The following is a 255,834-nucleotide window of genomic DNA, read 5'->3' as shown; positions in this document are numbered from 1 at the left end:
CGCACCAGAATCGGTTGCTCAGCACAGAGTCGACTTGAGATTCTCTCCCTCTCTGCCCCGCCCCCGACTTGGGCTCATGCTCTCTCTAATCTACAACTAAAAAAAATAATAATAAAATAGACTTCATTTTTTAGAGCAGCTTTAGGTTCACAGAAAAATTGATGAAAGTCACAGAGAGTTCCCATATACCCCCTTCCCCCTTGCTCGCCTCCCCCATTATCTCCATCCACCACCACCCCCAACCCGAGAGTGGGACATTTGGTGCAATTCAGGAACCAACATTGACACGTCATCATCACTTTTGCGACTTTCTCTAATCCAAATTTATTTCAATTTTTTCTTAAGAGAAGGCTGTGCCTTTATTGGCCAAGCAGGCTACTTGAGAGGGATGAAGCGGCAGGAATGGGTGGCCCGATACCCGGCCTGCTGGGTTTCACAGGCTTCTGGTGATGGAGAACTCGCCCCGGTGGTGGCCAGTCATCTTGGGCTTGATTCCCACCTGGGGAAGGTCTTACCCTGGGAGACACCCGCCAGGAGGGCCACCACCTCGGGCAGGGTGATCACATCCCGCAGGGGCGACTCAACCATCTGGGGTTTCTCCAGGGCACAGCCCCCCTCTTGGCCTTGCACAGGCGCTTTAGCAGCGAGCGCCACTTCCCGCGCAGGCGCTGGGCAGGTGTGTCAGGTGCGTCTGGTGCGTCATATGCGTCAAGAGCGTCATATGCGTCAGGAGCGTCGGACGCTCATGGACGGCACCAGCAGCTGGTGGAGGACCACCCTCCTCTAGATGAATTCACAGAGGGGCGCTCTACTTTCACTGCTTTGCTTCCGCCATGTTTTCAGCTCTTTGGAAAGGTGAAGTGACCATTTATTCTTTGTATTTTAATTTTTTACTTTTATTTGTTTATTTGAGGGGGGAGGGGTTGAATCCTCAAGCAGACTCCCGCTGGGGATGGAGCCCAAGGAGGGCTTGTCCCAGGACCCTGAGGTCATGACCTGAGTGGAAACCAAGAGTCCTCTGCTCAATCGACTGAGCCACCCAGGCGCTCCTAAAATAACCATTTTTAAGGTTATTGGACATATGTGCTAAGGGCTTCTCACAGCGAGGCTAACAAGTGTGGATCAGAGACTTGTAATGACTAGCTTAAATCTTGTCAAAGACCAGTTCGTTTGTGTATTCATTCAACAAACCGTATTAAGTGTCAAAAAATATATATATATTTTATATATATTTATAATATAATATATATAATATATATTTACATATATTTATAAAGTTCCATTCTTTTTTTTTTTTAAAGATTTTATTTATTTATTTGACACAGAGAGATCACAGGTAGGGAGAGAGGCAGGCAGAGAGAGAGAGGAGGAAGCAGGCTCGCTGCTGAGCAGAGAGCCCGATGCGGGACTCGATCCCAGGACCCTGAGATCATGACCTGAGCCGAAGGCAGCAGCTTAACCCACTGAGCCACCCAGGCGCCCCTATAAAGTTCCATTCTTGACTGGGTATTTGCTATTAGGAAATTACATTAATTCTTCATGGGTGATAGTGGTCTTGTGGTCATGTTAAAAAGAACTCTTGGGCGCCTGGGTGGCTCAGTGGGTTAAGCCGCTGCCTTCGGCTCAGGTCATGATCTCCCGGTCCTGGGATCGAGGCCCGCATCAGGCTCTCTGCTCAGCAGGGAGCCTGCTTCCTCCTCCTCTCTCTACCTGCCTCTCTGCCTACTTGTAATCTCTCTCTGTCAAATAAATAAATAAAATCTTCAAAAAAAAAAAAAAAAGAACTCTTATCTTTAAGGAAATGCACACTAAAGTGTTTAGGGATAAAATAAGACTGTATGGGTGAGCTTCCCAGGGATCCCGTGGAGAGGTGTTACATTGCTGTCTATTTGTGGCTGTAACTAGTTGCCTCAAATTCAGCACTTTAAGTAATGCTAAGTTACTATCTTACACTCTGGAGCCCGGAAGTATATAATGTTCTCATTGGACTGAAAGCAGGGCGTCAGCAGGTTTCTTCTTGTAGGCTCCAGGGTAGAATCCATATCATTGTCCTCTAGAAAGCCTCTAGAAGCCACCCACATTCCTGGGGTCCGGGCTGCTTCTTCCCTCTTCCTTGCCAGCATTGTTGTCCCTGCCGTGCCTTTCTGTTCTATATCTTCCTGTGACTGATGCCTGCCATCATCTTGCACTTATAAGGACCCTTGTGACTATTGTAGGACCACTTGGAAAATCCAGGAATAGCTCCCTATCCTAAAACCAGCTGTTGAGAAACCTTAATTCCTTCTGCAACCTAATTCCCTTTTGCCATGTAGCAGAACACCGTCACAGGTTCCAGGGATCAGGACGTGGACATCTTTGTGGGGGGGCATTCTTCAGCCCACCACAGGGGCAAGAGTGAAACAAGCTTGGACACAAGTTGATAAGTAGTAAAGCTAGGGGATGGTCATGGGGGGTGTGGAGACTTCATTATCATCATGTTATTTTTAAAATACGTATCCATTTTTGTTCCTTTTTTTAAAAGATTTTGTTAGAGAGCATGCGCATGAGAGCACAAGCAGGGGGAGCAGGAGAGGCAAAGGAAGAAGCAGATTCTGCTGAGCAGGGAGCCCGATATGGGGCTTAATCCCAGGAATCTGGGATTTTTTTTTTAAAGATTTTATTTATTTATTTGACAGAGAGAGAAAAAGAGAGATCACAAGCAGGCAGAGAGGCAGGCAGAGAGAGGGGGGAAGCAGGCTCCCCGCTGAGCAGAGAGCCTAATGCGGGGCTCAGTCCCAGGACCCTGACATCATGATCCGACCTGAAGGCATATGCTTAACCCACTAAGCCACCAAGGAACCCCAACTCTGGGATTATGACCCAAGCTGAAGGCAGATGCTTAATGACTGGACCACTCAGGTGTCCCGACTTCATCATATTATTTTACTTTTGTATATGCTTCGAATTTCTGTAACGAAGAGTTAAATGAATAAAAATATTGCCCAGACTTTTTCTACCTCTGTCAGCTGATTTTAGGGAACTCCTCCTCATTTCAGCCCTGCTCAGTGTAGTCTTAAATGTCGACTCAAGGACAGGGGCTTGTGCAACAGGGGTCTAGCCCACCTGCTTATGTTGTTTATTTGTGTCCACAGGCTCTGCTTGTCTGACCCCAGGTCCATCTTCTGGTCTACCAACCTAAAATGCTTGAGGGGGTCCAGCAGAAGGAGCTCGTGATTACAAAGTTCAGTAATCATAGTAGCATGGCACTGGCATAAAGGAAGGTATGGAACCAATGGAAAAGAATAGAGAAGTCAGAAATAAACCTTCTTACATGTAGTCAAATGATCTTTGACAAGTATGCCAAGACCACTCAATGAAGAAAGGACGGTCTTTTCTTTTTTTAAAAAAATATTTAATTTATTTATTTGACAGAGATCACAAGTAGGCAAAGAGGCAGGCAGAGAGAGAGGAGGAAGCAGGCTCCCTGCAGAGCAGAGAGCCTGATGGAGGGCTCCGTCCTAGGACCCTGGGATCATGACCCGAGCTGAAGGCAGAGGCTTAACCCACTGAGCCACCCAGGCGCCCCAAGGACAGTCTTTTCAAAAATGATATTAGGAAAAAGGGATATTCTCATGCAAAAGAACAAAATAAGACCTTTACCTTATCCCATGTACAAAAATTAACTCAAAATGGACCAAAGGCCAAAATGTAAGAAATAAAATTATTAAAACTTTTAAAAAATATATTTATTTATTTCCTGAAGTTATCTCCACACCCAACAGGGCTTGAGCTCACATCCCAGGATCGAGTCTCATTCTCCACCCATGGAGGCAGGCAGGTGCCCCTATTAAATTCTTAAAACACAGGGCAAAAGCTTCATGACTTTGGATTCATGACTTCAGTGACTTCCTGGATGTGACAACAAAAGCACAGACAACAAAATTAAACATAAAATTAAAAAATAAATAAAATAAATACATTTAAAAAAGAACACAAATAACTTCCATGCATCCAAGGACACAGCCAACAGAGTGAAAAAGCAGCCCACATACTAGAAGGATATATTTGCATGTCATCTATCTGATAAGGAGTTAATATCCAGAACTCCTCCAACTCCATAAAAACAAAAAACAAATGACCCCATTCAAAAATGGGCCAAGGACTTGAATAGACATTTCTCCAGAGAAGATACACAAATGGCCAATAAGCACATGAAAAGAAGTTCCTGGTGGTTGCCAGGAGCTGGGAGGAGGGAGGAATGGGGAATGAGGCGGTTTTGTTTAATAGGCACAGAGTTTCTGTTGGAGATAATGAAAAGTTCTGTCAGTAGAATAGACTGTGGCGATGGGTAAACAACATTGGGAGAGTAATTAATGCCACTAAATTGTAAACGTAAAGATGGTTAAAATGGGAACTTTTATGCTATGCTTGTTTTAGCCACAATCTGAAAAGCCGGCAGTTCCATTTGGTCATGATCCTGTGACCTTGTTTGGGTTGGTCTTGTCTGTCTTGCAGTGGCTGCATAGCTCCGCTGGGAAGTGGCCAGGACCCTCCCCCTTCACGGGATCTCTTCAAGAGATCTCCCCAGCAAGGCAGCCTGACCTATTTTATGGTAGCCCAGGGCTGCCCAGGGTGCAAAAACAGACCTGCTGGCCTTGTAAAGCTTCAATCTAGAATAGGCAGAACCTCACTTCCGTCTTGTCCAACTGGTGAAAGGAAGTCATGAGGCCAGATTGAAGGGGCGGGGCTTACACAGGGTGTGACCTCTGGGATTTATGGCTCACTGGGCCTCTGATGAGACGGACTACCATAGCAGCGAACTGTGTGTGTTCCTGCAGCGACCTGCTCCGTAGTTTCCACCCTCAGGATAGTCAGGGGTCCCAGCTCCCCTGGAGGGGTTGCTTCAGCAGTGTCCTTCCAAGAGGCTTTCCTGAACGTGTAGCCCAGAGTCCACTCCTCCAACCCTTCCTGACATTTCCCGTGTTTATTTCCTTGTATTAAATCCTTCCTGTTTATGGGGCGCCTCGGTGGCGTGGTTGGTTAAGCCTCTGATTCCTGGTTTCGGCTCAGGTTGTGATCTCATGGTGGTGAGATCGAGCCCCGAATTGGGCTTTTCTCTCAGTGCAGTCTGCTTGAGATCCTCTCTCCCTCTCCCTTTGCCCCTCCGGCTTATTCGTATGCTCTCTCTCAAGTAAATAAATCTTTAAAAAGATTGGGGCTTAAAACAAGGAAAGCAGCCTCTCTTACCTTCAGTTGTATTTTGGCTAATAGGCAAACATTGCCATGAGGGCTTATCCTGGTAGCAAGGGATATATTAGTGTTCTGGGGGTTTTGTAACAAAGTACCACTGTTGGGTGACTTCAGTAACAAACCTTGTCTGACAGGTGGCCTAGAAGTCTCAGATCAGAGTGTCTGCAGGGGTTGGTTCCTTCCAAAGCTGCGAGGGTGACTCTATTCCCTGCCTCTCTGAGCTGAAGGCAGACATTTAACCAAGTAAGCCAGCCAGGCGTGCCCCCCCCCACATACTTCTATACCTTTTAACAACGAATGATAAACTCTGAAGAAGCCACAAACTCTGAAGAAGCCACGTGACCAAAGAAAAAGGGTTTTAGGCTAGGGGTGGTTAAGTTGCGGGGAAGTGACTGAGAAATATGCAGAGGGAACTAGCTGGAGATAAGGATTATCTTAGAAACCGCTTGTTTGAAGAACCCTCTGGGTGCCAACTTCCCATCTTCTCCACAGCCTTAATCTCCCCCCTGGGATATTTACAGAAGTCCTCATTTCTCAGGAATTTCTGCCCGTGGTCAGATAAAAGAAACTCTGAGAAGGCTTCTTTCTGCCTCTGTTGATACTCATTTGCCTCTAGCTCAAAAAAGTCCTTATGCCCAAGTGGTATATTTTGGGGTGGCATATTCTGATCCCCTTCATTGATGCAGAACTCCTAAAAATCCCTTTAAGAGCGAGGGATGCGGGGCGCCTGGGTGGCTCAGTGGGTTAAAGCCTCTGCCTTCGGCTCAGGTCATGATCCCAGGGTCCTGAGTTCAGGCCCCGCATCAGGCTCTTTGCTCAGCGGGGAGCCTGCTTCCTCCTCTCTCTCGCTGCCTGCCTTGTGATCTCTGTCTGTCAAATAAATAAATAAAATCTTTAAAAAAGAACAGGGAATGCTTGGGTGGCTCAGTTGGTTGGGCGTCTTCCCTCGACTCATTTCATGATCCCAGGGTGCTGGGATCAAGTCCCACATTGGTCTCCTGCTCAACGGGAGCCTGCTTCTCCCTCTGCCTGCCACTATTCCTGCTTGTGCGCACTCTCTCTCTCTCTCTCTCTCTGACAAAATCTTAAACAGAAAGGAAAGGAAGGAAGGTAGAGATGAAGGGAGGAAGAGAGAGACAGAGGGAAGGAGGAAGGGAGAGAGGGAGGAGGAAGGAAGAAAAAGGAGATATTTGGAATCTTTTGAATGACAAAAATTTTGGGCAGGGCGCCTGGGTGGCTCATTTGGTTAAGCATCTGCATTTGGCTCAGGTCATGATACCAGGATCCTGGGATCAATCCCCATGTCGGGCTCCGTGCTCAGCAGAGTCGGCTTAAAGATTCTCTCCCTCTGTTCCTCCTCTCACTTGGCCCACAAACATTCTCTCTCTCAAATAAATTTTTAAAATCTTAAAAAAAGGGCGCCTGGGTGGCTCAGTGGGTTAAGCCACTGCCTTCAGCTCAGGTCATGATCTCAGGGTCCTGGGATCGAGTCACACATCGGGCTCTCTGCTCAGCAGGGAGCCTGCTTCCCTCTCTCTCTCTCTACCTGCCTCTCCGTCTACTTGTGATTTCTCTCTGTCAAATAAATAAATAAAATCTTAAAATAAATAAATAAATTAAAAAAAATAAAATCTAAAAAAAAAAAAAGGCCTAAACATCAGGTCCAGTGATTTCCCCAGTTGACGAAGACATCAAGGTGCTGTGGGGGTGGTGTGCCTGGAGAGGGCATGGAAGCTCCAAACCTCTTACCCACCCTTAGCCTTACACCTCTTTTCTGTTTGTGGTTCCTGAGCTGTATCCTTTATAATAAACCAGTAATAGTAACTAAAGTGCTTTCCTGAGTTTTGTGAGTTGTTCTGGTAAATGAATTTAACCCTGAGAGGCAGGTGTCATGGGATCCCCTGAATTTGTGGTCGGCTGGGCAGAGATGTGCAAGGCCTGGGCACGCTATTTGCCACCAGCATCCGAAGCGGGCAGTCTTGTGGGACTGAGCCCTTAACCTTTGGGGTCTGGGTTAACTCTGGATCGCTAGCATGGACATTGAACTGACCTGTTGGACATTTAGTTGGTGGCAGAGAATCTGAGAATTAGTTGGTGTGGAAAAACACGATGTATTTGATGTCACGGAGGAAAAGAAACCTTTCAACCCTCAAAATAAGATTTTGAAGAATTTCGGGGCGCCTGGGTGGCTCAGTGGGTTAAGCCTCTGCCTTCAGCTCAGGTCATGATCTCAGGGTCCTGGGATCGAGCCCCGCATCGGGCTCTCTGCTCAGCAATGAGCCTGCTTCCTCCTCTCTCTGCCTGCCTCTCTGCCTACTTGTGATCTCTCTCTCTCTCTGTCAAATAAATAAATAAAATCTTAAAAAAAGATTTTGAAGAATTTCGCTATTCTCAATTGCTTTAGGATAATATATTTGTCAACTGTTATTATTTACGAAGTTGTTTTTTTTTTAAGATTTTATTTGACACAGAGAGAGAGAGATCACAAGTAGACAGATAGACAGGCAGAGAGAGAGAAGGGAGGAAGCAGGCTCCCTGCAGAGTAGAGAGCCTGATGCGGGGTTCGATCCCAGAACCCTGGGATCATGACCTGAGCCGAAGGCAGAGGCTTCTGAGCCACCCAGGTGCCCCTATTTACAACGTTTTAATGTTTCTCATCTTTCTAATCTTTGAGGACCATGCTGGTAAGTGTTACAGGATAGTTTAATATATTAGTTTTAGACCCATCTTCTTACTCTTCTGTTGAAAATAGAATCTTTGCTTCTCTCATCTGTTTCTTCAGAAGATCTTAAGAGGAATTGGGTCAGATCCTTTAAAAATAATCTCACGGGGGGCGCCTGGGTGGCTCAGTGGATTAAAGCCTCTGCCTTCGGCTCAGGTCATTATCTCAGGGTCCTGGATCGAGTCCCGTATCGGGCTTTCTGCTCACTGGGGAGCCTGCTTCCTCCTCTCTCTCTCTCTGCCTGCCTCTGCCTACTTGTGATCTCTGTCTGTCAAATAAATAAATAAATAAATAAAATCTTTTAAAACAGTAATCTCACTGGAATTTTGATTGAACTTGTACTAAAACCACGATATAATTTGGATAGAATTCACATCACTATAGCATTGAGACTCTCTCTCCAGGAAAACAATTAGTCCGTCGTGCTTTCAAGTACTCTTTTGAAAGTGTATTTGGGCCTTAGGGGTATAGACCGGATTACTCATAGTCACTGGCCCTTGGCACACGCTGCTGTTTGGTGTGCCAGTTACTAAGCTATTACCTTTTGGCTCCAGATCCATTCCCGGGTTCTGAGCTTCCTATACCTGAGATAGACGCCCTGCTAACCACGCAGCCACTTTGCCCATGGGCTGCTTTGGACTCTGCCAACAGGGGGCGCCAGAGAGATTGTGGAAGCCTGGAGGAAGCAGTAGGGACCGTGCTCCTTCCTGTTTGCTCTCTGCTTCTTTCCTGTCCCTTGCTTTTTCCCATCAGCATCAGCATTACCCAGCACAGCTATTTTGCCCCGAGGTGAGGCAGTTCCTTCCTGTAGCAGCTGCTGGATAGAATTTGCAGTTTTCCCAAATCTTGGACGCCCCCAGAGACCAACACCATTCACAGTGTGCTTCCAAAGAGGGCCCCAGCCGCTAGTGGTCCCCTGAGCTCGGACATGCCTGCATCAAATGAGCAGTGTCCCCTTCTGTTACCTGAGCTTCGTCCGCTACGGACCCCTCATCCAAATCTTTAGTTTCAGTAATTCTAAATTTTCTCCTTTGGTTTTTCTGTCGCAGGGGTGATAGCTGCTTCCTGTACTTAACCACTACCATGATACCATTGGATTCTCTTTTTGCCTTTCAGTTACCTGCTTCACCAATCCTTTATAATCTAAGTAACATTTATATGCAGTCAGCTCTGTGACGATCATGGTGTGATTTCTGTCTCCCGATACACCTTGACTGGCACCAGTATTTGCAACAGGAGACCGATTCTCAAAGGCAGGGTTTGAGGGGTGGTTTCATTGTTGTTTAGGGGTTGGACCCAGTGATGAGCTCCTTGCCAACGAGAAATGAGATGCTAGTGATCCGTGGTGTGCAGTGGCATCAAGGTCAATCATATGTTATCACCTGGGTTGACTTTGATGAAGTTCCAACTGGAGCGAGTGACTTGGGAGATCAAATGGCTGCTTCGATCGATCGATCATTACGACATGATGATGGCCACAGGATACCAATACTCGGTGGCTTTTTCTGAGTGCCCGACATGCTTATTGAACAAACATTATAAGCTCAGGTCTTTAAACTCTCAGCTCCAATTATACTTGGAAAGCCAGCTAGCTTCTGTGGAAGCCCCAATAAAATATTTCTTGTAAATACAAGGTTAGCAGTACTGAAAATCCAACAGAAATTGTGGCTGTGTGGGTTGCAGAATGACGTAGCCCATTGAGCTTAAACCCTCTCCAGGTCTCTAATATAAAGGTTTGGGCATTGAATGGGAAAGAGTGGGATCCTGAGACTTTCAGTGGGGATGTCTAGTTGGAGACAGATAAACCTAAGTATCTTGAACTTTCTCTGTCCTACTTTTCCATATTGGCTGCCATTTCATTTCTCCACTCCCCTTTGTGACCAAGGTCATCAGGTCATCAAAAGAGTGATCTATACCTACCATCTCTAAGTCATTGCCTCTCCATCCTTACTTTCTTTCTTTTTTTTTTTTTAAAGACTTTATTTATTTGACAGAGAGAGAGCACAAGCAGGGGAAGCAGTAGGCAGTTGGAGAGGGAGAAGCGGGCTCTATGCGGAGCAGGGAGCCCCATGTGGGACTTGATCCCAGGACTCCGGGATCATGACCTAAGCTGAAGGCAGCTGCCTAACCAACTGAGCCACCCAAGTGCCCCCTCCTTTTTAAAGATTTTATGCCACCCATCCTTTCTTAAGCACAGACTTCTTGGGGCACCTGACTGGTTCAATCAGTAGAGAGTGTAATTCTTGATCTCCAAGTCGTGAGTTTGAACCCCGCATTGGGTGTACAGGTTACTTAAAAATAAAATCTTTAAAACAAAACAAAAACACAGCCACCCCCCACTACCCAAAATTTCATTTTACACAACTTCATTTTTTACCAAGGACCCACACTGGTACCTATTGACGCTAATCAAAAGACATCCAAAGAGGGTTTTCGCTCTTATGAAATGCAAACTGCTTCTCTGCTTTATGCCATTTCTGCCCATGAAAGCTTTCATATGAACGCTCTCTTTTCAGATACCAAGGGGAATCTGTACACTCCTCCAGGCTTTCCCTGCCAGCACTCCACTGAAACTACTTTTTAAAAAAAATTTTTTTAAAGATTTCATTTGAGAGAAAGAGAGAGAGATGATAAGCATGTGGGAAGAGTAGAGGGAGAAATAGACTCCCCACCAAGCAGGGAGCCTGATGCAGGACTTGATCCCAGGACCCAGAGATCATGACCTGAGTCAAAGGCAGATGCTTAACAACTGAGCCACCCAGGCACCCCTCTTGTCTTTCTTAAATAAATAAATAAATATATATATATATATATATATATATATATATATATATGGATTACTCTTTTTGTTCCAGTAATTTTCTTTAACTAACTCAAGATACAACAGACAGGATGCCTAGGGTGGCTCAGTCAGTTAAGTGTCTGCTTTTGGCTTGGGTCATGATGCCGGGTTCCTGGTTAGTCTCCCTGCTCAGTGGGGAACCTGCCTCTCTCTCCCCCTCTGCCTCTGCCCCTTCTCAGTTTATGCTCTCCCTTTCAAGTAAATAAATAAAATCTTAAAAAAAAAGACACGGTAGTCCACTCAATATCTCCTTTTGGGTATCTAGAAGCATCTCTGACAACATTCACATACCAGGTCTTGCCTGACATCCGATCTGTTTCTTTACGGTTTTCAGTATCTGCCCTGTACCTCAGAGGGGGCCCTCAGAGACTCTGTTCCCCAGCTCTCCATACCGCCCAGCCCCTGCAGGAGAGAGACTGATGTGAGGGAGAGATGACAGAACCTTTCTTCTGCTCCCTCTCTGCCTCAGGGAGCTTCTCTGGCAGTGGCTGTAGCTCTCACTAGACAGACCCGCTGTGGTTCCTCTTCCATCAGGTGACCTCAGTCCCTGGACATCACCACTTCCTCCGTTTGTCCTTCCAGCCTAGGAGTGCTTGTGGCTTCCTCCTGATGCTGATCTCTGGCTTTTCTCACCATCCCCTTTTGGCCCCTCAGGTCTCCCATTACCCAGGCAACCACACGTTCAATGCTACCTCACACCTACCTCACCCGTTCCAAGTAGTTGCCTCACCCATTCCGAGTAGTTGCCGTTGGTTGGTTCGGTCTTGATTGCTACAGTTGTTCTCGGTGTCAAGAGTGGCTTCAGGCGACAGATCTCCCAGCTGGGGTTCTGGGGTTAGCTGGTTCACCCATGTGCGCTTTAATGAAATGATATCTTTGCAGGTAGAAAAGGGGAGTCCAGTTCTTTCTAGAATATGTTGTCTCTCGGAGGACTGTAGAAGAGGCTTGGGGGCCGACAGATGTGTCGCAATGAGAATAGTTCTTGGACCCTTAACGACCACGTCCTTATGTATACAACATCCCCTCTGGACTCTCTTCCTTTTTTTTTTTTTTTTAAGATTTTATTTATTTATTTATTTGTCAGAGAGAGAGGGAGAGCAAGAAAGCAAGCACAGGCAGGCAGAGGCAGAGAGAGAAGCAGGCTCTCTGCTGAGCAGGGAGCCTGATGTTGGACTCCATCCCAGGATGCTGGGATCACAATCTGAGCTGAAGGCAGCTGCTTAACCAATTGAGCCACACAGGTGTCCTTGGACTCTCTTCTTTAAAATATTATTTAAAGATTTTATTTTTAAGTAATTGCTACACACACAACATAGGGCTCACCCGTACTACCATGAGATCAAAAGTCACATGCTCCAGTGACTGAGCCAGCCAGGAACCCCTTTGGCCTTATTTCTTCCTCTGTATCTTAGTCAGTTCTGGTTGAGATAACAAAATGCTGTAGGCCAGGCGGCTTAAATAACAAACATTTATTTCTCACAGTTCTGGAGGCTGGGAAGTCCGAGATCAAACTGCTGGCAGATTTGGTGTCGGTTCCTGGTTTGCAGATGGTTGCCTTCTTACTGTGTACTCACATGCTGCAGGGGGAGGGAGAGAGAGAGGGAGGGAGAGATTGTGTCTCTTCTTGAAATGGCAGTAATCCCCGGGCACCTGGCTGTCTCATTTGGAGGAACATGTGACTCTTGATCTCAGGGTTGTGGATTTGAGCCCCAACTTGGGTATAGAGATTGCTTAAAATTAGAATCTTTAACAAATAAAAAATAAATTTAAAAATAATAAATAAATAAGTAAAGGTACTAATCCCATCATGGGGTTTCACCTTTACAGCCTCATCTAAATCTCTCAGTGGACCCATCTCCAAAAGTCGCAGTGAGGATTAGGGCATCAACATATGAATTTTGGTGGATACAAACATATTGTCTGTAGCACTCTGTAAAATAAGAATAATTATTCACTCTCTGAAGGTTTCAGAACCCCCAGTTCCCATCATGTTGTGGGTACAAATGAAGCCACATTAATGAACCTCAAATCTTCAAGCATTTAATCTATAAATCAACTAGAAAGAAGTAACATCTTCATAGTAATATCTTTTTTTTTTCCCAAAGAATTTATTCAACAGAGAGGGAGAGAGAACGCACACAAGCAGGGGGAGCAGCCGCCAGAGGGAGAAGCAGGCTCCCTGCTGAGCAAGGAGCCTGATATGGGATTCGATTCCAAGACCCTGGATCATGATCTGAGCTGAAGGCAGACACTTACCACCATCACCCAGGCACCCCTTTATAGTAATATCTTGTAAGCCATGAAGATAATGCCCCATTTATTGAGGTAACTTTTCTCAATGATGTGTTTTCTGTAGAGTTCATGACATATCTTTTGTTAGATTCCTAGAATTTTTTTAGCTTTATGTTATCTAGAAAGAGTACCTTTAAAATTTTTTTTTCATTTTCTAAATTTTTATCACTGGCATACAGAAATAAGTTGATTTTTTTAATGTTTGTCTTTTTAATTTTTTTTAAAAGATTTTGTTTATTTATTTTACAGAGAGAGATCACAAGTAGGCAGAAAGGCAGGCAGAGAGAGAGGGGGAAGCAGGCTCCCCGCTGAGCAGAGAGCCTGATGCGGGGCTCGATCCCAGGACCCTGAGATCATGACCTGAGCCTAAGGCAGAGGCTTAACCCACTGAGCCACCCAGGTGCCCCTGTTTGCCTTTAAAAAAAAAAAAAAACCACATTTTATTTATTTATGAAAGAGTGAGAGAGGGAACACAATAATAGGGGAGCTGGAGAGGGAGAAGCAGGCTCCCCACTGAGCAGGGAGCCTGATGCAAGGCTCGATCTCAGGACCCAGGGATCATGACCTGAGCCGGAGGCAGATGCTTAATGACTGAGCCACCCAGGCGCTCCATTATGTTGGCCTTTAAAAAAAAATTATTTTAGAGAGAGAGTGAAAGAAGGGTAGAGGAGACAGGAGAGAATCTCAAGCAGACTCCCCACTGAGTGTGGAGCCAGACACAGGGCTTGATCCCATGACCCTGAGATCATAACCTGAGCTGAAGGCAGATGCTAACCCCACCACCCAGGGAGCCACCCAGGCACCCTATTTCATTATAATTCATTATGCACTTTTAATTTGTGAACTTTTCTGTTTATGTTATACTTCAACTACAAGTTTAAAAATAGTATTACTGTGGTGGTTTAAACAATGTCCACAAACTGACATATTCTCCAGAATATGTCTGCAGGGGCACCTATTTGTCTCAGTCGGTGTTGGGTGGGATTCTTAATCTTGGGGTTGTAAGTTTGAGCCCCACATTGGTGAGGGATTGCTTTAAAAAATAAAATTGCTTTTTTTAAAAAAAAAGATTTTATTTATTTGACAGAGATCACAAGTAGGCAGAGGGGCCGGCAGGGGAGGAGGGGGAAGCAGACTCCCTCCCCCCAACTTGTGCACTCTCAAATATTTTTAATTTTTAGTTTTTAAAAAGATTTTTATTTATTTGACAGAGATCACAAGTAGGCAGAGAGGCAGGCAGAGAGAGAGAGAGGGGAAGCAGACTCCCCACTGAGCAGAGAGCCTGATGCAGGGCTCTCTCCCAGGACCCTGAGATCGTGACCTGAGCCGAAGGCAGAGGTTTTAACTGACTGAGCCACGCAGGCGCCCCATACTGTACAATCTTTTAAGTGTCTGCGGATTCTTTGACAAGCTCCTTGAGTATGATTAGGACTTAGTGACTCAATTCTAATGAATATGAATGGGGGAAATGGTAGTACGCAACTACAGAAACTAGGTCATCAAAGACAACGTGGCTTCCTGCTTGTTCTGAGACCACTTGCTCTCGGGGCATTAGCTGCCGTGCGAAACTGAGGCCTCCAGACAAGAGCCCCATGAGGGTGCCATCTTGAAAGCACCACTTCCAGCCACAGTCAAGTCTTCATATGACTGCAGCCCCAGCTGAGCCTCTGACAGCCTTGTAAGGAGCCTGAGCCCAAACTGTCCAGCTAAGCTTCTCCCAGATTCCTGACCCTCAGAAATTGTGTGAGATAATATATGTTTATTGTCTTTGCCATTAAGTTTGGGGAGGGATAATTTTTTACCCACCAATAGACAATTAGCTGGTTAAAAAAAAATCATTCTAGGAGCATCTGACTGGCTCAGTTAGTAGAGCATGTGACTTTAAAAAAAAAAAAGTATTTTAGAGAGAGAGAGCATGAGTAAGAGGGGTAGAGGGAGAGGGGAGAGGATCTTAAGCAGACTGTGCTTAGCGTGGAGCTCGATCCCATGACTCCGAGATCTCAAACTGAGCTGAAACCAAGAGTTGGACGCTTTACTGAGTGCACCACCCAGGGGTCCCGAAAGCATGTGCCTCTTGATCTTGGGGTTGTGAGTTTAAGCCCCATGTTGGGTATAGAGGTTCCTTAAACTTTATATCATTTACAAATTTAATAATTTATAATATAATTTAATACATAATATATATGAATAGTATATATGTATATATGTAATGTGTATTTATAGATTTATAAATTTATTATATAAATTTATAAAAATAAAAAATCACTCTAAAAACATTTAGATTGACAGACCCAAACTCTACTGCAGAACGTTATTTCTTCCCCCTTCTTGACTCGTCAAAGAACTGTACCGTCATCAGCTCCTCTGTAGAAACCAGGACACCCCACTGGCCGAGGATCAAGTCATAGTGAGCAGAGGCTAGTGCTTGGGATGTGCGCACTTTCCCAGCCCCCTTCTGGTGCCAAAAATGAGACAGAATTCATGCCGGCATGAGAGGCCATTTATTGTTCTGGGGTTGGGCCCCCACGTTTTGGGGGGGTTGTCCCCCCACTTCCTCCCCCCATTGTCCCTGTGGACCCCTCAAGTGGCAGGTTGCTGAGTTGATCGTGGAGGGAGCACATCTTCAAGTGTAGATAGTCTAGAGTGGCCACCTTCTCCCTGTAATGACAGAGGGTGGGGAGCTGGTGCTGTCAAGGCCAGATGCCACAGGACTGCAGTGAGGAGGGTGATTCAGGCCCGTTCCCCAAGACCTCACCCTCCTCCCATGCCCTCAGCCTCCTTCCTCACTCCGGCTTCATCTTGTCCGTCAGCAGCAGGTTCTTGGCCCGCAAGGCTTCGTCTTGGGCCAGCCGAAGGGTGGAGCTCAGGGCCTCTGCCCTGACGTGTTTGGCCAAGGCCTGGCGCTCCAGCTCCTGGGGAGAGGAGTGTAGGCACCGCTGGACTTGCCGGACTGGGCTGGGGGTGGAGGGGGAGCTGGATCGTGGAGGGCAGGGGGCATGGGGCCCAGGGGCCCACTTTCCTCCCACAGGGCATCCCATCATATTCTGGGCCTGAAACTGACCCAAGCATCCCACAGTGTGCTGGGCTTTCCAAATTCCCATTGTGTGCTACCGACTGTCTGTGCCTTAGTGTACTGGATCCCCATGTCCTGGCAAGCACTAACTGAGCACCTAACATACTGTCGCCTAATGCCCAGGAACCGTCATGCACTGGATATGTGTCTGGGCCCCGGTATCCCATCATGTGGCAAACTTCTGCATCCCCTAATTCAGAAAATCCCACCTCTCTTTATCTATTTGACCAGCATCTCAGTTATAGTCATAGTCCTCGGAGCCCTGGTTCCTCATATTCCCCAATGCCCCAGGTGCCATGTCCCATTGTGGATCAGTCCTACAGCTCTGCCACATCGACGTCTGTCTCACTCACTGCAGACCTGTACCCTGTCATACATGAGGCCAGTATCCCATAATTCATTAGATATCTAGATTTCAGAATGTACACAGGCCTCAAGTCCCATCAGTTCCTGGGCGCAAGCTCTAGTTCCACTTCTCATAATGCATTCACTTCCAGTGATCTCTGTTCACTGGGTCCCCTGTCTAACCTCAGTGAGCCTGTATTGCCTCTCTTAAGTTCTGTAGAAAATCAGGCTTGTATTTTATGAAGCTACAGTCTGGTGTCTGTGTCCTGCACCCCACATCCAGTGTGTCATCATGCTTTGGGTTCCATAGTGACTGACCTATGACTTACCACCAGACTGCCTCCCCCTCCCCCGACCCCATGCATCAGGGCCAAGTGTTTCCCCAACACCTGCTGCCCATAGCTTACTGCTTCCTGTCCTGCCATACACCAACAGTATCCTTGTGTCCAGGGCTCCCCTCCCGCTCCCCTGACAGAAAAGTGGGCCATGATGGCCTATGGTTCCTGGTACCAGAATCTTCTTGTGTAGCCTCTGGCAGCTGGGGCAGGCGGGAGCCAGGCCCCTCTGCTTCACCTCATCCACTAGTGGGGTCAGTGCTCGCTCCAGCAGCTGCTGCAGGGATTCTGACGACAGCTGCGACCCCTGGCTGAGGGAGGGGCAGTCACCAGGTGTAAGAAGTCTAGTACCAGCTCCATTCCCAGATGCCCCTTGCCCAGCCGCCCCACCTCCACCCAGATCTTGCCAACAACAGACACCCATGTGACCTTCCTCCATGCTCTGGGGCCAACCTACAGTGCATCAGGTCTCCTTTGTTTTCACTATGTGAGTAGTTCCTACAATGCCTGGGGATTCCCACTCCCAAAGGGTACCAGACAGCCCTTGGTTCATAAAACAAAACAAAACAAAACCACCACATTTCCCACAATGCACTAGTTACATGTGATCCTACATTGTGCTGGAAGTCCGTCACTTCACAATACGGACCAAGAATGGTATCCCTTGGTTCTGCAGTGCACCAAGGTCTCACCTTTCCCACAATGCTCCGAGAAACCCTGCCTCCCACCAAGTACCACATCCCAACCTTCCCACAATGCACTGGAAATCCAGGATCCTCTAAAGGTATCAAAACTTGTGTTCCACAAGGCACTGAATTCACTTTGTAGGGAGGGGGAAGAGTCTGGCTGCTCAATGCAGTAGGACTTCCGGTCCTAAAATGCACGGATATCCTATCTCCTCAAGTGAACTCCGCCCCCTCCCCTCCCTTGGCCAGAGCCCCATCTCCTTCAATGTTCCGCCCTCAGCATGACCCAGAATGTACCAGGCCCCGCCGGCCCCATCCCCTTACCTGGCACAGCGGGCACAGGAGCCTTGGGTCGGCCGATCCAGGTTCATGGAGAGGTCAGACCCTCTTCGAGAGCTCTGAAATTGCCGCCCCAGCTCCTCCAGAATAGGTTTCACTGGACCCAGCCCCTCCAGGTCGCTCCTCAGTGAGGCCACAGACACTGCTGATCGCTCCACCCTGAGGTGTGAGAGTAACCAGCGCTGCGAGGTCGAGGTCGCCTCTCCAACAGCCCTGTCCTCTCCGCTGTCCGTCCATTATCAGCCCAGCTCCTCTGTTCCCGTCTAGACTGCAGTACCCCCGCCACGCCCGCCCTTCCTGGCCCTGATTGGCCCTTCCTTTGTGTTTTAAGTTCTCCCTGTTCTCTAATTGGCTTTCCCCTTTCAGGCGTAACTTCTCCCCTCATCCTTTTTAGGTACAGAACTCGACCCTTCTCTAATTAGCCCCGCCCTTTAGTCCTTATTGGGTATAGCACGACCCCGCCCCTTACCTTCTATTTTGTTTTTTTTAAGATTTTATTTATTTATTTGACAGAGAAAGATCACAAGTAGGCAGAGAGGCAGGCAGAGAGAGAGAGGAGGAAGCAGGCTCCGTGCCGAGCAGAGAGCCCGATTCGGGACTCCATTCCAAGACCCTGAGATCATGACCTGAGCCGAAGGCAGCGGCTTAACCCACTGAGCCACCCAGGCGCCCCGCCCCTAACCTTCTAATTAGAACATCCTCCTGCCAGTCCACGGTCTCTACAGCTAGGCCCCAGCTGATTGGCTCATCCCTTTCGGTTAAGGCCCCGCCCCGCGCCCAGCGCCCCGCGCCACGCTCGCTCGCCTTGGTTCTTACATGGTGCACAGTTCGTCCGCCCTGCCTCGCAGCTCCTGCAGGCCCCGCGCAGCCTGCGCCTGCTCACGCTGCGCTCGTTCCCACTGGCCCAGGAAGCCGTCGAGCCTGCCGCCCAGGCCTCCAAGCAGCCGCAGGGCCTCCTGCACCGCCCCCTCCTCCTGATGCCAGCGGGCAGTCAGCGAGGACACCTCCCTCCTGCAGAGGCAGAGGTAAGGATCAGGTCAAGGCTCAGGTTTAGATGCATGCCCAGCAGCGCTGCTCCGCCCCCGACTCTGAACCCATCCAGCCCCCAAATTCTCCTGTCCTGTTCCTCTCTTGTAATCCTCCCATGTCCTACAGGACCCTGCCTCCATCCCCCTATCTGGTACCCTGGCCCTTCCCTGGTCTTGCCCCCTTCCCCACATCAGTTCCAGCAGACATTGCTTTGTTAAGGCACCGCTCACCCCAACTTCGTCCGCGTGAAGTTGGAGCATCCAACGACTTGTCCCCTACCCAAACCCGCCCACCCTGTCTTCATCAGACTCGGACCTCCTTTCTGCCAACTCTAGGCTCAAACTCAGTTCTTCAAAGTCCGGCCTTTCCAGGTCACCGTTCCCAACGCACTCCCTCCTAAGTTCTTGAAGGCTCCACTGCCTGGGCCCTGTCCCCTAAGATCTTCAAGGTTCCATCCTCGGGCCCACCCATTTTAGCTCCTTGAGGCTTCACACCAACCCCCCTTTCCCACTCACCTCAGCTCCTCAAGGCCGGCAGAAACCTTCTGCAGCTCCTGCTCGCTTATGATGGGGCCCTCCCCTGCCCGGGGCCCCATACCCCAGCCGCCTGGGGCCATGCTACGCGGTCGTGGGGGTTCGTCGGGGCTCCCTGGGGGGCCAGAGCAGCCAGGGGACGGGGCGACGGGGCCCAGGCCGTGCCGAGAGAGGCCGGCGTCCAGCTTCTGCTCCAGCTTCTGCAGCTCGGCCTCCTGCCTCCGCGGGGTCTCATCCTGCAGTTGCTGCTGGAGGAAGCGCAGCTTCTCCTGGGGGGAGAAGGCAGGCAGGGTTGCCACGTCCCACCACTTGCCTCCCACGACCACCTCCACCCGCAAAGCAGCCCACGGAACCTCTGAGATTGGAAAGTAAATGGTTGTGGAATAGAATATCGGGAAGTCCCGCTTCAAGTCTAAGTGGACTTTCCACTAGGGAAGCTTGTGCCATGTGCAGCCTAGCTGGAGGCCAGCTCCCTTTAACCCCCGACTGCCTGCCTCCCTGTCTCCATCCAGCCCTCCACCCTACTCCCGGTTCGTGGTGTCAAATTCCAATCCCTTTTGTTTAGGAAGGACAGTTGAAGCTTTTCCAACATTTTGCTGGGAAGTGAGTGGGAATCTGGGCAGAACAGGCATTCCTCCTCTCTAGAGTCCCACACGAATCCCTACGGAACGTGACTGTGCATGGAGGAATATGACCATGAACGTGAAGCAGCCAGTGTGGTGGGACTGGGGGTGGGTGGGGGGAAGTCCCACCTGAAGTCTACCTCAAGTACCTTGCGCCTCTGCTCCTCTTCCCCATGTCCCCCCTCACCTCCAGCAGGGCAGAGTTTTGCTTCAGGACGTTGGTTTTTATTTCAGCATCTTCCACCGACCGGGTCACCTTCCGGCAGTTCTCCTGGGTCAGGAAACCAGGGCGGGAGCCCTGCCTTCCCATTCCAGTTCCGCCTCCCAACCCCTACCGTCGCTAGTTTCCTATAGGCTCCAGCCCCTCCGACAAGACACACCTGCTTCTTCCTGGAGGCCTGCCTTTTGCTCCTTGGTCTGTCCCTTACCCCTGGTCTGCTTGACCTAAGGAATGGCTTCCTCCTTAGACCCCCCCCACCCAGGCTACTTGTCCACTTCCACCTTGCTCCTGGCTATGACTCCATGCCTCCTTACTTCCTTCCCACCCTCACTCTTCCTACTTCCCCTCCCTTCTCCCCACCCTGCTCTTGTCCCCCAACTGCTCACCTTGAGTTGACTACAGTACCCTTCCAGTTCTTCGGCTTCTTGCCGCCTTCTTTCTAGATTCTCACTCAGCACAGAACACTCACTCTGGCACACAGAAGGGAGGAGAGGTTAGCCAGGGCCACCGGGATATCTCCTGGGGAGGAGAGGCTGGGACCCGTGGAAGGTCCTTTCCCTTCTGAGCCTCAAACATCCCAACCTGGGCAGTGGGTACACTGGGTTGGAGGAGAGCTATAAGAGGGGAATGTGGCTGTGGAGGAAGAAGAGGTGTTGGGGGGGGTCCCCTCACCTGCAGCGTCTGCACATGCTGGTTGACCCTGGTGGTCTTTTCCTTCAAGCTGGTGATGGAGTCTTTGGCACGGACCAATCCGCTGTTGACCCCACTCTGGGGAAAGAAGGGGAGAAGACAGCTCAGTGGGTGTGTTGAAGCAAACCACAACCCCAAGAAAAAGGTCCAGAACTTGGAGGAGGCCAGGTTTACACCTCGATTCTGCCCTGGAGTGGCTGTGTGACCTTGGGCCAGGGCTGCCCCTCTTTGATTCTTGGTATTCCTGCTCTGTAAAACCCGGGGTGGGGGGAGGGGAGGAACTAATTTTCTGCTTGGTGGGATGGAAGGAAAATAAGTGGAATCCAGGAGGGAGTGGGGGGTAGGGGGTGCACTCAGAATTGATTGAGAAGGATGGTCTCAACCAGAGACAAATGCCCCTGGGATCCACAGACATAAATAAGACAAACTGTTAAAAGACATGCACTTTCTCTCCAGGCACTGGAAAAACATTTTAAGAGAACCCACTTTCCAGATATACGCACTCACTGTGCACCAGACTACACACACACATTTTCCCCTTTTATCCCTCAAAGACACACCTCTTGAGGTTATTTGGTCCATTTTGCAAGTGAGGAAAATGAGGCTTAGAGAAGCAATGCCCCTTTGGAATGTAAACCCCAAGCCTTTGTTTTAAACCATGACACCACGCAGCCTCTGATCATCGCCACCTCATATCACCAGAAAGTGCTTTGTGACTCATGCCAAGCAAAACTTGACTCAAGACTGCCGCATGTGGCAGGATCCACTCTGAGCTTTCACCTTTACAGAGGAGTTAGCCGTGCTTGGGTCTGTCCAGCCAAAGACTACATTTCCCAGACTCCCTTGCAAGTAGGTGTGGCCATATGACAAAGTTTCCGCCAATGGGATGTGAGTAGCAATGATGAGGGCAATATCTAAGTCATGCCTTTATTAAAAGAGATGAGGGGAAACGTCCCGCATTCTCTCATCTTACTGGCTGGAATGCAAAGTTGATGGCTAAAGGCTGAACAACCATCTTGGACCAGTGGGAAGATGCAACAAGATAGAAGCCTGAATCCCCAGCACTGTGGAACCCGTGTACTCAACTTACAAATGAGAGACGACATTTTCCATCTTGTTTAACCGCTGATATTTTGTGTCTTTTTGTTATGGCAGCCAAACTTGTGATTTAATTTGTGAACCACCAGAACACAGGGGCCTGTAACTTGCTGCGTTTGAAGAGCAAGACTGCTATGCTTGTTGAGACTTTTATATGAGAAATAAACTATCTTACTTTAGCCAGTTACTTTGGTTTCCTTCACGGTTGCTGAATTAATAATACACAAAGAGAAAAGATAAGACAATTTCCTCCATTGTAAGATAGGGACAAGATCACGTTTCTGGAATGATTGCTCTGGAGAACAGGCGTGAAAAGAAATATGGTATTAAGGTGACATAAGGAAAATAGTGGAACCCCAAAATTCCACCCCTCCATAAAAACAATGGAAAAAACGGCCCAAATCTGTAAGATACAGATACCGTATATAGATACTTCTCAGATATCTGAGAAGATACAACCATTATAAATTCATATGCACTGAACAGAGATTTGAAAGGCGTGAAAAAGTGGCGCCTGGGTGGCTTAATCAGTTAAGTGTCCAACTCTTGGATTGGTGTTAGATCATGATCTCACGAGGGGTGAGATTGAGCCCTGTTGTCAGGCTCTGCACTCAATGGGGAGTCTACTTGAAGATTCTCTCCCTCTGCCTCTCTGCCAATGTGCACGCTCACACACACGTTCTCTCTCTCTCTCTCTCTCAGATAAATCTTAAAAAAAAAAAAGATTCTCTCTCTCTCCCTCTTCTTCTGCTCCCCCCCAAAAAAAAGCTTTAAAAAAAAGTCAATACATAGGAAATTTGGGGAACTAACAAATGAATAGAAACTAAACACACTCATAAAGAACCAATGAGTAGAAAAAATAGAAAACACTTTGGGATGAAAAAGTGAAAACACAACAGCCAAAAAACATATGGGATGCAATGAAAGCAGTACTTTGAGGGAAATTTAGAGGTCCAAACACCTTCCAAAAAGAACTCAGAGGCAATAACCTAGCTTTCCTCCTTAAGAAACTAGAAAAGAGGAGGAAGACAAACCCAAAACTAGCAGAAGGAAGCAATAAACTGAAGTGAGAAACTTTGAAATCGAGAAAGATGGAATCAGCAAAACTGGAAGTTGGTTTTTTGAAAAGATCAACACAATTGACAGATCTGTTGTAGCAAGACTGGCCATGGAAGAGAAGACTCAAATTGCTAAAATCAGGAAGGAAAGAGGGGACATTGCAACCAAGATTAGGGAAAAAGAAAGGACTATAAGAGAATACTATGAATAGGGCCCCTGGCTGGCTCACTCAATGGAGTGTGCAACTCTTGATCTCAGGGTTGTGAGTTCAAGACCCACATTGCATGTAGATATTGCTTAAAAATAAAATACTATTTTATCTTTTTTTGTTGTATTTTAGAGAAAGAGAGAGCACGCAAGTGGGAGGAGGAGAAGAGAGAGAGGGACAAGCAGACTGTGTTGAGCATGGACCCCGATGTGTGGGGCTTGACCCCATGACCCTGAGATCATGACCTGAGCCAGAATCAAGAGTTGGATTAACTCTTAGCTGACTGAGCCAGCCAGGCACCCCAAAATATTTTGTATAATTTTATTTAAGATTTTATTTATTTACTTGAGAGAGAGAATGAGAGAGAGGTAGCATGAGAGGGGGAAGGTCAGAGGGAGAAGCAGAGCCTCCACCAAGCAGGGAGCCTGATGCAGAACTTGATCCCAGGACTCCAGGATCATGACCTGAGCTGAAGGCAGTTGCTCAAGCAACTGAGCCACCCAGGCGCCCCCAAAATATTTTTTAAAAAAGGAAATACTATGAACACTTGTGTGCCATCAAATTTGATTATTTTGATGAAATAGGGAAATTCCTAGAAACACAAATTATCAAAAGTGATTCAAAAAAAGGGCACCTGGGTGGCTCAGCCTTTGGCTTAGGTCATGATCTTAGGGTCATGAGATCAAGCCCCACATCGGGCTCTCTGCTCGGCAGGGAGCCTGCTTCCTCCTCTCTCTCCGCCTGCCTCTCTACCTACTTGTGATCTTTGTCCGTCAAATAAATAAATAAAATCTTAAAAAAAAATTTAAAAAAAGTGATTCAAAAAGAAATAGGACATCTGAATAGATCCTTAAGAAATGAAGAAATTGAGTTAGTTCCAACAAAGAAAAGCCCAGTATCAGATGACTTCACCAGTGAATTCTGCCAGTCATTTAGGAAATAACTGCTACCAGTGGAACTCCAACTCTTCAAAAACAAAAATAGAAGAGGAGGAAGCAGTTCCTAACTCATTCTGTATGGCCAATGTTACCCTAGTACCAGAACCAAAGACATTCCAAGAAAATAGAACTAGAACTCAATATCCCTTCTGAATACAGCCACAAATCCTTAACAAAAAACTAGCAAACCAAATCTAGCAGCATAAAAACAAGAATTTACACCATGACCAAGTAGGATTTTTCCTATGAATGCAAGTTTGGTTAATGTACGAAAATAAAATTTTAAATCCATATGAAAACCAGTGTAATAGATACTGTTAATAGAAAAAAAGGAGAAAACACACATGGTTGTGTCAATAGGAAAAGCATTTGACCAAATCTGACCTTCTTTCATAATAAAAACACTCATCGACTAGAAATAGAAGGGAACTTCCTCGTCCTGATGAGTGCCTTGTACAAAATATCTTGTTCTGAAATATGTCCATGGATTCTTTGACATCCCTTTAAAATGAGAAGCCTTATTCCCCCCGACTTGAGTGTAAGCTGGACTTGGTGACTCTCACACCTGGTAAACAGAATCAGAAGTGATGGTGTGTGATTTAAGAGCCAAGTTCATGAAAGGAATCTTGGCTTCCTGCTTGCCCTCTCTTGCTCTGGGGAGTAGCTGCCATGTCATAGGCAGCCACTTGAGGAGGCCCATGGGGCCAGGAAGTGAGTCTCCCACTAAGAGCCATGTGAATGTGGATGTGAACCTCCAGCCCCAGTCAAGCCTTCAGATGACTGCAGCCCCTGCTGAAAGTTTGACTCCAGCCTCCTGAGGGATCCTGAGCCAAAACCACCCAGCTAAGTCATTCCAGTTGGTTGGTTGAAGTTTGGGGATGACTTGTTTCACGGTGATAGCTAACCAAGATACAAAGTGATATTTTGAACGAAAGACCCAGAAGGTCTTGGGCTTCCTGTAGCCATTCTGGGAAACAAGAAAAGCAGGTCCTGGGGTCAACTCAGTTCTCTCACTTAGTAGTTGTAGGACCTTAGTGGGGGGACTTCACGGCTCTGTGCCTATTACCCTCCCTGTCACATGGAGATCCGGCTAATAGCTAACCTCCCAGGGCTGCTGTTGGGAGGAACACAGGCTGGCTCAGAAAGGCTCATGGTCAATACTTCTTGACAAGGGTCAGTTTGGGTCCCTGGAGGTGAGTTGCAGCTTCCCTGAGAGCAGATCAGGAGGCGGTGAAGGCAGAGCCTGTCAGCTCTGGCTGAGCAGTGAGTGGCATGATGGTGGCGGGGGAAGCCAGAGATGGGGACAGATCCCTCCATGGCCACCTATAGGCTGTAAGTCAGCGATTTAAGCTCCACTCTGAGCCTGCTTCAGTTTCCTTTCTCATAAAATGGGAATGATGTTACTTTGGTTCAGATGGCAGTGAGGAAGTGTCAACAAGATGGTATGATCGAGGGGTGCCTGGGTAGCTCAGTGGGTTAAAGCCTCTGCCTTTGGCTTGGGTCATGATCCCAGGGTGCTGGGATCAAGCCCCACGTCGGGCCCTCTGCTCAGCAGGGAGCCTGCTTCCCGCCCCCCACCTGCCCTGCCTGCCTCTTTGCCTACTTGTGATCTCTGTCAAATAAATAAAATCTTTTTTAAAAAATGGTATGATCGATAAGGCAAGCTCAGTGATTAGTGCCAGAGTTGTTAAAAATAATGACAGCAGGGGAGGAATTACCAAGAAGAGGCTTAGCGCCGAGATCTCCCAGCAGCCTCCAGGGATTCTGCAGGCAGCAAGACAAGTCCCAAGCAGAGGTCACAAGCCCTCCCCTGTGCATCTTTGCTTTGATTCACTGATCTTCTCAAAAAGCAATACCACCATCTCAGTTCCTCCTCTGTCCTCATAAATCTGTCAAAGCTTAAGACAGGAGCCAAAGCTGCCTGCTTCGTGTTCTGCTGTTCTCTGTCCAGTCTGGGATTTGTCATCTCAACCATGGTCCCCAGGCATCCAATTATCTTCCTTCTCTCTAGTTCTCTGTCCCATGTCTTTCTGGATCTCTGTTCCCCCTCCCCCACCCCTGTCTCTCTGAGTCTTTGTCCCTGATCTCTGGATCACTGGGTCCCCTCCCTGAATCTCTGCCCCTTCCCTCTGGTCTCTGTCCCCCTCTTGCTGGTTTTCCACCCCCTCCTCTCTGCCTGTCTCCAGCATTCTCTCCTGATGTGGTCCAGATGCTGAGTGCCAGGATGTGCTCTTGCTGTCCACGCTCCCCCGCTGCTCTGCACATACCCCTGGGTGTTGGCCATCATTACTTTTCCATTTCACAGAGAAGGAACCTCAACCCCCTCCGAGGCTGAGGCATCCCTGCAGCCCCACAGCGAGCTCTCCCCTGGGTGTCACGATCCACTGGGGGACATGACTCAAACCGCTCTGGTGGGAGGCAGACCTCTGCAGATGCAGTCTGAGCAATGTTCACACGGAGGGAGGACACTGTTCTGGCCGGGGGAGATGTCTCTCTGCTCAGTTCTCTTCTCTCCATCTGGCCCTTCTCTCCTGGAACCTAGCCCAGCCTCCTGTCACGCCTCCCCGCCTCCAGCCTCCGCCTTCCAAACATCCCCACACCAGCTGCAGAAGAGTCTTCTAGGGAAAGAAAGGACCTTTGCTCTCACATCACCTGGCTGCTGGTCCTGGCCCTGACTCTTACAGGCTCTCCTACCTTGCAAAGATCACTCCACCTCTCTGTATCTGTTATTTTTGTTTTCTTCTTTAAACTGGTAATTAACCAGTTCCCTGGCAGAACTTCTAAGTGAAGGAAAGGAGACCCCACCACAGTGCCCTGGCACATAGTGGGTGCTCAGTAAATGGGACTGGAGTCCAAACTCCCTAACTGTTCCTCTCCCCCTATCCAGGAACCTTCAATGGCTCCCCATTGCCCCAGGCAATGCACCCACATTTCTCAGCCTGTGTGGCCTCTGTCTTCCCCACTCTAGCCTTATCTCTCTCACACACCACACTCCAGCCCCAAAGACCAGTTTTTAGTTTCTCCTCTTCTCTGGGCTCTTTCAAACCCCTGTCCCTTTTGCACTTAACTGTGCCAGCCAGCTAGAACATCATTCCATCTTCGGCTTTGGGAATGCCCAAGATCAAGCTTATGTATTGCCTTTTCGGGAAAGCCTCCCTTGGTCATGGCCAACTGGGCCAAGGCCACCCTCTTTAGGGCTCCCACAGTGACCTCTGCTGCCCCATCAATGCATGCAGGGTGCCCCCTCAACTCCTCAGACTGCCTCTACTCCTTACAAGCTGCGTGACCTTGGCTGTGCTATTTGACCTTTCCTTCTTCAATATCTTCATCTGGGAAGTGGGGACAAATAATCATAAGCAATACTTCTAGGCTCACAGCCAGCTACTGTGCTAAATAAACACTCTCCATGAAGGAGCCCAGCTTCATTGTCATGATGCGCTCATGAAGTGGGTGTGGTCACGTCCAGAACTCCATCTTGCTCAGCTTCCTATGCCAGGGCCTGGCGCATCGTAGGTGTTCAAGACATATTTGGAAGAACCAACACATGCATTTCTACATTGCGGATAGGGAAACTGGGGCTCCTGGGACATAGAAAGTGCTCAGTAAGTGCTGCTGAATCTTATTGGCATCATTACGACCATGGTTGTTATTCATGCAATTCTCAGAGTCAGTGTCAAGTCCAGTTCTGGGCCTGGCCCAGTGGAAGCCTGGCCGGGGTAGAGGTTGACAGGGAAGTTAAAGGGCCAAACCATAGCACTCCATGCTCTAGCCAGGAATTGTCTAAATTCCCCCTGGCTCTTGCTCACCTACCAGTTTTGCTTCAGATGCTTAGGTGATCCTCTCAGAGAACTCCTACTACACCGTTAAAGCCCAGGCCCAGCACTGCCTCTTCCAGGAAGCACTCTCTGATTTTCCCAGCCTGGTTTGAGTGGCCCTTCTCTGGGATACCCGGTGTTACCTCCATTATGGAAAATGTTCACCCCAGTCTGTCTCTGTCCCTGCCCCCACCAGACCAGGAGCTCCCCAAGTTCAGGAACCTGGCCTAACTCCCATCTCTGACTCCAGCCTCACCCAGGACATGTGGAGATGAGTGGATGAACTAAAGTCCGATTTCTAGGCAACAAGCATCATTCCACCCAGGATGAAACTGAGTCATGGCTGGCCATTCCGGGAGGAGAAGGGAGTTTCTCTGGGCCTCGAGGGTCATCAGAACCTTCTCATTCCAAGTCGAGAAGACCCCCACCCCCCACCCCCAGTATTTGCCTGCCCCCAGGGTGAAGACTGTCGTTGTGCCAAGCCAGAGCCCCTCACCAGTATTTCCGTGATGTCTGGGTCATCTGAAGCCCAGGGTTGGGTGGGAGAGGCAGGTGGCACCGGCAGCGCAAGCGGGCCACTGTCATCCGTGGTTGAGTCTGTCCCCGAGGAGTCCGTGGGCTCCATGGCAGCCAGGTTGAGCAGTGACACATTGGTGCAGGCCGAGGACCGTTTGAGGTTCAGGCACCAGTGCATTGGCTCGTGGGACATCCGAGGCTCCACCCTGGGGAGGAGAAGCGGGCAGGAGGCTCTAGGTGCAGCCCTAGTGGGTTGGGGCCCTCCCACCTCCCTGTCTCCACACCCCTGCTCTCTCTGACTCCCACCTCACCACCCACTTTCTTCTTCCTCCTCTGCCCCCATTGCCTAATGTCCTCTTCCTTCTCCATCCGTTAGTCCTCCCTCCTTCTCCTGAGTTTTTCCTTCCCCACTGACCTTTTCCTTCCTCCCTTCATCCCCACTACCTTCTTCCTCTCTGCCTTCCAAACCCTGTCATCATCCCCTTGTCTGCCCCTCCTCTGCCCCCTTCTCTGCTCCCCCTCCCCTTCCTCCAGCACCCACGGTGGGACTCGTGCTCTGTTGGAGGCAGTGCTGGGCGCTAGGACCGTCCCCGACAGGGTGCGACAAACCCACCCGTGGAACGACACGGCCTTCTTTTTCTTCGTGATCCCCTTGGCCGGGGTGGTTACCCCCCCAGGAGCCTCAGGGACCACCTGGGAGCGGCTCTCGACCCCCGCAGGGGGGTCCCCAGCCTCATGGATCTCTTTGGACTGCCAGATTGTCTTCACCACCACGCTCGCCATGGCGTGTGGGGGGCCCTGCTCCCAGGGGCTCCTTCCTCTGAGACTCTCCACCTACTCTGAGCAGGGACCCTCAGAGTCCCTGTCCCCACAGCCTGCCTCATAAAGGACCCAACCACTGGGCCCCAGTAAGGGGGGGGCATAGGAGTAGAGAAAGGTACTGACTAGCATGTTCCCCAAGGAGTTTCTGTGAACCATTCCTTGTCTTCTTGTAGGTTTTTTTTTTTTTTTTTTTTTAAGGTTTTATTTATGGAGCGCCTGGGTGGCTCAGTGGGTTAAGCCTCTGCCTTTGGCTCAGTCATGATCTCAGGTCCTGGGATCGAGCCCTGCATTGGGCTCTCTACTCAGCAGGGAGCCCGATCCCCGCCCCCCCCCTTTCTGCCTGCCTCTCTGCCTACTTGTGATCTCTCTCTCTCTCTCTGTCAAATACATAAAACCTTAAAAAAAAAGATTTTATATATTTGACAGAGATCACAAGGGGGGGGGAAGCAGGCTCCCTGCTGAGCAGAGAGCCTAATGCAGGGCTTGATCCCAGGACCCTGAGATCATGACCTGAGCTGAAGGCAGAAGCTTAACCCACTGAGACACCCAGGCAGCCCCCTTTTTAAGTATATATATATATTTTTTTATTTAATTATTTGACAGAGAGAGAGCCTGAAAACTGGGGGAGTGCCAGGCAGAGGGAGAGGGAGAAGCAGACTCCCCACTGAGCAGAAAGCACGACATGGGGCTGCATCTCAAGACTCTGGGATCATGACCTGAGCTGAAGGCAGACACTTAACTTACTGAGCCACCCAGGGGCCCCGAACACCTTCTAATTATACCAAATAAGTCCCTTCCATTAGAATGGCAATGGATTTATTCATTCATTTTTTTGTTTTAAGATTTTATTTATTTATTTGACAGATAGAGAGTACAAGTAGGCAGAGCAGCAGGCAGAGGGAGAGGGAGAAGCAGACTGCCCGCTGAGCAGAGAGCCTGATGAGGGGCTGTATCCCAGGACCATGGGATCATGACCCGAGCCAAGGCAGCCACTTAACCGACTGAGCCACCCAGGTGCCCTGGATTTATTTATTCTTGTCTGGAACTTACAATGGATGGGCCCACTGCTTCTTTTTTTTTTTTTTTTAAGATTTATTTATTTCTTTATTTGACAGGCAGAGATCACAAGTAGGCAGAGGCAGGCAGAGAGAGAAAGAGGTGAAAGCAGGCTCACACTGAGCAGAGAGCCCGATGCGGGGCTCAATCCCAGGACCCTGAGATCATGACCTGAGCCAAAGGCAGAGGCTTTAACCAACTGAGCCACCAAGGCGCTCCGGGCCCACTGGTTCTTGGGAGGGGTTCAGCTTCCCTTCCCTTGAGACTGTGGAGTCACCCAACCCCTAACCCGCCATTCATACTTGATTCTTCATGCAGTTTCCTAGACTTGGCACTTTCTGGGATCTGGGAGACCGTGGTGAATGAGGACTGAGTCCCAGTGCTGCAGGAGTCAGTCAACATTTCGGGTTGGGGGTGGGGCAGGCAGGCAACAGGCCAAAACAAACCAAACTACCAGATGTCTGTAAGTGATATGAGAATCAGCACGAGGGGATAGTGGTGCCTATGCTGGTGGAGGCCCCTCCATCTGCGAACTTGGGATGTGAGCCTTTTGTTGCATGTGGCTCTTGCCTATTAAAAAAAGAAACTCAGGACGCCAGGTGGCTCAGTGGGTTGAGCCTCTGCCTTCAGCTCAGGTCATGATCTCAGGGTCCTGGGATCAAGCCCCACATCGGGTTCTCTGCTCAGCAGGGAGCCTGCTTCCCTCTCTCTCTGCCTGCCTCTCTGCCTACTCGTGATCTCTCTCTCTCTCTCTCTCTGTCAAATAAATAAATAATATCTTAGAAAAAAAAAAAAAGAAACTCAACAGACATTGAACTATAGTCAATGACAGGCATTTTGAAGAATTTGGGGTTGTAGCTGTTTCCTGGAGCTGCCATAACAAAGAACCACAGACTGAGGATGCTTCAACAGCAGACATTTACTGTCTCCCGGTTCTGAAGGCCAGGAGTCCAAGATCAATGTGTCCGCAGGGTGGCTTCCTTTGGAGGCTGCAGGGAGGGTCTGTCCAAGCCTCTCTCCTCGCTTCTGGTAGCTCAGTTATGACTCGGCTTGTAGATGTTCATCTCCTAGGTCTTCATATTATCTGTCTCTGTATCTAAGCCTCCTCCATTTTTTTTTAAGATTTTATTTATTTATTTGACAGAGAGAGATCACAAGTAGGCAGAGAGGCAGGCAGAGAGAGAAAGGGGGAAGCAGGCTCTCCGCGGATCAGAGAGCCCGATGCGGGGCTCGATCCCAGGACTCTGGGATCATGACCTGAGCCGAAGGCAGAGACTTTAACCCACTGAGCCACCCAGGCGCCCCAAAACCTCCTCCATTTTAAATACATGGTCATGGGGGCACCTGGGTCACTGAAGTGTTTGACTTTGACTTTGGTCATGATTTCAGGGTCCTGGGACTGAGTTCTGTGTTGGGCTCCATGTTCAGCAGGGAGTCTGCTTCTCCCTGTGTCCCTCCCCCTGCTTGTGGGGTCTCACTCTCTCAAATAAACAAATAAAATCTTTGAAAAACAGATTTTATTTATTTGACAGAAAGACAGCGAGAGAGGAACACAAGCACGGGGAGTGGGACAGGGAGAAGCAGGCTTCCTGCGGAGCAGGGAACCAGATGCGAGGCTCCATCCCAAGATCCTGGGATGATGACCCAAGCGGAAGGCAGACGGTTAACCCTCTGAGCCACCCAGGTGTCCCTAAATAAGTAAAATCTTTAAAAAAAAAGAAAAAGAAAAAAAAAGGACACGGTTGTGGTACCCAGATGGCTCAGTCAGGGGAACGTGCAACTCTTGATGTCAGGGTCGTGAGTTTGATCCCCATGTTGAGTGTAGAGATTACTTAAATGCATGAATAAATAAACTTAAGAAAAAAATAAGGGTACGGTCATCCTGGTATAGGGCCCACTCAAATCCCCTCAACTTAACTTAATCATCTGCAAGAACCCTATGTCCAAATAGTCAAATTCACAGGTCCCGTGGGTTAGGACTTAAACATGGAGACAGGATGATGTTAGGACACAGCTCAACCCACAACAGAGATGAACTGCGTTGATGTCCAAAACTCATATTTTGTATAGATCAAAACACAAAATGGACTGATGGAAGGAGGGAGGGAAAGCCAGATGGTGAGATACGAGCTAGATCAAGTGGCGTACAACGTTAATAACAGAAGGAGGTCAAGATGCATGTTCGCTGTACCATTGTTTCAACTCTCTGAATATTTAGAAATTTTCATAGTAAAATACTGGGGTAGAAACTTGGTGATGGGCACGAAAAGATCTGGTATGGATAGCTTGCTTTAAAATAATCCAGTAGGGGGTTGGAGGGGGGCCTGGCTGGCTCAGTCGGCATAACGTGTGACTCTTGATCTTGGGGTTGTGAGTTCAAGCCCCATTTTGGGTGTAGAGAGTACTTAAAAATAAAATCTTTAAAAGTAATCCAGTGGGAGGTGAGGAAGTGAAGTGGAGGGGTTACAGATGAGAGGCAAGATCATACATTGAGGATTGTTGGAACTGGCTCTATGGGGGTGCATTGTTCCCTCCCAATTTGGGGTATATTTGAAATTTTCTGTAATAGGCTTTTTTTCTGAGAGTGTGAGAGCGCATGCGCATGAGGGTGGGGGGCAGAGGGAGAGCGAGAGAGAAAATCTTTTTTTTTTTAAGATTTTATTTATTTATTTTTTATTATTTATTTTTAAATTTTTTTAGAAAGATTTTATTTATTCATTTGACAGACAGAGATCACAAGTACACGGAGAGGCAGGCAGAGAGAGAGGAGGAAGCAGGTTCCCTGCTGAGCAGAGAGCCTGGGATCATGACCTCAGCTGAAGGCAGAGGCTTTTACCCACTGAGCCACCCAGGTGCCTGGAGAGAGCAAATCTTAAGCAGAGCCTGTTCATTTCGTGGAGCCCAAGTTGGGGCTCGATCTTATGACCATGAGATCATATCCTGACCTGAAATCAAGATTTGGTTGCTTAACCAACTGAGCCACCCAGGTGCCCCGGTAACAGACTTCTTCAAATGCTGCACAATGTGTTAAAAAAAAAGACAGGGAGTGCTAATTTAATTCCCCTACATCCAGCAGTTCTCTCTTGAGCTGAGATCTGAGGCTGGGGGAGGCGTGGGTTGTGGGGTGTAGGAATGGGTCCGGAGGGTCTGAATGGTCAAGAGGAGGCCAGTGTGACAGTGAGGAAGGACATGGCTGATTGATGTTGTAAAAAGTGTCCTGGTGTGTGTGGGGGATGGACTGTAGGTGACCAGGATGGAAGCAGGGAGAGCCATGAGAGGCATCACTGCAAGATTCCAGGTAAGAGATGATGGTGGTGGTGGTCTGCATGGGTGAGACAGTGCCCACAGAGGGAGGTGGCCGGTTTCAGATGTTTTCTGCCCTTAGTTTGGGGTGAGGGACAGGGAGGGAGGGGTTCTGGCAAGAGTGCCCAAGAGATCGATGGAGGGCCCATTGGCCCAAATGGGAAGACTGGGGATGAATCCAGTTTTTCTGGAGAAAATAAAGAGTTGGTTTGCTGGGGCCAGATTCGTAGAAGCTATTGCTAGTTCAATCCATGAGATCCTTGATGGTCCGTGGGGTTTCCTCTTACGCTCCATCCTAAAGGCAAAAAGGGTCTACTTAAAGCTCATTAGATGCCCCCAAATGTAGGCTTATTCATAGTCTGGTCTTAAAACCTAACAGTGGGTAAGCCCATGAGCCCCTGAGCCCATCATGATCTTTCTCAAATCAGCTCTGTAATTATTTTTTTAATGGTCCTATAATTCTATACTATCAATGGCTTGTAGCTGCTGAGTGCCTACAGTGTGGTTAGTCTCAGCCAAGACATGCTGTAAATAGAAAATACAGATTTTGGAAACTTGGGAAAATTAGGGATGCCTACGAGGCTCTCTGTTAAGGGTCTGCCTTTGGCTCTGGTCCTGGGATGGAGTCCCACATCAGGCTCCTTATTCAGCAGGAAGCCTACTTCTCCCTCTGCGTGCTGCTCCCCCTGCTTGTGCTCCCTCTCTCTCTGACAAATAAATAAAATCTAAAGGAAAAAAAAAAAAGACTTAGGAAAATTAGAATGGCAAATATGTTGCAGTGGCAATATTTGGGTATATTAAGTTAAATACAATATATTTGTTTAAGATTTTATTTATTTATTCGACAGACAGAGATTACAAGTAGGTAGAGAGGCAGGCAGAGAGAGAGGAGGAAGCAGGCTCCCCATGGAGTACAGAGCCTGATGTGGGGCTGATCCCGGGAGTCCGGGATCATGACCTGAGCTGAAGGCAGAGGCTTTAACCCACTGAGCCACCCAGGCGCCCCTTGTCTGTTGTTTTTAACAGGGCTGCTGTCTGTTCTTTAGAGGCATATTAGGAACGGGCTCTAAAACAGCTGAGCATGCCCTTTCTCCTAGAACCCAGAATAATTTTCCCAAGACCCATTCCCAGAAACCCAAATGGATAGATCCATTACACCTGGAAGGCACACCCTGGCTCTTGTCCTGGTCCCCATGCCCCCACTTTGTCCCCACCCCCACTCCTGGAGTCAGCGTGGAAGTTCACAGGATCCAGGACACTCCCTCAAGCCCAGTTCCAAGAATACTGGAGTACTGAGATTAGAAATATGATGTGGGGTTAGTTCCTCTAAATGACAGAAATGTACTCTTCAAGTTCCCTTTGCCCCAAATTTATTAATAGCCTGGGGCATTGTAGTTCCTGAGGCTTTGTCTTCCCCAAAATCAAAGAGGGTCTTGGGGTGCCTAGAGGTAGCTCTTGGGCCAAACCAAGCAGATTCATCTATTCCTTCTTTTTAACCAGCGTTCTTCAATACCAGGTCCCACTCTTGCTCAGGAGGAACTCCAGGTTTGGTGGAAGAGAGACTCACGATTTGCTATGGTATCTGTAGAATGGCGCTATGGTTGCCCCCCACCCCAAAAAGCATTGTATTGTGGAAAATGGTTTAAAAGCAAAATATAGTAAATCCCCGCTCTGTCATGCTGAGCTGTGTGACCTTGGGCAAGTCATGCAACCTCTCTGGACCTCAGGTTTAAGGTCCGCTTAGTGGGGCTAGATTTAAATTTCTGTTTCCTGGGCTCTGAGATATTAGGTTTCGACATCTCTGCCACTAGATACGGGAGGAGGAGGGGTAAGGGAAGACTTCCTGTTAGAAGATTTTAGGAGTCGGGGGTGGAAGAGAGGAGGGAGAAAGGGAAACAAGGGGACGCTTGCGCAGTAAACACCTCACATTTTCTCGCCCCTCCCAACCACTTCTCTGCAGCAGAGAATTGCAGGCGACGCTCCACCTATCCTAGCCCAGCTGAGTGACAACCCCCGTTCCCCTTCCTTCTCTACCTATGGTCGCCCTTCTCCCTCCCCGACAACTGCCCAGTCGGGGGTGGGAATAGGGCAGACTGGCGAGTCCGCGGCGCCTGCGTGGGCGATCTACCCGCTCATTGGTCATGATCGACACAAGTCCCGCCTCCTCGAGCCCACTCCCCCGCCTTCCTTCATGTCAATCCCTCCCTTAGCTGGATCCAATCAGCATCGGACCCGGCCGCACAGAGGGGGCGGTCCCACTACACGTAACCGAACTCCTCCCGTCTCTCGGGCAACGCCCCTTCCCCCCTCCCTTCCTGCGAACGGAAATAGCTGGCCACTGGGCCAATCGTAGCAGCGTGCCTTTGTCCAGCAACCAATGAGAGAGGAAGCGGGGGGGAGGGGTGAGCCCGAGTCTGAGTGGCAGTAATCCAAGCCAATGGAAGGCTGATAGCTCAGGACAGCGGACGGGAGGGACGGGACCGGGGGCGGAGCCGCGGCCTGCCGCCCGCCCGCCCGCCAGCCCGCCCTCCCCCCCCCCCCTCCCCGCGGCCGGCTAGGCTCCTCAGCACTGCTTGGGGTCTTTTCCTCCCGGTCCCCGCCTGCCAGCTCCCGCCGCGCTGTTCCCTGCCCGGCCAGGCCTGGAGCCGACACCACCGCCGTCATGCCGGCCGTCTCCAAGGGCGATGGGATGCGGGGACTCGCGGTGTTCATCTCCGACATCCGGAACTGTGAGAGCGCGGCCGGGGGACCCTGGAGGGAGGGGGAGCGTGGAATTGAGGGGCTCGGGGATTACAGGGCCCGGGGCATAGAAAGCCATTTCGGTCGTAGAGGGAGAGGATAGAGAGGCCCCTGGGGGAACTTTAGGGTGGGGGGAATGGAGGGACTTAGGGTGGCATAGAGTGCCTCTTGAGGTGACGACACGGAGTGGCTAGAGGCGTCCGCGAGGGTCTTAAAGCAGAGGAGGCTAGTACAGTCCCATGGCTGGGGACATAGAAGTGTCCCCCGGGAATGCTAGAGAGGCTTGGGGAACGTATTAGCGACGGGGTTAGAGAAACCCCGATGTGGGTAGAAAGGGAAGGAGGTACATGGGTGGGGGGGTACCCTGTGGAGCGATAGAGTGGGAGAGGGCCAGAGGGGACCGGGAGAACGTAAAACACGGGAAGCATATGGGGCCGGGCCTCCAGGGCCTGGCTGAGGGGGTGTCACAAAGGGGAAGGGGCTAGGTAGGTCACTGGGGCTCCTGGCTAGTACACAGAGAGGGCCTGGGAGTAATAGAAAGTCCTAGGGGGTTGGGGAGGAGAGATGGGAAGGTGGGGTACTATAGTGGGACCCTGATGAAGGATAGAGGGGCTCCAGGATGGAGGGTGGTGGAGAGTGGGCTAGAAGGGTCACTAGGCGGGGACAATGGATCAAAGAATATAGAGGAGAGGTGCTGCAGATGAAGGGTCTTAGGAAAACCTGAGACAGGAAGTTGGGGGCCTGGAAAAGAAGACATTATAAAGTGGGGGTTTGGGGAATGTGCCAGAATGGGGAGAGCCCAGAGCTCAAAGACGAGCTCAGGAGCCTTAGGAATTTTCAGGGACAAGATCTGGAATCAGGGGGTTGGGGGAGGCCTGGTCCCAGAGAGAGGTCAAAGGTCAGGGAGCAGGCCAGTCCTGAATCTGGAGCCCTCTCCTATTTGACCACATCAATCTGGGCACAGCGATCATCAGGAGGAGGGGTTGTTGTGACGAGGAGAGACCTGGTGCCAAGTCAGCTCCCAATTCCTGGGAGTGGGTGTTGGTGTTTGGCACTGCCAAGAGCTTCAGAGGCTGTATCCGCATGGGCTCTAGGGTCAGCCAGACCTGGGTTTGGGCGCTGTTACTCCCTAGCCATGTGACCTTGAATGGGGTATCTCACCTCTTGATTTCCTCATCTGTCAGGAGGGACTGCTGACTGCACCTTCCTGATGAGGTTGTTGTGATAATGTGTGTGACTGAGGCCTTTTGCACATTCCAGGCCCTGGACGGTCTTGGGTGTTGTTTTTGTCATTCAGTGGATCTGACGCCTGGACTCTCTGTTAGATGCCCAGAGATTATTTTAGAATTTAGTAGGTATGAAAGGACCTGGCACGTAGTAGGTGCTCAGTGAACGAGGGGGATGGAAGCCATTGGGTGTCAGGTGGAGGAGAGATGTTATGGTTGTTATGGAAAGAGGTGAGTAAGAAGGGGCTGTGGATCAGGTGGGGGGGCCAGCTATCAGGAGTGGGTGTGCATTGCCAGCCATGTGAAGCTGTGTGACTCTGGGCAAGTCACTTAACCTCTCTGAGGCTCAGTTTTCTCTCTTTTTTAAAGATTTGCTTATCTTAGAGAGAGAGAGAGATCATGAGTAGGAGGGGCAGAAGGAGAAAGAGAGAGAGAATCTCAAGCAGATTCTGCACTGAGCTCCAAGCCCAACACCAGGGTCAGTCTTAAAACTGTGAGGTCATGACATGAGTGGAAATCAGGAATCAGGAGTTGGCCGATCAACTGACTGTGTCACCCAGGCACCCCTAAGGCTCAGTTTTCTTTTTTTTTTTTTTTAAGATTTTATTTATTTATTTGTCAGAGAGGGAGAGAGAGCGAGCACAGGCAGACAGAGAGGCAGGCAGAGGCAGAGGGAGAAGCAGGCTCCCTGCCGAGCAAGGAGCCCGATGCGGGACTCGATCCCAGGACGCTGAGATCATGACCTGAGCCGAAGGCAGCTGCTTAACCAACTGAGCCACCCAGGCGTCCCAAGGCTCAGTTTTCTTGTCTGCAAACTCCCCTGATAATAGCATCTTCTCTCTGAAGGCTCATTCATTTGTTCATCCAGCAAATAGTTCTTGATCACTACTTTTTTTTTTTTTTAAGATTTTATTTCTTTATTTGACAGACAGAAATCATAAGTAGGCTCCCTGCTGAGCAGAAAGCCCAATGTGGGGCTTGATCCCAGGATCCTGGGATCATGACCGGAGCTGAAGTCAGAGGCTTTAACCCACTGAGCCTCCCAGGCACCCCTGATCACTATGTTTTGACACTGTACCTGGGACCGGGCAATAACAGTGAACAAGAATCCCTGGGTTGGGAGCACCCAGGCCGTGAGGGACATAGAAAATAAACACAGAACTCCAATAAATTATACCATGCCAGAGCGTGACTGGTAGTGGGAAGGAAAGGTGAGGAGGGACCAGGATTGAGATGGTGCATTGGTAGGCCTCACCAAGGAGGTGACACGTGAGTAGACTTTTGATTTAAGTGAGGAAACAGGCCCTGCAGATTTTGGAGGGAAGGGAAGGTCCAAATAGAGGGATGGTGCGTTCAAAGGTCCTGGGGTTGCAGCATGCTTGGTGTGTGTTCCGGTAAAAGGAAGGGGACCCGTGTGGCTGACTGGGAGAGGGCAGGAGATGAGGGCAGAGAGGGGACAGGGAATGTGGAAGCCCATGTGGGCCTTTATCTGGGTGAAACGAGAGTGGCAGGAAGGTTTAGAGCACAGAGGGGACGTGAGCTGATTGATGTTTTAAAATAATTCCTCCGCTGCCATGAAGAGGACAGACTCGGGAGGTAGTGGTGGAAGTAGGCAGATAATTAGGGGCTGCTGCAGGCATCCAGGTGAGAGATGGTGTTGGCTTGACTGGGGTGAGAAGGGAATGGTGAGAAGTGGTTGGTTTGGGGACAAATTTTGAAGGATTTGCAAGGGGATCAGATGATGGGGCAGGGAAGGAAAGAGAAAACGCGTCAGTGTCAGTGCAGGACCCCAGAGGGGGAGACTCTGACTTGGGGCCGGTAGAGGTATTTTGGCCAAATGAGCTGGGGCTAGAGAACCAGGTGTTCCTCTTGTTCTTCGTCTTTTCATCAGTAAATGTTGAATGGCTGATGTGTTTCAAACCTTATAGAAGGTGCTGGGGACACAGTGGTGAACAGGACAGATCTGTCTGTGTCCCTGGGAAGCTCCCAGCCCCATGAAGGAGACAGGTACTTCCCAGAAACCGTAGCCGTCCTTCTCACAAACATGTATACAGATGTTCATAGTAGGGTTAGTCACTGTAGCCGGAAAATGGAAGCAAACCACCCAAATGTCCGTCATCGGATGAAATGGGTGTACAAGATGGGGTCCGTCACACAGTGACATAGCAAGCCATTAAAATGAATGATCAGGGGCGCCTGGGTGGCTCAGTGGGTTAAGCCTCTGCCTTCAGCTCAGGTTGTGATCCCAGGGTCCTGGGATCGAGCCCCACATCTGGCTCTCTGCTTCGTCGGGAGCCTGCTTCCTCCTCTCTCTCTCTGCCTGCCTCTCTGCCTACTTGTGATTTCTCTCTCTCTGTCAAATAAATAAAATCTTTAAAAATAAAATAAAATAAAATGAATGATCACATAGGGCACTTGGGTGGCTCAGTTGAAGAAGCGTTTGCCTTCCAATCCGGTCATGATCCCAGAGTCCTGAGGTTGAGCCCCATGTTGGGCTCTGCGCTCAGTACAGTCTCCTTCTCCCTCTCCTTCAGCTCCTCCCCACTGCTTATGCGCTTGCTCGCTCTCTCTCTCTCTCTATCTCAAATTAAAAAAAAAAAAAAAAAATTAGAAAAAAAAAAAAAAGAATGACGCACACTACAACATGGATGAACCGCTGTGAAAACCTCATTGTACATGAAAGAAGCGAGACACAAAAGGCCACATACGTGATTTCATTTGTATGAGATGCCCGGAACAGGCAAGTCCATAGAGGTAGAAAGTAGGTTAGTGGCCACCCAGGCCTGAATAGGGGGTGATGGAAAGTGGAGTGATTGCCAGTGAATGTAGGGTTTCTTTTTGGGGGTATGAGAATGTTCTGGAAGTAGATCATGGTGATTATTGCGTGAGACAGTGGATATACCAAAGACCACCGAATTGCACGCTTTAGAATGGTGAACTTTATGGTATGTGAATCGTATCTCAATTTTTTGTTTTAAGTGGAAAAACCTTGAGCTGTCCTAAGTACTGTGAGAGAGAAGGCCACGCTGTTGAGAGAATGAAGACTGTGGCTGCATTGCCCAGACAATGTGGCAGGGTTTGCCAGGCCAAGGGAGGTGGGGAAGAGCTGTGAAGACAGAGGGGCAGTCATGCAAAGGTCCTGAGGCCCAGAGGAGACTGAGCTGAGGCCTATGTGCCTGGTGCACAGGAGGGTGGGGTGGCATCTGATGTCAGGCAGGTGGGCAGAGGCCATGTTGGTGTTTGTCCTGAGAGCACTAGGGAGGGTTTCAAACAGGAATGAGGGAAAAGAAGGCCTGCAGGTTGTGGGTGAGCCATGGCTCAGAAATGAGGAGGGGGAGGAAGGGGAGGGCTATGGAGTCCTCCTGCTGGAGAGAATCTGAAGACATCTCGGAGTTTAGCAGGAAGACTGTAGAAGGAGGTGAAAGGGTTTGAAAACCGAGGGCAAGAAAGGGCAAACTGTGCAGATAAGAATGGGAAAGGTTTGGGCTGGGTCCAGCCTGAGGGCATGGTCCTGTGCTGTCTTGAGTGGGAATCTGCCTCTCAACCACTTAATCTGGGAGCTTCCAGGGCCCAAGCTAGGGCTGTCTGGGTGTCTCCTCTCTGGGGCCCCAGCTCCCCCGCAGGCCTGGGGGAAGTTTGCGAGGGAGTGAACCGGAAGGGGGGTCCTGGGTTGCCACAGTGCCCTGAGCTCCTCCATTAGGGTAACATCCTACTCCAAATTGTGACCCATTACTTTTGTGACTTCTCCCCAAGCCCCCGAGCACAGGCCCTGCTATGATCCCTCTCTGGGTCCCCAGGAGACTGGGTCCTCAGGAGACATTTGCTGGTTGAAAGAATAAGTGAACAAACGAATGAATGAATGAGCAAACAGAACGGTCTTTACTGCGCACTGATAGAGTGCAAGACACGGCTCTGAGTAAGGGGATTGCAACAGTGAACGGAAGTCCCTCTCCGTGGTGCTCATATTCTAGAGGAAATGGATCAGTACACAAGTAAATATATAGTATTCAGGTGTGCTGGCAGGTCGGGGGGACAGGGGGTTGAGAGGAAATAAAGCAGGAAAGGGGTATGGGGACAAAGTTAGGGATAGTGCTCTTCTGTAAGCTGTTCAGAGAGTTTCTTGCTGGAAAGGTGACATTGGAGCAAAACATCAACTTTGATGGGTGAATTAGGCCTGCACAAATCTGGAGGAGGACATTCTTGGCAGCCTGTGCAAAGGCCCTGAGGCAGGACTGTGCTAGGAAGAATTTGAGGAGGAGGAGCAGCTGGAAGAGGAGGCCGCTGATGGCCGGGAGGCTAGGAATTGTGGTCAGAGAGGGAACTAGTGAATCTGTAGGGCCCAGAGGATGACAATGAGGGCTTCACCTTTAGTCTGAGCCATCTGGGAGCCATGGAGGGATTCGGAGCCCAGAAGGGACAGGATCCCTCTGGCCTCTGTGTAGAGACCAGAAAGAATGAGTCCTACTTTGGTGTGCTATTGGGGGGTCCCCACCCTATCCCAGGCCCTGCACTTGAAGGAACGAGCTTTAGGTTATGAGTGTCCTTGAGATGCTGATGACAGACAGCCCCAGGCCTGGTCCCACCCCCTTCTGTGTGTCATCTAGTGAGCTGGGTCCACAATCTGCATTCACCACCTTTCCTGTGCCAAGACTATTCTGAACATGGGGATGCCCCCTGGGAATGAAGCAGCCACTCTTCCCAGCTCTGGGGCGCTGCATTCTGACCAGAGTACAGACCCAAGGGCTGACTATACCCTTCCCTTAACCCTTAACGTGCCAGGCTGCCTCTTAGGGATGGTCTTTGCAGCTGTGTTCAGTTTGCAGCTGGTTGTTCCAGGAGACTATTTTCTCCCTCAGGGGTGGTGATGACTTTGCTAGCATGAGCACCACATAACCCAGCCGGCCAGATATAGAAGCTGAAATTTTCCAGTAGCCGCATTCCCAAAGTACAGCCAGTAAAATCAGTTTTAATGCATTTTATTTACACCAGCATTTTCACTGGATTACCTGGACGTGTAATCCGTATTTTCACAATTATTCCTGAGATAGTTTATGTGCCTTTCTCAATGAGGCCACTTTTTTTCACTGGCAAACACTTGCTCCGTATTTCAAAGTTTTCAAAACTTTGAGAGTTGAGAAAACAGATTCATAAAGTGCCCGGCTTGTTCCAAACCTACCTCTTGAGGTGACTGAGCTGAGAATTGGTTTTTCATTTGGGATGTATGGAAAATACGAATTTCATCCCTCCGTAGCACCAACCGTGGGTCAGGTGCCAAGTGGCCCTGTGTGGCCTGTGGCTCCCGCATTGGGCAGCACAGGGCCAACGTGTTCTGGATTCTGTAGTGGCCCAGAGTTAACAGGCATCAGCTTCCAGAACTCTCTGTGGGACTCTGGGCTGTTGGGACTCCTGTGGGAGACGCAGCACAGGGGGTCCTAGTAGAGAGGAACATCTGTTACCCTGTATTGTAAGCAGGAGGTGTCTCCCGCTGAGGTACTAGACCCCAGGGCCTGCTACCTCCCTAAAAGTATCCCAGTCCCGCCAGGGCAGAGGAGCCAGGGTTTTAGGATGCCTTCTGTGGCGGGACAGGCCCACCTGCTGCTGCAGCTTAGCGCCCGCACACGAAGACTTGAGCTCCCGTCACTAGCGGAAGCCCCAAGGTAGGCAGGCAGGTCCTTGCTCAGCCTTTCCTTGCCCTGGCCTGCAGCAAGCCCTCTTTTCCCTCTGCATGCTCCTCACAACTACAGCTACCAGCGGACAAGGGGCCCTGCAGCCTCCCATGGCTCCCCAGCACTCTGAGAAAACGCGGAAGAGTCTGGGAGGTCTGGGCCCGGCTGCTGTGCTAGCCTCCAGGCCTTTATACGGCCTGGAGCACATTTCCCCTTACTTCTGCTTGGTCCAGTGCCGCTCCGAATTTTGATCCTCAAATCCCAGGAGCTGTGTACCAGAAAGACTTCCTCCCCTAGTCTGAGTCCCGTCTCCCAGCCCCCATCGCGTTTGCCTGTGTCAAAGTACTCACTTGTCCCCGACAACCAGCCTCCTTTCCAATCCAGGAGCTCCCCCAGCACAGGGCTCATGTGACTCATCCCTGAGCCTGGCCCAGGGACTGTTTGAGGATAAGAAATCCCTTTAAAATGCTCAGACACGCTTGCATGCCTCCTGTGATGGTGAGCTCATCTCTCTGTCACTGGCTGGCCCTGAGTGCTAGAAAGTCGTTCCTTCCATTAGCCCAGCTGCCCTCATTCCCTCTCTTCCACGTGTTACCCTCAGTAGCACCCATGTGCTATCTCTGGGCACCCAGGCTACTACTTGCCTCAAGATCTCTGCAGAGACCTGCCCCTTGCGGGGATGCCCTCCCTCCAAAGCTGCAGCCCCTTCTCTTCTGGAAACCTGATGCTTTTTTCTTTTTTCTCTCTCTGAATTCTTTTTTTTTTTTTTTTTTTAAGATTATTTATTATTTGAGAGAGAGAGCCCAGCAGGGGAGTGGCGGGGGTGGGGAGCTGGTGGGAACACGAAAGGGAGAGGGGAAGCAGATTCCCTGTTGAGCAGGGAACCCGATGCGGGGCTCGATCCCAGGACCCTGGCATCACGATCTGAGCCGAAGGCAGATGCTTCACCAGCAGAGCCACCCAGGTGCCCCTGTGAAATTTTTTTTTCCCCTGTGAATTCTTTTTTATAGCAAAGTGTATCAGTTGTGCAGGAAGCAGTATCGAACAGGTGTGGGCCATTAAAGACTAGACTCTTTTTTTTTTTAAGATTTTATTTATTTATTTGACAGAGAGAGATCACAAGTAGGCAGAGAGGCAGGCAGAGAGAGAAGAGGAAGCAGGCTCCCTGCTGAGCAGAGAGCCCCATGTGGGACTCGATCCCAGGACCCTGAGATCAGACCTGAGCCGAAGGCAGCGGCTTAACCCACTGAGCCACCCAGGCACCCAAGACTAGACTCTTTTAAAGACAAAATCCACACACACACATGTATATTCTCTAAATATCCCTTAAATTGTCCCTATCTGCTTGATGTGGTCTTTTGCATAGCAGACTGCTCATCTGTGAAGGTATATTTATATGTAACTTAATATACAAGTATAATAACTTATGTCTGTATATGTACATATGGAGATAGTACATGTACAGAAAAGCCCACAGATCATGAATGTCAGGCTTGATGAACTCTTCCTGACTGAATGCAGTTGCAGAATCAGCCCCCGGAGGCCGAAATGGCATCCCTGACTCCCCAGCCCTGTCCTTGTCCCCTGTCCTCCCCCGCCAGAGATAACTGTGGCTTCATCATCCAACACCATAGGTTATTTTGCCTGTGTCTTGAAGCTTTTAATAGTGGTTTAAATGAAGCCCAGGGAGTGCTCTGGCCTCAAATTCAATTGCTGTTCAAATGTCTCTCTCTCTGCGATGAAGTTTAAGCAGGTGCTTTGTAATATATGGTCCATTTATAAAAGAGGATTTTTTTTTCCCCTGGTCCCTCCAGAATAGTTTCCAGGCGAGCACTTGAAGCAGCTGTGGTCATTGTCAGGAATAGACTAGAGCCTGCATGCTGGTTCCCAGGGCTCCCCCCAGCACCCCGCCCCACCCCCAGGCCCGTCCTCAGCAGTATGGCTTCCTTCTGGCCACACTCACGGGGTGAACTGCTCCTGAACCCTCCTCACCTTTCAGAGCCTCCTCAAATGTCCCCTCCTCCTGGCAGCCGCCACTGAGGTCCTGGCAGCCTCTGTCTCTGTGCGGTTCCCTCAGGTATGGGGATAGGGCTGGTTGCCTGTGCCCTCTCGGGCCAGGAACCCCCAGGAGCAGATCAGAGGTGCGGGGTCCGTATGGGTCCTGGGTGGGTGCCCAGATCACCCTCATGCGGGCCCCCCATGCCTTGGGAAATGTGTCATTAATAAATGAAGGGTCAGGTGGCTTCTGGGGCCACAGAGGGGAGTTAAGCTCATCCCTGAAGAAATGGCCCTTTCTCATCTGGGTCCCAGAGACCCTCTCCCACCCTCATCCCCGGGCCCTCCACCCCCTTCCTGAGGATGGAGAGCTGCCACTCTACACTACTTAAGGCCCTTATTCACGTCTTCGTGCCTTTCCTGAGGTTGGCACTTGGTAAGCCCTTGGAACATGGAGTGGCCACCCAGAAGAGTGGCAGGTGGTGGCCCTGCCCTCTAGGGGTTCCTTGTGTGGTCTGGGGGACAGGGGCAGACCCCTGACACCCACAGCAGGTGCTCTGCTGCAGGTGACCCAGGCCGCGTGGGAGCCACATGGGTGGTTTTAACTTTAACAGCAGCCACATTGTTTGTAAAAGGAGAAAGAAGCTGGCAAATTTCATTTTACTAACATGTTTACATAATCTAATACACCAGAATGTGGTCGTTTCAACAAGCCATCAGGATTTTTAAGCTTTTGATGAGATATTTGGGGTTCTTTTTCTTGCCCCCATTTGATCTTCCAAACCCAGGACGTCTTTGCCGCCTAAACCCCTTCTCAGGCCGGAGCAGCCGTATTTCAGGTGCTTAGGAGCTGCCTGTCTGGCGGCTGCCGTATTAGACTGTGCCACTCAGGAGCTGCTCGGCACTGGTCAGAAAGTACTAATCAGGGGGGCTTCCTGGAGTAGGCGGTAGCTGCAGTGAAGCTTGTGGAAGCTTCCCTGGAAGTTGGGAACTGGAGGTGAGGCAGGATCTGTAAAGACAAGGAGAGCTCATACCCTCGCCTGTTCGCTCGGTCACTCGTTGCACATGGCCTCCCAGGTGCCCGGTCACACGCTTGGGGACACGGATGACACGGCCATGGGTCTGAACAGGCCTCTGCCTTTCAGATGAGCGCATACTTATTAAGCACTTGCTCTATGCCAGGCACTGTGCTCGTGGTGCTCATAATCTGCAGTGGGAGCCGGGGTTGGACCGTAAATGTAAAGACAATAGTAACATGGTGTGAAATGTCCTGGGGAGGGGTTTTTGTTTTTTTGTTTTTTTTTTTAATGATGGAAACAAGTATAAGGCATTGGCTTGAAAGAACTGGTCAAAAAAGCCTCTTGGCGGAGGAGACAAAAGCTGAGACCCAAGTGCCAAGGAGAGAACCTGAGAGATGGGCCCAGGCGGAGTCTCCCTGAGATAGGAAGGAACATGGTGTGTCCATGGACGCGGTGGAGGCCAGTGGAGCAGAACACACAGTAACGTAGGGAGGGGTGACGTTGGTGGGTGGCCAGGGCAGGGCCAGAGGGCTCGGTAGCCATGGGCTGGGTTCCCCCAGCAGGGAGGCAGGGAGGTCAGAAAGGAGGCTGCTGCCGTGATCTGGGTGAGGAGGTCGTGGTGGCGGTCCCATGTCCTGATGGTCAAGCTGAGGGGACCCGGCAACGGCCTGAATGAGGGGTAGAGCCCCCGGGGTTCTGTCTGGATGAGCTGAGTGAGCCGGTCAAGGACAAGATGGTGAAGTCTGGGGGCACCTGGGTGGCTCAGTGGGTTAAGCCGCTGCCTTCGGCTCAGGTGATCTCAGGGTCCTGGGATTGAGTCCCACATCGGGCTCCCTGCTCAGCGGGGAGCCTGCTTCCCTCTCTCTCTCTCTGCCTGCCTCTCTGTCTACTGTGATCTCTCTCTGTCAAATAAATAAATAAAATCTTAAAAAAAAAAAAAAAGATAGTGAAGTCTGGCTCCAGGGGAACTGGGGGACATGGGGAGGGACATGGCAAGCAGCGGGGGTGCCCGAGACCTGGTCACCGTCCTGTTAGATTGCCCTGATGGAGGTGCTGGGCATCAGGGGGCCCAGGACCCAGCCTGTGGGGTCAGGGAAAGCCCTCTAGACTCTCCCAGAAGTGGATCTTGTCAGAAGTGTAGGAATGTTGCCAACCAGCTGGGGAGAGGTAGGCAGCCAGGAGATGGAAGAAGTGGGTGTGTGGGGCTGGCAGCTGAGGACCGAAGGATGTGAGGAGAGATAGGAAGGGAGGGGGCGAGCTCAGCACCCAAGGATCTGGCCTGGTGACTGGGAGGCAGTGGGACCTTTGTAACACCAGAGCAGGTTTTCAGGAGATGCTGAGTTCGGGGATGTCGTGGGGGTGAGAGTCCCCGGGGACAGCTGGAAGGTAGCTGAGCCTGTCCATCTGTCCGTCCTTCCTTCCTTCCTTCCTTCCTTCTCTGATCACATATTTCTTGCCAGACCAGTTTTGGGGGCTGGTGGTGGAGGCATAAGTGGCGCTGTGGGCGGACACAGGAGCCCTGAGGGCCAGTACAGTTCGGGGACTGCAGTGAGAGGAAGAAGGGAGCAAGTCAGAGATCACCCCATAATGTGTGCCAGTCTTCTCTGCATTGGAAAGACCATTGAGCCATGGTTCTCACCTCTTTGAGGCTCCCAGCTAGAGATGGGGCCCACCCAGACTTGGCCCCAGACCCAGGGCCCCGGGACCCCAGCTGGGAGGGGCCTTGCCAAGGAAAGAGAGCATGGGAGTTTAGCTGTCTGGGACCCTCGTCATCTGGCCTGCCCTCTCCTCCCCAGGTAAGAGCAAGGAGGCAGAGATTAAGAGAATCAACAAGGAACTGGCCAATATCCGCTCCAAATTCAAAGGTAGGCTGGAGGCCTGGAGTCCCGGGTCTGAGGGGGGAGGGTCTGGGAACTGGGATACTTGGGACTTATAGGTATGATCCTTCCTCATTCTCTCCCCTCTTTCCTCCTTCCTCTGGCCCTAGGGGACAAAGCCTTGGATGGCTACAGTAAGAAAAAATATGTGTGTAAACTGCTGTTCATCTTCCTGCTTGGCCATGACATTGACTTTGGGCACATGGAAGCTGTGAACCTGCTCAGCTCCAACAAGTACACGGAGAAGCAGATAGTGAGTCTGGGGAGGAAGGACTGGGGGCCTCAATTCCTGGGTCTGAGGGAGGAGGGGGCTGGAAGTACAGACTCCGGGGAGGAAGGATCGGGGCCTTCGACCCATTAACCACAAGGCTCCCAACAGCCCCCACCTCCTTCCTCGCCCAGGGTTACCTCTTCATCTCGGTTCTGGTGAACTCAAACTCCGAGCTGATCCGGCTCATCAACAATGCCATCAAGAACGACCTGGCCAGCCGCAACCCGACCTTCATGTGCCTGGCCCTGCACTGCATCGCCAATGTGGGCAGCCGCGAGATGGGCGAGGCCTTTGCCGCCGACATCCCACGCATCCTGGTGGCTGGGTGAGGCACTGGTGACCCGGGTGGGCTGGGGTCTGGAATGGAATAGATGAGGCCCAACAAGGACGAGGCCAAGGTCGAGGGTCAGAGAGATTGCGTCACCTGCCCAAGGTGTCCTGGCCAGGAAGTGGGGGTGTTGCAGGGCTGAGAGTCTGGTGGCGGCCCCACGGTTCTCTTGTCACTTCACCAAGCCAACTCCGCAGTGTGATGCAGTCTCCCAGCAGATCTGATGGGGTGTCTGTCTGATTAACTAACCTTTAAGACCTACTATAGAAGAGGGGATAACCATAAGTTCTGCTGGAGACAGCCCTCCAGAACTGCTGTATTTTCATTCATTCATTCAGCAAACATCTGTTGGGCATCTGTTATAGGCACCGTGTTGTGCTGATTGCTGGGAATATAGTCATGACCAGAAGTAGACATGGCATCGTCTTCCCAAGCATTGGTGGTCCAGAGTGGGAAACAAAGACTGATTGATACTTGCAGGGTGGAATGTACAATTCCTCATGGAACCATGCTGTTGGGGCACATGAGCCCTTTAGGACATTTAGCTGGATGCCTGACCTAGTCTTGGGGATCAGGGAGGGCTTCCTGGAGGAAGTGACATCAGGCTTAGACCTGGGTGAGGAGGAGTTGTTGGCTGTAGAGAGGGGAAAGGTGTGAAAGGCACTGGGGTCAGCCTATGTGATTATCCTGAGGCAGGAGGTCATTTGTCACATATTTTTTGAGTCCCTGTGATGTGCTAGGCCCTCTCATGGGTTTGGGGAGGCAGGAGGGAGAAGCAAGGACTGTTGTGCCCACCCTCAGGAAACTTACATCTAACAGGAAGCTTATAGGAGAGGATACCCAAAGAGCAAACATATACATAAAAAAGTAAGATGAGTTCAGATAGTAATCAATGCTATGAAGGAAATAAAACTGGGTAGTGGGGGCAGTGGGCTGGGGGTGTGTGGTGAAACTACTTAAATATACTCCTCAGGGGGGGATCTCTCCAAGAAGGTGACTTGCAATTGAGACTGGAATGATGAGAAGATAGTTATTTTAGAATGTTGGTAAGTGTCCCAAGCTAAAGGAGCAACAAGTGCAAAGGCCCTGAGGCATGAGCCTTCTGTATTCAAGGAACCAAAAGATAGTCTTTGTGGCTGGAGGGCAGTGAACAAGAGGCAGAGTAAGGGGAGTTTGGATTTTATTTTCGTTGAAACGGAAGGAGTTGGTGTGTGTTAAGTGGGCACGTGACATGATGGGCTTTGTATTTTTAGAAGATCACTCAGCATGGTATAGGAGAAGGTATGACTTATATTTCTGGCAATATGGTAGACTAGATTCCTGACTAATGCTTTCACTGAAACCTAACAATGTGGGATAAAAGAGGAAAGGAAGTGCTCTTCAATGCATTTAAGGAGCGTACAGGCCACAAGCTAAGAGGGGTCTGGCACCTGGGGAGATGGGGAGAGGGCCAAAGCCAGAGTTTGCCTAGAGGGCGAACCTAGATATTGGCCCTGCAGCCTCTGGGAACAGGATACAAAGCTTGTCTGAGGAGAAGCTCCAGAGACCACACTTCAAAGTGAGGGTGACCTAGAAATAAATCCCCTTGGGGACTATAAGCAAAATTACCTGTTTCAAACCTTGGCACAGAGCTGCCCACACACTGGTTTTCAGCCCGATTTTCCCCTACCTGGGTTGTCTACAAATTCTTAAGCCAAACTTTAAAGTGATTTAAGCAAGTAGTAGCCCAGTGCCCGAGAGAGGCAAACAAGTCTTTTCAGGAGAAACCCGCCTTCACCACAGAAGCCCTAAGTTACGTGAGTAATGCGCAATCGAAAGTCACCAAACACAGGCCACACAACACCATGAGGGAGAACCAGCAGAAGGAAAAGGAAAGTAATAGTAGAATTGGAATATTCATATAGGATGTAAAATAAATATGTTTAATATGTTTCAATAAGTAAGAAAACAATTTAAAAATGGAAATGCAAGCAAATTCAAAAAAGAAATGGAGACTTTTTTTAAGCCATCTGGCTTAGCGGCAAGATGGACAGAGCCAAAGCAGAGTGAGTGAACAGGAGGTAGAACTGAAGAAATGATTCCAAACGCAGCCCAGAGAAACAGAGATGGAAGATTCCAAGAGAGGTTAAGAATCACGGAAGATGGAGAGGTCTAATGTAATGCTGTTTAGAGCTCTAGAGGGACACCTGGCTGGCTTAGTCAGTAGAGCATGTGACTCTTGATCTGGGGGTTGTGAGTTCCAGTTCCAGTTATAAACGCTGGGGTTAGAGGTTATTTAAAAACCTTTAGAGGGGGGCGTCTGGGTGGCTCAGTTGGTTGGACGACTGCCTTTGGCTCAGGTCATGATCCTTGAGTCCCAGGATTGAGTCCCACATCAGGCTCCCAGCTCCATGGGAAGTCTGCTTCTCCCTCTGACCTTCTCCTCGCTCATGTTCTCTCTCACTGTCTCTCTCTCAAATAAAAAAAAAACAACAAAAAACTTTTAGAGGGATACCTTTGTGGCTCAGTTGGTTCAGTGGCTGCCTTCAGCTCAGGTCATGATCCCAGTGTCCTTGGATCAAGTCCTGCTTTGGGCTCCTTGCTCAGTAGGGAGCCTGCTTCTCCCTCTGCCTCTGCCTGCCACTCTGCCTGCCTGTGCTCGCTCTTTCTCTCTCTCTCTGACAAATAAGTAAATAAAATCTTAAAAAAAAAAACCTTTAGAGTTCTAGGAAGGAGAAGGAGAGATATAACAGAGGTGTTGTTTGAACGGATAACGCCGGAGAATATAGCCTAGAACAAAGAAAGAAGCTGATCCTCTGAGTCAAGTAGCTCAAGAACCCAGCAGCAGAACTAGAGACTGGGGTGTGGGTGGTGGCAGGGAGACTACTGAGACTGTTGCCATCCAGTTCTGAGCTAATGGTGGCTGGGACCCCGGTAGTAGCCATAGAAGACGTCACTGGGTACATTCCGGAAGTGAAGCCGACAGGACGGGTTACATGGAGTGGGAAAGCAAGAGGGGGGAAGCTCAAAATGGTTGGTGGATGACGAAGCTTGGGGAGAAGCAGGGGAGTGAGAGGCAGGCCACAAGCCGGGTTTGGCCCCGCTAGATGCAAGGTGCCTGGTGGACACCAGGGCAGAGATGTCCCATAGGCAACTGGATGGCAGGGAGTTGGGGCCAGGGAGGGAACTAGCGAGAGGGGGCTAAAAATAGAACTCGAGCCACACACCCACTCTGTGGTTCTGGTCGCCACATCACAATGAAAACAAACAGGTGAAACCTCTTTTAATATTTTAATTTAACCCAATCCATCTAAAATATGTTCATTTTGACACTGGATCTAACTGAAATTTTCCGTATAATTGTTCATGTCATCACCACACGTGAGGGATGAGAAGCGACCTAAGGCTAAGCCCCGGCGTGGCCCAGTGTGTCCATGTCTGGCCAGGGAGATGGGAGGGAAATGCAGAGTGGGCTGTGGCTTGGAACGTGAAGAAAATTTCACGGAGGACAGAGTGGTCAGTGGTGGCGAAATTGGCGGCCACCCCGAGCGGGGAGAACTTGGTACTTGTGAGGACCAAGAAAGCGGCTGGTATGACAGACTCGTACAAGCTGAGGTGACACCCAGTTTCACACCAGGGAATGGATGCTGAGGGGTTGTGCCCTGCCATTGTCAGGGGCCAGGCTGGGGTTGTCTGAATGCTTGGCTGGCCTCTCTCGACACCCAAAACTTGGCCTTGACAGGCCTTGACAGGGGCAGAGAGCAATATATTTTGGGGGGTAGATTTTTTTTTTTAATTACGATAAAATTCACATAATATCAAGTTAACTGTTTCAACAGTTTACAGTGTACAATTCAGCGGTCTCTAGTATATTCACCGTGCTTTGCAGCCACCACCACTAATTCCAGAACATTCCCCTCACCCCAAAAAGAAGCCCCATACTCAGTAGCAGCTCACTCCCCATTGGCTTTCCCTCAAGCTCCGGACAGCGTCTCGTCTGCTTTGTGTTTCTCTGGATTTGCTATTCTGTACATTTCAGATAAATGGAAGCGTGTGCTCCGTGGCCTTTTGGGTCTGGCTTTTTCCCCACCTGGTGGAACATTTTTGAGGTTCTTCCTTGAAGTATGTTGCTCTGCTTCTTTCCTTTTTTATGGCCCAGTAATACCGTTCTGCTGTCTGGAGGGACCACATTTTAGTTACCCACTCATCAAAAAGATTCTGTTTGACTCTTAGGAATATTGTACAAATACATTGTGTGAACCTGGTTTTCAGCTCTTACGGGCAGATGCCTGCGCGCGGGATTGCTGGGTCATGTGGTACCATGACTTTTTTTTCTTTTCCTTTCTTTTTTTTTTTTTTTTTAAGAAAGGGAACAATTGAATTCCCCCTTCACATCCCCTGCAGCATCTCCATCTCCCCGCCCCCCCATGGCCTGTATTCGATGGTGGTTATTCCCACGTACCTCCCTGTCCTTCTGTACCTGCACACACGCCCTTGCGAGCCGTAGCCGTAAGCTTTACCTCCGTGGTGGAGAGTCTCCGGTTAAGCAAGGCGATAAACAGCTCTTACTCCTCTGTTCAGGATATGGTGGGCGTTCCTTCCCCTGTAGCTGGAGGGAATGGTAGAGGTCATCTCCTTCAAGGGCTTGAGAAACACCTCAAACAGAGCCAGGCCCGGGGTCGAGGCTCGTGTTGTGAGCTGTGACAATGGTGGAAAGGCCATGGATGGGGCACCGTTCTACTGCTCTTGGACAGACTGGTTTTGGTTTTGAGCTGATGATGGTCAGACGTTCTTGCTCCGGGACCTTGAACATGGATGCGTGCCCGCCCCCAGGGTGGGTGTCCAGGAGCAGCCTCTCTGGGCTGGGTCTGCGTCACTCCTGGTGACACGCTGACCCTGGGTGGCCCCGCTCCTCTCCTGAGGGCCTGTCCCCACATCTCCTTGAGGGCTGCTGTGTCCGAGGCTCGGCCGGCGTGCGCGTGTCCACCTGGCTGGCGGGAGGAAACAACACTGCCTCATCGCTACCATTCGTGTTTCCCCTGCAAATCCAGCGAAACCCCCTTTCACCTGGCCTTTGACTTGCTCAGTCACCCCTCCTGGGGCTTCCCTCTGTGTCCTTTGCTGAGGCTTCAGATGGGTCCTCTCCTGGAGGCCGCAGCGTAGGTGGTCAGAACAGCTCCCTGCGCCCCCTCTGTGCCCGAGGCTGTGTTGGCTTCCGGTCCATGGTGTTCTTTCTTCACCCCCCAAGTCCCCTTGCAGAGGAAACTGCCCATTGGAGAGTTAGTGGCCTCTCGCAGGCGCGTGCTCCACCGGTCAGGACCTCAAGCATACGTGTCTGGGCCCAGTTCCTCGGTTTGTGGTGGAGAGATAAACGAGTTAGTCCCAGACTGTGCCTGGCTCAGTGCCGGGAGGAGCGGGAGGACCCTGGCTGGTGCTTTTCCTGCTATCACCCCAGTATTGGTGCTTCCCTCCTTGCCACCTGCAGCGACTCCTTCTCCCCCTGGGTGAAAAGCAGGGTTGGCACCATGGCCCTTGATGCCTGGCATGGTTTGGCCCTGTCCCCCGGTCCCCCTGTCCCATCTCCCGGCCTCTCCCCCTCCACTTCTCGCTCACTCACAGCAGCCACACACAAGCCTGCGGCCACCTCGTGGCCTCCACACAGGCTGTGGCCTCTCCCCGAGATGGGCTGTGCAAAGATTTTCGGGGTTTTCTCACTAAGCTCAGCTTTCCATTTACCTGGCACCTCGTCAGAGAGCCCTTCTTGCAAAATAGCATAAGTGGTGCTCCTTGTGCCTGTGCTCGTTGGCACCATAGCACTGAAACCGGACGGTGTCTGGTGCGTGTGCTGGGATCCGGACTGCCTGGCTGGGAGGTTAGCTCTGTGAGGACAGACGTTTGGACCAGTCTGTCCACCCCTCTGTCCACAGTGCCTCCAGCAGAGCCTGCTGCCCGGAGGTGCTCCAGAAGCATTCGGTAAGCGAGTGAAGGTGCACAGGCAGGCTTGGTGGTTGGCGGAGTTCTGCCAGTCACCCCAAGACTGCCGAGATGGAGCCTATCTTGCAGATAAAAAAACGGAGGCTTGGTGCGTGATGAGGCCAGCACCAGAGTGGATCTCTGGTCCCCCGGCTCTCCCCACCTGCTGCTGGCCGCCCTTCCTGGGAGGAGCGGAAGAGGAAGGAAGGTCTGTGTGGGGCTGGGGGAGCGCTGACCTCCCCCCACCCAATTGTGTCCCCACAGGGATAGCATGGACAGCGTGAAACAGAGCGCGGCCCTGTGCCTGCTGCGGCTGTACAAGGCCTCGCCCGACTTGGTACCCATGGGCGAGTGGACGGCCCGGGTGGTGCACTTGCTAAATGACCAGCACATGGTGAGCCCCGGGCCTGGCACCTGGATGCCCCGGGCAGCCGCCTTCCAGAGCCATCCCTACTCACCCAGAGACCCTTCTGCCTTAGACGCTTATGTGGAAACCTGGGGGATGTCCCACTTCTGCCCCAATACCCACCTGGATGCCCAGGGCCTCCCACCTCTGTCCCTGCCTTTACTCAGGTACCTAGAGATCTTGGTCTGGCGTCCTGAGTACCTATCACACACCCAAGTATCCAGAAACCGCCATGCCCATCCCTGATACCCTCCCCCACCCCAACTACCCAGGGATCCTGTCCAGTGTCCCCTGCACCCATCATCCACCCAGCCCTTGGGTCTCTGCTTTCAGATCCATAGGCTGGACACTTGTGCCCAGGCTGACCCTCCCCCTGCAGCCCTGACCCGCCACTTGTCTGCCTCTGCAGGGTGTGGTCACGGCGGCTGTCAGTCTCATCACCTGTCTTTGCAAGAAGAACCCGGACGACTTCAAGACCTGCATATCCCTGGCCGTGTCTCGCCTGAGCCGGGTGGGTGTGGTCTCACCGTGGTGTGTGGGAGGGGGCCCTGGCGCCTGTGTCCTCTGGAGCAACTCCCTGGTCCCCCTCAATGTCCCTGAGAAGCAGCCCAGCACAGTGGTTATGAACTCAGCCTCTGAGCTGGGCTCATCCTGGCCCACACAGCTCATTCCTGCTGTGTGGCCCGGACAAGCGGTTTCACCTCTGGTCCTCACTGACCCCATCTGTTCACTGGGGACAATACCAGGCCCGGTTCACAGTGTAGCTACTGTCATTCGGTGTGTATAATGTCAGTATGGGCCTGGGCATCATTGAGCACCCAGGGGGTGTGAGTGTCTCTCCTGATTTCCTCCCCCTTACCCCACTGTCTCTTGCTTCCTCCTGCATTCCCTGCTCTGTCTCCTGTTCCTTTTTCTCGAACCTCTCCATTCCCCTCCTTCCTTCTGTTTGTCTCACCACCTTCGCCCCTGTCCTGGGAGCATGCCCAAGGCTGCCGGTGTACCAGGCTCTGGGGACACAGATGAGTCAGAGCCGAGGCCTCCAGGAGCTCCCTGTCCTGTTGGTGGGGAGAAATGTGGCAGGGCAGGCTGGACAGCACAAATTTTCATAAAAAGGGTGATCTGGGCTGTTGTCATGAAGGTAGTACAGGACATTGTAGACCCCAAAGGAGGCATTTACTCTAGCCTGGAAGTCTAGGAAGGCTTCCTGGGAGAAGTGATCCTTGAATGAAGACATGGAGTGAATTCAGTATTCCCTGGGCAAGTCAGAGGATGCTGAGATTCGCAGGCAGAGAGGACAGATGCACCAGGTCATTCAGTCGCTTTGTCATCAATTCACCATACACCTGAATATTCGCGTGCGCCGGGCTGGTGGGGGAGAGACAGACAGGGACACTGGGGGCCGGGCACGCACCATCATGGCCATGGCACAGCGCGTGGTGGGGAATGCTTCTTAGAGGAGGGATTTCCCAGGTTGAGCAGGCACTTGCCATGAGGGGAAAATGTCACGTACTCTCTTGCTAATTCCCCATCTCTTCCCAGAGCCTTTCTTATGTCCAATCTTGTCTTGGGCCTGGGAACCCAGGAAAGGGTCATAGCTAGTTCCTAACCCCTGAGCTGCTTCCAGCCATGGGGGACAGCTATAGGGACACAAGTCTGCAGTGAGCTGATGTGTTCTGTGCTTCATGGAGGAGCCCGGGGCACTGCAAGGCTCCTGTTTGGAGTAAGCAGCTCGCAGGGGGGAACGCAGGTTGGCAGAGACTTCCTGCCCCTGACAGCAGCATTACATGGAAAAGTCAGGAGCCCTGGCTTAGGTCTAAGCTCACTGCGTGCTCCAGGCTTCCTTACTCCCCTCCCCGGGGCCTCAGATGCTTGGGAAGTTGGTGTGGCTCTGCCCCACCCCTGCCCGGTGCCCTTCCTTGTCCATGCCTCACCCCCTCTTCCGCCCCCCAGATTGTCTCCTCGGCCTCCACCGACCTCCAGGACTACACTTACTACTTCGTGCCAGCACCCTGGCTCTCGGTGAAACTCCTGCGGCTGCTGCAGTGCTACCCACCGCCAGGTACTGCTGCCAACCCCGCCCACGCTGGGCCCTGATGTCTCGGGCCTGCGCTCTGTCAGGGTTTCTGTGAGGCTGTGGGTGCTGGGGCACAGCCTAAAGGATCAGACAGATCACTCCTGTCTTGTAGATCTCCTGCTCTGGGCCAGGGTCCCTGTGATGCTGTGCTGGGGTTTGCTCAGCCCTGGAGTGTAGGGGCTGTTGTCACATCTGTCTTGGGACAAACCAAGGCTGTTGGAGGAGAGGCCCTTGCCCACGGTCCCCGCAGCCGATCTGGGGGTGATCCCGGGCTGTGTTGTTCGGATGACCATAGCTCTGTGAGAGGTTTTCATGGCCTTATTGTTCAAGGTCATGGCCGTGGTGTGGATGATGAGCCTAGCGTGAGCCAGGCAGCACACTGCGGGTGTCTGTGCCCTCCCGACAGAGCTGGTGAAGGGGAGCCCTCCCTGCAGCATGCAGACAGGGAGACTGAGGCTTGGAGATGAGACGTCATGTATCCCGGCCTGGGCAGTGACTAAGGGGAGGAGTCTGATGACAGCATCTGGCTCCAAGTCCCTCCCTCTACCCTATAGGCCTTGGGTCCATAGGGCCGAGTGCCCCATTTCCTCTTGCCTGCCTCGTAGAGCAGTTTTGAGGGAGCCCGTGCTGAGCTGCTCAGCACACAGGAGGGGATTGATAAACCGGCTCCCTTCCGTTTGGCCAGAGTACTGCACACCTGCTATGGCCAGGGACTGACCTGTGGCCCTGAGTCTGCATGGGCAAGCTGTGCATGAGCGTGCATGTGAACACATGACCGCGTGTGCAAGTCAGGGCGTGTCCACACGTCTGTGTGCACCTGCATGGCAGTGTGTGTGTGTGCGTGCGTGTGCACGCAGGCAGAGTCCGCTTCCAGCCTGTGAAGGCCACTGGTGAATTCTGTCCCATGGCCTTGGGAAAGCCTCGTTCGTTCCGCTCCTGGGCCTCTTTCTCATCCTGCCAGGAAGCGCTCGGGCAGATCTCCAACCTCACTTCCGTCCCAAGAGCCCTGCCTCATCATTTCGGGGTGTGCCTGGAGCAGGTGCCTTGCTTCCTGTCACCCCCTGTGTCATAGGAATTGCAGCCGTGGCCCCAAGCAGGTGGTGCTGGGCCAGAGAGGCCACCTCCTGATTTATCTACGGAAAGTGTTTCTGATACCGTGTTACGGAAAATTTTCCAACGTTCAGATAGCTAGAGCACACCCATCGTCTAGACTTGCGTTTGGCGGTGCATGTGTGCTCTAAGTTTGCTTTTTTTATTCCTGAAGTATTGAAGACTGGTGTAGAGACATCATGTTTTTAATCTTTGGATATCTTGTTGCACGTTTCTAAAAACTATGGGCGTTCTCTACGGTCACGCTTGAAGCTCCAAAATACTCACAGTGTTTTCAGACTGGGATCCGATCAAGATACAAGTTTTTTTTGTTTGTTTGTTTGTTTTTTTTAAGATTTATTTACTTATTTTAGAGAGAGCAGGGAGAGGGCCAGAGGGAGAGAGAGAGAAGCAGACTCCCTGCTGAGCAGGGAGCCTGACACGGGGCTTGATCTCCTGGCCCTGAGACCATGACCTGACCTGAAATCAAGAGTCGAATGCTAACCAGCTGAGCCATCCAAGCACGCCTTGAGATCCAAGGATCGAGGGAGGCCTGGCTTGTTCAGTCAGGGGAGCAGGCAGCTCTTAGGGTCATGAGTTCAAGCCCCACACTGGGCATAGAGATGACTGAAACATAAAAAGTAAGGGAAAAAAAGAAGAAAAAAAAAGAAAGATAAGTATAGAATTTAATTATTTCTCCTAATCTAGAGGAATTGCCCCTTTATTCTGGGGCATTGGCTTTCACTTCACCTTTTTATTATGAAACATTTCAAACGGAAAGATCACCTGCGAGAATGGTGTCCCGAACGTGTGAGGCCCTGAGACCCGGCAGAGACCCTGAACGCTGCTCTTGGCGCTCTGGCTGGCTTGCTGTCTCAAACACACACTCATTTGCTCACTTAAGTGACATAAGTCGCAGACGTCCTCATGCTTCCCCTGCACCCAAAATACACCCACACACATTTCATGAGCCCCAGGAACACTGTGCAAAACTACAGTGCCCTTGTCACACCTGAGGAGCTTCAAGGTCATGGTGTTGTCTGCTGTCCAGGCACCGTTCACACCCCCCTCACTGTCCACAGCCTTATTTGTACGGCTGAAACAAAATACAGTTCAGTCGAGGGCCGCGACTTACATTTCCTTATGTCTTTGTCCCTTTTGGGGGGAGTCTAGAATAGCCCTCCCACCAGTTTTTGAAGAAACTACCGGTTTTGTGAAAAAACTGGGAGTTTGGCATTGCAGGCGTTCTGGATTTGGCCCAGAGTTGCCTTGTGTCCTGCGGCTCATCCTTCTACCCCATGAGCCGCCTGATAGATCCGGGTGTGACATTTTCCCCTAGAAGGCTTGACAGCCCATCTGTGCACAGGATGTCACCTCACACCCCGCGGATTGGCAGTTATTGGTGTTGGTAGGAGCTCCTGGTTGGTGTGTGTCTGTCTCGGGCGTTCAGACCGTTTCTTGGGGCGACCCTGGTTTCACAGCATCTCTGGGAAGGTTTCTTTTTCCTGTGAGAAACCTAAAGGGTATCAGTGCTGCAGGAGGGGAAACTGAGGCTCACAGGGGTGGGAGTTAGCACCGAGCAGGACAAAAGCCAAGGCCTGGAGTGGTCTCTTCTGTTGGCTCTCTGCCACCTCCTCTGGTCACTTGGAGACCAAGGATGAGCTAGAAGGAGCAGAGACCCCAGCCCACAGCTGCAAGGCCCACCCTTCCTGCGGGAGATGAGAGCCCTGGGGGTGGGGGGGGCTCTGCCCTGCACGTGGGTGGGGCTGGCAGAGAGTTCATCCTGGGACATGCCCTCCATGTCCCCAGAGGACGCTGCCGTGAAGGGGCGGTTGGTGGAGTGTCTGGAGACTGTGCTCAACAAGGCCCAGGAGCCCCCCAAGTCCAAGAAGGTCCAGCACTCCAACGCCAAGAACGCCATCCTCTTTGAGACCATCAGCCTCATCATCCACTACGACAGGTGCCTGCCTGCGGGGTGGGAGGGTTGGGGGCCCGGACTCTTGTGTCCTAGGAGGTTGGGGCTGGGAATCAGGACTGCTAGCTAGGACGACGATGAAGCTGCGAACTGTTACCTCCTCGGAGTGGTGCTGGACCCCTCCTGGGAAAAGCAGAATTCCTGACTCTCTTCCTTTGAGCCCAGCGGCTCAGACGGCCGCCAGGAGTGGTCATGGCAGGGACGGAGGGCAGGAGTTAAGACCCAGGTCCTGAAGGGAACGTGGGATGGCACAGCTGGGCCCGAGTCCTCCACCTTCTTCTCATGACCTCCCGTCTCTGCCTCTTGCTGCCAGCGAGCCCAACCTCCTTGTGCGGGCCTGTAACCAGCTGGGCCAGTTCCTGCAGCACCGGGAGACCAACCTGCGCTACCTGGCACTGGAGAGCATGTGCACGCTGGCCAGCTCGGAGTTCTCCCACGAGGCAGTCAAGACACACATCGACACTGTCATCAACGCCCTCAAGGTACACCACCGCGGAGTCTGCCCCAGGCCAGGCCCTGTACACTGGCCTCTGCTCCCTTGGAGAGGCGCAGGGCTCAGAAGCCACTGCAGAGCCTAGAACATTCCGCCCCGGCTCTCTTCCCTCAGACGGAGCGGGACGTCAGCGTGCGACAGCGGGCGGCAGACCTCCTCTATGCCATGTGCGACCGGAGCAACGCCAAGCAGATCGTGTCAGAAATGCTTCGGTACCTGGAGACGGCGGACTACGCCATCCGTGAGGAGATAGTAAGTCCCGGGAGGAGCTGAGCACCTGGACCCCCGGCTCTGAGGGAGAAGGGGGCTGAGGGCCTGGATGCCCGGGGTCTCCGGTTGGGGACAGTGGTGAGCCCAGATCTGGTTCTTCCACGCTTGGACTGCATGCGCACACACACCTGCCCTCCCCGGCTGGCAGGTCCTGAAGGTGGCCATCCTGGCCGAGAAGTACGCGGTGGACTACAGCTGGTACGTGGACACTATCCTCAACCTCATCCGCATCGCGGGCGACTACGTCAGTGAGGAGGTGTGGTACCGCGTGCTGCAGATCGTCACCAATCGCGACGACGTCCAGGGCTACGCTGCCAAGACCGTCTTTGAGGTCAGCGCCCGCACAGCGGGACGGTGAGGCAGAGCAGGGACAGCTGGGGCTGGGGCGCCCACCCACTGTGACCACCGTCTTGCTCCCTCCTCCTCAGAGCACTGCCTTGGCCTCCCTGGGGGCCGGGTCCTCACAGGCCAGCATGAGGGTCTGTGGGCCACGGGTGCAGGCCACCCAGCGCAGAGTCACTGACCCGCACATCCTGCTGGTTTCCCCAGCCTTCTGCCCCAGAAAGGGGGGCCTGGTGCCATTGGTTTTACCACCTGTGTGAATGCGAGCCAGTCACATAACTGGCCTATGCCTCAGTTTCCCCACCTATCGTCCCACCCACAGCGTAGCATTTGTGAGAGTTCTACGAGTTAATGGGCATCCCGGGCTTAGCCCTGCACCTGGCACCCCTGAGCAGTCCTGACTCAGAACACACGGCTCCCTGCTGCACTCACCCGCCCTGTCCCCACCTCCAGGCACTCCAGGCCCCCGCCTGCCATGAGAACATGGTGAAGGTCGGCGGCTACATCCTCGGGGAGTTTGGGAATCTGATTGCTGGGGACCCCCGCTCCAGGTGAGGCGGTGAACACGTGCATCCTGGAGGGGTCTGGGGTTGGTGGTGATGGGGCCCCCAGGGACCCTCTTGGCCCCTCACACAACCATCTGGTGCTTGCAAGACAGCGCAGCTCCCAGGAGCCTCTGGGACAGAGCGCTGTAGTGGCTGCCATGTGGGGTGGCCTCCGGGGGGGGGCTCCGGGAGGAGGCCGGGCAGCCGCGTGCTAATGCCCCCGCCCTCCCCAGCCCCCCGGTGCAGTTCTCTCTGCTGCACTCCAAGTTCCACCTGTGCAGCGTGGCCACCCGGGCCCTGCTGCTGTCCACCTACATCAAGTTCATCAACCTCTTCCCGGAGACCAAGGCCACCATCCAGGGCGTGCTGCGGGCTGGCTCCCAGCTACGCAACGCGGACGTGGAGCTGCAGCAGCGCGCTGTCGAGTACCTCACGCTCAGTTCAGTGGCCAGCACGGATGTCCTGGTCAGCGCCGCGGCCCCCGCGTGCCCCTCCACCCCTGCACCTCGGCCGCCGAGCTGTCCCTGATCCGCTCTCGCCCTCTGGCCCCACAGGCCACAGTGCTGGAAGAGATGCCACCCTTTCCGGAGCGAGAGTCGTCCATCCTGGCCAAGCTGAAACGCAAGAAGGGGCCTGGGGCCGGCAGCGCCCTGGATGACGGCCGGAGGGACCCCAGCAGCAATGACATCAATGGGGGCGTGGAGCCCACCCCTAGCACTGTGGTGAGTCCCAGGGGCTGGGCTGTCTGGGCCTGGGCCGCCAGGCGCTACCCTGGCTGACCTCCACCTGCACCTCCCTGCAGTCAACGCCCTCGCCCTCTGCGGACCTCCTGGGGCTGCGGGCAGCCCCTCCCCCAGCAGCAGCCCCAGCGACCTCGGGTGCAGGGAACCTCCTGGTGGATGTTTTCTCCGACGGCCCAGCGGCCCAGCCCAGCTTGGGGCCCACCCCAGAGGAGGCCTTCCTCAGGTACAGCTGCCTGCTGGGGCCCCAGGCTGCCCCTTTTCCGTCTGGCCCCTCACGGTCCACCCCCCTTCCCTGTCCCTGTGCCTCTGTTGCCGTGGCTGCCACTTCCCCTGGCCTCCTCTCTCCCTCTGGCCACTCTGGATTCTTGGCTGACCCTGGCCACCCTGTGTAGTCCTTCCCCCATCGCCATGTCTCAGCCTGCTCTTCCTTCTCTCTTTCCCTCCTCCCTCTTTCTCTCTCTCCCCGGCCCTCTGCTGCCTCTCTGGGATTGGCTGCCTGCCACGCCTGTCTTCTCTTGTCTGCTCTGGGATTGGATGGCCCAGCGAGCTGGAGCCGCCTGCCCCTGAGAGCCCCATGGCTTTGCTGGCTGACCCAGCTCCAGCTGCTGAGTAAGGGGTGTCCCCAGGGAGGGTTAGGGGACTTCAAGCTCTTATCAAGGGGTTCCTGATGAGCCGTGGAGGCAAGGATTTGGAGGGGAGTGAAAGTTGGGGTCCTCTGACATGGGGCAGGGGTGGCAGCACACACCAGGGTCCTAGTCCCATTAGAGACAATCGATTATCAGTCTGATTCTGGGGTTCTTTGGGGGAATCTGGGTATGTGGATTCTGGGGTTCTGTCTTTTGAGGGGTTACAGGCTCCCACCTCTAGGTCGGGTCTTCTCTAGCCCCCAACCTCCTCTCATCTCACTGTTTTCCCCGCCTGTAGCCCAGGTCCTGAGGACATCGGACCGCCTATCCCTGAAGCCGATGAGCTGCTGAATAAGTGAGTCATGGAAAGGATCAGGGAGGGAATGGGGACAGGTGGGGAGCACCGAGCAGGGCCTAGACAGGCGCCCCTGGCATCCTGAGCTCCCCGCTGCCCCCACCCAGGTTCGTGTGCAAGAACAATGGGGTCCTTTTTGAGAACCAACTGTTGCAGATTGGAGTGAAGTCGGAGTTCCGGCAGAACTTGGGTGCGTCCGGAGAGGGGCGGTGTGGGTATGGGGTTTTGGGGACACCTGGGTTTGGGTGGCATCTGGAGAGGAGGTTAAGGAAGTCAGATGGAGCCCTGCCCCTCCCCACCCTCCGCAGGCCGCATGTATCTCTTCTATGGCAACAAGACATCCGTGCAATTCCAGAACTTCTCGCCCACTGTCGTCCACCCTGGAGATCTCCAGACTCATATCCTCCCGGCTTGGCCCAGCCCCCTCCCCCGAGCCCTGACCCTCCTGGTCTGGCTTCCTGGCCGTGGGGAAGCAGATGAACCCTGGTCCAGAACCGTGTTCAGTTCTCTTCAGAGCCTCAGCATATGGTTACGTGTTCGAGGCTTAGTGTCCTCTGTGAGACGGGGTGGGCCTCTTCTCCCCAGGATAGCCTGAGGACAGTGAAGTGATGGGAGAGGGGTGCCTCCGTTTGTCCCCGTCAGGCCGCTTCCATGTCCTGAGCTTGTTCTGCAAGGGCTGCACACCACGATTCCGGCGTCTCCTGCATTCAAGAGCCAGGCCTACGGGTCTGGATGCCCAAGCAGGGCTGTCTGTGTGATCTGAGCCGGTCACTTGGCCTCTCTGTGCCTTCCTGTCCCATGTCTGAAGTGTAGACCCTCTTCCTTCTCATAGCATTGTTCTGAAGGGCAGTGTGGTTGGAAAACTCTGGAAGGGTGGCTGGCATAAAGGAAGGTATCAGTCCTCCCTTCTTTCTCTGATAGTGGTTTTCATGCCCATGAAATGACAGCGGTTAGCCCCAAAAGCTTTGAGGGCCTTTTCAGTCCTTTGCTGCGTTTAGCCCTCAACAGCAGCATCTCCAGAGCGCCCGGCGGGCTCAGCTCTGTGCTAGGCATGGGTAGGGGGCAGGGGCGGGAGACGCCCAAGATGCCGTCCTTGCCAACTTGAAGGTAGATGTGATCATACTGCAGCCAGTTTCGGTGCCCTGACCGTGTGCCAGACACACGGACAAGTACTCTTACTAGATTATTTCTCTGAATGCTAAGGACACCGTGTCCATTTTGTAGCTGAGGCTAAGAGGTAAAGTAGCTCACCCAGAGTCCCCAAGGTGGTACGATCCCAGGATTCAAACTCGAGTCAGCCATCCCAGCCCCAGGAGGGCTTCTGCCTTAGTGCCATGTGACTTGTGCCATAATGGAGGTCCCTGAGCCCCTCGTGGGAGGCCAGAGGGCTCACTGAGGAAGCGCTTCGGAGTTGGGGCTGCCTACCATGTGCCGGGGTTGGCAGGCCCAGCCCCTCGGAGGCCTGCGGGCTGGGGTTCAGAACCATCAGAGTTTGTGGCCAAGACCACAGGGGAAAGGAGGCGGGGGAGGGGGTTGCCGCCTCTTTCTGGCTTCCTTGACCCCTAGTGGGCACAGCTGGCGGTGCAGACCAAGCGCGTGGCCGCACAGGTGGATGGTGGGGCGCAGGTGCAGCAGGTGCTCAACATCGAATGTCTGCGGGACTTCCTGACGCCCCCGCTCCTGTCCGTGCGCTTCCGGTGAGTGGGGTGGGGGCCCTGCCAAGCGGCTGCGGTCTTGATGGGGGCGGAGGGGGTCTGGGGTCTGATGGAGCCTCCTTGCCGCCCCTCCCTCCCCTCGCCACCAGGTACGGGGGCGCCCCCCAGTCCCTCACCCTGAAGCTCCCAGTGACCATCAACAAGTTCTTCCAGCCCACGGAGATGGCTGCCCAGGACTTCTTCCAGCGTTGGAAGCAGCTGAGCCTGTGAGCAGCGAGGGGGCACGAGCTGCAGCTGCTGGGTGGTGCGGGGTGGGGCCTTCCAAGCACCTGACCCAAACCTTTCCCCTGCCCCCAGCCCCCAACAGGAGGCACAGAAAATCTTCAAAGCCAACCACCCTATGGATGCGGAAGTCACTAAGGCAAAAGTGAGTGACCACTGCACAAACAGGAGTGGGGGCCCTGGACCCACAGCCCAGACCTGCCTCTCCCTAACTGGGGTTTGGGGAGCAGTTCCCATTTTTCCATGCCTCTGTTTTCCCATCTGTAAAATGGGGCCAGGTCCCACTCGCAAGGATTTCGGGGAAACTGGTGGCTCCCAGATCTGGCCCCCTCCGACAGCTACTCTTATTCCCCAGCTCCTGGGGTTTGGCTCTGCTCTCCTGGACAATGTGGACCCCAACCCTGAGAACTTCGTGGGGGCTGGAATCATCCAGACTAAAGCCCTGCAGGTGGGCTGTCTGCTCCGGCTGGAGCCCAATGCCCAGGCTCAGGTGAGCAGTGGTCTGGGAGGCGCCCCTGAGACTGACACATAACCCCCTGCCTCAATGTGTTCGCTGTGCGCTATGTCCCTGAGTCCTCTATCTTTTGTCTTCCTTGCCACATCCTTTCTCTGCTTCTGGGTCTCACTTTCACCCTTCACCCTTTCCCTCCTGTGTTGTTTTTATTTCTGCCTCTTGCCCCTTCTGTCATCTTTCTAATCCCATTGTCCTTTTTGTCTCTTATCTCCCTGTATCCTCCACCACCTCCCCCCCCCCCCCCCCCCGCCCCTGGGCTCTCTGTCTCCTCTTCCTCCTCCCTGAGTCTGTGCCGCCATGTCCCCCACCCAGATGTACCGGCTGACCCTGCGCACCAGCAAGGAACCCGTCTCCCGTCACTTGTGTGAGCTGCTGGCCCAGCAGTTTTGAGCCCTGGACTCTGCCCCCGGGGATGTGGCCGGCGCCAGGCAGCCCCTAGGACTGAGGCAGCTGTGGTGGATGGGGCAGCGAGGGGACCTCCACTGGAGACAGGGAAGATCCCAGGGGTGGGGGAATGCCTGGAACCTTCCTCCGGCCTTTTGTATTTTTATTTTTGTTCATCTGCTGCTGTTTACATTCTGGGGGGTAAGGGGGAGCCCCCTCCCTCCCTTTCCCCCTTAAGCACAGAGGGGAGAGGGGCCAGGGAAGTGGGCGCCTCCTCCCCTCCCACCCCACCCCATTGTAGCCCCTCCTGCCCCCTCCCCGTCCAGGGGCTGTGTATTATTGTGAGCGAATAAACCGAGAGACGCTAACAGCCGTGTCTGCGTGAGTGGCTGAGGCGCAGGGGTCAGAGGAGCGGGCTGAGGGCCTGCAGAGTGTGGGTGGCCAAGCCCCGAAGCGCGTGGGTGGGACACTGGGCAGACAGCAGCAGCAGCAGCCGCCGTGGGCCCGCCTGCACAGCCACCAGCCGCCAGCCTGTGCCCGGCTCCTCTGGCCCAGACACCAGGTAGCAGGCTCTTGGCACCTGGGTCCTCTGGGCCGCTTCCTCCACCTTGTCCTCTGCTGACCCCGGCTCTGGAGGAACGACAGGAAGGGCTGAAGTGACCAGGGGGGCCCTAGAAAACTAGTAGGCGAACCTGCAGGAGCAACACACATCCCGGGCCTGACAGGTGAGGGCCTCGCAGCTCAGCTGGCTGTCAGTCGCCTGAAGGACATGGGCCTTCTCCCCCTTCTTCCCAGTCAGCCTCCATCCCCCCTCTCTACTGGGGATGCCGTGTGCAGCCTGCCAGGGATGCAGTCCGCCTAGCAGTACAGATCATGAACACTCGGGTATGCTGAGCAGATACAGGCCCAGCCCTTGGAACCCTCCCCGCCCCTCCCCACACATTAGGCAGGGAAGCAGGTGGGGGAGGTGGAGTCACGCAGCTAGGAGGGGCCAGTCCTCTGTCCCTTCCTTTGTCTCCCAAGGGTCTCGTGGGTTCTAAGACAACTTTTCCCTCCTAACCTAGTCTCTGTGACACCCTGCACCCCGAGGGGCAAAGATGGTGGCAAAGTGTGTGCTTGCAGCAGTACAGTGGAGTGTGGCTCAGGGAACCCATGTGTGACTCATGGCTCTCCACTGCTCCCCGAGCCTCAGTTTCTTCCTCTGCAGCAGCAGAGTGATGTGACAGGAGCTCCCCCTCACCTGTGAGGGTGAAGTCAGTCATGGCATCCATGACACTGGGCCAGAGAGGAAGTCTCAGCGTTACCTGTTAGGGCTGCCCAGTGGATTCTACGGTCTCCAGGCTGCGACCCCCCTGAACCTCCCCGCGGGTGTGGATGCCCCATCCTCCCTTATGTGATCAGAGATTCAGTGTCCTCGAGTGTACAAAGGGGGCACACCTGGTGGGAAGTGCGTGGCGGTGACCAAGGTGTAGAAGGAACGCAGGAGGCGACGACGATGCTCAGGAGAAGGCTCTGGAGGGGGGAAGAGAGGATGAGAGAGGGCCACCCCTGGGCCCAAGCCCCTCCCGGCCTGGCCCTCCTGTCAGTCACCTTGAACTCCAGAGGGCTCCACCGTGAAAAGGCAACGTTTCAGTTCCAGGTGGAGCAGCAGCAGCCTGTGAGAAAGCGGGTGTTGTGGCCGGGTAGAGGGGGTGAGGACCCCCAGCCCACACCCCCGTCCAAGCCCTACCCGAGGATGTCCGTGTGCAGGGGGAAGCCAGCGGGCAGCGCTCGGGATCCCAGCGGCACGCAGGCCCGCAGCGGGTCCAGCACTGGCTGCCACCAGCGGTCCAAAAACTGAGGCGACGCCCGTCGGTGAGGTCAGGGGCGGGTACCGGGGGGCGTGGCCAGGGTGGAGAGGCGGGGCCCACAAGGGCGGGGGGTACCCAGGGGACCAGGGAAAGGGTGAAGCCTGCAAGGAGGGTATGGGAGCGATAAAGGGACCGGGCAAGGAGGGTATGGGAGCGATAAAGGGACCGGGCTGGCGGGAAAGTGTAGTCCACGGGGGGCGGGGCCGACGAGGGCCGAGTGCGGAGTAGAGAACGCTGGCCGGGAGAGGTGGTTAGCCAGGGACGGGGCGGGCGGGCAGAGGGTGTTACAGGGGGGAAAGCGGGGACACGGCCCGGATTCACCTGTAGATCCAGCTGGCTGAGGGGAGGGCGCGGCCCGCAGAGCAGACACAGCTCCAAGCCCGGCAGCAGCGTCAAGGTCAGAAGCCGATGCGGGACCTGAAGCGGGGCGCAGCAGGGGCTGGCCGGAGCTCCGCCCCTTCCCGCCGAAGCCCCGCCTCCTCACGTTCCAGCCTCAGGCCTCTTGGTCCCTTCACCGCCCCCTGTCCCACGCGCCCCGACTCCCCCAGCTCACCGTGGGACTCCCGTGCGGCAGGTACACCGGGTAGTCGCGAGCGGCCTGAGGCGGCAAGGACCCCACCAGCCAGGGGAGCAGCACGGCCTCCGGCGTCCCCAGCCGCCACCAGCTCTCTGTTGCTGCCACCACCCGGCCCGACACGACCAGGCTGCCAAAGGCCGTCCCCGCCGCTTCAGCGAACCCAGAGAGGGCTTCCTGGGTCAGGAGACATGAGCAGGGGTGGAAGTGACTTCCCAGGTGTGCCAGGAGTGGGAAGAGACAGGCAGACAATTCAAAGTCGGCCTGCTGGCATGCTCACGTGCCTCACTCTCCCTGGGCCTGGGTTCCTTCACCTTCACAATCAAGTACCATCCCCAAGTCACACTGTAATTTAAACAGCTATTGTGGCTGCTCCCTAGACTGACACGTGTTACTGAAGTTAATAATCCCAACAGCATGAGCCAGGTGGGCGCAATCAACCACCTACTCCTGCTGGGAGAGGTCATGTCACCTGCCCCTAGTCATGTCACAGGAGGCGCCCATGCCAGGGGAATCGACAAGAGCAGTATTTAAGGAAGGATAGATGGAAATTCACCAGCGAAAGGAACAGCATGTGCCAGGCAAAGAAGTTGGGAAGTTGTTGGGGTCCGAGGAACCCCCAAGGCAGTTGGGTGAAGGTGGATTGTGGAGTTAGCAGAGGTCAGAGTGAGCACGTTGGAGGATTTCAGATTCCACAGGTCCTCAAACACTGGGCTGGGGGGACAGGAGCTTGTTCTGAGGGCGATGGAAGCCATGGAAGGGCTGTGAGCTGGGCAGGAGTGGGGTAGCTCTCCGTGAAGAAAGACCCTTCTGGGGCCAAGTGGGGGTTGGGATGGAACCCAAAGGATGAGAAAAGATTGAGGCAACGATCCAGGGGTAAGAGGATGAGGACTGAGCCAGGGCCAGTGACAAGTGAAGGGTTCCCCAATGCATTCTCAGTACCTGCAAGACAGACCCCTCTGGAGGAACTACACAGTCCACACACTGGGTCAGGTCCCCGATGAGCTCAGAGTCCCCCAGGAAACTGTCAATGAGGCAGTAACTGGCCTAGGAATGGGAGGAAGGATGAGTTTAGGACCCAGGTGGGCCCCAGATCTGCTGCTTCCCCTTCAGAAAACTAGCCCTACTGGGCATGGCTCTAGGGTCAGTTGACCAGGCTGCCCCAGGAGCAGCTGGGAAGTGTTAGTTTCTGAATATCCGTGACCTGGGATCCTAACTTCCGTGCTTGCGTACTGCAGCCTCACCCTTAACTCCTTCTTCAGTCTCTCCACGTTGCGAATATTGGTCAGTTCTTCGAGTCCCACAAGAAGAACCTAGAAGAACCAAATAAAAGAGCAGGAGCTGGGGATCTGGACTCCTCTCCTGGTGTGAGGGAGGAGGATGTTAAGAGCTCAGATTTCCAGGTTTGGGGAAGAGGGCTGGGGAGTCTCACCATGGCCCCAAACACCATTTGGAGTAGCCTCTCCAGCCTCAGCTCCGAGGTCCCCTCCTCAGATGACAGCACAATGAGGGTGATGCTGTGAGAAAGGAAGGTGAGAAGAAAGAATGATTCCAGGCCAGGGAAGCAGGACCATGAGGAGAAAGTCTGCCCTTGACCCTGGATGCAAGTTACATCTTTCGCCAGCTGGCACAACCTGCTTCTCATACTGAGAAACTCAGGGATCAGACAGGGTAACTGGCTTGTCAAAGATTCCACAGCCAAGTAAACAGCTGGCCTTGGAGACCTGGTATGCCTCAGGGTCATCTTCAACAGGGGCCATCACCCAGCCCCTGGCCCTGCCCCAAAAGCTACAGCTTGGAGACCTGTCATGGAAGCTTTTCCACACCACGGTCGTGTCCTCCGTCCTTGCAGAGCTCAGCTGCACCTCGAGATTCTGCCCAAACATGTGTACTCCATTGAGGGAACCGATGACAGAGAACGGAAGCTGGGGGAAAGTTGGGGACATTAGACAGGAACCCCCAATCCCCTCCACCTTGGGACCCAAGTGTCCAGGGTCCCAGCCCCCTCCTCTTTCTACATCCCCTGGCCCTCCTCTTCTGGAAATCAAGATTATAAGACCAGTCATTGCACCCTTGGCCCTCTAAACTCGACTCTGATCCTACTCCCCTGACGACCCAGAGTCCAAGTGCCTAGCCCCCTTCTATTTTGAAGATCCAGGGGTCCAGAGCCCCACCTGCTGGCGGGCGGGGGCACCGCCGCGGCAGCTTCTGCAGAACAGGGGAACTCCGCTGGAGGCCGCAAGGCAAAGCAGATGTACGGTGCCCTCGGTCCCCTCCTCGCCCATCTGGAACCCTCTCCAGTCCCCTCGTTGGGGAAGTCAGCGACCACCTTGGAGCATGCCCGTGGTCACACTAAGTCGGGCTGCCAGCAGGCGGTCCGAAGCCGCCGGAGGGCGAGATGGCGAGCTGATTGGAAGAGAAGTAGATTTCCCGCCTTCTTCACCCAACTCAAACCCATCCTCAGTCTCTATTCCAGTACCTCCCCCGAGCCGTTTAGGTGCTCTTCCGCCTCGACCGGAAGTCATATGCCCCTAAGAAAGATGGCACTCATCGTACTTGTAAAGCTTCGTAGTTTCTCCCTAATTGTTCATTTATTTAAAGAAGAGAATGAAGAGCCCGGATTGAAGGTAAGGACGGCGCCAAAGCGTTGTCTGGCGAGCGTCAGGTAAACTAAGATGTTTTTACATTTTAAATTGATAAAGAGCTGTGCCCCACTCAAATATGGCGGCTGCCACCGAGGCGTTGCCTGGCAACCGCATTCCGTCCACTTTCCAGTCCAAGGTACAGAGAGCTGTGCCCCACTCAAAGATGGCCGCATGACGAATCTGGAGCAAAACCGAGAGAAATACCATCTCCCCTTTCACCCTTGCGGGATGGTTTGGTCCGGCCAACGTTGCCTAGTAACCACCAAATGAGATGGTTGTTTTTGTTATTAGAAAAAGAAGGATGAAATCCTTTATTTTCCAGAATCATAAAAATAAGATTCTTTCTGTAATAAATTTATGCACTTTAGTGCAGCATGCCGAACGTGAAAATACTCCTTCCCAAGCCTTTTCCCGAAATAAAAAGTTGACAGTTTAACCCAGAATATTAACACATTTTGACAAATATGATCACTATGTTAATGTCGCCTTCAAACTTTTCCTCATGAGACCAAATAAATATATGTCGTTTTTTTAAATGTCTTTTTATAATCAACATTATGGATCTAACAAAATCAATTTAGCCAATTCCAGATTGACATACATTAGTTTGCTTCTTCTGTGTGTTTAAACTGTGTTTAAAGTAAAATTTCATTTAGTTCTGAATATAATGAGCTAGAACACATTTTAAACTGTGTTTAAAGTAAAATTTCATTTAGTTCTGAATATAATGAGCTAGAACTTTTCTCTTTTGTGAGAACAGGGGCCTTCATTCAACCAAATGTATTTACGAAATATATAGTAATGTTTAAAAAAAAATTGCTTCCTTTCATACATGTTTTGCCTGCATTCTAGATTTGGTTTCTTTCTTCCTTAAGATTCACTTATTTATTTTACAAAGAGAGCATGAACAGGAGGGGCAGAGGGAAAAAATATCCTGCACACTTCCAGCTGAGCCCAGAGCCCCTCAAGGGGCTCAGTCTCTCAACCCTGAGAACAGGACTTGAGCCCAAATCCAGAGTCAGACAAGGCTTAACCTACTGAGCAATCCAGGTGCCTCTCTAGATTTGATTTCTTTTTAAAATTTATTTTAATTTTTGTTATTTATTTGAGAAACAGAGAATTAGAGAAAGAGAGCTTGAGGGGGGCAGTGTCAAAGGGAGAAGCAGACTCCCTGCTGAGCAGGGAGCCCAGTGTGGGATTCCAGGATCATGATCAGAGCAGAAGGCAGTCACTTAACCAACTGAGCCACCCAGGCGCCCCTAGATTTAATTTCTATCTTTTTTTTTTTTTAAAGATTTTATTTATTTGACAGACAGAGATCACAAGTAGGCAGAGAGGCAGGCAGAGAGAGAGAGCATGAAGCAGTCTCCTGGCTAAGCAGAGAGCCCGCTGTAGGACTCTATCCCAGGTCCCTGGGATCATGACCTGAGCCAACGGCAGAGGCTTTAACCCACTGAGCCACCCAGGCGTCCCTAGATTTGATTTCTAATAGCTGATAATATTAGGATGTTTATCACACACTAAATTGCATCAAACTTTTAGAGGAAAAAATGTGCATAGTATAGTATATGAGTCCAGAGGCACCTGGCTATCTCAGTCCCAGGAGCATGCAACCCTTGATTTTGGAGTCATGAGTTTGAGCCCCATGCTTGGTGTAGAGATGACTTTTTTTTTTAAGATTTTATTTATTTATTTGACAGATAGAGATCACAAGTAGGCAGAGAGAGAGAGGAGGGGAAGCAGGCTCCCTGCAGAGCAGAGAGCCCGATGTGGGGCTCGATCCCAGGACCAGGGTCCTGCCCCTAGAGATGACTTTTTAAAAAATGAGTTACAGGGGCGCCTGGGTGGCTCAGTGGGTTAAAGTCTCTGCCTTCAGCTCAGGTCATGATCCCAGGGTCCTGGGATCGAGCCCCGCAACGGGCTCTCTGCTCCGTGGAGAGCCTGCTTCCTCCTCTCTCTCTGCCTGCCTCTCTGCCTACTTGTGATCTCTGTCTGTCAAATAAATAAATAAAATGTTTAAAAAAATGAGTTACATTGGGGGGCCTGGGTGGCTCAGTGGGTTAAGCGTCTGCTTTCAGCTCAGGTCAGGATTTCAGGGTCCTGGGATCCCAACATCAGGCTCTCTGCTCAGCAAGGAGCCTGCTTCCTCCCCTCTCTCTGCCTGCCTCTCTGCCTGCTTGTGGTCTTTCTCTCTCTCTGTCAAAAAAGTAAATAAAATCTTAAAAAAAAAAATGAGTTAGGAGCGCCTGGGTGGCTCAGGCAGCTAGGTATCCAACTCTTGATTTCAGCTTGGGTCATGATCTCTGGGTTGTGGGATGGAGTCCTGTGGTGGGCTCAGTTTCAGTGGTTTCAGTGTTGAGTCTGCTTGGGATTCTAACTTACAGCCCTTGCCTCTGTGCTGGTGGTCTTTGACTCTGAACTCATTACTTGATGTTGACTTGAGTCCTGTCAGGAGTATGTACTTCTAGTTCCACAGATTTTCAGGAGTGTTAGCAACCTGGAACCACTTCAGCTGTCCTGGGAGACCTTGGTTTACCTGGAGAAAAAGAGTACCATTTTCCAGTTTGCAGCTATGTTCGGGCTCTAGGTGATGCCAACACAGCCCCTGGGCAGGTGGTTCTATTCCAATGCCCTTTTTTTTTTTTTTTTTTGGTTAATTATTAGCTCTCTGTTTGGTGGGGGGAGTAGGGGAGGGATTCTTGAAGACCTTTCATGGGGTCTACCTTTTTAAAAAAACATATATATAAAATACATGTATATATATGAGAGAGCACAAGCAGGTGGAGAGGTCGAGGGAGAGGGAGAAGCAGGTTCCCCGCTGAGCAAGGAGCCTAATTCGGGGCTCAATCCCGGATCAGGACCTGAGCCGAAGGCAGATGCTCAACCAACTAAGCCACCCAGGTGCCCCATGAAGTCTATCTTTTAATAAACCACCAGTGTTGGCAAAACAGTATTATTACATCTAATCCATCGTGATGCCAGAAGCCGAAGTCCAGGCTAAAATATCTACTTGTTCATTTTTATCCTTTGTAATACGTTAAAATAAATGTATTAAAAGAAATGTACATTAAATACATTAAAAGAAATGTATTAAAAATCAGTTAGGGGTGTCTGGGTGGCTGAGTCAATTAAGTGTCTGTCTTTGGCTCAGGTCATGATCTTGGAGGCCTGGGATCCAGCCCTGGTAGAGCTCCCTGCTCAGTAGGGAGTCTGCTTCCCCCTCTGCTTTTGCCCCTCTCCCCTGATCTGTGTCCCCCTCAAATAAAGAAATAAAATCTTTGGGCGCCTGGGTGGCTCAGTGGGTTAAGCCGCTGCCTTCGGCTCAGGTCATGATCTCAGGGTCCTGGGATCGAGTCCCGCATCGGGCTCTCTGCTCAGCAGGGAACCTGCTTCCCTCTCTCTCTCTCTGCCTGCCTCTCCATCTACTTGTGATTTCTCTCTGTCAAATAAATAAATAAAATCTTTAAAAAAAAAAAAAGAAATAAAATCTTTTAAAAAAATCAGTTAATACAACCAATCATACACTCAGCTTATCTAAAGAAACGTTTCCTTTTAGTTAAGAGGGCAGATTTTAATTTTAGGAAGCATTTTATTATTTTTTTAAAGTTTTTTAAAAGATTTTATTTATTTATTTGACGGAGAGAGATCACAAGTAGACAGAGAGGCAGGCAGAGAGAGAGAGAGGAGGAAGCAGGCTCCCTGCCGAGCAGAGAGCCCCATGTGGGGCTCGATCCCAGGACCCTGAGATCATGACCTGAGCCAAAGGCAGAGGCTTAACCCACTGATCCACCCAGGCGTCCCTTTATTATTATTTTTAAAAGATTTTATTTATTTATTTGACTGACAGAGATCACAAGCAGACAGAGAGGCAGGTGAGGAGTGGGGGAAGCAGGCTCCTTGACAAGCAGAGAGCCGATTTGGGTCTTGACCCCAGGACCCTGGGATCATGACCCGCGCCGAAGGCAGAGGCTTTAACCCACTGAGCCACCCAGGCACCCAATTTTAGGAGGCATTTTTTTAAAAGATTTTTATTTATTTATTTATTTGACAGACAGAGATCACAAGTAGGCAGAGAGAGAGGAGGAAGCAGGCTTCCTGCTGAGTAGAGAGCCCGATGTGGGGCTCGATTCCAGGACCTTGGGATCTTGACCTGAACCAAAGGCAGAAGCTTAACCCACCAAGCCATCCAGTCACCCCTAGGAGGCATTTTAATCTTCTTACCTGTTGATCATTTTTTCTTTCTCCGATTTAATCTTCCTTATAATTTTTTTATTATTATTATTATTTTAGATTTTTATTTATTTATTTGACAGAGAGAGATCACAAGTAGGCAGAGAGGCAGGCAGAGAGAGAGAGGAGGAAGCAGGCTCGCTGCTAAGCAGAGAGCCTGACGAGGGGCTGGATCCCAGGACCCCGGGATCATGACCGGAGCCGAAGGCAGAGGCTTAACCCACTGAGCCACTCAGGCATCCCATAATTTTATTATTATTATTTTTTTTTAAAGATTTTATTTATTTATTTGAGAGAGACAGTGAGAGAGAGCATGAGCGAGGAGAAGGTCAGAGAGCGAAGCAGACTCCCCATGGAGCTGGGAGCCTGATGTGGGACTCGATCCCGGGACTCCAGGATCACGCCCTGAGCCGGAGGCAGTCGTCCAACCAACTGAGCCACCCAGGCGTCCCATAATTTTATTATTTTTAAAAGACTTTATTTATTTATTTGACAGAGAGAGCCAAAGAGCACAAGCAGGAGGAGCAGCAGAGGGAGAAGCAGCCTCCCAGATGAGCAGGCAGGCCATGCTGCATGGATCCCAGGACTCCCGGGTCATGATTTGAGATGAAGACAGACACCTAACCAACTGAGCCATCCAATCACCCCTTCCTTATAATTTTATTAAAATTGAATTACACTGGTATAAAACATATGGGAGCTGCTTTAGATTAAAAGAAATTTAAGAGGGGCACCTGGGTGGCTCAGTTGGTTGAGCGACTGCCTTCGGCTCAGGTCATGATCCTGGAGTCGTCTCCAAATGGAGTTCCACATCTGGCTCCCTGCTTGGCAGGAAGTCTGCTTCCCCCTCTGACCCCTCCCCTCTCATGCTCTCTCTCTCTCTCAAATAAATAAATAAAATCTTTTTTTTTTTTAGTTTATTTATTTATTTGACAGACAGAGATCACAAACAGGCAAAGAGGCAGGCAGAGAATGAGAGGGAAGCAGGCTCCCTGCTGATCAGAGAGCCCAATGGGGGGCTTGATCCCAGGACCCCGGGATCATGATCTGAGCCAAAGGCAGAGGCTTTAACCCACTGAGCCACCCAGGCGTCCCAGAAATAAAATCTTAAAAAAAAGAAAAGAAAAGAAAAGAAATTTAAGAGATATAATGTCTAAATATGTGTTTGGTCTTTGGATTCTGATGCAGATAAACAATGGAAAAAAGCCATTTTGAAAGAACTGGGGAAATCTGATTGTGGATTTAGTGTTAGATGACACTAAGAAATAATTTTGTTGGGGGTGTATGGTGGTTGTATGCGAAAATGCCTGTAACTTTTTTGTGTGTGTGAAGATTTTATTTATTTGACAGAGAGACACACGGAGAGAGGGAACAGAAGCAGGGGGACTGGGAGAGGGAGAAGCAGGCTTCTTGCTGAGCAGGAAGCCAGATTAGATTAGAGACTGGATCCCAGGACCCTGGGATCATGACCTGAGCTGAAGGAAGATGCTTAAGGACTGAGCCACCGGGTGCCCATGTCTGTAACTTTTTAGAGAGGTCTGCCAAGGGTTTAGAAGTAAAATGGTAGGATGTTGGGGTTCTACTTTAAAAGGCTTCAGCAAGGAAAATAAAAGCAAAAAGTGTTGGAAAAGGTAAACGTGACAAAATGGCAATACGACTGTATGTGAGAGGAAGGCACCCTTTTATCTTAAAGTACATTGCCAAAATACACTGGGGCAAGTGGTGCTGATTCATAGCCCCTATAGACTGTGTCTGAGCCCACTCTCCCGCCCTCAGGGACATTATTCTTTCCGATACTAATTAACGTGACAAAGGTAAAATGCTTTTTAATTGGTGAAGATAAGCAGTTTTCAGATTTTTACTTGCCATTTTAAATGGTTCTGTGTGAGGGGAGAGTCTCCCTACCACTAAAAAATATATATTTCTGGGGCGCCTGGGTGGCTCAGTGGGTTAAGCCGCTGCCTTCGGCTCAGGTCATGATCTCAGGGTCCTGGGATCGAGTCCCGCATCGGGCTCTCTGCTCAGCAGGGAGCCTGCTTCCCTCTTTCTCTCTCTCTCTGCCTGCCTCTCTGTCTACTTGTAATCTCTCTCTGTCAAATAAATAAATAAAATCTTTAAAAATATATATATATTTCTATTTTCCTAAGTTTTTATTGATGAGTAAGATGTATTTGTGTAGTAAATTTCAGTGAACATATATGTTACAAATGACTTTCCCAGTTTATCGTGTTTTTTCCAACTCGGTTTATAGTCTTTTGGACAAATTGATCAATATTTTACGTTTTCTGGCTTTGATGTGATGATAAACTTTTTTTCCAGGCTTCAGGATTGTACAGTGTGTTTCTTTATTCCTTTGGCTATTTTTAAGGTTTCATTTGTTGCATTTACATTTTTAATCCACCTGGAATGTATTTATGTTCTAGGCCAATTTCTGGCCGCTCTCCCAGAAAACAATCAGGTGTTGCCTAGCAACCGCCACTTGGGTTGGAATTAGGCTTCTTTGAGGCGGAAAAACAGCTGCACACTCCCCCCCCCCGCCCCGTGGAAAGCAGCCTCGAGCGTTGCCTAGTAACCCTTTTCAGAGGACGTGATTGGACCCTTCACACGACCCTCCCCCTCCAATCTCCCCGCGCCAGAAAAAATTTAACTAGAAACCTAATCTTTCCGATAGAAAACTAGGGCAGCGTGTGCGTTGCATAGCAACCAGGTCTCCTGACCCTCCCACTGAGACCTGAGTCGGAACTGGCGCCTCGCTCAAAGATGGCGGCTGACTGCTCCTCTCTCAATATATGTCATTCCACATCCTGACAATGATTCAGTCTTCCCCGTAAGGCCCCCGAAGGGGTTCGCTATGCTCTTAATCTTGCACGCGGTGTGTACCAACGAGGATGGACACAGAACCAGCGCGCCCGGAATGCCCCGCACAAACATGGCCGCAGGCGCGTCGAGCGGAGGCACAAAGACATCCGGCGCCGCTGCACGCGCAGCGCAGGCGCACTTCCGCCCATCCCGCAGCTGCGGCGGCGGCGGTGGCAGCGGTGGCGGCTGCGGCGAGGGGCATGGTCCCCGGGTCGGAGGGCCCGGCCCGCGCCGGGGGCCTCGTGGCTGACGTGGTGTTTGTGATTGAGGGCACAGCCAACCTGGGGCCTTACTTTGAAGGGCTGCGCAAGCACTACCTGCTTCCGGCCATCGAGTGAGTCCCGTTTCCGCGACTTCCAGTCAGGCCCTCCGACTTTAGTTTTCCACGGTTTCTTGCCTGACCCCGACCTTTTGCCTCCGACCCTCACAGGTATTTTAATGGTGGTCCTCCTGCCGAGACGGACTTCGGGGGAGACGTGAGTCTTGGGACTCCTGGGTCTGAGGAAGGAGGAGCTGGGGACCGACTCCCGGGTCTGAGGGAGGAGGGAGCTGGGGACGGGACTCCCCGGTCTGAGGGAGGAGGGAGCCGGGACCGTACTCCTGGGTCCGAGGGAGGAGAGAGGAGGGAGCCGGGGATCGGACTCCTGGGTTTGAGGGAGGAGGGAGCTGGGGGTGGACTTCTGGGTCTGAGGGAGGAGGGAAGTGGACTGGGGTCCCGGGTGAAAAGTTCCTCTGTCCTCTCCTCCCAGTATGGGGGAACCCAGTACAGCCTCGTCGTGTTCAACACGGTGGACTGCGCTCCCGAGTCCTACGTACAGTGTCATGCTCCCACCAGCAGCGCCTATGAGTTTGTCACCTGGCTCGATGGCATTAAGTGAGCTTTTTCTTGTGCTTGCGGTGGGTTGGGGGACCCTGCGAGGGATCATGAGTGGATGGTGGCTTGGTTTGAGCTTCAGAAACCGTCCCTCACACTGGGTGGCTGAAAAGGCTGAGAGGGATTGTTTTTGTCCATAAGTCACTTCGCGGTGGGTTCTGGGTGCTCAGCGGTTTTGCCATCCTGTGTAGAAGTAGAAAAATCTTCCCAGTTTGGGAGGCCTGTTGAGCTCCAGCGCCCATCTGGTACTGTGGGGTCCTCCACGTTCTGCGTGATTCTCCATGTTCTTTGGGTGTTTCTCATCTGTACTCCAGTCTTCCTTTTTCAGCTGGGCCCTTTGAAGCCTGAGTGCGAGGCGGGGTGGGGCCTAGGCTAGGACAGATCCCTCTGTGCTTGGGATGGGACGTGGAATGTTCCCTTTGCTGGCCAGCGGGTGCAGACAGCCTGCGGTCAGATCACACAGCTAAAGCACGACAAAACTCGACTCAGAGGAGTCCCTGTTCCGTTTGCTAATGTAGTTTACCTCCTATTCCTTTGGGGTGGGGGGTGTTATAGTACATACTTATTTGTTGTATTATTTATTCTCAATTGTGTAATAGATTGTCCTAAAACTTAGTGGGTCCAGACCGTAAATGTTAATTATTCTGTGCCAGCTCTGTAAGTAAGGAATTCAGGACTGGCTCAGCAGATAGTTCTGGCTCAGGGTCCCCTGAGGTGGCTGTCATCCAGGGGCCTGGCCCATCCGTTGTCAAGGTGGCTCTCTCTGTGGCTGCGGAGTGGCCTCCTAGCGTGGCAGCAGGCTTCCCTCAGCAGCACAACAGAAGGAGCAAAGAGGAGGCTACGCGGGTTTTTATGATCAAGTTTTGGAAGTCACACAGCATTACCTCTGCCGCATTCTGTTTGGTATGGAAGTCAGTCCTGTTCAGTGCGGGGAGTGTGCGCGGAGATGAATGCCAAGGGTGTAAATACCACGAGGTGGGGGTCACTGGGGGGCACTGGCTACCAGGACTTTATAGGCATTCTTTAGGAGTTAAATGAGTTGGTGACCCCTTCAGACAGCACCTGGGATGTATTAAGTGCTGTGTTCGTGTTCGCTGTTGGTTCACATCTCGGTTTCTGGGTCGGTGAGTGGATGATGGCAGTCCGGATCTCTGTGGTCTTAGAGGATCAGAGGAGCTCATCTTCCTGCGGTGCCTTCATCCTGCCAGGCTCTGTGTTTGGTCTGTGGTTTGAGTTCACTGAAAGGTGCCGGTTAGTGGCTGCTGTTCTCTTCCTACATTTGTTCAGCACGTGCTTGCTGAGTGCCTGCTTGGTTCCAGACTGCATGTGCTGGACTGGGGGCTGCCTGTTTCCTGGGAAGTTGACACCCAAATTTGACCCCGCATGGTCATTTGAGCTGGTAATCGGGACGGAGTTGGCATTTCCTGATCTCAGGACTGTTGACACTTCAGGCTAAGCGATTCACTGTTGCAGAGGCTGTCCTGCACACTCCCAGGAGTTCAGTATTCTCCCTTGCCTCTAGCTACCAGGTGCCAGGAGCCACCTCCCAAGTTGTGACACAAAAATGTCACCAGACATGGTTGGATGTCCTCTGGGTGGCGAGTTGAGGGGACAGAACCCACCCCAGCTGAGAAGTACTGAGATAGATTGTTGTGAGACTTGGATAATGGTAATTTGGGGGCTCTTTGAGGCCCAAGTTCAAGTGTGATGTCCCTTAGGTGCCTAGCTCCGAGCACAGGGTCTGGCCTGATTTCTTCCTGGTGATCCTCGAAGCTGCAAGACCCAGCTCCGGTGTCCCTTCCTGTATGCTGGCAGGCACCCAGTCGCTCCCTCCTCTGCGCCTGCCACTCCTGGCCGTTGCCCTGTCACACTGCCCTGCCCATGCCTCTGAAGCGTGAACGTCTAGGTCCCTGGTGTCCCTTCTGCTTTTTTGTTGCCAGCTGGGGCCTGGCACCCAAAAGGCCTCAGGAGATCTTGACAGTAAATAAATGAGTGAAAGCCATGGAGAAGGTAATCACCAAGAAACCAAACATTCTGGTGGTGTTGACTTGTCAGGACACGCAGTTAAACCTCCTTATTTACAGCTTTCCGGGGCCCCCGGCCAGTTCGGAAGAACATGCTAGCCTTGATCTCAGGGTTGAGTTTGAGCCCCGTGATGGGCGTAGAGGGGACTTAAATAAGTAAATAAAAACTTTAAAAACATCTTAAAAATATTTAAGTAAATAAGTCTTTCCAAAGCGTGTGGAAGAGAAGAGGGAAATTCTTTCTGAGCACATGTGGCGCGTATCCACGCCTCCTCCTTAATCAACTTAGAATCAGCTTTATCCAAATGAAGGAGCTCTGTAGGCCGTGTGCTCACCTCAGAATCCTCCCAGTCAGCTGATAAACGTTGGCAGTGCTCATTGTTTCAGCAAGTCCTGTGTAACCATCTAAATTCACTTTCTGTGACTTCGCCGGCTGGTCTAGCACAGAGATCACAAAGAAAGTCTGTGGGATTTGTTCACACTCAGAGAAGAAATCTTATCTTCCCCCGGAACGTCCGTAACTTAAGGAACAAAGCATGTGATTTGTGAAACATCTTTGCTTTGGGAAGATTTATTTCTGCTGTTCCATTTCCTTTCTTTCAAGAGGGGCGGGGTTGGTTGTTTTTTGTTTGTTTGTTTGTTTGTTTTATCTCCTCCCCTACAGCAAATGACCCAGAATCAGAAAGAACAGGATAGAAGGAAAAGGAGCCCTGAGTGTTTTCTCCCTAGCACTGTGACTGTGTGTTCGTTCACTCATTCGTTCCTTCAACAGGTGAACAGGTGTTTGTGGAGCAAACTGTCCTGGGCGCTAATGTCTTGGGGATATAAGGCAGGCCACGTCCTGGCCCTCTTGGAGCTGGTGGTGTTCACAGCAGTGTGACTGGGCAGGCGGGTCAAGCCTGGTGGCTGTTCAGTCACTTATTTTGACCAGTACCTTGGGGGGCCTCCAAAGGCTCATTCCCCGTGAGGGTGGGCAGTGGAGACTGGGGTGTGGGGGATGGGATCGGCAAGAGGTGTGGGAAGCAGTAAGAGGCCGAGCCCATCCTTGGCACCAGGCACTGCCGTCTTACTTCGCGTGTGCACCGGTGAGGGCTTCGTTTGGAATTAAGGCTTATCGTAAACTTGATGGTATTCAAAATGTATTTTGGAATGGACCGGGTTTTATTTCCGCTCCCCATTTTTCCAGCCTTTCTCGTTTCTCAGACAAAATATGCGTTCCATAGCTCTCTGAGTGGGTAACAGGCAGCCTAGCTCTGGAAGAGAAAAGCCAGTTCAGGATCTCAAAGTGATTGGTCGATCACATGTTCCCTCATAAGTTGCTTTTTTTTAATTGTGATAAAATTCGCATAACAGAGCTGATTATTTTGAAGTGAGCAGTTCCATGGCATTTAGTGTGTGTACACTGGGCAGTCACATGGCCCCAAAACATTTTCACGCCCCTAAAGGGAGATCTGTACACGTGAAGCAGCTGCTCTGTATCTGTGTGTGTTGTGTGCCCCCACGCTCCCACCCCACAGCCTTCTGGCCAGGCCCAGCCAGGACACTTTTGGCTCCAAAAGCCTTGTGAAAATAGAAGTTTGATTTATTCGGGAACAGGAAGCTGTGGCAGGGCCGGTGCGGGGTCCGTTCTGTCACTGGGGGCTGCCTCCCAACCCTGGCCTTCCGTGCGGAACAATCTCAGTGGTAGGGAAGAGCAGGGCTGGGAGCAGGGGTGGGGGTAAGGAGCAGCAGTGGGGCCTGCGTGCCCGAAGAGGGAGAACGAAGGCTTCAGGGTCGCAGGGCCTAGAGTGAGAAGGGGGCAGAAGCCTGCAGCTGGTAAGAACTGGTGTGAGAACTTGGGAAGGGAGCAGCGGGTCAAGCTGCTGTGGCTCGTGCATCCAGGAGGCCCCGTGTGTCCTCGAGCACCTTGCACACAAGCTGGAGACGCCTTGGACTGACCGCTTGGTCCCCTTCACTGCAGGCTGCCCTGGCTCTGGGCGTCAGGTGCACTGTGGAGAGAAGCCTGACAGTCACGGCCTCCAGTGACATGGGATATGATTGAGGGTGCGCCCTAAAACCAGGTGGTCGCTGAGGCAGGCTTCCCGGAGAAGGGGATGCTGGGCTGGGGAAGTCATAGGATAGATAAGCAGGGATTTTCCTCCTGGGCCAGAAGAGGGGTGTGTGTGGTCACAGCAAACAGCACAGGCAAAAGACTGATTATGTGGCGGGGCACCTGGGTGGCTCAGTGGGTTGGGCCGCTGCCTTCGGCTCAGGTCATGATCTCAGGGTCCTGCAGGGAGTCTGCTTCCTCCTCTCTCTCTGCCTGCCTCTCTGCCTGCTTGTCATCTCTCTCTGTCAAATAAATAAATAAAATCTTTAAAAAAAAAAAAAACTGATTATGTGACAGAGTGCGGAGACCAGGGACATGGGAGGCATTCTGGATGGCTTGTACCAGAGGAGGATAGAACAGGAAGGTGGGCAGAGCCCCATGCGTGGAGGGCCCCAGATGCCCAGCTGAGAGCTTGGCTTTATTCTGATGTTAACGGACATGGTTGGGTTGGCAGCTCTTTGTTAGGTACATATGTGTGTACGTATGTAGGTAAATTCCATGCAGCGCACGGGGCTCGAACTCTGACCCAGAGATCAAGAGCTGTGCTCTATCGACTGAGCCAGCCCCACCCTCTCCTTTAGCCATTTTTTTTTTTTTAAGATTTTATTTATTTATTTGATAGGCAGAGATCTCAAGTAGACAGAGAGAGAGAGAGGAGGAAGCAGGCTCCCCGCTGAGCAGAGAGCCCGATGCGGGGTTCGATCCCAGGACCCCGAGATCATGACCCCAGCCGAAGGCAGAGGCTTTAACCCACTGAGCCACCCAGGCGCCCCAGCCATTTTTTTTTTTTTAAAGATTTATTTATTTATGGGGCACCTGGGTGGCTCAGTGGGTTAAGGCCTCTGCCTTCGGCTCAGGTCATGATCCCAGGGTCCTGGGATCGAGCCCCGCATTGGGCTCTCTTCTCGGCGGGGAACCTGCTTCCTCCTCTCTCTGCCTGCCTCTGCCTGCTTGTGATTTCTGTCAAATAAATAAATAAAATCTTTAAAAAAAATTATTTGCCAGAGATCGCAAGTAGGCAGAGAGGCAGGTGGGGGTCGGCGGGGGTGGGGGGGTAAGCAGGCTTCCCGCTGAGCAGAGAGCCCGATGTGGGGCTCGATCCCAGGACCCTGAGACCATGACCTGAGCCGAAGGCAGAGGCTTTAACCTGTCATCTGAGTCCCCCCAGGTGCCCCTATTCACCATCTTTCCTCCTGCTCTACTCTGTTAGCTTGCGGTCACTGTGCACACATGCACCTGTGGCGAGAGTCAGCTTCACAGCCCTGTGACGGGAAGAATCCCGGTGGCAGCAGCTGCACCACTCAGAGGCTGTCCCCCTGCCATGCCCCACATGGGCTGGGCTGGTCACTGGTGACCTGTCTGCATTTCCAATGGAAGGGAACCCTGAGTCTGTGTAGGAGTGTCCTGGGGATGCCAAAATGAAGTAGTAACTTTGAAGTAGTAACTGATCGGCTTAGGGTCACCTGGGGGGTCTCAGTCAGTTAAGCGTCTGACTTGGGCTCAGGTCATGACCCCAGGGTCCCAGATCGAGCATGGCTTACCTTGGGCTCCACGCTCAGTGGGGAACCTGCTTCTCCCTCTCCTACTCACTCTCTCAAGGAGCACTCACTCTCTCAAATAGGTAAATAAAATCTTAAGTTAAAAAAGAAAAAAAAAAAAAACTGGTTGGCTTAGGACCACAGAAAGGTAGTGACTCACAGTTTAGGATCCAGGAGCCCAGGATCAGGGTGTGGGCAGGGCCATGCTCCCTCTGGAGCCCGTAGGGGAAGATCTTTTTCTTGCAGCTTCTGGTGTCTCCACACAATCTTTGGCTGGTGGTAGTGTCACTCTGATCTCCATATGGCTTTCTCCCTCTTTCTTTACCTTTTCTTCCTTCTGAGCATGTCTGCTTCTATATCCACGCTTCCCTGTTTTGACCCTAAGGACATGGGCCACCCTTTGACCTCAGTGTAGTGTCCTTACCTCTGTAAATACCTGTTTCCAAGTAAGGTCACATTCTGGGATTATTCAGGGTTAGAACCTTCAACATCTCTTGGGGAGGGGGACACAATTCAACCCTTGACACTGGGAGGACAGAGGAGGCCCCCATATTGGCCTGGGAGGGTGGGCTAAGGCCAGAGCTGGCTTTAAAGGTGGAACACACAGCCCCGAGGGGAGGTGCATGGGACGAATTCATAGGCCAGGTGTCCTGGGCCTTCGCCTGTCCATGGTCTGGTAGGACCCACCCCCCCCCACCCCTGCGGGAGGGACTCAGTCAGAGGAGATGACAAACAGCCCTTGTCCACATTTGGTAGGCCTGGCGGCCTGTCAGCGCTGGGGATGGAGCAACTCCTCGGTGGCCCCATGCCCAGGTGCAGGGTGGAGGGTGGGGAGGAGGGTGATGTGAACTCAGGCTCTTTAGGTGTGGCGGAGTGGGGGGCTGGGAGGTTGCAGCCCTGGGTGCCACAGGGGACCCCAGGGCTGACAGCCTCACCCATTGTAGGTTCATGGGCGGGGGCGGCGAGAGCTGCAGCCTCATTGCAGAAGGCCTCAGCACGGCCCTGCAGCTCTTCGATGACTTCAAGAAGATGCGGGAGCAGATGTGAGTGTGCCCGGCCTGTGGGGGGCCCCCAGTGCCTGTTCCCATCTGGCTTTGTCTGCTGCGGGACTCCACCCACTGCCTCCTGCCCTGGAAAGCACTCCAGGCAGGAGCCAGACAGTGTCCCCTGGCCAGTGCCTGGTCTTGGTGTCCTCACTGGGAAGAGGAACCTGCTCTGGATCTGCCTCCTGCTTTCCTTACCTGCTGGGCAACTCAGAGGGAATCAGGAATGTCTTTGGGCCTCAATGTTCTCTTCTGTGAAGTGGGGCCATTCCTCCTGACTTCCTGTAGGGTGGAGTACTTGCCCTCAGCTGGGGCTGGTCTGTCCCTTTCCGGGGCCTCTGTTGTTACCTGCTCCAAGTCTTTCCTTCTCCCTGGCAGCGGCCAGACACATCGAGTCTGCCTCCTTATCTGTAACTCGCCCCCATACCTGCTCCCGGCCGTCGAGAGCACCACGTACTCTGGGTACACGACGGAGAGTCTCGTGCAGAAGATAGGGGAGGTGAGGACTCTTGAGTCTGAGGGAGGAGCTCCGGGAGGAGGGGCCTGGGGTCTGCGGAGCTGCGAGCCCCTCTGCTACTCCTTTGGAAGATCTATAACCCAGAGGCCCACGGGTCAGCTAATACAGGCCCAGGGTCCCTTGGCTCAGAGCCTGATGGGAGTTTTGCTTCAGAACCCAGAAGGTGTGGTAGCCTGGGGGTCTCCTGACAGCCCTGCCCTGACTGCGCCTCTTTCCTCCTGCAGCAAGGGATCCACTTCTCCATAGTGTCTCCCCGGAAACTGCCTGCCCTGAGGCTGCTATTCGAGAAGGCAGCTCCCCCTGCCTTGCTGGAGCCGCTGCAGCCACCAACAGACGTGAGCCAGGACCCCCGGCACATGGTGCTGGTGCGGGGGCTCGTGCTGCCAGGTGAGGCCCGAGTGCCTGCAGTGGAGCGACTGGGGGTGCCCCCCCCAGCTCTCTCTGACGTAGATTTCTCTCCCCTCTCTAATCCCTTCACATGGGACTCGGTCGTCCATCCTTTGCTCTCAGTTGGGGGTGGTTCGGCCCCAGGCCCCCTCCAGCCAAAGCAGCCTGTCCCCCTGCCTCCAGCTGCACCCTCGGGCACCTCGCTCTCAGCAGCCCCTCAGCAGTCTCTTCCCCCTGTCCCCCAGCAGTATCAGGTATGGACGTGGCTAGGGAGGGGACGTGTTCCTGGGGCCTTGTGGGAGAGACCTAGCTGGATGTTGGGGTTTATGGGGTAATGGGGAGTCTCCACTGGGACCCAAGGGTGGGTGGGACTCTTAGGGCCAGAGAATCACATCCCTCTGCAGGGATGGGAGTCACCCTGCGTGATGTGATGGCCAGGATAGCTATCCCTTGGGTGGGTGCAGTGGTGTGACCCCATGGGACACTTGGACTGGAGTGCGTGGTCCTCATCACCTTCCACCCCCAGGTCCCTGGGAACCTGAGTGCAGCTCAGGTGGCGGCCCAGAATGCAGTGGAAGCTGCCAAGAACCAGAAGGCAGGGCTGGGCCCACGCTGTGAGTCCCGAGGTGGGGACATGGGGTGGGCTCGGATCAGCCGGGCCTCTCTGCACATCTGTCCCCACCTTTTCTCTTGGTCTCTTCTGCAGTCTCACCCATTAACCCTCTCCAGCAAGCTGCTCCAGGAGTGGGTCCCCCCTTCAGCCAGGCCCCGGCCCCACCTCTGCCGCCGGGGCCCCCTGGCGCCCCCAAGCCACCCCCTGCTTCCCAGCCCAGCCTGGTCTCCACTGTGGCTCCTGGCCCAGGCCTGGCCCCCCCTGCACAACCTGGGGCACCGTCCATGGTAGGCACTTGCACACCTGCCCCGCTGTCTTACTCCCCCCAGCTGTTTACAGAGACAAGGCTGAGCAGTTTGCCTTCCTGAGGAGGGTGTGAGGGCACATGGGTCTCATCCTGGGTCCTCAGGGCTTCTGGGGGCTTGTGCCACAGACAACTGAGGCAGGAAGGTTTGGCTCCAGTGGGTGAGGACTGTTCAGAGGACCCCAGGAGATTCTGGGAGTTGGAGCGTCACGGGTCCTTAGAGTCCTCAGATCTTCCAGAGTCAGAGCATTTGTGGTCCCAGGCACCGTCGGGTGGTGTCGAGAAGGAGCCTGAGTTCCAGTCTTCCTGCTGGTCTGTCTATCTCTTGGGTCGCTCCTCCCAGGAGACGGTCTGACCCAGCTCCACTGCCCTCCTTGCTCCCCTCCGGCAGGCGGGCTCTGTGGCCCCTGGCGGGGTAAGTGGCCCTTCCCCGGCCCAGCTCGGGGCCCCGGCCCTTGGGGGGCAGCAGTCGGTCTCCAACAAACTCCTGGCCTGGAGCGGGGTCCTCGAGTGGCAGGAGGTAAGTAGCTCGAAGAGTCGCGGGGACCTCACGGCCTGTTTGGATGCGGGGCTGGGCTGGGTCCCTGTGGGACTGTGGCACTTGGGGTCCTGAGGAGAGTCTCAAGGAAGCCTTGAATTCAGGATGAAGGAGGTAGTAAGGATTGTGTTGTAAGTTCAGAACTTAAAAGTCTCAGATTCGGGGCGTGATGGGCTTGAGGGGATCAGGGCAGGGAGGGGACAAAGGTTGCAGGACCGCTGGTCTGGAGGAGGGGCCCAGGGCTCGTGGGACTTGAGCTGGGGCAGGTCCTAAGCTCTGGGGGCCCCCAGGGTAGGACAGGAGAGGTTGAGAGGCCCAGGCTTTGGGGCCCTTCTCGCCATGACATGTGCTGCTTTTCCACTCAGAAACCCAAACCTGCCTCCGTGGACGCCAACACCAAACTGACCCGGTCACTGCCGTGCCAGGTCTACGTGAATCACGGCGAGAACTTGTAGGTGACAGACGGTAGGGCCGGGGCCGGGTGGGGCCAGGCTTGCAGCCTGCTGACGCCTCTCCCCCCTCACCCCCAGGAAGACGGAGCAGTGGCCCCAGAAACTGATCATGCAGCTTATCCCGCAGCAGCTGCTGGTGAGTGGCCCAAGGGGGCACCGCCCGCGCCTCCGGTCAGCTGGTCATGTTCTCTTCCCTCGTCCCCTCCCTGCCCCGCACCTGCCTCCATCCCTGCTCCTCCCTTCCCCACGCCACACGCTGGCCCCTGTGTCTCCTGCAGACCACCCTGGGCCCTTTGTTCCGGAACTCAAGGATGGTGCAGTTCCACTTCACTAACAAGGACCTGGAGTCCCTGAAAGGCCTCTACCGCATCATGGGCAACGGCTTTGTGAGTCCGGCACAGGGCAGGCCACGGGCACCTGTGGAGCTTCTAGAACCAACGGGGCTGGGGTGCCCCTCCCCCTCCTCCTGAGGGGTGACTGGGGCGCGTCCTCCGCCAGGCTGGCTGCGTGCACTTCCCCCACACGGCCCCCTGCGAGGTGCGCGTGCTCATGCTGCTCTACTCGTCCAAGAAGAAGATCTTCATGGGCCTCATCCCCTACGACCAGAGCGGCTTCGTCAACGGCATCCGACAGGTCATTACCAACCACAAGCAAGTCCAGCAGCAGAAGCTGGAGCAGCAGCGCGGGGTGAGTGACCAGGGCCCTCTCCCCCTGGGACCCGCCCCTGCCCCCACCCTCCTGGGTGTCCCTCCTGGGCTGAGACCTGGCCACCTGGGTTCAGTTCCTTCCCCACATGTTCTCTCGATCTTTGTATGCCTTTTTCACTGTCTGCAGCGAATCTCTGAGGCCCAGCCCTGCTTCTTGGGGGCTTGGGAGAGTTAGGTGTGCCTCCCAGACCACCCACTCCCAAAGAACATCGCTAGCTCCCGACGGGTTCCCTTTCAGGGTTCAGAAGGCTCCCCCTGCCCAAACACAGGGCCCCTACTCCCAATGCCACCCCCAGTCACTGACCTGCTCCCTGTCCCACACAGATGGGGGCACAGCAGGCACCCCCTGGGCTGGGCCCCATTCTGGAGGACCAAGCGAGACCCTCACAGAATCTGGTGAGGAGAGGGCTGGTGGGGTCAGGGCCAGGGCGGGGGAGACCCCCAAGGAACACTGTCATTTTGACCTGACCTTGGAGGCCAAGAAGTCTGGGGAATCTGCTTTGTCCCTTACCCCCAACTCTCCCCACCAGCTCCAGCTCCGCCCACCACAACCCCAGCCTCAGGGCACTGTGGGAGCCTCCGCAGCCTCAGGACAGCCCCAGCCCCAAGGTGCTGCCCAGGCCCCCCCAGGCGCCCCCCAAGGCCCTCCTGGAGCAGCCCCCGGCCCTCCCCCTCCCGGACCCATCCTCCGGCCTCAGAACCCTGGGGCCAACCCCCAACTGCGGAGTCTCCTCCTCAACCCACCTCCGGTGAGACTTGGGGGTGGGGGGCAGATGGGAGTCATGGGGCTGCGCCCTGGGCCCTGATGGTTCTGGTCCTTTTGTTTGGGAAGAAGGAGGTTGGCTTTGATCAGAGGGTGTGAATAGAGCCCTGCCAAGGGGTCCAGGCAGTCTGGCTCTTCTGTTTGTCTGACATGGGCTTCTGCTAAGATTCCTTTGAAGAAAGACCCCCTCCCCACCTCCCATAGCCACTGGGAGAGATGTTCTCTGAGTAGCTTCTGTGCAAGAGGTTGCTCCATGGGGTGGGGACTCTGAGCCACTTTCTTTGTTCTCGCAGCCCCAGACCGGGGTGCCTGCACCCCAAGCGTCCCTCCACCACCTCCAGCCACCGGGGGCTCCTGCACTGTTGCCCCCACCACACCAGGGTCTGGGGCAACCCCAGCTGGGGCCCCCCCTCCTGCACCCACCGCCTGCCCAGTCCTGGCCCACACAGCTTCCCCCGAGAGCTCCACTGCCAGGTAAGGAGGTCCCCGGGGAGGGCAGGGGTCTGGACCGACTGTCCCAGCAGCCCCTGGGCTAGAGCCTCAAGACCAAGGGCTCCTTGGGAACTGAAGGCTGGGATTCAAGAATGGTAGCTGGTTCCCCCCACCCCAGGGTTCTTGGGAGGCTCTGAGGGCTCCTGGAAAATACAGCCCAGGGGGTCAAGACCTAGTGGGGCAAGATCTTTTTGTGATTTCTTTCCTGTGTGTCCCGGGGTTGATGGGAAACATAGTCTTAGGGTCAGAGAAGTAGTTTGGGGGATGGGCTCCTAAAGGCTCATGGGAATCAGCACATTTGTGACCAGACGGGGCCAGAAGGTCCCTCTGATGGGTCTCCCTGGGGCTTCCTAGGAAAGGTATTACCTTGGGTTCCCAGAGGAAGAGGGAGGAAGCAGGTCCAGGGCCCTCTAGGGCCCCAGGGACTACTGGGAGATGCAGTCCCTTCCCCACTGCCCCCCAGGTCAGATGCTGCTGAGCGGGGGTCCCCGGGGCCCGGTTCCCCAGCCGGGCCTGCAGCCCAGCGTCATGGAGGACGACATCCTCATGGATCTCATCTGAACCCCCGACACCCAATAAAGTTCCTTTTAACACACGCCCCGGCTCCCGTCACTGACGTCCCCCAGGACTGGGCAGGAGGAGACCTGGGGGAGACCTCTCTGTCCTTGTTCTTGCTTCAGCAGATGTCCCTGAGGCTCTGGGCTGGTGACGCCTGGGCCCCCGCAGTGAGTCAGGCAGTCTGGTGCAGCCCGGCTTTGGGCCGGGGTGGGCGGGACGTGGAGGCAGGCAGGCAGAGCTCACAGGGCTGTGCGCCCTCGAGGAGATAGGGCAGGTTCCCAGAAGAGGCCTCTGAGCCAGCTGGGCTCAGCAGTCCGGGAGGAGACGCGGGAGTCGACGAGGCCGAGAAGGAAGGCAGGTGGTGATCTAGGTGCGGGCACAGTAGAAGCAAATGTGTGGGGGCAGGAGAAGGCTTGGGGTGTTCAGAGGTGCAAGCCCAGCAGGAGGAAGGAGGGACCCGGAGAGGCGGGCAGGTGCCAGGTTGGGAGGAGGCTCGGGTTCCAAACTGAGTGGCTCAAGGTTTGTCCTGAGGACGCAAGAGAGCCAGGGGAGGCCACGCGCAGGGCACTGGTCTGGGCTAGCTGGCTGGCAGGGCCTCTGGACTGTCGAGTGCAGTGGGACAAGACAAGGCCAGGAATGCAGGGGGGAGGCCGGGGTGGTGGCCTGGGGAGGGGAGAGGCTGGTGGAACAGCTGGACCAAGTCAGGGGGCAAGAGGGGCGAGTCTGGGGACTTAGCATGCCATGCAGAGGAATTGGGGGTGAAGAGGTAGGGTCAGGGTCGGCCTCGTGTCCTGGCCTGGGTGCTGGTAGATGGTGGAGCTTCCTGCATGAGGGTCCCGGAGGAGGGAGCGGCAGTGAGTGCGCACAGTCCGGGGAGTGTCCCAAGTGACAGAGGATGTGTTGGGAGTTCAGAAGTGTTGTTAGGAGACAGGGTATGTTTGATTGTTGGAGTCACTGGAGTGGACAAGATCACACGTGATGAGAGACTGGCCCCGGGTCCCAGAGATGGACCTTCCCGGGCTTTGGGTGGGGTGGACAGTGGGGCAGTCCCTGAGACGGAAAACATGGTAGGTGTTAGGTTTGGGACGTGGCAAGGCAAGAATGTCCTCAGGGACATCCGGGTTGGGGGCAGCTGGCTATGGACAGGATGTGGAGTGCAGGGACGGTCCCATCCCGGGGCAGGGAGTTCACTGTTGTCAGACTCTAGACTAGCTTCGCTTGGCGCGTGGTCCAAGCCTGGACCACCAGCATCCGCACCTTTTGGGATGCCAGCTAACATCCGATTCCCGAGCCCCATTTCAGGAGAGAGGTTGCAATCTGGTGGCTTGTGGGCCACTCTGCAGATGATGTTTTGTTTGGCCTTCCCTGTGTTAGCATATGTAGCATTTTTTCCTAACGAGTTAGTTGTAAAAATCAGGATACTTTACACACACACACACACACACACTCTCCCTTTCTGTCTCTCGCACACACACGTACACACACACTCCTCATACACACATGCACACACACCCAATCTGCCGCCTTCGCTTCTCTTGACAAGTCAGAAGTTCTGGCACCTCTGGGCCCGCCCTTCTGCCTAGCAACACTGGGCTGGAGCTGTCCCTTCCAGTGGGGCGTGTGCTCTCCGGTTTCGCCACAGTCCCCACCACTCCCATTTGGCTCCCCCACCGGGAGGCAGAGGGTCATTGCCTTTGGGCTTGTGCTGTGGTTGTTCCTTGGTAGCATCCAGAGGCAAGTGAAATCTTTCTTGTACCCATGTCTCTATCAAAAGTGGCAAAACGAAAGAGAGACCGAGAGGGCCACGTGTTTCGAGAAAAATGGGAGCGAGCGTATTTCTTTGTGGAAGTGAAGAGCATGCCTATGTGTTTAATATGCAAAAAAATCGTATCTGTGTTGAAAGAGTACAACCTGAGACGTCATTACGAATCAAAGCACAGTAAGAGCTTCGACCAGTACACAGAACAGATGCGAGATGCAATCCTCAGTGAGCTGAAAAAGGGCCTCAAGGGTCAGTAGGGTTTGCTCCGGGAAGGACGCAGGTCCGAGAGGCAGTGTGGCTGCAGAGCGCAGTTTGAGTCTCGAGCTCAGCACAGCCCGGGCGCAAAAGCCTTGCAGCGATGGCGGGTTTGTAAAGGAGCGGGACGGCGGCTCCTGGACGGACGTGCCTGCCCGTTGACACTGTCCCTTCGGCCTGACGGGCATTGCACTGCGCCATGAGTCGAAGATGAAACCAGAAGATTTACAAGTCCAGTTGCTTGAGTCGACTCTGTCGTGGCCTTCTCTGTCATTGCTCATGAACTCTGACCACCCGGTTAGCTTTATTTATTTGTGGTATGAAGAATTTGGATGCGACTGAAGAAGTCTGTGACACGGTGCCCAGGCAGGCCCGACACTGGGAGATGGGCTATTTTGGGTGTGTAATGACAGAAATACTCACACAGACTGACGAGAATTCCTAAGCTCAGTCGCAGGCCGTTGTAGCTAACGATCTGCATCACAGGGGACCTTGTCAGGACACCTCCATCCCAGGAGGCAGCGCTCTGCGAGGACGCAAGTCAGCTCGTTGCCTCGATCACCAGGAATTGAATTGTGTTCAGAAGGGACACAGAACACATTGCGGATGTCCTCAGCATGCTCCTGTGCTTCAACCACGGGCAGGTGGACGGTGACCTTGACCCAATGTATTTGACAGAAGCTTTGTGACCTGGTCGTCACGTGATGGTGTGGAAGGGATCCGCACTGTTGAAATCTGTAGACTTGGTTCATCTGCAATGAGACAGAAGCCACACCTGGTTCCCCTGAGAAGGTCGGTCAAAGACTTTTGGTCGAGGCTACAACCCCCCACCCCCACCCTCCGAACACTAGTTCTCTGCAAAGACGTTCACAAACAGCTACTTGAATGTATGACCGTTTGCCAGGTTCTGGCAAAAACAGGGAAGCCACTGGCAAGGAACAGTTCCTTCACTGCAGTTGGTTTTCAGAAACAAAACATGTGGCCTGGACCATATTCACCCAGCTGGTGGGGCTTGAGACCAAATTCCCCCAAAGGCTCTCCACCTCCAGACTTCATGAAAATGAACTAGCACTGTCCAATTTGCCTCTGTCGGTTACTGTCGATCGTTTGCAGATCACAGGCAGCGCCCACTTTGAACTACAGGGCGCAAGGGGGCGGGGTCCCAACCGGGAGGTCACGCCCCTACCCCGGCCTCCTACAGTGGTCTTGATTCACGGGCTTTGGAGATGCCCGCGCTTGTAAACCGCTGTTTTCCGTTACAGAATTGATTCAAAGTACATAACCGTTCGCAGTTAAGGATTCAGGGTTGAATTCTAAACTGCTCATCCCAACGTGACAACCAAGGCCTGACGCTGACCTCTTGGTGTAGAAAGGGGTGAGGTCTGGCTTCAAAATCAAAGGGGCAAAAGAATTATGAAAGAGAAAATTTTAATAATTAAATATTTCTATTTTTCAATTTGTATTTTTTCAATTTTGAATTTGAAATATAAACTCCAGTATCATCCATGTTTGTATTCTGTTCCATGCATTCACCATCGTGCAGTAAAAATACAATTTGATGATAATTCTGGCCGTCGACTTTTCTGCTGCCTGGCTAGTTCACTCATTTATGTGGCCTGCCTGGCTCCTGTCGGCATTCGAGTTTAGTGTCCCTGCCGTGGCACTGCTGCACAGAATCTGGGGGCGGGAAGGAGGCTGGGAATCGCCATTTTAACGAGCCCCCCAGGTGGCCCTCGTGTAGGCGAAAGATGGAGCAGGAGATGCTGGAGGTGGTCCCAGGGCAGGTGGGTGGCGTTTCCCAGGCAGTGTGTGGAGCAGGAGTTTTTGAAAACTCGACTTCAGAGACCAGGCAGGTGATGGAAATGCGTGAAGCGGACAGGTGTAAGACAGTAGGGAGTGATGGGGACTGTGGCGAACTTGCAGAGTGTTCCCCCCACCTAGTGGCATTCACATTGCAACAACAACAAACACTGTGAGGACCAAACAAAATCCCCTTGTGCCTCTGACAAGGCCATCGGGCCGCCATTTTGCGACCTCTGGAAGAAGAAGACGCGGGGACAAGGACAGCCCTGAGATAGATCCACAAATCCGGGCCGGGCAGGGAGCCAGAAGGCAGGCGGACCAGGCAAGTGTGTTCTGGAAGCTGAGCATTTCTGAGGAGAGAGCGATCGGCAAACCTGCTGCAAGGAGAAGCCAAGGGGCAAGCAGCCTGCACGGTTTCCACCTGTAGGAATAGCTCTGCGGGGGTGAGGAGGGGAGAGACACAGGTTTGAGTCCAGGACAAACTGATTAAAAAGAAATGTTTCCAGTTGCTCGTTTGTCCATCTGTGGCCAGTGAGGCCCTCTGGACCTCAGCACCTGGGTAGATGAACCAAAGGGACCGGCCTCCAGGACCTTCAGATTCCCTTCAGGGACTGCCCTGAACCAAAGGGACCGGGTGCATGTTCATAAGGCGAGGCAGAAGAAAGCACAGGGTTCCTAGAACGCCTAGAGAGGGAAGAAATGTTCAGGCACCTAGAACTCAGCTGCACATTTCCCAGTCCTGCTGGGTAGAGGTGGTCGGCTATGTGCTTAATGTGCCTCTTAGAGCCAGCCAACACCAGGAGCACATCTGGGAAAGGTTTTCTCGGAGTGCAAGGTACTACTATTAAAGCCACTGAATGGAGGAAGAAATAGTGAAGAACTTAGAACAGCAGGGGTTAAACTCCAGCTGCTGTGCCGATTAGCTCTAGCTTTGAGCTGGTCTCTCTGCCTCCCTGAGCCTCAGTTTCCCCCAGTGTCAAGTGGTAGCTTTTCCCCAAAGGACTGAGCACATGGCAGGCTCAGCACAGGCCTCCACACAGGAGAGCTGCTCTTAGCCCCTGCTGTCCTCACGGGCCAGACGTACTCCTAGAAGCCACGGGTAGTGAGTAAACCTGTTCCTGTAAGTTCGGAGTCACCAGAGCATCCATGAAGGTCATCACTGGGTGAGCGACTTGTTGGAAACATTTCATTTTGGATCAGTTTGCTGTGGGACCACATATCTAGAGCTGGAAGCAAGACTAGGAAATTCGTGAGAATTCTCCCAACTGGCAAAAGTGGCAGGACGTAACTGGGAGAAATTAAAAAAAAGATTAGGACAAAAATGCTTAAACACCAGCACGTTCATTGTGAACCTGTCTTGGGTAAGAGAAAATGCCCGCCTGATGCTGATGATGGAGAAAAACTGAGAAAACAAGACCTTCTAGAAAGGGTGTATATATATATATTTTAAAAGATTTTATTTATTTATTAAAGAGAGGGGGAGAGAGAGCAAGCACAGGCAGACAGAATGGCAGGCAAAGGCAGAGGGAGAAGCAGGCTCCCTGCCAAGCAAGGAGCCTGATGTGGGACTCGATCCCAGGACGCTGGGATCATGACCTGAGCCAAAGGCAGCTGCTTAACCAACTGAGCCACCCAGGCGTCCCTAGAAAGGGTATATTGGCTCAAGGTACACAAAACATATTTTCCCACTGTTTTGGGTTCTTATTTTTAAATTAACCTTAAACGTGTATTGAGTTATACACATGATTACAGTTTCACAAAGAGAAAAAGGCACCGAAGTGTATAGAATAAAAAGTTCCCTTTTGTGCCTCTTTTCTCCCCTCAGCCCAGATGCGGCCACACAGCACTGAGGAACCACTTTCTGTCCCAGAGGCAGATGCATCATTTGGTGCTTGGGTTTCCGTGTATTTGGTTGTTGAGACATTTATAGGCTCCAGTGTTTCTCCTATAAATGGGGTCAGTTTATTTTATCCCCCCCACCACTTAAGTCGTGGCCCCTGTCCGTGTCTTTGCACATGGCCCCATTAAATGGCCCCATTCCAATTCCACACGGAGTCCAGCCTGTAGAAGTTGTTGGCATGGAACAGACCCAACCAGTCACTTACACAGGCAGCAAGCATTTGTCACACGGTCGCTCTGGGTCAGGAGTCCAGGCACAGCCAAGCTCATGTCTCCAGCTCAAGGTCTGTCCGGGCTGCAGCCTCCTCTGAAGGCTCAAATGGCGGAAGGCTCATCCCGAGCCTATTCATGGGCTTGCTGGTGGGTTTCAGTCCCTCAGAGGCGACTGGACCGAGAGCGTCAGTTCCTTGCCATTGGCCGGAAGTCTCCCTCTGTTTTTGACCACGTAGGCCCCCTCGTAGCGCAGCTCACAGCATGGCGGCTGGCTGCTCTGGAAGTGAGGGGCAGCCAAGATGGAAGCCAGAGTCTCTTTGTAGCCCAGTCACAGAAGGGATATCCCATTGCTTGGGCCATATTTTGTGCATTACAACAACTCAGTTGGCTGCATGCACACTGAAGCTGAGGCATAATGAAGGGTATGTAATACCAGGAGGTGTTGGGGTTGCAGGAGCCATGTTAGAAGCGCTTTGCCACACAATGCGTGACAGTTGGTTAGCTGTGCAGGTTTTCACATAACCAGAAATGCTGCTGAGACGGAGCGTGTAGGGAGTTTTACATACGTTTCTGCTCGCTTGTGCAGGCATTCCTGTGGGATTCAGTCTTAAGAGCAAAATCTCAAGATCGAAGAGTGTGCCAATTTTGTTTGGATTTAGTTGACTCTTTAAAAATTGAATTTATTTTTATTTTTTAAAAGATTTTATTTAGAGAGAGAGTGATCGAGAGAGAGAGAAGGAGCAGGGGGAGGGAGAAGCAGACCCCGCTGAGCAGATCCACGGACCTCGATCCCAGGGCTCAAGGGTCATGACCTGAGCCAGAGGCAGATGCTTAACTGACTGAGCCACCCAGGTGCCCCATGAATTTATTTTTTGTATTTATAAAACCATGTGGTTCACAGTTTTTTTTTTTTTAAAGATTTTATTTATTTATTTGTCAGAGAGAGAGGGAGAGAGAGTGAGCACAGGCAGACAGAGAGGCAGGCAGAGGCAGAGGGAGAAGCAGGCTCCCTGCCGAGCAAGGAGCCCGATGTGGGACTCGATCCCAGGACGCTGGGATCATGACCTGAGCTGAAGGCAGCTGCTTAACCAACTGAGCCACCCAGGCGTCCCTGTGGTTCACAGTTTAAGAGGCATCAACCTGATGCCTAGTCTCCTAGTTCCCTCTGGAAAACAGTTACCAATTTTCTACTGTTTTTTTTTGTTGTTGTTGTTTGTTCGTTTTAGTTTTAAGTAGGCTCCACACCCAACAAGGGGCTTGAACGCATGACCCTGAGATTAAGAGTCACATGGTCTACCAACCGAGCCAGCCTGGTGCCCCTCAATTACCAATTTTCTTATGTGTCCTTTCAGAGCTTCATACAAGCTGGTGGAAGCAGACAGAGACATACTCGTTTTCTGGCTCTGCTGTCCAGTGGCAGACTAGTTTATATTTTTAAAACAGCTTTATTGAGGGCTAATTGTAATTATATGTGTGCACATTACAAATGTAATGTGCACACATATGTAATGTGCACACAGTGATGAATTTGGACATATACATACACCTGTGAAGTGATCCCTGCGATCCGGGTAGACGTCTGTCACCTACAAGCTTTCCTTGTGTCCTTTTGGATTTCTAGAGGGGGCGGGTAAGAGCACAAACCCGAGATCTACCTTCTTTAGATTCGGCTCACAGTGGAGGATTGCAAACTGTCAGCACTGTGTTATACAGCAGATGTCAACCACTTAGAATCAGCTTTCCTCAGTGGGTTGCTTTTTTCATGGGTCAACGCATCTTGTCATTTATACCAGGGCGAAACCCTCTGTCCTTTCTCATGGCTGCAAAATATTCCCAGTGTGAATGCCTCCATTTCTTAAAGCCCCTATTATGGGCCAGATAGGGTGCTTCTGACCTTTGTGGGTTTTCGTTTTAAATTGAGACAGAACTACCAATTGCCCCTCCCCAAACCATCTGGTTTCTCACTAGTTTGTGGGTGTAGATCTCCCTGCATGCGGAGAGGCACGGCGGGACGCGGTCATCTCCATTCGAGCAGGAACACCTCTGGAGCCTTTGGAACAGTGTGCTGGGGGCAGCTGCGAGAAGTGCTGTGACAGGGACCGGAAGGTCCCGTCTTGACTTGATAGTCATGGTGTGCCTCGGGAACGAGGGACAGGAAAGCGAGGCGTTCGCTCCTGATGCCCCTCATTTTTTTCCATCAGGTGCAGGTCACGGGCTTCTGAAGTTAATCAGGAACCTGGGCTCAAGACTCCCCTCAGCCTGTCCTTGGCTGTGACCTCAGGCTCTTGCCTCCCTACCTATAGAATGAAGATGATAAAACTGCCATCCTCATGGCCGGAGTTTAAAAGGGAAACGCTAAACATAGTATTTAGGAAATATCTATTATTACTGCTTTCCCAAGAGTGACCCTTTTTCAAATGAAGTGATCCGGGCTGGCTGACGACCCGCCAGGTTATTACTGAGAACCTTGAGGACCTCACTAGGATATCAGGAGGCAGCTTCAGAGGCCCAGTTGACCCTGAAGGTGGTAAATTTGCAGTTCATTTGTTTGAAAAATATTGATTGGATGCTTGCCAGGGGCTGGGAATGATGCCTTGGAAAGATGGGCGTGGTCGTGCCCTCCGTATTTGGCAGGAAGCGGCCAGGTGCCTCGCCTTGCAGACAGTCTTTCCTATCTGTCAGGGGAGGCTCTAAGAGAGTGACCTTGAAGGGCCCTTGTGAGAATTTAGTTACTTCCCCCCAGAGTCTAATGTGGGTCAGGCTGTTCCCCCTGATGGCTGTCCTCTAGTAGGAACTCAGGAGTCCCACTGCTTTGGTTCAGTAACCAACCCCTTCCCTGTGGGGTCTTTGGTCTCCAGCTGGGAACAGAGCGTGGGCATGAGAGTGCACGAGACTTGTACCTGCCTGGGACCAGAAGGGATGCTCCTGACATCAGGATGCCTGTGCTTTTGCTCACCCTGGTGAGAACAAAATCCTCCCAGTCTCCTCTAGGGGAAACTGGGACAGGTGGTGTTCTGGTGTGCCCTGGAAGGGGAAACAGGGTGTTGAATGCATCACACCACTTCTGGAGAGGTATGGAGGGCATTCGAGGGGGATGTGCACTCGGACCTAGAGTGCTCCGTGCTGCCCTTTTGGGACATCACTATGAACAAGCTAGACCTGGTCCTTGTCCTTACAAAGCTCACATAGGATCATAATGCTGTATAAACTACATCCACAAAGCACAAGTCATTTATAATTTCCAGTGTTCTGTCTTTTTCTTTTCTTTCTTTCTTTTCTTTTTTTTTTTTTAAAGATTTATTAATTGGTGTGCCTGGTGGGGCTCGGTTGGTTAAGCATCCCAGCTTGAATTTTGCCCCTCCTGCCACTGGGTCTCACAAGTTCTCAGTCTCTCTCTAAAGTCAATAAATCCTGCTGGAAGTGGAGGAGGGGCAGAAGGAGAGAGAGAATCTCAAGCACACTCCCCGCTGAGCTTAGAACCTGACCTGGGGCTCAGTCCTGTGACCCGTGAGATCATGACCTGAATCTAAATCAAGAGTCAGATGCTCAACCAACTGAGCCACCCCAGTGCCCCTCTTTTGTCATTTTTCTTTTCTTTTTTTTTTTTGTTTTTTTTTTTAAGATTTTATTTATTTATTTGACAGAGAGAGATCACAAGTAGGCAGAGAGGCAGGCAGAGAGAGAGAGGAGGTAGCAGGCTTCCCGCTGAGCAGAGAGCCTGATGCGGGACTTGATCCCAAGACCCTGAGATCATGACCTGAGCCGAAGGCAGCGGCTTAACCCACTGAGCCACCCAGGCGCCCCATTTTTCTTTTTAAGTAACTCACTTTTATTTCTCCAGTGCAGGCAACCTGCTTACCATATAAACAACTCTCTTGAATTAATAGTTCAGTGGTTTGATAGGATTAAGTTATTAACTTAAAGCAACTGGCATAAACAGGTTTGGTAACAAACCGCTACTTTGCAGGAAGCGTACAGCACCACAGATGGGAGCAGAATGGCTTAGTCATATCAGCCTGTCAGCCTTGGCAGCAGGTTCCACAGATGAAATGGGCAGCCGTCTTTCAGACTGGCACACTGGGTAAGCCGGTTGGCTTCAGAGGGCTGTACTGTAGTATGACTTAGAATTCCAGCCTACATTTTTATTTCGCATTCTGGGATGTTTCCATTTTGCTCTCACTGGAGTGTATCCTGGCACAACTTTCTCTGCTTAGATGATCCTGGGAATTCCTATCCACATGTGTGTCCTGACGGGAGCTGAAGGATGATGGAGAGCAGGAAGGATGTGGAAGAGATTGGTCTAGATAGAGCAGCAGGGGTCCCACACAAGCATTAGGGGAAGTTTGTGTCGAATTCTAAGGGGATTGGGAAGCCACTGGAGTATTTTGATTAGCGAAGGGAGAGACATGGTGGCAAGAGTTAGGAGGGTGTTATCTAGGCAAGAGATTGTGAAATCCTGGACCAAAGAGAATGGTGAGAAATGAGGACTTAGGGAAATTAAGGATGCTTCTGTCCCCGTGGTTCTGTTTTCTTGCTGCTGCCAGTGGTCTGTTGTTCTGACATGGGTGATTGTCAGGGGTCTGGAGGTAACTGCTTGTATCTAACTTGTGGTCTGGGTCCAGAGAACACAGACTCCATTTGGTCACAATCCAAGTTGGATTTGGAACTCAGGCCTGGGCAGGCGGCTTTGTGGGTGGGGCAAACAAGGACTGGAAATACATTGTGGCTCGGGGGTTCACCTGTTTCACAGTCCACCCCTCCTTCTCATTTGCTGGTTGTTCTCAGGGCTCTCACCGCTAAAGGGATGGCGTATCCTGGTCCCTGTCTACAAACGTACTCTTTGTGGACTCAGTGTCTCCTTGACTGGAGATGAAAGACTCCTGAAGTTGCATCTCCAGCCTCTCCTATCCACATTGCTTAGTCAACATCTCAAAATTGACATATCACAGAAGAAGGGATTTCCACCTGCCCCAGAGTCAGCTCCCTGATAGCCTGTAATAGGCAAACACCTTGGCCTCATCCTTCCTTCCTCTTTCTCTTGCTCTCTACACAAGTCCTTTGGGCTCCCTCTTGAAATGAATTGTGCAAATGATCACCTCCGCTGTGGCCACCCTGCCTGCCATCCATCCCGTCTTATGCCTCCTGTCTGGATTATTGGCACAGTCTTCTCTCTGCCCTTTTTTCATTCCTCCCCTTCCATCTGATTTTCAACATCGCAGCCAGGGGAATCCTTCAGAAAAGATGTAAGTATTTCAAAGATTATTTTTCAGTAGGCAACGTTTGCGTACGGAGAAAATTCCAAATAGTCCAAGAGAGTAAATTGAGTTCCTTTCCACGCTGGTGACCCGATTCCCTCAGTCTGCTGCCTTCTCTCCTCAGAGGCAACTGTGGGTCCCACCTGTTTCCGTAGACTTGCAGGGATACTGTGTGCATGTTTCTGTGCATTCTATGAACGATCTGTTTAAGAACAAGTGAGTCTATCCCACTCCCTTGTTGAAAACCTTCCGAAGGTTCTCCAGCAAAGAGATTAAAATTCAAATTCCAACCTAGGACCATAGAACTCTGCTTATGGTCCCTGCCTGGCACCTCCCCGTATCTACCACTCTCCTCTACCCTCAATCCACTCCAGCCATGCTCACTTCCCTTACTCTCTTTCCACTCTCAGGATTTGTGCCCTTGCTCTTCCCTCATCGTAGGACTCTTCCAGCCCAAATAGAATCACAGGCTGCCTAAAGGTCACTTCCTTGACTCCTCATGGCCACCATGCCCTCGTCCCATGTACTTGCACTATTTGTAACACTTATCCCAAGGTGTGATTATTTGTCTTCTCCAGTGGATCTTGGGCTCCTTGAGGGACCCAGTCTCTTTTGGTTATCACAGTATACTCACTGCCCACACAGAATGGAAATAATAGTACTAATAATGATTTTTAAAAGTTTTTATTTTAATTACCTGGTGTTCACAATGACTTTTTTGTTGTTGTTTAAAGAAAAAGTTAGGGGCGCCTGGGTGGCTCAGTGGGTTGGGCCTCTGCCTTCAGCTCAGGTCATGATCTTGGGGTCCTGGGATGGAGGACCTGGGATCAAGGGTCCTGGGAAATCTCTGCTCAGCGGGAAGCCTGCTTCCCCCACCCCACCCCGCCTGCCTCCCTGCATACTTGTGACCTCTGTCTGTTAAAATATTGAAAAGAAAAGAAAAAGTTAACATTTAACGGGTGCCTGGGAGGCTCAGTCGTTAAGCGTCTGGCTTGGACTCCGGTCCTGAATCCAGGGTCCTGGGATCGAGCCCCACATCGGGCTCCCTGCTTAGTGGGAAGCCTGCTTCTCCCTCTCCCGCTCCTCCTGCTTGTGTTCCCTCTCTCGTTGTGTCTCTCTAACAAAGTCTTTAAAAAAGAAAAGAAAAAGTTAACATTTAAGTCGTTACCATGCTGAGTACCAATCCTACTACTTTAACTCATTTAATCCTCATAACCACTTCACGGTTACCCACTGTCCACGATTCAAACAAGCAAATTTAAGCAAGAAATGTTATACAACTTCTAGTAAGTGAATACGCAGGCATGCAACAGTTGAGTGAATGAGTAAATCAATGAACGGCCTTGAGAAGCCGGCGTCAAGAAGCGGGAGGAGGTACCTTGGGCGGCGGGCGGGGCCTGGGGTACAGGCGCCAATGGGCACACAGCAATGACTGGCAGCTGCCTTGGGATGCCTGGCTCCGCCATGCCGCCCAAGGGCCGCTGGGATTTGTGGTCTCCGGTCCACCTAGCCACGTCACAGCGTCCAAACATTAAGTCCTCCTCTGGTGCAAGGTACGATCTGTATCCCCAAACTTCTAGGTAGGCTCCTTTACTCCCAGACCCCTATTCCTTATTCCCCCTCTTTCTGAGGTCCGTTGGTGTAGTCTCCCGGCTCCGCGGGTCCCGCTCTCAAGGTGGGGTCTCTCGGTGTATTGTCTTCCCAGCCCGTAGCCAACTTGGTATCGTCTTCTACGTTCACCAATCCCCCGGCACCCTTCGGTATGGCCTCTCCCGCCACACCCCCCTGAAGCTGCTGCGCGCGTCCCCTCAGTTCCTCCCCCTGTAGGTCGAGCCGCCCTGAGTATCTTCCAATGGCCGTGTTCCCCGCCCCACACACCCTCTCCGTTTCCTGAGGCTCCCCCGGCCCTGTTTTGGTATAGCCCGGCCACGCCCCCTCGCGGACGCTCTTGGTACGCGCCGCGCTCCCCCGCTCGCCGCAGTGGTTTGGCCGCGGCGACCCCTCTACGGCGGCGCGTCCCCTGCGCTTGGTATAGCCCTGCCCGTCTCCCCCGAAGCCGCGCGCCCGCGCCCCTCAGTCGGTGGAGCCTGCAGCCCCCCGTGTGGCCCGTGGCAACCCCCAGCCCACTCGGCCCGTGCCCGCCATGGTCCGTCCGCGCCGCGCTCCGCACCGCTCCGGCGCTGGGGGCCCACTCGGGGGTCGCGGTCGCCCCCCGCGGCCCCTCACAGTGCGCGCCGCCCGCTCGCGCTCCTGGCCGGCCAGCCCTCGCGGCCCGCAGCCGCCGCGGATCCGGGCCCGCTCGGCCCCTCCCATGGTGAGCCCCCCGCCTTTTTTCCAGAGCCTTCCACGGCCCCGCCCCCGCCGGCCCCTCCCCCGGGCTCGGGTCTTTGTCCGCGGCCCCCTCCTTTCTGGGGTCTCCGGGTGGCCCTAGGGGTGGTCCCGAGTGGGATCGGGTTCCCCCGTGGAGCCCCCCCGGGTGGTATGCGCCGGGCTCTCCCCTTTGTTGCGCGTTTGGGCTGGGGTGGCGGGGGTGGGGTACGGGGGCGGGGAGGGCTCAAATTACTGCTGACTCCGCGTCCCGATTTAAACGCGGGGTGGGGGGCGGGCGAGCGGCGTGCACGCTTGTTTTTCTAATTGGAAAGTTGGGTCTCTCTTCGGGCAGGAAATCTGGAAATGGTGGGGGGTCTGAGGGGCCGCGGCGAGAGCGGCCCGCGTCTTAAACTCGCGTGCCCAGGTGTTGCACTTGGGGGTGTTCATCTCCGGGCCCGCGCGGGTCCGCACGGAGCCCGTGGCGTGTGCGCCTAGGATTTGCACACCCGCCCAGATCAGGGATGCCGTTACGGAGTGCAGCAAGCCCCAACATAAACATCTGGCTTTGCAAGTACATTAACTACACACGCTTCCCCAGACCCAAATTACGTACGCAAAAATGTTCAGGCGTACTTGTAATAATAGTAAAACTGCACATCCTGGCGTTTCACGCTCGCCCAGATGTGCGTTTTGCCCTAGGCTGGGTCTGGAGTTCGCTGCTTCCCTCCACTAACCCCGTCGTTGTGCATGACAGGTCGCTGTGGCGGCCCCACACGAGCCTTAAAGAGGCTTCCTGGGATCTTCAATGTAGATATCAAGTCTCTGAACACCTCCCACAACTTACACATATCCCTTCCCTTCACTGGCTCGCCCCCCGAGTTCAGCAGTCTCATTTAGTTGTCAGGAGCGTTTCTGGGATCTTGAAATTTGCATGGTAAGGCTTTCGATCTCCGGAGTAGGAAACAGGCTTCCCTGTAAACAATTTACGTATCAGAGGCAGAGGCAAATTTTGCACATACTTGCCCAACTGGGAGAGTTCCTCTGGGATTGCAGTTAAGCCTAGCCCCTTACTGTCCTCCACTTTGATGGGCTCCCCTGCTTGTTGCAAGTAGACCTGAGCTTTTGGGTAAGTGTTCCTGGTGTGTACGTCCTAGACCAAAACATCTTTCAGGTGTCTCGGGGTCAGCTTACCCTCCCAGACAAAGCTGACTTTAAACACTTGAGCCTGCAGTTTACTCGGCCCTGGGTCCTTGAGCGCATTCGCCAGGATCCGCAAAGGCCTTTCGGCTGTGTGCTCTGAGCAGCTGTTGTTAGACTCTCTCTGCCCCACCTGTGGCACCTGCAAACCCAGGGTTTCAGCACCTGTCCTGCATCTCAGACACCACCCGGCCCAGGACACGCACCAGCACGTTCCTACAGCGGGATGCTCTCTGGTTTTCTTTCTGGCTTGATACCCCTGCCCAAATTCCTGTATCACCTGCCCGGATCAAGGACATGCTGGCTCAGGTTTTTCTGTTTACTTTTGAAGCCCCCACGAAATACTTTTCCTGCCTGTCCTTCTGGGACCGGAGACATCTGTGTGCTTTATAGGAAGTGCGGAGGGTGCCCATCAGTAGTACCATGAAAAGTAACAACTGTTACTTCTTTTGCTGCTTGGAGGCATTTATGAGGGAGGTTTTCGGGGCTTTCTTGCTGCCAGCCTGTTCCAGAGCCTTCCCTTGTTTGCTTTGAGATGTTTTTAGTTTACAAAAAAAAAAGATAGCTGGTAGAGTGCCCTGGGAAGAGTAGAATATGGAGCTTTCTTTGGCTTTATTGCTGGAACGTTCTCCTGGTGTTCGGCAAATGCTCTCGAGATGTTTTTTGAGACCCTCCAGGTGGTGGTACACTGCCTGTTCCAGAGGTGTCCCGCCTCCCTGGATGGCTCTGTGTGCTTTATCTCCTCCCCACTGAGGTCAGCCTGGTGTGGTTGCAGCATGGAGTCTGCAGGGCAGGAGGGCCTGTGACCCCCTGAAAGGCTTGGCGGGAGCTAGAGGGGGAGGGTCCGGACTTGTCTTGAGGGCCACGCAGAGGTTTGGGAGAATTTTGAGCAGGGGAGGGTGTTGCGTCGTGGCAAACCAGTGCGCCAGGCAGCTAGCCGTGGTGCGGGCTGGCCTGTGTGTGGTGGGGGCTCCGAGGAGGCCTTGGGCCCGCAGAGAGTTGTTCTCTGAGTTGGATCAGGACAGAGGGACTAAGAATTGGCTTAGGCCAGGGGCTCGAGTGGATGGCATCTCGTGATGGGGGTGGGAGGGCGTTAAAGGCCGAGTGCACAGCTGGAGCGAAGTCTGGAGGAGGAAGCGGACCAGTGTGGAGGTGCCAAGGAGGGTCTTGGGGGCTCGGGTTCTGGAGTAGCGCCAGGAAAAGCAGGTGGAGGTCAGCTGCTTGGGGTCTTGACCCCTGGGAACGGGGTTTGGATGTGGTTCTGGGAGTTGCCAAGCAGGGGATTTGGGTCTGAACGTTGCGAGGTATGTTGGTGGGGGAGAGCCTGAGCCTATGGGTCCCTCAGCCTCAGTTTCCTTGCTCCCCTCTGCTGCAGCAAGGTGCTCGGGTGTTCGGCGCCTTGGGTCCCATTGGGCCCTCCTCGCCTGGTCTCGCCCTCGGGGGCCTAGCCGTGGGTGAGCACCGGCTCAGCAACAAGCTGCTGGCCTGGAGCGGCGTCCTCGAGTGGCAGGAGGTGAGCTGTGGCCGGTCTCCTGTGAGTCCCCGCAGGGGCTGGGGGCTGGCCTCTGCGGGTGGGGCAGGCTGGGGCATCTGGGTCGTGTCCAGTGACCCCTCCTGCTCCCACGACAGAAGCGCCGACCCTACTCAGACTCCACCGCGAAACTGAAGCGGGCCCTCCCTTGCCAGGCCTACGTGAACCAGGGCGAGAACCTGTGAGTAGAGGCGGGCGTGCGGGTGTTAGGGTGGGGGTGGCGGGCAGGCGGCTGGGGTGGGGGCTCCCCTGACTCTCTGCTCCCCCCCCGCAGGGAGACTGACCAGTGGCCCCAGAAGCTGATCATGCAGCTCATCCCGCAGCAGCTGCTGGTAAGACCTGTCTCCGGTCCCCTGCAGCCCCCCCGCCCCCCGGCAACCCCCTGCTCCCCCCATCCCCTGCAGTGACCCAGAGGTCCCCTTGTTGCCCACAGACCACCCTGGGCCCCCTGTTCCGCAACTCCCAGCTGGCGCAGTTCCACTTCACCAACAGAGACTGCGACTCCCTCAAGGGGCTTTGCCGCGTGATGGGCAACGGCTTCGTGAGTAGGGGGTTGGGGCCCCTCCTGAGTGCGTGAGGACCTGGCACAGCGGGAGGCGGGGGCCTGGGGGGCACGCTCTCTCCGTGGCATCTTGTCCCTCTGGAAGTGGGGGGGCGTCTCAGTTAGAGCAGCATCTGCGGGACCACCCTGGCTGGGGCGGCTGGGGGCTGTGGTAGGGGGCAGAATGTTCTGTGCAGAGGTTCCTTCCTCCTCTGGCAAATAGGGCTAGTGCCTGGGTTCCTTCTGTGGGGCTGTTACGAGAAGTAAGTCTGTGCATAGTGCTTGGGGCAGTGATTTGCGTGGGTAGCAAGGGCCCGCTGGCCGTGAGCCGAGGAGACCATGGTGCTGGGCCATCAGGAAGTCAATCTCAGTCTGGTCTCTGCAGCCCCTGTGGTCTGGGCCTCATCTCATCTGCCCCTGGTTTTGGCAGAGTGGTTCAGTTATGGAAGGGGACAGGTGCCAGTACGGGATACATGCGAGGAGAGTAGGTTGCCGAGGAGAGTAGGTTGCCCAGGACACCATGGGGCTGAGCTCTGGGGTCCCCTCCAGCCCCTGGTCCCTTTTGGGACCAGCACCTCTCCAGCCCCCTCCTGTCTTTGGGTCCTGTCATGATCCTTTGTGTCCAGGCAGTTCCTGTTCCATCAGGGGCTGGACAGACCGGGTTGTGACTGGTGTGGTGTTGACTCTTGGGGAAGAGACTGGTCCCCTTAATTCACCACTTTGCAGAGGGCCTGCTCTGTGCATGGCCAGCAAGGCCCTCAGGCTGTAGGGAAGGCCAGTGTCTGCACACCTCCCGTGCCCCCAGCATGTCCCATGCCTGGTCCTACTAGTTCTGGGAGGATCCACTGCACACAGGTCCAGAAGGTGCTGGGGACAAGTTCCCTGAGCAGGTGGCCCCTACGCAACAAGAGACGGCCGGACAGCCTGGGGAATTCTCTGAAGTGCATGCCCCTTCGGTCCTGATAGCCGCCACCGAGGGCTCTGTCGGACTCCTGGTTTCCCAAGTCCCACCGAGGAGGCACTAGGATCTCATGTGACAAATGTTTATGTGGCGTGGACTGTGGAGGCTACTGTGAGGCCATTTTACAGATGGGAAAACTGAGGTCCAGGAACACGAGGTGATTGGCGTCAGGTGACAAAGCTGGGAACAAGCAGAGCTGGGTTTGCGCTTAGGGCCTCCTTGGAGGCTGTTCTGGCCCTGCTGGCAAAGGCGGGTCCTGCTCTATAAGGGATGGGACTGGCATTGAGAGGGGGACTTGAGTGGGAGATGGAGCCCCAACCCCAGATTCACCAGGTGGGAGAGACACCGAAGCGCACACTCGGAGGGGCATTTGGCCCCTTGGACTGCCCCAGGGCCCCTGATCACCTGCTCCCCTCCCCTAGGCGGGGTGTATGCTCTTCCCCCACATCTCCCCCTGCGAGGTGCGCGTGCTTATGCTGCTCTACTCGTCCAAGAAGAAGATTTTCATGGGCCTCATCCCCTACGACCAGAGCGGCTTCGTCAACGCCATCCGGCAGGTCATCACCACACGTAAACAGGTGTGCCGTGGCGCCCAGGCCAGCCCTCAGGTCCCCAGGCAGCGAGTGGGTTGGTGAGGCTGGGTCGGTGAGGCCTCAAGAGCATGCAGCCTGATGGGGGCAGCTCCTGCCAGGAGGGACACCCACGTGGAGCGGGGCACAGACAGGGACGTGCCTAGGCAGGCTAGCGGGGAGTGCTACATGTGGCTGGAAGGCTCTGGAGGGTGATGTCCTGGCTCATCCCTTACAGGTTGCTTGTGAGTAATATCTGTCTTGCTCCTCGTGTTCTGGCTATGCAGCAAATTATAGGGCTGTTTAGTTCTTAGAGGCCGACCCTGTGGGCTTGGTACCCCAGGTTGAGCATCAGAGACTGGTTCCAGGGCGTTCAGGAGTCGTGGGAGGTCTGTGAGCAGGCGGATGGCAGGGCCAGCACCGGGGAGTCCTGTGGGGCTGCCAACAGCCTGGAGGCTGAGGAGCCAGGAAGGAGGCTAGAGCGAGGCTCATGGATGGCTGGGAGGCTGCCCAGAGGCCTCCTCTGGGGTACTTCTGGTTACCAGGCCCCCTTTTCTGCTTCCACAGGCCGTGGGCCCTGGTGGTGTCGCGGGTCCAGTTCAGATCGTCAACAATAAGTTCTTGGCATGGAGCGGTGTTATGGAGTGGCAGGAGGTGAGTCTGGGGTGGGGGGTCCTGGGTGACCTCGAGACCAGTGCGTCCTTCCTGACTGGGGTGCCTCCCCACTCCTGATGTCACCCTCTTCCTCTCCCCAAAAGCCCAGGCCTGAGCCCAACAGTCGGTCTAAGAGGTGGCTGCCCTCACACGTCTACGTGAACCAAGGGGAAATCCTGTGAGTGGGGGGGCAGGGGGGCCGGGAGGCCAAGGCAGGGTCCCGGTGAGACCCAGCTTCCTGACCCTCATCCCCTTGGGGCCCCCCACAGGAGGACCGAGCAGTGGCCGAGGAAGTTGTACATGCAGCTCATCCCTCAGCAGCTACTGGTGAGTATAAAGCAGGGGTCCTCGGGCTGGCCACGGTCCTTCCCCAGGGAGGGGACCCAGGGGTTGCCAGACAGAGAACATTCCAAAGTGCAAGTGCCCTGTGGCTGGTGGCTGGCCAGCGTGATGAGCACAGGCAGGTGGATGCAGATAGTGGCTGGGGTTGGGGGTCCACATAGGACCCATCTGAGGTTGTAAGTCAATGCCGCCACAGTGTGGGGACTGCACAGAGGCAGGGCCCCCGGGTCACGGAGCTGCCCTGGCTGGCCCGCAGACCACCCTGGTGCCGTTGTTCCGGAACTCACGCCTGGTGCAGTTCCACTTCACGAAGGACCTGGAGACGCTGAAGAGCCTGTGTCGGATCATGGACAACGGCTTCGTGAGTGTGGCGCGGGGCTGCAGGGCCAGGAGATGAGCAACAGGATCGTTTCTCCACATCAGCTTGGGGGGGGCGTCATGGTGGCCCTGGTGGCCGTAGACTGGCCTTGTGTCTGGACGAGTGCTGGCTCCTAGTCCATGGACTCCCCTGGGGCTCTGCGGTCCTGACCCTACTTTACAGATGGGGAAACTGAGGCCCAGAGGCAGGCCCCGGGTTCACTCAGAGCATGGAAGGGCAATACCACAGAGTGCAGACCCGGTACTCCCAGGTTCCTGCTCTCCCTGGGGATAGGGAGCCACTGGCCTGCAGGTTTATTAGCAAAAACTTGAGGCTCCCCCAGGCCCCTTGCCAGGCAGGGAGGTCTGTCTGCTTCCAGCTGGGACCCTCAGAGCACTGGGTTCTCTGCCAGTGGGCCTTGGCCTCACTTTCTCCAGCAGTGAGGGGAGGCAGGTATCCTCCTGGGCTAAGGGAAGTGCAGCGGTCACTGCATTCTTATGGGTGTTGCTGCACCTGGCCAGCGTCTGTCCCACAGCTGAACTGATCGCCACCGGATGAGGGTCTCTGCCAGCTGGCTGTGGGTTTCTTCCACATTCAAGAGTTTGCGTTCTTTTGACCCTCGTGCTCTGCTGCGGGCTCCGGTCGGTACACTCAGGAAGGGCTTCCACCGGCCACTGCTGCCACAGCTGTCCCCCGAAGGGGCGCAGAGGGACCACAGAGCCCCTTTGGCGCCTGGGGCCTGCGAACCCTCTGGCTCCGTTTGATCACCTGCGAGGTGGGGCTGGGGAACCCGGGCCAGGAGGAGCAGGGGTCGGTGTAACATCTGGAGTCCTTGGTCCACTCCCCAAGCTGGCAATGCGGTGGCCATGGTCGGCTGTGTCCCTTGCCTATGGAGGGCTCACAGGGCTTTGGCCACTCCGGGGCTGCATGTGGGGGACTGTAGGGCTGGGCTTCGGGGGGCTGGCAGTGCCTGTGCATCTCACGTGGTGGCTGTCCGTCAAGGTCAAGGCCACCCTATGCGCTTCGCTGCCAGTGGGGTGCTTAACCGTGGGCACTGCCAACTTCAGGGCCCCTTGATGCAGAGTCCGTGAGTCCCCGAGTGGGAGTGACACCAGGGCTGTGAGGATAGCCGTCAGGATGCGCTGGCACAAGGCGGCCTGTGTGGGTGGGAGGGTCCGTGCCTGGCCAGACGCCCACACCCTGCTGTGCCCCCCAAGGCCGGCTGCGTGCACTTCTCCTACAAGGCGTCGTGCGAGGTGCGCGTGCTCATGCTGCTGTACTCATCGGAGAAGAAGATCTTCATCGGTCTCATCCCCCACGACCAGAGCAACTTCGTCAACGGCATTCGGCGTGTCATTGCCAACCAGCAGCAGGTCCTCCAGCGGAACCTGGAGCAGGAGCAGCAGCAGCGTGGGGTGAGGCCAGGCTCCCTGCCCCCCAGCCCCCCACCTCCCAGCTCCCCTGCCTCCCAGCACCGTCCTTGCTGCTGACACTGCCTCCCTGCCTTCCTCCATGCAGATGGGGGGGTAGTGGTCACCCCCAGGCTGGGCCCCTCCAGGAGTCACAGACGAGGCCCCTGCTGAAACTGGTGAGTGGCACCCAGCTCTCGGGGGGTGTAGAGGGGCTCTGATGGGTGTGGAGTTTAGGAAGCCAGAGTGGGGCCCTCCTTGGCCTTGAGACCAGAGCAGAGAGGCAGGTTCAATCCTGCTGGTCCCAAGATGTGATGGAGCTGCAGTTTGACAGCCATAAGCTGTGGGGTGCCCGGGCCAGCCCCTCCCACGCTCCTCCTGCCCGCAGGTCAGATGTCTCTGAGCAGGGACCCCTGGGGATGGCAACTGCCCAGCGAGATGGAGGACCGCGGCCGGAGAGGTCTCCAAGGACGGTCCCCACCCCTGTACGTGTCCCCAATAAAGTCTTTTAAAAGCCCACTGGCTACCAGGCTCTGTGTCCAGATACATTGGGAGTTGGGTGGTGGGTCAAGCCCAGCCCATCCCCAGGTTTGAGTCTTTCAGCTGTGGGGGACTGGGAATGTGCGTTTCTCACGGATTTCCGAGGGAGGCCACCTCTGAGATCAGTCACCCGAGCCAGGATGGAACCGTGTACTTCATGGAGCTGTCTCTTGTGGCTGGTCAGTCCCTGGAGCCGGCCGGCCATGTTATGGAACCTGGTCTGCTTGCCTCTGCCCATGTGGATCCACCAGGCTGCACCTGGCAGCACACACAGGCTAGGGCCCAGACAGTAGCAGGACCCCCTTCCCCCCCACTCCCCCGACCCCTCCACTGCTCAGGTCCAGGCCACCCCCCTGAGGTCAAGTCCAGGATACAGTTTCTCACTCACCCAATGGGGGTCCAGCACTTGTCCTCAGGGTCCCATCGCTTGAGCCTCAGCTGGCTCTATTTGGACAGCCACAGGCAGGGAAGAGCTCCCTCCACCCCCTTGGGGGTTCCCCAGTCTAGGATGCCCGCAACCATAGGTCTGAGAAGCCTACCCTCTGTGGGGAGGCCAGCAGCCTCGTGCTCCCAGCCCTGCCTGTCCTGAGAACACCACCCTCCTCCCCAGCACAGTGCTGCTCAAGTATAAAGAAAAACAGGATTTATTGGGGGTGAGGTGGAGGTAGGGGAAGGGGCAAGGACTGGTGGGGAGCGCTCAGCCTTCCGAGAACTGTGTGTACAGGCGCCTGAGCGTGGGCTCCACATTCAGCCTGAATGGGATGTCCAGGATTGCCGAGAATCCTTCTGCCAGGGTCGGAGCCTCGAACTGCTTTCTGGCGTCAGGGGGTACAAGGGGGACATGAGACCGGGCCCAGCGCCCTGCTGCCCCTCCCCCTGTCCCCACCTCCTGGGGCCTCCCTGTAGGGAGGCTGCTTACCTGTAGCCGTACATAACCACATCTGACACGGGGGCATGGGAGGAGCCCGTCATCTCTCGGAACTGCGGGAGGCAGGGAAGCGGGGGTCACAGGGGCAGCCTGGGAACTGGGGGGATGGAGGGGAACGTGACAGCAGGGGCGCAGTCCGGCTCACCCGGTTGTTGTGGCGAGCCTGCTCCAGGGTGGCCGTGAAGAGGAAACAGCGGCAGGGGACCCCCGCATCTTGGGCACACTTAATGTACCTGTTGGGGCCGGGAAGGTGGCAGGCTGGTCAGGGGCCCTGACCACCCCCCCCACCCCCCCCCGCTCAGAGGCCACCCTGGGACATCCCCCCCCACACACCCCGTACCTGGCCCGGCTCGGAGGGTCTGGGTTGGTGTTGTCAATCACGACCCGTTTCCTTTGCTTTAGAGCGTTCTCACACATGGTCACACAGCGCTGCCACGAGCCCAGCGTGTCCTAGGGTACAAGAAGCAACCCTAAGTGGGGGGGCAGGGATACAGCAGGACAAGGGTGTGGGGAGACCTTGCAGGAGGGAGGACGGCAGAGGTGCAGGGGAAGCAGGGAGCTGGTGAGGAGCCCACAGTCGGCGGGGGGCAGGCAGGGGCAGAAGGACCTCGGGGCCCCTGCCCACAGCCTGGGGGTGCAGTGGCTCACCCTGTTCACGTGGACGTAGCCCGCAGACACGAGGTGCTCCTGGAGGAAGGTGGACTTGCCAGCTGTGAAGCAGGGGCAGGGGCAGGGTCAGGGGGGGCCTGAGCACCCAGAGCCGGGCTGGGGCCTCTGCAGGTCGGGAGTCAGGGTGTCTCACCCCCAGGAAATCCCACGGCGACCACCACTTCGGGGTCGGAGCTCAAGAGGGAGCTGGACTCAGGGAGGTAGAGCGGCCCCGAGGGGGAGACGGTTCTCTGGGAGAGGTGGACACGATGAGTGTGACCCCGTCCTCGTCCCCCGCACCCCCCACTCTTGTTCCTAGAGCCTCACCGGGTCAAAGGTGGGGAGCACAAAGCTGGCGATGGGCCACTTCAGAAAGAACTCCTCTGGGGTGGCGAAGGGCAGGCCAAGGTTGAGTGCGAACTGGGTGAGGATTGGGGATGGGGACACAGACGTCAGACAAAGTGGGGACACACCTCCTGGGGAGAAGGGGACAGGGGCCTCACCAGACGGTCTGCACAAGAGAAGTCTTTCTTCTTCCGCCCAGGGGCCCAGTTGGCTGGGCGCCCAGCTGCATCTGAAAAACAGGAGACACACCCCCATGTCACCAGCGACCTTGGGGACAGAAGTCCCTGGCCCTGGGGGATCCACACTCAACCCAGCCCTGGGTCCTTACCTCCCACGAAGACACTGTCCCTGATAGAGATGGGCATATCCTCGTTGGCCTGGGAGGGACGAGAAGCCCGTGGGCATTAAGGACGCCACTCCCGCATCTGTTCACCTAGAATACTAAAGGGTGCCACGGGGCTGCTCGCTCTGTCTGTGCCCTGTGTCAGGACCCCACCCTCCTTCAGGGCCACCACCTGGATCCTGGACTGTTCATCCAGGCGGTTGGGCTCTGGGCTTCCGCCCTCACCCATCTGTTCCTTACTTAGCCACCAGAGGGTGCCAGTTCCTATTTCCTGAGCTTCCTTCCCTCCAACCCTCCTGAGCACCCTTTGCTCCTGCGCTGGTAAAAGGGAAGCCCTTACCTGAGGCCCCCCTCACAGTCTCTCACCTGCCAACTCTCTGACCTCACGCCCCAGCCTCATCCCAGACCTCATGGTCCCGGAACAGAACACACTAGTCACAGCCCTGCTTCAGGACCTTTATACTTACAGCTACCCCGACCTAAACCGCTCTTCCTAGCTACCCAAGTGGCTTCCTCCCTCCCCAGCTGCAGACCTCCGAGGGCATCTGGGAAAGGCATGACCTGCCCACTGTAGGTAAACCCTGACATCCCTTGCTTCACCCCTCCCGCTAGCTCACACACCGGTCTGTGCATCCACAGCCTGTGCCCTTATGGGTACGCGAGCGCCCGGCACGTCTGTCCTGTAGACGGACCTTCAGCTCAAAAACCTGTCGAGCTTCAGAACAAATGCACACACAGAAGAACGCATGACCGTGTGATCTGCTGCCCACCCACTCGGATCTTCAGGGTTCAGGAGCCCCGCCCTCATGTACCCACAGACGGGGACAGGAGGACAAGAGGAGGCAAGGACCAGGGAAGGAGATGGGAGGGAGAGAAGGGAAGAGGCCAAACACCAGAGACGTGCAGGGGGAGCCTGGGCTGAGTTAGGGAAGAGGGGAGGCAGGGGGAGGCCGCCGCTCACCTGCTCCTGCAGATGGTCCCACATGCCAACCACCGGCTTCCGGTACAAGCCGGCGTGCGTGGCCACCAGCACCTGTGGGCGGAAATCAGACACCATCCCGGGCTCGTTCCTGTAATCCTTTGAGGGCACGTGAGTGCCAGGGATGCTGCCCCAATCCTCACCAACCCAGAGAGCTCCTGGTGCCCGGGAACCTACCATTTATATGCGGTTTCTGTCAGCAGAACCACCCAGGGCCTCTGGTTGCTCCCAGGGCCCCCAACCCTCCCCCCCTCCCTGAATTTTGTACTTTTTCCCTGGGTCTCTGTTTCTTCCTCTCTGCCTCTCCCTCTAGGTCCCCATCCCCCCACCTCCATGGCCCTCATACTCCCCTGCAGCCACACCTGAAAGGGGAGCCCCAGTTTCTCCACCACGGCCTCCACTTTAGCCTTGAACTCCTCTGCCGGCAGCTTCCCACGCCCAATGGCCATCTGGTTGGTGAAGATCACCAGCTGGGGAGCACAGCGATGTCACTTGGTGCCCTCCTCACCAGGGCCCCGGCCTGCCCTGTGATCCAGTCACCACACACAGAAGCACACACACACCTTGTAGCCCTCGGCATCCAGTTCCCGGAGCTTCTGCGGAATCTCGAGATACAAGATCCTAGAGCGGATGGGAAAGTAGAAGGGTGACCTGGAGCCCCATGGGGTGGGGAGGGGGGTGTCAGCCTCACTCTCACTGCCCACCTTGTTCTGCCTCTTCTCACCTCCAGTCACTGGGGCCAGTGGGAAAGACCTTCCCAGAGCGTGTGGTGATGAGGGTCCCGTCCAGATCAAAGCCGGCCACCTGACGTCAGCAAGAAAAAAGGAACATCAACCCTGTTATGCCTCCGATCGCCGGACTCACAGGCTGCGTCATGTCACCCCTGCAAGGCAGAGACGTTACCACTCACCTGTCACCTAAGGGGAAACTGAGTCACAGAGTGCCCGCACATCTTACGGAAAGAAGGTCTATGGCAAAGATGGGTCCCTGCCCCTCCCAGAGTGCACAGCCTGAGATCTACACTGTACCCTCTCCTACTCCTTCAAAGCCACAGGGCTGGCAGTTTTAAAATGGGATTCACGTCCTACCCACCCATCTCCTCTGGCCTCCACCTCAGAAGGCCGACTGGGAAAATAAAAACAGGAGTGAAGTTGCTCAGGTGCTAACCCCGCATCGAGGAGGCTCCACGAGCTTTTCACAGGCTCATCAGTTTACTGGTGAGACCAGTGGGGCTCGGAGCGGGTGGCCGGGGGCCCCATGAGCTCGAGGCTCTGCTAAAAATGATGGGTGTTCCCTCCTGTGGTTTCAGTGGGTCAGGCAGGGGCTGAAAGACATCCATTTCCCCAAGGCTTACAACATCCCCTGAATTTGTCATCAGGTTTGCTTCACAAAAAAGCAGAAGCTAAGAGAGGCTGAAGGACTGGGGCAGGGGTGGGGGTAGGGGGTGAGGGGGAGACACTCTGCGTGGCTCCCTCCGCCTCACCTTGCCACGGGGCTTCGCCCCAGGTGCAGTAAACACGAGCAGCTTCTCGAACTTCTCCCAGCCCGGGGATGACTTTCGCATCCGCTTTTTCTGCGGCTCAACATCCTGTGCCACATCTGGAGCCACCGGAGGGGTGCAGGGCGGAGTGTCCTGCTGGGATTCAGGTGTGCGGGCCTCTTCCCAGCGCAGGGTTAGCGGGTGGAGGCCGTTGACCAAATACAGTGTGTCCCCCAACCTCAGAGAGCCTTCTGACCCCGGAGCCAGCTCCTGGGTCCCAGCAGTTGAAGGGTTAATTCCCAGCTGCAGAGGGAGGGGGAGGAGCTGGGACTGACTACATCCCAAACCAACAGCCCCTCTGATTCAAACCCCCACTTTAAGGATTACCTGCCAATCAAACCGGTAAGCCCCGCCTTTCCACTGTATACCACCAATCACGGATGAGTGAAAGTTACAGGTTCCAGTTTTATCCACTTTAAATGTGGATGGATACCCGCTGAAGCGGCAGCTCTACGTGATGTCTCTACTCGCCTCACCCGCTCCCCTCCAAACCAGGTCTTTCCAATGGGCCTGCTGAGTTGCCATTCCTCAAAGCCACCCCCAGACCTTGCCGAGGAACTGGTACCTGTTTCACTGCCACAGTCTTGGTCCCGGGGTCTGCGACCAGCTCCACTGAGGGTTGAGAGTGTGGAGTCAGAATGTGCATCCTTGTGCTAGTGCCTTCCCCACAATTATTGGGAGCATGGCCAGCTTCAGGCCATGCGATGGGGACGCTACATCCCACTCGGGAGGGAAAGCAGTTTATTTCCAAATGGGATCAGCTGTCTCCCTGACGTGCAGTAATCAGAGGCCTCACTGCCTAGGGGCAGAGCGGGCATTTTTCTGTATAGAACTGGCTTCTCCTTGATGACGCCGTGTGTCTAGGTGCAGATCCTCGGCTTCGCCCATTACCCCCCACCCTGCTTAGCAACAAGTACTTTTAGGATGGGCTCTCTCCTTGGGAAGGGTCGTGACCTGACTCAAACCTTCACGGTGACCTGTGAGCATCCTCCTCTGATAACTGTCTCGGGATTGGCTCCACCCCTCTCCACTAAGGGCTCTGGCTAGTTCTGGATCAGGCACAGCATTTCTTTTTCTATGCTCCCCAAAGGGCACCTACCAACTTCAGGACTAGCTACACCGCGCAATCCAGCCCAGTGGCCAAGCAGCTCCCTTTTACTGGACTGACTGTCCCCCTTTCCCCAAGACCGAGTTCCCGCGCCAGCAGCGGGCCACACCCCCCACAGCTCCGGCCCCGCCCACCTTGGTTTCTGGAGCACTTCCGGTCGGTAACCTGGGTCAAGGGTCCCCGGCCCAGGACAAGGACTTGTCTATCCGAGGGCAGGAAGATAGGGGGCGCGCCCCCAGGGGGACTTTCCAGCCACAGGCGGCCCTGGGCCTCCACCTCGGCCATCCCGGGCGCCAGCCTGAAGGGAAACAGGTAAACAGGTTTGAGTGGCAGGTCGCTCTCAAATTGCTACAGGAAGTCCCGCCTCCTCTCGCCCCCCGCCCCAGCCAGAAATTTCCCTTCTTCCGCTGAAGGATCCGGAAATCCCACCCTCTCGCCTACCGCCGGCTCGTGCCGTTTCCCAGGCGACGACGCCCCGCTCAGTCCCGCCGCGAATCCGACCCTAACATTCCAGGGCAGAGGCCAAGAAGCTCGCGCGCACCCCTGACTCGGTCCCGCGCTCACCGTCCCGACCGGGGCTCACTTGCCACTTGCGACCAAGGAATTCCTGCCCGAGGCGCTGTGCCCGCAACTCCGCCGGCTGCTTTCTCGGTTCCTCGGCGGACGGAAATGACTCGCCCTTCGGAATTGGGCAGGGCCTTGGCTCCTCCCACGACAGAAGCCCCGCCCCACGACTGCGGCTTGGCGCTCTGACCTTCATCTCTCCTGCAGCAATGAGAGGCTCCGACCAGTAGGGGGTGTGGGTCCTCTGTCTACAGATTTTCCTCTTTACACCTTTAACTCCCAACATTCATTCCCTTAGTTACAGGGGAAGAAACTTTTCCTCTTGAGGATGATTATCAGTCCCCCGACAGAAGCCCTGACCCTCAGTACGGCGACTTTCTCATCTTTAAAGAGGGTATAGTTTCCACTTCATGGAGTTACTAGGATGATTAAAGGAGTTAGTATATGTAAATAACTTTATACAAGTGTTTGGCTGGCAGCTCTCCCTTTAAGTCTTGTCTGTTGCTAGCATTCCTCAAGTGGTGGTCTGATGGGAGAGGAAGATTCCAGGTTTACTTGACCCGACCCAGACATCGCACCAGGTGCCATTTGTTCTCTAATCTTCAGCTGTTTTGTATTAGGCAGAAAACTCACGGCCTCAGCTGGACGTTCCTGGCTTTGCTGGGGACTATGTGGACTCAGAACACTGATTCCTTAAAGACCATTCACATTCCAACACTCGTCCCCCAGAAGATTGGAGGTTAATGGTCACATAGGACTAGAATTCTTCCTTCACACCCCATGAATCTCTTTTCTTGTCTGTAAAATGGGGACAATAATAACAACTCCCAGCTTTGCACTGAAAAAAATCAGTGAGATGCCGCTCTTTCGGCTTCACCAAGTGTTTGTTGAATGAACACACTTTATACTCATTTGTCAGAGGTAAAACTCTTTAATCTCAGACCACCCCTCCCAACTCCCAATCCCCACCCACGACTCTCTCCCCCCACACAAGGGCCGGAGAGCGAGGGCCCCTGCCCCCCACCTTGGGTGGACGAGGGCCCTTTAAGGCACCTGTGGGGGTGGGGGGAGAGGGGCGGGAGCTGGTGCCGTCCTGGATGCAAGGACGAACTACGATTGGCAGGCTGTTATGGGATGGAACCAATGAGAAGGTGTCAGATGCAGGGACAGGATTGGGCCATCCCTGGAAGGGGGCAGAGGGGCACGTAGTCAGGACTCGGTCAGAAACGACCCCAGTCCCAGTAGTGTAAAGAACGTAAATTTAAGGCCGCAGGCCAATCCTGGGCACAGGAGGGTTTGGCCACGCCCTCAGGAGGCTAGAGCCAATCAGGCGGAGAAAACCCAGGAAGGGGGGGGAAATGGCTACTCCCAGGATATTGGTTAAGCCCTTTGGGTTCAAGCCAATCAAATGAAGGAGTTGCCCATTCTCTAGGCCGAACAGGCTTGCCACTACCCAATCCTGGGGCTTGACTGTTCTTTCAACCAATGCCGCGCGGGCAAAGCCCTTGTTGCTAGGCAAAAAAACGACGGGTAACCCCTGTGAGGGCTTTAAACTAGCCACGCCCCGATCTGGGAGCGACCCAATCCCTTAATCGAACGAATCTGTCGCCGGGCAAAGCAAGCGGCGACAGACCCAATAGGGAAACTGGATAGGTCCCACTCCTCAGCGCGTGAGAGGATCGTGGAGGGAAGGACAGCAGGGATTGGGAGGGAGGGGGCAATCCCGGGGCCCCGGGGACCTGAGAGGCCGGTCCCGGGTCGGACTCGGATTGGCCGGCCCCGGGGGCGGGGCAGGGGTGTAGTGTGGGGCGGGGCGGACGCTGGGCCGGGAAGCGCGCTCCCCGAGCCTCAGTATTTCCGCTTCAGCTTCTGGAAGTCGCTGGTGTTGAGCCGCGGCCGCGGCAGGTCCCCGAAGACCTGGGTGTCCTCGGCCTCCCGCAGCACCAGCGCGCGCATGCTCGCCGCGATGCGGTCCAGGTCCGGCGAAGAGGGCTGCGGGACCGGGGCGGGGTCAGCGCCCGCTGCGGCCCCGCCCTCGCCCCCCCCCACTCCAAAGTGCCGCCAAAGTAGCACTTTGCCTACACCCACGAAGGCCCCTTACCCTGACTTGGTCCGCGTAAGATCCTCCTACCAAACTCAAAACACCACCTCCTCCATGAAGCCTTCCTGCCCCTCTCCTCCCCTTCTTAGCCTGACGCTATGTGCAAGAACAGCCACCTGTCCCATTGCCCTTCCAGTTCCTTCTTACACAAAGGAACGGTGCTGCTCTGGTGACCATCACTGCTGACCATCAAGGCTGTGTGCACTCAGAGGGAGTCATGTCTAAAGATTTGGGTTGGGCTTGGCACTGAGTCACGGGAACAATCAGGCCTCTGCCACCGGATAGCTGTCAACAAGCATTTCATCTCCTGAGGCTTTGGTCTCCCATTTTAAAACGCGGGGCTGATGAGAGCCTGAGACAATCAGCACAGTGATTGCTCAAGTACTGTCCACTACCATGCTGCCCGCGCTGTAGGGAAAGGATCCCTTTTCCGGTTGGCCTCCCCCAAAGAGGGGACCTGTCATCCTGTCTGCAGCCCCAGCAGCTAGTGCAATCTCCCTAATGGCCTGACGCCTTGAGCTGGGCCCAGCCTTCCCCAGAATGGGAGAGGCCACGGACAGAGGCTGGACCTCCACCCATTCAGAGACTGGCCAAGCGCCACCACTCAGGCCTCAAACATTGTTAACTGGGCTTCCCCCAGTGGCAGTGCAGACAGCAGCAGCAGCAGCAGCGGATGGAGGCTGCCACTGTGTGAATGAGCCCCCTGAGAGGCACCAAGGGGAAGGGGACCATGAGACCGCAGGGCCTCCACTCTTGCCATCCGTAACTCCTTTCGGAAAGGAGGCTGTGTTCCAATCCCAGCCCTGCCCCTCCCAAGCTGAGGTCTAGGGAAAGTCACAGATACTCCCTGTGCCTCGGGGAGGTTCAGGGCTAGGTGAGGAAGAGCCACCCAGGCCAGCCCTTGAAGGCCACAGGGAGGACTGGACGGGAGGTGGTGGGGGAGGGGCAAATTCCAGGAAGAGCCAGGAACATGCAGGGTGGGGACAGAAGGTGATCTAACCCCTCTGAGCCTCAGTTTCCCTTTCTGGAGGGGATATCAAAATATCCGTGTCTTGGCGGAGCAAGTATTCTGTAAATGAAGCTGTTCCTGAAAACCCAGAAGAGACTTTCTCTGCAAGGCACTGGGGTACACTGCAAGGCTGCAGCTGTTAAACCTTTAGGGTTCTGGCCCAAAAACCTGCCTCAGGAGGTAGAGGGCAAGATCAATCCTAGGAAATGTGGCTTCCATCCCTGAGGGCTTCCTGGAGGAAGTAGCTCTGAGACGCTCCCTCCACCCTCCTCTCCTCTCCTCCCCTTTGCTCCTCACCGGCCCGTTCTCCTCATCCGATGACCGTGCTTCTGTCCTCTTCTCCTTGAAGGCCCAGACGGGCACGGACACGGGCAGGGACTTGGCATACTGCTGTGTGGGCAAGGCTGAGGCCAGGGGCACTGAGTAGGCTGGGGGGCCAGCAGGGGTCTCCTCACTCAGGCTGCCATCTGGGAGAGAGGGCAGACTTCAGTCTCTGCCCTTGCCTTCATCCCAGCACCCCCCAGGCGTGGGGACAGCCTGGGACTCTTACCGTCTGTGCTCTCGGGGTCCGACTCACAGAAGGGGGGCAGGTCCTGGAGTGTGGCATCCTCGTCCATCACAAAGAGCCCTGTGGGTGTTAGCGGCCCAGACCGGTCAGGTCCCCGCTACTCTTGGCTCCAGCCACCTCCCACAGCCACTGTCTCCCCACTCCTCACATCCACCAGGCCCTTGCAAGCCACAGGGCCCCTGGAATCGTTCTCTCTGCCTTAAACACCCTTCTCCTAGTTATCTGCCCGGTCATCCACACAAATCCAGTTTCTGTTACACCCTCGGATGAAAGCAACTGGCTGAATATACATGAAATCCACACAGCATCTGGGATGAAGGACTCAAAATACTGACCGAGTACGAGACGATTATGATCCCTGTTTCACTGACAGGGACCAGGAGGTACAGAAAAGCTAAACCACTTGCCCCAAGTCTCCCACTTAATAACCATGTCACCGGGATCTGAACCCGGGCCACCTAGCTCCAAGGCTGCCCTGAACCCTATGTGGGTTTTCTCCAGTGAAGAAGCCAGCGTTAGTAGTAACGACAAATGAGTAAGTCCTGCTTACTGAGACCTTCCTGCAAACTCCTAATCACTCTTCAAAGCCCGAACATTATAGTCCAGTCTCTTCGAAGTATCCAGCCAGTGGCTTTTCCTTCTGGCCTCCTTAAGCGGTTGCCTACGCCCCTGACTCCTCTGTAACTCCCATCTTTGTTCTCACAAGCATTAGGCACCGCACGTTTGGAAACAATTCCTGTTCTGCTCAAGCTCCCAGCTCAGGTCCCAACCCCATGGGCTCCACAGGGCACTGCCTCCTGTCAGGACTACCAATTCCTTGGCCAGACAGGGAGTCTCCCCAAGAAAAGGGCCCAAGGGGCACCTGACTGGCTCAGTCAGTTAAACATCTGCCTTCGACTCAGGTCATGATCCCAGGGTCCTGGGATTGAGCCCCACATAGGGCTCCTTACTCAGCGGGGAGTCTACTTCTCCCTCTCCTGCTCCCCCTACTTATGCTCACACTCTCTGTAACAAATAAGTAAATAAATTCTTTTAAAGGGGGGGGCGGGGCCTGAGTTGCTTTGTGTCTCTGTCTGGCACCTTCCAGCCCGGACCTGGCCCCAGGTTAACATGTAAGGATACAGGCTCGGAGAGGGGCCATGACCTGCTCAGAGTCACACAGCCTGGCACAGGCAAGCCAGCCCGCCCCCCCCCAGGCTCTCTGTGATTGCGGCTGCCACAGAACACCAGGGCTCAGAGACAGGCAAGTCCCACCTCTCCAGGAAAACTGCCCTTGGAGGCAACTTGCCAAGCCAAGAGCCACCCAGCCCCGGTCTGTCTCACCTCCGTTGTCGCTGACACCCAGCCGCTCCCCAGAGGTCTCAGTCTCTGTCGGCTCGTCCTCATCTTCGTCGTCGTCCTCCCTGACCAGGGTAGGCCGAGGTGGGCTCCGCGCAGGACTGGGTGGCTGTGGTGCTGGCGGGGGTGCGGGTGGCCGGGCAGCAGCAGCGGCCCTGTGGGCCAGGGCGATGTCGTGGAGGCAGCGGCGGGCAGCCTCGGCCAGAGCCCCACGCCCATGGGCTGCATAGGCACAGGGGCCCGGGCGAGGCGGTGGGGGCGGCGCGGCAGTCAGCAGCACCAGCTCCGTGCCTGTCCGGGCCCGGAAGCGCTCAGCGGCCCCCACCACCGCCTCCCACAGCTCCTCGGGGCGCCCCGACGCCATCCACGCCCTGCAGAGCAGAGCAGGACAGAGAGCTGAAGCCCAGCGGATTGACTGCGCAGTCTACACCTGCCCCCAGGCGTCCACCTGCCCCTAGACGCCACTCCCTTCCCTCCCGGCCACCTTGTCCCCAGCTGGGCTCACCCCCTTCCCCCAAATTCCTCCCCAACCGGACCTCCTGACTCCGTCCGTCCCCAACCCTCCAGCCCCATCCTTCCTGTTCCATCCAGTTTTCACAGCCCCAGTCCCCACCTTGGCCCTGCCTTGTCCAATACAGAACCACCAGCCATATGTGACTAAGGAGCACATGAGATGTGGCAGGTCCAAGGGGAGCGGGACCAGGAGTACGAAATCCACACTGGCGTTTGAGGACTTCGTACAAAGAGGGAGGATATCAAAGATCTCAGTGGTAGTCTGATGTTGACCACACGTCGAAAACACGACATTTCAGACATAATGGCTAAATAAACTGTATGGAGGAAATAAATTTCATCTGTTTCCCTTCTACTTTTTTAATGTGGCTTCCAGGAGATTTGATATGACAGGCCTGGCCAGCACTCCTTCTGCTGGACCATGGTTCCCACCTCTTCCTGAACCTCTCAGCCTTCCCCTGCCCCTCCCAAGTCTCCCCAGCACAGAGTTGTGGCCGCTCAGCCTCACACACTTCCAGACTTCTGAGGCCTGAGGCCTACAGTCCAGATCCTGTGTCCACCAGTTACTTGTCAATCTTTCTCTCACCCTAGCGTGGAAGGAGCTTTCCCTCACCCCAGATCAGATCAGTCCCCCCTCTTCGGGCTACAACGTCTGTGAATCCCCCCATTCTAGCACAGGGCGCTTTGGGGGAGGACTGTGTGGGTCCATCTCCGTCTCTGTCTCCCCAGTCACCGTGGAGCTGCCGAGGGTGAGCCTGCCGAGGGTGAGCTGATCCCAGAGCCACCAGCCTTGCCCCACTCAGTGGCAGGCCTCAGAGAGCAGGGGCGGAGCTCTCTTTGCTGAGACTCCATTCACAAAGCTCTGTACTTCCGAAATTCGTCCTGATCCCCCAGGATGGATCAGCTGATCCTGATTCTGATTCTGATCCTGATTCTGATTCCTTAGACGCACAGTGCCCTGGGCTACCTCCATTACAGCTCACTGTCCCTTGAGCTTAAGACAATCGTACCTCTGTCTGCCTCCTCCATCACACTGTGAGCTCCCCAAGGTCAAGATAAAAAGAGCAAAGGGTTGGGACGCCTGGCTGGCACAACTGGAAGAGTATGTGACTCCTGATCTTGGGGTCATAAGTTTGAGCCCCACACTGGGTATAGAGATTACTTAAATAAATAAACAAACTTAAAATAAGAGAAAGAGAGAGAGAAAAGAGCAAGGGACACGAGGGCTGGATTCCTGCTATCTCAAACCTGCTGTGTGACCTTGGAGCACTCACTGGCCCTCTCTGTGCCTCATTTTTCTTCTTCCTGTAGAGTGGCTGAGCCAGGGCGGCCGGGAAGCTGAGGAGCCTCCTCAAGAAGGTAGGGGCACCCCCCCCTCACTGGAGGAATCCAAGCACAGTTCTAGTCCAGCCAGGGTCATGTGTAGCCTGATTTCAATTTGCTGGCCCTTTTCAACTCCTAAGCACATAAGCCAGTGTTTGCTGAGCACTGACTCTGTGTAGGGAGCCCACATCTGTCATTTCACCTCTGACCTGACTCACTAAGGTGGGAGCTGTTCCCTTCCAGATGAGATAGCAAGGCTCGTGGAGTACAAAGCCCCTGCTGGAAGCCACAGGCAGCAAGAACACAACCAGCACTATTCGTGACAGACCCCAGAGCAAATTCACCCAGTGCTTCCCACAGGCCAGGCAGGGATGCCAAGCAGGTCGTCACCATTCCCATCCCACCCTCTCCCCAACCCTACCACGGAGGGGCTGTTATCACCCCACTTCAGCTGCAAACCAAGGGCCAGGGAGATTCAGTATTTTGATTAGGGTTATAGGGCCAGAGAGGAGAGCCTGTTCTTAGCCCCAAATGCCATCTTGCCTTCCTTAGCAGGAAAGTTTTATGTCCAGATGGGGAAAATGAGACTCAGAGAGCCTCAGGGACTCATCAGAGGGCCCAGAAGTTAAATGGGTCAGAGTAGGACTGACTCTGCTCTCTGCCTGACTCCAAAATCCAACAGAACTGAGAGGCGGCTCAGGGTCTCTCTCCCCCAGGAAACCAAGGCTCAGGGCAGGGAAATGATTGACCCAAGGTCACACAGCCTGGCTGTGGAAGGCCTGGGGCTCTCACATCCCTGGGACATCAGGATGAACTCTCTGTCCTAGATCTTAGGGTAGTTACAGGACTGAAAAGATTGAAGTGGGGGAAGAGTGGGTGGGAGGGTCTCCCCGCTGTAAGGAGGAGGCCTGGGCAAACAGGAGGAGGGCAACTCACGCCTCTCTGCGAAGGCTTGAGGGCTCTCTGGAGTGAGTTCTCCAAAAGTAGAGTGGCCAAGACCAGGGAATACGCCACCCTTCCCGGTGCTGGAGGAAGTCCTGTATCCTCTAAGGAGCTCAGAGATGGATGGAGGATTCCCCAGCCCCCCAAACTGAGGACTTTAGGATTAAGGAAAGGTGAGGCTTGTCCCTCACAGCAAGGGGAGGGGAGAGCTAAAGTAACTGGCCTCTTAATATGAGACGAGGAGGTGAACTGAAGAAAATGACTCTAGGAAGAGGTGAGGAAGGAAGCGAAGTCAGCCAAAGAATGAGGGATGCCAGTGAAGCCCCCTTCCAACCACCTGACAAAGTGGCAGTGCCTCCCACCCCCCAAAGTGGGAGAAACTCGAGGACGCCCTCCCCACCCACTACTCCGCGTAGCCGGGGGAAAGATGAACGTCTGGGCATTTCCTTGACCTCTCAGGGACCTCCTCCCCACCTCGGCCGGGGGTCCAGGAAAAACCCACTACTCTAGGAAGAAAACAGGAAATCCCGCCCAGGTGGGGGCCAGGACCGGAAGTCCCGCCTTTGGACGGGTGAGGGGCTCCCCGAGTACCCCCAGAGCAACCCCCAGACCCTGTGGAGATGGTCCACGACCAAGGCAAGGATCCTCGTGGGTCTGGAGACCGGAGGGTAAGGCTGTCTAGGTTTTGCCTTGGGTCAGACACGACGGTTCCCGCGGGCGACCCCTTTCCAGCGCTGAGCGTAGGGTCGCTGGAAGATCTCTGCCCTCTGATCTACGCAGGCCATACCCCTCCCGCGAGCGGCTCGCCCTCCCAGCGCCCCTCTCCTCTGGACGGCCAAATCCTCCCCACACCGCGGGTCACAACGCCGCCTCCACTCACGTGCCCGTAGCCAGCATGGCCGGCCCGGCGCCGTCGCCGCCCTCAAAAGACATGGCGGCGCCTTGCGTCACTTCCGTGCGGCTGGCCCGCCTACACGCTGCATACTCCGCCTCCCTCATTCGGCCGCCCGAGACCAAAATGGCCGTCATCGGATCACAGTGGGGCAATGGCGACAGCGGGGTGCCCATAAGAAAGATGGTGAAAGAACGGCTTCAGCTTGCCCGGAAACGAGCCAGAAGCATTTCGATTTGCTCCCAATACGGCCGTCACCACGTGCCTTCTCAGGACCACAGTAAACTAAGGACAGCGACCTGACGTCCCTTACCCATCGTCGACCATTTCCACAGAAGTGGAGGAAAGCAGTGCCCATTAACGACATGGTGCCGCTTGCCCAAAATATATATAGATTCTCCCTCCAACTTATTCCCTTTCAGCACCAAAGTGGGGAAAGATCCAATAAGGCAACTTTTTTTGCTTCGGTTTGCCAGGCTTCAATATGGCGGCTCAGGCCGCCGCCTCCCGACGGTGACTCAGGAATTCGACGGGATCTGCTTCTTTCCCGGGGATACTGACGGCTTCATCCCGTTAACCCAGGTCCCTCGGCACCTCTTGTGACGTACACCTCCTCTCACCTTCTTTTCCTTTACCCGTTTCTTTTCCAGGACCTCTATGTCGCGCCCCTCAGGGAGATGGGACTGCCCCGCATTAACATGGCCGCAGCAGACAGGCTTTGGCCGTGCCCTCGAGCAAAATGGCATCTCACTGGCTTCGATGCCAGTACACAATATGGAGAAAGAAGCAAGTGTTTCGGCGAGAGCTTGGGCGAGGAGGTGGAGCCCTCGGACCCTCCCCCTTGTTTACTTCGTGGCGGGGGAACAGCACTGCGCTTGCGCACTCTTGCTGGCCTGCTCCACCTTCGCCGTCTGCGCCATGTGACTTACACACTCGTTGTTCAAGTTCAGCCACCCCACTCTGAAAGATGGTTACATCCACTCCTGTTCTAGAACAGGCAAGGGCGCTACCACTGCCCAGGCTTGAGGGGGGGGTCTCCTATCCGGATGTGACAGCACGATGACCCGGAAAGGGAGAGGGCCGGAGGAGTGGGACCTCGGCGGCGACTATGGAGGGAGCCGGTTACAGGGTAGGCAATGGAAACGCGTTCTTATCTTTCTGTGGATGCGAAGCGACGCCCTCCGGTAGTCGGCTTCGCCCCAACGCCCTTCCCGGGCGCTGGGAACCCCGCTGAGCCTTAGCGAACACACCGTTCGTTTACAAATGCGCTGTCACCCTCTCCTCCACTGCCCTAGGTTAGACGCTTACCTTTTAGCCCCGCCCCGTGGGCGGCCGGGAAGTGCTTGTGGGCCCCGCCCCCTTGTGTCTTCCTGCGTTTGGGTCCCGCCCCTCACTGGTTCTGTCCCCAGGTGGTGTTTGAGAAAGGTGGCGTGTATTTGCACACCAGTGCTAAGAAGCACCAAGACCCGGACTCCCTCATCGCTGGCGTCGTCCGCATTGTGGAGAAGGTGGGCCGGAAGGGAGCAGGGCTCGGGCAGGCCCAGAGCCGGTTGGAGGCGGCATTTGGAGGCGAATGGTCTGGAGGTCCCAATGGGACTGTGGGAAGGCAGGGGGTGCGGACTGGAGCGAAAGAAGGGGCTTTGTAAGTCTGAGGGGCCAGAGGAGGGAAGAAGTCTGGAAATAGGACTTGGGGAGATGGGGGGGGGTGTCTCTCTAAACCCTCTTTTTTTCTCAGGACAGTGATGTCCTTCTGCACTGGGTTCCGGTAGAAGAGGCTGGAGATTCCACCCAAATTCTCTTCTCCAAGAAGGTAGGCTTTCCTCCCTTCCCCTTTCTCTACTTGTTTTTTCCCAGATTGGGGCAGTGGAAGACATTTGAAGGATCTGGGTGTAATCTCAGACTTATTCTTGGAGCATATGTAATCCTGCTTGGGGTCTAGGCTCTCTTGGCCCCTTGGTTTTCTTTTCTCTGTGAAATGGGGCTGGAGGTGCCCATTTGAAAGAAAGCAGACACCATGAGATTCATAGCGGTGGGGAGGCAGCCCCCTCATCCCCTTTCATTTTTGGGAGAGCCCTGTGATGCTGCAGGAGGTCAACACAGCCGATGGATTCAGGTTTCACGGGCTCTCAGTCCACAAGAACTTGAAGGGGTGTGGCATTTCCCCAGGAGCGGAAAGTATACTTTCTAGGGCTTCTTCCTACTCTCCGTACCAGACTTTGCTCTTTTCGTTATGAGAGACTCCTGAGGCTTTTATTAGAGATTGTTACAGACTTTTCATCACCAGGCCCTGTGCTGGGACCCGGAGATGAGTTTACCCCAGACCCTGCCTCAGTCTTCACACTCATTCTATTTTGGGAAACTGAGGCACAATGATTGAAAGCCCCTTTTGTAAGGTCAGAAAGCTAGGAAGTGTTGGAACTGGGGTTTGAACCTGGACTCTGTGGTTTCAAAGGCATGCCCCTTTCTGGAGGGAGCAGGTATTAGCGCTGAAACTCAATGATGAGTAGGGGGCAAGAAGGTATTTCAGGGACAGCAGGAGGAAGAGCATTTCAGGATATAGGAGGAGATGGGATGTCTCTGTAGAGGGGGGTTTGCTGGGATGGTGGTTGGGCTTGAAATGCGCAGCTGAGAAGCTTGGATTGTGTTCTGGAGGTCCCTGGGGGAACCATGGGAGGAGAAGGGTGTGGATGTGGAAAGCTCCGTTGGGAAACCCATGAGGGGGATGGGCAGAAAGGCCAGATGGAAGGGAGGATGGAGGCTGGGAGGTCAGGGAGGTTAGAATGATGGGTCAGAGAGAGAAGGAAGCTTCACTTGGGGCAGTGGGGCTTTGAATAACCTGGGAGTGAGTAACAAATGGAAATTCCAGAATTCTGCTGAGGAACACCTGGCTTCCCAGGGTTGAGGAAGAAGCAACCAGCATTCTGCATTTTTCATCAGCCTCACAGGCCAGCTGAGTGCCTTTCTTGAAAATGTGGCTGTCCTCCTCGGTCCTCTCATCCTTGATTAACAGATACCCACTGAGACAGGCTTCAGTGGAAAAGGCACGTACGCACGCAGGATACAAGGAACACAAGGCTCCAAGGAATACAAAATCAGGCTGGTGACAAGTTCAGGAGACAAATTTTTTCCTCTCCTCTCACGAGACACTCGGAGAGATGGAGCTGCTGGCCTTGGCTGGCGATGTCAGGGCCTGGATCACTGAGACCCTCTTGTTCATGCCCTGGTCACCTTTAGATGACTCGTTCAGCTGCACCTCCTTTTAAGGCAGGAAGAGGGGGGCGAGCAGGGTGCCAGTCACATCTCTTCTGCTCACTGGGAAAAGCAAGACATTTCTCAGACACTCTGCATCAGCGAGGAGTTGTTTTCGGCTGTGTGGGATAGAAACAGAAGTGACAGCGGCTTCACCTGCATAGAAGCGCCTGCCTCTGGGGTTGTCACCACCAACCTGGCTTCCTTCCAGCATTGCTCTGCCATCCTCACAGCTGCCTTGTGGTCCAAAAAGGCTACTGGAGCTCCAGTTTTTTGGGACTGGTTTCACTCCCTTTGTTGCAGGTTGACTGAGGAGCTCTGTTCGTCTGATTGGTCAGGGAAGCATACTGCTAGAGCAGCTACATTCCTTGTGGCAGAGGGCAAGAGCTCTTCCCTGGCAGTTAAACAGTCCATCCTGGAAGGGGTACCTCGCAGTCCCCTGGTCAGAGCCAGCTGCATGGCTACACCCAGCCGGCAGAGCTCAGTGAGCTGCGATCCTGCTGTGTGCCCAAGAGGCAGAGGGCTGCAAACGCTGGCGGAAGGCAGTGTTGACTCTCATTATGTTATGTAAACGTTGGTGAAATACCCCATTCACCCCACAAGACACGGGATGGCTTTGCTGGGGCTGGTTCAGCAGCCTCGTGGACAGGTGTCTCTGTGACTCCCCTCATGGCCCTAGTTGGCTATCAAAGCTCCAGATACAATGTTCTCCTTCCACAGCCTTCAAAGACTGGCCTGAATAGGGTGGTAGGTGCCCTTTTTTATCAGGAATTTTCCTCCTTTTAAACTCTCCAGAGGTGGCATCTTGGCTCCCACTGGCCAGAGACAGAACCACGAGGAAGGCTGAGAAAGCAAACAGTAGGAGGCTTTGTTGTGGGAGGGGCTCTGTGAACCTGGAAGGAGCAGAGAAACGGCTTTTGGGTGGACTCATTGTCTGGGTCCTTCAACAAGGACCCTTGTGCAGGGTTTTATTGCAGGAGTCCTGGGACCCTCCAGTTACTTTCAGCAGAAAGGGATTCAAGGTGGGCCAGTAGAGGCTTGGCGAATTTGTATGAGAGCTGGCAGAACAGGACTGACCCTGTAGAACTGACCTGCCCAGGGAGCTGCTACCACCTCTGAAATGAGGGCAGTGGGGAGAGATCATTGTGGAGCAGCCTGTGGAGACCCAAGAACACTACCACCCGAGCTGCCATCCACGCGCAGGAAGCCACTGGACCCTCACCAAGCCAGTGACTGGGCGCTGGGACACAGAGCTAGCCACCTCCTCCACCCTAGTCACCTCTCTGTGCGGGGAAAACAGGAGCCTCCCTCATCAGCACCCACCCTGGGAGTGGCAAGAAGTTGCCCTTGGCTCCTTCCTGCCTTCTGCCTCCGCCTTGTGGTGTGACCCGTAGCTGCAAAGGAGTCTGGGAAATGTAGTTTTCGCCTTCCAGCCTCTGCCTGACAGAAAGGCATACTCTAGCCCATGAAAGGGACTCCTAGCCTCTGCAGCTCTCCCTGTCCTTCCCACGGCCTGTGGCCAGCACTGTTGGCTGACTGCACTGTCGTCTGCCTCAGTTCCCCTATTTGTTTACTGGGGCTGCCTTCCAGTGCAGCCTCGCGGCTCAGATCTGGAAACCCTCAATCCACAGCGCCTCACTCTCTTCTCTTCCTTTCCTCTCCCAAGGACGTCAGTGGGGGTGATTCCTGCACCTCTGAGGAGGAACCGACCTTTGACCCTGGCTATGAACCCGACTGGGCTGTCATCAGCACTGTGCGGCCACAGTCTCGTCATTTAGAGCCCACCAGAGGTAGGCTGAGCCTGGGCCCCTGAGGGGCAGGTGGAGACACGTCTTACCTCAGTGGTCAAGGCTCCACAGACTTTGCTGGCCATAGTCAAGGTGACCGTCCGTTGCTGGCCTTCCAGTTTCAGGCGCGTGGATCGGGGTGCAGCCTTGTCCCCAGCCCAGGTCCTGCCTGGCAGGGTCTATGGGGTTTGCAGACTGGCTATCTCTCCGGGCTCCTGGGTGGGTTGTGGGCACCCCCGCAGGAATCCTCTGCTTGTGAAGGTGTCCAGGCTGTGGTGGTGACAGTTGTGGGGTGAGAGAGTGATTTGGGCTATTCTGGAGTCCTACAAGGTTCTGGGGGCACCAGAGGAGGCATCCGGCCCCTCCGGAGAATGGAGAAGCCTTCCAGGAGGAGGCGATGCCAGCCCCTGGCCCTGGGGGACACCTTGGAGTTTTCTCCCCAGCAGAGAAGGTAGCCATGCAAGGCCAGAGGCCCTGGGTGTGTTTAGCACACTGGAGTGTGGAGTCTGGAGTGAAGGAGAGGCTGGAGATGAGATGTGCGGGGGGCAGGAGATGAACCTCAGGGAACTGCCACCAGGTTAAGAACACAGTCTTTGCTCTGAGGGCCACAGGGAGCCAAGGGAAATTTTCGAGCAAGTCAGTCGTGTTTCCAAGGAGTCGTGGCTCCCCATGGAGATCTGCGCTGCCTCTGCCTCCCCAGGCCTGCTCCCAACATGTGCTCTTCCCCAGGTGCAGAGCCCAGTTCCCCTCGGGGCTCCTGGGCCTTCTCGGTGAGTCTCGGAGAGCTCAAGTCCATCCGCCGGTCCAAGCCGGGCCTCAGCTGGGCCTACCTTGTCCTGGTGACCCAGGCTGGGGGCTCCCTGCCTGCCCTGCACTTTCACCGAGGGGGGACCCGCGCCCTTCTCCGGGTCCTCAGCCGCTACCTGCTGTTGGCCAGGTGAGCCTTTTCCCAGCACCGGGCCTTTGTGGCAGGCCCTGGCCCCCTGTGGCTGCAGCCTGGCCCCTCAGGGCTGTGAAGCAGATTTAAAGGTAGACAAAGGGGGCAGTGCCTGGGTGGCTCAGGTCAGGATCCCAAAGTCCTGGGGTCGAGTCCCGCGTCAGGTTCCCTGCTCGGCAGGAGGCCTGCTTCCCTCTCTCCAATTCCCTCTGCTTGTGTTCCTCTCTCACTGTCTAATAAATAAATAAAATATTTAAAAAAAAAAAAACAACAAATAAAGGCAGATGAAGGGAATCAGCTGATACGTGTAATCACAAAGCCAACTCGTGGTTTGATTTCAAGCAGGACTTAGGTCCTGGAACTTAGGAAGAATTGCTCTTTTTCCCTCTTAAATTTGTATTGTTCTCTGGAGGTCCCTTAACAGCCCTGGTGACCGAAGCAGCTCCTTCCCCAGCAGCATCCCGGAGCTGCCTCTCCCTGGCCTGTCCCTAAATCGGTTCCTGCGGGAAGCAGGAGGGCCTTGGCCCTCAGTGGCCAGCCCTGGGTTGTGTGTCCACCCCTGGGGTCCAGCTGTAGGTCAGGCTGTAGGTGAGGGACTCCCCAGGGGCAGTTGGACTGAGAGAGGCAGGGGACGCACTCGGGGCCCTCTGCCTGGGTGTCACCACATTGCCCCTCCTCAGCTCCCCACAGGACCCCCGCCTCTACCTTGTCTTCCCCCACGACTCCTCGGCCCTCTCCAGCTCCTTCCACCACCTCCAGCTCTTCGACCAGGACAGCTCCAACGTGGTGTCTGTGAGTCCCACTGACCAGCCTGGACCCTGTGGGCAGGGAGGGGTGGACCGTACTGGGTGAGGAAGGGTGGGATGCAGCTGTGAGCACCGTGTTGGCCCTGTCCGCAGCGCTTTCTCCAGGACCCCTACTCCACCACCTTTAGCAGCTTCTCCCGTGTGACCAACTTCTTCAGGGGAGCCCTGCAGCCACACCTAGAAGGGGCCTCCCCTGATCTTCTTCCACCCCCTGATGACGAGCCGGAACCTGGGTTTGAGGTCATTTCCTGTGTGAGTATCAGGTGGACCCTGCTGTCTTCTGGCTGTCACCTGGGCAGGTGACTAATTCCCTAGGCCTCCTTTTCCCCCAGAACGGGGATGATACAGCTCCCCAGTCATAGATCGCATGAGGAGGGGCTTTGAGGAGAGTGCTTGGAGCCTGTGTACCTACTTCCTGTTATTGTGGGGGGAGGGGAGCTTCCTGACACGGAGGTGGCTTTGGTACTGAACCCTGGAGCGGGGTGCTTCCCACCCTGCGGGTTAACTGTCTGTGGAGCTAACCTGCAGGTGGGCGGGGCTGGGGAGGGTGTGGGAGGCCCTGAGCTCACCGGCCTTGTGTCACACAGGTGGAGCTGGGGCCACGGCCAGCCGTGGAGCGGACACCTCCACTCACCGAGGAGGAGTGGGCCCAACACGTGGGCCCTGAGGGCCGCCTGCAGCAGGTCCCCGTGCTGAAGGCCCGCATCTTCTCTGGGGTGAGGCACCGGCTGTGTGCTGTGGGGTTGCGGGACTAGATAGGGCTTGCGGGAGGCCATGGGAGGCCCCTCTGAGCCGCCGGCCCCATTCTGTCCCCCAGGGTCTGAGCCCTGTTCTGAGGCGCGAAGCTTGGAAGTTCCTCCTGGGGTACCTCAGCTGGGAGGGCTCAGCTGAGGAGCACAAGGCCCACGTGCGCAAGAAAACGTGAGTGAGAGCCACTGCGGCCATCCCAGCCGACCATGTCCCCCATTCCAGCACGATACCTGGCCCATCACAGGTGCACCGATGGGCTCGCTCCGCAGTCGTCAGTCATGAGCCCACCACGTGCTGGGCACCCGCCGTCACACATGGAGACGGCGGTAAGCAGGCAGGCTCGTCCCCCGTGAGCATCAGTGTTTGTTCCAGCAGTATAATGTCGTAGCTGTTGTCACTCTGCAGCCGGCTTCCTTACCCCGGGGGGCCTGCTTCTCATTCCTGGTACACTACATGTTGTGCCCCTGCTGCGTGTCCTGGTCCCCGCCCTGGTGCTCTCTGTCCGGTGGGGATGATAGACTGAACAAAAGCCCACAGTGGGGTCCCTGGCTAGCTCTGGAGAGTGTGTGGCTCTGGATCTTGGGGTCATGAGTTCGAGCCCCAGGGTGGGGGTACAGAGCACTTGAAAAAAAAAAAAACTTTAAAGAAAAGCTCACAAGGATGTTGTGTGTCATGAGAGATGTCAGGAGTGGCACAGGGCAGGAGGAGCGGTGGCCAAGATGAGTAGGTGGCCTGCTTCGGTGGCCTCGTGTCTCACCTGCCCTTTCCCTGCAGGGATGAGTACTTCCGAATGAAGCTGCAGTGGAAGTCCGTGAGCCCCGAGCAGGAGCGGAGGAACTCGCTGCTGCACGGTTACCGCAGCCTCATCGGTAGGCTGCTGGGCAGGGATGGGGTGCAGACATGGCACACAGCGGGAAGGGTACAGGGAAAGCCCCTGCCTTCCTAGGAGTAGGGATGATGTCATCTTCAGTGGAGAGATGGGATGGGGCAGGGAAAGGGAGCCAGACTCCTTGGGTTCAAATCTGCTGCCTACTTGCTGTAAGATCTTGGCAACTGATTTTGCCTCCTTGGGCCTCAGTTTCCTGTCTGTGGATGGTTCAGTAACTGTCAGTTGCTGGGAGGCTGTGGCGATCTGGCAAGTGGCAAGCATAGTGCCTCATTCGAGGGTGCTTGTGGTGGTTTCTGGACCAACTGGGGTCTGCCGAAGGGAGGAGCGGGGGCTGGTGCCCGTGGCCAGGAGGGACGGGCCCCCACAGCATTCTCACTTTCGCATTCTGCACCCTGTGTTCGCAGAGAGAGATGTGAGCCGTACTGATCGGACCAACAAATTCTATGAGGGTCCCGAGAACCCAGGGCTGGGCCTACTGAATGACATCCTTCTCACCTACTGCATGTACCATTTTGACCTTGGTGCGACGCCAGCCCCGGGGGGCACTGGGGGCCAGGCCTTCCCTTGGGGGCTGCTGGGGGCCTGGGCTGGGCCCTGACCTCCTATCCCCCGCTACCCCTGTCCAGGTTACGTCCAGGGCATGAGTGACCTCCTCTCCCCGATCCTCTACGTCATTCAGAATGAGGTGGATGCTTTCTGGTGTTTCTGTGGCTTCATGGAGCTCGTGGTGAGGCCCCAGGCAGGCGCGGAGACAGGCCCCTCAAAGGATGGGTGGGGGGGGGGTGTCTGCTTCCTCATGTGGCCCGCCCTCCCTCCCGCAGCACGGGAACTTCGAGGAGAGTCAGGAGACGATGAAGCGGCAGCTCGGACAACTGCTGCTGCTGCTGCGGGTGTTGGACCCGCAGCTCTGTGACTTCCTGGGTGAGTGTCTCTGCGGGCAGGCAACGGTCGGGGGTGGGGGGGCCCAGACCCTCCCTTCCTCCACCCTTCTCCACCCCCCACCGCCAGTCTCTGGAAGTGGCCACGGATGGGCTCCAAGATGTTTGGTCCTGATCCAGACAAGGGAAACATCCCTGCAAAAGCCAGAATGCAAAATTGCCATGTAAAAGCAGGATTGTGGTTTAGAGCGATCTTCAGCGAGTCCCTGTCCCAGGAGTGGGACCTGCAGGTTTCCTGTAGTCCCATGCTTGGCAGATGGGCCTGGGGCCTCGGCATGGCCACTTCCGGGGGTGCTTGGACACCAGCCGCCCAACTGTGCGGCGATCTGTCTGAACTATGTGCAAGAACAGATTTAACCTGTCCTGCTGGACGCTACGGTTATTTGCAATTTTGCATTATGAGGAGTATCATCTGGATAGTTCCTTTAGGCTAAATTCCAACAAGTGGCATTATATTCTGGGCGATGTTTTTACGGCTTTTGAAATGTTTGTTCCCATCACTGCTTTCCTGGAAATTCTTACTAGCTGATGTTTCTGCTAGCCGAGTCTGTGAGAGTGTCCATTTCCTCACACCTCCACCAGCACTGGGTATTGATAGCTTTTATTTTTTCCCTGAGTGTCCTGCTTCCCTTTTATGTGATGTTGGGGCACGGAATTAGCTCACCTCATCTGGAGCCTGGAAGGCAGGATGGGAAAGCTTCCTGTTGACCCAGAGCGTTCTTGGCTCAGCTCCGAAGCCTTCCCATGCTAGGCACGAGTTACTTGCCTAGACTGGTAGAGATTCCTACAGCCAGGATAACTTCTTAAGAGTCTTGGGCTGATGAGCCTGCACACTGTGAATTAGGAGGGGTTTGGAATGGAGTTGGAGCTTGTTCTTTGTGGAGCACCACCCCTCCCACCACTGTCTTCCTCCAGATTCCCAGGACTCTGGCTCTCTCTGCTTCTGCTTCCGGTGGCTGCTTATCTGGTTCAAGAGGGAATTCCCCTTCCCAGATGTCCTTCGGCTGTGGGAGGTGGGCCTGCCACTCTGGGTGGGAGGGCAGAGAGGAAAGACAAACCAGTCAGCTGTCCTGGGCTGGGATGTTGGTGGGAAGTGGGCAGGGGGTAGGGCAGACCTCGGTGGGACTTCAGGCAGAGGCTCGGCCATAAACACCTCGCTCTGGCTCTCCTAGGTGCTGTGGACAGGGCTTCCTGGCCCCAATCTGCACCTGTTGGTCGCCTGTGCCATTCTGGACATGGAGCGTGACACCCTCATGCTTTCTGGCTTCGGCTCCAATGAGATCCTCAAGGTGAGGCCCTGGCTCCTTCCAAGTCCCCCTCCCTGCCCGTCCTGACCTCTGTAAGCGGATGTGTTAGCTGAGGTGTGAACTCCGTGGAGGCTGGCACTGTGCCTGTGCCACAGGACCTTGGGGTAGTAGGTACTTCAAATAGGATTATGGAAAGTATGGTTGGCTAAGTGGTGAGCACCATAGCCAGGAGACCTGGCTTGTTTTTCTCCTCTTCCATCCCATCCTTGGCTCCCAACAGTGCCCTCAGAGTGCGGCCAGCCCATGAGGGGGGGACCTGCCCCTTCCCTGGTACATGAACTCGAGGCAGGGTCATGGGGAGAGCTCAGTGTCCTTTCCCTTCATTGTATCCTGCCTGTGGCAAAAGGTCTGAAAGGACATGACCTCCCCTTCCCCCCAGCCCCCAGCTCCACCCAGTCTGTCTTTCCTCCGTTGTATCCCCAGCACGAGGCACAGAGTGGGCACTCGGGCGGTGGTGGTTGAGTGCTGGCCGGCAGGAAGGCCGGCCTGACCCACCCCCTCCCACAGCACATCAACGAGCTGACCATGAAGCTGAGTGTGGAGGACGTGCTGACGCGGGCGGAGGCCCTCTACCGGCAGCTGACCGCTTGCCCGGTGAGTCTGCCCCTCTCCCACTAGCCTCCCCCTGCCCCCTCCCTCTGGGGATAAAACTACTGACTTCTTGCCTCTACCCCCACCCCTCCAGGAGCTGCCCCACAACGTACAGGAGGTCTTGGGTCTGGTGCCCCCCGCAGAGCCCCAAAGTCCCTCGCCCCCTACCTCTCCACTGCCTCTCTCACCCACCCGGGCCCCACCGGCTCCACCGCCCCCGGAGGACACAGCCCCACAGCCCGACAGCAGCCTGGAGATCCTGCCGGAGGAGGAGGAAGAGGAAAGCGCAGAGTCCTAACCCCCCGGGGCCGGCTGGCCCACCCAGCACAGGCACTTGATCCTGCTCTCCAAGGCTGGGGAGGAAGGGTGTGAATGGGGCGGCCTTCCTGCCAGGGCCTCCGGTGCCCTCCCAATGAGCTGATTTGCTTACATGGGACACTTCTCGTGTCCAGTTGTCCTCGTGTAGGTGGAGGAAGGAGGCTGCCTCTTTGGCATGGACCCGCAGGGGGAGGGGGTGGTGGCTCGTGGTCCCTTTTGATCCTGCGGTGGAGCCAACACCTCACCACGTGATCCTGATCCAGCCAATGAGACGGAAGAGGAGGCCCCCTGTGGGCCGGTGGAGGTAGTGCCCTGACCCCTTTCTGGATCTGGGGCTTTTGGAGGAGTGAGGATGTGGTGCTGGGGTATGGCCGCCCCCAGTGCTGTGCGGGGACACATCCCGGACATAACCGAGATGGAAGGGCCTGCAGAGCTGTTCAGACGCTCTGGGGACTCTGCTTACCAGCTTCTTGTTATGTGAACAAAAAAATAAACTCGTGTTTAACCTACTGGCCATCGTGCTTTCTGTGACTGGCATCTGTTTTGTGACAGCCAGAGTGGACACTGTGATTACCATTTCCCAGGGGCGCAAAGCAGTTTCGTTCCTGTCCGCCTTCCCCAGTGGAGCCCGCCGCTCAGGGAGAAGTAGGACAACTCAGGGAGAAGTAGGACAGGGATTTTAGAATAGGCGCACCCTTCTACTGTGAAGGCTAATGGCTTTGCTCCACACAACCGGGGAGGCGACTGAACCCAGGGAGCGGGCAGGACCACAGGGCTTTTTCTGAAAATACTTTTAATGCTCTGGTCTCTTGTGGGTGGTGTGCCGAGCGGTTATCCCGTGCGCAGCCTGGGCGTGGGTGGCACCGCCCTTTTCGAACTCGCAGCGGGAACGACTGGGCACCAGGCGCACTACGCCCTCCTCGGTGTCGCTGTCGACCATCACGTGCCCCTCTCGGCTGTTGATCAACACCGCAGCTCGCAGCGCCGACTTGACAGCGGTCTCCACCCAGCCGTGCGGGTAGGCCGTATGCTCACCGGCGAAGTAGATGCGGCCGTAGGGGACCGCCCAGTCGTAGTCCGGCCCCTCGTCCTTGTCTTCATGCCAGAGCAGCGGCGGCTGCACCACGAAGCCGCCCTGGCTATGCGGGTCCTCCGCCCAACGTTTGACGATGCCGCTGCCGTCCCACAGCCGGTACACAATCGGCCCGTGCAGCGCCGCCACGTCGTCGAGCGCCACGCGCATCGCGTCTTCGGGGCGCAGGCCGGCGAACGACGCCGCCGCGTCCGACCACGTGTACGAGGCCAGCAGCAGCGCGCCCTCGCCCGGGGGCGGGTAGAATATCACGCGCGACGGGCGGGCGGTGCTCGAGTGGCCACCTTCGATGTGCTCGTCGTGCCAGAAGGGCCGGCGGAAGCTCAGGAACACCTTGGTGGCCGGCACGTAGTGCAGCGCACGCAGCGCCTCCTGCCGCCTTCGAGACAGCGGCGGCGAGAAGGTAATGCGTTGCAGCGCCGGGCCGCTGGCCGTCAGCAGCACCACGTCTGCGGTCATGGCCTTCAGACTCCGGGCCCTGCGCGAGCTGGCGATGTGCACGCGCACATCGTGCGTCCCCTGCGTTATCGCCACGACAGGCGCGTGCAGCAGCACCGGCCCGGACAGCGAGCTCAGCAGCGCTCGCGGCAGCAGGTCCCAGCCGCCCACGATGCGGCTGTACCTGCAGACAGGGCGGGAGCGAGAGCCGGGGGCTCGGACCCTGCCACTCCTCGTCGGCTCCTCCCTGCGGGACACCCCCCGCCGCCACCGCTAGCACTCCCGAGTGGGCGTTTTAGTTTTTGGCAGCAGATCCCCTCTTCTCCGGCCCCTTCTCGGAGGCCCCGCCCACTCCCTAACGGGCCTGTCACCTGCCTGCTCCTCGCTGACCCCGCCCACTCATTACCCTGCCCTCGCCAGTCCCTGATGTCCCCCAAAGGCTAGGGAGCAGAGAAGTGTCCGAGCCCGGCACCGCCCCCCTTCTCCTCTGGGCCACGCCTTCCTCCGGGAATCATTCCTACCCAGTTCCTCCCGAGGACCCGGGATGAAGAGGCGAGCGCGGCAGGACACAGGCGCCCCTTCTCCCATCCAAGTACTAACCAGGCCCGACCCTGCTTAGCTTCCGAGATCAGACGAGATCGGGCGCGTTCAGGGTGGTATGGCCGTAGACCAGGCGCCCCTTCTCATCCTCCCACCAGTCCCGACCCCACCCAACACGGACGGTCCCGCCCGCCCGGGTCCTCCCGCTCCCAGGTCCCCTTGGCCCCGCCCCTGCCCGCAGGCCCCGCCTCTCACCTGAGCCGGTCGCTGAGGCAGCTGTGGGCCCTTAGGGCCTCAGCGAAGCTGAGATAGAAGAAGCCGTCTTTGGACATCACGTCTCCCAGGAGCCGCACGGCAGGCTGGCTCAGGTTCCCCTCCCCGAGAAGGTATTCCTGCAGGACCGGTGCACGCCCAGGTCAGGACCCAAGTGGGCTGCACCCGCCGGCTCTGGCCTCAGCCCTGTGTTGGTCCCTCCCAGGCTGAGCATCTTGGTTCCCTGATGTGACAGTGAACTTAGTACGGTTCTCTGAGGCTCAGGGATCCAGTCCCTGCTGTTGTGACAGATGAGGGAAGAAAGCCCAGAAAGGGAGCGTGTGCTGAACCCGGGGTCAGGCAGGGTTCCCACCTTCTGACTCCAGGGCTACCGGCCCACGGGCACCCTCCTTGTTCGGGTTTCTCAGCGACGCTGAGGCCTCCCACTTACCAGGAGCGTGTGTTTTTCAAACTTCTTCATTGCCTTTCTGCAGCCCAGTGTCTTGAGATCTTTGAGGGCCTGTGGTGGGACAAGAGGATGACGCTGAGCTCCAGGGGCAGGACTGCAGAGGCCAGGTTGGTGTGCAAACCCAGGGTCTCCTCCTGCACCTGCCCCTGCCAGCCATTTGCCACTCCTGCTCAGGCCACCAGGTCTTTGCCCATGCTGTGCGCTCGGCCTTGCCCTCCACTGCAATCCACTGTCACCACTCTGTAAAGTCTCCCCAAGTTGTTACTGCCCCTTCCTGCCCCAGCCTCAGCCCACCCTCACGGTGTCACGCTCAGCCCCACTGGACATGGTTTGTTCTGCATCTGTCCCTAGCCTATAAGTCACTGCTGTATCCTGCTGGTGCTCAGTGATTGTCACCTGGATGGCTGTGGGCACAGACAGAAGCAGAGTCCCTTCTGCCACCCATCAGCCCCGAGGGGCTTAGTCACTGGTTTCTCTCCTGCCCAAGGCCCAGAGCACCAGGGCTGTGCCCTCAGCCGGCCCCTCGGTCACCATCTCTTAGGGCAGCTCCAGTTCTGCCGCACTATGTACAGGGCCCAGTGCGCCCCCCCCAACATCTGCACCGCTGCACGGTTCCCCACAAGCGGCCACCCTTTACCGTGATGTTCAAGTCTCTTTCCTTCCTGACAGCTCCGTTTCACCTTAGCCCTCTTCACTGTCCACCTGGCTTCTCTCTCGTGGCCAGGGAACTCCCCAAAGGATGTGCCCCTTCACTCACTCATCATTCACCTCGAGTCTCCTTAGGCTCCGTGGACAGTGCCAGGCCACAAAAATGGCCTCAACTCAGTGCCCACCCTTGTCCCAGAGGGAATACAGACAATTAGGAGCTCCCAGAGGAAGCCAAGTGCTGCTCCTTCCTGAGGGCACCAGGGAAGACTTCCTGGAGGAGGGAGGTTGGAGCTGGTTCTTGGGGGATGAGCAGGGTTCGCTGGGTGGGAAAGGGAAAAGGCCTTCCAGGCAGGGCAGGAAGCAACAGCAAGCAAGGGCATGGGTGCAGAATGGTGCAGGAGCACAGTGGGTATGAAGGAGGAAGGAGCTTGGGTGTTTGGGGCACCATGAGGACTTTGGGGGTAATAAAAATTTCTTGGAGCCTGGAGCAGGTGGGAGAGACCAAGCCATTCAGGGCTTGAACCTGAGGCTAAGGCACTGGGGAGCCACTGGGGGCTGTAAGTAGGGGACGAGCAGGGTGAAGGTCCAGGGTAAAGGATGGAATCTGAGCTGGGGCAGGGGCTGTGGGGACACAGAGGTGGGAACAGTGCAAGTGCTCAGGGGGCAGGAAGGATGGGGCAGGGGGCTACTGATGGTGGAAGGGAGAGGGAGGGAGCTAGGATCTCACCTGGGGGTCTGCCTGTCTGGGACTGGGGTGCAGGTGATGGGGCCATTATGAGAGGGGAGAACACAGGACTATGAGTGGGGTTAGGGAAAGATGCTGAGCTCAGTGGGAGCTGCCGGGTCCTGGGGTATGGCCAGGGGGGCACAGACAGAAGTCTGGGTCTCCAGAGATGGATGGGGAAGATCCTTGGTCAGCAGATCAAAGTTTAAGCCAAAGACATAGAAGGGGAGGCTGTCGGGACTGTGTGTGTATGTGTGTATCTGTGTGTACAGGGGTCAGAGACCAAAGGCTGATGGCGCTCTGGGGACACGCAGCATTTACGGGAAACCACAGTTTTGTCATCAGACAATGGGAGGAATGAGAGACACAAACAGCCAGGCTGGGAGGAGGCTGGGCAGAGGCAAGAGGGGCCCGGCCGCAGGCCTCCGGCTGCCTACCCGGTTGAGAGCCATCTGGTAGATCTCTTCGGGTGAGTGGCCCTTCTCCCTGGGGCGCAGCTTGTAGCCCAGCTTCTCGGGCATCTTCTCCACCACGTAGTTCCGCAGCTTCAGGTTGTTCACTTCTATCCACGTGTTCTCATCGTACTGAGTGAATTTGGTCAGGTTTAGCCCTAGGCTCTTGCAGAGCTCGTGGAGGATCCTGAAGGAGATGGAAGGGCTGGTGAGGGCCGGGTAGGGCGAGTGTGTGAGCCGGGGGGAGTCGGGACTCCTCTCTGGGGCTCTGGGGATGGGCACCAGGCTGCAGTGCGGCTAGAGTCAGGGTCCTGGGTGCGGGGGACCTGGAATGAAATGGGAGCAAGGCTCAAGGCTGGACGGCTGCAGGTGTGGCGGTTCGGGTCTGTGTCTGGAGCAGGAGCTGGGTTTCTCTGGGGCGGAAGTGGGACTGGGGACAGAGTTCAGGTTGGGGAAGGGACATGTTAGGGTCTGCAGGTCTGGCTGGACGTGGTGGGGCTGGAGATGGGAGATCCTGAAGTTAGAAGAAGGACAGAGGGGGAGGTGGAGTCTTGACGCAACTTGATTGGGGGCTTAGGTTTGGGGTCAGAGTTGAAGTTCAGTCTGGCCCTGGAGTGGGGATGGAGTTGGAGATCTGGCTGAGTCTGAGCATAGCTGTGGGGCTGTGGGTGGCCTTAGTGCACGCTTGGCTGCCTGGTCAGTCCTTACCTGTGTGAGCTGGGCATGCGCATGGCTCCCAGCTCCCCAATCCAGCCCGTCTTCCGGTCCCGGTAGGTGAAGATGCGGCCCCCGATCCTGTTGTCTGCTTCCAGGATGGTGACCTGAGGGACAGAGGGGACAGCAAGCAGGGCCCTTCAGCTCCTCCCACTGAGCCCCCATCCCCAGCCATCCATCCCCACCCAGGGCAGCACAGATCTCAACTAGAGAAGGACCCCACCCCCACTTTTTTTTTTTTTAAGATTTTATTTATTTATTTGACTGACAGAGATCACAAGTAGGCAGAGAGGCAGGCAGAGAGAGAAGGGGAAGCAGGCTCCCTGCTGAGTGGAGAGCCCAATGCAGGGCTCGATCCAAGGACCCTGAGATCATGACCCAAGCCAAAAGCAGAGGCTTTAACCCACTGAGCTCCCCAGGAGCCCCTAGGAGCCCCTTCTTTATAGAGAAGTAAAAGGAGCTGGGAGAACAGATGTCACAGCAAACATGTACCATATGACACTCTAGACTACAGCAGGAGACAACAAGCCAGATTGCAAAGGGACTTCCCAGCTCAGAGGGTGGGGAGATTTCCTGCAGGCACAGAGATCCTGGCAGAGCCCATTCTCATTCTCGGATTTCAGTGACGGGGCAGTGGTTAGATCTCAAGGGTCACTTCTCCTTGAGTGGAGTTTCCATCTCCAGCAACACAAACTCCCCTCAGGAGGTCGGAGGACATTCAGAGGGAATTCCCTCAGGAACGTGAGAGAGCAAGACAGGGAAATGAAAGGCTTCTCAGCCTCCCTCTGGGTTTCACTCCCCAGACCAAGGGGCAAAGCATAGCTCTTCTCCCCACCTCCTACCAGCCCCATAACAGGGATGTGGCCAGGCCCCTCTACCCAGGACTCTCAGCCCGCAGCAGGAAAGACTCAAGGCAGACTCCAAGCAGCCCTTCTCACCTTGTGTCCCGCATCACTGAGCACCTTGGCAGCTACCAGCCCAGCTGCACCAGCACCAACCACAATGACCCTCTGAGGCTTTGAGGTCCGATTGAGGCCCAAGGTCACAACCTTGAGCAGCACCTCATAGTCAGGATCATGCATACATTTTTCAAAGGGATCCTGGCTGTGGGAAGTCTTCCAATCCAGGGAGGCCTCCAGGCTGAGGAAGAAGGAGACCAGGACGAGGAGGTACCGGGCTGGAGGTAGGAAGGACGAGGACAGTGCGCAGGTCAGTAGGCTTGTGTGGGGGGAAACGTGGGCTCCGTCCCCCTGTCCCTGTGCCCCTTCCTTTGCTTACTTACCTAATGACGCCATAATTCGTGGTGGGAGATGGTGTCTAGTTTGGAGGGGAGGCAAGGGTCACTGTGACAGGGGGCCTGGCCGCCCCTATGGCCTCATCCCTCCGTCTGTCCCATCTATCCGCCTCCTGTTTTGTACTCACCCGTCTGCCCTTTGGTCCCCCTCCCTGCACTCCTTTCTCTTCTCTGTTCCCCTCTCCTCTGTTCTCCCTGTCTCCAAGTGTCTGTTTCTGGGGGTCCCAGTCTCTGCAGCCTCCTCTCTACCTTGGCTCTCCAAGCAGCAGCACCTCTGTCCTCTGTCGCTCCCACTGGTCGGCCCTGTCCCCCCTTGCCTGTCCTTAAAGGAGCTGAGCCCCGCCCTCCCCTCCCTCTGGGAAATCTGTGGCGGGAAATGAAACCACTTTCCTGGGTAGTAGGGTCAGGTGCTCAGGGTTTAGTTGAAGCTGGAGGGAGTGGGTGTTGGGGAAGGGGGGTTGAGAGAAGCAAATCAGTCTATTTTCTTCCTCTTGCCCCAAATAGTTCTGGGGTCGTTGGAAGGCCAGAAAGAAATGCTCAGGTAACCATGCAAAGGGGGCCTGGTCTCAGGAGCCCTGCGTCTGCCCTTGGGGCATGTTCCCTGTGTCAGCCCCCAAGTCCTTCTGTGTGTCAGTTGTCGCTGTGCCCCAAAGGGCACTTGCTGGCTCCAGCCCCCTCCCACGGAGCTGCTCTGATGAGCCTCAGTCTCTGAGGCTGGCCTGCCTGGGTCCTGAGCCTGGTGCCTGCGCACACGGTTCTGGTCTGCAGCTGTCAAGTGGGGGCCATTAAGTGTGGGTAGAATTAGGCAGTGAGTCCAGGTCCGGCCTTGTGAGCAAGCACCTGGGTCAATACTAGAACTTGCTCCTTAGGAAATGCCAGCTGCTGCCACCATGCGGGTACTGGGAAGGGCTCAAGGAGTGACCCCCCCTGCTCCTCAGCCCTGTGCAAGAGGCAGCCCAGGATATGTGCTCATCCTTCCCATCCCTCACTGAGATGCTCAGCTGTGGTGCTCAGCTCAGGCTAGGTTGCCAAGGACCACCTCTGCAAAAAGGCTGCAGGGGCCTCTGGCCTTGGCTTTCACCACTGCTATATGTGGGGTGCATTTTCCCGAGGCAGGCAGTGAGAACAAGATGACCTGGCTGCAAGGAGCCCCCTCACCCCTGGCAGCAGGGGTCCTTCGGCTTTTGGGGCTTTAGCCAAGGGGACATGTGGTAGGTCCCCTGAAGTGGGTGGAGGTAGAAGATGCAACTTCGGGGATTTTTCCTGGCGTGGGGCAGAGGGCACCAGGCAGCTGGTGAGGAGTTAAGCCAGAGGCAGCAGATCCTCTGCAGCAACAAGATGGGAAAACCCGAAAGGGTACATCAAAGGGGGATGTGGTTTGATGGAGGATGGGGGAGGGAGGGGACCTATGAGTCAGAAAACATATGATTCGGGGGCCTGGGAGGCAGCAGCCAAGAAGGAAACACAATCCGTTGGACAGAGCCTTGAGCCTCAAGACTGAATGCCAAGGAAGCGAAGGGCACAAGTCAGCACAAATGGCAGAGACCATCCCATGGTGAGGACCCACTAAGGTGGTCCTGGTTTCAGTGCTTTGCACTGACTGTGCGCCCTCACTGCGCTGCACTTGACAGAGGAGGGATCTGAGAGATGGAGCGGGGGTAGGCAGGGGAAGACCCCAGGACTTACCCAAGGCCTCAGAGTGGGAAGACCTTCCCCTGGCCGCCCCTGCCTACTTCCCTCCTTGAGGTGCGGGGCACCTGAGCACTGCCACGCTTGGAGGTACTCACAGTAGCAGCAGCCGCAGGAGCACGTGGCACCATCGTTCCTCTACCCCCAGGGGCCTTGTTGGAAGGGAACCCAGCCAGCTGACCAAAAGGCTCATGCTCCAGGGCCCACAGCAGGAAATGACAGAGCTGGGGGTCGTGCTGGCCCCCAGCCGGAGGCCCATCAGCTCTGCTTCCTTAAGGCAATGTCCGCACAGAGAAGGGAGCAGCCGCAGCATGGAAGCAGAAAGGATGGAGGCAGCAGAGCCATGAATTCCTGCACTTGTCTAGGCAAGAAGTGTTGGTCCCCAGAACAGCTTGAGGGGTCCCACTGGGATCCCTGAGCCGACCCCCCTGGTTTCTCTCCCATACAGGATTGCTGTGCAGAGCTCCCTGGCTCCGGGCACACACTCCCCGCCCCCCGCCCCCCGCTGGCTTCCTGGACTCTTAGAGAAGTGGAACACCAACCTCAAGGGGTCAGCGGGGCAGGGAGAGGGAGGGAGAGGAACCCAACTCATGAGGTGCCCCAGGACTGGGAGCCAGCAGGGCCTGAAAGGGTAGGGATCCTGCCGGGGCAGGGTCTGAGCAGTCTGCTTGCTGCTGTGTAACACCTACGGATGCTGCGTACCACCACGTCCCAGGTACTTCATACGTTTTACTTCATTTACTCCAGTAAGGATCCTGACAAGATGGGCTTAGCTGTCCCCATTTTCCAGTGGAGAAAACCGAGGCCCAGACAGGTCACCCGTGAAAAGCGGCAGCACCTGGGTTTGATCCCAGCAGCCTGGCTCCAGGGCCACATTCTGAGACACCCGTTCATCAGCAGCAAGCTTGGCTCATGAACGAGGGAGTGGGCCAGGCCAGGGTGTCTCTGTCTCATTAACACTGACATTTGGGGCCATCTCTGTGGGGGTCGTCCTGTGCATTGTGGGATGTTGAACAGCCTCACTGGCCTTTACCCACTAGATGTCAGTAGCACTTGTTCCTCGAGCTGTGACCACCATAGATGTCTCCAGACATTGTCAATCATTCCCAGGGTAAGGGGAGGCAAAATCACCCCGAGAACCACCGGGCTAGGCTCAGGTTGATGCTGAATTGAACATTGAACCAAGTGGCTATGGTCCCAGAGAAAGACCTGGGTCCAGCTGGCAGGAGAAGAAACACTGGGGGCCACACAGCTGTGCGGGGGACAGGGCTTGTGCTTTATACATATGATTTTCTCTGAGGCAGTTCAGAGACAGGGAGTGGTCGCTACCAAAACTTTGACCAAGTCCCTGAGGCAGTAGGGCGTGCCCAGGGGATGCCCAGGGCCCCAGGGGGAAGTCAGGGGCCCAGACCTGGATCAGGGAGGGGCTCAGAGAGCAGAGGACAGATTTATCCAAGGCCCTTGGTCTATGGCCTGACTCTTGGACAGAGTTCCCCTTCCCAGAGAGCCCTCCTGCCCCTCCTCCCCCCTTCCAGAACCCCTGGGCCCCATGGGGGGGCACTCACTGCATGGCTGGCTCTGGGGGGCTCTCTCAGCGCCCATGGCCTTTCTGGTTAGCCCGGGACAGAAGTCATCGTTGGGTGTGTACGAAAATGGGGTCAATGGTGGTAGCTTTGTCCTGATTCCGTTAGACCAAAGGTGCCAGGGTCCTGGTGAGTTCAGAGCAGTTGGGAGGCTGTGGAGGCAAGTACTCCCTTCTCAAAAGCTTTTTATTATGGAAATTTCAAGCATATATAAAAACAGAGAGACTGGGATAGTAAACCCAAGTGCCTCCATCACCTCCTAGCCCATCTTGTCTCATTTACATTTTCTCCCTCCCCCACTGCATTATTTTACAGCAAATCCCAGACATCTTATTTCGTAGGTAAATACTTCAGGATGTTTCTCTACAACAGAGGTCTACAAACGTTTTCTATAAATATTTGGGGCTTTGGGGGCCACACTGTCTCCATCTTGCCTACTCAACTCTGCCCTCCAAGTAAGTAGCCACAACATGTATAATGAACTGGCATGGCTGTGTTCCAATAAAATTTTATTTACAAAAACAGGAAGTGGGACTATAGTTTGCCAACCAACTTCTTTTTTTTAAATTTTTTAAAAAAGATTTTATTTATTTATTTAACAGAGAGAGACACAATGAGAGAGGGAACACAGGCGAGGCAGTGGGAGAGGGAGAAGCAGGCTTCCCGCTGAGCAGGGAGCCCGATGTGGGGCTTGATCCCAGGACCCGGGGATCATGACTTGAGCTGAAGGCAGACGCTTAACAACTGAGCCACCCAGGCACCCTGTCAACCAACTTCTGCTTTAAAAAAATATTAGAAATATTTGCTTAAAAAAAAAAAAAAACAAGAGAGGGGTTCCTGGGTGGCTCAGTGGGTTAAGCCTCTGCCTTCCGCTCAGGTCATGATCTCAGAGTTCTGGGATCGAGCCCCACATCGGGCTCTCTGCTCAGCAGGGAGCCTACTTCCCTCTCTCTCTGCCTGCCTCTCTGCCTACTTGTAATCTGTCAAATAAATAAATAAACAAAATCTTAAAAAACAAACAAACAAACTACAATACCAGTATTACATTTAAAAATGGCATTAAAGTCCAATTTCCTGGGTTGTCTCAAAAAAATTTTTTTTCTAAGTAGGCTCCATGCATAGTGCGGAGCCCAATGCGAGGCTTGAACTCAAGACCCTGGAATCAAGACCTGAGGTGAGCTCAAGAGTTGGAACACTTCACTGAGCCACCAGGTGCCTCAAAGAAGCCCACTTTGCATTTGAGTGACATCAAGGGTCTTTGCTCAGTGGATTTGGGGTTTGTGTCCTTAGAACCTGGGGGTTTATGTAACCCCACGGCATCAGACTGGGCCCGAGCCTGGCAGAGCAGCACACCAGGTCTGGTTTTGGTCACAGGGAAACCTGTGAAGGTCATGGGGTTGAACCTGGACGCCGTCTGGACGTGAAGTGCGTGCCTAGGTGAGTCACTGATGTTTGAAGTGATTAGTGCCACTGCGTGAGGGCTGTGGGACAGGTACAGGGGCAGTGTGGGACAGGTAAGTCTGGCTGGCGTCCAGAAACCAACGTGGTTTTTGAGGCTGAGGGATTTTGTTCCTGGAAGTTCTGCAGAAAGCCCTTGCCCTGAGAGTCTGAGGGTGGACTTTTCAAGCACCCAAGTAATTTCAAGGTAGAATGAGAACTTGGGAGCTGTGGTGTGGTGGGTCCTAGCAGCGCACAAGAGCTGACTGATTTTTTTAAAGATTTTATTTATTTGACAGACAGAGATCACAAGTAGGCAGAGGCAGGCAGAGAGAGAGGAAGGGAAGCAGGCTCCCTGCTGAGCAGAGAGCCCGATGTGGGGCTCCATCCCAGGACTCTGAGATCGTGACCTGAGCCAAAGGCAGAGGCTTTAACCCACTGAGCCACCCAGGTGCCCCGAGCTGACTGATTTTTAAGATCTTTGGTTTTTGTTTTGCATGACATTCTTGAAAAAAAAAAAAATACACATTTAATGATTAGTCTTATGAAAAACAAATTTAGAGGTGCCTGGGTGGCTCAATGGGTTGAGCTTCTGCCTTCAGCTCCGGTCATGATCTTGGGGTCCTGGGATCGAGTCCCGCATTGGGCTCGCTGCTTGGCAAGGAGCCTGCTTCCCTTCCTCTCTCTCTGCCTGCCTCTCTGCCGACTTGTGATCTGTCAAGTAAATAAATAAAAAATCTTAAAAAATTTTTTTAAAAAAACTCAAAACTCACCATTTCCCAATCATTCGATTATATTTTACTATTATGTATACTCTTGAGGAGAAGCAATTGTTATCTGTAGATATCAATTTCCCAAACTCCCAGTCCATGACCTCACAACCGTGCCTTGCAGTCAACCCTGGAGAGGGCCTCTACACCACGGTATCGGGGGGTAAAGGGCATCAGCATTTGCCACCCATCAGAGCTTTCCCCTACCCTTACCCCAAGGAGCCAACTGTTAGGTTTACCAGCACACCACTGTTTGGGCATCATTCATTTCAACCTCCGCTAGGAGATGAAGGGAGCCGTGGCTCTGGAAATCTTTAGTTGTTTGAAACATCTGACCCTTCTGATGCCAAGCTGCGCCCAACAGGCAGAGGCATAATGCTGGGGAAGCAGCTGGGCTCTAGAATCACTTAAGGGCTTCCTTGAGATGGAAAGAAAAGCCATAACCATACATCGAATTGCCACTCTTATCCCTCAACTGGAAGAAATGCAGTTAACAGCTTACTGAGAGATTCGCCTTTAAAAGCCTCTGCTGCCAAATTTAGTCACCACATTTGCTGTCTTCATACTACTTAATGAAGAGGAACTTAAGTAGAGGCCGTTTGTCCGACCAGCAAAGAAGCGCATCTGTGTTTTCTTCCTGGAAAGGGAAACTGCAGTTACAACGAAGCCATCATCTGCAGGGTGGCACCCCGTCTGCCGCCGGTCCTTTGGCAACCCCAGGGACCCCTCCCTGGTGCTCCCGGGAAGCCCGTTGGGGCCATTTTCCCCATGGTGCAAGAGCACCATGACCATCGTCCTGATTTATAATTGTGTTTTCCAAAGTGGGGTGCCCATGGTCCCTTGGGCCATGGGAATAAGTGAACTCAGTATTCCCATTTAAAAAAGTACCTAAGTGAAAGCAGTTAAGCATTACTATTGTTCAATATGCAAAACAGGTCAATTAGATTAACATTGGAAATGCAAGCTCAAGAAAAGTTTTTAGCCCCTGCCAGCAACTTCTGAGTGAGCAGGAACACCGTTGCATTTTTGTGACCCCAGTGCCAGATCAGGATCTGGTATGTAGGTGCTCCAAAACTAGATGTTGAGGGGCGCCTGGGTAGCTCAGTGGGTTAAGGCCACTGCCTTCGGCTCAGGTCATGATCCCAGGATCCTTGGATTGAGCCCCTCATCGGGCTCTCTGCTCAGCAGGGAGCCTGCTTCCCTTCCTCTCTCTCTGCCTACTTGTGATCTCTGCCTGCTAAATAAAAATAAATAAATAAATCTTTGAAAAAAACAAAAAAAAAAACAAACAAAAAAAACCCTAGATGTTGAATGCATCAATGTGGATAAAATATAAATGACCTCCTACTTTCCAGGATGACTTGAGGCTGCTCCAACTCTCCTCCCTTTAGGGAGAGGGAGCAGATGTGGGTCTTGCAGTTAGGCAAGGCTCAGACTGCACAAAGGGCCAGTGCCCACGGAGAGGAGCTTTCAGAGAGAATCAAGTGGGTTAGTGTGGGGTCTCCCCCCTCTTCTGTTCTGTTCCCCTCCCTCTCCTGTGGCTTCTTCTTAGACAGGACACTTGTTCTCGGAAGACAAAGATGGTCCAAGGAAATGACTTATGACCAGGACTTTGGGAAAATGGACCATACATCTCCAGGAATTAGCTCTGGGCATTCCTTAGCAAACACATGGCTTAGCGAGGCAGAGGCTGAAGGGATAGACCTCCACTCCAAAGCAGGAGATCCAAGCGCTTGGTATCATTCTCGCCCACAGGAGCCAGGGAAAGAGGCAGAATGCTGGGCCAGTATCTGGAAATGACCCCCATACAACTCCACATCCCAGCTTCGCCTGTTTCCCACCTTTGAAGCATGACTAGTTCCTCCAGCTAGCCCTAGGAAACGGAGAGGAATGCTGCCGACAGCTCCTGTGGCCTCTGAGCAAATGCCTTAGGGAAGATGGCGAAGGAACTGACATGCATGTGTATCTACGATGGAAGCCAGAACATTACCGGCACACATTCCCTCATGCGCTGCTCTTCTGCCATCAGCACCAGATGAACCCACGACCTGCATCTGTGTGTATGTGTGCCTCAATGATGTACTGTCTAGTTCTGGTTTCTGAGTTCCAGACAAATGGCACCCCACTTGATGTAGTCTTCTGGAACCTGCTCCTTTTCCCCAGCTTTCTAAGTGATACACACCAATGGGAACTTTTTTGTTCCACAGTAAATTTTATTTAGGAATGCAACATATAGTCATAGTATCTCAGACAGTGCAGCAAAGTATAAAGACAAATACAAGACATTCAGGAAACAACCGGTTGGCTTCTGTCTTCTGGACACCACGGATCTCTCACTGTTAACAGACTAGGTCTGCTCCAGCACTGGCAAGTTCCAACCCAAGTCTGTGGCCACCTCTGGCACTCGTGGCCATTTCAGTAGGCATTTTGTGGATGAACATTTGATGCCGTGTTTCATCTCCATTGTTCTTTTGAAAATGTGACAGGGATTGTGCTGAGGACACAAAAGGGGCCAAGAAACACAGTCCCTGCCCATAGGGGCTCACATTCAATAGTGAGGCAGAGACGTTAACAGTTGGCACAAGACATGCACACGCTCTATGTCGTTTTGTAGCCTCAGGACTGCCACCGGACCCAGGTCTGGGGCAGCTGAGAGGGCTTCCTGGAGGTGAGGCCCAAGAGAAGGACAACTGGAGGATGGGGTGGCGTGTCAGCCAGGCAAGGTAAAGACCTCCTGGTGCAAGTCTGACTCTTTTCTCAATATTACATTTAAGTCCCTCATCTGACTGTCCTTTCTCCTTTGAAATTCTACATCCCGCGGTTGGTCCTATTCACAAGCCCCTTTCTCGCACTGGCGGTCAGTCTCCACAGGCTCACGCCTTACACCAGGACACCGTCTCCTCGAGGATGGACTCTTCACGGCACCTACGACTATATTTTGGGCAGAGTGGCTGCTCGGCAGACCCTGGCTGGGAGACAGATGGTTTTGGGGAAACGTCTCCAGCACTCTCTACTGGCACTTGGCCGGAGCAAGAAGGATGGGTGGGTGGTGGTTGTGAAAGGGGTCTGAGATACACAAAAGATATGCAAAGAAACCACACCCACAATGCTGCTGCCCAGACTAGAGCACTTATAATACTTCCGTTTTCACTAAAGTAAAGCAAACCACAGAACTGTTCTCAACGGCAGGGTCACATGAAAGAAAGGAACAAACAGGTATTCACTGCAACCAAACGCTAGACAATAACTGCGTGCCCCCGCTGCCCCCCAACGCCCTTGGAGCGCACAGGCCCCGAAGACGGCTGGCACGTCAGTCGAATGTGATCCGGAAACTGCGTTCCTGCTCCTTGCGACGCCCCTCGCACACCTTGGTCACCTCCTCCACCTTCCTCTGCAGCAGGGCCGAGTTCTGGTCGACCCACTGCAGCGAGTCCATGTGTGCGTTGAGGATCTTGCAGATCTGCTGCAGCGGGTCGCTGGTGTCAGCCGGTCCCCCGGACGTGTTCAGGTGCTCGATGATGTCCTTGAGGTCCTGGGCCATGCGCTTCAGCTGGGCGTCGATGTTCTCCGCCAGCTTGTAGGTCCTCTCGCGCTCCTCGTCGGCGTGCTGCAGGTACACGGTGCCGCTCTGCTCCTTGACCGACTCCTCCAGAGGGCTCAGCAGGTCTTCCAGCTCCTTCTGCTGAGACAGGATGAAGTCGAGCTCTTGGTCCAGCCTCTTCTGGTCCAGCTTCACTTTCTCCACCTCACGGTGCAGGGTGGTGATCTTCTCCCCATTCTCGATCAGTGTGCGATCCCAGGCGTTGACCTGGGTGGCCTGCTGCAGGAAGTGCCGCTCCTGGTCCTCCAGCTCCAGACTCCACTTGTTGATCAGACTCTCCAGCTGGGCGTAGGTCATCACAGGGCTGGTGGACGCCCCAGTGCCGGTGCCAGGCCCCGGCGGTGCAGCCACGGCAGCTGGTGCGTTGCTGGCGATCCCAGCTGGTGCCAGTGGCTTCAGATTCAAGGCGAAGCCAGTGGTGGTGGTGGTGGTGGTTGTGGTGGTGGTGGCAGCAGTGGTGGCGGCGGGGGTGGTGGATGCTGTTGTGGAGGCGGTAGAAGTTGCTCCAGGGGCCTTTAAGCTGAAGCCCAGCGTTCCGGCCCCGGGAGTTCCGGCCGTGGTTGAAGGGGGACAAAGGGAAAGCCCCGTGGAGACAGATGAGGTCGGAGCGGTGGCTAGCGAGGCGAACAGCGTGGGGCCAGCACTGGTGGTGGCAGCAGCGGGGGCAGGAGCGGCCGGCTGTGTGGCTCCTGCTCCACTGGCAGCCGGAGGGGCGGCCGTGAAGGGCAAGCCGGCAAGCGCCGTGGGCTGGGCCGAAGTCCCCAAGGAGCCGATACTGAAACCTGAGGTCCCGGTCTGGGATGTGCTTCCCCCTGTGAAGGAGAATCCCCCCGGTGTGGTGGACGGAGCAGCAGAGGTGGTGGTGGAGCCAAACACGAAGCCGGTGGGTGCTGTGCTCTGGCTAGAGGTGACAGTGCTCGAGATGGCATTGGTGAGGGTGCTGCTGCCGAGCCCAAAGCCGCCAGTGTGTGCCGTGGCTGGGGTGGCCGTTGCACTGCTCAAGTTGAGCTTCGGCGCGCTGATTCCTAAGGAGAATCCAGTTCCTCCCGTAGCAGGAGTTGTGGTTCCAAAGCTGAATCCTGGGGTCTGTGTCGTTGGAGCTTGGGTCGTGAGTGAGAACAGGCCAGTAGAAGGGGTACTTGCTGCCGGCTGGGAGGGAGTCCCAAAATTAAACCCACCAGTGCCAGATGTAGAGAAAGAAAACCCGGTAGCAGGTGTGGTTGTCGCCGTCTTTGCAGCGCCAAATGTGAACCCGCCTGTGGGGGCCCCAGTGCCTCCAAAATTAAACCCGCTCATGGCTCCAGATTCTGGTGGCGGCAGCTACGCTGGTTCCCAAAGTAAATCCGTCGGTCTGCAACCTTGGGAAGATTTTTAAAGCAGAGTAAGTCACATGATCAAATGGCAGTTTGGGAAAGGCAACCTCGATGGCCAAGGTGGAGCCGTTTGGAGGGTGGCGGGACTGGTCATGAGAACATGTGACCGCCACCCAGCTCCCTGCTGTAACCTAGCCAGGCCCTGTTAAGCTAGAGAGGAAAAAGCTCTGGAAGCCCTGGGGGTCACATACTAGGAACCAGATGTGCTTAAGACAGGCACAGCCACATTCAGCACCAGCAGGAGTATTTGCTGCCCTAGAGGAGAGGGCCAAAGAGCACCTGAGGAGGTTAGATCAAGGCACTTTTGGAGAGTGGGACTAGAAGCACAAAACACCACCTTCAGGGGCGCCTGGGCGCCTCAGTGGGTTAAAGCCTCTGCCTTCAGCTCAGGTCATGATCCTGGGGTCTGGGATTGAGCCCTGCATCAGGCTCCCTGCTGAGCAGAGAGCCTGCGTCCCTTCCTCTTTCTCTCTCTTCCTACTTGTGATTTCTGTCTATCAAATAAATAAAATTTAAAAAAAAAAAAAAAAAGAAAAAGAAAAGAAACCAAACCAAAACAAAAAACCCCCACCACCTTCAGGACCTGCTCCCCAGGATTCCCTGCTGAATGCAAGTGGGAGGTGGTGGACTGATCGGAGTACCACCCTGAGCGTCTTTCTGGACCTCAGAGAGAGGCCCCAGAAAGCAGGGCTCTATGGCAGGGCATTAGCCCCCTTCAGTGCATACCGCTGACCACTTAGGAGGATGGAGGCCTGCTGGAGCGTCCCCCTGCCTTCCTTCTAAGTCAGCTAACTTAGAATTCCCCTGAGATTTTTCTCCAGGGACTCAGGAGGTGGCCTCCTTCACCTACAGGTGCAGGGCACAGGGAATGTGCATGTGGGGCACCCCCCATCCTCCCAGCCATCTGCAGCTGAGCTACACAGAGTGGGGAGGAAGAGGGAAAGTGATCGTGGACCCAGAGGATTCACACATGCTCACAGGGCCCTCCGCTGGCTCTGGTGAGGGAAGAGAAGGGAGTCCAGAAGGGCCCGTGAACACCTGGCTGTTAAGTTCTCAGACACCTGGGGGTTGTGGCTGACCTCAAATTTAACACGAATTCATGGTTGGCTGCCACTGCTCAGTGGGTTCCTAGGCCGCATGACGAGAAATGCCAATTCCAGTGAAGACACCAAGGTGATTCCCAGGCAGCTTGCTGTGCCCAGTATGCTCTCCTTAGCCACCAGACCCTCAGCTAACTTCACAACAGTCCTACAGGGAGGTTGTGATGACGGTCCCTATGCACAGACGGGGAAAAGAGAAGCTCAGACGGACTTAACTTGTCAATTCTTACCCCACGGTGGGCCCTGAACCTGGCCATGGGCTGTAAACCCCTCTTTATTTATACTCCATCAAAATGGTCCACCTGGTCACAGGGCACGCAGCCCTGCCCTGGCTCAGGGCCGCCATGCTGTACCCCAGCCTCCATCCCCTACCCAGCACAGCTTATTTTCCCTTCGTCTAAAACAGCTCAGGCAGTTGAGCAGCAAGACTGTTCCCTGTTCTCAGGCACAAAGTTGGTTCTCCAGACATAAAGGAAAGACTAGGTTTGAACTCTGCTTCTGCTACAAGTCGTGGGTCCTGGGAAAGTTACTCCTGAGCCTCTCTACACCTATTTCCCCAATTCTAACAAGAAGGATGAGCCCCTTCCACTGGGAAGGATAAACAAGGTCATGACGGAGAAGCCAAGTGCCTGGCCCAGGGAAGCCATCCTATTTCCTGAAGTCCTGTTTCCTCCTCCCTCTCTCTTCTGGGCCAGTTTTACTTCTTCAGGTGTCCTCAGGAATCCTCTTGTGCCCTGGGCCAGAGGAACCCTGCTGTGGCTGCCCCTCTCCAACTTCTACGGCACCCTCTGCCTTCCTGGCAGACCCCAATATTTCCTTTTTCTCCAAAGACCCATGCTTCTAGGGAGATGACCTCAGTGCGGTCCGCTCTGCCCCTGGGGCCACCTGCTTTAAGCCAGATCTCATCTGGCTGCCCATCAGCACCTCCAGGGTGGGTGTTTGGAAGGTACACTGCTGCCAGACAGATGGGGGCAGTCGCTTTGTCAGGGGAGACGAGGGTGGCGTGTGGCAGGGCCCTAGACTGTGGCATTTTTATAAAGCTCTTCTGGGGCTCCTGGGAAAGGTCCCTTCATTCACACTACAGCAATGTCTGAGCCCCCGGGCCACTGGGACCCCACAGTGCCCTGCGCCAGACCCCTTCTTGCGGGGAGCGCACACCTCCTCACTTGAGTACCACGGCAAGCCACATCTGCTGTTACTGGCAGTTTAAGGCATCTGAACAGCTACGCCTACATGTCTCCGTTCTCAAGACCTCAGCCCGAGAGAGCTTCTATTAATAAGTTGCAGCTAAATTTTTCCACAAGAGCATTTATAAAAAGCTCTCTGTAACTATTAAAAAACTACAAGAAAAACAAGAGTCTGGGGGGGCTTTTCCAGTTTAATGGCTCACCATTTATTAAACGCCTCTTTGGTTTCGGATACTACACATGCTAGGGATCTACTAACAGGGGCAAACACTACTGGTTCAGCCCTGTGCTATGCGCTTTAAATATATTATAGCTCACTTACTCCAAAAGCAGGTCCATTTCATAAACTGGGAGAGTGAGAGGCCCACAGAGGTCACCTAAGCCATGGCCCTTGCCCGAGGTAGTTAGAGACATGGGAAATGTGAACTTGAGTACCAGGGCTCTAGGTAGGGACAGCGGAGGATGGGGGTGGGGAGGCGTCAATAAGGGAGCATTTTCCTGAGCTGAGCGTGGAAGGATTCGAGGTCAGGATTAGTCAGGTGGATGGGAGGAAGGGCCTGGGTGAGGCAGAAAGGTTGACACAGGTGTGTCTCTGGGATGCTAAGTGACTTGGTGTGGCTAGAGGGACTGTGTGTGTGTACTTGCAGTAAAGGGTTCACTCAGAAGGCCTGGGTTATCCAAACCCTACACATCAAAGAAAAAACTGGCCCTTTTCTGGTTCCTGTAAGATAACCTGCGAGCCCTGCCAACTTGACCTCTGCAGGGGCCAGAGACTAAGTAATGAGTCAGTCACAAAGACACTCCAGCCTATATGACTGACCCCCAGTAAAAACCCTGGATGCCAAAGCACAGGTGAGCTTCCTTGGAGGGCAGTACTCCACGTGTGCTGTCACACGGTGCTGCCGGGAGAATTAAGTGCTGCTGTATGACTACATGGGGAGAGGCCACTGGAAGCTCACCCCTGCTCTCTCCTAGACTCTGTCTGGTGCACCCTTCACCCGTGCTGATTGATTCTTTCCCCTTTTGTTGAAACCATGAATCTAACAGCTTTGCTGAGCTCTGTGAGTCTTTCTAGAGAATCACCGAACCTAAGGGTGGGCTTGGGGACTCCCGAGCACATCGTGTGTATAGTGCTGTGTGATGTGGCGGGAGCTGCTGGTTGGGAAAGGACATGTTGATGGCTCAGACTTCATTTGGCGTGAGTCATGGAGGGACTTTAGAGGTGGGGAGACTAACAAGGCCAGACACATGTGCGGGAAACAGACTGGAAGGGAAGAAACTAGAGGATCAGGTAGCTAGGAGGAGGGTGCAGTGGTGGTCTAAGCCAAGAGCCTGAGCGAGGGGCCAGGACTCTGGGGACAGAGAAGAGAAAACCTCAATCTGGGGAATGTGTGAGTCTGTGCAAAAATGGAATGAAGTGTTGGTTCTGCAGGGGCTGACTCAAGTGAACAAAGCCATCAACCAAGACCAGGACTTTGGGAGTTTCTCACACAAATGTGTCTTAACAGATACACATTATTCTGAGCTTCGAAACAGGCTTTCCACTTTACTGAAGGGGCAAGCTTTCCACAGGAGCAGCTGACAGTGCTTGGGTCAGGTGCTTAAGCCTGTCAACCAAGACCAGGACTTTGAGAGTTTCTCACACAAATGTGTCTTAACAGATACACATTATTCTGAGCTTCGAAACAGGCTTTCCACTTTACTGAAGGGGCAAGCTTTCCACAGGAGCAGCTGACAGTGCTTGGGTCAGGTGCTTAAGCCTGGGAGGCCACAGACGTGGCATCTGTAGCTGGGCCTGGAGTGAGGAGGGTCTGCCTCAAAGTCACCGAGTTACTGACAAGAGACGCCTACCCCACTCTGTCCCTGTTTGTCAAGCCACATCTGCCTGCCCTCATAGCCCAGGGTAGTCGTAGATTCTGAACAACAGATTCGTCCTGTCCCCTGGCTTTGAGGACCACGGTTCTCTGCCATCACCTCCAACTTCACTCAGGTCCACTAACCTGACCTCTCCAGTTCTTTGCTACTCCAAATTCCATCTTTATCTAATTTATTTCCTTAGCCCTATTCTGCATACAGTTACAACAACATAGACAAAACAAACTCTCTGTAGTGCAACATTCACTCATGCAACAAACACATCTGAGAACCTATGCATGGGCCCTGTTCCAGACCCTCGGAATATGGCTGTGATGGGGAGAGTGAGTCCCTGCTCTCATGGAGCTTCTCCTCCAGCAGAAGAGACAGACAGGAGAACAACGAACTTCATAAAGGAATCCTATGTCACGCTTTAATAGGCTAAGCATTATGAAGGAAGAAAAAGTGGGGCAGGAAAAGGGGAAGAGGGCAGTGGCATGGGGGTAAAGGGGTTGACTGAGTCATACTGAGGAAAGAGCTAGAACAAAGGCCAGGAGCAGGGGGGTGTGGCCATGACAACAGGAGGCCAGTGTTGTTAAGGGGCAGGGGCCACACTGTTCCCAAGCCCAGGGACTGATTCTCACTCCCTACCCCAGCCCATTTCCTGTATCTGGAGCAGGGGTGTTTGGGAATTAATATGAGGGGACCTCGGCCTTGGACCAAAGGAATGGAATGATTGAGAAGGCAATGAGGGTCTTTAAAAGTGGAAGGTGGAGACAGAAGATGTGACCATGAAAGAACATTCTGAGAGATACTATGTCGCTGGCTCTGAAGACGGGAAGAAGGGGTTTCAAGCCAAGGAATGCAGGGTGTCTCTAGAAGATGGAAAAGGTAAAACATGGATTTTCCCTCAGAGATTCCAGAAGGAAAGAGGTCCTGTTGACCCATTTCTAACTTTCTGAACTGTAAGAGAATAAATGAGTGCTGTTTTAAGCCACTACATCTGTGATCATTTGTTATGACAACCGGAAGTTGACAAAGGAATGGGGAAGAAAGAACAGGATGGACTCAATCTAGACAAATGGATGGGAAACACATCCTGGAGTTGGGGCCAAGGAGAGGCTGGAGAAGAGAAGTGATAGGGCCAAGGTGCACGGTCTGTCTCTGTGCAACAGGGCCAAGGGAAGAGGATACAGCAGTCACTAGGGCCTGGCAGCTGGGGAGCAGGTGGGAAAAGAACAGAGAGCTGTGATTCTGAGAATCTGGACATCCCCTGCTGCTGGGGTGACCGAATCAGGGGAGTGGATGTGTGCAAAACCCAGCAACAACAGGCCACCTATGTCCTATAACAGAGGGAGGGAAAAGGTGGCCTGGAAACATGAGAAGGGCTGACGATGGTGACAGTGTCAGCCCACAGGGCAGGAATTTTCTGCTTTTGTTCACTATTGTTATGCCCAGCACCTAGAGCAGTGCCTGGCATGCAGCAGGCACTCCATAAATAACTGCGAGGGACCGACAATCTGACAACTAAGAACTATCATTTACAGAACACAACCTATGTAATGGTCCTGGGCCAAGAATACTAGGTAGGAGCACAATGAATCCTTCCTGGATGGGAAACAGGTGATGTAACTTCTTCAAAGTCACAGAGCAGCAAACACTAGTCCCAGGATGGGAAACCAGATCTTTCTGGGGCTAAGTGCTGAAGTTCTGCCTGGAACAGGAAGGAGATGTCAGAATTAAGTCTTAAAGGATGAACGGGGCTTTCTGGACAGACAGGTCACTGAGAGAGTAAGATACACAGGCCAACTTCTGTACACTTTGTGGCTGAAGCAGCAGGCTTTGGGAGGAGGGGTTGGGGGCCAGGTCACAGAGGTAGATTGCTAGGCTAGTCCATCCAGTGGAGACAAAGCTGTAACATGGTTTCCCTTCCTGATCCCATAGCTGTCTTTCATCTTCACACCTCACCTGTAGTGACCCTGGGGCGCCTGGGTGGCTCAGTGGCTCAGGTCATGACCTCAGGATCCTAGGATGGAGCCCCCATCAGGCTCTCTGCTCAGTAGGGAGCCTGCTTCCCCACCCCCCCTCACCGCCCACCTAGTTCTCTGCCTACTTGTGATCTCTCTGTCAAATAAATAAGATCTTAAAAAAAAAAAGAAAAAAGAAAATGTAGTGACCCTTCCACACTAGGATCCTCCACTGGGGATGGAAACAGCTGCTGTCCCCTTCCTCTACACCAGTTCAACTCCACTTCATTTGGGGCAGCAGCGAGTATAGCCAAAGAGCTCTATTTTCAGGGCTTCTCGATGGGGCTTGGGATTATAAATCCTGGGTTTTCTAGTCCACTGATGGACTGGGATGGGGACTGCTGACAGTAGCCCTGTAGCTGTCATTAGAAGTCCAGACTGTGGATTTCTGTGTGCTCTGAGGAAAAGGGTCTTGTTTGTCCTTTTCTGTCAGTCACTTGGCAAGACTCCACAGCCTGCTGGCCAGAGACCCTGCTTCTTCACTCCTAATCCTGGGATCTTAGGTTCTAAATTCATCCCCATGCCTGTTTTATCACATGAAAAACAACGATTACAGCTCACAGATCTGCAATGGACACTTAGCACGCTGCACTCTTGGCCCAGGAAAAGCTGACCTCTTATTAATGCAAGTTCTGGCAGCAACTAGAGCAGATGCTCCTGACATTTCAGCCCCATGGCCACCTGGTGGCGCTGCCAACAATGCTGAGGCCAGGGAGCAAAGGAGCTATCACTGAGGGAGCCACCTCTGCAAAATAAGCAATTTAGTGGGGCGCCTGTTGACTGAGTTGGTACAGCGTGGGGCTCTTGATCCTGGGGTTGTAAATTCGAGTTGGGTGGAGAGAGCACTTAAAACATAAAATTTTAAAAAATAAATAAATAGGGATGCCTGAGTGGCTCAGCTGGTTAAGCCTCTGCCTTTGGCTCAGGTCATGATCTCAGGGTCCTGGGATCCAGCCCCACATCCGCTTGGGAGGGGGTGTGTCTCTGCTCAGCAGGGAGCCTGCTTCCCCCTCCCTGCTTGTGATCTTCTCTGTCAAATAAATAAAACACTTAAAAATAAATAAAATCTTAAAAAAATAATAAATTAGCAATTAAGACTTGGAGGACATGTGATGACAGACTCAGAGAGACCAGAGTAGGAGAGAAACTAGGGAGCACAGGAGATGGCAGCAGGAGAGAAAAGGCTGAAAACCAGAGGCTGGGATGCCTGGGTGGCTCAGCTGGTTAAGCAGCTGCCTTCGGCTCAAGTCATGATCCCAGCATCCTGGGATCGAGTCCCACATCGGGCTCCTTGCTGGGCTGGGAGCCTGCTTCTCCCTCTGCCTCTGCCTGCCATTCTGTCTGCCTGTGCTCGCTCTCTCTCCCTCTCTCTCTCTCTGATAAATAAATAAAAAAAAAATCTTAAAAAAAAAAAGAAAATCGTAGGCTGAAGGGACTTTGCCTTTGGCTCCCATTTGGCCCAGCCAGGGAAATCTGATTCCCCGCGGGAGCTCAAACACCTGCTGGTACCTTTGCCACTGTGCTAGGGGGGAACTCCCTGTCCACTCTGCTGTCCCCCGTTGTCCATCCCTTCCCCCTCCCCACCGCAATCATCTCTCTTCTCTGGGTTGTCTCACCAACATGTAAAACAGAGGTCACTGGCCACTCACCCACCCCCAGTCCGTGCAAGCTGCTGCTGAAACATCTCTCTCTCTTTTTTTTTTTAAAGATTTTTATTTATTTATTTGACAGAGAGAAATCACAAGCAGACAGAGAGGCAGGCAGAGAGAGAGAGAGGGAAGCAGGCTCCCCGCCCAGCAGAGAGCCCGATGCGGGACTTGATCCCAGGACCCTGAGATCATGACCTGAGCCGAAGGCAGCGGCTTAACCCACTGAGCCACCCAGGCGCCCCCTGAAACATCTCTTGAATTAGTTCTCCTTTCTCCCTCTAGTCAAAGATAAACTCTCTAACCCTCAGGAACAGGAGAGCTGAGAGAGCGCCAGCCCTCAGGAATGGAAATCAACTAATAGCAGCAAGCTGCTTGCTAGCCAGACCACAGCCAAGGCAGTCTACAGTTACAGGCAGGGAAGGAACAGCAGCGTGCTAGGTGGGCTCCAGAGCAGGGAGGGGTCGGCGTAGCCAGACTAGAGTGTAGCATGAAGCCGCAGGAGGTATCTATGTGAAAGGATCTCGTTTGTTTTGAAGGCCTTCCCCAGGCGGCTGGGGAGGAGCTGGTGGTGTTCTGGGCCACTCTGTCAGGCTCTCACACAACCACCATGCCTGGTGGGCATGGGCAACCGTGGTTGCCGGGAACAGAGCCTTCCCGAGAAAGGCAGGAGGCTTTTGTAAGCCAAACTGGCAGTAGGGAAACCTCGGTGCTCCCGGCAGTGTGAAGGCTTCTCTGCCACAGGGCATGGTATCCCCAGCAGTGAAGGCAGGACTGACTCCCTCTCCCAGTTTTCAAAAGCCCTCTCATCCCCTTAGGCCACTTGGGATTCTGGTCCCAATTTCCTAAACCTGTTCCTCCCTGAGGACCCCCACATTCGAGGTCCTTCAATCTCCCAGGTATAATGAACTTGTGTTAAATATTTGACCTGTGAAGAGAGGACACAAAAGAGGCATGTTCTGTCCATCTGTGCCTCTGCTCTTCGGGGGGAGGAGCTGTGGAAAGCCTCACAGCCTGTTTCACTGCTGCTTGTCTTTTCCCCCAGGTCGTGTTCCATGATCAGATTCTTCAACGCCCCTGCACGCTGATTGCTGAGGCAGCTTTGTCACACGTGTTCCATTTCTCAACCTATCCAATAATGTGGTGCTGGCTATTTTATTTTCATTTTAAAGATTCATCTACTTTAAAGAGACAGAGAGCACACATTAGTAGGAGAAGGAGTGGGTGGGGGGGTAGGGAGTAAGTGAGAGAGAGAAGCAAGAGAAGCTGACTCCCTATTGAGCATGGGGCTCCCCCGGTGGTGGCTATTTAATTTAATTAATTAATTAATTAATTTTTAAAGATTTTATTTATTTGACCTAGAGATCACAAGTAGGCAGAGAGGCAGGCAGAGAGAGATGGAGAAAGCAGGCTCCCCACTGAGCAGAGAGCCTGATGTGGGGCTTGATCCCAGGACCCTGAGATCATGACCTGAGCCAAGGGCAGAGGCTTAACCCACTGAGCCACCCAGGCGCCCGGTGGTGGCTATTTTAACAGTAAAAAAAAAAAAAGGTGAAATTTACATTTTTGGTGAACAGATTGTTTGTTCATGTGGTTTTACGTTCCAAAGGGAATACTGTGGTCTCTGTCCTCCACCATCCCCACAGCCACCAGCTCTCTTTCCCAGAGACAAGCAGTTAGGTTTCCTGTGCCTCTTTCCAGATTTTTTTTTTTAAATTCATTTAAGCAAATGCAATGAGCACTCTACCCCTCTGTACACGAGAAGGTCACCTGTCAGACCCACTGTCCATTTTCACTTACTCTATCTTCAGACTCATTTATGCAGGCTTGTCATCCTCATGGGACGGAGGACAGCCAGTCTAGCAGAGGCACCCACAACATGCCTTGGCTGCTCTCTCCTATGGTTGCTTTGAGCTGGTACCCAAATGCTTCTTGGATTAATAGGTTCCCAGCCTTCTCTTCCCTTTCTTCCTTTCCCTGAAAAAACTAGTTTTACCCCAAGTCACTTCCCAGCTAATTAGCAATTACATTCTTTACTCCAAGGCCTGAATTATACCCAAAGGAGCTCAGGTGGTGGGAAAAACAGTTCCCCCACAGGGAAAACAAATCAGGTTAAGACCTACGTGGAAAAGAAGTCAGGAAACAAAAGAATCGATTTTAAGGAGGATTCTAGAATGACGACTCAATATAAAATAACGGGAGTGGAAGAGATCTGAGGAATTCTCTGGTGCTGGGCCCCCTACCTATTTTGCCAAGAACTGTTTTCTCTTCTAGTGAAAGATTTTTTTCTCTAACTGCATTTAAAAAAAAAAAAGATTTTTATTTATTTATTTGACAGAGAGAAAGATCACAAGTAGTCAGAGAGGCCAGCAGAGAGAGAGGGGGAAGCAGGCTCCCCACTGAGCAGGGAGCCCAACTCAGGGCTTGATCCCTGGACCCTGGAATCGTGACTTGAGCCGAAGGCAGAGGCTTAACCCACGGAGCCAGTCAGGCATCCCTCTCTAACTGCATTTTTAACCTTTAAATTTTAGCTGCACAATTAATACATAAGTCCTTTCTTTAAAAAAATGTCTTGCACATCACCATCAAAGCTAAGATTCTCTTGATCACTATTTTCCACCCTGGTTCCCACACCTGCGAGGTAACTGCTGTTAAAAGCTGCCCTGTATTTTTGATCTATGTATTTGTATGTGCATTCATAGCCTGAGGAGATGAAATGATTCTAATCTTTCTTTTCTCCAACCATACTCCAACAAGCATGCTTCTTCACACCTTCTTTGGCACAGGCACTTTTCCAGGGCAGATCCTCAGGAGAGTTGCTGGCTATGGATACTTGCATTTTGGTTTTTCTAGGGGCAACCAAATTGCCCTCTAACTTGCCTCTAACCATTTTTATCCTAACTGGCAGTTCCTGCAGAGAATCATTTCCCTACAAGCTGCCAGCACCTGAAATTAGGAAATTCTATCAATCTGATGTACCAACTACATTTATTAAAAAATGATAAAGCGCGGGACGCCTGGGTGGCTCAGTTGGTTAAGCAGCTGCCTTCGGCTCAGGTCATGGTCCCGGGGTCCTGGGATCGAGTCCCACATCGGGCTCCTTGCTCAGCAGGGAGCCTGCTTCCTCCTCTGCCTCTGCCTGCCATTCTGTCTGCCTGTGCTCGGTCTCTCTCCCTCTCTCTCTCTGATAAATAAATAAAATCTTTAAAAAAAAAAATGATAAAGCGCCAACCATTCAGCACTCATTGTATGCCAGCATGGTTGGGTAATTCACAGATATCTTCATTCATTCAGTCAGCACACATCCACTAAGACTGAGAACAGGACAGGCCCTGTGTAGGCAAACAAAGACAGTATGTCATGGTCACTACCTTCATGAAACTTAGAGTGATAAATATAAAGAAAAAGTTACCAGAATTGAAAAGAAGCACTGAAACAAAAACTCACACACAAATATACAGAGGCATTATTCCCTATAGCCAAAGTGCACCCTCGCTGGCAGCCACTCTTTCCCTCCAGCATTCCACTGCAGCCCCACTTGTTCTTGACTGCCTAAGTATTCCTGCCTTGGGGCCTTTGTACCTGTCGGTCCCTCCTTCTGGAACACTCCTCACAAGTGTCCCCATGGTCACCCTTTACTTTCTTAGTCTTTGCTAAAACTACTCAGTGAGGCCTTTCCTGACTATCCTTAGGACTTAGCACCATCTGAAATAGTAATACACTGAACTTATGGATTTCAATTGTTGTGTCTCTCCATCCGAATGTCAGCTACATGACGGGCAGCAGTTTTGTCTGTGGTTTCCACTGTGGTATCCCCAATGTCATTAACAGCTGCTGGCCATCACAGGCACTCAGCAAATGCTTGTCAATGGAATAAAGAGATCCACGAGCTGCTTTATGCCAGGTGCTTATACAGACTCCTTCAGTCCTAACCCCTCCAACTGCAAGGAAGGTACCACCCGTATTTCCCTTTTAGGGTTAAGTAACTTGTCCAATGTCAACATAAATGTCAAAGTGAGGATGATTAAGGTAAGGTCTTCTGTCCTCAACTAATTCAGAATTTACTAAGAGTAACAAAGAGATAAATGATAGGATGACACTGTGAAAGAGCTCTCGTAGAACCTACTGGAAGCCTAGAGGACACAGTGAGTACCTTCACCTGGGGAATGGGTTAAGGGGAGGGTCAGGGAAACACTCCTTGAGGAGGAAGGGCTATTTAAGCTTGGTTTTGAGGGATATAAAGGGGTTAGGGTAGGAAGGAGTTAGGTCAACACCTCATTCCAGGCAAAAGCTTAGGCTTTTTTAGGCAAGGGCTGTTGCCTTGTGGAATGGTGTTGAATACATGTGTTAAAACTGCAAGATGTTGGGACGCCTGGGTGGCGCAGTTGGTTGGACGACTGCCTTCGGCTCAGGGCGTGATCCTGGAGTCCCGGGATTGAGTCCCACATCGGGCTCCCAGCTCCATGGGGAGTCTGCTTCGCTCTCTGACCTTCTCCTCGCTCATGCTCTCTCTCACTGTCTCTCTCTCTCAAATAAATAAATAAAATCTTAAAAAAAAAAAAAAAAAAAACTGCAAGATGCTGGGGGCCAGAGTGGCTCAGTGGGTTAAGCCTCTGCCTTCGGCTCAGGTCATGATCCCAGCGCCCTGGGACTGGGCCCCACATTGGGCTCCCTGCTCTGCAGGAAGCCTGCTTCTCCCTCTCCCACTCCCCCTGCTTGTATTCCTCTCTCGCTGTATCTCTCTCTCTGCCAAATAAATAAATAAAATCTTAAAAAAATAAAAAAGAAAAAAAAAATAGCCCACAAGATGCCAGGGGTGCCTGGGTGGCTCCATTGATTAAGTGTCCAACTCTTAATTTCAGCTCAGTCATCATATCAAGGTTGTGAGTTGGAGCCTGCAACAGACTGAATGTGGAACCTGCTTAAGATTCTCTCTCTCAGGGCGTCTGGGTGGCTCAGGTCATGATCTCAGGGTCCTGGGTTCAAGCCTTGCATCATCAGGCTCTCTGCTCAGCAGGGAGCCTCCTCCCCACACCCCCCCCCACCTGCCTCTCTGCCTACTTGTAATCTCTGTCAAATAAATAAATAATATCCTTAAAAAAAAATTCTCTCTCCTTCTGTCCACTGCTCTCCAAAAACAAACAAACAAACAAACAAAACCACCTCCCCCCCAAAACTCATACCACCAGAGCCAAAGATGATACACAAATGACCAATAAACATAGGAAAATATGTTCATCATCACTGGCCATCTGGGAATGCAAATCACAACCACAATGAGATACCAGGTCACATCCACCAGGATGGCAATAAAGATGGACAAGTGTTGGTGAGGATGTAGAGAAATCAGAACCTTCACTCTGCTTATGGAAATGGAAAATGGTACAGCCATTGTGGAATTCCTCAAAAGGTTAAACTTTGAGTTACCTTATAACCTAGCAATCCCAGTCCTTGGTATCTTCCAAGAGAAATGAAAACATATGTCCATCCCAAACTCGTACATGCATATTTGTAACAAAGAGGATCAACAAGCCAAATGTCCATCAACTTATGAATCGATAAAATGTGGTATATCCATGAAATGGAGTTATCACTCAGCTTTTATTTTTTTTTTTTAAAGATTTTATTTATTTATTTGACAGAGAGAGATCACAAGCAGGCAGAGAGGCAGGCAGAGAGAGAGGAGGAAGCAGGCTCCCTGCTGAGCAGAGAGCCCGATGGGGGCCTCGATCCCAGGACCCTGAGATCATGACCTGAGCCAAAGGCAGCGGCTTAACCCACTGAGCCACCCAGGCGCCCTATCACTCAGCTTTTAAAGGTAATGAAGTATTGGGGCACCTGGGTGGCTCAGTCAGTTAAGTGTCCACCAACTCTTGATTTTGGCTCAGGTCATGATCTCAGGGTTGTGGGATCAAGTCCCACATGAGGCTCTACACTGGGCTTGGAGCCTGCTTAAGATTCTATCTCTCAGGGAACCTGGGTGGCTCAGTTGGTTAGGCATCTGCCTTTAGCTCAGGTCATGATCTCAGGGTCCTGGGATTGAGCTCTAAGTAGGTTCCCTGCTCAATGGGGAATCTGCTTCTCTCTCTGCCTCTGCCCTTCATTCTGCTCATGTGCTCTCTCAAATAAATAAAATCTTAAAAAAAAAAAAAGATTCTCTCCTTCTTAAAAAAAAAAAAAAAAGAAAAAGGAATGAAGTATTGACATATGTTACAAAATGGATGAAGCTTTCAAAGCCAGATAAAAGACCATTTACGATGTTATTACATTTATATGAAATGTCCAGAACAGGATAGGCAAAACTAGAGACAGAAAGCAAGTTAGTGGTTGCCTGGGATTGAGGGAAGGGAGGGAACAGGGAGTGACAGCTAACGGGTATGGGAAACGGGGTTTCTTTGGGGAATGATGAAAATGTTCCAAAAATTAGATTGTGGTAACGGCTGCACAACTCTGTGAATGTACTAAAAACCACTGAATTGTACACTTTAATAAATGGAGGTGTGTTATACAATACCTCAAAATAAAACTAATAAACAGACCAACCGGGCATGGGATGGCAGGAAGGGGTTGAGAGGGCAGAAGTGAGGTTACAGAGGTGAGCAGGGGCCAGGCTCAGTCCTAGAGGGCAGGGGCTAGGCAGAGAAGTTTCCAAAGATAGGATCATGCTTTCTTCTGGGGACAAGTGAAGCTGGCATGGGAAGGAGACTGGAGTTGAAATGCTCCTGTCAGCTGTAAGCCCATCAGGGGCTCCCCGAGAAATGCAGCTGGGCATGGGGGGTCAGACAGAGAGGGACCTAAGAGTATGTAAGGTGGGATTTTATAAAATTCTATTTTGTAGAATCACACTCATCTGTGCTCCCTTCCCAGCCTCACTCCCTGTAATCAACACTAGCACCTCAGGGGAGAGGCAGTGATGTCACTGGTGAGGAAGGAAAAGGTCCAGGCTGGGCTGTGGCAGAGACCGTTGCCATGAAGATGGTTTCTCTGGGGACCAGGTGAAAGCCACCAGAAGTTGGGGGTGGGGGAGAAGAGTGGCTTTGACTCTGAGAACCAGAAACCAATCACAGACCCAACCTGCCTCTAGGTATCACTTCCCATGCTAACACTTCTGGAGATTTATTATGTGCTGGGCTGTTTGCAATGCTTTACCTGCACTGGCTCCCAACTTTATGAGGTGGGAACTGTTCATGACCCAATTTTACAGACATACAAACTAAAGTCAAGAGAACTTCAGTAACTTACCCAAAGTCACACAGGTAGTCAGTACTGACCCACGCTGTCCGATTCCAGAGCTGAGCTAACTACTCACGAGCACCTCCAACATGACTTTTCCACCCCACCCCCATCACGTGCCATGTCTAATACTTCCTTCCCACTCTCTAAGGACAGCTTGGGCATGTCTGTCACCTTCCAGACCTGTGTTTCACTCTGAATCCAGTTCAGTGCTGTCCACCTTCTCCAGCTATAGGCGAGACTCCTGAAGCCTCAGAGTGAAGGGGGAGTGATCAGCTGCTCTTCCCTGTCCCTGCCTGTGCAATCTGTTCCCAGTCTGCGCAGGGGCAAGAGGGGAAGGGCATAGGGCTCTTGAACTGAAAGGAAGGCTCTGCTGGTGCTGACCCAATGCTCTCCAGGGGCAGTCCCCACGTGTGTGGGGGGCACCTGGGAAGCATGGGGGCCATTATGGCCCCCTGTCTCTGCCCCTCTCTCTCTTGCTCCCCTCAGCTCCCACCGCTACTGGCCATCCCAGGAGTACTGGCAGGGTTCAGGTCCTGCTTCCTTCCTCTGTGTTCAAGTCACCCAGTGGGAACTATACATGTGGCCCACCCCATGGCAGGGGGTTTCCACTTCTTTTCCCCCATTTGGAAGGATGAGCTGGTTTGCTTTGAGAAAGGGAAAGCAGCCCTGGCAGCCAGGTCCTGGCATGCTCCAGTCAAATACAGCAACTCCAGAGGATACCAACATCAGGCAGGGCCATTCTGACTGTAGTGGAGCAAGACCACTGTGGAATCATATTTCAACACAGACAAAAGCACAAACATTGTCCAAAGCATAAAAATGACCAACCTTCCCTTCCTGGCTCAGAGCTAACAGGTGATTCTCATATTAACCACAGCATTAGCTCTGCTCATTCCTCTCCAAAGTTACTGAACTTAACCCAACTGCTATTCTTAGAGAGGTTTTTTTTTTTTTTAAAAGATTTTATTTATTTATTTGATAGAGAGAGATCACAAGTAGATGGAGAGGCAGGCAGAGAGAGAGAGAGAGAGGGAAGCAGGCTCCCTGCTGAGCAGAGAGCCCGATGCGGGACTTGATCCCAGGACCCTGAGATCATGACCTGAGCCAAAGGCAGCGGCTTAACCCACTGAGCCACCCAGGCACCCCGCAACTGCCTTCTAAGTCCTCCTTAACACCCACTTCTTGAGATGCCCTTAGCGCCCCAACGGTGCGTAGCTCCTTAGCTGCAACAGCAAGAAACCCAAGTTGTTCAATTACATGTGTTCCTGGTGGCCTCTAGCTGGAGGCACAGCCGGTTGATAAGGGACACACAGGGTAGTAAGACAACAGCCCCTCTGTGTTAGGCACCCAACCCTCAAGGACAATTCCTGGGACCTGCTTCGCTACTTCCCCACAGACACAGCCCCTTTTTTTTTTCCCTTTTTTTAAAAGATTTTATTTAATTTGACAGAGATCACAAGTAGGCAGAGAGGCAGGCAGAGAGAGAGGAGAAAGCAGGCTCCCTACTGAGCAGTGAGCTGGATGCAGGGCTAGATCCCAGAACCCTGGGATCACGACATGAACCGAAGGCAGAGGCTTTAACCCACTCAGCCATCCAGGCACCCCAAGCCCTCTTGACTTTACAGGATGGGACTGGGTCTGAACAAGGCCCTACTCTTCTTCAAACTTGGATCAGTCCAGCAGGGAGAGGTGTGGTCCAAATTGTCAGCAACTCTGGAAGAAGGAGTACTTGGCTCATTTGGTTCTCTGCAAGGCAGAGAGGAATACAGATCTGAGGGTGAGGGGATATCACGGAACCAAAGGTCAGGGACGACCTGCAGTCTGAGAGTCTCTCCACACTCACGGTTTGTTAGGGTTTCTCTCAATTACTTGCCAACCTTTTAAAACTGTATCTTACAAAAAATGCTGGGTTTTCAACTTCTGTACAATCGGGAGCTCTGCACCGCCGGGCCAGTACTGCTACCCAGCAAGTTGGGCCACCCCTGAGCCACACCTATGCCTTCTGGGTGCCGGGAGCTTTGCAGGGCTCTCCCTGACACACGGCCTTTGGGTTTGCAGAGGTGGCTCACTCGCTGAGCCAGGAACAGTCCTATGTCTTTTCACGTATCATCCCTTTGGTCCTCATCTACTGCCCTCTGAGGGTTGTTACTGTACTCAATTTAGCGACGAGGCCACTGCAGCGTAGTATCCTGCCGGAGCTCACACAGCTGTAAGTGATGGCATCCTGAGCTCTGGGGCACTATGTGGTCAATCACCTTCAGTCTGCCTGGTCCTTTTCCTACAGCGAGTCCCGGTGGGCACCGACAGGGGCACCCTAGGACTGACCCTAGCTTTCATCTCCTAGATGAGAAAACAGGCTCCTAAAGGGAGGTATGGCAGGCTGGACACTGGCTCTCCAAGGAGATCCTCATCTCAGTCCCCAACCTATGTTAGACCTGCAGTCTTCAGAATGAAAAGGGAATAAATATCGTTGCTCTGAGCCACTAAATTTACAATGGTATGTTCCAGAAGCCACAGGAAACCTATACAGAAGATGGCTGAGGTGCTGGAGCTGGTGCAGCAGCGTGAGACCTACCTAGGTTGGAAGACCTGTGGCTGCCTCTGCCCAGTGCCACACGACGGGAGCAGGGAAGGGCTCTGAAGCTACTGGGCCATGTGGCAGATCGATGCTGTACAAGCCTGGCCTCTACACTGCCTTTCCCCCAGCTGGGATGGCCTTGGCCTTCCTGCCCTTGTTTGCTAGCACGTCCGCCTCCGCCTCCTGCCCCCACCCCACCACCACCTGCATGACCCAGGTACCTGCCCTAGTGCCTCTTCAGAAAGAATCTAGGTCCATCTGATGCAAACTCTGTCCCTTTTCCATCATGCCAGGCTGTCAGCTTGATTGGGAAACCAGTGAGTGGGGGCTGGTAAGGAGGGCCTCCACTAGCATAGGGGAGATGGGGATGAACAGGTCGGAATCAACAGATTTGGCAACTGTGAGCTGCAGCAAACCTGCGGTGAAGGTCTGGATGAGGTGGCCTCCCAGCGGGCTATCCCCGAGGCTGGGGGTCAGGGACTTCATAGATGTGAGGGAAAACAGGCTCTCCCTGGGGCTTGTAGGGCCCTGGAAGCTGTGCAGTATTGCAGAGGCCTGGGCTCTAACTAGCACTGTGATTGCGCACAACCCTCTTCAGCTCTTGGGACCCCAGTCTTGCCCCTTGCAAGACAAGCAGGTTTACTTCTGCAATCAGAGGCCCCTTCTCAGATATACAGGATCCTGCACAGGTGGCTGCTCTCCAGGCGCCCCCTGTCCCCATCTCTTCCCAATTCAGGGCTCTAGGGCTATGCTAACTATGAACTGTTGCCAGGTGAGCCAGGGCCCCCAGAGAATCCCCTCCACTCCCCCTCCCCATCAAAGAGTCTGGGTGATGCAACCTGCCTGCAATTTTTACCTCACTCCCCAAGCCTGGCTCCTCCGCACTGAAAAAGAGTCCCCAAGCCCCACCCATGCTCCCAGTTCAGGAGTTGAAGGAACTGGGGCACCTGAACCCAGGGACACTCTGCAAGCTGAGCGAGGCAGAGGCATCTGAGTCCTGGAAGTGCCATGGGTCTGGGTCAAGAGTAAGCACAGAAGGCTCAGGGTGCCAAGACCTGGGCTCAAAGGTAGCCACTGATGACCCACCACCCACAAATTAGGATACACCGGAAAAGGTGCTAATTGGCACCCAGTCAGTAGGAATCAGTCGAGCTGATACCAGGGCTGAGTTGGGGGAGATCCAACAGCTAGGGAGAGAAAAAGGTGCAAGGGGCTGGGAGGAGGACCAGTGTCCCTGCCCCAATGTCTCCTCAGTCAGCATAAGCGGCATGTAGCTGGCAATAGGATTCCCACATGAAGCAAGTTCATTTCCAGTTACTAAAAAATATTCTACCTGGCCACCCTCTCAAACACCCATAATCCCAGTCTCTTGAGACAAAACCAAATTGAGGGGTATTACACAGAATAACCAACCAGCACTCTTCAAAACTGCCAAGGTCATAAAAACCTAGCCAAGTCTGAGAAACCACTGCAGACACCAGAGGCGGCTAAGGAGACATGATGACTAAATGTGACATGGCATCCTGGAACAAAAAAACAGCATTAAGAACAACTAGTGAAATCAGAATAAAGCAAGCACTTTAAAAGCACACACCGATGTGGGGTCTTCAGTTGTGACCAATGTCCCACTGTAATCTAAGAGTCAACAATGGGGAAAACTGGATGAGGGGTATATGGGAACTCCCTGCACTATCTCTGTAACCTTTCTGTAAATATAAAATTATTCCAAAATAAAAACTCACTTAAAAAATACCTTGTTCACGTTTACATGCTAAAAGATCTTTTCAGAAGACCACCCAAGAAGCAAGCGCTGTTAACCACCATGTATATTGCTATGTTTCTATTAACTGAACTCCATACTTTATTCTGGTACTATTCGTGGAAACCGAGGCACAGGGAAGTGAGAGAAATTGCCAGCAACCTAATAAGTCGGGTAGAGTCAAGGTCTGAACCTAACAACCTGGTGCCAGAATCTGTGTTTAACCACTCCTATAGGTCAAGTCCCCAAATTCTGGCAGAGTGGACAGTAAGTGCTCTAAGTGAAAGGAGTCAGATCCCAAGAGGGACTTCCTGCATGGAACAGAAGCCTGCATATCTTCATTCCCAGAGAAATCTCAAGATAAGGGTTCCTCCATCTCTTCAGCCACATTGGATGTTAAGCTGAAGTCCTGGTGTCCTGCTGTGGACAGATACAAGATGGGAAATGAAGGGGTTTCTGAAGCAAAGACCCACACCCACTTGGGCTACAGGAAGGGCTAGAACACAGGGAAGGAACGGTCAGGAAGGCCCCTCTCTTTTAGTAAAGGGCAGTGCACATCTGCCTATTTTGGGCATGGTTGGTAAACTGATCCAGTGGGGGAGAGGTGAAACAGAGGACCCTCTGAAAGGAATTCCGGATGAGTGCTTAGAAGAAGGGCTCATGGGAGGTGGGCAGAGGATGGAGAAAAGAGAGGGTGATGATGCCTGTTTCCCTGCAACCGCGCACCGCCAATGCTGCTGAGCGTCCACCATCTGGAACCGGGAAGAGTGGGGATGGCTGGCAATTAACTGACGCCCTGAAGGAGTGAAGAAGACACAAGAATGATCTACCAGCAGGGTTGGATGGTCCAACGTCTGGGGCTCTTGCCAGGGCTGGAGAAAGAGTTGAGACTGGACCCCAAACTGGACCCCCAGGAAGGGGTGGGGTTATTAAAAATAAAATACGTCAAACAAGCACATAAGAGCACGGCTCTGGGTTTCACAGGCATCGAATTATTTGACTTTCACCAGGCAGAGTCAACTATTTTCCTCATTTTGTATGTAGTTCCCGATCTACGAGACTACAGAACTTATTTGCCACCGTCGCAGGTCGGAGATTTGAACGGCGCGCGCGGTCTCATTGTGACTCACACCAGAGTCTAACCCACAAAAACGGTTCTCAGCGTGGGGCGGCGGTTGGGGGACGGAGACTAGCATGTGGCAGGCCGGAAATTCGGGAAGCTGGGCTAAAGAAACGAAAAGTGAACTGGTCCAGGTCTCAAAAAAAAAAAAAAACCAGGGACCGAATCCCCAGAATCGGGGGGTGGGGGGGCTGGACCTCAGAGTCAGAGAGACAGAGAACAGAACCCCAGAGTCAGAGGGAGCAAAGGGCCACCCACCCCGGATCAGGAGGAGGGGGCCGGAACCCCAGGGGTAGGAAAGAAGACAGGACTGGATCCCCAAGTCAGAGAGAAAAAGGCCACACTTTTGGGCCTTTTGATCCCGGAGAGGAAGGGGCTAGGCCCGCCTCCCGGTTGGGGCCTCGCGGGGCGGGGCGCGGAAGGATCCGGGCGGGCCGTGCTGCGCCACCCTCGGTATATCTGTCCCCGCGGCCGCCTCATTTCCCGTCCTCAGATCACAGTATCTTCTCAGGCTACCAAGACGCCCTCTCCGCCCGCGTAGTCCTGGCTATGGCTCTGTAGCCGCGACCCCCTCAGTGTCCCGGCCCATTTCCGCGCTTACCGCGCTTGCGCTCTTCTCTACCGCCTTCTTTTCTTCAGCGGAGGCCGCCGCCGCCTCTCCTTTCCGCAGCCATGGAGTGAGTAACCGCTCGCCCCTCCCTCTCCAACCGCCTTTCCCGCCCTTTCGAAGCTCGCGGCCTTCACGACCAGTCGGGGTGGGGGGGAGACGAGAGTGAGGAATCACGGTCGCGCAGGCGCAGAAGGGGAAAGACGCGCCGTTGGCACGTGGCCGAGCATGCGCATTCGGCCCGACGGGGGAGGGTGCGTTCTCCGGGAGAATGTTGGCGTTTGAAGACGGTCTGCGTGCAGGTGCGCCTGCGCACTAGCCCCAAGGGGGGGGGAGGGGTCAACGATTCTGTCCGCGAGCGGTTGCTCACGTGCACAACCCCACCAGAGCCCGTAATTTTCTGTGAAGGGCGGACAGTAAGCAGCCGCACATGCGCACTGAGTCCCCCAACCCCCGTAGGTGTGAGAGCAGTTGGATCAGTAGCGGAGCATGCGCTTTGGCCCTGGGCGAGAAAGCCGCGTGTGGAAGGGTCGGGGTAGGGGCCGGGTTTTCCGCCCGCCCTTTCCTCTCTCCCGGCTCCACGTTGCGCAGGCGCATAGCACAATTTACGTTTCATTCAGGCACCTGCTGGGGCGGTGGCTGGGGCCGATTGACAGGGCGGAGGGGAGGCTTAGAGACTAGGGGTTAGAAAGGGGGTGGAACTAGGAAAACGGCTGCCGCGAAGGGTGGGGCTTGGGGGTGGGGCCTATTACGATAGGGGGCGTGGTCACGCTAATTTAACTGAAGGGTGGGGTTTCGATCGGAGAAAAAGTGGGGCCTCGGGAGTCATCGCGAAGGGGTGGGGCTAAGGTAATTGGAGGCGAGACTTGGGCGGGATTGGGCGGTCGTCGCAAGTTTCACTTGATCTTAGCCAAAAGGCCGAGAAGCGATGGTCGTCGCAAGTTTCAAAGGAAACCGCGGAACTTGGTAGATAAACCACGTTAGTGGAGGGCTAGGGCTGGGAGAATTCCCCTGGGAATTAATTTGAGCTGGCCTCTTGGGATGAGGTGGAGCCTAAAGGAAATGCTTAGAGGAAGGGGTGTGGCTGGAAGAAAATTCTCCTGGGATTGAATTATTTATGAAGTGGAATATTGTGGGGAGGGTGGGAGGGCTTAGGGAAGTTCCCTTGGGAGACCATTAATTAGGTTTCTGCATTAGAAGGAGTGGGGCTTGGGAATTCTTTTATTTTTTATTTTTTAATTTTTTTAGATTTATTTATTTATTTATTTGACAGAGTGAGAGAGATCACAAGTAGGCAGAGAGAGAGGGGGGAAGCAGGCTCCCCGCCGAGCAGAGAGCCCCATGCGGAGCTCGATCCCAGGACCCTGGGACCATGACCCGAGCTAAAGGCAGAGGCTCAAGGCACCGAGCCACCCAAGCGCCCCATGGAGCTTGGGAATTCTAAAGAAAAGTAACTGGGAACCTAAAGAGAATTCCCTTGGGAGTATGTGAGAGTCAGAGATTTGGGGAAAGAAAGCACAGATTTAGAATTCCGATAGGGCAAGGTGCAGTGTGGAGTCCATTTGGAAGTGCAGGGGTGGACCCTGGGGACATGGAGCTGTGGCTTGGTTTCTCTGCGACTTTGGTGGTGTATGAGGATGGCCTCTGACACTACCTCCTTTTGTCTTACTTGTAGGTCTTCCACTCTCGCCTTGGTGCCTGTCTTTGCCCAGCTGAGCAACCTCCAGAGCCTCCTTCCAGCTGTTGGTTCAGCCTTCCTCATTGCCACCCCTGCCCAGATCCTCTGCTGCAGCCATGTCACTCCTGGCGACCCTTGGGCTGGAGCTGGACAGGGCCCTGCTCCCAGCTAGCGGGCTGGGCTGGCTCGTAGACTATGGGAAACTCCCCCTGGCCCCTGCCCCCCTGGGCCCCTATGAAATCCTCGGGGGAGCCCTGGAGGGCGGGCTCCCAGGGGGAGGAGAACCCCTGGCAGGTAAGGACAGGTGGGGAATGGAGGTGCAGCATGGGGGCAAGGGAGAAGAATTCATTGATTCATTCAATAAGTATTTATTGAGAACCTGCAATGTGCCAGGGGTTGCTTTAGGTGCTGGCGGATAGAACTGAGACAAGACTGATGTAATCCCTGCCTTCCTAGAACTCACACTCTATTGAGAGGCAGATGGAAGACAAATTAGGTGATGATGGGTTGGGATAAGTGGGAAACACTCAGTAGCTTAGCTGGAAAATGAAAACAGCGTCCTAGGTTAGAGAGGATAGCCCGGGAACACATCGGAAATTTTTTGGCTAGGGCCTAAAGGTGGGGAAGGAATAAGCCATGAAAAGACTCAAGGGAAGAGCTTATCAGGAAACAGCATCCCAAGAGGCTCTGGGGCAGAAGTTATTTTATTCATTAGTTTATCCCTAATGCTTGGCACATAGTGGGTTCTCAATAATTAATGAATTAAAAATGAAACAGTCTGTGTTGTGTGTGTGGTCTAGTTTGCCCTTTAAAAATAGTAAATCAGAAACTACAGGCATAGGGTAATCAGTAAAGCGGATGTTGGAATGGCTGAAGAAATGTCTGGTTGACTTTGGTTGTTTGGGTCATTGGTTGGTTGAGTGGTTCTGTGACTGGTTTAATGGGTTGACTAGTTGGTTGACTGATTCAGTCTGTTGATTAGCCAGCTGGTGGTTAAGTTGGTTGACTGGGTAGTTGATTGTTTGGTTAACGGGTTGGTTAGATGTTTGGTTTGTTGGCTGGTTTGTTGATTTGGTGAATGGTGTGATGATTCATTGATTGGTGGGTTGACTGGTGGGCTGCTTGGTGGTTTCACTCCATGCATGGCATGAAGGAAACAGGCGTGAGTGAGCACCAGGCTAGGTGGAAGACCAGGAGCTCAAGGATATTTATGTCTCTCCCCCAATCCTCCAGGTGACGGCTTCTCTGACTGGATGACTGAGCGGGTGGACTTTACAGCCCTCCTGCCCCTGGAACCCCCTTTGCCCCCAGGTGCCCTCCCCCCACCTTCCCCACCCCCACCTGACCTGGAAGCCATGGCCTCTCTCCTCAAGAAGGAGCTGGAACAGATGGAAGACTTCTTCCTTGATGCCCCACTCCTCCCACCATCCTCCCCACCACCACAGCCACCACCCTCAGCACTGTCCCTCCCTCTCCCACTCCCTGTCCCCACCTTTGACCTCCCCCAGCCCCCTTCCCTAGACACCCTTGACTTGCTGGCCATCTACTGCCGCAGCGAGACTGGGCAGGGAGACTCAGGGTTGGTGCCCCTGCCCCCACCACAGCAGCCCCCTCCCCCGCCCCCTCTGCCCTCTCGCCCGGCCCCTTACCCCAATCCTGCCACCACTCGAGGGGACCGCAAGCAAAAGAAGAGAGACCAGAACAAGTCAGCGGCTCTGAGGTACCGCCAGAGGAAGCGGGCAGAGGGCGAGGCCCTGGAGGGCGAGTGCCAGGGGCTGGAGGCACGAAACCGGGAGCTGAGGGAGAGGGCTGAGTCAGTAGAGCGCGAGATCCAATACGTCAAGGATTTGCTCATTGAGGTGTATAAGGCTCGAAGCCAGAGGACCCGGAGCAGCTAGAGGAGCAGGGGCTTTGGGCGAGAAGGGGCACTGGTCTTCAGCTCCAGCTCGCTTCTGTTTCTGGGGCTGAGGTAGGAGGGTCCCTCCCATCATCCCCTGGTCTGTCTCCCCCCACCTTCTTTCCCTTTGTCTCCTCTCCTGTCCATTTCTGAACCCGATCCCCTTCTCCCTCCCCAGAATCATGGAGTGTTCGGCCTCAGTCAACATCTCCACTCCTTAAGTAACAGCTGAGGGCCTGGGGCCTGCAGGGAGTCTGGGAAGCAGGAGAGAGCTTGCAAACCTGGCCTTTCAGATGGAAGCGAGGCCAGGAAGCAGGGCAGAATGAATGTGCAGCTGAGGACAGGAAAGCCAGCTGGGGACTAGGGCAGGGAGGGTTTCAGGAATGGCCCCCTGCTTACAATATAAGCAAAAAGCAAGCCAAGTGACCTTGGGGAAGTGTATTTGGACTGGAAGCCAAGAGGCGGCCAAGTTCACAGAGCAGGTGAATATGCAGGTAGACTGGGAGGTGGGCAGGGGGGTGGGATCGCAGTGATTGGTGACTGGGTGTTCATTTTAGCTCTGGGAGGAAATCAGTGTTTGTGAAGGTGTTGGGGAGGGGCTAAATCTAGGGGAGGGAGGGCAGGAACTGATCCTTTTGATGATTTGTGAGTGGAAATAAAATGAAGAATTTCCTCTGTTGTGTGTGTCTTTGTCTTGGAGAGGAGAAGTTGGAGAGAGGGAGCCCCAGGCCAAAGACCATACTAGCGGTAGACAGAACGGGTAATACTTAAGCATGCACTCTTGGCATGGGGCCAAGGCCCAGATGGGATGATTGGACTGGTAAAGACAAAAGACCCACTTTTAGATCCAAACCTTTTTTTTTTTTTTTAAAGATTTTATTTATTTATTTGACAGACAGAGATCACAAGTAGGCAGAGAGCCCGATGCGGGGCTCGATCCCAGAACCCCGGGATCATGACCTGAGCTGAAGGTAGACACTTTAAACCACTGAGTCACCCAGGTACCCCAGACCTTTTTTTTTTTTTTTTAAGATTTTATTTTAGGGGTGCCTGCCTTTGGCTCAGGTCATGATCCCAGAATCCTGGGATTGAGCCCTGTGTCAGCCTCCCTGATTGGTGGGGAGTCTGCTTCTCCTTCTGCCCCCACTCCACTCTTGTGCTCTCTCTAGCTCTTGTTCTCAAAACTGATTTTATATGAGAGGGAGAGTGTGTGCTCAAGCAGGGTGGGAGGGAGGGAGGGAGAGGAGCAAGCAGACCCCATGCTGAGTGTGGACCCCCCCTATACAAGGCTCCATCTCACCCCCCAGGGATCATGACCTGAGACAAAACCAAGTCAGTCACTGAACCGACCTAGCCACCCAGGTACCCCTCGGTTTTTTTTTTTTTTAAGATTTCCTTTATTTCACAGCAGGAGAAGGAGAAACAGGCTCTCCACTGAGCAGGGAGCCTGATGCCGGGCTCGATCCCAGGACCCTGAAGTCTTGACTCGAGCTGAAGGCAGTCACTTAACCAACTGAGCCACCCAGGCACCTCCCTATTCTCTTTTAGAAAGTTTTTATTTAATTTCTGCAGCCAACATGGGGCTCAAACTTAAGGCCTGAGATCAAGAGTCATGGCCTCTTCTGACTGAGCCAGCCAGACACCCCCTAAAATTTCTTTTTTAAAGATTTTATTTATTTATTAGCGATCACAAGCAGGCAGAGAGGCAGGCAGAAAGAGGAGGAAGCAGGCTCCCCACTGAGCAGAGAGCCAGATGTGGGGCTTGATCCCAGGACCCTGAGATCATGACTTGAGCTGAAGGCAGAGGCTTTAACCCACTGAGCCACCCAGGCGCCCGCCCCCCAAATTCTTTTTTTTTTTTTTTTTTAAAGATTTTTATTTATTTGACAAATAGAGATCAGAAGTAGGCAGAGAGGCAGGCAGAGAGAGAGAGATGGAAGCAGGCTCCCGCCTGAGCAGGGAGCCCGATGTGAGTCTCGACCCCAGGACCCTGAGATCATGACCTAAGTGGAAGGCAGAGGCTTAACCAACTGAGCCACCCAGGTGCCCCCAAATTCTTAATTCAAAAAAGTATCAAAGGCACCTGGCTGGTTCAGTCAGTGGAATATGCGATTCTTGATCTTGGGGTTATGAGTTTGAGCCCCATGTTGGGTGTAGAGACTACTGAAAAATCTTTAAAAAAGCAGGTGTATTTTTTTTTTAAAGATTTTATTTATTTGACAGAGATCACAAGTAGGCAGAGAGGCAGGCAGAGACAGAGAGAGGGGGAAGCAGGCTCCCTGATGAGTGGGGAGCCCAATGTGGGGCTTGATCCCAGGACCTTGAGTTCATGACTGGAGCTGAAGGCAGAGGCTTAACCCCACTGAGCCACCCAGGTGCCCCAGAGGGGGTGTATTTAAATATATTGTTGATTAAGATATTGATTTGATTTACCAATGACTAAATAACAAAGGATTTAATAAGACAGAAGATGGATCTCATGTAACTATCCAAGCTGGTCTCCTGAAGTCATTCATGGACCCTGGTGCTTCTATCTTGTTACTCCCCCAGCTCCCAGCTCAGTGGTCTTCAAAACTGAGTGTCGGAGTGCCCAGGAGGGTTTTTTGAAACACAGATTGCCAGGCTCCAAGCCCCAGAATATCTGATTCAGCAAATCTTGGGTGGTCCTGAGAATTTGCCTTTCTCCCGAACTCCCAGGGTACGCTGCAGCTGCTAGTCTGGGGACCACACCTTGGAAGCCATTATTCTAAGGTATGTCTTCCTTGACCTCAGTTGAAGCTAAGTCACCACCACCACGACTTTATTACAGCAAGCAGGAATGGGGACGGAGATATGGGAGAGCAAGCCATCTCCTTTTAAGGACTTGAGCTGGGAGTTTTCCACATCTTTTCTGGGCCTTACCTTGGAGGACAACGTAGCCACATGGTCTCACCTACCTGCAAGGGAGCCTGGGAAATGTAGTCTCCAGATGGGTGGCCATTTTTCTCAGCCAGAGCCTTGATGGTCCTATTACCATAAAATGAAGGGAAAAATCAACTTTTGGGACTCTGGTCAGTAGAATAAAACTGGAAGGCTCAGCAAGCAAGGGTTAGGAATGTAGGGGCTTCTAGAGCAGCAGTTTTGTCTGGAGGCCTTGGGGTCCCCAAGACCTTTTCGGGTGATTTGCTAGGTTAAAACTATTTTCATAGTAACACTAAAATGTTATTTGCCACTGCCTTCTCCCCCAACAAATCTGGAGTTTTCCCAAGGTTATGTGATGTTTGATGACACATTACTGTAACAGCTAATTCACTTCGTGCTTGTGAATTCCTGCTATTTAAAAGATTTGCAGTTTTAATTGCTAAAATTGTAAATATGGGTAGGTACAACCCGTGCAAACAAAAGTTCTTTGGGGTCGCTGGTATTTAACAGTGTAAAGGGGTCCTGAGACCAAAAAAGTTTAAGAAGTGCTGTATTGGGATTTATTTCCCCTTAAATTCAAATCTTGATATTTTGGGCCACCCAAGTATTGTGAATTGGGGCTGAAATGCCACATGGGCATTGTCAGGTCCTTAGAGCTTCTCCGAGGCAGGTTTTCCTTTCTCCACCTAGCAACAAAACATCTTCACTTGCGACAATACTGTCACCTTGCACATCTGGAAAACAGCAACCATTAAAGAATCCTCCCAGACGTTTCCATTTCAGGAACTGGGTGAAGCACCCTTCCTCATGACTCCGAGGTGACCCATGGATGACCCCATGGTTTACCCAAGACAGGTCCACACACACACACTTCAAATTACCTGCCCCCCAAAAAGAGGGTGGGGGGGACTCATAAATGATTAGTTGAACTGTTTTGTCCCTACTGATCCATCAGAACAAAAAGCTTGTTAACCAGATCTAGGTTGAGTTGCTCCCCCTACTCCCCAGAATCTGGAACTTGGGTCCAGCCTCAGCCTGAGCCCTCCTCTACCTCTCCGTAATCCTAATAAAGTCTCTCCTTACCAAGTCTGAATTTTGTTTGACAAAAGTGAATTCACATAGTATAAGATTGACCATTTTATTTTTTTTTAAGATTTTATTTATTTATTTGACAGAGACCACAAGTAGGCAGAGAGGCAGGCAGAGAGAGAGAGGAGGGGGAAGCAGGCTCTCCGCTGAGCAGAGAGCCTGATGCAGGGCTCGATCCCAGGACCCTGAGATCATGGCACTGCAATGCCGAGTTGGGTGGCCTTGAACAGGTGTCTTTTTTTTTTTAATTTTCTCTTTAAAGATTTTGTTTATTTGACAAAGAGAGAGAGCACAAGCAGGGGGAGAGGCCAAGGGAGAGGAAGAAGCAGGCTCCCTGCAAAGCAGGGGAAGCCCGATATGGACTTGATCCCAGGACTCTGGGATTGTGAGCTGAAGGCAGTGGCATAACCAACTGAGTCACCCAGGCGCCCTTGAACAGGTGTCTTTGCCCCTCTGACCCCAGGTTCCTTACCTGGAAGGCAGGGATGGTGAGCATGAGACCTTTGAGGCAGCAAACACGGAGCAAGATCACAGTCTAGCCTGGGCGCTAACCTCTGTTCCATCATAAACTTTCTTTGTGAGCCGGGGGAAAAAATGAAACAGCAGGGTACCTATCATAGCGTCCTGGCATTGATGGAAAAGATTCTAATCATCCTTTACAGACAGGAAGAGAGTAAAAAATATGCCGTACACGGTGGTATTTCCTGAAATGGTGTTAATGTGATGTGATTTCTTACTATGCATCATGGTCAGAAAAGTCTGGAAGCCACAGGGAGACAGGCCCCAGCCTCGCACTGATTTCCAGACGCCTGCCTGGAGCACTCCTGAGAGCATCTCCCTCTCAGACGCGATCCCACCTCCCTCAGAGCAAACCTTCCCGGTCTCCTGGTGGCGCGGTGCTGGCGGGACTCGGCCGCCAGGTGGCGCTCGTGCACCGCCAAGAGTGGGTTCGGCTCAGTCGGACGGTCCAAACCCCCAGTCGTCAGGAATCCAGCTCCCGGAGCAGAGCACGGTGGGAGGGCTTGGACCGTCAGGAAGGGATGCGGCCTTCCTGAGCCTCACACCTCCGTTCATTCTGCAGTGTGCGTTGGACAGAGTCACCGCTCCCAGAGTTTGCATCCTGGAGGGGAAGACGGATGAGAACCCATAGTCAGGACCCTGCCAATACAAGGGCTCCTCCCCATCTAGAGCTTAGAGACAAGTGGAGCAGCCAGGAACAGCCCATCCTGCCCCCAGATGGCTGTGTGACCTTGGGCAGCTTGTTTAGCCTCTCTGTGTGCCTCAGTCTTCTCTACTGTAAAATGGGAAAAGTAGTGCCAATGGCACAGCGTTGTCACGGGCATGAAAGAAGTTAGTATCTGTAAAACATTTAGAAGGGACTTTGTATGTTTGTAAACCAACTGTTATAAATTCCCATTTGTAAGAGAAATGAGGACCAGAGAAGGTAATGAGTTGCCAAAGTCACATTTCTGAGCTCTAGGAGGATCTCTGAGTTGGGTTCAGTGATTCTGGTTCCCAGCACCGAGACTTTTCCTCTGCATTACACTTGCAGGGGTAAAAACCCAGCTCTCTTTGCATGGTGGAGGCCAGGCAGAATGAAATCCCCCATGCGGGACCAGGGCCCAGCCCCAAGTGGGCCAGTAGTGGAGTCAAGCGTGGAACCAGAGCGAGATGCTGTGTGTGGGTCAGGGGAATAGCTCAGCAGAACAAATCCCTTTCATATAATGACCTAATCCTGCTTGTAATAAGAACGCAGAAGAGGGGTGCCTGGGTGGTTCAGTAGGTTACGTATCTGCCTTGGGCTGGGGTGATGACTCCAGGTCCTGGGATTGAGGCCCATGTTGGGCTCCCTCATCAGCGGGGAGCCTGCTTCTCTTTCTCCCTCTGCTGCTCTCCCTGCTTGTGCTCTCTGTCAAATAAATAAAATCTAAAACAAAAACCCCAAAAAATGCAGAGGAAAAGTGAAGTGAACTGGCCAGCAGCAGTCATGGAGATGCCCTGCCTTCTCCGTACAGAATTGTGATGAATCTGAAGCAAGGTTGGGCATGGCACCAACCCTCCCTCAAGAAAAGGGATCTAACAAGGCCAGAATAAACCAGCTGCTTGCAGGAACATGTACCCCGAGGGCCCTATCTTCTGCATCTGCTGCTCCCTGGTCTTGCCCTTAATGTTCAACCATGACTTCACATGGAGCTCCCCATGGCCATCTGACCTAGCATCCTGGTCCCCCCACCCTGCTCCCCTCCATCCACGTCCTCCCCAGAACCTCAGAATGTGAGTTACTTGGAAACAGAGTCATCACAGATGTAACTGGTTCAGATGAGGTCCTACCGTGGTAGGGCGCATGATGCCTCCAATAGGACTGGTGTATTTACAAGAAGAAAAAGAAACACAGAGGGGCACCTGGGTGGCTCAGTTGGTTAAGCGACTGCCTTCAGCTCAGGCCAAGATCCTGGAGTCCTGGGATTGAGTCCCATGTCAGGCTCCCAGCTCCATGGGGAGTCTGCTTCTCCCTCTGACCCTCTCCCTTCTCATGCTCTCAAATAAATAAATAAAATTTTTAAAAAGAAAGAAACACAGAGACAGATGTGTGGGGAGACACACCACGTGAAGACAGAATCAGGGAGGGCAGTGCTGATGCCATGAGCCAGGGCTTGCTGGCAACCACCAGAGGCAGGAAGGGGCGAAGAGGGATCCTACCCTGGAGCCTTCAGAGGGACCACGGCCCTGTCCCCACCGTGATTCCAGACTTCCACCTTCCAGAATGGAGAGAGAATACATTTCTATTGACTTAACCCCCACAGTGGATGGTCCTTTGCAAGAATTTCTAAGAACATTTGTGTACTGAGAAAGGGAAAATGAGATCCTGGCCAGGTGGTGCTCTTCTCTTGTGGGACAGAAACAATCTCTCAGAACACAAACCACAGTCAAGGTCACTCTTTGGCCTTAATAAGGTAAGACAAAACAAACAAACAAGTGTATTTCATAATTTTCTCTAAGTGCAGACAACAAACAATCATTGTACAAACCCTGAAGGTACAAACATCCCTCTCTCCTGGCTAATAGGAGTGACCTCGGATTTGTTGTTGTTGTTAAAGATTTTATTTATTTATTTGACAGAGGGAGACACAGCGAGAGAGGGAACACAAGTAGGGGGAGTGGGAGAGGGAGAAGCAGGCTTCCCGCTGAACAGGGAGGCTGATGCGGGGCTGGATACCATGACCCTAAGATCATGACCTGAGCGGAAGGCAGATGCTTTACCGACTGAGCCACCCAGGCACCCCTCCTTCCTTATTTTAAAGGGTCCTGAATAGAAGGAGGGAATCCCTGCCCACCCCTCCTCATTAAAATGGGCACTGCCATTTGTGGTAGGCTAGGAAAAATGCCCCCAAAAGATACTCAGGTCCTAATCCCTGGAACCTGTAAATGTTGATTTTTAGATGACAAAAAGGATTTTGCCAATGGGATTAAATTGAGCATTCTGAGGCGGGGAGATTACCCTGGGTGATCCTGGTAGGCCCCGAATGTAACTCCAAACACTTTTTTAAAAATCCTATTAGCCAACATATAGTACATCATTTGTTTTAGGCATAATGGTCAATGATTCATCAGTCGCATATAACACCCAGTGCCATTACAGCATGTGCCCTCCTTAGTGTCCATCCCCCACCCCAGGCATTCTTATAAGAGGGAAGCAAAGGGAAACTGGGACACAGAAGCTAAGGCCAGGGGACAGAAATGCAGCTCAAAGCAGAGTCCGAGAGAGAAGATGCCACACAGCTGGCTTTGAAGATGGAGGTGGGGGCCGCGAGGCATGGAATGCAGTTCTACAAGCTGGAAAAGGCCAGGAGATGGATATTCTCCCGGAGCCTCTCGAGGGCCAGGGGGGTTAAACTTAAAGTCATGGCTAACATAAGACACATGTATTTACTTACAGTTCTAGAGTCCAGGAGTGAGTCTCACAATGCTGAAGTTAAGGCATTGGTAGGGTTGGTTCCTTCTAGAGGTTCTGGGGAGAATCTGTCCCTACCTTCCAAGATTCCTGGTGGCCATAAGCATTCCTGGACTAACTATCTCTACGATCTTTCTTCTGTTGTCATATACCCTCCTGTCTATTCTGCTGTCAGATCTCCCTCTGCCTTCTTCTTACAAATTTGGGATCACCTTTGGGTTCCCCGTGGATGATCTCTCCATTCCAGGATCTTTTAGGTCCTGGTACCTGCAGAGTCCCCTTTGCCTTGCAAACTTGCATATTCCCAGCCTCTGGGGATTAGGATGTGGATGTCTTTGGGGGCCACCATTCTCTTAAATACACTGCCTTCTTGAATCTCCGCCTGGGATCTGGCATTTTCTTTGATTCTGTCTGTGAGAGGGGAGAGAAAGAAATAATCTCTCACCCCACCCCTTCGCCACCCGCTTCATCTCTCCCCAGGGCAAAGTCACATCCAGTAGTCCCAGAAATCTGGCCTCTGTGCCTGTTCTGAGCCAGGCCTCAGCCCCCAGGAACCACAGCCAACGGTGGGAGGAGTCTCAGGAAGTCCCATGCTGACCCCACCTGCAGGGCCCTAGCTGATGATGTATTGGAGCTCAACTGGTGAACTCACTTTCTTGCCCTGACCCCACCTGGGGCAGCTCCAGGATTCCAGAGTTCAAGGGCTGTGAGGGGCTCAGGATTTGGCTCCGCCTGGTCCAGCTTGGCCTGACAGGCATTTTCAGGTGCAGAGGGACCCCTTCCAAGACTGGAAGAAATGCATCTCGTGTGCAGAACGAGCCAGAAGCTGGCGGCAGTCATGACTAGGCTTCCCTAATGAGTGAGCAGGCTCTGTGGGACCACTCTATATTTTCACTTTTAGAAGCACAATTTTCCTGCTTTTAGACACTTTAATGAGGCTCCCTTTGCCCCGGAATTAATGACCCAAATCCCTAATATGGTTCCCAAGATATACATGGTCTCTCTCAATATTAGCTTCTGAGGTTGGTTTCAAATACCCCAGCATGGGACGCCTGGGTGGCTTAGTCATTGAGCATCTGCCTTTGACTCAGGTCATGATCCCAGAGTCCTGAGATGGAGCCCCCTGTCAGGCTCCCTGCTCAGCAGGGAGTCTGCTTCTCTCTCTCCCTCTGCCCCTCCTCCCTGCTCTTTCGCCCTCTCTCAAATAAATAAATAAATAAATAATCTTTAAAAAAAAAAAAAGCCCAATATCAAAGTGTGTGACAATTACACACATAGGCATCCTCACCCTCTATGGACACACGAATACAAAATACACTCACAAGGGAGGGAGACAAACCATAAGTGACTCTTAATCTCACGAAACAAACTGTGGGTTGCTGGGGGGAGGGGGGTTGGGAGAAGGGGGGTAGGGTTATGGACATTGGGGAGGGTATGTGCTTTTGGGTAAATTGGAAGGGGAGATGAACCATGAGAGACTATGGACTCTGAAAAACAATCTGGGGGTTTGAAGTGGCGGGGGGGTGGGAGGTTGGGGTACCAGGTGGTGGGTATTATAGAGGGCACAACTTGCATGGAGCACTGGGTGTGGTGAAAAAATAATGAATACTGTTTTTCTGAAAATAAATAAATTGGAAAAAAAATACACTCACAGACACAGACTTTTGAGTCCCCAGAGGCTCTCCACCCTCCTATTTCAGGAAGGGTGGCCTCCTCTATATCTAGGCAACCAGACCCAGTTGTCAGGCCAAGAAGACTCAGAGGCAATGAGGTCTCCAGAAGAAGAGAACGAATTAGGGCTTCTTTCTTCCCAAGGACACTGCCTGGCATTGGGTGACTCCTCAGTCCTCGGTGCCCACAACGTGTCAGTGCTATGTGGTCCTGGGTCCCCGGAATCCTACTGGTGGCTTACCCCCTGCCCTTTGCTCTTTCTGGTCATCTACTAGAAAAGCAAGGAAGCACTTACTTGATTTGAAAGAAGGGAAGTTGGAGGAGCCCATCTTGCAATTCTGCAGAAATAAAAAAACTGACTCAAACCAAGACAAGGCGGAGTGACTGAACTGGAGACAGAGGTACCCGTGTCCCCAATCCACAGAGCAGCGCTCCATCCCGGGGGGCCTCTTCAGGGCTGCTGTCCACAGGGCCCAGATAAGGTTATGGACCATACAGTAGCAATGGCAACCAGAGGGATGGGCAGGGGACACAATGACCTTGGATCCACACGCCACGGGTTGAATGCTGTGCCAGTGTCTCTCTGGTACCTCCTGAGACCATTTAGTTAAAAGTGACAAGTCCCCTCATGTTTGAGGGACAAGTGGTTGATGAATTAGGTGAGAAACCGGTTCCAGATGCAAAGGAACTGAAGCTTTCTCTATGTGGTTTCAGATTACGGCTTGTCCTATTTGTGAACTCAGCAATCTGCCTGGTCACCCACCAACTTCTCGGAGGGGACGAGCGGGGCACTGGGGCTCGCTAAGAGCAGAGCACCGCCGGGACATGAGGGGACGCCGCCTCCCGCCTCCCGCTGGCTTCCCGACCACGGAGCGTGTAGTCTGTTCTAGGGTGTGGCATGGGCAGAGTAGACCACCCTGAGGTTTGAAGATTCACTAGAAGGACCTGAAGAACAATTCCTGTTGTTTGAGGCCGCCTAGCCTGTGCTGCTTTGCTAGGGCAGCCCCCAGGAAACTGCTATAGGACAGTCACACAGACGTGGAACTCCCCCCACATGGCTGCCTTAAGATGTTCCCATTCTAATCCCTCCAGGGATCAGACTGATCCAGTGCCTACCTGCTGTGGCCCAAGGCCCCCAGGTAAACCAGAGCACTTTTGCCAGGCAGGACTTTCCAAGGGCTCAGGGGCTCCCCCTAACCCCACTTCCCACAAGAGCCCAGACAAAGGCCAGGCGGGTCTTCAGGCTGATTCTTCACTGCAGGCATAGCTAGGAAGCTGAGGTTGCACAGGAGCAGAGGGGCCCTGGATAGGCCTCCTTGATTCCCATGTTGTCCCAGCTGTTCAAGAGATGCTTATGGACCCTGCCCCTGGGCAGTGGTGACCAAGCTTCCCACCCTCCTCCGGGCAGGTCTGAGCCTGGAAGCTTCTCACCAGAGCCTGCTAGGTAATGCGTGGGGACCCGGGGAGAATGAAAGTGTAGGGCCCCTGTGACAAAAACCAGGAAAAAGCCTTTTAGTTTCTTCCAGGGATTGTCTCTTGACCTGTGGCTTGGTTTGGTTTTGTCTTTACACTTAAAAAAAAAAAAAAAAAGTAGTAAAAAACACAGAAGATAGAATTAACCACTTTATTTTTAAAGATTTTATTTGTTTGAGAGAAAGAGAATGAGCCAGGAGACAGACAGAGGGAGAGGGACAGAGGGAGAGGGAGAAACAGGCTCCCTGAGCAGGGAGCCCTGACCTGGGGCTCAATCCCAGGATCCTGAGATCATGACCTGAACCAAAGGCAGATGCTTAACCAACTGAGCCATCCAGGCACCCCTAAAATTTACCATTTATAATTTTTTTTAAGGATTATATTTATGTATTTGACAGAGACACAGCGAGAAAGGGAACACAAGCAGAGTGAGTGGGAGAGGGAGATGCAGACTCCCTCCTGAGCAGGAAGTCTGACCTGGGGCTCGATCCTAGGACTCTGGGATCATGACCTGAGCCTGTGCTTAACCAACTAAGCCACCCAGGCGCCCCTGTAGGCGGCAGTTTTTTTTTTTTTTTTTTTTTTTTAAGATTTTATTTATTTATTTATTTATTTGAGAGAGAGACAGTGAGAGAGAGCATGAGCGAGGAGAAGGTCAGAGGGAGAAGCAGACTCCCCGTGGAGCTGGGAGCCCGATGTGGGACTCGATCCCGGGACTCTGGGATCATGACCTGAGCCGAAGGCAGTCGTCCAACCAACTGAGCCACCCAGGCATCCCAATAGGCGGCAGTTTTAATAAGCAAAGGGAACTTATGTTGGAGCTTGTCTTGGGCAAGACCGGTGGGCCATGTACCTGTCCTTCCAAATCTTGAAGTTTGTATACGGGGAGGCCTTAACTGGGTTCAGTCACCTGCACGGTATAGGTGTGCTCAAGGCTGTGTGTCCTCGGAGCAGCCTCTGGGAGCAGGAAAGGTGTGACCCTCAGGCTTGACTGGGGGTGGGGGTGGGCAGTGTAGACATTTACAGGCGTGTGGGGCTCCCACATCTCAGCAAAGTTCAGACCCTCTCTGCACTTTTTTCAGTGCCCAGGTGGGGCTTGGGGGTGGGAGTGGGGCTGAGAACCTGCCCTGGGGGTGAGAGGTGGGGGAGGGGGAGGGTGGGAGAAGCGTGTGATCCAAGGTTCCAGTTTCCCCCTCCGGAGCTCCTCATCCCATGAGACTTCATTTACAAAACACAAATTCAAATCTAGCGGCGTTTGGGTGGCTCGGTCAGTCAAGTGTCCAATTCTTGATCTCAGCTCAGGTCTTGACCGCAGAGTTGTAAGTTTGAGCCCCAGGTCCTTAAAAAAAAAAAAAAAATCCTTAAAAAAGAAATAAAATTATTAAGGCTTTCAAGGTGGTGACCCCAAGTGTGAGGCCCTTCTGAGTGCAGGGACTGTGGGTCCCTGCCGGCTTCTCACTGTGGAGTTGGGAGCGTGGGTGGGCTGCAGACACGGCCCCAAGGCTTGTGGGGAAACTGGGTGCTCTTGGGGAGCCAGAGGGCATTGGGTGTTGGGGGGCATGAGGCATGGTGCCTGCGGACAGGAGTCGGGTGGGTCCTATTCTCCCCTTTGTCCCCAGCCCTTGCAGGGAGTAGATGGTGCCTGGTGAATGAATGAATGAATGAATGAATGATTCCTGCCCCCAGCACCTCACCTGGAGCCCTTCCTCACCCATTCCCCCTGAAAACCCCACTGCCAGGGCCGCCCTCCCCCGAGCCCCATGCCGGGCTCCTTCCCTCTGTAGGCAAGCCCTGGGTCCTTTCTGCCTCTACTTGTTCATCTGGGAAAGGAGAAGTTGGAAGAAGGGATTTGTCAGGACTTCACAGTTCCCTTCCTGAGGTTCCTCTTCGGTTGACGGTCACTACCCTCTTCTTCCCCCAAGAACCTTCCTGTCGGGGCTTCCTTCTGCGACAGACAGGCACGTCCAGAAGCCAGACGGACTGAGGACAGCCCCTGGGACCATGGAGATGCTGTTGCTGCTGCCCCTGCTGTGGGCCGGTGAGTGGGCTGAGGGCCAGGGGTCCCCAGGAGCAGGGGGCGGTGCTGGTCCTGACACGGCTGCTGAGCCCTGGTGTCCCTGCAGGATTCCTGCAGGGGGATCCGGGGTATGAGCTCCGGGTGCAGGGCACAGTGACGGTGCAGGACGGTCTGTGCGTCCACGTGCCCTGCTCCTTCTCCTACCCTGGGCTCGGTGCGAACAACGCTACACATGTTTATGGCTCCTGGTACCGGTTAAAGGATAATCCTAGAGCAGCAGTTCCCATGGCCACAAAGAGCCCAGTCAGAGGGACGAAGAGGAAAGGTCTCCACCTTTCTGGAGACCCTGGGGCGGGCGACTGCTCCCTGAGCATCACGGACGCGCAGAGGCGACACAGTGGAAACTATTACTTTCACCTGTACAGAGGTCTCATGAGACACCGTTACGGAAGTAACAGGCTCACTGTGCGTGTGACAGGTAGGGAAGGTCCCCAAGAGCCAATCACGGGGTGAGGGGTATGTCCTCAAGGGCAGCAGCAGAGGCTCAGCTGCTCATCTTTAATAGGGAGAATGTAGCACGGTCAGGTCAGGGTTGGGGTGAACCTGACCTGTTTCAGAGGCATACATGGGGGTCCCCTCTGGGGTCCGGACTCTCCTTCTCTCCTCTCTAGCGCTGACACAGACCCCGGATATCCAGGTCAAGGAGCCCCTGGAGTCCGGCCGCCCCAGCTACCTGACATGCTCTGTGCCGGGGGCCTGTGATGGGGCGACGCCCTTCACCATCTCCTGGATGGGGGCTGCCCTCGGAGCCCCGGGACTGAACTTGGAGGCCTCTAACTCCTCGGAGATCCTGCTCACCCCCCACCCACAGGACCACGGCACCAACCTCACCTGTCGGGTGACCTTCCCCAGGGCTGGCGTGAGCACCCAAAGCACCATTACGCTCAATGTCTCCTGTGCGTGCAGGGCCTGGACTTGGGTACCTGAGGGGTGGATCGGGGAGGCTCAGAGGGGCTGCAGGGAGGACACAGGGCTTGTCTGTGTCAGTTCCCATTCCTGTTTCTCCTGGGGATGGATGGCAGGGGGAAGGGCCAGTTCCGACCCCGTTCGTCACTGTGTCTCTCTGTCCCAGATGCCCCACAGAACCTGAGCATCAGCATCTCCCGAGGAAACTGCACAGGTGGGTCGGGAGGAAGGCCCCCTCCCTAAGGCTGGATGGGAGCACATCCCCCCAGCAGAGCAGAGCCTGGAGCTCGAAGCCAACCTGGGAGGGTCAGGTCAACACACAGGGAGAGCAGAGCTGGGAGGCCCCCCTCCAGGATCTTTGATTACTATTCATTATATGCAAAGCCTTTTTCTCAAATACAGGCAAGTTACAAAGAATCACCATCCAATGAACACCTTGGTACTCACCACCCCGGTTAAGGTGCCTGGGGCGCCTGGCTGGCTCAGTCCGTGGTGCCTGCAAGTCTTGATCTTAGGGTCATGAGTATGAGTCCCGCACTGGGCGCAGAGCCTAAGAAAAAAAGAACAGCAACCCCACCTTTGGAACCCCCTAAAATGTTCCTTCCTAATTTCGGCCCCTTCCATCTGGCCTCAGAGAGAGCCATTACACTGGACACTGTGTCACCATCCTTTCTCTAGATTTTACTTTATTTTTGATGAAGGTATAATTGATGAATAACTTGCATCTATTTAAATAGTACAAGTTGAGATTTCACAGATGTAGATTCGATATATGTTTACACCTCCAAAGGAGGCACACGATCCAGTTAATTAACAGGTCCATATACCTTCTGTTTTCTTGTAATTTTCCTAAACACGTGTCTGGCTTCTTCCACTCAGGACGACATGATCAAGGATCATCCCTGTCGTAGCGCGGGTCAGGGATTCACTTCTCGTTAGGTTGAGTATTATTCCGTTGTAGGGAGAGACCACCGTCTGGCCGACGGGCCATCCGCGGATGGACATCTGGGTTGTTTCAACTTTGGGGCTCCTGTCAACAGGGCAGCTCCGAAAATTTCCATACAGGGATCTACTTGACTCTCTGCTTCCACGTCTTTGGGATCTACTCCTGGGAGTGGATTTGCTGGGTCATAGTCCCCTTGATTATTCTGATGGGATGTCACCCCGTGTTCTTGACATTCCTCCATGTTGCTGGTGGCTGTAATTTTTGCCTCTCTTTGTCTGTAGGTATCATGTCAGTTTCACATTCCACTCTTTCTTTTTTTCTTTTAAGATTTTTATTTATTTGACAGAGAGAGGGAGAGAGATTACAAGTAGGCAGGCAGAGAGAGAGGGGGAAGCGGGCTCCCACGGAGCAGGGAGCCTGATGCGGGACTCGATCCCAGGGCCCCGGGATCATGATCTGAGCTGAAGGCAGAGGCTTTAATCCACTGATCTACCCAGGCACCCCTCCCATTCCACTCTTGATGGGCGCTGGAGCTGTTCACAGGTTTTAGTTTCCATAATAATGCTGCTTCGGACATTTCCCTTGTGAATAGAGGAGCATTTCTCTGGGCTGGACCCCACAAGCTGTCGAGCACCTGATTTCTCAGCGATCTTGTGACAATGCAGATGTGACTCAGGAGGCTCGAGGGACCTTTGGTTCTGCATTTCTACCCAGCTCCTGGAGGGTGCCAGTGCTCTGAGGGACAGGACTATCTATACATTTTATGTCCAGAAGCCAAACCGTGGGGCCTCAGGGAAGTATATTTTCAATGCTCCTAGATAAGGCTGCCTTGAATAGCTCTGGAAGACCACATGAGAAACTGGCAATCATCATTGCCTTTGAGGAGCAGGATTTGTTGCCTGCCTCCCTTGTGAACAGAGGAGCATTTCTCTGGGCTGTACCCCACAATCTGGGGAGTCCGCATGGAAGGGAAACTTCGTTCTGAACTCCCCTTCCTCCTTTGTGAATTTTAGAACACACAGTGTGGTTGCCCTACTCCTGAGACAAGGGTGGGAAGGTGGGGGAAGGAGACGAAGAGCTAGAGGTCACGTCCTGAAGAGCCTTGAGGGGTCTGGTACTTGAATTTTGGATACTTGTGAGCGAGGGGTGTTCAGTAGTTCGGGATAGAGAGGGGGAAGTGCAGTTGTGGGCACTTGCCTTGGGGCGCCTGGGTGGCTCAGTCGGTTAAGCGTCTGCCTTCGGCTCAGGTCATGATCCGGGGGGTCCTGGGATCAAGCCCCGCATTGGGCTCCCTGCTCAGCAGAGTCTGCTTTTCCCTCTCCTGTTCCCCCTGCCTGTGCTCTCTGTCAACAAATAAACAAATCTTTGAAAAAAATAAAAAAGAGCCCTCGCCTTGAAGAGGTCAGTGTCCATCAATGGATGAATAAGCACAAGGCGGTCTGTCCCTGCGATGAACTTGATTCTGCATGAACAGGAGCGAGGCCCTGGCAGGCACCACAAGGCTGGAGAACCTTGGAAATGTCATGCCCTGCAAAACTAGTCAGACTCCAGAGCCCCTGTGGCATGTGATTCTACTTAGGCCATGTTCAGAAGAGACAGATCCACAGGGACAGAAAGTTAGGTTAGGGGTTGTCAGGGGCTGGAGGCTGGGGAGATTACTAAGGGGGGAGGCAGCTGGGGGGGTTCAGGGGGCAGTTTTGGGGGGTGATGAAAACATTCTAAAATTGATTGTGGTGAGGGTTACCCCACGACTCTCTGTGAGTGGCGTGTGAATGGAATTGTCTGGTACATGAATCATATCACCGTAACGCTGCTTGCAAGACTACGTGTAGAGATCCCTTCCCAACTTAGGAGAAATGGAGGAGGGAGAAAAGGACCAGGGCTTTGAAGCCTCTGGCCTGGACTGAGTGCAAGTGTGCTCTTTCCCTCTCTGCCCCCAGAACTGAAGTACCCAGGGAAGGCCTCAGCTCTTCCAGTCCTGGAAGGGGAGACTCTGCTCCTGGTCTGTGCTGCTGACAGCAACCCTCCCGCCACCCTGAGCTGGGTCCAGGGGAGCCAGACTCTGGGCCCCTCCTGGCGCTGGGAGCAGGGGCTCCTGGAGCTGCCCAGAGTGGAGCTGGGCGACGAGAGCAAATTCACCTGCCAAGCTCAGAACCCGCTGGGCTCCCGGCAGGTCTCCCTGCATCTCTCTGTGGTCTGTGAGTGTGGGGACCCCTGGGGGCAGGCTGCCCAGGGCCTGGGGAGCAGCGGCACCGCTGACCCTTCCTCCTTCTCCCGCAGACCCCCCGCGGCTGCTCAGCCCCTCCTGCTCCTGGGAGGGCGAGGGGCTGCACTGTAACTGCTCCTCCCGAGCCCAGCCGGCCCCCACACTGCGCTGGCGGCTGGGAGAGGAGCTGCTGGAGGGGAACCACAGCAACGCCTCCTGGACTGTCATCTCCAGCTCTGCAGGGCCCTGGGCCAACAGCTCCCTGAGCCTCAGTGGGCCACTGGGCTCTGGCCTCAGACTCAGCTGCGAGGCCCGGAATGCACATGGGAAACAGAGCGCCGCTGTCCTGCTGCTCCCAGGTCCAGGAGCTGTGGGGGGGAGAGCGGGGGGCAGAGGTGTAGGAGGAGGGAGTCTGGAACCTAGAAAAGCCAGTCTGGGGGTGGGGCTGGGCCAAAAGGGAGTGGGTGAGGGAGAGGAAGGGTGGGGGGCAGAGTCCTGATGTTCCGCTAGTTGGGGGCCAAAGAAGGTGAGAGCCCAAGGAGGGGGAACCAGAGTCCTGGGGCTTGGAGGGGACTCACTGGCAGCCCCACTCACCTGCAGGGAAGCCGGAGCTTGAGGGAGGATTCGTTCTGGGGGCCATCGCGTGTGCCGGTGTTGCTCTCCTGCTCAGTCTCTGTCCCTGCCTCATCTTCTTCATGTGAGTGTCGCCTCTGGGAGAAAGGGCAAGGGCGTGGGGCGGAAGGGGTGTGAGTCCTGGGGTCCCAGGCAGCCCCAGCTGGAGCATCCCAGATGGTACCGAGGCTGTGAGAACTGGGGATCCCGCCCATGCCCATTCTCACGGGTGGACAGGCTCTGTACGTCCCCTCCTGTCAGCCTCTTCAGTGGGCATGGCAGTGAGTCAGCAGGGCTGCTGATGGGTCCTGGCCTCCCCTTCAGGGCGAAGATCTGCAGGAAACAGGCTCCCTGGCCTGCGGCTGGTGGGATGGATGCCACCCACACGCTGGGTTCTCTCTCCTGGGTGAGTGATGAACCCTCCGTCCGTCAGGATGCCATCTGGGCACCACCCCAGGATGGTCACGGCCACACCCCTCTAGACGACTCAGATGGTCATCATGCCTCAAACAGGCTGTTGTTCCCTGGTCCTCGTGGACTCAATCTCCTAGGCCAGCAACCTGGCAGTCACTCTCCCCTCTGCTTTCTGACTCACCTTGCAGAGCAAAAGACCACCAGCATCTGTCTGTCTTCCTGTGTTCACTTGGACCCTCCCTATCCCCACCTCCTCATCTCTCCCTGGACCCTAGGCCTGTCTTCCCCTCCTTCCTCTCTCTCCTCCCTGACACAGGATGCCAGGGGGTCTCCCCAAAGTAACTACAAAATTCAGGGGTCCCCAAACCACTCTCAGCTTCAACAGCTCACCATAAGTCCTCCCAGAACTCACGAGGACCTGTTATACTCGTGGCTAGTTTATTTCAGGGAAAAGAATAGATCACAGCAGCTGAGGGGAGGGCCCCTGGACTCTGCCATGGGGACTTCTTTAAAAGAACCTTCCAGGTGTCTCTCCCCGCGGAGTCCCATAGACAGTGCTGATTTTTCCCAGCACTGGTGTGTGATGAGAGGCAGGGGGGTGGGTGTGGGCAGGGGGGTGGTACTGCCACCAGGGAAGCTCACCTTTGCCTTGTGTCCTGGGTTTCTACTGGGGGTCGGTCACGTGAGTATGGAGCACCTGTATGACTGACCTTTGTTACGTGGTCTCCAGCCCCTCTAGAGGTCAAGCTGATACCGTGTGGCCCGAGGTCCCAGGTGAAAGGAGATGTTCCCATCAGACAGGGCCTTCCACTGGCTTAGAGCTTCCCTCCCAGGGGCTGGGGCAAAGGGCCAACCCTTTCTTCGGGCACACTGGGCCTTTTACCACACAACGTCCTTTGCTTTTAGGGTTCATGGTATAATTTTGTAATTGTGTTTGCCTGAACTTCTGAAATACTGGGTGGTCCCTGAGGGTAGTTCAGCTCTGAACAAATCCCTGTCTTCTCACACCACCCACCCTAATCCTGAGCATCCTATCACAATTTACTGTTAGATAGTAGTCTAATTGACTACTACTAGAATGTCAGCTATCCCCACTGCGAGCTAGCTGGTGTAACGGACGATGTCTTCCCTGTTCCCCCACCAAAGAGCCAGGGCCTGGTGGGGCAGACACTGGGACCAGAGAGACCTGGGTGTTAGTCTTGGCCCTACCAACAACTCAGCGTGTGATTTGGGGGATATTTACTTAGCTTCACTTTCTCCACCTGATAAATGGTGATAACCTTGTCTCCTTAATGGCTTAAGGAATTAAACCATTAAGGAATGAGGGATCTGGGAGCTTGGTAACTGATTACCAAGGGCCAGGCATTACTATTCTCAAATATTTATTGAATGAATGAATGAATGAATGTGGGCGCAGCCAATGTTTGTGGAACGAATGGATGAAAGACTAAGTGCCCAGTTTCCAGGTTTGCTTGTGGATCCTCCTTGCCGTCTGACAGCTCCCGTTATCCTAACTGGACCTCCTTTTTCCCCCTCTATTCAGGGTTACCAGCCAGAGTATCCGGGAAGCATCCCCTTAGCCTGCCCGCCCCCAGCCGTGGCCCCGCCCACCTTGGAGGAGGAGTCCGAGCTCCATTATGCCTCCCTCACCTTCCACCGGCTGAGGCCCTGGAAGCCTCAGGACCCGGAGGGCTCTAGCACCACCGAGTATTCAGAGATCAAGATCTGCAAGTGACACATCGGGGGGACAACTCCTGAGAGAAGAGTCTTCCATGGAAACAGGTTGCCAACTAGTGAGTGGGAAGCCCCCTGCTGTGGTTATGGGCAGAACGGGCTCAAAATTAAGCCCTGGCGCCAATTACCAGCCCGAGCTCGAGCAAGTCACTTTACTTCCCAGTAGCCCCCTCTGTAAAGTGGATGCAAGAAACCGAACTCATAGGGTTGCTGTGGGGGCGGTCAAGGTGGCAATGAATATGACGGGTCCAACAAGGGGGCAAGGGCAGAGAGCACCTTGGCGGAGCTCTCACCCCTTCCCAGGGCAGCCCGCCTGGTGTAAGGGTCCGCTCTGAACGGGGACCACTCTGCAGGGATGTTCTAGCTCCAGAGCTCCCCCCCCCCCAACCCCGGGGCGCTTCCTCAGGAACACTCTGAGGTTGCCTCCTGGGAACCCAACTTGTGTATTTTCACCACAGAGAAAATAATTCGCGGATTTTCTGAAATAAACGACAGGTTATCTAAATTATATACCTCTTCCTTTATATGTCCCGGAGGTTTTGGTTCTCACCAGTGTCTTCTTTTTGTAGAATTGGCTTGTAAAATTCCTTGCAGTTTTGGTCTATGTCCCATTAACACTGCAATATTGTGTTGATCTTAAAATAAAACTGCCAGCTCCTTTACCAGCAAAAATGGATTTACTGGGGGAATAAAAGAGTGCTGTGAACCAAAAAAGCCCAAACAAACCAAAAAACCGAAAAACCTTCTCCGGAAACTGCAGGCAAGTCTGAAGAACAAAGCAGTTGCACGCATTTATGGAGAAAAGGGGCAGGGAGGGCTGTTATAAACTAAAAGTCCGTTGGAGTAAACTGGGAGTTGGAAGTATACTGACTTCTCATTGGCTGAGCTGTTGGGGGGCGGGGTGGGAATAAGGAAAGCCCGTCTTCCCGCCCTCTGGGAGAGTGGAACGCATTCCCGTGCAAGGTCAAGTGCATTCAAGGTTAGGTCTGTCTCTTCTTGTAGGGTCTGCAGTTGACTCTGCTTGTAGGGCATCAGAGCTTTCCCTTCTGAAATCACCCACGAATGTCCACTTACTTTTTTTTACCCTGTTGTGTCTATTAATGAGAAAACATGCTCAACCTTAGCATCATGATCCAATACAGTGTCGAGGGGCACCTGGTTAGGTCAGTCAGTGGAGGGAGTGACTTTTGAACTCAGGTTCGTGGGTTCGAGTCCCACACGGAGTGCAGAGATTACTGAAAAACAAAAGTCTTTAAACAAAATTTCAATGTGTCAAATTCCATCCTTCATGGCGCAATTTGCTTTGCCCTTCTTCAGGATTATGCGGCATCTCCAGCTCAACGAGTTTTAAAAATAGCGTCTACCCACAAAATAGGAGCAGTGCTCTCATTTCTTATTCCCATTTTCAACACCCTACAGGGTGATCCCATTTGTTCCGTGCTGGTATTTAGTTCATGTAAAAGAATAAAATTCTTTAGAGATTAAAATCGTTTTGTAGGGGTGCCTGGGTGGCTCAGTGGATTAAGAGTCTGCCTTCGGCTCAGGTCATGATCTGAGGGTCCCGGAATCGAGCCCCGCATTGGACTCTGCTCAGCGGCGAGTCTGCTTCCTCTTCTCTCCCTCTCTGCCTGCCTCTCTGCCTACTTGTGATCTCTGTCTGTCAAATAAATAAATAAATAAATAAATAAATAAATAAATTCTTTAAAAAAACCACACACAAAAAAGAATAGCCTTGACAGGTGTGCCTGGGTGGCTCAGTCAATTAAGAGTCTGTCTTCTGTTCAGGTCATGATGACAAGGTCCTGGGTTGGAGCCCCTCCTCTCAGCTCTCTGCTCAGCAGGGAGTCTGCTTCTCCCTCTCCCTCTGTGCTCACTTGACCTCTCTCGCTCTCTCTCAAATCAATAAAATCTTAAAAAAAAGAATTGCCTTGACATGTAAAGAGATAAATTTTTCATCGATTTTTAAAAACACATTCAAGAAGTTTTTGTGTTTTTTTTTTTAAGATTTATTTACTTATTTAAGAGAGAGAGGGAGAGAGAGAATCTCAAGCAGACTCCATGCTGAGTGCAGAGCCCATGGTGGGACTATTCTCACCACTGTGAGATCACGACCTAAACTGAACCCAAGAGTTGGACTCTTAGTTGACTGCCCCACTTGGGCGTCCCAAGAAGTTAGTGTAAATACAGAGCACTTAACACTGTTTTCTGTTCTTTCAATTTGTATAATTCTGTTGCTAAACAGATATTGGAAATCATAAGGAAAAATAAAAATTAAATAGGCTTCCCAACATGGATTATTTTATTTGTTTTTTAAAGCCTTTATTTTTTTAATTTTTTAATTAAAAAAGATTTTATTTATTTATTTGACAGAGAGAGGCACAACGAGAGAGGCAACACAAGCAGGGGAGCAGCAGAGTGAGAGGAAGAAGCAGGCCACCTGCCAAGCAGAGAATCCGATGTGGGGCTCTATCTGAGGACCCTGGGATCATGATCTGAGCCAAAGGCAGACCCTTAATGACTGAGCCACCCAGGCACCCCTATTTTTATTTTTTATTATGTTCAATTAATTAACATACAGTACATTAGCTTTTTATTTCTTTTTATTATTATTTTTTAGTATTTTTATTTATTTATTTGACAGAGAGAGAGATCACAAGTAGGCAGAGAGGCAGGCGGGGCGGGGAGGAAAGCAGGCTCCCCACCAAGCAGAGAGCCCAATGTGGGGCTCAATCCCAGGACCCTGAGACCATGACCTGAGCAGAAGGCAGAGGCTTTAACCCACTGAGCCACCCAGGTGCCCCTATTTTTATTAAAAAAAAAAAAAAAAGATTTTAAGTAATCTCTACACCCAGCATGGGACTTGAACTCACAACCCTGAGATTAAAAGTCACATGCTTGGGGTGCCTGGATGGCTCAGTTGTTAACCATCTGCCTTCGGCTCAGGTTGTGCTCCCGGGGTCCTGGGATAGAGCCCTGCATCAGGCTCCCTGCTTAGCGGGAAGCCTGCTTCTCCCTCTCTCACACTTCCTGCTTGTATGCCCTCTCTCACTGTCTCTCTGTCAAATAAATAAATAAAATCTTTAAAAAAAAAAAGTCACATGCTCTACCAACTGAGCCAGCCGGCGTCCACATGGCTTACTTTACTTTTTTTTTTTTTTTTAAGATTTTATTTATTTATTTGAGAGAGAGACAGGGAGAGAGAGCATGAGTGAGGAGAAGGGCAGAGAGAGAAGCAGACTCCCCGTGGAGCTGGGAGCCCGATGCGGGACTCGATCCCGGAACTCCAAGATCATGACCTGAGCCGAAGGCAGTCGTCCAACCAACTGAGCCACCCAGGCGTCCCCACATGGCTTACTTTAAAAATCAAGAATTTGGGCAGGTTTTTTTCAGAATGAAAATGTAATTTCAGCACTTCAACCAAACTGAGGATTTTCCCAATGTTATTTGTTCGAGAGAGCCACTGGGGAGATTTTGAGAGAGAACTGAAAAATACTGCGCAGTAACAAGTGGCAACAATCCTTTGATCCCACAGTTGTAACAGCATAAAGGGTAAGTCAAAAGCCAATTTCCTGACACTTTAGTGTTGGTAGAAGAGCCAACAGGCTGTTTGAGCCGCGTTGAAAGGCAGGACAGCCAACACCTCCCATACGTTGCTCCCAGAGCATGCCGGCTCTGAAAAAATACTGTCTACTACATCTTCCATCAACAGCCATCAACATTTGTATTTGTAGTGTCTCCCATCAAAAGCAGTGAAATTCTGTCAACTTCCAGCACAGCGTGAAAAATAAGACAACAACAGTCCCAACATGGAGTTGCTTATGCTAAGCTCCAGTTTCCCTAACCTGGGCGTGCAGTTTCAGCTCACCCAGACGCAGAATCTGAACTGAGCTGTGCTGGAATCGCCTGATTGGTGCTAGTCAAGTACTCTGCCAGACAGACCCTTGAGGGAAGGCGACCTTGCGACAGGCAACCTGTTTTGGGCCTCCTACAACTGACTGCCCTCTTCTGCCCATAGAAGTCTTTCACTTCGGCCACTCCCTGGAGCGCCTTTCCCTTGGATCCATTGGTTGTTGCCGGATTCATGAATCACTAATAAGAGCCAACAAGATCTTTAAAATTTGCTCGGTGGAGTTTTGTTTTTAAATCTCAGTAAGGGAGTCTCTGTGAACATTTGCTATTGTTTCTGGGGTCTCATCTGGGAGGGATTCTACTAGTCTTAGAATCAAGCTTTGATCATAAGAAAAATACTTTGTAAGTCAAGGGAAATGGGTTAGTCCTTCCCAGCTGCCTCCTGGGACCCCTCTTGGAGACACACTACATACCTGCATTTACTGAAGGTATCCTGTAGTAAAAATTAATTTTTTAATTAACTCATTTAAAAAATGTTATTTATTTGTTTGACAGAGATCACAAGTAGGCAGAGAGGCAGACAGAGGGAGAGGGGGAAGCAGACTCCCTGGTGAGCGGAGAGCCCGAGGCAGGGCTCAATCCCAGGACTCTGGGATCACGACCTGAGCTGAAGACAGAGGCTCTAACCCATTGAGCCACCCAGGCACCCCTTTATTTTAAAAAAGATTTTATTTATTTATTTATTTGAGAGAGAGAGAGAGAGAGAAGGAGCAGAGGGAGAGGGCGAAACAGAGGCCCTGCTCAGCAGGGACCCCAGTGTGGTGTTCGATCCCTAGCCTCTGGGACCATGACCTGAGCTGAAGGCAGATACCCAACTGACTGAGCCACCCAGGTGCCCTGTAGTAAAAATTACTGAACAACAACAACAACAACAAAAACAAAGCAAAACAAAAAACCCACCACCAGCCCCTGCACCATAAATATCTAATCAACTCTGGGCCAGAGTTTCACTTGGAGGTAGAGGCGAGGTGTAGAAGACAAAGAATGGGCACCAAAATCTCCCCATAGGCCCTCCCTTCCTCCAGCTATGACCACTGCCCAGGCCTCATGCTCCCTGGGGGCAGCTGTGCCTGCCTCCTCCACCATCGCTCTATCTAGGCTCTCTGTCAAGGTGCCTCCCCTCCCCTTGGTCTCCATCACAGCACCGTGCCTTTCCTCCAGGAGCGCAGCCCCAAGCTGTCGTCTCACTTGATGGCTTCTCCTTCAACTTGATTGGAGGGTCCGTAAACTCAAGGACCTCAGTGTATCTTGTTCATCAGTATCCTCTGAGAAGCATGATGAGTGTCAAGATATGGCTGCTGAATATGTTTCATAAAAGGATAAATGTATGGAGGAGGAAGGTACATGGATGGGAGAATGAGCAGATGGGTGAAAAGGAAGAAAGGTGGGTGGGAGAGTGGATGATGGAAAAGTACAGGAAGTTTAGATGGATAGATGGAAGAATGACTGGGTGGATAAATAGATGGACGGGTGAATGGAAGGATGGATGGATGGAAAGATGGATGGAAAGATGGGGGGGTGGGTGGATGGATGATGGAAGGATGGATGGATGGATGGATTGATGGGTAGATGACTGGATAAATGGATGAGTGGATAGGTCACTGGTTGTATAAATGTAAGAATGGATGGCTGGGTGGTGCCTGGGTGGCTCAGTGGGTTAAGCCTCTGCCTTCAGCTCAGGTCATGATCCTGGGGTCCTGGGATTGAGTCCTGCATCAGGGTCTCTGCTTGGTGGGGAGCCTGCTTTCCCTTCGACCTGCCTACCTCTCTGCCTACTTGTGATCTCTGTCAAATAAATAAATAAAATCTTAAAAAAAAAAGATTGGATGGCTGGAAAAATGGACAGATGGAAGCATGGGTGGGTGGATGGATGGACGATGGATTGATGGATAGATGGATGGATGAGTAAATGGATGGGTAGATGGGTGGATGGATGGATGGATGGAAAGATGGGTGGGTGGGTGGATGGATGGGTAGACAGCTGGATAAATGGATGCGTGGGATGGGTAGTTGGTTGGATGAATGTAAGAATGGATGGCTGGAAAAATGGGTGGTTGCCTGGAAGGACGGGTATCTACGTGAAACTTTGGATAGAGGGATGAAAGTTTGAAGGGATAGATAGATGGAGAAAAAGAGAAGGTAAACTTTTCCAAAGAGAACTCCTTTTTCAGACACTCAATTCTCCATCTCCAGTGAAACAATTTATTACTGAAGCATAGAGGTGCTAAGAGTAGCGGGAAGGGTCTCCACTGAGGGGGCTGGCTCACCCCCTATCATGAGTTTAGGGGTCTTCTCTGTCTGCAACCCCAGTGGCTGGTGGGAGATGATGGCTGAAAGGACAGGACAGTCAAGTACAGGAGTTCACATTATCTGGAGCCTAACTGCTGGATTCCCTGATGCTAGGCAAGACTGAGTCACAGTGTTGCTTAAAGTAGCAGTAGGTGTGCACATTCAAGGGATCCTTCTAGAAGCGTATCTGATACTACAGCAGGCCTTGAGTCACATTTCTTGTTGTTGGTTTTTTTTTTTTTTTTTCTATTTCAAACCTTGAGTCAAAAGTTCTGGAAGACAACAAAAATGGCTGTTAGTGTCCTAGTCATTCAAGGAGCACCCATGAAGTCCCTCCTATGTGACAGGCGCTTTATAGAGACTGGCGATACTCCCATGAACAAGAACCTTTGCTGGGGTGATGATGTGGAAGCGGGGGTAGAGATGCTTTAATTGAACACATGCTTCCTTCCAGAAGGGGATGGGGCTGTGTGGAAAACAGGTGACGTGATGAGATGGGGTGGGGAGGTACTTCCCTGGGGTAGTCAGGGAAGGCTCAGGTCTGAGAGTCAATAATGAGAAGGAGCCAGTCATTCAAAGATGAAGGGTGAAAATGGGAATGGTAAGTGCAAAGGTCCTGAGGTGGGATCAAGCTTGGCCTGGTTTAGAATCTGAGGAGTGGACAGTGTGGCTGGCCCAGAGTGGGGACTGAGGGGGGCGAGGGGGGTGGGGGAAGTCAGCCTCACAGGCCAAGGCAAAGAGCTGCCATAAAGCTGAGATGGGATTGATCTTTCAGTTACTCCGAAGTCACCAGGCTTTTTGAATGGCACCTCCTCACTCAGTTTCTAACTGTGGCACAAACCTGCTCCTCAAGGGACTTACTCAGTTTCAGACCCCAAACTGCAATGATCCTCAAAGGGGCTGTTAGGTTTTTGTTTTGTTTTGTTTTAAGATTCTATTTGTCAGAGAGAGAGAGAGAGAGCGCGCGCACTCACTCGCGCCCAAGTAGGGGGAGGGGCAGAGGGGCAAGCAGGCACCTCGCTTCGCAGGAAGCTTGATACAGGGCTCCATCCCAGGACCCAGGGATCACAACCTGAGCCCAAGGCAGGTACTTAACTGATGGAGCTACCAGGCGCCCCTACATAAAAGCTTTAAAAATAAAATAAAATTTCCATTGTACTGGGCGGACAGGAAGGCACTGCAGGACCGGCCAGCGACAATACGAGGATGGGTATATATGGGTGGCATCTCTGCGCATCTGGTCAGAGAGCGGAAGGCGAGATTGCAGACACAAGCCAGAGGAGACTATGACAAGTGACTGTGCCCCTAGGAGATCCCGGGAGGAGGAGGGAGGCAGAGACCTGGAGGAGATGGACTAGGGAGGCTGGCCACCGCCTGGAGGGACAGGGTGAGTGGGGGAGAGGTGCGGGGTGGGGGGTTCCCTGACAGCTGTCTGCTGAGCTGGAGAGACAGGCAGCAGGCGATTCGTGTGGGTGGACAGGGTCACACCTTCACTTTCAGACAGTCCCTGTAGTGGCCGCTGGCTACGTGTCTCCGGGCATTGAGTGGTGTCCCGGCCACCACCTACTTGATGCCAGCAGCACCCTTTCCCCACTCGTGACAACACCAAGGGTCTTCAGACACCCCCCTCCCCAGGGCAACATGGCCTCCCTCTGAGAACCCCTGACTGAGACAGACACTGAGCTCTGATTCCAGCCTGCCACGAAGACAGAAATCACAACGCTGTGGACAGTGGAGGGCACGGGGAAGCTTCCCTTCAGAACACGTCCATGCAGCCTTGCCAGAACTAACTCGCGAGTGAACTTTGCTATGTCGTTTTGACCTCCCCCGATTTCTGTACACTCTCCCAGGGGCTAACGGGAGTGCAGACGGGTACACGGCTCCGACACAGAGCAATCCAGTGCTTGCTTTCCAAGTAAGAACCCCCTCCACAGACACACGAGTGAGGCCCGTGCCCTCAGGTGTTCAAGCTTGTAGAACAAACACGCGGGAAACCAAGCCAATGCCCAGCCGCTGGTCATGAGGAGTTGCCTTCCAACCCACATGGGAATACGGTGCAACAAGGTCGTGGACTTTCTGTGTGGACAGGGAAGAGCCAGGTGTGGTGGGGCACAGAGCCAGTGAGGTTTGCCATGGGGGCGGGGGACGGGGGTTTGAGAGCCAACCCAAAGGAAAGTGGAGGCTACAGGGGGCTGGTGGGATGGACAGAGAGACAGACAGAGGGATGAAGAAAGATGGAGAGAGCAATGGCATCTTGATACTATCTTCCAGGCCCTGAATCTAGTCATGCCTAGAGCTTCCACCTTAGAAGTTTCTTGTTACAAGAGCCAATGAATCCCCCTTTTCCTTAAAGCCAATTTGAGTCAGCCTGGAGCTACTTGCCATTCCCGAGGACTGGAAGGTTTGAGAACCCCACAGAAAAATCAATTTGAGTCAGCCTCGAGCTACTTGCCATTCCTGAGGACTGGAAGATTCGAGAACCCCACAGAAAAATCCAGCATCTACCTGGGAAGTTGGTCCTGGAGTAACGGCTTCCAGGAAGCAGGGTTGGGGGCATGAGGGGGGGTGGGGTTCAAACTCAAAAACTCCTTCCACCAGAACCCACCTATGGAACCATCTGGAGGTCCACTGGGTCATAGGCTGATGACCGCAGATCCCGTAGTAGGTCTTCTAGACTGCTCCTCAGCATGTTGTAGGGCGGCTTCTCATCGTACTCGAGGGTCATCACCACCTTCATGTACTCCTGCAGGGTCTCTGCAGTCAATACACCCCCCACCATGAGAGAGGCCTGAGAGGGGTCCTCCCACGAACCCAGAGCCTTGGGGGCTGTGCCCAGTCTCCACCATGGAATTGCCTGGAACTGAGGCCTGGAATTGCCTCAGGCACTTAGATAAAAAAATTTTTTTTTTTTTCAGTAAAACATCCAACATATCTAACAATAGAGCGGTATCATGAGCCCCAGTCTACCCATCGCCCAGTTTCAACAACTACCAGCTCACAGCCAATCTTGGTCATCAAAACCCCCGCCACTTCCTGCTCTGGTCTTGGGGTAAAGCAAATCCCAGCTAATTATATCATTTTCCTACAATCATTTAGGGTGTCATCTCTAAAACAGGGGCTAGCAAGCTTGCACTGGAAAGTGCCAGAGGATGACAGTTTTGCCTTTGTGTGTGTGTGTGTGTGTGTGTGTTTGGGGGGGTGTCTGTGCGACCCCAAAACAGCCACAGACAACTCGTAAGCTGGTGGGCACGGCTGTGAGTGAGGCAAGACAGGTCTGTTTATGGACACTGAAGGCTTATTTTAGATGAGTTTCATGTACCATGAAATGTTCTTCTGATTTTTTTCCCCTCAGCTATTTATTTTTTTAAGATTTTGTTTATTATTTGAGAGACAGTGAGAGCACACATGAGCAGAAGCAGGGGTGAGTGGGGGGAGGGGCAGAGGGAGAGGGAGAAGCTGACTCCCTGCTGAGTGCAGAGGCCCCCACTCCCCCAAGCCAGGGCTCAATCCCAGGACCTGGGATCATGACCTGAGCCAAAGGCAGATGCTTAACCAACGGAGCTCCCAGGTGCCCCTTCCCTCAGCTATTTAAAATTGTAAAACAAATTGGGGCAACTGGATGGCTTAGTTGGTTAAGCATCGACTCTTGATTTCAGCTTGGGTCAATGATTGCAGGGTCCTGGGATCGAGTCCCTTCTTGGCTCCTTGCTCAGTGGGGAGCCTGCTTCTCCCTCTGCCTGCTGCACTCCCTGCTTGCACATTCTCTCCCCCTCACTCTCTAAGTAATAGGTTAAATCTTTAAAAAATAGTTTTTTTAAAAAAAACGAGAGTTCTGTAAGACAAAATCAGGTGTACATGTGTTTATCTGTTTTTGCTTCGTACGTAGAGGAAGCCCTGGCAGCAGCTTGGAGGAGTACAGCCCTCCCATCTCTGTATCATGTCTCTTTGTCAACATCTGCTGCTGCCCCCAGCATGAGGCAGAGCTACTTGGCCACCTGTTGAGTCTGGGCTGGCCTTGTGACTTGCTTGAATGTGGCAGACTGATGTTCTGGGACTCCCATGGTCTACAGCTTCCCCTCTTGTTCTCTTGAAAGCTGACAGGGCTTCAGGAAGAAGCCCAGAGTGGAGGCCTCCCAGACCTGCCAGTGATAAGCCACCTCCAATTGCCAGACAGGAGAGAGGAGCGCTGAACAAGCCGGCCCCGGTCGAGCTGCCAGATGGTGGCATCGGCATGCGTTCCCCTGCCCTGTGGGGCCAGGAGAAGAATCACCTGGCAGAACCCAGTCTGTACCGCTCTCTCAGAGAAATTTTCTAGGGAAATACAACATTGTGTGTGTGGTTGCATATATGCCTTGTGTGCACAGAAGCATATTCAGAGATGCCTCTGTATTCTTCAGGGAAGATTCTGGTTTTATGAGAATGGGCATAGATGCATATGTGATTTGGAGAGGTAACACTGGGTTGGACACAAGTCACCTGTCCCCACCACAGCCCCTACCTCAGGACATACCTGAGGGACAGATCCAGCGACTGCACTGTCCCACGAGGGTCTCCGGGTTTTCAAGAAACCTGACAGGACAGAGGTGTATGCAAGAGGTCTTTTAGGGAAGGGAGAACAAACTTTCAAAGCAGAATGTCTAGCAGGGGTATGCAGACCCCTGTGATCTGTGGGAGTTATGCTGGGTAGCAGGGCCCACCAACACCCCATCAGTGAGTGCTTTTAGGGGAAACACAGTCTCTGGCTCCTGTGAGGTTCTGGTTACAATGTTTTCATCGTGACCTCCATGCTCTCTACTTAACTTTATCTTATGTGTTTAAAGATACCTTGCTTACTATACTGTTGATCTAGCCACACTGAACTCACAGGCAGCAGGACCAAAACCTAACACACGTATTTTCCCTGTAAGGCTCATCCCAGTGTTCTTACACCTTAGGGAACCTTGACAGCTCTTCAGCATCAAGCATGGGACCATTTTAAATGGTGAGATCACCAGGAAAAAGCACAAAATATCTGGAAAATGTGGCATTTAATGGACCACTTAAAGGAGCCTTGTTTATAGTGTGAGATTCAAAGCGAGAAGGCATAACCTCGCCTTTTTTGATCTCACCTGGGACTGTGCGCATCAGACAACTCAAAAATTTCTCTCCTCTGTGTGTGTCTGAGAATGATCTGGAAAGTACTGTGAGTATGGATTCTGTGGTCCCAAATACCTTTTGGTGAACAGGCAAATTCACAAATAAGGAACCTCTGAATTATGAGGACTATCTTCCTCTTTATAAATGCACACATGTATTTGTGTACACACACAAACACTCTCTCTCTCTCTCTTTTGGCCCACTTGAGAAAACCAGAAATTCATCCAACTTCCTTTGTTCCACCCTCGCAGTCCCAGCCCACTGTATCCTCTCTGGCCTGAATCACAGGCCTGGCTCCCCTCTATTTGCATAGTGCTGGCTGCTGTCCTTGTCTCCCCCAACCCCAGCCCAGAAGTCTCCAAGCTCCACCCTCCTACTCCCCAACCCTCTCTGACTCATCCCCTCTCTCTCCAGTTCAGGCCTCATCCTCTCTTCTGGGACCTCAGCCTCTTCCCCAGCTTTCTGGCCTAGTTTCTATGTTTCTTTTTTTTTTTTTAGTTTCTATGTTTCTATGCCTAGAACTGACTTTGCCCCCTCCTGCTCACAGCCCTCAGGGGACTCCCCAGTGCCCTAGCATGCAGGGCTGCCAGCCCCTCTGGCCTTGTCTCTCTGACTTCCTCTTCTGATCTCATGCTCAGGCCACACCAAGCCCCTTCTGGTTCCCTAAGCACCCACTTGGCCTTGGCAGATCCTTCCTGAGTGCCTGGGCACTGTGTGCAGAGTCCACAGATGCCCTGAGGCAACTGTCAAACACACAGGAAGGATCAGGCAGGTCTGACTCTCATCTCTCCCGGCAGCCTCAGGATATGTGTGGTGAACTGCTGAGGGATGGCACCAAAGAGCTGTGCCCCTCACATGCCATAGATTGCACAGCAACCCTACCACTGGCTGTTGGTGTCGGTGGGATCTCCCTGCCCAGCCTGCAGCCTTAAGAGCAGGGACCAACTCCCACCGGCACCTGGGCTTTCCCAGAGGGGATTTACACACTAGAAAGCCTTGAAGAATCAAAATGCCTCTCCTAATTCTTTTATTCATTCATTCCATTATGAATTAGACTGTATCAAAAAATGAATTAATGTTGAATACATGGAAAAAGGCCATGCACACCAGGAAGACACCCCAGAGAAGTTGAGTTCCAGAAAATGTGCATGTGGCAACATCGCCCCCTCGTGGACCTTTGTGTTACTGCTTCAGGTCTTGGGACCCAGGCTTGGTGCGTAGTCTATGATGCACCCATCACCACCATCCCCATCCCCTTGTGAAGTGCCTTGATGTCCGAAACACAACCCTCTGTGGTTGTGGTTGGGGTCTGGGGCTCAGGGAATGAACTGTTACTCACACTCCAGTCATCTATGTTAAAGTTATTACTAGGACATATCTTATTTACGCTGCACTAACCTGGTGAGTGTGGAGCCTCTTAGGGAAGCACTCACTGATGATCTCTGGTGAAGCAGAAGGTGGCAGAGTTGTGCAAAGTGGTATAGGGCTGTTCATAAGAGTCAGAGGAAGTAGTGGAAAGGGGATTCAACCCAGTGGAGCCTCAGTGGGTGATTTCACCCATGACAAGTGGTGCCCTCTGCTGATTCACATCTGGGTCTCCAGCATTTCCCAGCACAGGGACTGGCACATAAATGCCCTCTGGAAACAGGTTCTGGATGAATGAGTAGTTCATTCATGTGCTGTCTTATCTGTGTAGAAATCTTGCCTCTCTTGTCCATCTGGGAAAGCCCTCTGCTCTGACACCGGGTCAGGCATCTCTTGGGTCAAGGCACCCAGTGGCCTGAAGCCAGCTAACCTGCCTCCCATCTGCTCCTGTGATGTTCCTGGGGCTGCCTCCACCCTCATGGGCAGCGCCTGCTTCCTGCCTAGGCGTCTCCTCCCAGCCTGGGAACTCCCCAAGGCCAGGGCCGCATCTGCCTGACCTGTGTGTCCACACTGAAGACTGGGCCTGTGAAGGAAGGCTCACGCATGCTTTCCTTGTTCATTCGTTCTGCAACTATTTCTTTTTTTTTTTTTTTAAAGATTTTTTCTTTATTTATCTGACAGAGATCACAAGTAGGCAGAGAGGCAGGCAGAGAGAGAGGAGGAAGCAGGCCCCCTACAGAGCAGAGAGCCCGATGTGGGGCTCGATCCCAGGACCCTGGGATCATGACCTGAGCCGAAGGCAGAGGCTTAACCCACTGAGCCACCCAGGCGCCCCTGCAACTATTTCATGAGCACCTGCTGCATGCCAAGTGCTGTGGCGGGAGCTACACAGTGAGGGGTGAGCAGATGCGGTCCCTACCCACACAGAAATTTGGCTGAAGGTGGCGGTCACTTCTCCCCTTTAAGGGCAGAACCTCCAGGGTCAGCAGCCGCAGGCTGGAAGTGTGGCTTTGGGGTGGCCATGTGGCCAAGAGACGCATGTCATTGCCAGTTCTGTCTCTCAAAAGCAATGAGAGATGGTGCCCGCAGAGCCAGCCCCACAGGAGGACAGATGCACATTGGAGAGGCCAAGGCTCTCCTCCAGAGAGACGAGTAAACATCTACCTCGTCTGAGCCACTGTGTTTTGGGATCTCCTTGTAAGAGCAGCTCAGCTTTGTCCTTAATGTGACAGAAGTGTGTAAGGGGCAGTTTACAGGCTCTGGGAACACTGAGAACTTTAGCAGTTGAGCCCAACGCTCCTACTGCTGCTGTTACCAATTCTGTGACTTGTTTTCACCTGGCTTGGTTTAAAAATGGAGAGCTACTGGAAAACTAGAAAGGAAGTACAAAAATAAATTCTGACAAAAATAGGGCAATGGGCTTCTGGTGGGTTCTGAGGCTGGCTTCTGGGGCAGACATTGCCTGTGGAAGCCTGGGAGCCCAGGACTTCTCTCTCTCTATCTCTCTCTCTCTCTGTTGCTCTCTTTTTCTGGAGAGGTCAAGGGCATATCAGCACCAAAGTGAGATATCCTCCTCACCTCACTGTCCTTCTGGAGGCGACTCACCTGTCACCACTGCCATGAGACTTGCCCGGGCCATTAAACCAAAAGGAGTGGTGTGTGCCTGCACCCTGACAGTCGGCCTGGTGGGTACCCAGGGCTCTGGCCCATTGGTCCCAACTAGTCTGGCCTATGACATGGTCTGTGTTTCACTCTTCATCTCTTTACTGTCTTTCACCTCCACTAGTATAGGAGTTCCTGAAGGGCAGGGATGTTTGTCTCAGTTATTCCTGTATATCCAGGGACTAGACCATGGTGTGGTGCATAATAAATGCTCAATAAGTATCTGTTGAGTGAAGGAAGGCTGCATCCAAGCCACCAATCCATCTCTGATAAGCCTCCCACACAGCTTCATGTTGAAAGAGCCTTCTCCAGAGTCAAATGGCCTGGGTCTGAGTCTAAGAACCTCTCCTCAGTAGCTGTGTGACCTGAGCTGATTCCCTAAGCAATTCTGTGCCTCAGTCATAAGAGCATTTATCTCAGAGTTGTTCTGAGGATGACACAGAGCGCAGTGTCTGGCACAGACAAGCTGTCCTCCCACGGGTCATTAAGAGCAGGACAGTGTGGAGCGGGGCAGATCCCTTCCTCTGACTGAGCACCACAGGAGGAAAACTGATGCACTGCGGAGTCAGTGAGCAGAAATCTGAAGGACGAGTAGATTCAGGGCATGCGACAGTTCATGCCAATCCCATACCCACCCAACAGCAATATCATGGCTTTTTCAAGGATCCAGACACATCCAAACAAACAAATTCAAGAGCAGTATTTGGAGGCAGTGAACTAGCAATGTAGCTAAAGTTAGAAAATACGGCACTAAGTGAAAGGAAGCAAGGAACAGAATGACATTTAGAGCGCAGTATCATTTATGCAAATTAAACACACCGATCATAGATTGTTCAAGGTCACAGACATGTCTGTAGTCATTGGAAAGCAGGAGTCAGAAGCAGTAAACTCGATGCACGTGTGACAATGCAGTTAAAGTTGAAGAATAAGGTGCTGAGTGAAAAATGACAGAAATAAGTGAGATTTGGAGCAGAATAGTATTTAAGCAGGTCAAACACACATAGTGCTGCCCCCACCAGGCGAGTTAAGGATACAGATACACTTAAACACAAGTATCAGTAGAACATATATTAAGTATGTTTGAGTGTGTGTCCGTGGTTGAGAGAAGATGGTGGGGGGTTATAAAAGGGAAACAACAGAACAAGAGAGAGGCTCAGCATGAACTAGCGACACGGCACACAGAGAACTGAGAAGCACAAAGGACTCGATGTCCTTCTCTGGAGTTTTCCCTCCTCCCACCAGGCACACTTTCCTTGGATAATCCCATTCTTTCCCAGGTCATTTGCTGACAACTCCTGAGCTAGCAATGAGGTCTGAGTTTCTAGACATTCCTGCACTTCAGACATAGATGGCCAAACATCTCCTAGATGGGCCCTCCTAGATGACTCCTGGGCAAATCTCAGCAGCCCCGCCAAGGCTATACTAGATTCTGGATGCCAACCTCTGGACCCGCAGGGTTTCCCCTTATCCAGCAGTCCACTGTCCTTGGTGCTGAAGACCAAAGTGCCTGCGTGCCCTTCCCACCCAGCCCTGCTGACCACTGTACTTGGTGCTGACTATTTCTCCGCACCTGCATATTCTCCTGCTGTCTTTGGTGCTGAACATCTCCCCATCCAGCTACTCTTCCGCTATCCCTGGTACTGAATGTCTAAACCAGAGCTAGCAGGATCTGGTAGTTTTATAAGCCAACGGCAGGGAGAGGAAGTGTGGACATGGGTGGCCGGTATTGTCGCATGCTGAAGCAGAGCCCAGGCCTAACTGCTTAGGCTTCCCACTTGTCTGTGAAGGAACGGATGAATCATGGTGTCCTGTGCACTGTGAGTATTTTCTACAGGTCAGACTCTGTGCTGATTGCTGCGTACCTGACTCCCCTGAATCCTTCCACAAGTCCTGAGGTAGGTGCTAAGAAGATCTCATCCCAGGGGGAACATAAGGCTTGTGGAAGTTATTAAGCTGCCCACCCAACACACTGCAGTGATGGGGTCTGACCCCAGGCAGCGTGACTCTGGAGCCCATGCTCTTGTCCACTGCAATGGATGCTATTGGATATGCCCGAGGCCTTGGTTCTGCTGGATGCTGCCCCCCCCTCCTTTTTGTTCCCTGCTGGGTTCTGAGCTTCTGCCCCAACTTCTGGGGTGCTGGGCCAGTGCTGCGTTCTGCTGACCCCCAGACTCACTTCTGTTTCAGCTTCATGATATCCTCGATGTTGGAAAGGCAGTCTGTCCATGGCAGGATCCCGTAGAGCCATTTCAGCAAACAGTAGCCCAGGGTCTGGAGGTCACTGCGGCGGGATGGCCCTGGGGAGGCAGGGCAAGAGGAGGCAGCTCAGTCCGAATGCTCCACGTACTGACACCTCCACTCTCTTTCTCTGACTCAGTGCACTCAACCACCCAAGCACACAGGCTCTCATCTGTTCATTCACTTTCTCATTTACCTGCTCTTGTGCCCTCACGAGTCTTTCAGTTACTCTCATTCGCTCTCTCAACTGTCCCTACATTCCTGCTTTTGCTAGCTTACTCCCTTGTCTACTTGTCTTTTATTCACGCACTCATCCATTCAATAGGTCCTCAGAGCTCTGTGCACCAGGACCCATCCCACGTTCTTAAATCCCAGGCAAGAGTTTGGTTGGCTTCCAACCCTTGACAGTCTAATGGAGACACAGTATGGTGTGGGATTACCTGAGCTAGGGTGGTGGCAGAAAAGGGCATGAGGGAGCCCAGAAGGATGGGCACTGAACTCAGCCTCAATGGAGGAAGGTAATGGATCCTGTGGGATTTTTTTTTATGCTTCCTAAATAACATAATTTAGACAACAATGTGTGTAAGCATTAAACAAGCACTGGGAGTTGACTGTGCCAGACCTTCTGTCACTCAATGCTGGAGGCACAGGCACCATTCCTTTCCTGGGGGGTGGGGAGTCTGATGGGAGGACACAGGTAGACCTGTGGATGTATACAACATCAAGGGATTTGGGAAGGAGAGGCTGAAAACTCCTCAAGGAGTTTTCTCCTCAAAGTATTCTCTTCTTACTTACTGTGTGTACTTGCCTTGGATAATCTCATTCCTCTCCCAGGGCTTCAGCTGACAACTCCTGAGATACTGCTGATATGTGGGTCTCCATCCAGACTTACTCCTGTGCTCCAGATATGGATAGCTAGTATCCATGCCTCCTTGACAACCTCTCCTGAATGACTCTTGGACAACTTTTACATTCCCAGTCTAAACCAGATTTTGAATCTGACCCCTGGAACTGCCTAGTGTTCAGCCACTTGCTGTCCTTGGTGCTGCCCTACAACTCACTAACACAGGCTGCCCATGGTTCTGAATCCTTATTCTAGCTCCCTTAGTGTGATTCCTGCGTCTGGCCACCTGCTGTCTGTGGCCATGAAAACCTAGAGCCGGGGTGCCTGGGTAGCTCAGTTGGTTAAGTGTCTGCCTTCGGGTCAGGTTATGATCCCAGAGTCCCTGTTCAAGCCCCGCATCAGGCTCCCTGCTCAGTGGGGAGTTTGCTTCTCCCTCAGCCCCTCACACTGCTCTCGTGCACTCTTTTACTCTCTCTCTCTCAAATAAATAAATAAAATCTTAAAAAAAAAAAAAGAAAACCTACAGCTATCCTTGTATGAGAAGCATATCTCCATGGTCCTGAATCCCTTCTCTGGACTCTTACCACATCCCTTGTGCAGGTCAAGGCTCATGAACTCAAGATCCCCCTCATGTGGGCTCCTGCTGCCTTCCACGTAGGCCACGTGTTTGCCACCGGGGGCATAGCGGAAGGTGAAGCCGTAGCCTGCCAGTGTCACCTGTGTGGACATGGGGAGAAGCCATATAGTTTGGAGGTTAGGAGCTTGGATTCTAGAGTCAGAGAGTTCAAACATGGGTGCAATTTGAAACAACTGAATGCCAAACAGTACAGAAGAGCATGAAGTGAAAAGAACCCAAACCAACCACCTCTAATCCCCAACCCACCACTCAGAAGTAACCACTAATAGTCATTTCTTTTTTTTTTTTGAAAAGATTTTATTTATTTATTTGACAGAGAGAGAGAGAGAGAGAGAGAGCACAAGCAGTGGGAGCAGCAGTGGGAGAGGGAGAAGCAGGCTCCACACTGAGCAGGGAGCCCAAAGTGGGGCTTGATTCCAGGACTCTGAGCTGAAGGCAGACACTTAAGTGACTGAGCCACCCAGGTGCCCCTATTTTATTTAAAAAAAAAATTGATGGATTGAGTAGGGAGGGAGAGAGTGGGGAGGGGCAGAGGGAGAGCGAAACTTAAGAAGACTCCTTGTTTAGCTGATGACCCTGAGATCATGACCTGAACCAAAACCAAGAGTCTGACACTTAACTCACTGTGCCACCTAGGTGTCCCACCCTTGCACTTTAATAGTGGTTCCAGGCATTAAAATTTGGAGCCAGATAGACCAAGTTTAGCCATGCCTGAAGTTAATGAAGTTCTGGATTTTTCCACTCAATGTACAAATAATTTGTAACACCCCCTTATACATTTTTCTAAAGCCATGTTAAATTGGGTTTCTGTCATTTGCAACTCTAAAAGTAATTAGAATTTATTTAAAAATGTTATCTAATCAGTACTCCACCAGGAATGTATATTTAAAGTTTTCTCACTTGACTACTACAATCAATGCTGTCAGAAACATTTTGTACATATATCTTTGCACAGTCCTGTGAATATATGGATAGGACACATTCCTAAAAGATGAACTGTTGGATCAAAAAAAACCCATATGCACTTAAAATTTTGACTGCTGTATCCAAATGGCCTTCTAGAAAGGTTGGCCAATTCACACTTCCAACAGCATATAAAGAATTTCTGTTTCCTTATATCCTTATCAGCAATTCTTCATTCTTTTAAGTTTTATCCACCCCTAAAACAGGAAGTTTTAATTTTTCAATTTCTATGATTACAGACATTATTTAGGAAGGCTGAGCATCTTTTTACATAGTTAGCTAACCTGTGGGTTTCTTATTCTGTGAACTGCTTTTCCTAACCTTTGTCCATTTTCTACTAAGTCGTTTAAATATTATTTATTCAAAGGAGCCCTTTGCATATGATGGATAGCAATCCTTTGTCTGTGGTAAGCATTGTGAGATACATGGAGGTTTTGTGGCAGATGAGATCCTGGGCCCAGAGAGCCCCTGGGGTGGAGGGGACCTGGCTATTACCTGGCTCAGATCCTCTGGATTCACAAAGATGTTCTTAGCTGTCACATTTCCATGGACGTACTCATTCTCATGGAGGAACTCCAGGGCATCCAGCTGGGGGAAGAAAGCAAGCATCTCCATGATGACGAATGGAAAGAAGCTCTGAGGCAAAGCCCAGTGAAGGAATCCACAGATGGGCCTGGGGCCTGGAGGCACTACTTGTGACTGGCAGGGGGAAGCGCGTTTAAACCTGATTCTCAGTGAAGCATTAGGAAGCCCGTTCCCGATGACATACCTAAGCATGTCTTCTAACTAGGCTTTGGAAAAATCAGCATTAAAGGTATTATCCATTTTCCATCTACCTCTTCTGGCTATTCCTCTGTTGACTGTGAACTCAGGAGGGGAAGATGTTGGTTTCTTATTGCCCTCCCCCCGCCAAAACTAAAAAAGCAAAACTCAACAGCCACTTACACCAAAGACTTCTCATTTCTCCCAAAGAGCAGAAATATGTTTAGTTAAGCAATCTGTATTTCTTATCCCTAGCTCTGATTTCTTCGCTGAGATCTAGACTCATACACTGAACTACCTGGGTGTTAGTTACATCCTGAATATATCCCGAAGCCCACCTTGACCCCAAGGCTTATCTGCACTAGGTTCTTGTTCTACAAACTCTCTGTCCCTACAGCCCATCTCCTCAGGCTTGTCCTCTCATGCCAACCTCACCTGGCCTCCTTATCACACCCTCCTGTCCATGACCATGTGCCCCCAGGGTCTTTCTGTACCCAGAGATGATCCTGCCTTTCCTCTGCTCCCAATCCTCCCATGGCTCCCCAGTGCCCTTATGACAGAGTCCTCAGCTTGGTGTTCTGTGTGATTGGTCACCATTGACCTCTCCATGCCATCCCTACCTTACCCTCTCTCCCCAGACATATCAGCACAGAGACCTTCAGGACACACCTAACAGGTCACTCCTTGGCCACTCCCAGCTCTCCAGGAATTTAAATTGGGTCTTTATATCGTCCATCACAACACAGGGACATTTTTTTTTAAAGATTTTATTTATTTGTCAGAGTGAGCACAGGCAGACAGAGTGGCAGGCAGAGGCAGACGGAGAAGCAGGCTCCCGCTGAGCAAGAAGCCCGATGTGGGACTTGATCCCAGGACGCTGGGATCATGACCTGAGCTGAAGGCAGCTGCTTAACCAACTGAGCCACCCAGGCGTCCCAACACAGGGACATTTCTGTTCAGAGAACTTTCACAGCTTGTGAAACTGTTTAATATCATTCTCCCCCACTAGACATAAAAACTATACCGCTGTTACTCCCGGCCCCTGGGACAGTGTCTGACACCCAGCTGTGACCTGATAACTATTTAACAAAAGGATGGATGGATGAGGGACTAAATCAGTGAACAAATGCCTTGTGTTCCCTCTCCCATACACACCTTTGCCTAAGCTGTATCCTTGGCCTGGAATATTCTCTCCGTGTATCTCCTCCACTCCCACTCCACCCACCACCTTGCCATTTCCCACTCGTGGCTTATAACCAATCTCCACCAGGAAGCCCAGTGGAGTCCCTCATTTTGAGGCTGGGTCCCCTTCCTCCAACTCCCACATGGGAATGCTTATCTCTCTGGTTCTAATGGCCCAGTGTTCATCTGTTCTGGTCAAGTGCTAGCCCCCAGTGGCCAACAGAGGGACGCACAGGCTGAATGTGTCACTGAACAAGCCAACAGATAATCTAGGACCCAGGTCCCCATCCCCTGGACAGGAGCCAGCAGCTGCAAGGTACCTACCAGCCGGCAGGCCATCTGGAACACAGACTTCATCGACAAGACGTGCTTCGGGTTGTCATCCAGGACCGACTGAAGGCTCCTCCCCAGCATGGGAAACACCAGGAACCTGGAAGTATCCCAGGAAGAGGGAGAGAGGACAGGGCGGGGTGGGGCACGCAGAACAGAGGCTGGACTCTGGCTGGGTGGCTATAAGGTCCCAGTCCCGGGCAAGAGCAAGGGTTCCTGATTGTTAGGGGATCAGCCTGGCTCAAATATGGGGAGAAGGAAGCCACGGACCGGCTCCAGGGGCCCGGGCACATGACATGGAGAGAAAGAAAGGGACCAGCAAGGTGGCTGGCAGGTGAAGTGACTCACCTGTACCTGTCCTGGTGAATCCCAAAACCGACGCAGGTGGGGATGGCCAGGAGGGGGGTCGAGTTCAGCTTCTTCCACTTGTTCACTGTGGGAGAGGGGCGAGAGGTCAGAGGCCCCATGGTCTTGGGGCCCACGGTCCCTTCTCAGGGCAGAAGCAAAGAGTGCCTGAGCCCAGCCCAGACTGCCAGGCTCCTGGTCAGAGATGTCACCTCTATGGGCAGGTGACAATGGGGTGGTGAAAGAGTGCTCATTGCTGACCTCTGACTGTAACCTACATCTGCAGGGGACAGGGTGAGCCCAGCTGAATGCATATACAGATCCGGCGTGGAAGGGACAAGGACAACAGAGTGACCTTTGAATTCACATGTGTCACTGGTAAGATCAGGAAATGTCTCAAGTGTCATGGCATCAACCAGTGGTCTGCCCATCTCCCGGGATCTCGGCTGGATGGTATAGAGCCAGTAGCGTGCTGGTAAAAGTTTAATGACTGGCTGTCCAGGGAAAGATAGCCCTGACTGGTCATGTTTGCCAATTTTTTGTGGTGTCAATGCTTCCAACCACAGCCCATTTCAGGCCATGGGTCTGAGATCATGGAATGTGGAGCTGGAAGAGACGCCACACGCCATTCATATGGCATTTTCACCAAGCAGGTACAATGGACGTGAGCAATGTGTTCCGGGCGGCCCGCTACCCACTATGTACCTAGAAAAACGATTAGGAAGTGATGAGTTTTGAGGATCTGAATATTCATTACTGTTCTTAACATAATGTATTTGATTGTAAGATGATGTAATTAATTTTAAATAATGACTATTTAGTAACTGCCTTGCGGTCCTGAAAATTGAACACTTGGCTCAGAGCTGGTACAGCTGACCTCGGCCCATGCTGTCTGTCCTCTGAGGCCTGACAGATGACTGGGCACATCTGGGCATGTAATGTCATCCCCGCCCTTCCCACCCCTTCAGGGGGAAGCTGCTGTTCTGACCAAGCTGGGGAAGCCCTAACTCTCTCCCCTTCGCCCATCTCCGGGCAAGATACCTTGCAGAGGCTTGGCGGCCCGCTGGAAGAAGTTCTGCTCGTTGAACAAGCGCCCATCCTTGGCATCCTAGTCAGGAATGGCGGGGGAGAAGGCTGTCATGGCAGAAGCTCTTAGACAAGGTTGTCACTGGCCATGCATCATCCCAGGTTAATGCCAGCAACCACCACCACGACCCCCACATCAGAACTAAATTCCTCAGGGTGCTGCATGTGAACACGTGACTTCACATTGCCCAGATTCCTCTTCTTTTATGATAGGATCCACAGGTTTCCCTAGGCCTGTGACCTTCAGTTAAAAACTACATTTCCGGGGCGCCTGGGTGGCTCAGTGGGTTAAAGCCTCTGCCTTCAGCTCAGGTCATGATCCCAGGGTCCTGGGATCGAGTCCCGCATCGGGCTCTCTGCTCAGTAGGGAGCCTGCTTCCCTTCCTCTCTCTCTCTCCCTGCCTCTCTGCCTACTTGTGATCTCTGTCTGTCAAATAAATAAATAAAATCTTTAAAACAAAACAAAACAAAAAAAACTACATTTCCTAGGGCGCCTGGGTGGCTCAGTGGGTTAAGCCGCTGCCTTCAGCTCAGGTCATGATCTCAGGGTCCTGGGATCGAGTCCCGCATCGGGCTCTCTGCTCAGCAGGGGGCCTGCTTCCCTTCCTCTCTCTCTGCCTGCCTCTCTGCCTACTTGTGATCTCTCTCTCTGTCAAATAAATAAATAAAATCTTTTAAAAAAACTACATTTCCCAGCCTCCCTTGCAACAAGGAATGACCCTGTGACCAACTTCTAGCCTATAGAGATGTAAGCAGATGAGATGGGAGTGACTTTCAGGTTATGCCCTCAAAGAGCTGGGCAGGCTCTCCCTTTCCTCTTCTGTTCCAGGTGGCTGGAATGCAGCGGAGATAGCAGGAGCTGGGGCAGCCATCTCAGCCCATGAAATGGAGGTTATACACGACTGGTATAGCTGGCCTCTTAAGAGCACGGGTTAAAGAGAGCTAGGTTCAAATCTCAGCACTGCCATTCATTCCTTCTTTGTACAAAACACCTATTATGTGCTGAGTATTCTACTGGCATTGAAGATACAGAAGTGGACAAAGCAACTTGTATGCTGGGTGCCCCTGGGCAAGTGATCAAGTCCCCATTTCCTCATCTGTTAAATGGGGGGAACAAAGGAACTATCTACCAGGCCTGCTCGTGAGACTCTTAGCCCTGGGTTGGGCACAGAACAGGCCCTCTCTCTTTAACTCTCTTTTTAAAAAAATTATTATTATTATTATTATTTTAGAAACAGGCTCTCAGCAAGCAGGTGCCATTACTCATATGTTAGCCTGGCTCTGGAGTCCACTCACACAGCCTCCATCTAGGGCCACAGGGTGGGCGGTGGGGGGGGCACCAGGACTGGCTGCCCCGGTGTTTTAGGGGTGAGAAAATCTGCACAAACGAAGGTAAGAAAATGAAAGTCACCTATAAGTGCAGCTCTCAGGGGTAATGATGAGGCTGCTAACCAGGATGATATACTGTTATAGGCTCTTCCTCTCTGGGAGGGACGCCACTCGCCTGCCTGGCTGCTCTCATGTTCTTGGTTGGCTTTCCCTCTGGGCCCCCCTCAAGTGCATGTTTCCCATGTGCTAAGGTTGTGTGTGATTTCATGGACTCCTCAGTGAAGGGACCCCATCTCATTGCTTGTCTGATGGGCCCCAACACCCAGCACAGGGATATATAGCGGCGCTCAAGAAATACACGCTCTAAGACAGGCAGGTGGGTCACACAGTGTGGGTATTAGTGGCTCCCTCACCCAGATGAGGAAACTCAGCCCCAGGAGGGAAGAAGGCACCTGCCCAGACTGCCCCGCGCCAGAACTGGGGTGCGGGGCAGACCTCACGGCAGTTTCCGAGTCCCTTGTGATAAAGAACACGAGGCTGGAGGGAGATGTGCCTGGTCTGAGGTCCCATGGCCGCCCGCAGGCCAAGACCGAACTCTTCTGCCTGTGCCAGCATTCTGAGGGGCCCTGAGGTCATTGGTGCCCAAGCCACAGGCCCTCCCCTCTTTGCTCTGCACCCCGGGGACACTCACAAGTTTAAGCGAGAACGTCTGCTTCTGACTTGACTTGCAGGCGAGGGTGGAGAGAGCCTCAGCTGTGGGTGGACAAAATGAACCAGGTTATCATCTAGAGGGAAGGCGAGTCACGGTCCTCAAGCTTCCTGGGAACGAGCAGCACTTCTGCTTCTCTGGTTCCTGGGGGTCAAGTACACTCTTGGCTTTCAAGACCCCTTCCTTCCTATTTTCAAACAGGCTCTTTTTTTTTTCTTAGTTAATATTCAGCTACACAAAGAGGGTTATTGATGAGAAGGTCTGCCTGCTCTCCTTGAAAAGGCTTGCTTGCAAGGGTGACCCCTGACTGGTGTCTGGGAACTGGGTTTGAGGAGGGTTCCAGCATTCTCTAACAATAAGAGGGGGGCTCTGTGCCCAAACTATCATGCTGAATACATGCTTTCCTTGTAAGAGTCTAGAATTTGGTACATTCCAGGCAGAGTGCACCTATGTAACGAGTTTCCAGTAAAACCCCTGGGTGCTGTGTCTTTCAGGATCGTCCCTGGTAGATGACATTTCACACATGTTGTCACACTTCCTTGTGCAACCTGTGTGACTCCACAGGGAGAGGACTCTCGGAGGCCGATGCTGGTCCCCCCCGGACTTTCTCCCCATTGCCTGTGCTCTGTGTCCTTTTGCTGTAATGAATTCAGGGACAAGAACAGCTATGTACTGAGGCTTGTGGATGGGTCCTCTTTGTGAACAAGTGAGCCTGGCGGGGTGGTCCTAGGGACCCCCAACACACCAGCTCCTACCCCTTCACCATCCAGGTTTGTGTTGTCTAAGATGCTGAGCGGAGGGACAGGGAGGTGACAGTTACCCAGAGGTCACCCTCGCTCTCGAGAAGCTCCAGCTGGAGCAGGGTGGGAGCCCAGGGTTTGCAAATTCAGGGCCAAAGGTGACCTGAGTGGGTCCTGTAAGAGGGAAATGTGTGAAGGGCTGAGATCTCAGGGTGCAGAGGGGTCCGTCCCAGCTGCGGGAAGGGGGCTTGGGATGATTGTCAGCGGGTGTCTGGAGCGGACTGTGGCACCTCTCACGCATACTAACCAGGCTCCCAGAGTTCCCACATGGGCAGGTGACAGGTACATGCCCGGCACTCAGAAGCAGGCAGGAAGAGCTGGCAACTTACATACATCTCTTGCACTTCTCTGCGGATTATGAAGGGCTTCTCTCTTCCACTCCTCTAATAGCCTGGGGAGCCAGCTGGGCCATTCGCATTATAGAGGGGGGCCAACAGAGGCCCAGGAGGAGTAATGCACTTGGCCAACACCACTCCTGTAAAGCCTGGCTATCAACCCAGGGCTCCAGACTCTGGGACCTAGGGAGACCCCTGTCTGATGCAGACCTGATACATGGAAAGTCCCTATGTGCTCCCAAGGCTGACAAGGGCATAGCAAGTGAGAAGGCGGAGGCCCCCGACTACCAGAAGACTGGTGATATTGAACCTGGAGCAAGAAAGCTGCTCTGAGATCCATCATGAGCAGCACAGTGACAGGAAGCACTTGCACTGTGCTTGTTGCTTTCCTCTGCATTGGTCCACCTGTGCAGCTTTCCCAACAATGACCTTTTGAGGTCACTACTACTCTTATCTCATTCTGCAGGTGAGGAAACTGAGGCACGAGGTCAGGACATCACTTGAACCCGAACGAGGTTAGACAACTAGCTGCCAGCAGAGACAGGAGGATAGCCCACAAGGTCTGGCTGCACCGTCCCACCTCCCAGCAAGGGGAGGGCTTGCTGGAGACTCTGGGCACCCCGCACCCCTACTCTTACTGCCAGGAACACCAGCATCCTGATGCTTCCTGCTCCTGTTCCTGGGTTTCTAACCTCTGAGTCTTTGCTTATGCCCCGCCTGAGCCTGGCATGCCCATCTCTGCCCCAACCTCTCTGTTGTGGGCCATCTGAAAGGTGCTTAATAAAATCACAGTGTTGGGGTGCCTGGGAGGCTCAGGTGGTGGAGTGTCTGACTCTTGGTTTCGGCTCAGGTCATGATCTCAGGGTTGTGGAGTTGAGCCCTACTTCGGGCTCCATGCGGGAGTGAGCCTGAAATTCCCTCTCCCCCTCTCCCTCTGTTCCTTCCCCACTCATGCGTGTGCTCTCTCTAATAAATAAAAAAAAACCTTAAAAAATAAAATAAAATCACAGCGCTTCCATGTGACTATTAAACTGATGTGTCTGGGATGGCCTGACACAGTGGGTCTCAATTTCCCCCGTAGGGAGCCGGCAGTGTCTGGAGATAGCTTTGGTTATCACGGTAGGGGGAGGGGCTGGGTGCTACTGGCGTCCAGTGGTTTTTCTATTGGCATCTACTGGTTCTCCCGGATTGTTCTGGGGAGACAGGGAGGATGATGTCATAACCCAGGAGCTGATGAGGAAGAGAACACCCCCTCACGGGGCTGCTTGAGTAAGGAAGTGAGATGAGCTGAGTGGTGGGATGAACCAAGGACGGGGGACAGAGTGGGCCAAGAGTGTCATCAGCCATTTAAAAAAAGAATCTCAATTCTGGCTGTTGTTTAATTGTTATTGGCTTTAACTACAGGACATAAAATTGCACCATTTTGGGGCACTTGGGTGGCTCAGTGGGTTAAGCCTCTCCCTTTGGCTCAGGTCATGATCCCCGTGTCCTGGGATGGAGCCCCGCATCGGGCTCTCTGCTCAGCGGGGAGCCTGCTTCCTCCTCTCTCTCTGCCTGCCTCTCTGCCTACTTGTGATCTCTGTCTGTCAAATAAATAAATAAAATCTTTTAAAAAAATTGCACCATTTCTTGACTGGTACAAGCTCGCAGAGGAGAAAGGCGATGTGGCTGGTGGGTAACACAGCCCCAAACAGTGCAAACGCACTCCACAGCCCTCACCAGCCCTGTTCCCCACCCCGACAGTGGCCCACGCCCAGCTGGCACTTCCAAATAGAAGACTTCCCATCAAAATCCAGATTTCTGGCTTTTCCTGCAAACTTGGAAGATCTCTGGAGCCAGATCTCTGGCTGGTTATTGACATCTCTGGGATTCACGTCCCTCCTCTAGGACATGGGGACAGTGACAGTGCTGGCACCTGTGGTGAGTTAGGAAGTACAAAGCAAACATTCGGCCCCATGGAAATGTGTACCCAGATGCTCAGGACAAGGGGAGTCATCACAGCCCAAAGCGGAAACAATCCACTTGTCCACCAGCCAAGGGTAAATGGAGAAACTGACATGAAATACACACACCAAGAGAGTATTGTTCAGCTACAAGACAGAATGAAGTTCCGACACACACTATGATGTGGACCGACCTTGAGAACATCACACTTGGGGGAAGAAGACAGATGAAAAATCTGGAACGTCCACAACAGAGAAACCCAATGAGACAGAGAGCAGATTAGCGGATGACTGAGGCTGGAAAGTGTGAGGTAGGGGGGAAGCGAGTGCTTTGGCATGGGGTTTCCTTTACGGCTAGTAGAAATGTTCTGGAACGAGATACAGGTGATGGCTGCACAGCACCGTGAATGGACTATACCCCACTGAACTGCAGACTTTAAAATCATCAATTTCATGTTACGTGGCTTTTATCTCAATTGAAAAAATGACCAAACCTCCCACAGAGTGCTTAGAACACAGTGTGGCCTTGAATAAGCACTCGATAAACATCAGGTTGGTTAATACTAACACTCTCAGCACAGTTCTTTTTCTCTTCATTGTCACAAGGTATCTGACTCCATTTTTTTAAACTTTGACAATGCCAGTGTCTAAGCCGGGTCCTGCCTCTTCCTCTCCGACCCCACATCTGGGCAAGCTGATAAGCAAGCCTGAGGACAGGGGGCTCCCTCCTTTGCTGCCATGGGAGATGCAAATCACGGAGGCCTTGGCCCCAGGGCAGGAACCCTCACTCCAGCCGCACCCCTCAACCGAACAAAACCCCAAACCAGGTGCCTTTCCTTCCTCTTCTCAGGGAGGTGCAGACCTGCATTTCCCAGAAACCTCAATTATGCAAGCAAGTAGTCATGCATATCCTCCATCACCAAACTACATTTTTTGGGGGGTGCTCCCTGCCACCACTGCAGGATAGATAGAACATTTGCTGTGATCCCTATCATTCAGCCGCCCTGGGCCTGTACTCCCCCGCGACGGAGGTAGAGGTGAGGCGTGTCTCTTTACACAGAGCACATGCTTTCCAGATGGCCACAGTCTCCATCATTACCAACTGCTCACTCTTGGACTCCTGTACACATTTACTCAATCTGCCCAGCCCCCATGGGTGGGGAGTTCTGTAGGCCCAAGTCTAAGAGAAAGTTGTCCAGAGGCAGGTCTGCAGCTGGGAGATGGCTTCGATTTCCATTCCCAGAAAGGGGTTCCATTCCCCTTGCCCTGGTTTGAAGACACCCCGGTTCAGCCCAGCCCAGGGCCTGCCGGCCTGTGGACACTGTACCTTCATAGAGAATGCCCTGGTCATCCCTGGTTTGCAGGGGTCCCAGCTTCCAGTGCCGCCCACTCTTGTCTGTCACCACTGCCCCTGTGGGCAGAGCCTCAAGTGAGGTTGTCACTCGGCTCCGCTTCAGTGTCTGTGGGCTTCTCTTCGTCACCTGCGGGCTTCGCTTGGTTGCCTGTGGGCTGCTTTTGGGGGTTGGGGGTCTGCTCCAGGACCCTGCAGAATGATGCTCAGATTAAAGAAAAAGCAGCACATGGGAGAATGCAGTTAGATGGGTAATAGGACAATGCTTGCCACTCTGCTCATTTATTCATTTGCTCATTCAACAGATGCTTCCCGGGACCTTTCATGAGTCAGAGCCTCGTGGGATAAAGCTGGAGATCCAGACAGGACTCAGACCTGGGCCCTGTCCCTTGGGAGCCCCTAATTTGGTGCGGGAGGCTGATCTGGACATAGTTGGTCAGAACTGAGTCTGAAACAGGGCCATAGAGAGGAATATGAGAAAGAGATTTTTGGTGCCTTGAGAAGTCAAGAGAGGCTTTCTGGAGGAGGGGACATTTGAGTTGGGTCTTGTTGGATGAGCAGAATTTTATGAAGGAGAAAAAAGACATTCCAGATACTCAACCAGAAACATCCCAAACCAGACCCTGGCCTTGTGCTGAGTATAAAGAAGCTTCAGAAATTTGTTAGACCGAGACCCTGTCCTTGAGGGGCTCCCAGTCTGGCAAGAGAATGGGATGGCATGGTCAGGAGAGAGATGTGGACACAAGAAAGGATATTGTCTAATGCATTCCTCCCACCCACCATCCACCCAAGGCATAGAATGGCAAGGGGCAGAGGGGTCTGGAGGATAACAGGGGATGGAAGCAAGGCACCGAGGGCTGAGACTTTAGATCCAAGGGCCACCTGGGAGGGAGATGAGCACAGGGTCCTCAAGACTCCCACACTTGCTGGCGGGCACCAGGCTTATGCAGATGAATCTACCTGGTCCCTGCCCACACAGGACTGTCAGTCCAGCAAGTGAGGCAGAAAGGATGAGGGCTCCAGGCAGGGTAGAGGATGCCCGAGCAGGGGAATGAAGCCTGGAACTCTGTCCAACAATCCACCTTTTCCCCATCGAGTCAAGCGGGATTGACCCCAACTCTTACCTTTGGATCTCACAGTATCTTCAGACCCAGAACTGTCACCATCTAAGCAGAGGGATGATGAGGGGGAGGTGACAGAGCTGGACCATTTCACTTTCTTACAAGGGATCTCAGGACTGGAGTTGCTTTGTCTCCTTGAGCCTATTGAAAGGGAGACCAGACACAAACTGGGATTACAAAGCCTCTTCTAGGAACCCCTAAACCAGGAACTCTGAGGGCACATTCGACTACTCTCTTCCTTTGGACCCCCAGAGCCAAGTATTGGTTCTCTTGTCACCTAAATATCTAAGCAAACTTCCCTTCATTTTAGTTATTTGCTTTTCCTCCTTGGGTCTTGGCATCTCTTGTGTGTCTTCTATTGTTTTGTCATTCTGCTTTCTTCTAGGCAATTTCTTTGAATCTATCTTCCAATTTGCTAATTCTCCCTTCAGCTGTGTCTGGTCAACAGTTAAATCATCCAGCAAGTTTCTGGTCACCATGATGATGTTTGGTTCCTTTTCAAATTGTTTTGGTTCCTTTACAATTCTAACTAACTTCTGCTTCTTCACCATATTTTGAATTTCTTCTTTTATTTCTTTAACTATGTTAAGTGTGTTTCGGACATATTCTCATCTGTTAATTCTGAGGTCTCTGGTCATCATGGGTGTGATTTTATAGTTTGTTGTTTGTCCTGACATAAACCTTACTGGTGTCTTTTATTTTAAAGATTTTATTTATTCATTTGAAAGAGAGCAGGAGAGCAAGCAAGAGAGCACAAGCAGCAGAGGGAGAGGGAGAAGAAGATTCCCCACTGAACTGAGAGCCTGGTGTGGGGCTCGATCCTAGGACCTTGGAATCGTGACCTGAGCTGAAGGCAGATGTCCAGTCAAATGGGCTACCCAGGTGTCTTTCCTGGTATCTTTTGATTGACTGGGAGCTCCTGGTCCTAAGAGAATTCTCTAAGGCAGAGGCAGTGGGAGAGAATCTTAAGCAGGCTCCACACCCAGCACAGAGCCTCATCCGGGCTCAGTCTCATGATCCCAAGATCATGACCTGAGCCAAAATCAAGAGTCAGATCCTTAACTGACAGAGCCACCTAGGCGCTCCTCTAAGATCTGTCTTTTTTTTTTTTTTTTAAAGATTTTATTTATTTATTTAACAGACAGAGGTTACAAGTAAGCAGAGAGGCAGGCAGAGAGAGAGAGGAGAAAGCAGGCTCCCTGCTGAGCAGAGAGCCTGATGCGGGGCTCGATTCCAGGACCCCTGAGATCATGACCTGAGCCGAAGGCAGACGCTTTAATCCACTGAGCCACCCAGACGCCCCATGTCTTTTTTTTTTTTTAAGATTTTATTTATTTATTTGACACAGAGAGAGAGAGAGAGATCACAAGTAGGCAGAGAGGCAGGCAGAGAGAGAGGAAGGGAAGCAGGCTCCCTGTTGAGCAGAGAGCCCAACGTGGGGCTTGATCCCAGGACTCTGGGATCATGACCTGAGCTGAAGGCAGAGGCCTTAACCCACTGAGCCACCCAGGCACCCCTCTTCTTCTTCTTCTTTTTTTTTTTTTTTGAAAGAGAAAGCATGAGTACGAGTGGGAGGAGGGGCAGAGGGAGAGAGAATAGAATCTTAAGCAGGCTTCTCATGCAGTATGGAGCCTGACACAGGGCTCCATCTCAAGACTCTGTGATTGTGACCTGAGCCAAAATCAAGCGTCAGACACTTAACTGACTGAGCCACTCAGGCGCCCCCACTTTCCACAGAGATCTTTTCAAAATGCAAATCATATTGTATCTCTCACTTGGTAGAAACCCGCCACAGCTCCCGACTACATCAGTGATTACTAAGCTCCTTACCCAGGGTCTACAGAGCCCTGCCTATCTACCCCCAGTCAAGATGTCCGCCTTTATTTTTCCTACATGCATGGCTCCCCCCCACCACATGGCCTTTCCCTTTACCGTGCCCCAGTGTGTGGAACTTTCATGACTCCCTCAACTCAACCCCACTCTTCACTTAGCTAATTTTTATCACCCCTTGGTTTGGGCTCAAATGTGACCCAAAAGTGAGGCTTTTCCAGACACCCCCCCCCCAGAAACAAAATTCTTTTCAGTGGGTTCCATGATCCATCCATTTCCCTTCCATTATTATATGCTCTCCTGGTAGTTGCTTATTCAATGTCTGTTTGCCTTACTGACTTTCAAAAGCTCTGAGAAACCAGACACCTGGTACGTATTGTGTGTGTTACTACCTGTCTGGGACAGACAGCACCTAGGTACACAGAAGGCGGTCCAGGTGAATGAATAATGAACCGAGTCCTAGGTTGGCATTAGAGAAGGCCGTGGTTAAAACTCAGGCTCTGGGGGCACCACTGGTTAAGCATCTGACTCTTGGCTTCGGCTCAGGTCATGATCTCAGGGTTGTGAGATCGAGCCCCAAGTCGGGCTCTGTGCTCAGAACAGAGTCTGCTTGAGATTCTCTCTCCCTCTGCCCCTCTTGCTCATGCTTGTGCACTCTCTCTCTCTCTCTCTCTCTCTCACACTTTCTGAAATAAATAAATCTTAAAAAACAAAAAACCAGAAGCAAAACCAAACCCTCAGACTCTGAACTCAGGTGAAGGTAAATACTGTCAGCAACTGTCTGGAATGCAGACACGACACCGGAGATGAGAAGCCATCTTCAAAACTCAAGGCAATAAGCATGGGGGAAACCCTTCTGTTCAGAATGTCTGAACAGAAAGACGGGGAGAGCCTGGGTCCCTATGGCATCAGGGGACCCCATTCCTCCACTGGACTGGTCCCTGAAGACTTTTTTAATATGAAAAGTAAACCCATTCATTAAAAAAAACACACACAGAAAAAAACTCTTAAGGAAGTATTTTTCTGTTACTTGCAGCCAAATGCAATCTCAAATGATAAAATGATGCCGACTTCCTTCTGTGGCCTTCAGACAAGCTCGCTCGCTTTGATTTCTCAAGGCAGGATATGTTTGGGCTTGCCACTGGCCAGGACCTACTGCTGATATTTCACTCATTCAGTCCATCAATTTGTGAGATTTCTCAGCACCCAACTCTGCCAGGTCCAGAGAGGTAGGGCACTGAGAGGTAGGGGACGGACGGGGCAGGGTGGTGGCTCAGGAGGTGGCAGAAGTGGGCAACGATTTTGAAGGGAGAATGGCCAAGATTTGCTGGAGAGCTGAAGTCGCGGGATGGGAGAGAAAGAGGACTGAAGGATGGTGACTGCAGGGTCTGGTCTGGGAAACCGATTACACGGTTGCCAGGTATACCGTGATGCAAAGTCTACAGAAGGGACAGATGGGTGGGTGAGAGTCACATCAGGAGCTCAGCCCTGGGCATGTGTGGACACACAACAGGTGCAGCGGGCGAATACATACACATATGAATTTGGATTTCAGGGGAGGAGTTCAAACTGGAGACAGAAATGTGTGAGTTGTCAACTTTAACGGGGCCAATCAGATGCCAAGAAACTGAGTGTAGACTGAGCCTGAGTCAGCTCTGGGCCAGGCAGCTCTGGGATCAATGCAGCATCAGACAGGCTGCAAAGGTGACTGTCCTCCCTCCCTAAATGCACGCACACACGCATCATCCCTTGAAGGCCTGGTTCTTACCTCGGAAGGATGATGTACGCGGTCTGACAAAGGTCTGGGACCCTTCATGCTCTGCTAAGGACAAAGGTTTTCCACAGTAGGGGCAGAATTTGAATGAGGCTTCAATACTTTTGCCACAGTCTGGACAGAAGGTGAACATGCTAGAAAACAAGAAGTGGAGGGAGGGAACAGGAAGCTGAAGGCAAAAACCAAACGCACCACCAGTGAGTCGTCACCTGCGCTTCCTGTGGTTACCAGACTGGAAAAGGGAGGAAAGTTATCCTGTTGGAGCAGACTGTCTTAGGAAGTGGCCACTTTGGAAATGAATTCCTGGCCGCTGGATTCAGCCTCCAGCCTCCCGCCTCCAGCCTCCAGCCACTCCTCTCTCCCTTGTGGCCTGGGTGGGGGTGGTGGGGGTGGTGGATGGGGGGGTGGTGGTGGTGAAAAGCAGAAAAATGCAACATGATCATGCCTCTGAGTCAACGGACGTCATGTAGGAGCTCTGCTCCAGGAGTGGGAGCACGGAGGGTTTTCTGCCATCATCTGTGATGTTCATTTCTTGGAACCCACGACAGGGGTGGGAGAGAAGGTGAAAGCTGGCCAATCACCCACATGCTCCCCTACACTTCTCGGACACAAAACCCCCACCCCGAGCAGATTGGGGCCACGTGACTAGTTCTGGCCAATGGCATGTGAGTGGAAGTCACTTCCACGCTGAGGCTGTGAAAAGCTGGAGTTCCTTCTCCGTCCACCAGCCCGCAGCTTGGAGACCTCTGGGGGTGGCATGCTCCGGGGGGTATAGCTGCAGAATGGAGGAGGGTGGCCTGGTCCACATTGGAATCTCAGGATCAGCAAATAAACTTATGCCACATGAAGCCACCAGGGCTTTAGTGTTGGTTAGAGCTATGTAGTGGGTCTCATCCTGATGTACTTAGTGAGACACTGGATTTCATAGCACTGTCCTCCAGGCCTTGCCTGTCTCTGGAATATTCCCTAAAACTTGTCAAAATCAAGACCAAAATCACACATAGAGCCCACTACAAAGGAGGACAGGGCAGGAGTATTCATTTGCTTGGGCTACCCTCCCTAAACACCACTCCCTGGGTGGTTTCAAGGACAGGAATTAATTTTCTCAGAATTTTTGAGGCTAAAAGTCTAATATCAAGGTGTGAGAATGGGGTGCCTAGGGGGCTTGGTCTGTTACATGTCTGACTCTTAGTTTCCACTCAGGTCATGATCTCAGGTCCTAAGATTGAGTCCCACAGCCCTGCTGAGAACAGGGCCTGGCCTACGGAAAGCTTTTTATGGTAGTGGATGTTACTACTGTATCACGCCCTGTGTCCAACTTATATTTCAGTTGTTAATGTTTCCATTTTTCCCCTTCTCTGTCCATAAGTCCTGAGCCTCGCAGGCCTCCCCACTTCCTCTTGGTGCTGACTTATGGAATTCTAGTGCTTGCCCTTGAAAACCCTATGCCATCCAGACAGTGAACGAAAGAAATCTCAGCAAGAGGGGACAAGGGTTCCTCTTCCTGTTGGTCTGCAGAAAAGCAGAAACCATTTTTTTCCTGTAGGAAAGAGTTGCCCTTCCTTCATTTCACACAAACAAGTGGTATACGACACCAGACACCAAAGACTGTTACCAAGTATCCTTTAGCCTCCACGAAACCTGTAATTCTGACTGGTTGTGTCACTTGATAATTTGTTGTCCTCAATCATGACATTTAAAAGGACATCTCTACCTTCTCGAAGGTACAAATACTGGTGAGTATTTTTGTTAAGCTGGAGAAGTCACCTCCACTTCCCCTTTCTCCTTTTAGGCCACAACAAACCTGAAGCCTTGGTGTTGACATCAGAGCCACAAGATCAAGATTGCCTAGAGGGTGGCTACCCTAAGGAGCTGTTCCAGACTTTGTTTTTAGTGAGAAAATTGTATTTGGGTTAAGCCACCGAGATTTGGGGGCTGCTGCTACTGCAGCATAGTCTAGCCTCAACAGACTAGCATACTAGAACTTTACTAGGTTACTTATGAAATGAGAAATATGAAAATACGGGCATGCCTGGGTGGCTCAGTTGGTGAAGCAGCTGCCTTCGGCTCAGGTCATGATCAAGGGGTCCTGGGACTGAATCCTGGAACAGGCTCCCTGCTCAGTGGGGAGTCTGCTTCTCCTGCCCCCTCTGCCCCCACCCCTGCTAAAGCTCTCTCTAAAAAATATAAAAATTAAAAAAAATGAAAATCCATGGCATTTTTAAGTGGCTTTGCTTTACGTGGAATTTTCCCCCGTGCCAAGTGCCTTGGTTAAAGATGGCCTCTAGGGCGGGGCAAAAGTCTAACTCAGTGACCCTGCCATGCCCATGATAACCTTCCTCCTGGGAGTGAAGTCTGAGAGCAGCAACATGGAGGAGATGGAATAGTAGCAGGTGTTGATGGGGAAAAGGCCTTAAGGGGCATGTCCCTGAAGGGATGGTACCTTTAAGGGGTCACCGTCTGGCCCTCAGATTCACTGGGCTGGCAACTCCATCTTAACAGTATCCTGTAAGTGAATGAAAGTGGAGAGGTTGACTCAGGCCCACTTCACATAAAGTGGAAGATAATGGTTAGTTTTTATTGATCATTGGCAACATAGCCAGCATGTGCTAAGTTCATTCATTCATTCAGTAATCATTCACTTGAACTCCTGATATGTGCTGACCACTGGGATACAGCAGCAAAGGCAACAAACAGACTCCTGACTGGAGAAAGCTCACATTCTAGTGGCAGAAGGGGACATAAATAAACAAATGAGCAAGAGTTTAATAGGTCAGATGAATTTAGTGCTATAGAAAACGCTCAAGAAATATGGATGGAAGAAGGGAGTTTCCAAGTGAAGTCACCAGTTGAAGATCACATGGCTAGGACTTAAACCCAAGGCTCCAACACTCAGGGGTCTTTATCATTCATTCACCCATTTATTTTATTTATTCAACAATATTTACTGAACATCTCTGTGTTAAGAATTACGTCCATCGGGGCACCTGGGTAGCTCCGTGGGTTAAGCCTCTGCCTTCGGCTCAGGTCATGATCTCAGGGTTCTGGGATCAAGCCCTGCATGGGGCTCTCTGCTCAGCAGGGAGCCTGCTTCCCCCTCTCTCTGCCTGCCTCTCTGCCTACTTGTGATCATCTCTGTGTCAAATAAATAAAATCTTAAAAAAAAAAAAAAAGAATTGCTTCCGTCCTGGCATGTTCTCAGCCACAGCACAGCAGAAGAGCTAAAGGCTGGATTCCACCTCCCCGCAGGAGGGACAGGTGTCGAGATAACCGGGATTCGCCTAGGCCCCGCCCTCAAAAGAAACCAGGGATGACGTAGTGCCAAGAAGGGGCACCTGTCAAACTCCTCACTAGCTCCGCCCACCTCGGTCGTAGTCACGACCACCAAGAGTCAACAAGTGGCTTTCAGGGGTCGCAAGGGCAGGGCAGTTATCCCGGCCACCAGAAGTTTCTTTCATCCAGACCCCTGCCCCCGGGGACTCTGTCTTCCACAAAGGATGGTGCAGACGGCATAGGCACCACTACTGGACTGCGGTCAGTGGATCGGGAGACCTCCCCCTGCTCCGCCTCACCTTCCCCTCACCTCTGGACTCCGTGACCGGGATAGGGAGCCAGACAACTGCGGCCAAATTCTCCTACCCTTCCCAAAGAGTAGGACTTACCTTAGCCGTCCTACGCAAACTTCCGGATGGCCGAAAGCGCTGCGCGCGCATCCTCCACCCGGAGGGAGGTCAGCTCCCGCGCAGGCGCTGCTGACAACCAGATGGCCCCCGGGCTATGCCGGGGAGAGATTATTTCCTCATCGTTCACCCCCATTCCACCCTCTTTTGGAAGTTTCCTGGTCTATTGCGCATGTGCTAATCTGGAGCCAATGATAAGGAGGGATGAAGCATGAGGCATCTCTCCGCCTATCAGAGAAAGGCCATATTATCATTTTCCCGCCTCAACTCCGCCCCTTACGTCCAAGCGTCTTTTCAGGAACTGCCCTCTCAACGCGTTCCCAGGGCAATCCTCGGTCGCCTTCAGGCCCGAGTGCGCTGATTAGGTGGTCCTTCAACAGTGTAAAAACTGAACTACAATACCCACAGGCCACCTAGCCCCGATTTTGTTTCTATTCTATTTCCCAGAGTGCTCAGCGGAACCTCTAAGGCCAAGAAGCGGGGGAAGACTAGGGAAGGAGCTCGCACAGTGTTCTGGGAAACGGAGTCTTTGAGCCGGTGCGGAGTCTCCTCGGTGGAGTAGTTTGAGGAAATTCACGCGGCGGCGGAAGTGGTTATGAGACGCGAGTGAGAGGAGTTGGGTCGGCGTTTCCCTCCAGGCGGGAGTCGCATCTGTTAATCCGGCGGAGCAGTCTTTTAGGTGAGGAGACCCCTTGGGTGGTGTTGCTGAGTACTCCGGACGCTTGGGCGTTCAGTCCTTCCTGAAGGGTGACGGAACCATCACGGGCGATTTCGGCAAAGTCTTGGACGGTAAGGTGTCTAGGTAGGGTCTTGAAGGCTGTCGTTTCAGAGCCTGCTCTGGGTCGGGCTCTCGCTGACGGAGCCCTTGAGAGGAGCGGTTAAATTTTTTTTTTTTTTAAAGATTTTATTTATTTATTTGACAGAGAGAAATCACAAGTAGTCGGAGAGGCAGGCAGAGAGAGAGAGAGAGAGAGAGGGAAGCAGGCTCCCTGCTGAGCAGAGAGCCCGATGCGGGACTCGATCCTAGGACCCTGAGATCATGAGCTGAGCTGAAGGCAGCGGCTTAACCCACTGAGCCACCCAGGCGCCCTAAATTTTTATTTTACTCTTGATTGAGGAGTCTGAGGCCGAAGGAGGAGTTGAGTTGCCCAAAGTTGAAGCGGGGCAGATCTCGAGGGACGAATGAATGGGAGTTCTTCAGGAGGTCGCTCCGCTACACATTTGAGCGCGCCTCCTGCGTGCCAGGCGCCGCGCTGTTCTCGGATTTCCTCCTGGGATCTCTGCAACTGTGGCAAGGGCATCTCCTCGCTTTTAATCGGCTCCCTTGGAAGCGTCTCGGGAATCACAATTTTTCAGAGCTTAGAAAGTTAATAGGGTGCATATTTCATAGTTAGGTATACCCCAGAGGGATCTGGGACAATTTTGGAAATTGATTATTTCTGCTGGGAGACTTTGTCCCAGTTCCCTTATCCCCCCTGCAGCTCTGCCAGTGGGGAACGTGGAGGAAAAGGAGAGGGAGCTTGAACGAGACCTCCAGCTGCTGGGCCCTAGTTGGCTGTGACTGTGGTGAGTTGAGGGCCCCTCCATCCTAATTGGTCATCCCCAGAGCTTGCACAGCTGGCCTGCCTTTATTCTGGGCTCATTTTCCTCTGGTGGCCCCCAAGTGATTCTCTTGTTATACTGTCACTCCCCTGTGGATCCCTTCCAGGAATCCTTGCTGCTTATAAGATGAAATCCACATTTCTCAGCACGATCCTGTGTGATCTGAGTCCCACCCCCTTACAGCATCTTCTCTGCTTCCCTGTGTAACCAAAACTCCCTTCTAAACTTCCTTCTTGGCCTGGTGGTAAAATGTTCCACTGTACTTTCCAGATTCCCAGCCTCTGCTCTGGCTCCACCCTCTGTCAGAATACCCTGCCCGCTGTCAGGGTGTCTTCCACAGCCTTCAAGACACAGCTCAATCCCTGCACCTTCTCTGGGCATCAGCTTTCCCCAGCTCTGCTCTGCTCTCCCTTAGCACCCCCTGCTGTCTCCCTGCCACACAGGCCCACCTGGATGTGGTTGTCCCTGCCCCTGTCCGGCAGCCCCACCACACACGGTGCTCCTTGGGGACAGGTACTGATTGGGACTCACCTCTGGGCCCCCAGGGACCAGCACAGGCCTGGTACACGGGAATTCTTGATGTGTTGCTTGAATGATGAATGAAAACCTTCCTCTCCCTGGTAAATACCTGCTTATCCTTAACGGCCCAACTTGAATATCTCACCCAATTAGGAAGCTTTCCCTGACTCCAAGGCAATGTTCTCATACCCTTTTCCGGCCACAGCCCTGGATACTGCCCTCTGTCACAGCCCTGTCATCTCCTTATGCTCACTATCAGCATCCCTGAGTGTCCCCTCCAGGTCAGGTACCGGGTCTGACACCTCTATGCCTCCAGCCTTCTCAGAGGGTTCTGGCACACAAGAGAAATGACTGTTGAAGGAATGAATGCATGCTCTCACCTTGTCACCGTCCAGTATAAAACTCTTCGTGGCTCCCTAGTGCCCCATGGATCAAGGCCAGGGTCTTCCCACATCCTCCATCACCATTTCAGGGGTGCTGCTGTCCCTCAAGGTCGAGGAGTCCAGGAAAGGAACTACTTGGGACTCTCTAATCGGGCGCCTGCTGAGAAAATCTCTTTGGCTAACCCCTTCCAACAGGGTAGAGATACCAACAGTTTCAGCTACAAATAAAAGAACACTTGACTCAACCCAGTTTAAACAGCCAGCAGATTCTAGCGCACATAACTGGAAAGGCCAGCGCGGGTGCTGGCTTGATCCGCCAGCTCACCCGGTGTGATCAGGACCCAGTTTATTGTTGCCATCTCTGAACCCCACTTTCTGTCGTCTCCGGCCTTGTCCCAAAACAGCTGCCCGGACTGCATGCCTCCACGTGCCTCCTATGAGTAGGCTTTGTTCCAGGCGCTGTATCTACACACTAGGGAACTGGCTGATGTGGTCCCTGCCATCCTGTAGCTCACATGTTATGGGGGGGTGTGGTGAGAGCGGGTCTGTTTGCGAGGGCTGCTGTAACAAACTGCCTTCAACAACAGAAATTTATTGTCTTAGTTCTGGACGCTAGAAGTCTAAGTCACGGTGTCAGCAGGGCTCCTTTGTTTTGGAGGCTGTGGGGGAGAATCCCTTCCATGCCTCTTGCAGCTTCTAGAGGGGCCTGTGTTCCCTTGACTCGAGGTCCCATCCCTCTGACCTCTGCATCCGTCATCACCTTGCCTTCTCCCTCCTTTGACTCCTGCCCCTCATAAGGATATTAGTCCTGACACTTAGGGCCCACATTGGTCATCTGGAAGAACCTCCCCTTCTTAGGACCCTTTACAGGTGTGTCCTTTTTGCCATACAAAGTAATAGCCGTGAGTTCTGGGGATTAGAACATGGATGTCTTTAGGGGATCATTATGTCTAATGACATAATGTCATTATGTAAAAGGGTAAAAGGGTATCTCAAACTTAACTTGTACCAAACCAAACTCAGACTCTGCCCTGAAACCTGCTTCTCTCACATCTCCAGAAGCTACAACTCTGTCCTTCCAGCTGCTCAGGCTAAAATCTTAGCGATGTCTGGGTCCCTCTCTTTCACTTGCTATATTTGATCTCTTGGGAAGTGTCAGCACCGTCATCAAAATGCTACATCTTACCCTCCCCCATTCCTGCCTCATTTCTCACCTGGATCATGAAATTTGTCCTTTTGCTTGTCTCGCTGCCTCTGCCCTTCCACCTTTGAACATTTTCCAGGAGGAGGAACCTGTTGAGAATATGCTTCATTAATATGCTTAATTTTTGAGAAATCTTTCTGTTGTATTTTTTAAATTTAATTTAATTTTTAAATTTATTTTATTTATTTTTATTTTTATTTTTATTTTTTTAAGTAGGCTTTACACCCAGCATGGAGCCCAACATGGGGCCTGGACTCATGACCCTGAAAGCAAGACCTGAATTGAGATCAAGAGTTAGATGCTCAACCGACTGAGCCACCAATGTGTCCCGAAACCTGTGTTGTAAAATAAAGCACAAATGCAGAAATGCACGTCAAATGAATGACTTAGTGAAGGGAAACACCAACCGGGTTAAGAGTGAGATCTTGGCCATCCTGGAGGCCCTCAGTGGGCTATATCCCAGCCCTCTTGTGTCCCCATAAATAACCTGACTTTTGTAGTCATCATTTCCTTTAGAGAAGTTGGTGTGGGGGGGAGGTGGGGAGAGGCAGAGGGAGAAAGAGAATCTCAAGCAGACCCCATGCCCAGCACGAAGCCCAATGCTGGACTCCATCCCACCACCCTGAGATCATGACCTGAGTTCAAATCAAGACCAGACACCCAACCCACTGAGCCACCGAGGTGCTCCTTCCTTCTGGTTTTTTGAACAATGTTTTATCACCCAAATGCATGTCCCTTTTGCCCCATCTCTTTTTTTAATGCTTTTTTTGGGGGGGGGTTCTTAACATACAGGTTCCTCCTCTGTCCTGTTCTTAGTAGTTTGTCCATTGGAGAACCAGGGCTGTTTGGTCTGTAGAATTTCTCCCAGTCTGGTTTTTTATTTTTTATTTTTTATTTTTTTTGCTGGTTACATACTTTTGCTGCCATTCAGCACGCTCTCAGTTGGTGGGTGGATTCAGAGGCTTGATCAGTCTCAGCTAATCCTTTTGGCAGAACTTGGGGAGGCCCACAATGTCTGGTTCTCTCTTTCTATGATCCTGGCAGACACCCTTATGCTCTCATCTCTGCATTCCTCACGGCTTGTGAGATGGTGGTGCTCTAATTCCCTCGTTCCTTTTCATTAGTTGGAATACTCTTATAAAAAGATAGCTCCCTGGCGGCGCCTGGGTGGCTGAGTTGGTTAGGCGTCTGACTCTTGGTTTCAGCTCAGGTCATGATCTCAGGGTTGTGAGATCATGCCCTGCATTGGACTCTGCCCTAGCGTGGAGTCTGCTTGAGATTCTCTCTCTCCCTATCCTTTGGCCCCTCCCCCACTGCGTACACACACACTCTCTCTCTCTCTTAAAAAAAAAAGATACCCCCTTTCATCTTCTATTTGGTAACCCACTGGTATAGTTCGTATAGCAGAGGTGGGATAAATGCTTGATTCTTTCCTCTTATTTACCAATTTTCAATATAAGATCAGTTCCTTACTATCATCCTCTGAAGATGAGCATTTTTTTTAACATACTCATGTGTGTGTGTTGACTGTTAATTCTTAAGAGTTTTACAAAGCATTTTCCACAAATATCAGTAGGACTCACCCAGATTAAATCCCATAAGGACTAGACTTCTCTGCTGGGTGCCTGGCATGAGGCAGGCTTGGAGCAGGTGTGCAGTGGTCCCTGGCTGATGGGTGCTGCTGTGCAGACAGGCCTCGGCTCGCTGCATCCCCATAGCAGCTGTATTTTAGAGATGAGGAAACCAGGCCTTAGAGATATGGAGTAACAAGATCCCACGGTTCATAAATAGCAGAACCAGAATTGGATCTGGGGGTCTGACAGACTACAGAGTCATGCCTCTAACTGGTTGGCGTCCTAGGGTCACGCCGATGGGGCTCTTGTTCCTTTGCCCCCACTTAGAGAATGTGTGACTTTGGGCAGGTGAATCTGATTCTCTGGGTCTCAGTCTTTTGTAAATGGGATAATCCAGCCTTCAAGGAGGTGGTGAATGAGGACTCCTGGATGAGACATGTGATGGGGATGGAGAGGCATGGAACTGTCCTTTGGTTCCTTTGCTTGGGTCCTTCCTACGTGGTAGGAGGACTCGGTCGCTTCTTGGAGTAGCCCTGTGCCATGGGGCTCATTAGTCCCATTTTACTAATGAGGTAGGAATCAGGGTTCAGAAGGGGCATATGACTTACTTGCCAGTGGTCATCCACAGGGGAAGGTAGTGGGGCCAAGTGCCAAGCCCAGCTAGAGACTCAGGTTCCATTCTCAGGTCAAACATCCCTGTAGGGGCACCTGGGTGGTGTAGTCGGTTAAGCTTCCGACTCTTGGTTTCGGCTCAGCTCATGATCTCAGGGTCATGGGACTGAGCAAGGGGACAGAGTTGGGATGCCTGGGTGGCTCGGTCGGTTAAGCCGCTGCCTTCGGCTCAGGTCGTGATCCCTGGGTCCTGGAATCCTGTCCCGCATCGGGCTCCTTGCTCAGTGGGGAGCCCGTTTCTCTCTCTGCCTCTGCCTGCCATTCTGTCTGCTTGTGCTCTCTGACAAATGCCTGGGTGGCTCAGTTGATTAGGCAGCTGCCTTCGGCTCAGGTCATGATCCCGGGGTCCTGGGATCGAGTCCCACATCGGGCTCCTTGCTCGGCAGGGAGCCTGCTTCTCCCTCTGCCTCTGCCTGCCTCTTTGCCTGCCTGTGCTCGCTCACTCTCTCTCCCTCTGTCTCTGACAAATTAAAAAAAAAAAAATCTTAAATGAATAAAATCTTAAAAAAAATAAAGGGAACAGTTTCCAGTTCTGCAAGACTAAGTAAGTTCTGATGATGGCCTCATAATGTGAGCGTTTAATGCCACTGGACGAAGTGGCACTTTGCTGTTGTGGGGTTTTTTTTTGTTTTTGTTTTTGTTTTGTTTGTTGTTGTTGTTTTTTACCAATTAAAAAAGGAAAAAACCACCACTGAGATGTTAGACAAATCTGCATTCAGACTTTGAATATGGTCTAGGTAGTCAGTGATTAAGGAGTTCTTTTGTAAATATTTAAGTATTCACAGGGGAAATCAGATCCTGCCTGGGATTCATTTTCAAATATTTTGCTCCCCCTCCCCCCAAAACCTTTAATGAACAAAATAGACCAATCTTATCAGGGGTTGAAGTTGGGTTATAGGTACATGGAGGTCTATCACCTGCAAATCTCTACTTCTGTATTTGTTTGAAAATTTCCATAAGAACTTAAAATCTTGAATGAACACTCAAAGCAAGAGCCCCAGAATGAACACTCAAAAGCAAAAGTAGATTTAAGCAACAGGCAGCTTTAAGTGGATTTAAGTCCTGCCTGTGTGACCTTGAGGGGATCTCACGTCCCCTCTCTAAGACTCCATATCTCACCTATAAAATATGGGGACGCCCCAGTCCCTTAAGTCTCAGGCTTTTCAGAAGATGATTTTTGTTAAAGGCCTGGTATGTTGACAGCGGGGTGCATGGAGTGAGCCACTGGGTCCCTCCCTGACTCCAGTCCCAGTGTCACTGATGGCGTGTCACATTTCAGGAATTTGCACCTCTTGGGGATGCAGCCATGGACTTCACCTTGGACTGGGAGCACCTAGGGCTGGACCAGGGGGACCTGTTCTGGGACACAGCGCTGGACAACTACCAGAACATTTTCCTTCTAAGTGAGTATCCCCTCCAGCTCTGGGGGCCCAGTCACTGCCCTACCCAGTGGCTCCTGTCCCCCAGGATAAACTCCCAGCTCCTGAGCACCAAAGAACAAGCATGATGTGGCCCAACATTGCTCAGCCGGGTGGTTCTGGCCACAACCCCCACTCCGGGGACATTGGCAATGCCCTTGCTGATTGTCGGCCCTTGGGAATGGTGGGTGGGCCCAGGCTCACTGCCACACGTCCTGGAATGCAAGGACAGTCCCGACAGCCGAGGATTATCCAACCCCAAATGTCAGGAGGTTGAGAGACCCTGACTGGCCTCCATCTGCCCCTCTGGCCTCGTCAGCACTTTCCTCTTTGTCCTTGTTGAGCTGACACACAGGGTCCTTGCATCTGCCTTCCCCTCTGCTAGACTCATCCCCTTGCTGCCCCCAGGATGGCCTGTGAGGAAGTCCTTCTCTGTCTTCTGCTCTGCTCGCCCACCCCCCCTGCACTTGCTAACTGCTCCCCTGATGCTTTGTTTCCCGCAGCTGGGACGGGTGTTCCCCGAGGGCGGGAGGACTCAAAATGTAGTTATAATCCTAGCCACGACATGGGACAGAGAAAGGACCCAGCACAGGCGGCCCAGGGGAAACCAGAGCCAGCTCCCAGAGCCCTCTTTCTGTGGACTCCCACAGGATGCTTACCGAGGTGACAGCACCTGTGAAATGTCTACCAGGAAACGCGTGTTAAGGAGACCCAGCTCCCATAGTCTTTATTTGGGGGCTGGTCACAGACACGCCCTCTGCCTGGAACATGACGGGATTCTAGATTCCCAGCAGGAGAGCAGGAGTTCAGCATGACCATGGAGGCACAGCTCATCTTGGTTCGGGAGATCGGGCACCCTCCTCCAGTCCAGGTTCCCAGACACCAGCCACGGGCCAGCCTTGCAGATTTTCTCTCAGCTCCGCTCGATGTGTGTGACACAAGCAGCTTGGCTCAGACCTCCGCGTCTTCTGTTTTTAAAGTAGGGCCCCCGGTAAAGGCATGTTTCCCTTGACTTCCCCATGTGCTTGTGTGCATGTCTGAGTGCCGTACTAGCTTCCTCTGGTTGCTCCTGCCACGGACACCACAGTGAGACAGTTCTTACAGTTCTGGAGGTTGGAAGTACAAAACGGGTCTGACGGGACGAAGACCAGGGTGTTGTCAGGGCTCGATCCTCTGGGAGGCTCCAGGGAAGGGTGTTTCTTTGCCCCTTTTCAGCTTCTAGAGGCACCTGCATTGCTTGGCTCATGGCCCTTTCATTTCAAACCAGGAGGGGCTTTTCCTCCACTGTAGTATGGTCCCCCTTGGTATTACGACTCTGCTCCCTTCCTTGAACAGTCTGCAGAGAGCAGAGCACGGGGCCGACTGATCCATGGGAACCCGGCATGTTCCATCCTGGCCCGGCCCACGGAGGCCTCGGGTGATGTGCACTCCCTGGTGAATGTGGGAGCCACGGATGGCGGTGTAAGTACAAGCCTCTCTCTACCTGGCAGACCGCTCATTCCTCAAGAGCTGCGGCAGGTCCTTTGTATCCCCAGCCTCGGCTGTCACAGCTCTGATCGCCCTGGATTGTGACTGGTCCCTCCTCCACCGGACTGGGAACCCAGCAGGGGAGGTATCCCTGGAGTCACTCAGTGCTATGTCTGGCCCTCAGGAGCAGTATGCTGAATAAAGCACTGGCTGGGCAAGACAGCCAGAAGGTTCCCACTTTGTAGCCGGCTGGCCCTCCATGTCCTGGTGGATGACAGTGCTCTTCTCTGCCTGCAGACCCCTCCAAACCCAAACTGACCTCCCAGCAAGATGGCGCCGAAGAGCAGAAGGTGCTGGAGAGAGAAAGTGCAGAATCAGCGGGCCCCAGTGAGTGGGCAGGGACGGGAGGGCAGTGGGCCTGTGGGACTTGACCCTTTGTGTGCCACCCACCTTTGGAACTTCCAGCAGACCCAGAACATTTACCCAGACATCTTGACCCTGGGCTGATGAGTGTCGCTTTGCTGTGTGCTGGCTTCTGTCCGCTTGTCCTGATGGGTTGGGACCCTCCCTCTGCAGACCTGTCTTGTCTCCGTCTCCATCATTCTTCAGCATGTGGCTGGTCTGGTGGCTTTCTTTTGTTCCTTCTTTGGTCCTTTCAGGCCCTGAGTTAGTCTGTCCACCTTTCTGCCGTGTGCCCCTTGACCCCTGCAAACCCCGAGTCTGTTTCACCCCTCTTTGTATAGGTCTGCCCCACAGGGCATGGTGGGTGGCTGCATCTGGGAATAAGCAAGCCCAGCTCTAGATGCAGCCCCAAACATTTGTTTGGGTCTCCCCTAGGCCACAGCTTCTTTGGAGGGGGGCAGGTTAGGCATTGAGGCTGTTAGCCTCGTTGAGATGTCCCCAGTGGGAAAAGGCAGAGGCAGGGGCCTTGTCTGGGGCACAGAAGGCTTTTCTCGTGGTCACATCATTCATATAAGAAGGGCCCCTGAATCAGAGACCACAGGGTAGTGGCCGCATGGCTCAATCTGGGCCTCCACCACCCAGTCAGGATGCAGCTCTGATCTTGGCTCACTACTCATGAGCTTGTGAGCTCAGACCCTCTGTAGCCTCCTTTTGAGTGCACCAGTGTTTGTACATAGGTGACTGGCCCAGGCACAGAATCCCAGTACCTTAACAATATACGCTGTTTCCAAGCATGTGTAGCCGTGACTTTGCCAACCACATCTGTCCTCCAGCAGTAATAACTGTACTGCATTATTATCATCTGTATCTCCTACCCCTTCTCGAGGAAGCAGGCCATAGCCGATGGGGGTGGTGGCAGAGACTATCTGCTGAGAGACTCCTGTTCCCAGGGGAGACCTCGTGGCTGCCCAGTTCCCCACTTAACTGTCCTGGAAGTGGGCTCTTTATTTCCTGCGATGCCAGTTCTAGCCAGGTCACCACTTTGACCCCTTCTCCTTCATTGCCTTGAGGACAGGCTTACCGGGGAGCCATCACTCGTTCTCCCTCTTGTCTGTGTTTTCACCCTGCAGCTCCTGACATTTTTTACCCCAGGGAATGGGAGACATTTGCATTTTACCTCTCTTTCAGACCCGGCTGAGGTCAAGAACTGTCTTCTGAGCCAAGACTTCTTGGAAGAAGGACTCTCCCAGGAGATCGTGGAGACGTTTTCCAAGGATGGCCTCTGGAACTCCATTTGTGGGAAAGCCTGTGTAGGCGAGAGTTGGTTAGATAGTTTCCTAGGAGATCCAGAAAGTTTTCTGAGGTCTGACTTTGTTACCAACAAGGAAAGTCCCATAGAAGGCAGGAGTCATGATCTCAAGGGAGACCTCGGTCCTGAGTCCCTCCTTTCCACAGGAGAGGATTCTGTGATACACAATCTTCCTGAAAAGAGCCCGGCACCAGCTACATCTCTGGAACATGGGAATGACTTTGGCTGTGACTTAGACCAGAGCCGACAGGAGACTGTCCAGGAAGAGGAGAAACTGTATAAATGTAGTGAATGTGGGAAGAGCTTTGGCCAGAGTTACCACCTTATCCAGCACTGGATTATTCATACTAGAGAGAAACCCACTGTGCATCAAGAGTATGAGGAAGGTTTCAGCCAGAGTTCTTGCCTCTTTGTGCCTCTGATGACTCATACAGGCTACAAATCCCACATGTCTACCAAGTACGGGAAGACTTCCAGTCAGAATATACACCACCTGTGGCATCAGAAAAATCACACTGGAGAAAAACCACCTAAGAATGAAGATGGTGACCAGCCGTTGGATCTCAGCTTACAGCCTGCTGAGCATCAGAAAACCCACACAGGGAGTCAGTCCTACAGATGCAGTGAGTGTGGCAAGAGTTTCAGCCGAACCTTTCACCTTACGCAGCATCAGAAGATCCACACCCGGAAACGCTATGAATGTGCCAAATGCAAGGCAACCTTCAACTTCTGTAAATATCTCCTCCGACACCAGAAAATCCATACTGCAAACACTCCCTCTGAGTGTCAGGAGTGTGGGAAGGTCTTTAGGCGGAGCTTGCTGCTCGCCAAACACCAGTCTGTTCACACTGGAGAAAAGCCTTACAAGTGTGATCAGTGTGGGAAACCCTTCAGGAATATCTCAACCCTAAAGATCCACCAGAGGGTTCACAGTGGAGAGAAGCCTTACAAATGCAATGAGTGTGGGAAAGCCTTCTACCGGAACACTCACCTTAATGAACATCAGAGGATTCACACTGGTTACCGGCCTTACAAATGTCACAAATGCATCAAGAGTTTCAGCCGGCCCTCCCACCTGATTCGACATCAGTCCATCCATGCCACAGAAAAGCCCTACAGCTGTGCTAAATGCAAGGAAACTTTCAGCCACAATGAACACCTTGTCCAACATCAGAAAATGCACAGTGTGGAGACCCCTTATGAATGTCAGGAGTGTGGTGAGCACTTCATCTGCAGCTCCACCCTAAATTGCCACCAGACTGTTCACACCAGAGAAAAACAAGAACTTGGGGAGAGCGGGAGGATCTTGAATCAGGACTCAGAGCAGAGGGAGCAAACAAGGATAGGCGAGAAGCACTTTAAATGTAACAAATGTGAGAAAACCTTTAGCCGCAGCAAATACCTGACTCAACACAAGAGGGTTCACACCAGGGTGAAGCCCTTTGAGTGTAACCAGTGTGGAAAAGCCTTTGGCCAAAGTACACAGCTCATTCGCCACCAGAGCATCCACTCTGGGGCAAGGCAGTATGAATGTGGGAACTGTGGGAAGGCCTTCATCCACAGCACTTCCCTCACCAAACATCAGTCTGTCCATAAGAGTGAGCACCCCTTTAAATGTAATGAATGTGGAAAGACCTTCAGTGAGAGCGCACATCTTTCAGAACATTGGTTAATCCACACTACAGAGAAACTCTTCCAGTTTAACAAGTGCGACAAAGCCTTTGCCCACAGTAACTACCTTACTGAGGATCAGAGAGGTCATGCTAGAAAGAAGTCCTTTGAGTGTAACAAATGTGGAAAATCAATCCATCAGAGCTCATGCCTTTCTAAGCATCAGAGAGATCACACAGGTGAGAAACCCCATAAATGCCCAGACTGTGGGAAAACCTTCAGCCTGGGTGCTCAACTCACTCAACATCAGAGAGTTCACACCGGAGAAAAGCCTTATGTTTGTCAGGAATGCGGGAAAGCCTTTAGCCAGAGCTCATGCCTTTCTGTTCACCAGCGAGTTCACACCGGAGAAAAGCCTTATGTTTGTCAGGAATGCGGGAAAGCCTTCAGGCAGCGCTCGTGCCTTTCTGTTCACCAGAGAATTCACACTGGAGAAAAGCCTTATGTTTGTCAGGAATGTGGGAAAGCCTTCAGCCAGAGCTCATGCCTTTCTGTTCACCAGAGAATTCACACTGGGGAGAAGCCTTATGTGTGTGCTGAATGTGGGAAAGCCTTTGCTCAGAAAGCAAATCTGATGCAGCATGAGAGAATTCACACTGGGGAGAAGCCTTATGCCTGTAGGATATGTGGGAAAGCCTTTGGCCTCAGTGCCCATCTCAGTCAGCACCAGAGGGTTCACACCCAAGAGAAACTAGCAGTGTCAACCTTGTCAGCCCTTTGCTGCAGGTCTCAGCAGACATTAGCAAGTTCACACTTACAGGTAACAAGGAGTTTAGAAAGTAACAAGTAGCAATACTTCCTACTACTGGGTGGCAGCAAAGCCCCAGACATCTGAACACAGTTCACCTGAGTCCTAAAGTTGAAATCACATTGTAAGCTCCCTGCCCCCAAATAAATACATCTCTTTACCTTTAAAGAGTGATTAGAAAATTTGTACACAAGTTTCATGAAAACACAGTAGTTGAGAACATGGGAATTCAGAGGTAGAGACAGTTGGCTGATTGAAATCTCAGCTCTGACACCTGCTACCTGAGTGATCCTGGGAGAGTCATGGGACCTCCTAGGGCCTCAGCATCCTCATCTGTAAAATGGGCACAAGACCTACCTCAGAGGGCTGTTGTGAGGATAAATAAATAGATGTAAATAAGCACTTTGAACTGAGTAGCCACCAAATGTGAGCTACAAGTACTTATGAGATACAATGAAAAAAATATATATATAGCAATCCTCTATTTACTGCAATTAATGTTCTTGCTAATACTATGTGGTGGCTTTTATTTTTTTTTAAAGATATTTATTTATTTACTTGTGAGAGAGCATGAGCAGGGAGCCCAACCTGAAATTCGATTCTAGGACCCCGAGATCATGACCTGAGCCAAAGGTAGATGCCCAAATAACTGAGCCACCCAGTTGTGCCTCATTTTTTTTAAAAGACTTTACTTTTAAGTAGTATCTATACCCAATGTGGGGCTCAAACTCACCACCCTGAGACAAAGAGCCATATTCTCTTCTGATTGAGCCAGTTAGGTGCCCTTGTGTCACTCGTTTTTTTTTTTTTTTTTTAAGATAGTTTTTTTTTTTTTAAAGATTTTATTTATTTTAGAGAGACTGAGTGGGAGGGCGAGGAAGAGAGAATCTGAAGCAGACTCCACACTGACTATAGAGCCTGATGCAGGGCTTGATCCCACAACCCCAAGATCACAATCTGAGCCAAAACTGATGGTCAACTAGTTGTGCCATCCAGGTGCCCCATATAGCTTTCATTTTAAAAAGTTTTCTCCAACATGGCCCTGGCTAAATTTAGTTCCCAAAACCCAGCACCTTGCTCTTTTCTTTAAAAAAAAGTCTAGGCTTTTCCTTCCCTTTGCTCTGTCGTACTTTCTTAACTAAACCACAGAAGCTAAGAAGAGCATGTAAACTAACACCAAATAGCTAGAACTTTCCACTATTCTAACCTCCCAAACCTCCCACTCAGAAGGACACCCTCCCACATATACATGTCACCTCTTCCCATAATTCCCTTCCCTCATTTAAAGTTGGTTATACAGTATGAGACCCAGTTTGCTGTGGGAGTTAGTGGTACTGGAAGCAGTAGGATTCATTTGGGAAAGCTGCATTGTATATTGCCACATGGTTCACAGAAGATGTGCTTGATGGTAGAAATTGTGGTATATGGAAATGACAGCTAGAATGTTCCTCATGTACCATTTGTTCAAGCCAGGTGCTTTGTCAGGCTCCAGGGTAGGGAATACCAATGTGGTAAGCCCTGCTCTGGCCTTGAAACTTCTGGAATCAAAGGGAAGTGGATGGCCCCATTTCCACAGAGAGGTACCATTCATTTACAAGTGACATCTTAAAATGCCACATTGCCTCATGTCACAGCAAGTTCTGGGACCATGGAGGAGTGCTAGAGAGCCCAGAGAGGACACCATTCTTCCTGTTGGAACTTCAGGTCAGCTGCTTGCCAGGCCTGTTCTACAGCTGAAACACGTGAAACCACACAGCTCCCTCTTGATGACACCTTCTCAGCTCTGGGTTTTTGTGTCCCACCCTCTGAGTGACCAGTGACAGGTTTCCTGAAGCACAAACAGAATCTAATGAAGACACTGACACTTTGGGTATCTTTCATGTTTTTGACGCTAAAAAGCTTAGGAGTATGTGCTCTTGAGCTTTTTAAACCTTGCACCTTGCAATGTTCTGGTTGATTGTTATTGTTGAAACTGAGAACGGACTGGCTGACCACTGGGCCCACACCACAGTGGGGAACATACTAATTTTCAAATGGCCAGAACAGCGAGCTCGCTGCATGTGGTCCCCACCCTCCGATCACTGTGTAGTCTCTGCAGTGGGCCTGTTCTCTACCAAAGGGGCAGCACAGAGGCAGGAACTTGAACTGATGAGTATGTTCAATGAGAGTTTTGACACTAGAGAGAGAGGGCAGAGGTCCTGTGGAAAATTGGCAGTCATGCTTGGGGGCAGACTCTGTAACTACTGACCTGTATTGCTGTGGGCCAGTGTGGAAGTGCCCTTCATGTGTGTGTGTTGGTTCTCTGATTAAAGTTTTGTCTAAAAGTGTTGGTTTCTTCTTTCAGCCTGGTGCCATGTACCTTACCAGATGCTGGGCACACAAGGGCCCCCATGCCAGCCAAGTGCTTATGTACTGGAGGAGAAAGGCTTCTAAGGGTGAAAACTGCCCCTTGAGAGGGGATGGTTATGTCTGTTTCTCCAAGTGTGGGTGGGGCATGGCCACCAGGGAGCCACACAATTTCCGCTGGTCCTCAGATACATTATCAGACCACACTTCCTTCTAGTGCGATCCTGACTGAGGAGGAAACATGGACTACGAGTCGTTCACTCCTCTCTATTTACAAAGTTACAAATAGGCCTCAGGCTCAGGCAACCACTGCAGCTACAAATTAATTTTTTCCCCTCAGCATTTTAGTTCCTTTCTCCCCCTTTTTCCTTTACTAACAAGAGATACTAGTTTCCCACTCATGGCAATATAGAAAGTCGTCCTTAAAAATAAACCGGTTTAGGGGCGCCTGGGTGGCGTGGGTAAGGGCCTGACTCTTGATTTTGGCTCAAGTCACGATCTCAGGGTTCTGAGATCAAGCCCGTGTCAAGCTCCATGCTCACAGCCATGACTCATTACAGCAAAATCATGCAGAGCAAAATCAGCAAAGGGATAAGGCCCATGGGGTGAAGTCCAGGGGAGACCAGTGCCAGCTTCCAGAATCCTCTCCCCATGGAGCCACACAAGTCACATTAATTCCGCCAGCAGAGAGGTGCGACAATGCGTGTGGAATGTTCTCTACCAGGGATGCTCAGTAGAGACCCAGTCATTGCCAGAGTTTGTACCGGGGGCTGGTCCTCTAGATGCCCTTGGCCTGGGATGCACCAAAATTAGAGACTCCCAGAAGGAAAGCAGATGTTCAGCAGCAACCAAAATTAAAAAGTCACCTATTGTGTGATTCCACTTATATGAAACTTCCAGAATAGGTAAATCCATAGAGACAGAAAGCAGATAAGTGGCTGCCAGGGGCAGGGTTGTGGAGAATGGGGAATAAATGCTTAATAGGAAGGGGGTCTCCTTTTGGGGTGATGTAAATGTCTCAGATCTAGATAGTGGGGATGGTTGCATAACAGCATGGGCTGTGTGCCCCACAGAGCAAAGGTGACCCAAAAAACTCAGTATAAAAATAATAACAAGGCCAAACACCCAGGCGTGACCCCTGCACTCTTAAGGACACAAAAATAAGTGTAAGTTTGTTGTTAGGG

The 255,834-nt window shown here is 52.9% G+C and overlaps 14 protein-coding genes and 1 long non-coding RNA gene across 29 annotated transcripts; 7 read left to right on the top strand and 8 right to left on the bottom strand.

The window, feature by feature from the left end:
- Positions 1 to 15,586: 15,586 nt before the first annotated feature.
- On the bottom strand, positions 15,587 to 29,375 carry TSKS (testis specific serine kinase substrate). Its single transcript, XM_044260509.1, has 11 exons — positions 29,206 to 29,375; positions 28,573 to 28,798; positions 20,941 to 21,036; positions 20,655 to 20,738; positions 20,236 to 20,319; positions 19,408 to 19,694; positions 18,680 to 18,874; positions 17,849 to 18,022; positions 17,014 to 17,149; positions 15,873 to 15,997; positions 15,587 to 15,743 (listed from the first exon to the last, which is right to left on the bottom strand). Exons 1-11 carry the CDS (start codon positions 29,373 to 29,375, stop codon positions 15,587 to 15,589), a joined length of 1,734 nt encoding a protein of 577 aa, XP_044116444.1.
- Positions 29,376 to 36,321: 6,946 nt separating this feature from the next.
- Positions 36,322 to 66,967, top strand: AP2A1 (adaptor related protein complex 2 subunit alpha 1). 2 transcript variants are annotated; one of them, XM_044256842.1, is made up of 24 exons: positions 36,322 to 36,502; positions 48,215 to 48,283; positions 48,406 to 48,548; positions 48,698 to 48,891; positions 55,111 to 55,240; positions 55,662 to 55,763; positions 57,203 to 57,311; positions 60,225 to 60,375; positions 60,704 to 60,872; positions 60,998 to 61,135; positions 61,302 to 61,484; positions 61,949 to 62,046; positions 62,274 to 62,505; positions 62,595 to 62,762; positions 62,843 to 63,006; positions 63,327 to 63,392; positions 63,708 to 63,764; positions 63,872 to 63,954; positions 64,073 to 64,162; positions 65,338 to 65,461; positions 65,569 to 65,685; positions 65,777 to 65,846; positions 66,057 to 66,191; positions 66,528 to 66,967. In XM_044256842.1, the coding sequence occupies exons 1-24, from the start codon at positions 36,436 to 36,438 to the stop codon at positions 66,603 to 66,605; spliced, it is 2,937 nt and encodes a 978-aa protein (XP_044112777.1). In that variant the 5' UTR covers positions 36,322 to 36,435; the 3' UTR covers positions 66,606 to 66,967. The 2 variants fall into 2 exon arrangements, with proteins under 2 accessions (XP_044112777.1, XP_044112778.1); XM_044256843.1 differs by lacking the exon at positions 63,327 to 63,392.
- On the bottom strand, positions 66,961 to 71,495 carry FUZ (fuzzy planar cell polarity protein). Its single transcript, XM_044256844.1, has 11 exons — positions 71,198 to 71,495; positions 70,827 to 70,948; positions 70,456 to 70,540; positions 70,268 to 70,336; positions 69,966 to 70,070; positions 69,003 to 69,200; positions 68,771 to 68,866; positions 68,329 to 68,435; positions 68,190 to 68,254; positions 68,037 to 68,111; positions 66,961 to 67,229 (listed from the first exon to the last, which is right to left on the bottom strand). The coding sequence occupies exons 1-11, from the start codon at positions 71,306 to 71,308 to the stop codon at positions 67,003 to 67,005; spliced, it is 1,260 nt and encodes a 419-aa protein (XP_044112779.1). The 5' UTR covers positions 71,309 to 71,495; the 3' UTR covers positions 66,961 to 67,002.
- Positions 71,496 to 78,907: 7,412 nt separating this feature from the next.
- On the top strand, positions 78,908 to 95,179 carry MED25 (mediator complex subunit 25). Of its 3 annotated transcripts, none has more exons than XM_044256834.1 (18): positions 78,909 to 79,091; positions 79,188 to 79,233; positions 79,507 to 79,631; positions 86,227 to 86,325; positions 86,704 to 86,824; positions 87,067 to 87,229; positions 87,353 to 87,483; positions 87,756 to 87,843; positions 87,936 to 88,129; positions 88,538 to 88,666; positions 89,050 to 89,135; positions 89,215 to 89,272; positions 89,415 to 89,522; positions 89,635 to 89,823; positions 90,168 to 90,239; positions 90,374 to 90,592; positions 90,900 to 91,080; positions 93,431 to 95,179. In XM_044256834.1, exons 1-18 carry the CDS (start codon positions 78,958 to 78,960, stop codon positions 93,673 to 93,675), a joined length of 2,388 nt encoding a protein of 795 aa, XP_044112769.1. In that variant the 5' UTR covers positions 78,909 to 78,957; the 3' UTR covers positions 93,676 to 95,179. The 3 variants fall into 3 exon arrangements, with proteins under 3 accessions (XP_044112770.1, XP_044112769.1, XP_044112771.1); XM_044256836.1 differs by lacking the exon at positions 93,431 to 95,179 and adding an exon at positions 91,562 to 91,694 and having other exon boundaries at positions 78,910 to 79,091; XM_044256835.1 differs by lacking the exon at positions 90,168 to 90,239 and having other exon boundaries at positions 78,908 to 79,091.
- A 9,645-nt stretch (positions 95,180 to 104,824) lies between these two features.
- Positions 104,825 to 113,234, top strand: PTOV1 (PTOV1 extended AT-hook containing adaptor protein). Its single transcript, XM_044256841.1, has 13 exons — positions 104,825 to 105,157; positions 107,726 to 107,863; positions 107,980 to 108,062; positions 108,156 to 108,213; positions 108,315 to 108,422; positions 109,806 to 109,961; positions 110,520 to 110,606; positions 110,711 to 110,784; positions 110,876 to 110,933; positions 111,205 to 111,309; positions 112,524 to 112,721; positions 112,825 to 112,894; positions 113,104 to 113,234. The coding sequence occupies exons 1-12, from the start codon at positions 104,987 to 104,989 to the stop codon at positions 112,834 to 112,836; spliced, it is 1,248 nt and encodes a 415-aa protein (XP_044112776.1). The 5' UTR covers positions 104,825 to 104,986; the 3' UTR covers positions 112,837 to 112,894; positions 113,104 to 113,234.
- Positions 113,235 to 113,881: 647 nt separating this feature from the next.
- On the bottom strand, positions 113,882 to 119,798 carry LOC122911805 (polynucleotide kinase 3'-phosphatase). Of its 3 annotated transcripts, none has more exons than XM_044256838.1 (17): positions 119,711 to 119,798; positions 119,281 to 119,444; positions 118,604 to 118,650; positions 117,982 to 118,281; positions 117,223 to 117,302; positions 117,062 to 117,119; positions 116,861 to 116,968; positions 116,481 to 116,552; positions 115,505 to 115,553; positions 115,335 to 115,405; positions 115,159 to 115,251; positions 114,986 to 115,082; positions 114,832 to 114,893; positions 114,524 to 114,633; positions 114,329 to 114,416; positions 114,175 to 114,236; positions 113,882 to 114,070 (listed from the first exon to the last, which is right to left on the bottom strand). In XM_044256838.1, exons 2-17 carry the CDS (start codon positions 119,429 to 119,431, stop codon positions 113,953 to 113,955), a joined length of 1,566 nt encoding a protein of 521 aa, XP_044112773.1. In that variant the 5' UTR covers positions 119,432 to 119,444; positions 119,711 to 119,798; the 3' UTR covers positions 113,882 to 113,952. The 3 variants fall into 3 exon arrangements, with proteins under 3 accessions (XP_044112773.1, XP_044112774.1, XP_044112775.1); XM_044256839.1 differs by having other exon boundaries at positions 119,730 to 119,796; XM_044256840.1 differs by lacking the exon at positions 119,711 to 119,798 and adding an exon at positions 119,588 to 119,675.
- An 827-nt stretch (positions 119,799 to 120,625) lies between these two features.
- AKT1S1 (AKT1 substrate 1) lies at positions 120,626 to 129,076 on the bottom strand. Of its 4 annotated transcripts, XM_044256831.1 has the most exons (6): positions 127,499 to 128,396; positions 125,340 to 125,459; positions 124,712 to 125,097; positions 123,371 to 123,448; positions 123,118 to 123,287; positions 120,626 to 121,702 (listed from the first exon to the last, which is right to left on the bottom strand). In XM_044256831.1, exons 2-6 carry the CDS (start codon positions 125,375 to 125,377, stop codon positions 121,559 to 121,561), a joined length of 816 nt encoding a protein of 271 aa, XP_044112766.1. In that variant the 5' UTR covers positions 125,378 to 125,459; positions 127,499 to 128,396; the 3' UTR covers positions 120,626 to 121,558. The 4 variants fall into 4 exon arrangements, with proteins under 4 accessions (XP_044112766.1, XP_044112768.1, XP_044112767.1 ...); XM_044256833.1 differs by lacking the exons at positions 125,340 to 125,459; positions 127,499 to 128,396 and adding an exon at positions 129,017 to 129,076; XM_044256832.1 differs by lacking the exon at positions 125,340 to 125,459.
- Positions 129,030 to 140,478, top strand: TBC1D17 (TBC1 domain family member 17). Of its 2 annotated transcripts, XM_044256828.1 has the most exons (17): positions 129,030 to 129,525; positions 129,806 to 129,904; positions 130,132 to 130,206; positions 133,312 to 133,435; positions 134,162 to 134,369; positions 135,050 to 135,161; positions 135,269 to 135,427; positions 135,763 to 135,891; positions 135,993 to 136,096; positions 136,700 to 136,794; positions 137,219 to 137,335; positions 137,441 to 137,541; positions 137,636 to 137,735; positions 138,668 to 138,765; positions 138,925 to 139,041; positions 139,567 to 139,653; positions 139,745 to 140,478. In XM_044256828.1, the coding sequence occupies exons 1-17, from the start codon at positions 129,505 to 129,507 to the stop codon at positions 139,946 to 139,948; spliced, it is 1,950 nt and encodes a 649-aa protein (XP_044112763.1). In that variant the 5' UTR covers positions 129,030 to 129,504; the 3' UTR covers positions 139,949 to 140,478. The 2 variants fall into 2 exon arrangements, with proteins under 2 accessions (XP_044112763.1, XP_044112764.1); XM_044256829.1 differs by lacking the exons at positions 129,030 to 129,525; positions 129,806 to 129,904 and adding an exon at positions 129,911 to 130,038.
- A 266-nt stretch (positions 140,479 to 140,744) lies between these two features.
- Positions 140,745 to 146,897, bottom strand: IL4I1 (interleukin 4 induced 1). The gene is made up of 7 exons (XM_044260508.1): positions 146,581 to 146,897; positions 146,237 to 146,475; positions 145,293 to 145,405; positions 144,570 to 144,771; positions 142,743 to 142,811; positions 142,295 to 142,431; positions 140,745 to 141,683 (listed from the first exon to the last, which is right to left on the bottom strand). The coding sequence occupies exons 1-7, from the start codon at positions 146,591 to 146,593 to the stop codon at positions 140,762 to 140,764; spliced, it is 1,695 nt and encodes a 564-aa protein (XP_044116443.1). The 5' UTR covers positions 146,594 to 146,897; the 3' UTR covers positions 140,745 to 140,761.
- Positions 146,898 to 154,263: 7,366 nt separating this feature from the next.
- On the bottom strand, positions 154,264 to 178,223 carry NUP62 (nucleoporin 62). The gene is made up of 2 exons (XM_044256825.1): positions 178,154 to 178,223; positions 154,264 to 157,030 (listed from the first exon to the last, which is right to left on the bottom strand). The coding sequence occupies exon 2, from the start codon at positions 156,966 to 156,968 to the stop codon at positions 155,382 to 155,384; it is 1,587 nt and encodes a 528-aa protein (XP_044112760.1). The 5' UTR covers positions 156,969 to 157,030; positions 178,154 to 178,223; the 3' UTR covers positions 154,264 to 155,381.
- Positions 178,151 to 182,406, top strand: ATF5 (activating transcription factor 5). Of its 2 annotated transcripts, none has more exons than XM_044256826.1 (3): positions 178,151 to 178,229; positions 179,835 to 180,131; positions 181,071 to 182,406. In XM_044256826.1, exons 2-3 carry the CDS (start codon positions 179,954 to 179,956, stop codon positions 181,733 to 181,735), a joined length of 843 nt encoding a protein of 280 aa, XP_044112761.1. In that variant the 5' UTR covers positions 178,151 to 178,229; positions 179,835 to 179,953; the 3' UTR covers positions 181,736 to 182,406. The 2 variants fall into 2 exon arrangements, with proteins under 2 accessions (XP_044112761.1, XP_044112762.1); XM_044256827.1 differs by lacking the exon at positions 178,151 to 178,229 and adding an exon at positions 178,921 to 179,125.
- A 12,339-nt stretch (positions 182,407 to 194,745) lies between these two features.
- On the top strand, positions 194,746 to 202,211 carry SIGLEC11 (sialic acid binding Ig like lectin 11). The gene is made up of 9 exons (XM_044256823.1): positions 194,746 to 194,858; positions 194,944 to 195,315; positions 195,509 to 195,793; positions 195,970 to 196,017; positions 198,690 to 198,947; positions 199,030 to 199,314; positions 199,556 to 199,652; positions 199,892 to 199,973; positions 201,525 to 202,211. The coding sequence occupies exons 1-9, from the start codon at positions 194,822 to 194,824 to the stop codon at positions 201,714 to 201,716; spliced, it is 1,656 nt and encodes a 551-aa protein (XP_044112758.1). The 5' UTR covers positions 194,746 to 194,821; the 3' UTR covers positions 201,717 to 202,211.
- LOC122911798 lies at positions 196,128 to 203,242 on the bottom strand. The gene is made up of 3 exons (XR_006385512.1): positions 202,229 to 203,242; positions 199,550 to 199,665; positions 196,128 to 196,353 (listed from the first exon to the last, which is right to left on the bottom strand). It is a non-coding gene; the product is annotated as an uncharacterized LOC122911798 (long non-coding RNA).
- A 4,570-nt stretch (positions 203,243 to 207,812) lies between these two features.
- Positions 207,813 to 239,553, bottom strand: VRK3 (VRK serine/threonine kinase 3). 3 transcript variants are annotated; one of them, XM_044256820.1, is made up of 15 exons: positions 239,318 to 239,540; positions 238,099 to 238,161; positions 235,650 to 235,789; positions 232,055 to 232,192; positions 230,907 to 231,122; positions 226,484 to 226,545; positions 224,419 to 224,485; positions 223,381 to 223,465; positions 223,027 to 223,132; positions 221,254 to 221,346; positions 219,743 to 219,875; positions 218,253 to 218,373; positions 212,424 to 212,482; positions 210,519 to 210,667; positions 207,813 to 208,185 (listed from the first exon to the last, which is right to left on the bottom strand). In XM_044256820.1, exons 3-14 carry the CDS (start codon positions 235,786 to 235,788, stop codon positions 210,519 to 210,521), a joined length of 1,368 nt encoding a protein of 455 aa, XP_044112755.1. In that variant the 5' UTR covers position 235,789; positions 238,099 to 238,161; positions 239,318 to 239,540; the 3' UTR covers positions 207,813 to 208,185. The 3 variants fall into 3 exon arrangements, with proteins under 3 accessions (XP_044112755.1, XP_044112756.1, XP_044112757.1); XM_044256821.1 differs by lacking the exon at positions 239,318 to 239,540 and adding an exon at positions 239,239 to 239,310; XM_044256822.1 differs by lacking the exons at positions 207,813 to 208,185; positions 210,519 to 210,667; positions 212,424 to 212,482 and having other exon boundaries at positions 218,249 to 218,373; positions 239,318 to 239,553.
- A 76-nt stretch (positions 239,554 to 239,629) lies between these two features.
- ZNF473 (zinc finger protein 473) lies at positions 239,630 to 252,472 on the top strand. 3 transcript variants are annotated; one of them, XM_044256818.1, is made up of 5 exons: positions 239,630 to 240,014; positions 240,817 to 240,901; positions 246,569 to 246,692; positions 248,472 to 248,561; positions 249,765 to 252,472. In XM_044256818.1, exons 3-5 carry the CDS (start codon positions 246,596 to 246,598, stop codon positions 252,344 to 252,346), a joined length of 2,769 nt encoding a protein of 922 aa, XP_044112753.1. In that variant the 5' UTR covers positions 239,630 to 240,014; positions 240,817 to 240,901; positions 246,569 to 246,595; the 3' UTR covers positions 252,347 to 252,472. The 3 variants fall into 3 exon arrangements, with proteins under 3 accessions (XP_044112753.1, XP_044112752.1, XP_044112754.1); XM_044256817.1 differs by having other exon boundaries at positions 240,785 to 240,901; XM_044256819.1 differs by lacking the exon at positions 240,817 to 240,901.
- The last annotated feature ends 3,362 nt before the right edge of the window (positions 252,473 to 255,834 follow it).

The sequence above is a fragment of the Neovison vison genome, chromosome 7 (assembly GCF_020171115.1).
Source record: "Neovison vison isolate M4711 chromosome 7, ASM_NN_V1, whole genome shotgun sequence".
In the NCBI taxonomy this organism is placed as follows: Eukaryota; Metazoa; Chordata; class Mammalia; order Carnivora; family Mustelidae; genus Neogale; species Neogale vison.
The sequence above is the reverse complement of the archived record's forward strand: the minus strand, read 5'-3'. Positions and strand labels throughout refer to the sequence as shown.

Bases quoted from the DNA above. Each gene is read 5' to 3' on its own strand.
- TSKS (XM_044260509.1), bottom strand. From the start codon at position 29,375: ATGGCGAGCGTGGTGGTGAAGACAATCTGGCAGTCCAAAGAGATCCAT. The intron at 21,037-28,572 runs GTGAGGGGCTCT...TTCTTTCCCCAG, and splicing joins CAGACATCACGGAAATACTG to AGTGGGGTCAACAGCGGATT. The intron at 20,320-20,654 runs GTGAGCAGTTGG...TTCCTGACCCAG, and splicing joins GGTACTGTAGTCAACTCAAG to GAGAACTGCCGGAAGGTGAC.
- AP2A1 (XM_044256842.1), top strand. From the start codon at position 36,436: ATGCCGGCCGTCTCCAAGGGCGATGGGATGCGGGGACTCGCGGTGTTC. The intron at 63,765-63,871 runs GTGAGTCATGGA...GCCCCCACCCAG, and splicing joins GCCGATGAGCTGCTGAATAA to GTTCGTGTGCAAGAACAATG. The intron at 66,192-66,527 runs GTGAGCAGTGGT...TCCCCCACCCAG, and splicing joins AGCCCAATGCCCAGGCTCAG to ATGTACCGGCTGACCCTGCG.
- FUZ (XM_044256844.1), bottom strand. From the start codon at position 71,308: ATGGGCGAGGAGGGGACCGAGGGCACCGTACATCTGCTTTGCCTTGCG. The intron at 69,201-69,965 runs GTACTGAGAATG...CTCCTGACCCAG, and splicing joins CAGAGGGGTCTGTCTTGCAG to GAAGCCCTCTCTGGGTTCGC. The intron at 68,112-68,189 runs GTGACTGACAGG...TCCCCCCTCCAG, and splicing joins GGAGCCCTCTGGAGTTCAAG to AGCCTTCTCCTGAGCATCGT.
- MED25 (XM_044256834.1), top strand. From the start codon at position 78,958: ATGGTCCCCGGGTCGGAGGGCCCGGCCCGCGCCGGGGGCCTCGTGGCT. The intron at 86,326-86,703 runs GTGAGTGTGCCC...TCTCCCTGGCAG, and splicing joins AAGAAGATGCGGGAGCAGAT to CGGCCAGACACATCGAGTCT. The intron at 87,230-87,352 runs GTGAGGCCCGAG...CTTTGCTCTCAG, and splicing joins GCGGGGGCTCGTGCTGCCAG to TTGGGGGTGGTTCGGCCCCA.
- PTOV1 (XM_044256841.1), top strand. From the start codon at position 104,987: ATGGTCCGTCCGCGCCGCGCTCCGCACCGCTCCGGCGCTGGGGGCCCA. The intron at 107,864-107,979 runs GTGAGCTGTGGC...CTCCCACGACAG, and splicing joins GCGTCCTCGAGTGGCAGGAG to AAGCGCCGACCCTACTCAGA. The intron at 111,310-112,523 runs GTGAGTGTGGCG...GTGCCCCCCAAG, and splicing joins GGATCATGGACAACGGCTTC to GCCGGCTGCGTGCACTTCTC.
- LOC122911805 (XM_044256838.1), bottom strand. From the start codon at position 119,431: ATGGCCGAGGTGGAGGCCCAGGGCCGCCTGTGGCTGGAAAGTCCCCCT. The intron at 115,406-115,504 runs GTAAGGACCCAG...CCTGTTTTTCAG, and splicing joins GGACAGTGTCTTCGTGGGAG to ATGCAGCTGGGCGCCCAGCC. The intron at 114,894-114,985 runs GTGAGACACCCT...CCTGCTTCACAG, and splicing joins CGCCGTGGGATTTCCTGGGG to CTGGCAAGTCCACCTTCCTC.
- AKT1S1 (XM_044256831.1), bottom strand. From the start codon at position 125,377: ATGGCTGGTGGTTCTGTATTGGACAAGGCAGGGCCAAG. The intron at 125,098-125,339 runs GTGGGGACTGGG...TCTGCTCTGCAG, and splicing joins TTGGACAAGGCAGGGCCAAG to GGCGTGGATGGCGTCGGGGC. The intron at 121,703-123,117 runs GTGAGGAGCAAA...CCGGTCCCGCAG, and splicing joins CGGATGAGGAGAACGGGCCG to CCCTCTTCGCCGGACCTGGA.
- TBC1D17 (XM_044256828.1), top strand. From the start codon at position 129,505: ATGGAGGGAGCCGGTTACAGG. The intron at 133,436-134,161 runs GTAGGCTGAGCC...GCTCTTCCCCAG, and splicing joins TCATTTAGAGCCCACCAGAG to GTGCAGAGCCCAGTTCCCCT. The intron at 134,370-135,049 runs GTGAGCCTTTTC...GCCCCTCCTCAG, and splicing joins CGCTACCTGCTGTTGGCCAG to CTCCCCACAGGACCCCCGCC.
- IL4I1 (XM_044260508.1), bottom strand. The intron at 145,406-146,236 runs GTGAGAAGGGCT...TCTGTCCCTCAG, and splicing joins TCAGTGATGCGGGACACAAG to GTCACCATCCTGGAAGCAGA. The intron at 141,684-142,294 runs GTGAGAGGCGGG...CCCTGTCTGCAG, and splicing joins TGCCTCAGCGACCGGCTCAG to GTACAGCCGCATCGTGGGCG.
- NUP62 (XM_044256825.1), bottom strand. From the start codon at position 156,968: ATGAGCGGGTTTAATTTTGGAGGCACTGGGGCCCCCACAGGCGGGTTC.
- ATF5 (XM_044256826.1), top strand. From the start codon at position 179,954: ATGTCACTCCTGGCGACCCTTGGGCTGGAGCTGGACAGGGCCCTGCTC. The intron at 180,132-181,070 runs GTAAGGACAGGT...CCAATCCTCCAG, and splicing joins GGGAGGAGAACCCCTGGCAG to GTGACGGCTTCTCTGACTGG.
- SIGLEC11 (XM_044256823.1), top strand. From the start codon at position 194,822: ATGGAGATGCTGTTGCTGCTGCCCCTGCTGTGGGCCG. The intron at 195,794-195,969 runs GTGCGTGCAGGG...TCTCTGTCCCAG, and splicing joins CATTACGCTCAATGTCTCCT to ATGCCCCACAGAACCTGAGC. The intron at 196,018-198,689 runs GTGGGTCGGGAG...CTCTGCCCCCAG, and splicing joins CTCCCGAGGAAACTGCACAG to AACTGAAGTACCCAGGGAAG.
- VRK3 (XM_044256820.1), bottom strand. From the start codon at position 235,788: ATGTTCACCTTCTGTCCAGACTGTGGCAAAAGTATTGAAGCCTCATTC. The intron at 221,347-223,026 runs GTAGGTACCTTG...TTCTTCCCCCAG, and splicing joins TCCAGATGGCCTGCCGGCTG to CTGGATGCCCTGGAGTTCCT. The intron at 210,668-212,423 runs GTATGTCCTGAG...TATTGACTGCAG, and splicing joins TCGCTGGATCTGTCCCTCAG to AGACCCTGCAGGAGTACATG.
- ZNF473 (XM_044256819.1), top strand. From the start codon at position 246,596: ATGGACTTCACCTTGGACTGGGAGCACCTAGGGCTGGACCAGGGGGAC. The intron at 246,693-248,471 runs GTGAGTATCCCC...CTCTGCCTGCAG, and splicing joins CCAGAACATTTTCCTTCTAA to ACCCCTCCAAACCCAAACTG. The intron at 248,562-249,764 runs GTGAGTGGGCAG...CCTCTCTTTCAG, and splicing joins TGCAGAATCAGCGGGCCCCA to ACCCGGCTGAGGTCAAGAAC.